Here is a 243,793-nt window from a genome sequence, read left to right on the forward strand (position 1 = left end):
AGCAGATGGCATAGTTCTGTGATAGCCTCTCTTGTGAAGTGGATGCAGTGAAAATAGGTTCAATTGATTCATCCAAAGGAACTGCTCCATTCCAGGAAATTGTATAAAAACTGATCCTTATGTATTCATTCCAGTTTTCCCCGTAAGTATTGTACTGTTTAGTGTTTTGCCAATGTCTTTTGTTTTGCTTCTGTGTATAATTTTCTGTGTAAATAAATCTCTAGCAGTAATTTATCCGTGTAGTGGTCTACAAATGCCACTGTGTCCTCATAACTAATCCATGGGTGCTCTGCACAATCCTGAGTTACCTTGCCCAGTGCCAGGTCAAAGTAATGTACAGGAAATATGTTTCAAAAAGGAAATTCTATCCTGCTACCTGTGAAGATCTAAATATTGAGAGCAACATTGTGAGTATCTGCTTCTGCTATTGAAAAAAAGCAGCCTATTAATATTTAATGCAACTATTTCCCCATCGCTGTCTATGTTGTGTGTTTATCAATAATATTTTAATTTAATTTATGTCTTTTATTTTAGGAATATGTGATAAATAGATTCAGAACTAAGATAATGGAATGGGGTTGTGTCACATGTTGAAAGTGAGAGGTGCTCCATTTTACTCATTTTGTCTCTGCTTTTATGTATTTTTTTCTCATTAATTTTTCTCTGCTGGCCTTTTCCTTTATCTATTTTTAAATAATAATGGAAAGTTTATGCAGTAGCTGGCTATTAACGGCTAATTTAATTTCAGAACAGCTCCAGCTGTTCAGTTTCCCCACTAATTAAGGAACCTCCTGCAGCTCCCTTCATTAATGTCATCGCTATTGGAATACATCAACTCTTGCCAGCAATCCTCTGTGATTGCCGGGATTTTCTCTGCAGTTGCCACATTTTGCAGCTTTCTCCTAGTTTCCAGAACTTGGCAGCAATGGCTCCCACTTCCTAGAGTTGTTATCTGCATCATCAAAGTGATTGCTCCAGTAGCAGCTACACCAACTTTAGTCTTTAGCAGTCACAAATCATTAATTTCTAGACTGCCATGGATCGTTGTCAGCAATGGCTTAATCAGAATGGGAGTGCTCGCATTAAAAAGAACAACTGTGCTAGATGCTCTGGCTGTGTCCCCAGCAGCTGCTCCTTGGTATCCCTGTGACTCCTGTCCTAGTAATTTTGCAGATTTACCTTTTCCATACTATTTACAAACTTATATGCCTCCAATAAGATCACCTCTCAGTCATTTCCTTTCAAGGCTAAAGAGCCCAAGTTTCTCCAGTCTTTCTTTGGAACTGAGACTTCTAAGACTGGGGATCATCCTTGTGGTTCTTTGCACCACCTCCAGGGCTTGAACACCTCCCTTGTGTCTTGGTGACCAAAACTGGACACAGTAGTTAAGGTGCAGACTGACCAGAACACCGTACAGTTTAATGAGATTTCCTCTAACATGTATTCTACTGTTTTGGTTATATAGTTCAACATTCTGTAGACTTTGTTGATTGCTGCTCTGCATTGGTTGGATACTGTCAAAGTCTTAGTAGACTCCTATATCTTTTTCAACTTCATCCTTAGCTATTTCAACACCATTGATAGAGTACATTTGTTGCTCATTTTTCCTTCCTATGTATTGTACCTTATATTTGAATATATTAAATGCCATCTGCTATTCTGCCCACTTACACGTTTTGTCCAGCTCATTCCATAATTTCTGAGCTGTATCCTCCAATTCCACTGCCATTTCTGCAAATTTGGCCAATTTTCATTGGGTTTCTGAGTTCAAGTCATTGATGTAAATTAGAAACAATGGAGCAATGAGGTGGAGGGTTTACTGGCATGTTTACTTGTCCAGTAGTGGCTCTTCCTGCTTTGTATGTGTCAAAGATTTAATCTGGCTTTGTCTATGACGCAACCTTGTCAATTTTACAATTTAGGTTTTTGGTTGGGTTAAAAAAATGGTTTGGGAGCCAACTTGCAGCCAATAAAAGATGCATTTCAAAATTAAATGATGATGGAAGCCAGGAGTAAAAAGAATCACAGGCAAGGTAAATGCTTTAAAGTTTTTTTTAAGAGTAAAGGGTTAGATTAGATTTGGTTGATAAAGTAACGTTGAATAATAAAATTGCAGATAGCAGATGGTGAAGAAGACAGAATGGGGGAAAGAAAGGACAGTCGCTGGGAATTTCCTCAGGGGTCGGGGGTGCTGCCTGAACTTCAGCAAAAGATCGGCAGAAACCTCATTTACACATCTATCCTGGGTTTCTGCCGATCTTCTGCTGAAGTTACGTCGGCTGATCAGGAGAACCCCTGAGGAAATTCCTGGCAAATGTTTCAATTTTTATTAATTTTTATAATTTAGGGTTAATATTAAACTAATAAAGCTATTCCTGATATTTGCATAGTTTTGTTACTATAATATTAACATTTGGTTTAGCATTGTGATATGTGATCTGAAAACTTTAAAAAAAACAATAAAACTGACCCCGGGAGTCTGTTATTCCCAAGACTTGCCAGAAAGCTAAGGGTTAAAATAAATTCTAGAGATTAATTTTCTTTACATGACTCACTAAATTAATATTTTGACACAACTGGAAGCTCCATCTTTCATACCACTCTCACTTCTTTAATTTTCCGAAGGGAAATAGCAGGTGACCACAGACAAAATTCTACTTGACACTTAATATAATATTTTAGATTATGGGAATTGTGCTTTCTAGTGTAGAAACATGTTGCATTTTATGACACTGTCCTCTGTAAAGAGATGGCAAATTTTGCAAACTTGTGCTACCAGTATCATCACCATTATCATCCTTCTACCTCCATCCACCTTCCTTCTGGTAACACCATTCATATCCCACTTTCCAAATTCACTTTCCTGCTGGGATTACCAATATCTTACACATTCATCTGTTTCTGTTCATTTCCCTGCTGGGATTACTGGTACCATACTTTTGTCCCTATATATTGTTCTGCTGGTGTTGAGACCTGTCACCTTTCATTTTCACGCTCGTACAACTGTTATCATCACTGTGTCTCCATTCATCTTCCTTTTGCACAAGAAAAAACAAGAGATGTTTGCCTTTCTCCCATTTATCTTTCCTCTTTCTCCACACCACAGCCAAGACCTCTCTTGACATGTGAAGAGAGCCTCTATCTAGCTAGCTCTCTTCAGACTACAGCAGGTAGGTCTGCAGGTGTTCCATTACTTTGCATTTGTCTTAGTGTTTGCAGAGCTTGGTAGCTATGGTAACGGGCATAATATCAACACATCATTTCCTACCTCAGTAAATGGACAGAACATTTCAGCAAAATGAAAAGATTGTCATGAATTCTAACACACAGGTGCATTGAGTGCTGATTTCTTACATAACATTTCATGTTTCTAGTACAGGGATGAATAGAAAGTCAGAAAGGAGTATACAGAGAATACGCCTCACAGTGAGATATGACAAAGTGGCAAGTATACTGTGCCAGTTTGGATCTGAAACTGAATTTCAGAAGCTCTGTGGAAAGATATTATATAATGCTGCATCACAACCATGAGTTTACTATTTATATAATAATTAAAATAGTGAAGCTTTTACTTTATAAATTGTATTTTAAAAATATTGATGAAAATTAAAGCAGTCCAGACAAACATTCCAAAGCACACTGCTGCAATAGAATCACATCATAGAATCATAGGCATTTTGGCTCAGAATGAGGCCATTTTCCAATTGTGCCTGTGCTATTGCTACCTCTTGCACTGGAGCTATCCACTACATTTCCATTTCCCTATTCTTTTTTTCATGTCCTTTAATAGTATTCTTCAAGTGTCATAAATTGACTTAAATTCCTCTCCCTTTACACTAACCTTGAGATGTAGTGATTTTGAAAAAAATCCTATTATTTAAAACTATGTTGCTAAATTACCTCTTGAGCAGTTCAACTTATTTCATTTATAATTTCTATAACATTAAAAAAACAAAAGCCCAGAGAATGGAGCTAGCGGCATTCTCTATGATTTTCTGACTGCATAGTGCACTTCATAGGTAGTGATCTGAGACCAATAGCTGCAGTATAACTGCAGCCTATAGGTTGCTAAGCAACACACTGTGGAGGCAGTGATGTTGAAGCATGAAGTTAATTCCAACGATTTGAGACCTGCATCTCGTTTTGCCACCTATATTGTCTGCCACAATTTATAAGAATATGATAAAATGCACTAGTACATCTGGCACGAGCCCTTTGTGTGATCACCATAACGCGGCAAAAAAAGCACAAAAGCTGCTGGAGCAGTGACTTAGAACACTATAGCTCTGAATTGAGACAGACTGATGAAAGTTCCTCTCTGATTACTGTAAGGAAGCTAAGTGAAATTAGTTTGGGACTGTGTCAGCCCTGTGCCAGTTGGGGGCTTATATATTTGTCAATAATTTGGCACAAATTGACAGATTATTTCAAAAAGATCACAAGGAATGCTGGGTGGAACACGGAATTGGTCCAGTAGGCAGCCTCATCTGAGAATTGGGCAGTGTAGCGGGAAGTTTATTCTGCATCTACAAGATATACCTGTCCTGGGTGAGTAGAGGGAGTTTTATTGAGCATGTAATCATACTATACGTGATCTCGGACTGCGTAATGTGGCAGTGTAGAGGGAACCTTACTGTGTATTTAGCCCGTGCTGCATATGACCTGAGAGTGCTTGAATGGACAATGTACAGGGAGATTTACTCAACATCTATCATGAGTTATATCGGAACTGAGTGTAGCGGGAACTTTATATCTAACTCCTGCTATACCTGATCTGGGACAGTGCAAAGGGAACTTTACTCTGTATCTAATCCGTATTGTAGCTTACCTGGACAGGCTTGTTGGGGCAGTGTCGAGGGATCATTACTGTGCATCTATTCTGTGCACAGATCTGAAATAATTTTGATGATGCCTTATTCTGGTGAGGAATATCCATTTACCTGTGTGTTTGTGTTTTGTTTTTTGAAAATTGTATTTTATTCTAATATAAAACTGAATTAATTGCTCAAGCCAATGCTGATTCCTAACTGGAAATAGTAGATAGTAAACATATCAATTTTCATCATGTCCCTGTTGGAGCTCCCTTGATCTTCCAGCGTCTATTCACATGATAGTTTGGAGCTTAATCAGAGGTGAGTTTAAAAATCAATAGGAAGAAAATAGCTGGGGTAAAGGAGAGCTGTAGAGGAAACATGAAAAGAAGTTCATAAGGATTAACAAAGGCCAATACTTTTCTTTTTATATTGCTGATAGTTATTTTTTATTCCTGTTTTATCAGCAGTAATCTTTAATGAAATTAAGAAAATCGAGTTGTGAGAGGCTAGCGGAACGAGAGGGCTGCTGAATGAGTTCAAGGATTTTGGTCGGGACTGGAGTAAGTAGATAAATACGAAATTATTTTTGACTAGTTAGCTGTTATTTTTTCAAGTAGTGACTGAGCTGACTTGGTTGACTAGTTAACTTAGGAGTGAAATTGCTGGTAGCTGGATCAGATTTTTCATTGGTTGACTGTTTTGGAAGTGGTACCTCTATTTGAATTGGTTGTTTTGTGCTGATTGTCTTGTTTTGAGAGGATTTAAGTAGATTTTGACATAGAAGAACATTAGTGAACCAGTTGGGTTTTTAATGACAATCCAGCAGTTTTCATAATTACTGAATTTACTGAATTTCATTTCATAACTTGCTATGTTGAGATTTGAACACATGACCTCTAAGCTGAGTGTTTAGTACCATAACCACTAAGCTACTGTAGCTTAACATTGTCCATCTTTCTTTATAGCTCATTCACTTTACACTTGGGATTAGTCATGTTGCTCTTCTCTGGAACCTCTCCAATGTTGCTATATGTTTTTTGACCAGATTGAACATAGTACTTCGAGTGTGATCTAATCAATGCATTGTAGAGCCCCAACATTATCACTGAAAACATGTCCTCTGATTTTCTAGTGATAGGATCCAGCATTCTATTTGCTTTTCCACATTGATCAGACATTGAAGGTGATGAGTCAGTTATCATTCTCAGATTATTTTCTAATTCAACTCCATTCATTTATACATATGGTGTAAATTATTTTGATTAATACACAGTAGTTTACATTTATCAGTGTTGATTTTTATTTGCCAATTCTCTGCCCAGTTCATAACTGATATAAATAATTCTGTACATCTTTTCCTGCATCCTCTGGCTCAACTACTCTCCCTATTTTAGTGTCAACAGCAAATTTCATAAGATTATGCTTAGTTTCAATATCAGGGTCATTAATGTATATTAGAAACAACAAGGGTCCAAAAACTGACCCCTGTGAAACCTGGATTGACACCTTCCCCACTCTGACATTATTCCTCTCGTGAGTATTTTACCCTTTCTGTTTTATAACCTACTTTGGATCCACATCCACATTCAAAATAGTTGTGGATTACTCCTCAAAAGCAAAATACTGTGGATGCTGGAAATCTGAAATAAAAACAGAAAAAGCTGGAGAAGCTTAGCAAATCAGGCAGCATCTGTGGAGAAAGAAACCGAATTAACGTTTCAGGTCGAAGACCTTTCGTCAGAACTGGAAGATGTTAAAAGAGTTAAAGGGCTCTATTTTCGCACCCGCGATCAGGTGCGTTTGTGGCGGGGGAGGGCTGCGAAAATCCAGGATTCCCGGGACGGGTTGGAGCCGGGCTCCAACCCGCCCCATTTCCGGGTTCCTCAGTGACGCGCTCACATGCACGCGCAGCCCCCGCATGTGGAACTCCCGCCGGCAATTAAAGCTGGCAGGGTGCCACTTAAAGTACTTGAACAGGTACTTCAGGTTGTTTACAGACCTGGTTGACCTGATATTTTAGGAGGGATTGGATTTTGCAATTAACTGAGACTGTTTCCCATACTGGGGGAAACACTCCCAGTTGAAATGAACGTGTTGCAGCCACCAGCCTGTGGCAGCTGCAAAGGTCCATTTGACAGGTGGGGGGGGAGACCCTCACTCATTGCAGGAGGCCACTCTATCACTTGGGACAAAGTTTGGCCTCCACCACCCTCCTCCAAACAATCAAATGCTTAAACTTGCACACTTACCCCGGTGTCCTGACACATTTACCTACCTTGCGGACCTCCTCAAATGTACATCTTCCGGATGGGGGCCGCCGTAGCTGCAGTCATGACCTCCTCGGATGGCGAACAGCGTCACCAGCCTCGCCAGCCACGCCGTCCACCTCCAACACGTGGAGCTCCACAACACCTGTGACACATCCACCTGCAAAGCAGGAGGGAGGGCAACCGCAGAGAGAGATGCTTCGCAGAGGGCACTACCCTCGCCACAGGGTCTACAGACTGAGGCTCAGCTTCCGTGGACATGTAGTCATGGACATCTGCAGCCTCCTTCATGCCGAGCTGCTCCCGGCTGGCCCGAGCACTATCTTCTTAGGTGTTGCTGTCAAAGTCACCACTGCCCTCAACAAATTCTCCTCCGCAACCTTCCAGGGTGCCACCGGGGACATCGCCGACATCTCTCAGTCGTCTGCACAAAAGAGCCCTGCAAATACACCTACACCCACTTTGCAGTGACACAATGGGTGGCATGAGTTGCGGGTCTTCATAGTGATCCTCAGGAAAGGGCATTATTGCACAAACCAGACAAGATTTGCAAAGACGTGGCGGTAGTGGTGACAATATAATATGTTATGTGAGTTGATCAGAATTTAAATATAGGTAAACACCATGACAAACCCTCAAACACCCTTCATGTTCACTACAAGTTTGCCTTACGCTTCCTACTGCACATATGTGATGCATGCCCTGTGGCTGCAGCACAGGTAGTGGCAGGTTGAGTGAGGCTGACCGTGAAAGAGATGCATCAGAGGGTGAGTATGAGATACAGCCATGAGGTTGTATGAGGATTGGGTTGAGTGGTAGTGGTGGGATGAGTACTGGCAAGGTGAGTAAGTGCAGGTAAGATGAGGATGAGCTTTGATTGGGTGTGAGGGGTGATGTGATAGAATAGTGTTGGCAGTGCAGAAGGAGATGTGGGGTGGGGGCGGTGATGTGACAGACAGAGGGGAGGCGAATGAGTAAGTGTACTCACTTCGGCTGACCTATTTAGGTGATTGAAGCACCTCCTGCACTGTATGTAGATGCGCGATATGTTGGTGGTGCTGGTGACTTCCTCTGCCACCTCGAGCCAGGCCTTCTTGGTGGCAGAGGCAGGCCGCTTCCTCCCGCCTGCCGGGGGGATGATCTCTGTCCTCCCCCTCCTCCTCACCCCATCCAATGATACCTGGAGTGAGGCATCATTAAACCTGGGAGCAGCCTACCCCCGGTCTGCTCCATGCTGTAATTTTTCCTATTTTCCGTAGCATCAGTCAGTGGAGGACTGCCCCTTTAAATAGGGCTCCTCCAGCTGACAGAACTTGATGTGCATGCGCAGTCCGCCCGCCACGCAGCTAACCTGCAGAAAACCCGGAAGCACAGGTAAGTGGCTCCAATTATCCTGTAATTGCGTGCGGAGCACCCCGATTTCACCGGGCGCGTTACCCACGTGCCCAGTCGACCCCCTGCTGAGAACCCACCGCCCTGCTAATATCGAGCCCAAAGTTTTTGAGCAAGTACAGAGCCAGGGAAAGGGGGGAGGGAGGGGAAGGGAGGAAAAAACAACAGTGAAGGTCTCTGATAGGGTGGAGGGCATGAATGATTAAATGACAAAAGGGATGATGGTGCAAAAGGCAAGGAATGGGACAGGTTAAGAAACAAATGTAGCAGCTGTAAATGGCAGCAGTAGAACCATTACCAGCACTAGCTGACCAAAAAAATGGGAGCAGTGGTTATGATCTGAAGTTATTGAAATCAGTGTTGAGTCCAGAAGGTTGAAAAGTGCCTTAACGAATGATGAGGTGCTGTTCCTCGAGCTTATGTTGAGCTTCATTGGAACAGTGTAAGAGGCCGAGGACAGAGAGGTCAGAGTAGAGTGGGAAGGGGAATTAAAATGGCAAGCAACCGGCAGGTCAGGGTCACGCAGAAGAGCAGAGGTGTTCAGCAAAGTGATTATGGATTACTCCTAATGGGGTCCATAACACAATGAATCAGGAAGCAATCTGTACCACTTTTGCTAATTCTGATTCAGTTGCCTCACTTCTATTTGAACAGTCCTAGTTTATAGTGAAGTGATTGAGGTCAACCATTATTACAACATTATTATTTACATGTACCCTTCTTATCTCCTTATACTGTAACCTGAGTAATGAGTCTCTAGCAAATTGTTAAATTTTGGGCTTTTTCCAAAGGTCATTTCCTGTGGAAATAGCTTGACAATAGTTTCCATAAGCAAAGTATTTTATGACTGAAACTCACATCTTTATTCTCTGCCATATTTGACTTACAATAACCCAGGTCTAACAATCAACCATGATCATGGTGACTTGCTTACTGAGAGCACTTTGGATGCCCATCACATGTTCTGTCATCTGGATGATGGAAAATATCATGCTGTTAAACTGTTTTAACAGGCTGAAACACTGTTTTTACAAGTATTTACAAGTAAAATGATACATAGAAGAAAAAGTGGTAAAATACTAAACAGCACAATACTTATGGGAGAACTGGAATCAGTGCAGAAGGGGTTAGTATACCCTCTTTGCAGCTTCTTTGAACGCAGTATTTTCTTTGGACAAATCAACTGAACTGCCTCTTTGCTTGGAACAATGTCCAGTGTTTCAGGGTGGGATGTTACACTTAGAAAACATGACCTATGTGTGCTCAAGGAGCCTAGTGTGTTTTTGCTAGAGCTAAAGGTTATCAGCTAGAACTAGGGCAGTTATTACATGGAACTTCTTTAATGTAATTTTGGCATGGTCAAGTAAATTAAATGTTAACAGCTTTTACACCTGTACAATGGCCTGTAACTAGGGCTTCCCCATCATATTGACCTGCTTAATTTGATATGTCACTGCAGTCAAAAGTTACACTTTTGTCTGGCAAATGCTGCATTCATTACAGTCTTAAACTGCCCCAGCAATCAAAGGGAATTTTCTTCATCAGTTGATTTATAGACAGCAACTCTACTTAGCTTACAGAGGTGGAATGTCTCTGGCCTACCATTTTTTTACTTAGCAAAAAGGGTATTGTAGTGCAGTACTTGACAAGCAATCCAAATATTTGAGAGTTCAAATCCCACTATGACAAGTTTTGAAATTGAATTCAATAAATCTGTGGGCCAGCACTAGAAATATTATCATTAAAGCTGTTGGATTATTGTAAAAACCCAATTAACTCCTTCAGGGAAGGAACCTGCCACCCCTACCTGGTATGGCCTACATATGACTCCAGTCCCACACTATGTGGTTGACTCCTAATGTCCTCTCAAATGGCCTGGCAAGCCACTCAGTTTACAAACAATCAGAGCAACTAGGAATGAGTATTAAATGCGGCCTTGCCAAACTGATGAAAAAAGAACAGCCCCAATTTTAAACCTCAGCTACCTGGAAACTAAAGACAGAAATTTCTATTTTTGTCAACAGACCTTATTGTTAACTCTGTGCTTTGCCTCCTTGTTATCTCAAACCAGACTATTTTATTTTGTCTCTTTTGCTGGGATATAAAATCATCTTCCTTAATTATAAACTATCTTCAACATATGCAGCTACCTCTCTTTTCACCCTTTTTTCTATTCTTCCTGCTAACCCTACTCCCTGCATATTGAATTTACTCCTATCTTCCAGAATTAGCTATATTTCTGTAATCAATATAATGTCATGTTTTCCACTTACTTCAAATGCCTTATTCCTAATTTTGGTAGCATTCAGATATAGCCACTTAAATGCAGTCTCTAATTTTTTTGTTATGTAATATTAAGTTGGCTCAATTGGTCGCATTCTTACCTCTCAGGCAGAAGGTTGTAGATTTAATCCTCACTCTAGGATTTAAGAACATAATCTAGGCTGACACAGTGCTGTGTTGCCATAGGCACTGTCCTTTGAATGAGATATTAAACTGGGTCCAATCTGCCTGTTCTGGTAGTTCAAATGGATATTAAAAATCCTAAGATTTTATTTGAAGAAGAGTAGGGAATTCTCCTGGTATCCTGACTAACACCACTAAAACAGGTAATCTTACTGTGGGATCTTGCTGTATTGTGTTTGCCTACATAGCGACAGTCACTGCATTTCAAAGTAATATTCACTGTATGTGAAACACTTGGATGTTCTGAGAGCTGTAATAGGATGCTGTATAATTGCCAATTGTTCTTGCTATCCTTTTGGGGATTAGGTAATAACCCACATTCTCTAAATAAATCATGTTACAGGGGCTTTAGGATCCCTTGTATACTGGTGTAACAGGAACAAGGCATTCATCTGTATCATGCAGTGAAATAAGTCTCAATATCACCTCTGGTCAAATTATATGATTTAATCACAGAGACCCGCAGTCTGTTGCTTTCATTGCAACATGATTACTGCTGCTGCCATTTAAAAAAATATTGTTGAAAAGCCACCCACAATTCTTCCTGTGCATCTATGTTTTATAAATTAATACATGCTGAAGAGTATTTCAAGGGCATAATGCATCGTAGGGTTTAAATGATAATGAACCATTCAAGGTTTGCTCTTACGATTTATCATGTCTTTCACCCTTCTGTATCTTACTTCCTTATAATGCATTCTGTACTGTGTATTATATTTGCTAATATATACTGACTATTATTTCAGTAATAACTATTAATTATCACTCTATAGACTTACAGCATAGACATCCCATTAATCCTTGTCATTACACATCACTGTAGCCGTACCTGCTGCCAGAAAAAAAGCCCTAACTAAATAAATCCAACCTCAGGAACATATTGGAGGAATTCCAGGGTTTTCCCTTTTCTTAGAAGTTTTACCTTGTGGTTATTGCCTCCTTTTGGATAATAAATGGAGCTTAAGAAGTTTTAGGAATAGAAAAATATCATTATGTCCAACAAGTCCAAGATCCATTTCTCTCTAGAGTCCACTGAACATTGTCTTCTTCAATGTTCTTCTCTTGTAATTTATTCCACAACTCTACATGCCCTCCCGCCCCGGTATGGACACTGAACAGGCGCAGCATTCCAAAGACACTAGTGACAGGAAAATCAGCTTCAAATTACTCTGAGTTCAAAAAAAATCTGCCTGACTTCCTTTGTAATTTTCAAATGTTTTACTTGTGTCTCCTGATATTTGAACTCTTCACCATAGTGAACAATTTGCCTCGATCAGCTTTTCAGTTCCCTTTGTAATCTTAAAGTTCAGTTAGGTCACCTCAAAGTCTCCTCTTTTCCAAACAACCCCAACTTTCTTAACCTTTGTTCAAGATTTAAATTCCTAATGTCCGGAAAAATCTTTACTAGAACTGCACAGAGTACTCTAGGTACTCTGACTTATGCTTTGTATGGCAACAACACAATATCCTCTAATTTGTTCTCTTTTCCTTTATTAATGTAACTCAGGGTCTTATTTGCCTTTTTGCACTGCAGTGAAGCACATAGTCATAGATTTCATACATTTAATTATAGGGTGAGTGATAATGGTGACGGATAAAAGAGCTATTGCAAAAATTAAGACATGGTATCCAATAGAATGTAGCTGCATGTATAGAAAACAGAGTAAGGATGAATGGATGTTTTTTGGATTGGTGGGATGCGATTAGTGTTGTGCCCCAGGGATCTATCATGAGACTTTTTTTTTCCATTTATATAAATAATTTGGACATTGGCACAAGAAGAATTATATCAAAGTTTGCTAGTGATACCAAATTAGGGGTGTGGCAAACTATGAGGAAAATTGTAAGAGATTGAGGAAAGACATAGACATGTTAACAGGGTGGGCAGGCATGTAACACATGCAGTTCAATTCAGAGAAATGTGAAGTGATACATTTTGGGGAAAAAAAGTGAAAGTAAGTTACCCTAAATGATAAGATTCTTAACAAAGTAGGAGAACAGAGATATCTAGGGGTGCAGATACACAGATCATTAAATGTGGGAGTGCAGGGGCATAACAAGGCAAATGGGTTTTTGGGTATACATGGGGCATTGAATACAAAAGCAAAGATATGATGTTAAATTTGTGCAAGACCTTAGTTTGGCCACAGTTGGAGTATTGTATGCAGTTCTGGGCAAACCAATTATAGGAAGGATATTGGATCATAGAAAGGCTAACCGAAGATTCACTAGAATTATGCCAGGAATGAAAGGTTATAGTTATGAAGAATAGATCAAAAAATTGGGGCTTTTTCACTGGAACAGGGAAGGTTAAGGGGAGATCCAATAGAGATTTTCAAAGTTTGGAACTCTCTTCCACAAACAGCAGTTGATGCTAGCTCAATTGTTAATTTTAAATCTGAGATTGATAAATTTTTGTTAACCAAATGTATTAAGGGATATGGGGCTAAGGCGGGTATATGGAGTTAAGTCACAGATCAGCCATAATCTCATTGAATGGCGGAACAGGCTTGAGGGGCTAAATGGCCTACTCCTGTTCCTATCTTCCTATGTTATAAACTGTTTTGAGTGGGTAAATAGTGCACGATTGTTTCCACTGGTTTTGAATCAGTACAAGAGTTTACTCAGGATTATCATAAGAACAAAGAGGAGTTAGATTTTTTCACAAAGGTTTTATTAGAACATGGAATACTTTATGACAAGTGGCTATTGAGACAGAGACTATGGCCCGGAATTTCCTCGGCATTTGCGGCCAGAAAGATGCACAATCTGGGTGCAAACAAGCTACGTGGGTTTAAAAAATCGCGGAAACCTGGGCTTAGGTGAGTTACATTGTAACTAAAATGCCATATCGGCGATGTTTTAAGTGCGTCCATATTACCCTGCGTCCGAACGAGTCACCGCCCTCAAAACTGGCCATGCCCCCGATTTCAAACGTATGTATCCTCCAATTTTGCTTTTTATGGGGATCTCAAAACACAGTGTCCAGATTTACAGACTTACACATGCGCCTGTGGTCACCTGTAACAAGCACAGATCAGCTGACCAGGAGTGAATTGAAGCCTCCATCATCTCTACCTGCTGTAGGATGCCATTTTACAGGTGATTTATTTTTTAAAAGTTAAGAGAAATGGCACATTTTATGGCTGTATCTTTGCTTTTTCTTATGTTGGAAAGGAAGAGAGAGATCCAGAGGCAGGAGGTACAAAGAGTAAAGTGCTACAGGACAAGACTGCACCCCATTTAGAGGTACCCTGCCCAGAGGGTATATAGGCCCGGATGACGAATGAAGAGATGTCCGAGGAGCTGACATGTTCCGTCTTCGATTCAAGAAATGTGCCATTGGCCAACTATGTGACTTGCTCCAAGACAACCTGAAACCTCGCTCCACAAGCTGCAGAGCCCTTATAGTCGAAATGAAGTCAGCACGGCCCTCAATTTCTATGGAGTTGGATCATTCCACACATCCATGGGAGACCTGTGCTGGATCAGTCAAGGGGCAGTGAGGGATAACATTCGACAGGTGACTGATGCCCTGTTCCTGAATTTGGATTCTCAGCAGTGGAGCAAAGGCAGTGGGCACTGAGCTTCTATAGAATCGCTGGCTTTCCCCGGTGTGATTCGAGTGATTGACGGGATGCACGTGGCATTGAAGGTTCCCATTGAAAACCCACAGAGTTATATGGATAGAAATGGATTCTACTCCCTCAACGTGCAATGTGCCACACAAGGCTGCACATCCTGCGTGTTAACGTGCAGCATGCAGGTACCTGCCACGATGCCTTCATTGTGTGCAATTCAGTGATAGCACACATGCTGGGAGGTGGGGGACAATGCAAAGGATTGAAAGGAGAGTCTGTCGCTCCTTGGGGGTGGCCTGAGGGTGGAGATGAGGCTGCACTCTTGGGAAGAAGCGTAGGTGAGGAGCCCTAACTTTCCAACTGCCCCTCCTCTTCCAGTTGGATGGGCATGGGCAGAATGACTAAGCCAGAGTTCTCTCCCTCCATCTCCCCCAGAAGCTGCTCTGCCTCCCTCTCCCAGATCCCTGCCCCCTCCACCATCTCCTTTCCATCCTCTAAGACATCCACCTCCAAAACAGCTGCGTGATTCACCTTGTGACCTGCCCTGACCTTGTCAGGTCATTGAATTTCTTCCATCATCGTTAGAACAATAGAGGAGGCACTCAGTGCCTCTGCCACGTCTGCCCACGCCCACCTTCTCACCACACGTGAGGGCTGCAATGTCGAGGAGCTAATGAGGAGGTGTCGCCTCACCTCCACCTCATCATAGGGTCTGATTTCACCCTCAACAAAGTTAAATGCCCTCTTCTGTCCTGAGAGTCACTCATCTGTGAGAAGGGAAAAGTTAGAGACAAAAACAGAAAATGCTGGAAATACTCAGCAAGTCAGGCAGCATCTGTGGAGAAAGATACAGAGTTAACGTTTCAGATTGACGACCCTTAGAGACCGTTCAGATTCTCTACAGAGCAATTGAAATGAATTTAAAAATCTGTGAGCTGTGTGCTGCTTACCTCCAGCCTCACTCTGAAGGGCATTTTTTTCCCTCCACTTTTACAGACCACTCCCCCCCCCCGACTTGAAGCCCCATTGGCTCGGTTCCAATTACATTTTAACTACGCTCGGAGATTGAGATTTTACATTCGGGCTTTATGATGATTAGTTTGTGAGGATACTTGGGCATACTCCAGGCCCATTATTTAAAATGGAATTCATAGATATATGCAAATGAACATAAAATTATATAAGGAAAGGGCAGGGAAATGGGGTTAAAATAAATAGCTCCAGTTGAAGAGGTAAATCCAGGCCAAAAAAGATAGACCAAAAGGCCGCCTCCTGTGCTGTAATTTCTATGATTCTATGACAGTGTACACATTTTGCTATAAGGAGCAGGCTTAATGGTCCTTTTTGGGTCCATATTGTTTTCTTATAATAAAAAAGTCAGAGACACTGAAATGGTTTCAAGTCTATAATCGCGTGCTGAAGTTCACATGATCATTATAAATCCCTGAAAGATCACTCTGACAATTTATGTTGTCACCTCAGCCTCTCAGTTGCTTTGCAGCGATGTAATGGTTCTGGAGTCTCCATTAATCTTTCTTTACTTTGCCCTATCTGCAGTAAACAGAGAAGGGCAGGCTTTCAAAAATAGGAGAGTGAGCAAGTGGATGAACTATCAATTCTTTACGGATCTGAAAATGGAAGAAGATTGCAAGAAGATTATATTTGTTGCTCACTCTCACCCGGCCGCTGTCACTAATCAGATCACAGATCCACCGTTTCCTGGTGGCCGGGGCTGAAATTCACTGTGAACTAATCCACTTTTCACTAGAAACCATCCACATTAGCTACCTGTTGGGCGCTTTGCTTTAAGCAGAATGTTCAGTTCCTATTCTCGTGATGATTTAATGGTTTATATTATATAAAAGCACATCGAAAATGCTGATTGTGTGCTGTTGCTGGAATTGGTAGCTGGGTATGGTTATGTAAATAAAGAGAGGGTTGATTTAGAAGGGGCGGAGCGTGTTGACGTTATGTGGCTTGGCGAAGACGCAGCCTCGGCCAGTCACTGCCGGCAGCTCCTTGCTCACTTGGTTCGCCGATTCACACCGAAAGCTGGAAGACAACAGAAAGGAGTCGATTCGCGAATTTTTTTTTTGTTGTTGCAATAATTGAGAGGTGTCCCTGTGTTGAAAACTATGGCCGATAGCGTGTCTATGATGGAGGGCGATGAGAACATCGTTCGCTTCGCCCGCAAAGGCGCTTTGAGACAGAAAAACGTTCACGAAGTGAAGGACCATAAATTCACCGCTCGCTTCTTCAAGCAGCCTACATTCTGCAGCCACTGCACCGACTTTATCTGGTGAGAGCACAGTCTCGTTGATGCCAAACTATAGCTGCATTTTCTTACATAAAAAATAACTACACTGCATCGCTTCAAATATCATTAATGTTATTTATGTATGTTTGTTTTAACAGGGGATTCGGGAAGCAGGGATTCCAGTGTCAAGGTGGGCGTTCTCTCGGGTACAGTAGCAACAGTGTCTTAAGTGTCAGCTTGGAGTATTTGGACAGTTCTGTGCTCAGGACAGTATCTGCACCAAAATCACTAACAGTTTAGTCTGCGCTCACGTGATGGCTTGTGCGAAGATCGAGCGGCAGTGCAGCTTTCTGTATCCGCTCACATGGAGAAAAAAACTCTAGCCAATTCCATATCTTGAATAACTTAATAAACTCCTAAACTGAAATGGTAGTCCTCAGGCAAAATTAGTATGACATGTTTTACCTGCGATGCACTTTACAACTGCTGATCCCTGTGTAGGAGCGTGGCTTGATTGGTGGTGAATGTGCAATGCAAAAACCTTGTGCTTATTAACAGACAGTGAGACAGGTTGGAGATTTTATTGAATTTGCTTTAATAGAGCAGGATACAGGTGGCGCCTCTCTCTCACTATAATTTCCCGAACCCACCAGATGGAAACTCGTGTTAGCAAAAAAGCGATCATTTGCACAATGACGCTTAACGTAAATTGAACGTGATGTTATCTTAGTTTCAATTTTAATAAGACAGCTTTCCCAAGTATCCGTGGGTCTGTATTTGGCTCTCTCTCTCTCTCTCTCGGTGTTTGTCTCTCCTGTTGTGATGCTCGCTTTCGAATTCGCCTTGAACTTGTCTCTTATTAGCGCCGTGTTTATTAAAGTTGTATCTACTTTTTCTTCATTTTTTCAGTTTTTAATTCTCATTATATTTCTGCCCATATATTCAAAAATCGGCTGTAAACCACATCACATTTCCTCTTGTAACAACGTGCAACTATTTTTTGGAAGAAGTTTGCCTGAATGTCTGTTTCTTAACCCCACCCTTTCCTGTCTTTAAGCGGAAGCATCGTGTGTGTATTATAACATAAAAATAGAAAAGTTCGTTTCATATCTAACATGTTGAAGAGGGGACAGTCATCAGGAGACGGCGGTGCTTGGAATGGGATATTGACTTGAGTTGTTTCATAATTAACAGTAAAAGAAAGATGACCAAAGAGAACCGTCCTGTTGTTTCACGCATCCCATGTGTGGCTTGAGTTGGTTGGATGCTTCTACCCTTTACTTTCAAACTATTTTATTCTTATTTTATCTGCTTTGCCAGACCCTAAGAAGGACTATCCAGCCTGGCTGAGCAGATGGGTTGATGAGTGTGTAGTCATCACTATAGACTCCACTGGGTCCCTGCTTCCCTATACCTTGTTTAAATATATATTTTTTTGAAAATCAAGTTGTCTCTGTGCAGCCACATGCTGTTCTCAGCTAGGCTACATGGGTGAGGTCAGCACTGGAGAGAGAGGGAGTCAATCAGGTTTGCTCTAGAGTGAGACTGGCAAGAGGCCTGAGTACAGGTCCCTCCGCATATGCTCAGTGGCAGACTGGTACCTGATGTAGATGAATCAAAGGTCTTTTCCCAAGGTCTTTCAGGTGGAAGTTTCACAATTTCAACTTGCCGATCCAAGAGAGGGACTTTCCCAGCAAAGTGTGAGGGTGAGTCAGTCCAGGCTGCTGTACACCTTGGAGCAGGTTATCCACTTTGATGGGAGAAAAGGCATAGGGTAATCTAAAATAAGGGGAGAGGAGGAAAACTGAAACCGATGGTGATTGATTTGATGAAAGTACTTCTAGCATCTGGTGACTTTAGAGAAAACAACATACTGGGGAGAATGCTTTTAACCTAAATACAGTAGAAGGGAAGAGAAATGAAAGTGTCTTTTTGAGAGATGTTTTCTGTTTCTTGTGTAAAATAAGAACATAAGAAATAGGAGCAGGAGTAGGCCAATCGGCCCCTCGAGCCTGCTCCGCCATTCAATAAGATCATGGCTGATCTGATCCCAACCACAAATCTAAAGAACACAAGAAGTAGGAGCAGGACCCGGCCACTCAGCCCCTGGGCCCTCTCCGCCACCCACAGGGCATTGACCGATCCGAACTCAGCTTCATGTCCAATTTCCTGCCCGCTCCCCATAACCCCTAATTCCCTTTACTTCTAGAAAACTGTCTATTTCTGTTTTAAATTTATCTAATGATGTAGCTTCCACAGCTTCCTGGGGCAGCAAATTCCACAGACCTACCACCCTCTGAGTGAAGAAGTTTCTCCTCATCTCAGATTTGAAAGAGCAGCCCCTTATTCTAAGATTATGCCCCCTGGTTCTAGTTTCACCCATCTTTGGGAACATCCTTACTGCATCCACCCGATCAAGCCCCTTCACAATCTTATATGTTTCAATAAGATCGCCTCTCATTCTTCTGAACTCCAATGAGTAGAGTCCCAATCGACTCAACCTCTCCTCATATGTCCACCCCCTCATCCCCGGGATTAACCGAGTGAACCTTCTTTGTACTGCCTCGAGAGCAAGTATGTCTTTTCTTAAGTGTGGACACCAAAACTGTATGCAGTATTCCAGGTGCGGTCTCACCAATACCTTATATAACTGCAGCAATACCTCCCTGTTTTTATATTCTATCCCCCTAGCAATAAAAGCCAACATTCCGTTGGCTTTCTTGATCACCTGCTGCACCTGCATACCAACTTTTTGATTTTCTTGCACTAGGACCCCCAGATCCCTTTGTACTGCAGTACTTTCCAGTCTCTCGCCATTAAGAAAATAACTTGCTCTCTGATAAAAGAAGCAGCTTTGTAGGTATTTGCCATGTTACGGTTTGTAAGTGGAAAAGACTACTTCACGTGATTTAGTTCAGCTGCGGCTCTTTGATATTAAGCTCCTATATCCCAACCCCAGTGCTAGAATTCAAAGTTCCCATGGCAGTCAGGACTGAAGCTTTGCTGAGGACTGATATTTCAAGCTAGCACATAGGTCCAGGAAGCAAGCCAATTCATGGTCAGCTCATTGTCTCTGACCGACTGCCAATCAACTGGTATTTTCCAACCAGAAGATCTGACATGATGGCCTCCTGTGGTTGCTATTTCACTGTCAGAAAGGAGATATTCTGCATTGTCTCTAGGGTGGTAAGTACTTTAGATTAATAATCCCCCATAAATTCTTCACCTAGGTGATAGGGAGGAAGAGGAATTCCACTGTCTATAAATTGTAAACAATTTTACAACACCAAGTTATAGTCCAGCAATTTTATTTTAAATTCACAAGCTTTCGGAGGCTACCTCCTTCCTCAGGTGAACGATGTGGAAATGAAATCCTCGAAATGAAGTCACATTTATAATTCACAGAACAATGCTTGGTGATAACAGACAGTTTTTTCAACTGCCCATTGCCAAGGCAATCAGTGTGCAGACAGACAGGTGTTACCTGCCAGGTCTCAGAATATACAAATCACCAAAAAAAACAACAAACAAAAAAAAACAGAGATAGAGAGGTAGAAACATAGAAAAGACAGCAACTGACCCGTTATATTAAAAACAGATAACATTTGATCGCTGGTGGGGTAACGTGTAGCGTGACATGAACCCAAGATCCCGGTTGATGCCGTCCTCATGGGTGCGGAACTTGGCTATCGATTTCTGCTCGACGATTTTGCGTTGTCGTGTGTCTCGAAGGCCGCCTTGGAGTACGCTTACCCGAAGGTCGGTGGCTGAATGTCCTTGACTGCTGAAGTGTTCCCCAACTGGGAGGGAACCCTCCTGTTTGGCGATTGTTGCGCTGTGTCCGTTCATCCGTTGTCGCAGTGTCTGCATGGTCTCGCCAATGTACCATGCTCTGGGGCATCCTTTCCTGCAACGTATGAGGTAGACAACGTTGGCCGAGTCACAGGAGTATGAACCATGCACCTGGTGGGTGGTGTCCTCTCGTGTGATGGTGGTATCTGTGTCGATGATCTGGCATGTCTTGCAGAGGTTACCGCGGCAGGGTTGTGTGGTGTCGTGGACGCTGTTCTCTTGAAAGCTAGGTAATTTGCTGCGAACGATGGTCTGTTTGAGGTTGGGTGGCTGTTTAAAGGCGAGTAGTGGAAGTGTGGGGATGGCCATAGCGAGGTGTTCGTCGTCATTGATGACATGTTGAAGGCTGCGGAGAACATGGCGTAGTTTCTCCGCTCCGGGGAAGTACTGGACGACAAAGGGTACTCTGTCTATAAAGAAAGATTACACTATAAATTCTTTTTTCTCTGAAGTTCAAAGTCTTTAAAAGGTTTGCAAATGGAGATTTCTCCATCTGTTTAGGTTGATTCTGACTGTGAGTGAGTGATGTCGTGGTGCTGTGCATTTGTATATGCTTCACAGACTCAGCGTGAACAGACGGGGAGTGTCTTTGTTTATAAAATATTGACATTTTAATTCCTTTAGAATTCCAAAATAGAATGAATCAAGTTGTAATTTGTATTCCCCTCTCCGACCACAGAGTCTTGGGTGTTTTCTTTTAATGCACATAAGTTGCTGGTGGGAGACAAATGCTGCAGTGTTAGGTTTTTTTTCCAGTTAATCATGTTCAAAAATGGTACTTCAGAGTAACTGGATAGATGTATATTAATCAAATGTCTGGCAAATGTGTGGAATCGCATTTGTGAGAGGACTATATCCTCGTTTTGCATTCACCTCCATTTAAAGCATTTATTATTATGAAAACACTGAATGGAGATGAGTTAGGCTGGTGGCTCAAAGCTGATTTAACAGTTTTGGCTTATTGTATTTTAGTAATAATAATGACTTGCATTAATGTAATTCCTTGTCTTTCAGAAAAGTCCCCAAATACTTCACATAAGAAATTGTTGAGGTGCAGTAACTATTAGTTACACAAACATAGCAGCCAATTGCTTACAGCAATGTTCCACAAACGGCAGAGATAAATAAAAACAGAAAATGCTGGATATACTCAACAAGTCATAGAATCATAGAAAGGTTACAGCACAGAAGGAGGCCGTTTTTTTTATTCGTTCATGGGATGTGGGCATCACTGGCGAGGCCTGCATTTATTGCCCATCCCTAACTGCCCTCGAAGCATCCAACTAGCTCAAGCCACACATGGGATGCGTGAAACAACAGGACGGTTCTCTTTGGTCACCGTTCTTTTACTGCTAAATCAAAACACTACTCTTAGAATGTGACATTGATAAAGGAATTAGGTGCATTGTTGATTAGAATTTTTCAGCGTTGATGCAATAATCTCATGTGATCAGTGGTTAGGTGGTAGGTTTTCAACTGGGGCTCCTTAGTTCAAATCCCCTCAATGCTCAAAGATCTTTACATGAGTAATTTCCTTGAATAATAGTGGGTTCCAGTCCATTTAGATGCTAAATTGGTACCAGTATAGCTGAGAAGTCAAGGCCGGGATTTGTTCACAGAATTTCACACTTCTGGCCCTGGGAGCATTCCCCAGAGCCAATCTTTGATTAAGGATTAGCTGCAAGAAAATTTAACTTTTTTGATGTAGGGATCCAGGCAGCAAGCTGTGCCCATGGGTCAGTTGCAGAAACATCTGTCAGGATACAGTTGGTTGTTATGATGGTAACATGAAAGTATGGTCAGATGGACCAAATGGCTTCCCTTATCTTTATGGTCTTACTTTTGTGATCAGATACCTATTTGGGCAAGTACAGTGTAAGAGAAAGGGAATCACATGTGCTGGAAATGGATGATCCACAGAAGTGATGGAAAAGTGGGGAAAGGATATAATAGCTGCACAGGCAAAGGTGGTGGAACAAGGAACTATGATGGGGTTCAAAAAGGGACCAGTCAAGTTCCTGACAGCAAATAGGATTAAGGCACATATTAGATTTAAAATTACATCAAGGTTATTGGTCCTTGAAACTGCCTCTGTTACAGACAAAGCAGAGAAAGTGTTCTCTTAGGGAATAAACATTGCTCAGAACACTATTGTCCCCCATAAGCTGACATTTTTGCATGTTGACAGATACTTTTGACAGTCAATAACAACTCATAATTGTACCAGAAATATTTAGGCTGCAATGGTCATAAAGACTAATGAATACCCAGGAGTGAATTACAGGCTGGAATCTAATCGAGGGGTTCGGGTGATTTATGTATAACATAATGGACACCCAGGATTGAGTTATAGGTAGGAATTTAATCGAGGAGTTACGATGTTAAATAACCTGAGAAATAATTGTGACGTTTGAACAGCAGAATGAGATTGCTGATTTGAAATCAAATTGAGACATCTCATTTTTATATCATGTATACTGTGAACTTTTTTGGAGCCATCCTTATGCCAGCAATGGCTGCCATTTCACAGCTTGTGACAGAATGGTTAAATTGGTTAAGAAATCATTTGGGGTTGATTATTCTGAAATCCCATGCCTTGTGCATGTTACAGCTACATACCTATTGCTCTACAGTTTATAACGAGATCAAAGATAGAATCGTACAGCACAGAAGGAAGCCATTCGGCCCATCGTGCTTGTGCTGGCTCTTTGAAAGGGCTAACTAATTAGTCCCACTCCCCTGCTCTTTCCCCATAGCCTTGCTAGGATTCACAGACCTTCTACATCTGAGCTACTGTGAGGATTCATTGCTAAGGAACAATTATGTCTTTATCTGGAACGCTTGCTACCTATCATTTTCCTCCACATCTCACGGCTGTAATGTTTTAATTAAGAAAATAATGCTGTTCATGACATTGAGCTTCACAAAAGCCTGTTCAATATTTAAGAATCTACCATCACAGCGCTCGTACCAGACGCTCTTTTCTAGAGTCCTGGTGCAACCGTCTGTCGGACATTTCTAAACTCCGCGCATCGTCACATTCTGAGTGAAATTGTGTGCCTGAAGGCTCATGACCATTCGGTGAATTCTCAGGTTGACTTTTTCTGTCCGTGTTGTGGGTTTATTCTGTTCGCCTCGTGCTTGACAGCTTGTAATTTTAGCCACTGGGCTCGGTGTGAAGCCATCCGACATTACCCGGGTGGTACATTTGTACATTCGCAATTTCATGGTCAAAAATGCATCTTTGAAGATCTCTGCCTGTCGCCATAATTCCCAATAATTTTATAGCATTCGTTCCAGTCTGTCATAAACGTCTATGTGTCCATAGCATGATTGAATGAAAGAAAGGGAAATACTTACATTTGTAAAGCACCTTTTACGACCTCTGGACGTCCCAAAGTGCTTTAGTCAGTTAAGTACTTTTTGAAGTGTAGTCACTGTTGAAATGGATACAAAATACAACCTGTTTTGGCCACCTATATAAGTATATTGCCGACTGCCAACAAGTGACTGGTTGCGTTACGTTTCTTAATAAATGGGAATATCCGACAGGAAAACTGCAATTATATTTCACCTCAAAGAGCAGATTGGTGACCACAGGAAAAGGTGGGCTTCTCTCATTTCAGTCCTTGTAGACTCGTTATTTAGCTCAGAATGGCGCCATATCCATACGTATTCCGGTTTCTGTATACCTTTTGCCCCATTATTTGGTCTCCCGCGGCTGAGATGACTGTCGTCGCCTCTGTCGGTGCTGCTGCTGTGAACCTGCTGCGAGGAGGGCTTGGCGGTGAAGCTTAGATATATAAGGGGGAGTCGTGCATTCAGTATTGGACACATGGAGAAAAATCAAAGAGGCACCATCCCTGCTGCACAGTCTGTCGTGTGGCTGGGAGCAGAGCTTCCAATTACAATGTAATTAGAAGGAAAGTGCCACAAAATCTACTCCACTATCCAAATAAAGGGTGAGTGGTTGATTGGCAAATGTAACTCTAACCGATAAGGAGATATCTTGTTTTGCTTGCCCCTTTCTGTTTGATGCTGGTTCTACGCGAGCAGTCGCTGCTAGATCCCTCAATCCATACCGGCGACCTTAAAGTAACGGGGATCGGAAAATGTTCGATTTCTGCCTTGTCTTCGAGCACATCTGTCGTCGGAAGAAAGTCTCCCGGTGTCACCGAGCCCCACTGTTTGGATACTTACAGGCTTGATGGAACTCTTGTTTTCAAAACTGTTCAGAATTACCCGTGGAATGAAGGGAATGCTCGATACTTGGAGTGCAGTTTTCTTGGGATGTGATGGCACATTCCCCTCTGAACCTTGTCAAGAGATTTGGTTTCTAATGACTACAATCGAATCTATTGAGTATTACTGCCTTGTAGTGTACTCCTGGGAACTAACTGGTATTGATGATACTGAACACACGCTAGCTTGGGGTTTATTCTTCTGTCAGAGGGAGTGTTGTGATGAGGAGGATGCACTGGGTTTGTACATTCAGCTGCAACAATCGTGTAACCTGGTTCGTGTCACACGCGGAATAAATGTCTTAGCAAATACATCGGCCTGTTTCCAATTTATTCCCATTGAGAAGGTGGACAGGCAGCTCGTTCCAACCCACTGCCGATTGGAGCGTTCTTTTTTAATGTAAAACTTAGAAACTACGTTTAGTGGCTGAATGTAACAGAGAGGAGTGAATGGAGTATTGTGTCAAAGGGGCCGAGTGTAAAAGAGGTCTTATAAGCTTTGGCTGCACTGCTGTCCTCCTCTCTGATATCTGCAAGGATTTCCCAGTCCTGCACACACCCATTTGTCTTGGAGCTATCGAAGTTGTGTTTGAGCAGATGATGATATTTGGTTGGCTCTATTGTCCCGCCATTCGTGCTGAGACTGGGAGCTTGGGGTGTTTTGTATCGTGATGCCCTTACTGTACCAGCCTGGATATCGTCAGGCTGGCCCTGATATCTCTCTTTTACATTCCATTGAGGATTGTTGCAGTGGAACTAGACATTTCCAGGTTTGCTACCATTGTGTCTCCCGAAATCCTCGAACAGGATCGAAACGTTATTTCCGGGCTGTTTTCAGCCTCAACTAGTACGGGTAAATTTCGGAGCTGGGGTGAATATGCAGCCTCACGACGTGATGCAAAGACGACGATTTAGAATATAGTGCCAAATTTTCACTTTGCCAATGTACGTAAAAAAAAAACCCCGTTGCATGTATCGGCAGTGTGTGACTGCTGCCGCCAAGGAAAGCACCAAAATATAACACATTTACAACCGGAATTGGAGAGGGAGAAGTAGTTTTCGGGTGTGTGATATTACACTCCTTTGTGACAAATGATGCTATCTTAACATCAGTTATATTTAACTTTGTTTACTCCACGCTTGGTAGTTTAAAACATTTTACTTTACACATTGTTGATACATCAGTGGTGGTCTATTCACAGAGAATCCATGCATCTTTCAAAAGGGAGTTGGATATATACTTGAAAAGGAAAACATTGCAAGGCTATGAGGAAAGAGCGGGGGAGTGGAAATAATTCGATATCTCTTTCACAGGCACCATGGCCAAACGGCCTCCTGTATTGTATGGTTCTATGATCTCTTATGTGGAATAGCAAACAACTCGGCCCCTGACCCGCTCTCAGCTGGTACCTCCACTCGATTTACATATGAACATTTAAAAAAAAACTTTCACTCTCCATTCCTGCTGAGACAGAAGAATTAAACCTGGGTGTGGTTAATGGCTGGGACATCAATGTGCAAACTTAAGGAAAGAAATTACTGCACAAAGTGAAGATCCCAGAAATTACAACACAGGAGACCATCAATCCTGCTGTGGGTGCTCTTCGCCTGGAGCTGTCTACTCTAATCTGACTGCTAACATTGTACTGTTGTTCAAAAAGGGAGAAAGGGATAGACCAAGTAATTACAGGCCAGTCAGCCTAACCTTGGTGGTGGGCAAATTATTGGAAAAAATTCTGAGGGACAGTCAATTAATCGTCATTTAGAAAGGCATGGATTAATCAAGGACAGTCAGCATAGATTTGTTAAGGGAAGGTTGTATTTGTCTACCCATAGGTCCCTTGCTTTTTGTGGTATACATCAATGATTTAGACTTAATCATGCCTCCTACATTTAAGAAGTTTGCAAGTGATATGAAAATTGGCCGTGTGGTTGATAGTGAGGAAGAAAGCTGTAGGCTGCAGGAAGATATCAATGGGCTGGTCAGGTGGGCAGAAAAGGGGCAAATGGAATTCAATCCGGAGAAGTGTGAGGTAATTCATTCGGGGAGGGCAAACAAGACAAAGGAATACACAATAAATGGTAGGATTCTGAGAAGTGTAGAGGAACAGAGGGACCTTGGAGTGGATATCCACAGATCCCTGAAGGTAGCAGGACAGGTAGATTGGTTAAGAAGGCGAACAGGATACTTTCCTTTATTAGCTGAGGCATAGAATATAAGAGCAGGGAGGTTATGCTAGAACTGTATAAAACACTAGTTAGGCCACAGCTTGAGTACTGCGTACAGTTTTGGTCGCCCCATGTGATTGCACTAGAGAGGGTACAGAGGAGATTTACGAGGATTTTGTCAGGACTGGAGAATTTTAGCTATGAGGAAAGATTGGATAGGCTGGTGTTTTTTTTGGAACAGAGGAGGCTGAGGAGAGATTTAATTGAAGTGTATAAAGTTATGAGGGGCCTAGATAGAAGGGCCTATTTCCCTTGGCATAGAGGTCAATAACAAGGGGGCATAGATTTTAAGTTTAGAGGGGAGTTGAGGAGAAATGTTTTCACCCAGAGGGTGGTGGGGGTCTGGAACTCACTGCCTGAAAGGGTGGTAGAGGCAAAAACCTGCGTCGCATTTAAAAAGTACTTGGATATGCACTTGAAGTGCCGTAACCTACAAAGCTAAGGATCAAGAGCTGGAAATTGGGATTAAGCTGGATAGCTCTTTTTCAGCCGGCACAGACAAGATGGGCCAAATAGCCTCCTTCTATGATTTCCTGCCCTTTTCCATAACCTCTTATATTCTACCTTTTCAAATACTTATCCAAATCTTTTAAATTTATATTATGGTCTCTGGCTGCAGGGCTACTTGCGGTAGAGTATTCCCTAAACTTAAGAAAAACTCCCCCCTTCAACTTACTGAAATCAGAAGTTAGTAAATTGTTCAAAAAATTTCCTGCAGCAAAGTGGTTCAGGGCACAAGAGCACTAGCCATACCATAATTTTCTCAATGAGTTTAACTTTAAGAACAAACAGATGCATGGAAACAGAGGAGTGAGAGCAGTAGAATTTGTAATGCTCCTCTGAGTCATGCTCGCCTTGCAGCTACTGTATTTAACAAATACAAAGTTTTACTTGTTAAGACATTATTAAAAGCAGCCAAGATGAAATTTATGCAGAATTACATGGGGAGGACGATAAAAATGAAAATACCAGCTCAGACCTGACATTAGTTAGTTGAACTAAGGCCAATGTTTGGAAGTATTAGCATAGCACTGACAAAAGTGACTGGTATGGAGCAGTTTTCAGCCTGGCAACTTAAGGACAGTGGCCACTGCCAGATATCTCTTAGTACAGCTGAAGCTATAGAGGGCAGCTTGGAATTGCAGAGAACAAAGGGAGAGCATAGCTCCCAGAACAACTCACCTCAGGTAGCAGATGTTCCACAGTAGAGTCAGCTAAGGAGGCTGTGATTGAGATGTGCCCGTGCTGCCCTGCAGGTACAGTCTGCTGTATTACCAGTGACAGTGAAGTAGCAATGGTTGGATCCTCAGTCAACTGCTGAGCTTCATGCGGTTCACCAGACCTGCTGTTTCTATCTGTGCTGAACCCTGATGTACCAGCGTTAATGACAGGAGCCCCCTTTACTCAAGTTGCTGGGAGCTTTCAGAAGCAGCATCTGCAGTCACTTGTAGAGTACTACATGGCAGCATACAGCTGCTGCTAATAAGAGTGCCAACTGGTTGTTCCTGTGCTTTTCCTCAAAGTCTACTGATCTGTATGAGTAAAGAACATTGGACATGCAAGAAGCATCTGAATTCCTCCCTAACGTTGTCTGAACGCTTTTCCAAGTGAGTTGAAGCCAGTCTGGATTAACTGGAATTTTGAACCCAAAGCAATTATAGCAGCAATGGGAGCATTCATGAGAGAAAGAGGAATATGTCATGAAAGTAGGTTGTGTTTCATTCTACTCTGTTTCTCAATTCAATTCTGATGAATCGGAAAATGATGAGCTGAGGCTGCAGCAGCTACCTTTTTGGAGTAGCCCATTTGCTGTTTCCTCTCTGTGCTCGAGGCGTGAAGGCCAGAGAGATACTGGATAATTTACAGTAATTATATAAAAATAAATACCCTTGCTAAGTTAAGGTATGTTTGTGATCTGATTTCAACTCCAGGCCCAAATCTTGAAACCCAACTACAAAATGAAACTTTGCCAGAACTGAGAAACAAAATAAAATGTTCCCTCTTGAGCTTTTCATTGTGAAGGCGAATGTCTTACACTTGGGAACCAACCCAAAAAAGAGGTTTTCTGAAATTTCCTTGGACCCTGAGAACAGTCCCAGGATCAGTTTGGTGCCAATGGTGGCTGTCACTTCAGGAAGGAGCTCTGCAATATCAATAGGTGATATGAAATCCACAAAGTGCTCCAAGTTGCATCTTAGTGAATGGAGAAGAGACAAATTTAATTCTTTGCTGCATTGCCCTGCAGAGCAATGATAAGAGTTTTACTAATAGGCCCCATAGTATAATCAAGGAGGAATATAGGTCAATGAGAAACTGAACCTTAACATATTGTCTTGCACAATTTGGACAATCTCTTAAACCTCAGCCTGAAAAGGAATTAAAACCATAGCAAATGTGCCGATGGTTGCTGTCCTCTCCACAGCCCCTCTGATGAGACTTCAAGGGGTCCATTTAATGCAATCTATAAGCAGGAGAGTGCATTGAATGGGATTATCTTGAAGCTGTGTCATTTTGGGGGTCAAGAACCAAATTTTGCCCAGCTGTACTGTCACAGAATACTACAGAATATACCCAGGCCTTTTAAATGAACATTATGGGGATGGCCTCTCTTAAAAAGAAACTTCACAAATAACTGAAGCATTGTGGTCTCAGTTGTTAATTTGTTACATTGTGCTGGCATAGAGCTGGATTTCAATCCTGGTTGACTCTTTCACATTGGATATCTATCAGGGATTTTAATGATTTTCACTATAACATGGTTCCAACCTAAGTTGGAAATAGAAATTGAATTTTTTTTGGAGGTGGGGGAGAGGGTCTGTTGATGGGAAGTAGTGGGGGCTTTGGTCACTTTCAGGTATGATTTCTCTGATGCGCTCCTCACCAGCCTGAGCTCCACTCTACACAAATTCCAGATCATCCAGAATTACGCTGAATTATAGTTTTGTTTAAATGGTGGGGGATTTGGTGATTGCATAGATGGTGGGGGGCTCTGGTGACTTTAAATGTTTGAGGCCGTAAATGCTGTAAATAGTGGGGAGGTCTGATGACTGAATGGTGAGGACTGTGGTAACTATAAATACCAGGGCGCTGGTGAGTGTAATGTTGGGGGCTCTAGTGATTGTGTTAATGGTGAAGGCTCTGGTGTCTGTGATGCAGGCTCTGTTGATTGTGTAAATGATATGGGCTCTGCTGATTGCGTAAATGTTGTGTGCTCTGGTAACTAAATGATGTAGACTCTGGTGATTTGGGTGAATTATGTGGATGTTGGTGATTGTGTAAATAGTGTGAGCTCTGGTGATTGTGTAAATGGTGGCAGCTCTTTTGATTAACTTGTGGGGGCTCAGGTGACTGTACATGATGCAGGCTTTGGTGATCATGTAAATGGTGCAACTTCGAGTGACCGTTAAATGGTGACCTGTTGACAATAAATGTGGGAGATGCAGCAAATATAAATGGATGGAGCTCTGATGACTGTGTCAATAATGGGGCCTCAGTGACTGTAAATGCTGGAGGGCCTTGTTGACTGTTAATGGTTCTTTGAGGCATTTGTAGTATTTCTGTCGTGTGGTGATAAATTGCTGTGGAGTCATTTCCTGTCACATGTTGAGCTTGGTGATGTATTTCAGAATATCAGACATGCGTCTACAACGAGTTGAAACTCTATTTCCGTGCTTGAAACTTTGGGGGGTTTTGGTCGATGATGGGTCATATGACTTGTTTCAGTGCAGCTTTTGATCATTTTTACTAGTAACTCTAAATAGGCATTGTGATTGGCTGAATAATGCTTTTTATGTGTGTTGTGGTTCTGTCCCAAGCTGCTGTGAGATGGATGGAAATGAAATTGCAACAAAATCAAAATTCACCATATCAGAACGGTTTAGATCAGTGCAAGTTCCATGTTCTGTGTCTTTTATTGAAACAGTCAGCTAGTTTGATGCTAAATTACTGTGTCTAGCGAACTGAGACTTGATCTTCAATGGAATTTGAGCTTTCTGAAGTTGTTTTAGTGAATGGAAGAAGGGGTGGGATATTACATAAAGTTAAGTACAATTGGACATGGTGTCTCCAACTCACTCAAGCTACATCAGGAAAGGGTTTGTTGGTCTGCTCACCTAACTGATTATTCTTACATCCGGCTCACCGCCAGTATCCTATCCCCCGCTAGCCGATCACCCCTTTCCTTGTTGTTGTTGTTAAAGGCACTATATACATGTAAGTTGTTAATGGTGCTATATAAAGGCAAGTTGTTGTTAAAGACACTATATAAATGTATATTGTTAAAGATGCTATATAAATGTAATTTGTTGTTGTTAAAGGCGCTATATAAATGTAAGTTGTTAAAAAAAGAAAGAACTTGCATTTCTATAGCGCCTTTCACGACCTCAGGACGTCCCAAAGCACTTTACAGCTAATGAAGTTCTTTTGAATTTAGTAACTGTTGTAATGTAGGAAACGTAAGTTGTTGTTAAAGGCATTGTATAAATGTAAGTTGTTGTTGTTAAAGTTACTATATAAATGGAAGTTGTGTAAAAAAGAAGAACTTGCATTTCTATAGCGCCTTTCACGATCTCAAGACGTCCCAAAGCACTTTACAGCTAATGAAGTACTTTTGAAATGTAGTAACTGTTGTAATGTAGGAAACGTGAGTTGTTGTTAAAGGCATTGAATAAGTATTTGAGGGCTTTGAACTAGGGAAGCTCACCATATATGGAAGGAGTCCAACTCCTTCCTCCTGAGATCATCATGTGGTGGGGGTGAGAGTGCATGATTGAATAATCACACTGAGACACTGGATGGAGCAGGCTTGATGTGTTGAGTGAATTTTTCTTGCTCTGGACTTTCTCATGTTCTTATGACCCCTCACAAACCCAGGCACATTCATTGTCTGGTGGAAGAGTAACATGCTCCCTGCATGAAATATCTAGAGGATCCTGTGGGGAATTAACTGCAGACAAATTGAGTGAAGTAGTCCAACTGAGGACTAGACCAACTAGAAGCAAAAACCATCCAGCTATAGGTCAGAGTTTTCTCAGTACGTGGGGGAAAGAAAAGTGCAGGCGTAGTGGGATCTGTGTGTGCAAAACCACTATTCAGAGGAAGAGGGGAAGGAAAATGGAAGAAGAAACAAATGTCAAAGGACAATAACAGGAGGGGGGAGGCTAGAAAGTGATTGAACAATCAGGCTTCACTCTCGGTTTGATCGATTAGAATTTAGTAGGTGTATTAATTGCATCTGGATGGTGAGTGAGGAGGCGAATACATGAAGCAGTGTGGGTGGAAATCTAACCCTTTCAAACATTGAATCTCATTTGTGGTGCAGCAGCAAGCTACTTTCTGTCACTTTGTAAAAGATTAGCTGGCAAAGTTATGTAATACCAAATATTGTAGTGTTCTATTCCACACAACTACCTCTGATCATCTCGACCCTACTGGCCCTGTTACTATACATAATAATTTTTTTGACTCCCCTGACTATACTGATTGAAGGGCAACACAATACCTGCTCTCAGACAATAGAAAAACATCAATACAAGGTTATCGTAGCAAATGATTCTACCTGTTGTTTATTCTTTTTCCTGATGTTTCTCTCCTCACCTCCTTAGGCCTGGACTGACAGCAGGTAAACAGGCAAGTGGTTGACATGCTCCCTGGCCTTTTCCAATGCCGCTGTAAAGCAAGGTGTGAGGATCGGTAAAGCAGCTGATTGGGCCTCTGATTTTGCCTACTTTTTGCTGCCTTCCACTGTGATGAAGCTGAGATCAGTAACTGAACGGAGTGGGGAACTTTGGGAGTGAGTTAAGTCTGTGGCACTGGTGTTTGTGCTGGGACATGTAGTGATTCGTCTTACTCAGTAAGTGTCCCTGTTTGTTCTGGGACACATAGTAGCTCCTGTCACTAAGCATCCCTGTTGGCTCTGGGATATGTAATGACTTTTCTCACTCAGTAAGTGCTTCTGTTGATACTGGGATATGTAGCGACTTGTGTAACTCAATAAATGCCCCTATTTATGAAGAGCGCTCCTACAATAATTAATTTCTGTTTGCCTTTTTAATCCTTTTAGTTTTCTCCTGAGTTTCGCAAGTAAACAATTCTATAGCACTGTATATAACAATGGTGGGGACTGGAGTGTTGCAGCTTCCTCTTGTACAGTTAGGTTCCTCCTACATACAGGTACTTATTTGGGTAAATTCTCCTCCATATTCTCATGTCTCTGTGGTTGGACAGGTAGGCAGGAGACCTGCTGTCGGCCTCCGCCAATACTGTTGTTAGCTCTCGCTGTCAGACGATGCATGATAATGACTCCAACGTAATGCTCTTTGATTTTCATCTCCTTGATGTCAAGGACAAGATCAGAAGTCGTCTGCAGAGAAATCTGTATCCTATAAACCATGTGCTCTGCCATGTAACTTTGTTAACTGGAAGGAATACAGACATTTCTTCAGAATGGAATGTCACACACTTTCGCCATGTTGACAGGTGTGCCTGTGCTTCATGTCACACAACTTACTGGGAGAAATTTTCTCTTCTTTTGTTGACCCCATTGTACTTCACTCCTCACTGTCCATCATCTGCTAACAACATGGGGAATAGATGGGTTTTGCTCAATTTGCTTATCCTTGGCTATGACACATTGATGCTGTACCTGCTGAGTGTAATACTGTCTGTAGTACATTGTGATTTTTTTAATATATATATATATATATATATATATATATTCGTTCATGGGATGTGGGCGTCGCTGGCAAGGCCAGCATTTATTTCCCATCCCTAATTGCCCTTGAGAAGGCGGTGGTGAGCCCCCTTCTTGAACCGCTGCAGTCCGTGTGGTGAAGGTTCTCCCACAGTGCTGTTAGGAAGGGAGTTCCAGGATTTTGACCCAGCGACAATGAAGGAACGGCGATATATTTCCAAGTCGGGATGGTGTGTGACTTGGAGGGGAACGTGCAGGTGGTGTTGTTCCCATGTGCCTGCTGCTCTTGTCCTTCTGGGTGGTAGAGGTCGCGGGTTTGGGAGGTGCTGTCGAAGAAGCCTTGGCGAGTTGCTGCAGTGTATCCTGTGGATGGTACACATTGCAGCCACAGTGCGCTGGTGGTGAAGGGAGTGAATGTTTAGGGTGGTGGATGGGGTGCCAATCAAGCGGGCTACTTTGTCCTGGATGGTGTCGAGCTTCTTGAGTGTTGTTGGAGCTGCACTCATCCAGGCAAGTGGAGAGTATTCCATCACACTCCTGACTTGTGCCTTGTAGATGGTGGAAAGGCTTTGGGGAGTCAAGAGGTGAATCACTCGCCGCAGAATACCCTGCTCTTGTAGACGCAGTATTTATGTGGCTGGTCCAGTTAAGTTTTTGGTCAATGGTGACCCCCAGGATGTTGATGGTGGGGGATTCGCCAATGGTAATGCCGTTGAATGTCAAGGGGAGGTGGTTAGACTCTCTCTTGTTGGAGATGGTCATTGCCTGGCACTAGTCTGGCGCGAATGTTACTTGCCACTTATGAGCCCAAGCCTGGATGTTGTCCAGGTCTTGCTGCATGTGGGCTCGGACTGCTTCATTATCTGAGGGGTTGCGAATGGATCTGAACACTGTGCAATCATCAGCGAACATCCCCATTTCTGACCTTATGATGGAGGGAAGGTCATTGATGAAGCAGCTGAAGATGGTTGGGCATAGGACACTGCCCTGAGGAACTCCTGCAGCAATGTCCTGGGGCTGAGATGATTGGCCTCCAACAACCATTACCATCTTCCTTTGTGCTAGGTATGACTCCAGCCACTGGAGAGTTTTCCCCCTGATTCCCATTGACTTCAATTTTACTAGGGCTCCTTGGTGCCACACTCTGTCAAATGCTGCCTTGATGTCAAGGGCAGTCACTCTCACCTCACCTCTGGAATTCAGCTCTTTTGTCCATGTTTGGACCAAGGCTGTAATGAGGTCTGGCGCCGAGTGGTCCTGGCGGAACCCAAACTGAGCATCGGTGAGCAGGTTATTGGTGAGTAAGTGCCACTTGATAGCACTGTTGTCAACACCTTCCATCACTTTGCTGATGATTGAGAGTAGACTGATGGGGCGGTAATTGGCCGGATTGGATTTGTCCTGGATCAGCAGTAAGAAAGGCAAAGTCAGTAGGGGTGGGCAAAAATGGAGTCTAGTCTTGTTGATTTCTATCTGCATATAACTGGGGTTGAGAAGGAAGGGTGAGAGATGGTTCTTTTCAGTAAAACCATATACAGTATTCTTCCTCAGTCTGGGAAGGGAGGTGTGCAGGGTACTGCTGCACTACAGCATCCCTGGTGTATCTTAAGATTGTGCACCAGAAATAACCATGGATCCTTTCAACTCATGAAATACAGATTGAATCCTTGAATTCCCTGTCCTTGGAGTTGTGCTGTATATTGAAGAACCATTATATTGGAATTAGTGGCTTGACTGCAGCTACGCCAAGGCTTTTTCAACAGTACCTCCCAAACCCTTGACCTCCACCATCTAGAAGGACAAAGGCTTCAGGAGCATGGAAATACCATCACCTCCAAATTGCTCTCCAAGTCAAACACACCATCCTGACTTGGAAATATATCACCATTCCTTCATTGTCGCTGGGTCAAAATCCTGGAACGCCCTACCTAACGGCACCGTGGGAGCACCTTCACTGCACGGACTGCAGCAGGTTCAAGGCAAAGGCCCACCACTATCTCCCCAAGGGCAACTAGGGATGGGCAATAATTGCCAGCCTTGCCAGCAACGCCCATATTCCTGAGAATGAATTAAATAAAAAATGTGTTCGACAAAGTTTAAACTTCAGTTAATATGATCCAGACTAAACAGTCCCATAACCAAATTACTGTGCAGCATCTCTGAAAACTGAGGGGCAGAACTGTTATTGTGGCTGCTTCACATAACCTCCAACTAATGTGGCATCATGGATTGGCACTCCTGACTGAGGCATTGCCATATCTGCTCTCCCACATCAGCACTCGGACAATGTCCTGACTAATCAGTCCTTGCAGCAGATAACCAGACCAATCTTTAGACAGCCTTTCGTTTAATATTTGTGTTCATTCATGTTCAAAATTGAGGTCTAATTTTACATTAAAGAAGCTGGTCACCATAAGAGTTGTAGTCTAACCCGTGCAGTAACCCAACACTCATTGCAGTGCAGCTTACTCACGAGGTGAGATACAACTGCAAACTTCACAGCTGTTCAACCACATTCTTGTTTTTAAGTTCCTGTTTAACTTCTGCAACCTCTCAGTTCATGGTGTCAAGTTGAAAAAAAATGTACACGTGTTTCTTGCGGAAATTTGAATTGAAAGTCAGAGCCACTGGTTTTCAAATCTTCCTTGTACTGGATACAATGTGTCAGGTTGTGTGATGCTTGTCTTTAGTAGTGACAGTACACACTCAGAGCAGAGCCGCAGGTGGATTTCTGAATTTCTCCATTCTCTGCACATCCACCTTCAATTGTAATTCACAGTTTTTTTGTGTGGGATGGCGGTGGGGGGGGGGGGGGGGGGGGGGGTCACATGGGCTTTCTTTTGTGTAACAATATTTTTTCAGGCTGCTACATTTTTAAAAATTAGTTTTAACAAATTAAAGCAGCTGTCAATCACCAACAGTCATTTTTTGTCCTTGGGTTAGATCTTTTTGCTGAGGTTCTTGAGAGTAAAAGGGTCTGTCTGTTTATGTTTTGTATATTGTATATTATATATTATAGTGCCTGTCCAATATCTGAATGGGTGGAGATGTGCCTCACCACACCTCTATACTCTGCCCAGAGCACTCCTCCCACCAATTAGCTGTGGCACTCTATGAACCAGCAGAAGTTGGTGTTTACCTAGTTTCTCTACTGCTTGCACCTTCCATTCTATCCAGGAGCTGAAGTCCGGTGTGCCCCATGATATTATAACCAGTTTGGATGTGTGAAATATTCCTCTACCTAAATGTGCCTTGATCTAATACATTTGGTGTTCTCTTGATTTTGGAAATGCAGTCTTAAATTAGCAATCAGTTACAGTTTCCTTCAGCACCTGCAAATTCCTTCCATTTTGAGACTCCTTTTTGTGTAATATTTTCTTCCAGCTTCATCATTCTAATAGATCTGTGTGTGCCCATGTATATGTTTCTGTGTCTGTATCTTCGAGTTTGTTTCTGTGTGTTTGCATATGTGTTTCTTCGTGTGTGTGCGCACATGCATTTCTGGGTCTTCGTGTGTGTGTGTGTGTGTGTACCTATGCGCATTGCAGAACATTGATGATCTGAGTGAGTATAAAACCTGGATATAAATTGCAGAACATTGATGGTTTGAATACTTTAGGGGTTGGGTCAGGTCTTTTGCTCCTACTTTTACTCAGCTCTGCTCCAAATACTGCTTTTCACTTTAAGCATGGGTATCTCAATAGTAATACATGTATTTTGATTTTTGAAGAGGATGAAGATATGGCAGAGAAAGGTTGGAGGCTCTTAGAGTCAGACATCACTGAAGATATCTCTTCCCTACCCATAGACACTCACTCACCAGGGTCTACAGACCTAGAAGGTCTTACTTAGATATCCCCACAGTACGAGGAGACTGCACAATAAGGAAAGGAAGTGGAACAGGAGAGCCAGGTGCAAAAGCAAGGAGAGCACAAATGGGAGCCCAAATATGATGAGTCTTGACTAGCTTTTACCACCTTAGGACCACCCCATCGCAAACCCATCATTGGGAGAGGAATCCAGGCCATTGTGTCCATTTTGATTTTTCTTTGTAAAAATTATTGCTTTCATGAATTTTCTATTTACTGTTCCATTTTGTCTGCGATTTGCACAATAGCAGCTGGTGCTATGCTAACAGTTTTTACCATGGAAAGTCCTTGATGTAGCTCAATGTAAGACAGCAGCACCTCCCAAGCACTCCCTTTCTCCTCACTGTGCATGTTTCAGCTGCCGACCTGAGCTGGGTTAGTTCCAGAGCTCTATCAGGAGGGACTTGAGGTTCCTCCATCTGTATGATGCGCTACCTCATTCATCTAATTTCTGTTTTTGTGTGAATCTGCAGTAGCAGAAGCACAATACTTGGTCACAAGATGCAGGGAAGGACAGTCACCCATGTTTGTGAAATGTTCATCCTCATTGGAAAACCCTTTTATTGGTAACCACTTGTTGACAGGACAATCTTTCTCTCGTCACAATCTTTTTTTTCTCTTTTTATATTGATATAAATATAAGTATTCACTACTTCTCTGAACTTAACTCTCTTGTTTGTTCTAAGCTACAAATACACACTCATACTCCTACTTGCATCCCCATTGTGTTGAAATCCAGGCTCATCACACAGTTCCCTACTCCAATTCAGTCTTTCTCACAACCTCAAAATTGTGGAACTCTTTACCCTTCTCACTCAGCCTTTCATCCTGCAGTCTACAGGCTTTTAGAATTCAAGCTTGGTGATGCCTGATCACTACTACTTGATTTGTTTTGTCTTCTACTCTTTTTAGTCTTGGTACTATCTTGCACTATGAGCCTGGATGCTTCACATGGGTATCTCAATAAAACAAGGGGAAGTGTATATAATAAATGAAGTGTGTAACAGTAAATGTGTGTTTAGACTCATTTTAAAATCTCCAAACTTTATCTGTTTGGGCAAATGTTAAGTGTGGAAGGTGCAGAAGGTCTAATTTTGTTACGGTTTTGAATTTAATATACGTCATTGTGGCATCATATGAACTCCAGCAGGTATTGCTATCCACATTTCTCAACTCCTGACTCGAGAGCCTTCTTCTCAGATGTCAGCTGGTGTCCATGTGCTGCAAACCTGCAGTTTAAGTCACTCCTGGGTGACAAGTGGCTCACACAGAAGTAGATTTAAAAATAACCCAGTGCTGACGTGTAGGTATGGTGTTGGGATACAGTACAGCATGTGTGAAAACTGACACTATTACACCTGTCCTATTAGAAATGTGCTTGGCTTGTCCTGAAGCCGAGTGCCATTTACATGACAATGGTACCCATCAGTGATGCAGGAAAACAAATACTGGCTCCACTATCATCAACACAGCTAACCCTGCTCTCAAATATCAGCTTTTGTGCTACAATAGAGATACAGCTTACGCAGATTCCTGTGTACTTGTACACTGAGATGAACACAATTTGTATAGTACCAAATGTGATTGAGTTGTTCGCTTTTATTCAGTGTAGTTTTATACTGGTGTCAGCCATGGCTCAATGTTCTGAGTCGGCAGGTTGTGGGTTCAAGCCCCATTCCAGAGACTCCATAATCCAGGCTGACACTTCAATGCAGCACAGATGGAGTGCTGCACTGTCGGAGGTGCTGTCTTTTGGATGAGATGTTAAACTGAGGCCCTGCCTGTCCTCTCAGGTGGACGTAAACGATCCGATGGCACAATTTCAAAGAAGAGCAGGGGAGTTCTCCCTGGAGTCTTGCCCAATATTTATCCCTCAACTAACATCACTAAAAAAACAGATTTTCTGGTCATTATCTCATTGCTGTTTGTGGGACCTGGCTGTGTGCAAATTGGCTGCGTTTCCTAAATTGCAGCAGTGACTGCACTTCAAAAGTACTTCATTGACTGTAAAACGCTTTGGGACATCCTGAGGCCGTGAAAGGCGCTATGTAAATGCAAATTCTTTTTTATTTTTATACAGGCTGCACAGCAAGAGGCTTGAATGAATGTTTCCCTTTTAAACAATGTAAATCGTAGCTTCCTTCCTCTCTTGTGCATTATCTAACATTGACCACGCAACTGTGCCAGAATTGTCAAAGCAGTGATGTTAAAGTCTTCCTATTGCAATGCAATAAATTCATGTTTAAAAACCTGACACAGAATACTTTCCTCCATTTGTTACATTAGCCAAAAAGCCACTGTGAATATAGCTAGCTTTTGCTAGCATTAGTAAATGGAGGATAATATACTCAGAAATCTTTAGCAAACCCCAGTGCTCTGAATGCTCGATCCATGTGTTTCCTCTCCCACAGAAGCTGTTCCACTGGATGACATCATGGATTGAACAGATAATGGGAGGTGATTGGCTGTGGTTCGACCTCGGTCAGCCAATAGTCTGTTGATATTGGGGTGAAACTGTGTATTTTTAGCAATAAAACGAAAACCTTTGTAAATCTAACAAGGGGTCCATTATAGTCAGGAGTTAATTAAAATTTGGATTTATTGTAGCTACCACTGTTGTAAAGATCCTGCAACTGACAATGTTGCAGTGCAATAACCCCTCCTACAGTGAATAAGGCAGGCAGCTTGGGAACCTTCTTCTTCTCAAGGGCAATTAGGGATAGGCAATAAATACTGGCCTTGCCAGCGACGCCCACATCCCATGAATGACTTAAAAAACCTGCAGTCATGATGGAGTTGTGGGTCACTTGGAAGTATATTGCATTTCTGAGAGGGTTGATTTTATAAGAACGTTTAGTTTGATGGAGCAGAGCCTAATCTAGTGCCTTTATTGTTTTAAACCCTTTTGATTCTCAAGCCTCCCTTATCTCTTGCTAATTTTCAACATTTCTCTCTGGTCGGCTCCTTAAAGTAATATGGACTGGGCTGTGTTGCCACTCTTTACAATTCTATATTTCTGTGGAATAAAGGACCACAAGATTTCTTATTATTTTTAATTTGCTTTTTTAAAACAGCGCTATATAACCTGTATTTTACTGGGTGTTTTTTAACATGATATACGAAGGGCTCCTTGGCAGATAGATAAAGAAGACAAGTGTGTTGGTGCCGCACTGTGGAACTGAGTGGGTAGGACACATGGTGACATGCTCTGGTTGAGGCGCCCAGAGGAATATAGGTGAATGAGTCAACCAGGAGCTCTAATATCATCAGATCCAAGAGTAACATCAGCAAAGGACTGGGAGCAAGCATGTGGTACAAGAGGACCAAAGTAGGAGAAACTGAAATGGAGATTGAAGGGGAAGTAGACAATGAGTGAACAAACTGCACTGTTAACTTTTCACCTTGTGAGCGTGTGCAGGCTGATGCTGGACACAATTTTCTTTAAAGGAACACACCCCAGGACCTGTTGTCAAACCAACTAAACTTTGACAGTGTCTAATGTGACCAGCCAGAGTACTGAGCCTCGGGGACACATCATCACCCTGCTCTCACCAATCCTCACGCAGCCACACTCTCAAAGGCTAAGCCAGAATTCTGATGTGCCTCTGAATTACGCGCAAAGACTAATAACTACATGATAAGATTTTGATGCATCCTGTAGAGGCACAGCAGATGCTCACATTTTTAAAAAGGAAGGATCAATTAATAACAGGCAGCCATGGATGGAGGGGACAGTGTAGCAAGTTCTTTCGTGCCGACTGTACAGTGAGTTTTGGGAAACTATGAGTGAGATGAAAGTTTTCAGTGCCTCTTCCTCCGTTTCTCCCTCCCTATTGCACAGTATCCAGAATGAGCAGCCGAAAGGCCAAATATCTTTAATAGCACATTGCTGAACAGCATCCAGCATTGCGTGAGAATTCAGACATTCCATTATACCTGATATATTCCTAGTCTGTGTAAAGGGGAAGAATGCTGTTCAACACATCCTCTTCTATACATCACAAATTAGGAAGTTCTCAACTTTTGAAAGCATCAAACGCACCCACTGTGGCATTTACTACCAGCAATGACTTTGAAACATCCGTGATGGATTAGATTTTAAAGATATCAAAATGTCGGGGCTGATGTTACACTGCAGATATACAGTAATGGAGACTTAGTGATTTCGAGGCTCTAATCAGTTCGGGATTCAGTTCTTGCAGTTCATTAATACTATCCAAACTCAAAGGTCTAATACCGTTACAAAGGGCTTTGATAGAGTAAGTAAGGACAAACTGTTCCCACTGGTAGGAGGGTCAGTAACCAGAGGACACCGATTTAAGGTAATTGTAAAAAGAACCACAGGGAAGATGAGGAGAAATTGTTTTTACGCAATGAGTTGTTATGATCTGGAATACACTGTCTGAAATGGTGGTGGAAGCAGATTCAATAGTAACTTTCAAAAGGGAATAGGATATGTACTTGCAAAGGAGAAATTTTCAGGGCTACAGGGAAAGAGCAGAGGAATGGGGCTATTTGGATAGCTCTTTCAAAGAGCCGGCACAGGCACAATGGGCCGAATGGCCTCCTTGTGTGCTATAAGATTCTCTGTTTGGGAGGGTTTCTGGGGGTAGTGCTGGAGGATGCTCTGAGTGCTGATCTGTGCGTCTCCTCACTGTCAGATTATTGGATTGCTTGGTGCTGATCGTGAGGTAGTAGTTTCAAGCACAGAAAGAGGGGATTTTAACTGAGAGTGAGTTTCGGTTGGGCGGGAGGCAGGGCAAGAGTCAAACCCTCCCTGATGTCATCAATATGAGGCCTGGGCTATTTTAACTCCCAGGCCTGGTTCACAGCCTGCTGGCCAGCTGCCGGCCGGTGAAGATCGGCCGGCCCAGAGGCCACCCATCGGCATTCAGGTAAGTTGCGAGGTTGGTGGGGAGTGGGGGAAGAGAGATAGTTTCAGCAGGGTCTTGTGGGTGGGAGGAAGAGTTTCAGCAGGGTCTTGTGGGTAGGAAGGGGAAGGGAGCCCAGGGCAGCAGAGTCCCAGGATTTCCTTGTAGGGCCCAGATGAGAACTCCTGCTCCTCCTGGCTCCACTAAGGAAACTTTAACACTTACCTCTTCTTCCTGCAGTCCAGATTACACTGAGCAGGATGCCCGCATTGGGTGCCATCGGGGTCCTAATGACATCATAGGACCACGATTCGCATGTGTTAATGAGGTTACTGCTTGAGTCAGTCAGCCAGATCAGGGCAGGAAAGCAGCGGATATGTCTCCTACTTCATTTTAACTGCACTCCGCCCGATTTCTGGAGGGGCGGGGTTGAAATACCACCCACTCTTTCCCCCCCCCCCCCCCCCCCCCCCCCCGCAGTGCTTCAAAAACAGCACTACGTTAGCTGAAGATTTGGGTGCAGTCCCTCTCTTCTGCTGCTCTCCTACAGGTGCTGACTCTCGCTAGGTACAGTTGCAGAGGTGCTGGTGCCCCATCCAATATTTTGTCTAAGGAGTCATTCTTCTTGTGTGAGGCTAGACGATGACCATTAGCACTCTGTTCAGTTGTTGAAAGCATCAGAGTTTTCCCGCTCCCGTCCGCACCTATGTCCACACATACACACTTTTCAGCAGGTCACTGCATAGTGATCATGAATAGGAACCCCCTCTATAACCGAATTGGTCTTCATAGGATATACTTGTATACAGCATAGACACTGTATTCTGGTTGGTGATTGATGCAAGGAGTTTATTTTAACTGTTGGAGGCATTAGCGGGAGATGTCCTCTGATGTAAGGCTTCTGAACAATAATGGTGGATAGTGTCAGCATTGTGTATTATTTATATTGTTTCAGTCACTGCCTGGCTGACTAGAGATGCTGGTGCAGATTTTCCCAGAACTGTTGTCTGGATGGCTGACTGATTTTTGATTTCACCCGTGCCGAGAGTCAGGAAATGCATTGCATTTCAGTTTAAAGCCTGTGGACCCTGAGGAGCTAATTGAAATGCTGCAGTACTTGTGTCCTGCCATTAGAGGCACCTCTTATTTCTGTAATTCACAGAGGGTCCCTGATGACTGACACTTGGTTCCGCACCATTACAATAGAAGGGACACCCTTCAACTGTAATCAACCTCAATGTTTGGCTCTTCTGGTTAGGAGTTATGTGCCTATGTCCAGCAGTGGTATGACCATGCATGAGATGATATGCACACCTGTTTCACCAAAGGGAGTGGATGACCCTCATCTAAAAAATACGCAGGTCTGTTGAGTCTGTACTGGCTTTGCAGCTTTGATAACTGACGCAGTGAGTTGTGTGTGTCAAGCTCTTGGACCTCCCCTGTGAACTCTTCCCCAGGAAGCTGTGGAATTTGGGCTGTTGCCTCCCTCCCGATAGGCTGTATGTATTGGGCTGTAGATTGCCTGCGGAGCTATATGTATCAGGCTCTTGGGCCCTAACTCATAAGGCCCTGGGGGAATCTCCCCCCAGCCCCATCTTGAGCTCTGTGTCAGGTACATGGTCTCCCCCCACCAGCTGTGATCTGCCTTTGTCAGCGTCTGCCCCTACCCTGCGTTTTTTAAACACTTAGGTTCTCTCTCCTGTGAGCTCCGTGTGTGTGTCGTGGTCTAGCTTTCCTATGTCGGTGTGAGGCGAGCACGGTATGGGTGTTATGTTGTGCACACCCAGTAACTTATTGGCCCTAAGAATTTGATATTTGTTTTAAATTTAATATTGAGTGAAAATGCAAATATTAGCAGGAAAGCAGAGATTGATACAGTCCTGAAGCCAGATGTGTGGGCGATGAATGCACATTTTCATCACTAATAATTGAGGTGTGGCCACAGAAGCCTATTGGAATTCGTTGTGAATGTCTGATGGAAGCTTTACCCTGCAAAATCTCAGATTGCTCTCTTGTCTCTTTCTTTCACTGTCAATCCCTTTCACTGTCTGTCTTATTTTTCTTTAACAGTCAATCTCCTATTGATTACACTGTCACTCTCTCTTTCACTTTGTCCTCTTTCTCTTTCATAATGTCTCTCGCTTTCACTCTCTTCTAATCCATCCAAAAACTGGGAATTTTCATGATTAATTTATCACTAATGTAGAGGAGTGAAGGCTGATCTTCAACAAGCTCCTTATATCTGGTGAAAGACCTTATTCATGAATGAAATCCTGTGGTAATGGCTTAGGAAAGGGTTAATTATTAAGAGTATCCTGGATCTGGAGCACTTTCTCCTCCTCGTGTAGATTCATTTATATAGCATTTAATTGCTATGTCTTGGGGATTATTTTGGGCACAGTGTTGCTTCTCTCTTATTCCACCTACTCACATCCTTCAAACCCCGATGGGTTGGTGCTGCAGTGAAGACAACCCACATACTATATTGTTTAAGATGTGACCCAGACATTAACTGGTTGAATTAATTGCTGTTTAAAGATACACATCTGACAGTTTCAATTGCCAGCTGGAGTACATCTCTGAGAGAAGAGTATAATTAGTCAGAACAGAGCGCCGCTGATCCCAGGGCATTCGGTTAGGACCCTGACAGCTGTCTCTACTTCTGCAATATTGTTTTATTTTTGGCTTCCTGCTCTCCTCCTTGAATTTAAGGTGCCACATCCACCAAAGGAGGTCGAATGGAAGCCATGCATTTACCTACTTCAGATATAAATGTGGTGTTGAACTCAGTTTCAGTAGACACTTGTGACATACTGTCTTCTTCTTCAACCTTCTTCCCTCATCCCCCAACCCCATCCTCACCTCGAGCACCATGTACGAGGAGCTCAGAAATTTGTCTGTCTCCCCAAAATTGATGCTATCCAATCAGCTACCTTAGTCTTCTCTTCCCCCATCCTTTACTCCACATGACCCCAAACCTTATCCCAGTCTTGACCACTATCCCAATACACCAACCCACAACCCCCAGCCTTCATCGGGCACAAACTCCATAACATCCACCTTCTCCTCCTCAGCACCCTCCTTACCTAGCTCCTGATAACTCAACCACCTCTCATTGGCCCAATGTTCACTGACCTCATAAACTACTCCCTCTCCAAAGGCATTGCTTTCCTTTCCTTCAAAACTGCTGTCATCATAATTGCTGAGACACACACGAGCTGTAAAGTACTACAATGGCAGGGGATGGTTCCCTTTTACCCAATATTTATTATACATATCAGTGAGTCACACATGAGCTGTACAGCATTGAATAGGAGCGAATTGTTCCCTTTTACCCAGAAGGTGCTGCACATGCACAGGAGTTGACTCTGATATGAACATGAGTTTTATGGCACAACATGGAAGTGAATTGTTCCCTTTTACCTGGTGTGTGCTGTACATGCACAGAAGCTAATTCTAAGCCAAATAGCAGTGCAGGGAAGGAATTGTTCCCATTTACCTGGTCTACTGTTCATGTGCAAGAACTAACACTGAGACAAACAGTACCAGGCGGGAGTGGATTATCCCCTTTTACCCAGTGTGTACTGTAAATGTACAGGAGCTGACACTGATGTACACATGTCCCAGGTGGGAGTGGTCAGACGTTGGACACTGTGTACTGCACATACATTGAATTATTTGTTTTTAAAATCAGCAGTGTTGCAGGAAATGGTTGTCTTGATGTGGGCACCTGTCATTGAGATTACTGCAGGACACAAGGAATAATAATGTAGCAGCCTGGAAGGTGGCAGTGCTCTGGTAAAGTCAATCTACAACTGGGGTGTGACTGTAATAGGGCACAGTAATGAATGGGGTTTGGTTGTAATGGTATCCAATGATGAGCAGGGTTTGCTTCAATATGACACAGTGACCAATGTGGTTTGACTGTAATGATATCCAGTGATGCTTGGGTTTGCTGTAATAGGACCCAGAGATTAATGGGGTTTGACTGTAATAGGATCCAGTGTTGATTGGGGGTTGACTGTAATAGGACCCAGTGTTGATTGGGGATTGACTGTAATAGGACCCAGTGATTAATGGGGGTTGGCTGTAATAGGACCCAGTGATAAATGGAGTTTGGGTGTATTTAATAGCAACTTTTAATGTTTTAATTTCTTTCAGTAGGATTGACTCTCAGGTCGCGCCCCCTCCCCCCAGAATAGTGCAACAGAAGAGCTCCCACTCCCACCCTCGCTACTCTCAATCTTGTCTTCATCAGACACTTTTAGGATGAACTCAGTGGGTTGCGTGGAATGCTGCGTTATTACTTTGACGGGCTCCAGGTCCTTGGCATTTAAAACGTAGATGGAAAAATGTGTTTTATTTTGAAGACAATTATCTCCTCAGTGGTGCCGACAATTGTTCAGATAATTATGTTTGAAAAGCAATATTGCTATATTGAAATGGTGACAGGGTAATGAATCATATTCGAGTACCAGGGACAGCAAATTCTCAGATGGCCAGAAGGCAGCATTTGAAATATATTGAAAGTACATATCTGTGTTTGTTGTTAGCTGTGGTGTTATACAACTTCTAATCATCGTAATTTCTATCTTTGTTGCAAAATATGCAAATACACTCAACTTAATGGTGCTGAGTGGCTTTTAACATAATGGTAGTGGCTATCGTCACTGCTGTATCTTGTAAGTGAGGTCTTAATGCCACAACTCAGCTGCCTTTAAGTGTGTCTGTGTGATTGTCAACATTAATCTAATTTAGAAAGAACTGCCTGAAACTTTGCTCTGTGCAGGTGCTGAACACTGCAGTTTGGATCAGTACGATTGAACTTTTTAACGTTAAATTCTAAAATGGTGCTGTAATAAAGGTGACAGCAGCAGCTATTATGCTTAACAAATAGTGCCAGCAATGCACATGAAAACTGTACTGGCTCAGACAGCACCTCACTGAAGGAGAGGGACAGGGCCCGTGGTGTAACAAGATAGAGAAACCAAAGAGTGAAAGATTTAGACAGTCAAAGAGAAGTGGAATAACGAGGTAAAAGAAGGCAAAAGAACACTTTCACCCACCGACGGGCCCACGATAAAAGCATCAGAAACTGCCAGTCAATTAAACCAACAAGCTGATGGTCAGATGGGACCTGCAGAACAGGACACGATTGCACTCTGGCTAGTCCAGCGTGTGGTTTATTTTGTTGCCTTCCTCTCCTTTCTTTCCTGACTGCTGCCTCTGCCAATATGCTTCATCCCATCCCAGGAAGATGACACCATCTGTATTGTGGGGTTTGTCCTGTCAGGTATTTTTCATGTTTCCCATTGACATCATTTGAGCCAAAGCTCCTTATGCTATTATGGAGGATAAGGTTGACTTGTTTTCAAATGCCTCCATGGCATCTCCTCTCCCTATCTCTGTAACCTCCTCCAGCCCTACAACCCTTTCAGATCTCTGCGCTTCTCCAATTCTGGCCTCTATGAAGTCCCATTCTCCCATCACCCCTTTGCTCGCTGACCTACATTGGCTCCCACTCCAGGAACGCCTCGATTTTTAAAATTCTCATCCTTGTTTTCAAATCTCTCCATAGTATCACCCCTCCCTATCTCTGCAACCTCCTCCTTCCTAGAACTCTGTGCTCCTCCAATTCTTGCCTCTTGCACATCCCCAATTTTAATCGCTCCACCATTGGTGGCCGTGCCTTCAGCTGCCTAGGCCCTAAGCTCTGGAATTCCTTCCATAAACCCCTTTTTCCTCTTTTAAGTTGCTCCTTAAAACCTATCTCTTTGACCAAGCTTTTAGTCATCTGGCTGAGTCAAAATTTGTTTGATAATGCTCCCGTGAAGTGCCTTGGGACATTTTATTACCTTAAAGGCACTATATAAAAGCAAGTTATTGTTGTGTGTGGTCATGTCCCAGGTGGTTTATCTCAGAATTACTTGTAACTAAGGATGTTACCCAAAATTTCATGTCCCTGAATGATGGAAATTGATACACAACAGAATAGCACATTGCCCATAATTCCTGTATTTGACATATTATATTTTGTGGAAATATTAAAATTTGAAGTTCTGCTCAATGTGGTTAAAATTAATCAAGGACCTACTGTACAGTTCAGACTTCTAAATCAGCTGCATAAAGTTTGGTTTATGTGTACTCTGTCCCAGAATCAATGCTCTATTGAATTTTACTTTTAATTAAAATTTGGGTTTGTAGAGGTCCTGTCTGCCTTTTTTAATGGATTCGTGGGGCAGGATTTTAACTGTGAAAAATGGGTCGGTTGGGGGGGGGCATTGAGAATTGCAGCAATTTCAGACCCGCCCATTTCCGGTTTTCACCGGGGTAGGACGAGGGGTGGAGGACCAACCGCTCCCAGGAGGCTGCGGGCCTCCATTTTTTAAAGGTTTTGCAATTGCAACCCCTGGGGGCCTTCTCCTTCACATTACGAGAGGAGGCGAGAAGGCCCGAAACTGTGTTGAAGGCCCGGAGGAGCAGGAGTGCTTCCCCCCAGGTCCAACAAGCCTACCTGCAGTGACCACTCTTCCCCGCCCCGATCTCCGATTTCCCCCTCCCTCAACGATCACAGACCACGCGATGACCCCCGATCCTGACCTCCCCTCCCCCTCGGTGACTGACCTCCTCCTCCCCACCCCCCCCGCCGCCCCGATTGACTCTCTGCCCTCCCGTGCCCATCGATGCCCCCAGGTGCCCCATGCCCATCTGTGGCCCCCCATCCATAAAACCTAAGACTTACCTGAAGACTTACCTTTTCACGTCCTCAACTGTGCTCTGCTCCTGCCTGACTGAGGCCGGCCTGTCGGACGGCAAACCCACAAATAAAAATAAAAGACGTCCTTACGTCAAAATCGTATGGACATCTGGGAAACCCATACTTCCGGGTTTCCCGTTCTCGATTTGACTCCCCCACCCCATTCCCGGCTCTGAGTTAAAATCCTGGCCATGGTGTTGTTGTCCACCTGCACTTTGTTTGGGTCAATATTCTCTCAGGAGTACTGCCTCTGAGAGCAGTAATTGGGGAATTGAACAGAAATGTTTCAATTTAAGGACCCAGGAGAGATGGTGGATCAGCATAGACAACTGAGTGTCCAGGGAACTACTGGATGCTTTAAAAAAAACATAATTCATAACTATGTAAACTCTGAATTATTGTTATTCATATTCCTGGTCTTATCATTACACCTTGAGACAGTGAAGTCTTGTGCTTTATTTAACTAATTTTTTGCCGATTTTTATTCTTGAACTGTATCCTTTAGAGGATGTTGCAATGATGGCAGAAATACTTCACCTTCACTTAAATGTAAAAAGGAAAACGAATAGCAAAACAAAATAATTGGTTTATGGAATTAGTTGCAACTGAAATCTTAGCAGTGAGACAGTGAGGCAGCACAGTAAAAGTTGTTCGGCCTGAGACAAGCGGGTGCTTTGGGCATCCAGTGGTAGGTCACTGTTCAAATTGTCGCCAGCCTCTTTCCTGGTGTTGTTAGGGGCAGTAAGGCTACCAACATTATTTTGAAGCTGTTACTGCCTCCTTAACGCCAGGTGTGAAAATTGACTCCATTGTTTTTAAAAACCCAGCTTTAAACATAGCTCTTTTCCTCAAATCATTTTTATGGGAAAATGATCAGAAAAACTCCTGAAATATGGCAATATTATTGAAACATTGGATTATTCTAAACATTGGGACTAATCAAAACCATGGATCATTTAAAAACATTCTTATTCAAAACGTTGAGGTTATGCTGCACTTGAATGCCACAATGAAAGCGTTAGTGTACAAGAGGGATGAGATTTGATGATTTGAAACGTCTATTCCCATCCCTTACTTTCTCTTATGTTCTTGTGAGAAAGAAAGAAAATCTTTTATAGACAACTGAATGTGGAGTAATTTCTCTCTGCTGCTTGTGTGAGTAAAGATATTGAATGTGGCAGATTTCAAGCCAGCAGTCTGAAGGAGGAGGAGGAGGAGGAGAAGAGAGACAGAGAGAGAGAAAGAAGTGGTCTTGATGTTATCACAGTATAACAGCAAGTGACAAAAAGCCTGTGTAAAGAGAAAGTTATCACGACAACAATCTGCAGCTGCTGTCACTGTTGCTGTGATATTGGCTCCTCTGCTCTAAACACATCATGATGTGGAGATGCCGGTGATGGACTGGGGTTGATAATTGTAAACAATTTTACAACACCAAGTTATAGTCCAACAATTTTATTTGAAAATCACAAGCTTTCGGAGGCTTCCTCCTTCCTCAGGTGAATGTGGAAATGAAATCCTCGAACCTTTCGCATTTATAAATCACAGAACAATACCTGGTGATTACAGATAGTCTTTCCAACTGCCCGTTGCCAAGGCAATCAAAGTGTTCAGACAGAGAGGTGTTACCTACAGGGCCACTGAATATACAAACAACCACAAAAAAAACAAGAGAGAGAGAGAGGCAGAAACATAGAAACATCCAGAAGGAAGAGAAAGACAGCAATTGACCCGTTATATTAAAAACAGATAACTTTTGTTCGCTGGTGGGGTTACGTGTAGCGTGACACGAACCCAAGATCCTGGTTGAGGCCGTCCTCATGGGTGCGGAACATGGCTATCGATTTCTGCTCGACGATTTCGCGTTGTCATGTGTCTCGAAGGCCGCCTTGGAGTACGCTTACCCGAAGGTCGGTGGCTGAATGTCCTTGACTGCGGAAGTGTTCCCCGACTGGGAGGGAACCCTCCTGTCTGGCGATTGGTGCGCAGTGTCCGTTCATCCGTTGTCGCAACGCCTGCATGGTCTCGCCAATGTACCATGCTCGGGGGCATCCTTTCCTGCAACGTATGAGGTAGACAACGTTGGCCGAGTCACAGGAGTATGAACCATGCACCTGGTGGGTGGTGTCCTCTCGTGTGATGGTGGTATCTGTGTCGATGATCTGGCATGTCTTGCAGAGGTTACCGTGGCAGGGTTGTGTGGTGTCGTGGACGCTGTTCTCTTGAAAGCTGGGTAATTTGCTGCGAACGATGGTCTGTTTGAGGTTGGGTGGCTGTTTAAAGGCGAGTAGTGGAGGTGTGGGGATGGCCTTAGCGAGGTGTTCGTCATCATTGATGACATGTTGAAGGCTGCGGAGAACATGGCGTAGTTTCTCCGCTCCGGGGAAGTACTGGACGACGAAGGGTACTCTGTTGGTTGCGTCCCGTGTTAGTCTTCTGAGGAGGTCTATGCGATTTTTCGCTATGGCCCGTCTGAACTGTCGATCGATGAGTCGAGCGTCATATCCCGTTCTTACGAGGGCGTCTTTCAGCGTCTGTAGGTGTCCATCGCGTTCCTCCTCATCTGAGCAGACCCTGTGTATTAGCAGGGCCTGTCCATAGGGGATGGCCTCTTTGACGTGGTTAGGGTGGAAGCTGGAAAAGTGGAGCATCGTGAGGTTGTCCGTGGGCTTGCAGTAGAGTGAGGTGCTGAGATGCCCGTCTTTGATGGAGATTAGTGTGTCAAGAAAGAAACTGATTCTGAGGAGTAGTCCATGGTGAGCTTAATGGTGGGATGGAACTTGTTGATGTTATCGTGTAGTCTCTTTAGTGATTCTTCGCCGTGGGTCCATAGAAAGAAAATGTCGTCGATGTATCTGGTGTATAGTGTTGGTTGGAGGTCCTGTGCAGTGAAGAAGTCCTGCTCGAACTTGTGCATGAAAATGTTGGCGTATTGGGGTGTGAATTTGGTCCCCATGGCTGTTCCGTGTGTTTGGGTAAAGAACTGGTTATCGAAGGTGAAGACATTGTGATCCAGGATGAAGCGGATGAGTTGTAGGATGGCGGCTGGAGATTGGCTGTTGTTGGTGTTGAGTATTGATGCTGTCGCAGCGATGCCGTCATCGTGGGGGATACTGGTGTAGAGTGCCGAGACGTCCATCGTGGTGAGAAGTGTTCCTGGTTCAACTGGTCCGTGGGTACTGAGTTTTTGTAAGAAGTCTGTAGTGTCGCGACAGAAGCTGGGGGTTCCCTGTACGATGGGTTTCAGGATGCCCTCAATGTATCCAGAGAGGTTCTCTCACAGGGTTCCGTTGCCTGATACGATAGGATGTCCGGGTGTGTTGGCTTTGTGTATCTTTGGGAGGCAGTAGAAGTCTCCCACGCGGGGAGTACGTGGGATGAGAGCGCGTAGGATGCTTTGAAGGTCTGGATCGAAGGTCTTGATCAGTTTGTCGAGCTGGTGGGTGTGTTCTTTGGTCGGATCTGCGGGTAACCGTCTGTAGTGTTCCTGGTTGTCCAGTTGTCGGTATGCTTCTTTGCAATAGTCCGTTCTGTTCTGTATGACGATGGCTCCTCCTTTGTCCGCTGGTTTGATGACGATGTTGCGGTTGGTCTTGAGAGCGTTGATGGCGTTGCGTTGTGCTCGGGTGACATTCTGGACTGTCTTCTGAGTGCGGCTGATGAATCTGGCATTGACGCATTTCCTGACAGCTTGAACATACATGTCAAGCTGAGGGCAGCGACCCTCTGGAGGAGTCCAGTTTGACTCTTTCCTCTTCGGTTGCTGTACCGCGGATCCCTCTGTCTGCTGTTCCGGATTGTTGATTGTCTCATTGGGTTCGCTGCTGAAATCTTGGGGTTTGTGGAAGAATTCCCGGAGCCTCATTCTCCTGATGAATTCCTCTGTGTCCGCCGCGAGACTAATGGGGTCCATTTTGGTAGTGGGGCAGAAATTGAGCCCTCAGCTGAGAACTTCGATTTCGTCTGGTTGAAGGGTGTGGTCGGACAAATTGACGATAGACTTCCCTGTGGTCACAACCGTGGTACCAGGGGAAGCTTGGTCGATGCTGGTGGCTCCGGGAATTCTTCCATAAACCCCAAGATTTCAGCAGCGAACCCAATGAGACAATCAACGATCCGGAACAGCAGACAGAGGGATCCGCGGTACAGCAACCGAAGAGGTAAGAGTCAAACTGGACTCCTCTGGAGGGTCGCTGCCCTCAGCTTGATATGTATGCTCAAGCTGTCAGGAAATGCGTCAATGCCAGATTCATCAGCCGCACTCAGAAGACAGTCCAGAATGTCACCCGAGCACAACGCAACGCCATCAACGCTCTCAAGACCAACCGCAACATCGTCATCAAACCAGCGGACAAAGGAGGAGCCATAGTCATACAGAACAGAACGGACTATTGCAAAGAAGTATACCGACAACTGGACAACCAGGAACACTACAGACGGTTACCCGCAGATCCGACCAAAGAACACACCCACCAGCTCAACAAACTGATCAAGACCTTCGATCCAGACCTTCAAAGCATCCTACGCGCTCTCATCCCACGTACTCCCCGCGTGGGAGACTTCTACTGCCTCCCAAAGATACACAAAGCCAACACACCCGGACATCCTATCGTATCAGGCAACGGAACCCTGTGTGAGAACCTCTCTGGATACATCGAGGGTATCCTGAAACCCATCGTACAGGGAACCCCCAGCTTCTGTCGCGACACTACAGACTTCTTACAAAAACTCAGTACCCACGGACCAGTTGAACCAGGAACACTTCTCACCACGATGGACGTCTCTGCACTCTACACCAGTATCCCCCACGATGACGGCATCGCTGCGACAGCATCAATACTCAACACCAACAACAGCCAATCTCCAGCCGCCATCCTACAACTCATCCGCTTCATCCTGGATCACAATGTCTTCACCTTCGATAACCAGTTCTTTACCCAAACACACGGAACAGCCATGGGGACCAAATTCACACCCCAATACGCCAACATTTTCATGCACAAGTTCGAGCAGGACTTCTTCACTGCACAGGACCTCCAACCAACACTATACACCAGATACATCGACGACATTTTCTTTCTATGGACCCACGGCGAAGAATCACTAAAGAGACTGCACGATAACATCAACAAGTTCCATCCCACCATCAAGCTCACCATGGACTACTCCTCAGAATCAGTTTCTTTCTTGGACACACGAATCTCCATCAAAGACGGGCATCTCAGCACCTCACTCTACCGCAAGCCCACGGACAACCTCACGATGCTCCACTTTTCCAGCTTCCACCCTAACCACGTCAAAGAGGCCATCCCCTATGGACAGGCCCTGTGAATACACAGGGTCTGCTCAGACGAGGAGGAACGTGATGGACACCTACAGACGCAGAAAGACGCCCTCGTAAGAACGGGATATGACGCTCGACTCATCGATCGACAGTTCCGACGGGCCACAGCGAAAAATCGCATCGACCTCCTCAGAAGTCTAACACAGGACGCAACCAACAGAGTACCCTTCATCGTCCAGTACTTCCCCGGAGCGGAGAAACTACGCCATGTTCTCCGCAGCCTTCAACATGTCATCAATGACGACGAACACCTCGCTATGGCCATCCCCACACCTCCACTACTCGCCTTTAAACAGCCACCCAACCTCAAACAGACCATCGTTCGCAGCAAATTACCCAGCTTTCAGGAGAACAGCGTCCACGACACCACACAACCCTGCCACGGTAACCTCTGCAAGACATGCCAGATCATCGACACAGATACCACCATCACACGAGAGGACTCCACCCACTAGGTGCATGGTTCATACTCCTGTGACTCAGCCAACGTTGTCTACCTCATACATTGCAGGAAAGGATGCCCCAGAGCATGGTACATTGGCGAGACCAGACACTGCGACAACGGATGAACGGACACTGCGCACCAATCGCCAGACAGGAGGGTTCCCTCCCAGTCGGGGAACACTTCAGCAGTCAAGGACATTCAGCCACCGACCTTCGGGTAAGTGTACTCCTTCGAGACACACGACAACGCAAAATCGTTGAGCAGAAATTGATAGCCAAGTTCCGCACCCATGAGGATGGCCTCAACTGGGATCTTGGGTTCATGTCACGCTACACGTAACCCCACCAGCGAACAAAAGTTATCTGTTTTTAATATAACGGGTCAATTGCTGTCTTTCTCTTCCTTCCGGATGTTTCTATGTTTCTGCCTCTCTCTCTCTGTTGTTTTTTTTGGTTGTTTGTATATTCGGTGGCCCTGTAGGTAACACCTCTCTGTCTGAACACTTTGATTGCCTTGGCAACGGGCAGTTGGAAAGACTATCTGTAATTACCAGGTATTGTTCTGTGATTTATAAATGCGAAAGGTTCGAGGATTTCATTTCCACATTCACCTGAGGAAGGAGGAAGCCTCCGAAAGCTTGTGATTTTCAAATAAAATTGTTGGACTAATCACATCAGACAGCCTCTGAAATCAGCTAATATTCATTGCAGAAGAGAAGCTTAGGATCTGCTTTTCAACTACATAGTGGAACGGGGGCAAGGGGATTGGAAACCTGCTTCTGTTGCCAGCAATCCACATGCCCTACAAGAAAAAGATCAGACAGTAGTTCCTGCCCCCTTTATATGTGCTCACATTAGCAATCCCTTTATCCTAGTTTCAATGTGTGCCAATTCATCTACCTACAGCCCTGCAGGAATTCAGTGATGCAAGGAAGACACTGGCAGCATTTTCTGTCCATTCAGAGGTATAATTACTGTACCATAAATCAGCAAATTTTTGCTGTAATATTTGCTCATTTAAATTGGCCATGAATTTAACTTGAAGAATTTTAGCTCAAATGTCTCTGAGCAAAATGAATTATGCAGGAAGATGCTGGCAACCTTGGACTGTGCAAAGTATTCTTTGGGCAAATGTTACAGGCTACCTGACCTCGTTGCCTAATAGCTTTGTTTGAATGCAATGGGGTCTATTTTACCTTTTGGATGACGTAACAGTGGGGAGCACTGGTCAGCCACTCATTACAGTGGCGAAGAGGCCCTCGTGATTTTGAGGCCCTGGCCTTACTTAAATCTGGCAGGCAAGCTGTGGGGTGCCAATCAGGCATTTTGGTGCAGCAAGCCAGATTGAGGTCTCAAAATCAGGCCTGGGTGTCCACCAGTAGGGTAAGTGGCCGGGGTGGAGGGGATGGTGATCTTAGTGGGTGGGGTCCCGAGGCGGCAGCAGCCCAAATTATTGCTTCACAAAATAATTCACGCTTACTTTTAGCGGGCCTCTTCGGTTCCATTGCCCCTGGAACTGGTCGGAGTGTGCACGGTGCAGTTCCTTACTAAAATGACAATCGGGTCATAGTTGCGTCATAGGACCCCGATTTCCATGTTAAAAGGGGCGTATCACCTGAAACAGGTGGGCCGTTTGGACACCTGGCGGTAGGCTCCTTTCAGAATGGTGCGGCCGCATCACCAATGTTAATGGGGTGGTGAGATGACTGAACCCTTTTTGGAAGCAGGGAGTTCTTCTATTGTCCTGGTCAACATTCATCCCTCAATCAACATCATAATAAAACAGAAAACTGGTTGTTCTTCTCATTGCAGTTAGTGGGATCCTGCTGTGTGTAAAATATGCCTACATAGCCACAGCCATTGCAATTCAAAAGTAATTTGTGTGATGTACTTGAGACATTTCTCAGATGTGCCAAGGTGCTATATGAATGCAAGTCTTTCTTTCTTTTCAGCCTTTGTGGTGTCTTGCAATAAGTACCTTGGTCTTCCTGCTTGATTTCTCAAAAAAATGTCAAAGGAGGTGCAAACCTAAGCAGCCTGGGATGATTCTCTGCTTGTTTTCCTGTGCCTGACCTTAATTCAGAAGCTATTTGTGATGCTACATTTGAGAGTGTCAACACATGTTAATTGACCATATGGGGAAGCCTCAAAACTCCATGACACAGCAGCTGGACCAATGACATGGCGCATCAATGCGCCAGCTCAGAGAGGTTCTTTGAAAACAGGATCCTTAGCATTATTTCCAAACGTGTTTGTTGCTGCAGCCACATCCTGCTGCACACGATTTATTGTCCTAACAGAGCACTGTTGTCGTCGAAGTGATCATTGGTGTGCTGGAAGGCGCTGATGTCGGATGAACAGCTGGTGTTATCAAATGTTTGTTTGTCAATAACCTTTCTCATGTGCCAGAGCAGATGCATTTGAGGGGATGCTAGACATGAGGGAGAAAGGAATAGAAGGATATGTTGATAGTTAGATGAAGTAAAGAGAGTGGAAGGAGGATCGTATGGAGCATAAACACCGGCATAGACCCGTTGGGCCGAATGGCCTATTTCTGTGCTGTAAATTCTATGTTGAGTCACCTATAATGGCTTTGCACTGATCTTTGTGCCTCTACAATAAAGATTGTTATAATGCTGCTGTACTTCAAACAATCAATATCTCAAGCACCAACCAGATGTCACTGGCAACAAATTAGGCCACAAACCTCTAACCTGGGCTATGTGGAGCTATGTTTCATTTTTCACTTATTTTGTAGGATTTTTTCAATTGATTTTTTAAAAGCTATGGTTCTAATGACTAGAATAGAGGAGGTTAAGAGGGACCAAATACAAGTATTTAAAAATTGATAGTTTGAGAGGATAAATAGTGAAAGATTATTTCCACTGGTTACGAATCGATAAAAAGGGAGTATTAATTTAGGAATAGTACTAGAAGGGTAAAGGGGATCTTGGAAGAATTTATTCATGCAAAGGTTTCTTAGAAATTGGAATAAATTACCATAAGGGGCTATTTAAGCCAACTTAGTCACTGCATCTGAGAGGGAATTCAGTTATCACTTGACGAGAAATATGAAAGGATATAAGGAAAGTGCAGGGAAATGGGATTAGAGTAAATAGGTCTGGTGAGGGAGCGGAGCTGGCTCATACTCAGTAGGGGCACACTGCCCTGTTCAGTGCTGAAATTTCTATGATTTTATGACATTAGAACATTAATGTGCTACAGAATGAGGCTTTCAGCCCATCACACCTGTGTCAGTGCTAACTCGTCAACTGGAACTGTCCACTCGGGCCCAATTTCCCACACTTTCCTGATATTATTTTATATTCTTCCCTTTTCAAATACTGATCCAATTCCCTTTTAAATTATGTTATAAGGGGTAATTTTACAAGTCTACCTTGCTCCGGGGAGTCTCCCCTGGTGGCAGCACATATCAGAATATTGATGCATGGTGCCAACACTTTTCCCACCATTTTCTGATATGCATTGCTGGCAGACGAGACTCTCCACTGGCAGTGTGAACTCATGAAATTATCTGTATAGTTTCTGCCTCAATAGCTTCATGTGGTAAAGCACTCCATGTTGTAATAACCCTCTGTGTTTAAAACATTTCTTCTAACTTACTCCTTCTTTCTTCTAGAGATGATGCTCAGTCTACCTCCTTGTTACTGATTTACCAACCAGAAGAAACAATCTTGCACTATTTAGCCTTTCAAATCCCTTCATAGTTTTGAAAAAGTCTATTAATCTGTCTTAACCTTCTCTGTTCCAATGAAAAAACCCCAACTTTTAAGTCTTCAGAACTATAATGAAGTGCCCATAGTTCCATACAGTATTATAACTGTGGCCTAGTTTTGTACAAATCTTTGTTTTTATATTCAATGTCCCATTTATTAAATCCAACATCCACCTTCTATTCCCACCTTTAAAGATCTATGGCCCCAATATTTATTGGGAGGGAGCGGGGGAGCGTGTTTGAGGCGGGGGGGGGGGGGGGGAACCCAGAAGTCCCGAGAAGGCTGGGGTCCTGCCAAATTTAATGGCAGGACCTCATTATCATTTTTTTGCTCTTGTTTGCTGTCCGCCAGCCACCCAGATTGATAGGCTGGCGGGCTGCCAGGCGGTCAATCCAGCGTTAGAAGACCGAAGCTGAGGACCACTGGGAAAGATTGGGGGTTGGTGGGGGGGAGGTGTTGGACCGGCAATCGGGAGGAAGAGGGGACAGGGGATATCACTGGGCAGAAGTGGGGGATGGAGGGGGGGAGGTCAGACCGGCAATCGGGAGGGAGGGGGGAGCGGGAGAGCTCACTAGGCAGAAGGGGCATGTTGGACCGGTATTCGGGAGGGAAGGGGAACAGGATCGGGATCGCTGGTTTGGAGGAGGTGGTCGGTCGATCGCAGCAGACTATTTGCTTGAGTGTCCGGGTGAGCACTCCTGCTCCTCCTGGCCCATAAGCTGTGCTCTAAAAAGCACTTACTTGCTTGATTCGGCTGGTCCCGTCTCCATTTTGCTGCCAGGTTTCCTGAACCCTGGGAAACACGGCCCGCAGCCGTTAAATTTACATCAGGTTCCCAACTGCACTGTGTGAGTCTGATTTCAATATTATAATGAGGTATCCTGCCTCTCGAGACACAGACACTCCACACAACCTGCCGCCGTCAAAATGGCGGCAGTCGCCTACGCAATGGGTTGGAGTTGGGTTACACAATTTTTAATTTTTAATCTTCCCCCTCCCGCTCATCGTCGGGGTGGGGGGGGGTTAAAATTCTTCCCATGTTCCTGCATTCTGTTAAAAATCTTACCATTTAGTGGATCCTTTTTACTGTTCTTTTTCCAAAAATATATTATTTCGCATTCCTCTGTATTGAACCGTATTTGCCACCTGTCTGCTTGCTGCACTAAGCTACCTATGTTTTCCTGCAAACTCTTGCAATTTTCCTTACAGTTAACCATGTCACCTAATTTGGTACCATCAGCAAACTTTGATATCATTCCCGTTGTGCCTATCTCCAAATCATTTATATAAATGGAAGACAAAAGAAGTTCAAGGTCATCCCGAGTGTACATCACTCCTAGATCCCGCCATTTACGCCTACTCTTTGCTCTCTATCCCCTAGCTTTCCTGTATCTATATGGCCACATTCCCTTTACTATCGTGCGCCTTAATTTTTGTAGCGTTTCTTATGTGGCATCTTATCAAACGTCCTCTGACTATTCATACATACAACATCCACCGCATACCCTTTATCTATATAGTGTGCGATTTTCTCAAAAGCTTCAATTAAAGTTAGTCAAGCAAGACAAGCCCTTTACAAATCCATGCCTTTCTAAGGACTCACTAATTTCACCCAATTTTATGGACTCAAGGGGGTTGATTTTTGCTACCCCTCCCGCCGCCACCCCCCTTCCCCCAGTCTGAGTACTAGGTGAAAAACAGAGTGCTCTGCCTGTATTTCCATATTCAGATGTTCTCCCAGTACAGGCCAGTCTGGAAGCAGGGGAGGAAAGTCAGCCACTACTGCAGGTTTGAGAGGCTTTCAACAGCATTAATAGCCACTGACTCTGGTGCCTTATAAATCTGCCATGTTCAGAGCACCTCCCTCTGGAACATCAGGGTTAAGGATGCAAGCACTCTGAATTCTATGATATTGGTTCTGATTAATTCCGACATTGGAATCCACGTTTCTCTGGAATTTTTTTTTATTCGTTCATGGGATTTGGACATCGCTGGCAAGGCCAGCATTTATTGCCCATCCCTAATTGCCCTTGAGAAGGTGGTGGTGAGCCGCCTTCTTGAATCGCTGCAGTCCGTGTGGTGAAGGTTCTCCCACAGTGCTGTTAGGAAGGGAGTTCCAGGAATGGCACACCGACTTTGGGACTGATAACAAGGCTGATAAAACACAGTATTTGGGCTTTGAATCCAGACCTATTTCTTCACCCACAAGGTTTATCCACTGTGCTTTAATACAGCTAATATCCCAGGCTGATTGCAGTTAGATAAGCAGCCTGACAGTAAAATGAGTTTTAGTTGCTCCTTGCTTACGAACAAGGCATTCTGATGGAAACATATTGTTTTTCCCATCTGTTGTGTTGCCTCTTGTGCCATCTCCTTCCACCATGCTGTGTGTGATCTGCAGCCTAGTGGACTTGTTCCAATTTGTCTCTGGGTCCGACTGATAGAATTCCCTACCAAACACCATTGTGGGAGCACCTTCGCCACATGGACTGCAGCGGTTCGAGAAGAAGACCCACCACCACCTTCTCCAGGGTAACTAGGGATAGGAAATAAATGTGACTTTGCCTGTGTCACCCACATCCCAAGAACAATTTTTTTTTAAGCGTCCTAGGGAGGTGAATAACCACATGGAAAACAGCCAAAACGAGAACATTTCCCATGAAAGTAATTGCAACTCCAAGATCTCCGTCTAGTATTACAATCTACAACACTAAGTCCTGAATGGTTCCATTCCACGGATAATATTCCCATGGTTTCTACGCTCTTTCTATCTGGTTTCTGCCACATGCAGGTATGCACACACACATTGAAATCTGCTTTTCAGAGCAAATTACAAGCAGCTCAACTCTAAAACATTAGACTGGAACCTTGGAACCTTCTTATACATCATGGTACGTACCCTGGAATCTGTGTACATGACATGGTGCCCAACCTAGGACCTGTGCGTGCAGCATGGTGCCTATTCTGGATACTGAGCACCTTATTCAATTCTGGTGTTACTCACTGAAAAAGAAAAGTCATGGGCACGAATTAGACAACAATCGTTTGTCTCAGTGGGCCAGGGAGGGGAAACATCCGCACCTCTGGCTCCAAATCGTTATTGAGTGTTGATGGCTGCTGTGTCTGTATGGATGTCAGGTGAGGACAGGCCCGGTCCTTGATGCCGCCCCAAATCACTGTTGAAACTCATGGAGGAAGAATGCCCACTCGGGTCAGTGGAACCTTCCATTCTAGTGAGCTTAGCACAACAGTCACTCCCCAGCCTCACCCTCTTGTCAGAGACAGAGATGGAAAAAGTGAGAAAGACTTGGAAGAAAAACAAAGATGACAAAAGAAAACTGTGTGAGAGGCTCAGAGAGGGAAACAGAGTGCAGCGAAAATAATGATAAGGTGGAAGACGAGCGGGGAGCATTTACAGGAGAAAAGAAACAATTTTTTCAGTGTTATTTGTGAGCAATGGCACAGAAGATCAACTAGTCAGAAAAAAAATTAAACTCTTTGATCGAAAAGACTTTTTTATAACACCGGCAGGAATAGGGTCTTAATCTAAAAGAGAAGCCTGCCAGTAAAGAGAAGATAAGAGATTACAAGGAACAGGCCATATAGCTGAGCAAAGGTCAGTGAAATGGAAACTGAGCTTTTAGAAAGTTCCCAACTGGGAGGAATTAGCAGAAAACAGCTTGTTTTGTGATGTGCAAAATCTCAGTGTACATTTTCAATTTGAATTGAAATGTCTGCAGTTCTGACTTTAATTGTGGTGTCTCTATAAAACAGGATTGAGTAGGGATAAGTAGGACAGTGCAACATGTGCCTACTCTCAGAATGCCATAACCTCCTGACTCAAGCATGTTACAGCATTGGCAGGCTGTTGTTGGGCAATGAAGCAGTGAGAACAAGGATTTGCGTCGTATAGTGGAGCCTGACTTGTTTGGTTGTGAAGTAGCTCCAATATCCCATCCCTTCTGACAGACTTTTAAAACGAGACCAGTAAGACCTTCACCAAGTGGCGAGCGACATCTGTGATTTATTGGGGAGGATCAATATGTCCTCCATGTTGACCGTAACCTTCATTGAAGGAATGAGTCCCTGCCAGACCAGTGGGGCCGTGCATGACCCAGGTTATTCCACTAGTGACGTATTCCTATCATTGGCACATGATTTGAATATGCCCACCCATATTAGGGCAGTCATATTCAATGTCCTCCTTCAATTATCATGGGAAATCCCAGAAATGGTGTTGGATACTTGGGTGGCAGCAGAACAGCTCCCTGGCCCATCTGCAGACTCCAACCGCCCTGCTAGTCCCCAATATTGGGTGATAGCGGCATGAGGAATCTGTCCCATAAGATCTTAAAGCATGGAAGAAGGAAAGACTATTGGACCCATTAAGATCACTCCTTCCACACCCCATATGCAATCTACCATTGACTCTACCCCACCCATTCAATCTCCTGAAGCAAAGTTTTGTATAAATACTTCTGATTCCCAAAGATAATCAAACAAAACTCCAGAATATTCATCCACCTCCAGTATTCATCTCTGGCCTGCTGACCTCCACAGACACTACACCTGATCTGGACTCCCCTTCCCAGGCAGCAAAGGAACCATTGTGTGATTATCCCAGCCTGCGCCTATCCCTGTATCCTCATTACTGAGAAGATACTTATCCATAACCTTTTTTGAGGGAGTTAATCAACTTGGCCTCATGTGCTTTTAACAGTAATCTGCCCCACATCCACTACTATGTGCAGAAGGAAATCATCTAATTTCTGGTCTCACCTGAGGCTTGTTAATTTTGCCCTTTAGTTCTGTGCTGATTGTCTAAGTCAAATAGCGTTCTTAAGAACATAAGAAATATGAGCAGGAGTAGGCCATACGGCCCCTCGAGCTTGCTCTGCCATTCAATCAGATCATGGCTGATCTTCGACCTCAACTCCACTTTCCCACCCAATCCCCATATCCCTTGATTCCCGTAGAGTCCAATAATCTATCCATCTCAGCCTTGAATATATTCAATGACTTAGCATCCACAGCCCTCTGGGGTAGAGAATTCCAAAGATTCACAACCCTCTGAGTGAAGAAATTCCTTTTCACCTCAGTCTTGAATGGCCAACCCCGTATCCTGCGATTATGCCCCCTAGTTCTAGACTCTCTAGCCAGGGGAAACAATCTCTCAATATCTACCCTGTCAAGCCCTCTCATAATCTTATGTTTCAATAAGATCACCTCTCATTCTTTTAAATTTCAGAGAGTATAGGCCCATTCTACTCATCCTCTCTTCATAGGACGACCCTCTCATCCCAGGAATTAATCTAGTGAACCTTCGTTGCACCGCCTCTAAGGCAAGTATATCCTTCCTTAGATAAGGAGACCAAAACTGTACGCAGTACTCCAGGTGAGGTCTCACCAAAACCCTGTACAACTGTAGTAAGACTTCCTTACTCTTGTACTCCAACCCCCTTGCAATAAAGGACAACATGCCATTTGTCTTCCTGATTGCTTGCTGTACCTGCATACTAACTTTTTGTGTTTCTTATACGAGGACACCCAAGTCTCTCTGAACACCAACATATTTTCTCACCATTTAAAAAATATTCTGTTTTTCTATTCTTCCTACCAAAGTGAATAACCTTACATTTCTCCACATTATACTCCATCTGCCACCTTCTTGCCCACTCACTTAACCTTCTATATCCCTTTGCAGACACTTTGGGCTCGATTTTCGCACCCCCGAGCGGGTGCATTCATGGCGGGGGCGCTGCGAAAATCGGGGATTCCCGGGGCAAGTCCGGAGCCCGGCTCCAACCCGCCCACTTCCGGGTTCCCCAGTGACGCGCTGACATGTGCACGCAGCCCCTGCGTGTGGGACTTCCGCCGGCAATTAAAGCCAGCGGGATGCCACTTAAGGTAATTATTTAGGTACTTCAGGTCGTTTACAGACCTGATTTGCATGATATTTTAGGAGGAGTGGGATTTTCCAAACAACTGAGATTGTTTCCCGTACTGGGGGAAACACTCCCAGTTGAAATGGACGTGTTGCAGCCATCAGCCTGTGGCAGCTGCAAAGGTCCATTTGACAGGTGGGGTGGGAGACCATCACTCATTGCAGGAGGCCACTCTGTCACTTGGGACAAAGTTTGGCCTCCACCTCCCTCCTCCTAACAATAAATGCACACTTACCCCAGTGTCCAGTTGCATTTACCTACCTTGCGGACCCCCTTAAATGTACATCTTCCAGATGGGGGCCGCCGTAGCTGCAGTCATGACCTCCCCGGAGGACGAACAGCATCACCAGCCTCGCCGGCCACGCCATCCACCTCTGACACGTGGAGCCCCACAACACATGCTGTGGCACATCCACCTGCACAGCAGGAGGGAGAGCAACGGCAGACAGAGATGCATTGCAGAAGGCACTACCCTCGTCACAGGGTCTACAGACTGAGGCTCAGCTTCCTGGACCTCTCTGAGCAGCAGTGCACACAGAGGCTCAGAGTCACTCGACATGTACATCTGCAGCCTCCTTCATGCCGAGCTGCTCCCGGCTGGCCGAGCACCATCTTCTTACCTGTCGCTGTCAAAGTCACCACTGCCCTCAACAACTTCTCCTCCACATCCATCTAGGGTGCCACTAGGAAAGTCGCCGACGTCTCTCAGTTATCTGCACAAAAGAGCCCTGCAAATACACCTACACCCACTCTGCAGTGACACAATGGGTGGCATCAGTTGTGGGTCTTCATGGTGATCCTCAGGAAAGGGCATTATTGCACAAACCAGACAAGATTCGCAAAGACGTAGCAGTAGTGGTGACAATATAATATGTTATGTGCATTGATCAGAAATTAAATATAAGTCAAAACCATGACAAACCCTCAAACACCCTTGTGCATCCCCTTCATGCTCACGACACGTTTGCCTTACGTTTCCTACTGCACATATGTGATGCATACCCTGTGGCTGCAGCACAGGTAGTGGCAGGTTGAGTGAGGCTGACCGTGAAAGAGATGCATGAGAGGGTGAGTATGAGATAGAGCCATGAGATTGTATGAGGATTGGGTTGAGTGGTAGTGGCGGGATGAATACTGGCGAGGTGAGTAAGTGCAGGTAAGATGAGGATGAGCTTTGAGTGGGTGTGAGGAGTGAAGTGACAGAGTAGTGTTGGCAGTGCAGAAGGAGATGTGGTGTGGGTGCGGTGATGTGGCAGACAGAATGTAGGGGAATGAGTAAGTGTACGCACTTCAGCTGACCTACTTAGGTCATTGAAGCCCCTCCTGCACTGTATGCAGATGCGCGATATGTTGGTGGTGCAGGTGACCTCCTCTGCCACCTCGAGCCAGGCTTTCTTGGTGGCAGAGGTAGGCCACTTCCTCCCGCCCGCCGGGGGGATGATCTCTGTCCTCCCCGTCCTCCTCACCCCATCCTATAATACCTGGAGTGAGGCATCATTAAACCTGGGAGCAGCCTCCCCCCTGGGCTGCTCCATGCTGTAATTTTTCCTATTTTCTGCAGCATCAGTCAGTGGAGGACTGCCCCTTTAAATAGGGCTCCTCCAGCTGACAGCCTATGCTGCGCATGCGTAGTCCGCCCACTGCGCAGCTTTCCAGCGCGAAACCCGGAAGCACAGGTAAGTGGCTTCAATTAGCCTGCGATTGCGTGCGGAGCACCCAGATTTCACTTGGCGCGTTACCCACGCGCCCAGTCGACCCCCCACTGCAAACCCGCCGCCCTCCTAATATCGGGCCCTTTGTGTCCTCCTCACAGCTTACTTTCCCACCTAGCTTTGTATCGTCAGCAAACTTGGATACGTTACACTCGGTCCCTTCAGCTAAATCATTAATATAAATTGTAAATAGCTGAAGCCCAAGCACTGATCCTTGCGTCACCCCACTAGTTACAGCCTGCTAACCTGAGAATAACCCGTTTATCCCTACTCTGTTTTCTGTCCTTTAACCAATCCTCTATCCATGCTAATATATCACTTCCAACCCCATGAGCCCTTACCTTGTGTAATAACCTTTTATATGGCACCTTATCGAATCCCTTTGAAAATCCAAATATGCTACATCCACTGGTTTTCCTTTATCTACCCTGCTAGTTACATCCTCAAAAAACTCTTATAAATTTGTCAAACACAATTTCCCTTTTATAAAACCATGCTGACTCTGCCTAATCATGTTATGATTTTCTAAGTGCCCTGTTACCACTTCCTTAATAATGGATTCCAGCATTTTCCCGAGAACCGATGTCAGGCTAACTGGCCTTTAGTTCCCTGTTTTCTCTCTCTCCCTCCCTTCTTGAATAGCGGGGTAACATTTGCTACCTCCCAATCCACTGGGACCGTTCCAGAATCTAGAGAATTTTGGAAGATCATTACCAACGCATCCAGTATCTCTGCAGCCATCTCTTTTAGAACCCTCAGATGTAGGCCATCTGGTCCAGGGGATTTGTCGGCTCTTAGCCCCATTAGTTTGTCCAGCACTTTTTCTCTAGTGATATTACTTGTTTTAAGTTCCTCACTCTCATTTACCTCTTGGTTCACCATTATTTTTGGTATGCATTTTGTGCCTTCTACTGTGAAGACAGATACAAAATATTTTGTTTAACGCATCTGCCATTTCCTGATTCCCCATTATAATTTCTCCTGACTGAGCCTCTAAGGGACCAACATTTACTTATGCTACTCTCTTCCTTTTTACATACTTGTAGTTCTTACAATCTGTTTTTATATTTCTTGCTAGTTTAATTTCATATTCTGTTTTCTCCCTTTTTATCAATTTTTTGGTCATCCTTTGTTGGTTTCTAAAACTCTCCCAATCCCCATGCTTATTACTCTTCGCAACATTATAGGCCTCTTCTTTCAATCTAATACTCTCCTTAACTTCTTTAATTAGCCATGGGTGGGTCACTTTTCCCGTGGAGTTTTTATTTCTTAATGGAATGTATATTTGTTGAGAATATTGAAATATTTCTTTAAATATTTGCCATGGCTTTTCAACTGTCAAACCCTTTAATTTAATTTCCCAATCTACCTTTGACAACTCGCCCCTCATACCTATGTAATTAGCTTTATTTAAGTTTAAGACTCTAGTTTCTGACTTAAGTACGTTACTTTCAAACTCAGTGCAATTTTATCGTATTATGACCGCTCTTCCCCAGAGGTTCTTTTACTGTGAGATTACTAATTAACCTTACCTCATTACACAATACAAGATCTAAAATAGCCTGTTCCCAGTTGGTTCCATGATGTATTGCTCTTGGAAACTGTCTTGAATACATTCCATGAACTTGTCTTCCAAACTACCTTTGCCAATTTGATTTGCCCAATCTATATGCAGATTAAATTTACATCACCTGCCCCTTTCCGCATTTTCAAGACCTAGAGCACAGAGTTAAATTTCCTGCCTCACCCCAGCCGGGTGCTAGTCAGGCTGCATATCTCCTGTCTCAGGCCATTAGTATGACCTGGGTGTCCTCCGGACACACGGGTCTCTCCCTCCTTTTCCTCCACTATGCTTGGCAACTGAGTGTTGCCCAGATGCAGTGAAGAGGAAAATCTCCCCTCACATCTCCATCGATCTTTTCTCCAATGAAAAGAATTGCAGTTCTCTAACTCTCTTCTCACCACTTAGAGCCCTAAGCCTCAAAGATTCATGTCACTCTTTCCTGAATTCACTCCAACACATTGGGAGTAATCTTCACCTGCAGTGCCTGCATGGTAACCTAGAGGATTGGATCACTTGCCCATTATAGAACACGCCCGATTTTCATCCTATTGAAATTAGCGAGATTAAAATTGGATAGGTTCTATAATGGGTGAGCAATCCACTCTTCCAGATTATCGTCCAGGCAGTGAAAGTGAAAATTATCCCCAGTGTTACAAATTTAGAGTCTTGCCGTAAGATACTTTCTTGGGTACAGTGGAGCTATTCACTCCCGAAAATGGTCTGAGCATCTTACACTTAGGAGTGTGCCCATACTGCCCAATATTTAGCTATACATCACAGTAACCCAGTAACAGTAGTATCCCCTTGTGATCTGAACTGGATATTTGAGTCTTTTGCATGTATGCTTCTTCACTCTTTTCAAAAACAGACCGATAAAACGCTCTAAGATGAGGCCAGATATGAATCATTAAGCTGTTTTATTTCACAGTGAGCGACTATATAGAGACAGTTATGGTCAGATTCACTTAGTTCAAACAATATCGCTTGTTTTTCATGTAATGATACAAAATAGTGAACACGCTATACTTTCCCACATACTTCTCGGTAAATAACATCACTGCAGAGTTGTGCAAAATATCCTTCTCTTGACTTTCACACTTAAAAAGTGAAACTGTTACCATGGGGATGTGTGCTGTAGGGTGGAAGAGCAAATCTTTTATAGTGTTGCTTACCCATAATATTCTGCAAGAAGAGATTGACTCAGAGACCAGGTGAGGGCGTCACAAAGATCTTGACATCACCAGAGGCCATGCTGCAACTGGCTCTGTCTGAAGGGGATGCAGCTCCGATGTTGGTTGGGTTTTAATGACAGATGATGAATGTGAGGCAGATATTATCTCTCTGTCGACGTTCAGATGATTGCATGTAAGATGTTACCCATGTTAGTTACAAATCACACAAGGGCAGGGGTGCTGGTGACATTAGGTTTGAAGTGTGAGTGTACTCCACTACCTGATTCTGTCATGTTTTGAAGAAGCGTTGATCTTCCTTTGAGGCCACACATGTTTAGGGCGTTGTGTGATCAGAAACTGTTCGTATCAGCCTTGGCTTCCTATGCAGGACTATTTGCATGTTTAAATGCTGTCTAAGTTCACCAATCTGATCAAAGAACATTGTCTGATTGTTTAATATATTTAATGATCTGTTAAATATGATCAAGATCTGTTTGTTTGAGCACAATTGCTGCTGTTTGTGCAGCTATCTTTCACTTCCTTAGTATCTTTTATTAATTTAGTTTTTATTGATCTTTTCTTATTGACAGTCCGGAAGTTTGGTTGCCATGGATATGTATCCAGGAAGCTGCTTTAGTGCTTTGATCAACTGATTATAGTCAGGGTGGAAGGAAGACTGCTTTTCTGGTTAAGTAGTTTTTTTTTATATAGCATTTTTGCCCCTAGCAAATTTTCCAGTGCCACCTTCCATAAAGTGCTGGCAGCAAGCTGGGTGATCCGGTTCCAGTTGGGGGCTGGCGGTTAGGAAATATGCCAGTGAGCTCCTTGAGGTTGATTTTCCTTTCCGTTTATTTCCCCCTTTATGTGGAGGTTTCTGGCCTCCACCAACAACAACCCAGCTAAGCTGTCGACCTCCGGTGAGGAGCATTGTGCACCTGTTCCGTAATGCTGTACGTTAGTGCCCCACATTCTGTAACACTGCCTCTCGATACACCTTCAGAAAATACCATTGTAAATATCAAATTTGAGGAAGTTGAATCCTCTGAGAGAATATTCCAAATAGAAACTTTTCTCATTCCTCTGCACGTCTACACAAAACCCTGATGAAAATCAGCACCCACCGCCCCCCCCCCCCCCCAACCCAGACTGGGATCTTGCATTTTGCTGCCTTATTTAAATAGAGAGGATAGAGGCACTCCCCCAACTCAGGAATTACAGTTCACCTTTCTTTTGTTCCAGTGTTAAATTTTCTAGCATTGAAGTGCAATGAAACACTCCACTGTCTTGTAATCATATAAAAGATTTACCAAACATCAGTGATTCCTCCTGAAATTTCAGGAACTGCAGAAAGGCCAAAATATCTTTAAAACAATCCTCCCTTAAAGTGACAGCATCCAGAGTGGGCACCATGATGGGCATTTCAGTAAACAAATCAAAGGGAAGCTGCCTTCTTAGTCCTTCTATATAAACACCTTTCTGTATAGTCTGCAGTCTTTGCTTGTGTGTGTTTTTGCCTGAGATACCTGTTTGCTCTGCAGACCTTTTATTGCTTTCCAATCTCAATATGTAACCTGCAACAACCAATCATCATGAAGATGACAAAACAACCCCATTGTTGAGAAACTGATTACACTGGACCTGAATGCGATGTTCAAGCGGCCAAGGTTTGATCTCCTGCCACACTCAGCCTTTAATAGCCTCGAACCACTGCTCTTGCCACTTCCTGAGATCCATGCTCAATGCCATGCATCGCCGCATGCACGCCCTCGACCACTCTCTTCAGCTGCACGGACTCACTCTTTTTCAGAGTTGTCCTGGCCCGCAGCTCCATTTCATCCTTCGCCTCATCCGGCACTTCAACAAAAATTTTTTTGTCTTCCTTTCAGGTGTCAAGGACCGCAAGCTTCAACAACTGTTAGATACCAACACCCCTTTTGATCCTTCTTCCCCTTCACTTTCCTCTGACCCTATTCCTCCCTCCAATCTCACCCTTTGTTGTGTTTTCAATATTCCCTCTGACCTTCCACTCTCTGACCCTGAACGATCAGTCCTCAGCAAAGGCCCTTACGCCCCCATTTTAATGAATTTCGAGCTCGACACGATGCTGAGCTCTTCAGCTCACAAACAGTGTGAAGGGTATAGAGGGCGCAAAATTTTTAAATTGCATTCAGGAGAGCTTTTTTAGCCAATATGTAACAAGCCTAACAAGAGAGGGGGCAGTTCTGGATTTAGTTTTAAGAAATGAGGCTGGGGGCAGGTGGAAGGAGTATCAGTCGGAGAGCATTTTGGTGGTAGTGATCATAATTCTGTTAGTTTTAGCATAGTTATGGAAAAGGACAAAGATAGTACAAGAGTTAAAATTCTCAATTGGGGAAAGGCCAATTATACTAAGCTAAGAAGTGATTTAGCAAAAGTGGACTGGAAACAGCTACTTGAAGGTAAATCAATGTCAGAGCGGTGGGAGGCATTCAAGGGGATGATTCAAGGGGTGCAGAGTAAACATGTTCCCACAAAGAAAAAGGGTGGGGCTGCCAAATCTAGAGCCCCCTGGATGTCAAGGAGCATACAGGGTAAGATAAGGCGGAAAAGGAAAGCTTATGTCAAACACCGAGAACTCAATACTACAGAAAGCCTAGAGGAGTATAAAAAGTGCAGGGGTGAAATTAAAAAGGAAATTAGGAAAGCAAAGAGAGGGCATGAAAAAATATTGGCAAGTAAAATCAAGGAAAACCCAAAGATGTTTTATAAATACATTAAGAGCAAGAGGATAACTAAGGAAAGAGTAGAGCCCATTAGAGACCCAAAAAGTAACCTATTTCTGGAGGTGGAAGTGTTGGTATGGTTCTTAATGAATACTTTCCGTCTGTCTTCACAAAAGAAAGGGATGATGCAGAAATTGTAGTTAAGGAGGAGGAGTGTGAAATATTGGATGGAATATACTTAATGAGAGAGGAAGTATTAAGGGGATTAGCACCTCTGAAAGTAGATAAATCACCAGGGCTGGATGAAATGTATCCCAGCCTGTTAAAAGAAAAGTAAGGGAGGAAATAGTAAGGATCATAGAATCATAGAAAATTTACGGCACAGAAGGAGGCCATTTGGCCCGTGTCCGCAGTGGCCGGAAATGAGCCACCCAACCTAATCCCACTTTCCAACACTTGGTCCGTAGTCTTGTAGGTCATGGCACTTCAGGTGCACATTCAGGTACTTTTTAAAATGAGTTGAGGGTTTCTGCCTTGACTACCCTTTCAGACAGTGAGTTCCAGACCCCCACCACCATCTGGGTGAAAAAATATTTCATCAGCTCCCCTCTAATCCTTCTACCAATCACTTTAAAACTATGCCCTCTGCTTATTGACCTCTCTGCTAATGGAAATAGGTCCTTCCAATCCACTCTATCTAGGCCCCTCATAATTTTGTACACCTCAATTAAATCACCCCTCAGCCTCCTCTGTTCCAAAGAGAACAACCCCAGCCTATCCAATCTTTCCTCATAGCTAAAATTCTCCAGTCCTGGCAACATCCTCGTAAATCTCCTCTGTACCCTCTCTAGTGCAATTACATCCTTCCTGTAATGTGGTGACCAGAACTGACACAGTACTCAAGCTGCAGCCTAACCAGTGTTTTATACAGTTCCAGCATAATCTCCCTGCTCTTATATTCTAATAAAGGAAAGTATTCCATATGCCTTCTTAATCACCTTATCTACCTGTTCTGCTATCTTCAGGGATCTGTGGACATGCACTCCAAGGTCCCTCACTTACTCTTTCAGTATCCTCCCATTTATTGTGTACTCCCTTGTCTTGTTTACCCTCCCCAAATGCATTACCTCACACTTCTCCGGATTGAATTCCATTTGCCAGTTTTCTGTCCACCTGACCAGTCCATTGATCTCTTCCTGCAGCCTACAGCTTTCCTCCTCACTATCAACCACATGGCCAATTTTTGTATCACCTGCAAACTTCTTAATCATGCCCCGTACATTTAAGTCCAAATCATTAATATATATCACAAAAAGCAAGGGTCCTAGTACTGAGCCCTGCGGAATCCCACTGGAAACAGCCTTCCAGTCACAAAAACACCTGTTATCCATTACACTTTGCTTCCTGCCACTGAGCCAGTTTTGGATCCAACTTGCCACTCTCCCCTTGATCCCATGGGCTCGTACTTTGCTTCCAATTTCCACGCTTCCCTCGCCTTCAAGTGGTCCATCTCTGACTCTTCCCTTCCCTTCTTTGACTTCTCTATTTCCATTTCTGGGGATAGGCTGTCAACCAATATCTATTATAAGCCCATCGACTCCCACAGCTACCTTGATTGCACTTCCTCTCACCCCGCTTCCTGTAAGGACTCTATTCCGTTCTCCCAGTTTCTCTGTCCTCGTCTCATCTGTTCTGACGATCCCTCCTTCTGCACCTGTGCTTCCAATATATGTCTTCCTTTTTACTCAACCGAGGATTCCCCTCCACTGTGGTTGACAGGGCCCTCGACCGTGTCCGTCCTATTTCCTACACTTCTGCCCTCACCCTTCCCTTCCCTCCCAGAACCACAATAGGGTCCTCCTTGTCCTCACCTTCCACCCACCAGCCTCCGCGTTCAACGTATCATCTTCTGTCATTTCCACCACCTCCAGTGTGATCCCATCACCAAACACATCTTCCCCTCCCCTCCCCTTTTAGTATTCCGAAGGGACTGCTCCCTCCGCGACACCCTGGTCCACTCTTCCATCACCCCCAACACCCGCTCTCCTCCCCACGGCACCTTCCCGTGCGAGTGCAGAAGATGCAACACCTGCCCTTTCACCTCCTCCTTTCCCACCGTTCAGGGCCCCAAACACTCCTTCCAGGTGAAACAGTGGTTTACTTGTACTTCTTTCAAGTTAGTATACTGTATCCGCTGCACACAATGCGGTCTCCTCTACATTGGGGAGACCAAACGCTTTGCTGAACACCTCTGCTCTGTCCACAAGTGTGACCCTGACCTGCTGGTCGGTTGCTTGCCATTTTAATTCCCCTTCCCACTCCTACTCTGACCTCTCTGTCCTCTGCCTCTTACGCTGTTCCAATGAAGCTCAACAGAAGCTCGAGGAACAACACCTCATTTTTCGTTTAGGCACTTTACAACCTTCCGGACTCAACGTTAATTTCAATAACTTCAGATCACAACCACTGCTCCCACTTTTTCGGTCAGCTAGTGCTGGTAATGGTTCTGCTGCTGCCACTAACAGTTGTTACTGATCAATCTTTTGTTTTCTAACCTGTCCCATTACCACCTTCCTTGCCTTGCACCATTATCCCTTTTGTCATTTAATCACTCCTGCCCTCCACCCTATCAGAAAGCTTTATATTTGTTCTTTCCTCCCCCCCACCCCTCGCCCCCCCGCTTTCCCTGGCTCTGTACTTGCTCAAAAACTTTAACTCTTTTAACATCTTCCAGTTCTGACGAAAGGTCTTCAACTTGAAACGTTAACTCTGTTTCCTTCTCCACAGATGCTGCCTGACTTGCTGAGCTTCTCCAGCATTTTCTGTTTTTGTTTCATAATCACCGCTTTAATTAAGGCTGTAACTCGAATCCTTTTCTACTGCTGAGTGTGCAGGATATAGACAGAATGCTATTACCTGTAACTGCTCGTAAGATTTTATTACTCACACTGCTGCTGGTATTAAAATCCCTCCATGGCATCACCCCATCCTATTTCTGTAACCTCCTCCAGCCCTACAATTATCCAAGATCTCTGCATTCCTCTTGTCCATCCCCAATTTCCTTCGCCCAACCATTGGCGGCCGTGTCTTCAGCCATGTAGGCCCTATGCTCTGGAATTCCCTCTCTAATCCTCTCTGCCTCTCCACCACCTTTACGACACTTCTTAAAATCTACATCTTTGACCAAGTGTTTGGTCACTAATATGTGGCTTGGTGTCAAATTTTGTCTGATAACGCTCCTGTGAAGCATCTTGGGATGTTTTACTACATTAAAGATGCTGCAAAAATGCAAGTTGTTGTTTTGCTGTTGCGGGGCTAAGTCACTGGAGGGAGAGGAGGCTGTTGCAAAGTCTTCTCCTTCCGTTGAGGCTTGTCAGGACCATTACCACTGCTCCCTGGGGCCTGCTGTCATCATCCCCAAGATGGCCCTGGGAATTGATGGTAACACGGGCAGATGGAAGGGAAATCCATTTACTTGTGGCAGGTGGGGAAGGAGAGATCAGTGGGAATCCTGGCTAGGGGTGAGGTGGGGGGATGGTGAGTGGGAAGTACAGGCCTCACTGCCTGCAGTCTCCTTTATTCTCTGCCGCATTCCTGGCCAATATGTTTTTCCTGATGACAGGTTTTAAATTTACTTTTCACTGGTTTCCATTTATCTCTGTTCCACCTTCCCAGTTTACTATGCAGTAATATTCTGGGTTTCCCATATCGATCCCATTTAATATTTTATATCCTTCAGTAAGGTCCTCCATTAACCTTCTGTCAAGTCTAGAGCTCGTCACCGTTACACTCTGGATCACTCTTCTTACTGCTTTCTCTTCCCTCTTCAATGCATAGTCACTATACCAAAAAATATATTGTGTGTGGTGGTTCAAGAAAATAGCCAATTTGGGTGTCCTTTTATCACTGGTTCTTTTATTAATGACTAGTTCAACCTAAACAAGCCTTTTACACAAATGATTAGATTATTCCAAAGCAGGTAGAACATATAAATGACTTCATTTAATCCAACATCAGTGGAGGGGAAATCACAATTTACATGACAATAGAGCAGAAGGAGTAGTTAGTGGGATTTTAGAAACAAGAAGTCGTGCCTCACAAATCCATTAAACTGGTGCTTGAGGGATATCCAGTAGATACAATTTATTTACATTTTTGGAAGACATTTAACATAGTTCCAAATCTGATGTTTTTAATGAATGTAAAGATAATGCCTGGAACTAATGGTACATTAGGTTACTGGTTTCAAGATTGGCTTTGTGATGGAAAGTAATAAAAGTGATTAATACAGAAGACTTTGGTTGAGAAAAATGACTAGTGTGTTCCGCAGGATCTATTCCAGGTCCTATGCTGTAGGTAAATAGTGTCAGTGATCTGCTGGAGATTGATGGCATTCAAAAAGATCTGCATACAGGAAGTGGAGCTAAGAAATAGCACATGGAATTCAATGTGGATAAATGTAAGACAATGCAGGTTGGTATAGGAAATGTGAAACGCGTCTGCACAATGGATGGGTGTCCACTGACAGGAGGGGAAGAAGAAAAGGATTTGAATGTGATTATCAAACATTCATTAAAATTATCCAATCGTTTGTGAGGATGTCATCAATAAGGATAATCATCTAGTATGAAGATGCATTTTGAGAGCATTGTATTACCATCTTTACCTTTTGTAACTGGTTGATCAGGACATACTTGAAGTATTGTCTGTTGTTTTTGCCACCTTACCTTCAAAAGGACATTGATGTATTGGGATGGTTCCAGAACTCAAATCTCTAAGGTCCTTGGAACACGAAGAACTTTCATTATTCTTTGAAGAAAAGGTTGTGAAGAGATATAACCTAGGTCTTCAAAATGCTGAAAGGCATTGTTAATGTGGAAGGAAGCAGGGTTTTTAACTGTGATTGCAGGGTTGGATGGTTGTTTTTCCAGTCAGAGTTATAAATACATGGAGAAAGCTCCCAGCAAAAACGGTCACTGCTATGTTGATTAAATTCTCTTTCTTTTTCTCCACTCCTCTCCTGAAGGTGGTGCTTTGTGCTGAGGTACAGTTCCACTGAAGTCAGCTGCTGTCCAATGCCTTGTCCAAGCAGTTTTCTTCATGTGTGGGCCTTAAAAGTGTCAGCCGTGGGTCAGTGGTAGCACTCTCACCTCTGACTCAGAAGGTTGTAAGTTCAAGTCCCACTTCAGAGACTCAAGCACATAATCCATTTAATATGAAGCGCCTTGGGATATTTCTATGATAAAGCACTATTGAATGGGAAGTCTTTTTCTTTTCATGTTTTCTTTTGATAGGACTTTAACTGAGAAGGTGCCATTAAACTCATCAATCCTGCTCCATCCACACCCCTATCATGGACTCTACCCACCCATTGAATCTCATTCCATACCCCAGGTACAATCTACCCTGTCATGGGCTCTACCCACCCATTTAGTCTCTTGAGGGAAAGTTCTGTATAAATACGCTCTGATCCTAAAGATGATAAAGCAACATTCAAGAATATTCACCCATCTTCACACCTCTACTATTACAATCTTAACCGTCTGTCTGAAAGATTAACTTCCCCCAGCTCCAACAACATAGGAAACATTTTGTCCTGTAGAGTATTTCATCATCTTGATCTGTACCTGTCCTGGAAATTGCACTCTCCTTGGGGGTCATTTTGACTTTGGGTGATAGTATAAAACAATTGACTTAATTGAAATGAATATCAAGAGAGATGTATAACGGGCGGCTGATCCGATGTCTCCCGTTTTACACTATCGCCCAAACCCAAAATTGCCCTCTCCTTTTGATTTACTGTGTAAAAGTGAGTATTTTGAGGAATTTGATGCCTAAAATTACAAACATATTGAGTTAATGTCATTTTGTTAGGTTTTGTAGAGCAATAGATGACCTGGTAAGGATGTGTTTATCGATACAAAGGAAAGAAACAGCTTTTATCCAGAAGCAGCGTTAGGATTGTGCTACACGTATAATTGCACGGGGCCCCATGTGGAATCAGTGAGAGGAGACCTACGCACTAGTAATAGCTGATCTCTGATCATTTGTTAACTATTTTTATATTGCCTATTGCAAACAGGATCGTACGTGTACGGATTTGACGCCAGATTAACCAGCTGGTTTTAGTATCTAGTAAAATGTAGGGGCCCCAAACCAAACCTTTTGCATGGGGCCCCCTCAAGGCAAACACGTCCCGCCCTTCCCCACCTGCCTGTTGCAGAAATGCTTCTTTGTGACTTCAATTTCAAATTTCAGGAGAAGTGACCATCAGTAGATTGAATTCTGTTAATCATCAATGTCTAATTTCTATCCTTTGACTAGAAGAGGAAGCAGATTGTGCACAATAATGTACTTTTGTTGCTGGGCATTCTCCAATTGGCAGCTGAAGTGCAGGTTGTAGGGAGTGTGAGCAGTTTAAAACCGTACTCCCACCTCGGTCACTGGAACACTCTCTGCGTTGTGTTGCTCTGCCTGTTTATAGAGCTTATCTTGTAACTCTATACCTGTTTGTTTACCTCTGCACTCCTTCAGTTGGCCATTTTTAAAGTTCTCTGTTGCAGCAAGCACTTGAATATTTTCACCCGCTCTTTAGTGTAGAGTTAATCAAATAGCCTGGTGGAACATAAAATTATTGATTGATTTATTTGAAAGATATAAATATTCCAAGGACTTTGTTAAAGAGGAGAATGAATGTTTGTCATGCCAGATCCTGCCTGTATCCACTTAAATAAAATTCCTGACTATTCACTTGAAAGAATAATCTTGCTGAGAGACAGGAGGGGCCAGATTCTACTCTTCTTGGCACGGTAGCAGTGGGACAGGACTTCCATCTGTCGCTGTGACCTAGCCACAACCTTGACCCATTTTCCTGGGTCACGGCTTATTTGGCAGGCAGGATTCCCCCATCACCGAGAGGGAGCTCACCACTGCCACACACTAGCAGAGGCTGTTGGACATTCAAACACGGGTGCCCCGTAGAAGAAATCAACATTTTTTTTTAGGTCTTGTTCGAGGCCTAAAATGGATGGTGCCTGGGAAAGAGAAGAGGCCTATCCCTCCATGCAGCAACATCGGGGGCTTGCCTCCCCCCCCCACCCCCGTTCCCAGGATCTACCACCAGCTTTCTCCTTGCAGTCCCCAAGATTGATGGAGACAGTGGCAGAGAAATGGGGTGGCTTGTTGGGCTTTGGATGGGAATGCTGAGTTAGGCCTCACTGTCTAATTTTGCCCTGTTTCCGCCGATTTTGAATGGGATAGCGGAGGAGGATCCAGCCCGATTTCTTTAAATGTGTGCTAGTATGTAATGAAAGAAAGAAAGACTTGCATTTATTTAGTGCCTTTCACAACCCCAAAGCACTTTTCAGACAATGAAGTACTTTTGAAGTGTAGTCATTGTTGTAAAGTAGGAAACATGCAGCCAATTTGCACACAGCAAGGTCCCACAAACAGCAATGTAATAATGACCAGATAATCTGTTTTAGTGACGTTGGTTGAGTTACATCGAAACTACAGCACAGGAACAGGCCATTCAGCCCAACTGGTCTATGTCGGCGTTCATGCTCCGCACGAGCCTCCTCCGTCCCTACTTCATCTAACCCGATCAGCATACCCTTCTATTCCTTTTTCCCTCATGTACTTATCTAATTTCCCCTTAAATGCATCTATGCTATTTGCCTCAACTACTCCTTGTGGAAGCATGTTCCACATTCTCACCACCTTTTGGTTAAAGAAGTTTCTCCTGAATTAGCTATTAAATTTATTAGTGACTATTTTATATTTATGACCTCTAGTTTTGGACTCCCCCCACAAGTTGAAACATTTTCTCTACGTCTACTCCGACAAACCCTTTCATAATCTTAAAGACCTCAATGAGGTCACTCTTCAGCCTTCTCTTTTCTAGAGAGAAGAGCCCCCGCCTGTATAGCCTTTCCTGATTTGTATATCCTCTTAGTTCTGGTATCATTCTTGTAAATCCTTTTTGCATCTATATCCTTTTTATAATCTGGAGACTGGAACTGTGCACAGTACTCCAAGTGTGGTCTAACCAAGATGCTATACAAGTTTAACATAACTTCTCTGCTTTTCAATTCTATCCCTCTAGAAATGAGCCCCAGTGCCAGATTTGCCTTTTTTATGGCCTTAATAACCTGCGTCGCTACTTTTAGTGATTTGTGTATCTGTACCCCTGGATCCCTTTGCTCCTCTATCCCATTTAGACTCTTATTATCCAAATAGCATATGGCCTCCTTATTCTTCCTACCAAAATGCACTGCCTCACACTTAACTACATTGAAATTCATTTGCCAATTACATGCCCATTCTGCAAGTTTATTAATGACTTCTTGCATTTTGACGCATTCTTCCTTTGTATTAACTACACCACCCCCAATTTGGAGTCGTGTGCAAATTTTGAAATTGTACTTACAATTCCCGAATCCAAATCGTTAATGTAAATTGTGAACAACAGTGGTCCCAGCCCTGATGCCTGTGGAACACCACTTCCCACCTTTTGCCAGTCTGAGTACCTACTCTTAACCCCTACTCTCTGTTTTCTGTTTTGTAGCCAACTTGCTATCCATTCTGCTACGGGTCCCCTGACTCCACATGCTCTGACCTTAGTCATGAGTCTACAATGCGGTACCTTATCGAAGGCCTTTTGAAAATCCAAATATATTACTTCTGCTACATTACGCTTGTCAACTCTTTCTGTTACTTCTTCAAAGAATTCAATAAGGTTGGTCAAGCATAACTTTCCCTTCTGAAATCCGTGCTGACTATTCTTTCTTATATTTTTGTTCTCTAGATGTTTTTCTGTTACATCTTTAAAGATTCCATTATCTTTCCTACCACCAACGTTAAGCTAATTGGTCTATAGTTCCCTGAACTTGTTCTATCTCGCTTTTTAAATATAGGAATAACATTAGCTGTCCGCCAGTCCTCAGGCACTATTCCCGTTTTTAATGATTTTTTATATATATGTAATAGTGCCTCTGCTATCTCCTCCCTAGCTTCTTTTAATATTCACGGTGCAATCCATCAGGACCAGGGGTATTATCCTCTCTAAGTTTGATTAGTTTATCAATTGTCTTCCCCCCTTTCCAACTTAAATGGTTTTATGCCTTTTTTGATCTCTTCTTCTAATGTCATGCCCATCTTGTTAGTCTCCCTGGTAAATACTGAAGCAAAGTAACTATTCAATATTTCTGGTATTTTGCTGTCATTATCTTATGCATCCCTTTGTGGCATTATCCCTCTTCTGTTTTTTTTCTTTTGTTATTTGTGTGTCTGTAGAATACTTTACTATTTTTATATTCCTTGATAATTTAATTTCATAGTTCCTCTTTGCTTTCTTAATTTTTTTGACTTCTTTCCTAAACTCTTTGTATTCCCTTTTGTCATCCTTTCTTTTACTGTCTATGTACTAGAGTATGCCTTTTTCTTTAGTTTCAATTTTACCCTTATCTCTTTATTCTCCATGATATCTCATTATTGGCTAGTTTGTTCTTGCTTTTTAGAGGAACATATTTCTCTTGAACTCTATTGATCACCATTTTAAACATTTCTATCTCTGTCTGTCAAATTTTTTTTTCCAGTTTACCTTCCCTAATTCCATTCTCATTCCCTCAAAATTAGCTTTTTTCCAAGCTATTAATTTGGCCTATGTCTTTCTCAATCATTATTTGAAACCTTATTATATTATGATTGCTATTGCCTAGATGTTCCCCAATGCTTACTTCTCTTATCAGCTCTGGTTCATTTCCCCTTACGAGGTTCAGCTCTGGTTCCTCTATTGTTGGACTTCACGCATACTGGGTAAGAAAGGAGTCCTGTACACACTGTAAAAACTCCATTCCCTTTTCCCCTTTCCCTACCTCTTGCCAGTTTATTTGGATGGCCGTTGAAATCTCCCATGATTATAATTCGCTACTTTTTATTAATTTCGTAGATTTGTCTACATATTTCATCCTCCACTTCCCTTCCACCATTAGGTGGTCTGTAGAATATACCTATTATCATGATCAATCCCTTCTTATCATAGGAGGAGGCCATTTGGCCCATTGTGCCTGTGCTGGCTCTTTGAAAGAGCTATCCAATTAGTCCCATTCCCCTGCTCTTTCCCCATAGCCCTGTAAATTCTTTCCCTTCAAATATTTATCCAATTCCCTTTTGAAAGTTACTATTGAATCTGCTTCCACCACCCTTTCAGGCAGTGCTTTCCAGATCATTACAACTCGCTGCATTAAAAAAATGTTTCTTCATATCGCCTCTGGCTCTTTTGCCGATCACCTTAAATCTGTGTCCTCTGGTTACTGACTCTTATGCTCCTTATTTACTCTGTCAAAACCATTCAAAATTTTGAACACCTCTATCAAATCTTCCCTTAACCATATCTGTTTTAAGGAGAACCACCCCAACTTCTTCAATCTTTCCACATAACTGAAATCCCTCATCTCTGGCACCATTCTAGTAAATCTCTTCTAAGGCCTTGACATCCTTCCTGAATTGTGGTGCCCAGAATTGAACACAATACTCCAGCTGAGGTCTAACCAGTCTTTCATAAAGGTTCAACATAACTTCCACGCTTTTGTACTCTATTCCTCTATTAATAAAGCCCAGGATTCCATATGTTTTTTTAACAGCCTTCTCAACTTGACCTGCCATCTTCAAAGATTTGCGTATGTGCACCCCCAGGTCTCTCTGTTTCTGCACCCCCTTTAAAATTGTACCATTTAGTTTATATTGCCTCTCCTCATTCTTCCTACCAAAATGCATCACTTCACACTTCTCTACGTTAAATTTCATCTGCCATGTGCCTGCCCATTTCACCAGTCTGTCTATATCCTCCTGAAATCTGTTACTATCCTCCACATCGTTTACTACATTTCCAAGTTTCGTGTCATCTGCAGACTTTGAAATTGTATCCTCTATATCCAAGTCTAGGTTATTAAAATATATCAAAAAGAGCCATGGTCCACTGTCTGAAAAACTCTCCTTTGTCTCAATCCATATGGATTCTGTTTCTATCTTAATATTACTTATGTCCCTTTTTTCTATTGCCATTATGTTGTCTCCAATTGGCACAGCCACTCCACTCCCTCTCCTCTTCCTTCTCTATCCTTTCTAAATACATTATATTCTGCAATAATTAACAGCCAATCCTGTTCCTTATGTAGCCATGTTTCAGTTATCCCTGAGGGATAAATATTGGCCAGGACACCGGGGAGAATTCCCCTGCTCATCTTTCAATAGTGCCATGGGATATTTTACGCCCACTTGAGAGGGCAGACGGGACTTCAGTTTAACGTCTTATCCAAAAGACAGCACCTCTGACAGTGTCGCACTCCCACAGTACTGCACTGAAATGTGAGCCTAAGCTTTGTGCACAAGTCTCTGGAGTGGAACTTGAATCCACATAAATATTTTGCATTGTTTTCACAGTGATGGTGGATATGAGATTGTAAGTATACTAGAGGAAGCTATTGACCAAATGTTACAGATAATTGTAGGAAAGGAATTGGTACTGAAAAAATTAACAGCCTCAAAGTCGAAAAGTCACCAGGCCCTGAGGCACCCTAGGCTGTTGAAGGAAGTCAGACAGGAGATAGCAGAGGCTCTGACCACAGTTATTCAATCTTAGATATGTACATCATGCCAGGAGAGTAACCAAGGTAACTATGGATAAGTTCGTCTAACATCAGTTGTGGGCAAACTCTTAGAATCCATAACTAGCGATAAAATTAGTGAACATTTAGAAATGCATGGATTAATCAAGGTCAGCTGGCATGGATTTTTTATTTTGATCTTGGTGTTTGATTTTTCTGCTCTGTGACGTGCCTCAGGACATTTACTACATTAAAGATGGTTTTTAAGTGCAAGTTCTTCTTGTAAATGTCTCATTGGCAGTGGAGTTTGACAAAAATAGGCTTTAAAGACTTTAGGCTAGAATTTCTGGCTTGTTTTGAGAGTGGGAATGGTGCAAACTGGGCAGAGAGGAGGAATTTGGAGCAGGCCCCATTTCAGAAGTGACGTTCTGGTGGTTTCTTCTACCTGCTCCCTCTTTGTGATGTCACAATTGGAGGCAGGGATGGCAGGAAGACAGCCTCCCCCAGAAATTCCACCAGTCCCTCCCAGCAAATGGCCAACAAGCAGGATGCAGACAAACTTGCTCTGTAAGTAGGGCCCATAATACTGCTTCCCAGATCTCAGACCGATTGATTGTCATTAATGCATCGTCAAATCAACAATGGAGCAGGGCAGCACTAAAATGTTACCATCAGCCATTTTGGCCAAACTCCCCCGGCCTCCTCAATGGAACATCAAGTTGTGGTTTCAAAATTCTCTTACTCTCACGGGCTGGGTTTCCAAGGAGAATGTATGTGGTGCTAATACCTCCATCCTTGGAATTTGGGATGAGGTCATCACTGGGGCAGATTGGTGAATGGAAGTCCCAATCCAGAATCTTCTTCTTTTTTGAGTGATGGTTGTGCACATTTGCATTATATGTACAGTCACAGGCAGCAATTGTATTTGTCCTGTCTATAATAATAATTCATTTTTAACTATTGACCAGTTGATTGATTGAATTGTGAGTTTGTCAACTCTGTAAATGGCCTTGACTGCCAATATCTAGCTCAACTCTGTTCTGCCTCTTGCTGATGCTCACCTTGACCATACATTCCCCTGCCTCTGTGTATCACTATCCTGTCTGAAACTCAATGGTACACAAAGCTTCAGAGCTCTGGTGCATAACATCCTGTGGAGGTGATTTTAAAACGGAGCTGGGAAAGGGGCAGGGGGGGTCAATTTGAGGTCGGGAAACCAGTTAGTACGGGTTTCCTGGATGTCCTTACGATTTCGACGTAAAGACGTCTTTTATTTTTTTTGTCGGTTTCCTGTCCGACTGACCAGCTGATTGACAGGCTGGTCTCAGTCGGACGGGAGACCAGCCAGGGAGAGGATGCCTTCAGGTAAGTCTGCAGGTATGTCTTTGTTTGTATGGATGGGGGGGGGGGGGGGGGGGCGCGCATGGGTGGGCAAGGGGCCTGGGTGGGCATAGGTGAGCGCGGGTGGGCATAGGTAGGCACGGGGGTCCCAAGTCATGGGGGGATGGGATCAGGGGTCAGTCACAGGGGGGTGCCAGGATCGGGTGTCATCGCGGCGATCTGCGATCATTGAGGGGGAGGATCGCAGGTCGGAGGGGGAGGATCAGGGGTTGGAGGTCCGCGATCGGGGGTCAGGGGATTCTGCGTTTGGGATGGGGGGGTGTTGGTGCAGGTAGGCTTGTTGGGGCTGGGGGAAGCACTCCTGCTCCTCCGGGCCCACAAGTTGTGCCTTTCTAGGCACCTGCCTGTTAGTCTCAGGCCTTCTCGCCTCTTTTCACGAGGCGTAAAACAGAAGGCCCGGGAATCCCGGCCTCCCGGGGTTGAAATCAGGAATTTGTGAAAAATGGAGGCCCGAAACCTCCTTGAAAGGTTTTAAGCCTGACACATTTCCTGGGAGCGGGTTGGTCGCCTGCCCCTCGTTCCGCCCCTTGAAAACCGGAAATGGGTGGGTTGGGGGCGGGTCTGAAATGGTGCCAATTTTCAATGCCCCCACCCCCAACCCACCCATTTTTTGTTTTTAAAATCGAGTCCTGTATCTCTCCCCAACCATCAAATATATTTGAATTGAGATCCTTTATTGCCGCCCTTATCCTGTAGGCCCCTGTGTTTTACAGCTAATGATGCATCAACATTCTCAACAGTCAGAAATCCAGCTTCTCCATGTTCCCTGGCAGCCCCTGTACAGTGTGGTCTTTAAATGGTGTCCTTCTGCCTCATTTTCCTTCTTGTTCCTTCTATGCAAACAACTGGGTTTAAATCCTTTTCAAATATTGCTGTAATGCAATAAAATCCAATTGAAACTGAACAGCAGTTGGATTTATTTTTTTAAATTTCAGATGAAATGCAAATTTTAATTGCTGTGTGGCACCTGAGTTTTAAAAATCAAACATACACACTGGTGTGCCATTTAGGGACTTTTGTTAATCCCGTCAATATGGAATGGATTCATTAATAATTAAATTCTGAGCGACGCCTTCAAAAGCATGTAGTGAGAAGAAGTAATGTGATACTGCTCGATGCATTTGAACTTCTAACAGAATCTTTGATCATAAAAATTAACACACCCACTTAGTCATGCACCTGCAGCAAAATCAGTTTCCAGCCGTATGTTTTCATTTTAAATGAAGAGTACACAAGGAGGTGCTAATGTCACAACAGGGATGATGTAGTGGAAGCTGATTATTATCAACTGCTTCCAATCTCTCATTACTAGAAGCTCCCCTATCCCCTAACAGCCATGGATTGGTGCTGTCAGAAGCTCCAGCTTATTTTTTCATAAAAGGAAGTCAATCTAGTTTTTGTTTTTGAAGGTGCTTCCTCCCCCGATCACAAAATCTCCCAGATCTACCATAGCCCAGGGTGAACAGTATGCGGCTGGTTATAAATCAGTTATTTATTTCTGCAACTCAATATTGGCAAGACCAAAAGCATCCTGTTTAGCCCCTGCCATCAAGCCTGCATCCTAGCTGCTAATCCCATCCCCACTGTTTGATCCAGTTCAAGCTCAACCTGATGATGTACAGCCTCAGTTTCCTGCCTTACCCTGAGCTTAGATTCAAATCCACATCCAGTTCATCACCAAGACTGGCTATTTTCATCTTCGAGACATTGCCCATCTCCATCCTCACCTCACCCCCACTGTCGCTGAGCTTCTCCAACCACCTTATTGCCAGCCTCGTAAGCTCCAACTCCCATGAATTCCAACTCATCTAGGACTCTGCTACTCCCATCCTACCCCACACAAAATTCCACTTACCTATAACCTCTTTGCCGACCTGCACTGGCTCCCTTCCCTCAGCATATCAGCTTCAAAATCCATGTATTCATTTACAAATCCCTTCACTGTATCAACCTGCTCCAGCTTTATGTCCTTTCCTGTACCTTCTGCTAATCTAACATTGGTCTACTGTGTGTTTTCTATCCCTCCGTTCTACCATTGGTGCCACAGCCTTCAGTCACCTTACCCCCACATTCTGGAACTATCTCCTTAAACCTCTCCATCTTGCTTCATCTCTCTCTCCCCCTTCAGAAACTTCCTTGAATCGTACCTCTTCAACATGTCAGCTATTCACTGGGTAAATTCAAACACCCACCATCTAAGCTATTTTTAAATAGCTTCAAATACTGAAAACTTCATGAATATATTGCATTCAAACCGAGTCAATAGTAACTAAATCTGAACATATGTGGTCCCAGAGAGGATTTACTAGGGTACACCAAGTATTCCCACAAGAGGTTAAGATATGAATGTAGATTAAACGTAGTGCAGTGTGCTTAATTCTCATCAACATATTTGCCACATACATATGCACACTGGGAGTAATTCTCCGACTCGCACTGATGGCAGGAAGCCTTACCCACCAGGAGTTCATATCAGAGATCCTGGCACACGATTCACATGACCATCCGACCGTTTGGTCAGAATTTCTGATATCCCTTTCTGTTGGATGAGGTTCCTCACTGGCAGCGTGGAATCAGACAGTCACTCCTCAGTTATTATTACTATACGCGACAGGGCACATTTTCTGATAATGTGCGACTGGTGGGAGCCTCACCCACAGGGAGCACAATGTCGGAAAATTAATCTTTATGTATAATCCGCATTCATATATAGTTCCCATCACCATTACATACTATACTTCATCTTCATTTATACATATTCTATACTTTTATGATTTTCTTTCCCTGTCAAACTCAATTAATGTAGGATGGAAAAAAAATCTCAACCCCACTATGAAATGGATAATTCAGAATTTGTGCCCTATAAATTGATTTTTTTTTTCCCACCTATTGCTCAAACCTGCTATCGGTTATCTTCTCCTTCACTGTATTACTCCATTTCTCAGTGAGCTGATTCCTCTTTTAATTTTGCCCAAACCCCAATTTTGAAGGGGCAGAATAGTCCTGATGTGATGACAGTAGAGCAACACACCTTGTCTCAAACAGGGCAAGTCTTGAAGTGTGAACCTGAATGGATCACCTCTCCCCTTAAGGTACACCAGATCCTGGCTCCAAACGCACAAGATGGCAAGTGACACAATGTCAAGGTGAAACAGGAAGTCATCTTCTATGGCAATAATGAAGAACAATTTTTATGCTATAGTATTATATTATCAGTGATTCATTTCAAGAGCGAAGCCTAGAAATGACTGTTGGTGATATTAACGGATAGATGTTTAATGTGTTCGTGTGACATTAATTTGTCCCCTATTGTAATGGAGGTGTTGATCTATTTTAATTAAATGGGTTACCTCCAGTGTTAAAATGGCAAACAAAGAAATATCATATAAATGTGTTAAGCACCAGTCCACGAATCTCACCAGTAGTAACTAATAGGCTCAGACCAGTACAGTAATGTAGCAACTTGAAACTAGAGCCGAGAAACATTATTTTGCTATAATAGTTTACCACAATGTATATCATTCGCCATTATAGGCACTTCCTGTGCAGCTCCATGAGGTATATTTTCTTACAAGATGTACAGAATTGTAGACTTTTACAGCGCAGACGGACACCATTCAGTCTATTGCTCCTGCGCCAGCTCCCTGAAAGAGCTATCGAGTCTGTTCCTGTGTTCGTTTAAAATTTTCTTTCTCATATAATCAGAAAATATAAAAGTCTAAATTATTCCACAATCCTGAAAAGTGAACCAAAATGTCAAAAATCTAAATCTTCTGTGGGGCACAACTTCAGACCACCTAGAAAATGAACTCCATACATGATATACAAAGAAAGAAAGACTTGCATTTATATAGCACCTTTCATGACTTCAGGATGTCCCAAAGTGCTTTACAGCCAATAAAACACTTTTGAAAAGGTGGGGGGAATTTTAACCGCCCCCACAATGGGTGGGAGAGGGTCGTGGGGGGTTAAATCATTAAAAATGTGAAACCCGACCCCAACCTGCTGCGAACGTGTCTACTTCCGGTTTTACCACAGCGGGTTTGGGGGCGGCCGAGTAAACCACTCTGGAGAGGCAGGTCAGTGATTATAATATTTAAATGAGGCTGCGTTCCTCAGATTTTGGCAGCCATTTGAATTTAATGCCTGTGTACCGGATTTTCCAAGCCTCGGGAAACCTGGCAGCTGGAGGGAGGGGAGAACGGCCAGATCCAACAGGTAAGTACTTTTCCAGCACTGCTTGTGGGCCAGGAGGAGCAGGAATGCTTCCCCCTGGTCCCCCAAGCGAACCTTCTGTAGAATGTAAGAAACGCAGCAGCCAATTTGCGCACAGCATGGTCCCAGCGAGTTAGTGACCAGATAATCTGTTTTAGCGATATTGTTTGAGGGATAACTATTGACCAGCACACCAGGGAGAATTCCCCTGCTCTTCTTCGAAATAGTGCCATGGGATCTTTTGCGTTGACCTGAGAGGGCAGAGGGGGCCTTGGTTTAACATTTCATCCAAAAGACGGCACTTCTGACAGTGCAGCACTCTCTCAACCTTCTGATTCAGAGATGAGACTGCTACCACTGAGCCAAGGCTGACACCATCCAGTATTAGCTACTTCAAAAGTAACACTAACTCACATGATCACTCCCCTCTCTCCTCAGAATGTTTTATTCTTTACTACTATAATACTTTCCTGATGTGCTATATCTTTACCCCGTGCTGGTTTGCCATTTATTTCTGCTTTGGCTGTTTGACTGGATTTGGTTAATGCTGTAATTAACTCTGTTGCTGAACTGATGATCTCTTTTATTGTTTTCATTTTCTATCCAGTATTTCTCTTTACAGTTGCTTTCCAAAACTACTCCTACTCCTCCCTCAGTTCCTGTTTATTTAACATGTCTATTCTCCTTAGTCTGTCATTTTGCCAATCTGCCAGTTCCCTTGACCCAATAGTTTCACACCTCTTATAGCTGTATCCTCTAACTGTATTTACTGCTAGACATGGAAGTTCTCTGCATTGGGGAGCAGCCCGGTGCCATAGATTTTGCCGGTGCCTAAAGGTAGCTCTGAAGGGAGCATCAGGAGTTACACAGAGAAGCTTGTGATGATTCAGCAAGTTATTCTATCCTCTGCCCATTGCTGTGTTCAGAATCAACGCTGGTTTGAGCTAGTCTTACTCATTCACCTTCTTCAATTTGTCTTCATTGCAATTGTTCTTTGGTTTCAATCCATTGATATGCATTACATTCAGCGTACATGGAATCATAAACACAGTACATTGTGGTACAAGGTATAGAATACATAGTACGTTACAGTATGTGATATAGTATACACAGTACATGGAATCATATTCACAGTACTTTGTGGTATATGGTATAGTATACACAGTAAATTATAGTATGTGATATAGTATACACAGTACCTGATTTTATATACACTGTACATTGTGGTATAGCATGAACCACAATGTTTCCTCTTTCTGAGTAATTGTTTGACCATGATTGGCTGGCCCCGGAAGACCTGGCTGAGATCAGAAACAAGTACCACATGTACCTTTATACCATACCACAATGTACTGTGTGTACCAAATATCACAATATACAGTGTATACCATATCATGTACCCACAGTGCGCCCTACATGCTGTACCATGTACTACAAAGTACCATGCATATCATACCACATGCCACAATGTAATATTTATATTATATCATGTGCCACAATTTATTGTGTATACTAAATCACAAGCTATAATGTACTGTGTACACTACACCATCTGCTACAATGCAACATGTATAGTATACCAAGTGTCACAGTGTACAAGTACACTTGTGCCACAATGTACATGCATATTAGACTCTGTTAAACTTGTCAGACATAACTTGCTTTTTACTAAACTGTGCTGGCTGTTCTTCATTAACCTATGTCTTTCTAAGTGATTATTAAATTTATCACATTTTATTGCCTCCAGAAGCTTACCCGCTACTGGTGTTAGGTTGACTGATCTATAATTATCTGGTTCATCTTTCTCCCTTTCTGAATAGAGGTGTTAAATTGGCAACCTTCCAGTCCTCTGACACAACTTCCATATGTAAGGAGGTTTGACAAATTACGGTCGGAGCCTCTATTATTTCGTCTTTGTTTTACCGCAGCAGTCTAGGATGCAGTATTAAAAGATTCTCTCTATAAACCTAAACCCAAAAGAATTCATACTGTTCCTCGTTAAACTGCCCTAACTCAGGTACAGCCTGATGTGTTGTATTAATGTACTAACAATATGTGCTGCAGGTTCACAATTCCCCTATGGTGAGTTTCTGATCTCAGCTAGGTCTTTAGGAGCCAGCTAGTCATGGTCAAAGAGATAGAGGAATATAAACACAAAGATCGTTGCATTCAATAGCCGTTACTTAGAACTGCTGTGCGCTTTCAACCATCTTCCTCTTATCTCACATACCAACCAGAAGCATCGACTTCATTATCATGTATGGGTATCTTTAATATTGTGCAATAGCCATCTTATGCTAAAACCCTTCTTTTCCGATACCATTCTTGTGTGATTCCTTTTCTCGATTCCCTTCTTGAGTTTCCCACCTCATAAACGCCTCCATCTACTTTTACTTCTGTAACATTGTTCACCTCCGCCGTTACCTTAGCCCATCTACTGCTGAAATCCTCATCCATGCCTTTGTTACCTCCAGATTCAATTACTCCAATGATTTCCTGGGTGATCTTCCATCCTCCACCCTCCATAAACTTGAGCTCATCCAAAACTCTGCTGCCTAGGTCCTATCCTGCACCAAGTACCACTTATTTGTCATCTCTATCTTCACTGACCTATATTGGCTCCCAGTGCCCCTACGCCTCAGATTTAAAATTCTTATGTTTAAATCCTTGTGTCAGCTTGACTCAGTGGTAGCACACTCGCTTCTACGTCAGAATGTCATGGGTTGAAGCTCCAATCCAGAGACTTGAGCGCATAATTCAGGCTGATATCTCAGGGTATTACTGAGGGAGTGCTGCACTGTCGAAGGTGCCGTCTTGCAGATGAGACTTTAAATTGAGGCCCCGTCTGTCCTCGGGTGGACATAAAGGATACCATAGCACTATTTCGAAGAAGAGCAGGGATTCTCCCAGTGTCAACACTTATCCCTCAACCAACATCACTAAAACAGATTATCTGGTTATTCATCTCAGTGCTATTTGTGGGAGCTTGCTGTGCGCAAATTAGCTTCTGTTTTTCTCCATATTGCAACACTTACCACACTTCAAAAGTACTTCATTGGCTGTGAAGTGCTTTGGGGATGTCATGCATAGTGCAAGCTCTTTCTTTCTTTCACATCTATCAGACACGGTTGACTGGAAGGTATAAATGGCTGCTTACACTATTTCTCGAAGGTTTCCATCGATCAGGAGAACCCACTCAGAAATTCAGGGCCAATGTTCACTCAGAAAGACTATAAAGATGCATGGAGTAGAAAATGGACACATCACTTTGGTGCAGTTAGGGCAATCTTCTGAAATTGGGAATAAGGCGCATCGACTAAGTAATACCAGGGCTGAAAATCCACGGGCCATGATTCCAGCAGCCTTTCTGGGATTGCACCCACAGGCACCCTCCAGCACAGATCCCACTGGAGTTTGCTACCTCATTTTCATGGGGCTGGTAGACACCTGCACCATTACAGGTGCATCTCTGGTGCATCCAGCCATTTTGCTAGCCATTTCACTGGAGTTAGGGCATGAATTTGGCGGAACGGTCAAGGAAATTTGGCCCCACAATGTTTACTCTGTATCTAACCCATCCTATACCTGACCTGGGGGTGTTTGATTGGACAGTGTAGAGGAAGCCTCACTCTATCTAACCCGTGCTGTACCTGCCTTGGGAGTGTTTGATGGGACAGTGAAGAGGGAGCTTTACTCTGTATCTAACCTGTGCTGTACCTGCCGTGGGATGCTGACACAGGGTGCACAAAGTTGACAGCGTTCCATTTTTTATTCGTTCATGGGATGTGGGCATCATTGGTGAGGCCAGCATTTATTGCCCATCCCTATTTTGCCCTTGAGAAGATGGTGGTGAGCCGCCTTCTTGAACCGCTGCAGTCCGTGTGGTGAAGGTTCTCCCACAGTGCTGTTAGGAAGGGAGTTCCAGGATTTTGACCCAGCGACGATGAAGGAACGGCAATATATTTCCAAGTCGGGATGGTGTGTGACTTGGAGGGGAACGTGCAGGTGGTGGTGTTCCCACGTGCCTGCTGCTCTTATCCTTCTAGGTGGTAGAGGTCACGGGTTTGGGAGGTGCTGTCGAAGAAGCCTTGTTGAGTTGCTGCAGTGCATCATGTGGATGGTACACACTGCAGCCACAGTGCGCCGGTGGTGAAGGGAGTGAATGTTTAGTGTGGTGGATGGGGTGCCAATCAAGCGGGCTGCTTTGTCCTGGATGGTGTCGAGCTTCTTGAGTGTTGTTGGAGCTGCAATCATCCAGGCAAGTGGAGAGTATTCCATCACACTCCTGACTTGTGCCTTGTAGATGGTGGAAAGGCTTTTGGGAGTCAGGAGGTGAGTCACTCGCCGCAGAATACCCAGCCTATGACCTGCTCTTGTAGCAACAGTATTTATATGGCTGGTCCAGTTATGTTTCTGGTCAATGGTTACCCCCAGGATGTTAATGGTGGGGGATTCGGCGATGGTAATGCCGTTGAATGTCAAGGGGTGGTGATTAGACTCTCTCGTTGGAGATGGTCATTGCCTGGCACTTGTCTGGTGCGAATGTTACTTGCCACTTATGAGCCCAAGCCTGGATGTTGTCCAGGTCTTGCTGCATGCGGGCTCGGACTGCTTCATTATTTGAGGGGTTGCGAATAGAACTGAACACTGTGCAATCACCAGCAAACATCCCCATTTCTGACCTTATGATGGAGGGAAGGTCATTGATGAAGCAGCTGAAGATGGTTGGGCCTAGGACACTACCCTGAGGAACTCCTGCAGCAATGTCCTGGGGCTGAGATGATTGGCCTCCAACAACCACTACCATCTTCCTTTGTGCTAGGTATGACTCCAGCCACTGGAGAGTTTTCCCCCTGATTCCCATTGACTTCAATTTTACTAGGGCTCCTTGGTGCCACACTCGGTCAAATGCTGCCTTGATGTCAAGGGCAGTCACTCTCGCCTCACCTCTGGAATTCAGCTCTTTTGTCCATGTTTGGACCAAGGCTGTAATGAGGTCTGGAGCCGAGTGGTCCTGGCAGAACCCAAACTGAGCATCGGTGAGGAGGTTATTGGTGAGTAAGTGCCGCTTGATAGCACTGTCGGCGACACCTTCCATCACTTTGCTGATGATTGAGAGTAAACTTGAGCTCATCCAATGCTCTGCTGCCCGTATCCTAACTCACACCAAGTCCTGTTCACCCATCACCCCTGTGCTCGCTGACCTACATCGGCTCCCGGTCCGGGGACACCTCGATTTTAAAATTCTAATTCTTGATTCTTGTTTTCAAATCCCTCTATGGCCTGGGCCCTCCCTATCTCTGTAACTTTCCCCAGCTCTATAACCCTCTGCACTCCTCCAATTCTGGCCTCTTGCGCATCTCTGATTTTAATCGCTCCACCATTGGTAGCCATGCCTTCAGCTGCCTAGGCTCTAAGCTCTGGAATTCCCTCCCTAAACATCTCCACCTCTTTACCTCTCTCTCCTTTAAGATGTTCCTTAAAACCTATCTCTTTGACCAAGCTTTTGGTCACCTGTCCTAATATCTCCTTTTGTGGCTCAGTGTCAAGTTTTGTTTGATAACGCTCCAGCGATGCGCCTTTATTACTTTTATTACTTTAATATATAAATGCAAGCTGTTGTTGTTGTTGCTGCTGCTGCCAGGACCCCTGAAGAATTTCTGGCAGATTTTGCATCTGATTGGTGATAGACCCTTTCAAAATTGAATTATGGTTGGGACTGTCAAAGGCCAACCAGGTGGCGAACCTCATCTGCGTTACCGACCCAATTATTTTGAAGCCTCTCTTTAATTCTTCGAACCTACTCGATCAGACCCTCACCTCCACCTTTGATGCCCTTGTCCCCATTACTCTCTCTCACCCTGGTCGGTCCTCCTGGTACAGCCTTCATCTCCGCTCCCTTAAGTCCAAGGGACGCAGATTGAACGTTTATGGCAGACAACTGGTTTAGCCATTCATCGCCAGATCTAGCTGGACCACATAAAGCACTATCAGGTCCTGCTCTCCTCTGCCAAAACTGTTCACCATTCCAGGATCATCCTAGAATGCAAAGATAACCCCCGGCTTCTTTGTGGACAGGACATACCTGGGTAATTTTCCACATTGTCGGGTAGATGCCAGTGTTGTAGCTGTACTGGAACAGCTTGGCTAGAGGCGCAGTTAGTCTTGGAACACAAGTTCCATTGTTTAGCACTGACATCCCTGTCTATGAATACAAATTCACCCTTAAAAATGTTTTGAAAATCTTTTTATAGCCTCACAACTGAAGAACAGCCTCTTGAATGAGCTACCCAAGGGTTGCTGGTAGTCATGAAACCATAGCCCACCATGGGTCAGCACCTTCAGGAGAGGATGGGAGAAAAGGGAAGAATAAAAAACTGCTCTCTGCTGCTTGCACTTAAATCTAACTGAGCTTTGCAGTGGTCACTAAGACAATGGTATAAGGATCCCTATCCCTGGCAGCAGTTCATTCCCAAGTTATTACTGGAAGATTTGGTTAATGGGAGCATTCTAATAAATGGGATGAGTTGGTAGCAAAGCGAATGCATCTAATGAAGCAGCTGCTGGTCCAGAGGTGGTGAATGTGTCTGATTGGTCATAATCCCCAGCTCTCCGAGCGCTGTTGAAAGACTGACAGGCACAATCTTTACTTCAGCTCGATGAAATGATTCACTTCAATTGTAATAGAAGAGGAGCCATTATTCCAGGCACTTTTTTTAGCAGAGATATTCTGGATACTTCTATTGGTGTTTAACGTTACCTTACACTGTAAAAGGTTAAACATAGAGATTGAGCAAAGCTTGAACAATACAAGTAAAATTAATTTTGTTTTGGGCTGTGTTCCATTTCTCAACTTTTCTCTCTCTCACACTCTTTGGGGTAATTTTCAACTTCAGGTTTAAGTCACTTCTAATTTGGTTTGCACTACTTTCAGACTTGCCTGAATCCCAAGTGCTAATATCACTCCATTATCTGGTCTAATCCCATTGATTGGTTGGTTGGTGTGTCTTGGTTAGTTGATTTGTGTAGGTTGGTGTGTCTTGATTTGTTGGTTAATTTGACTGATTATATTCTATGTTCTCATTTACAGTCTGCTCCTTTGTAGTCCACAAACGATGCCATGAATTTGTCACCTTCTCCTGCCCAGGTGCAGATACGGGACCTGCCTCTGAGGTAAGAACCTCTGTCAATGCTCAAAGATTTCATGTATATTCACTGATGATCATGCAGGAGTGAGTGTGTCAGTACTTTTATAGGTACTGACCGGTGGTCTTGCTGGGCTGATGGGAAATGTGCAGATGTTTCAAGATGTATGGGGGCAAAGGGTTGAGAAAGGTGCATCATCAGAATGGGGATGTGGGGAGTTCAGAATGCAGTGTCAGTTTGGGGTTGTATTGTGGAAGTTTGATGGTGTATTGTCAGTATAGCTTGGGTGTGGGTGTGTGGAAGTTTGAGGATGCAGTGTCCATGTGGAGGAATGCAGAAGATAAATCAATAAATCAGTTTCTGTTGTGCATTTTAACTCCACCAAGCCAATTCCCCTGTAATGTCATCACCGTTTATGTTTGGAACTTCTGTTCATTTCAAACAACTGTTTTAAAGTTGGTGAGAATCGTTACAGATAATCAGAGTAGGAGTGTCCTTCTTTAACTGACGAAAGGCTTGTGTCTGCTTAGGGAGGCCTAATGATCGAGGCAAAGGTGTGAGTGTCTGAATGAGAATGCGAGTACGGCCTAGATTTTTCTTCCCAGTCTTGCCCTAAATCAGGTGGGATAACAACAGCAGGAAATTGGGCCAGTGAGGCCAACCACCGCCTTTGGGCCACAACCTTAATCTACTTTTCCTACCAGGAAGGAAACCACTGACCATTCCCCACTGACCGCATATAAATGTCGGCAGGTAGTTAGGGCCCAGGTTCCTGCCCGATATTTCCAGGCGATGAGTGGCAATAGTCCCTGGGGCAGCGGTGACAATCACCCTCGGTCACCGCACAGAAGGAGAGGGCCTAGTAATGGCCCAATCCCATTCATTCATTAAAAAAAGTTGCTTCAGTCTTTGGCATTCTTCTGTCCACTTTGATGCTGCTCTCATCTCTTGTGCAGCACTGCCTCATCTTCCTACTCCAGCAGAAATGGGCTCCTTCTTGGTGACGGAGATCCTACTGGGACCCTCCTGCATCACTAATGAGCCCTGGCCCGGAAAACAGGTGAGAGGTCATGAAATGGTCAAGGCAGAGGTCTGCTCTGACCTGCTTGGGGTGGGATTAGGAAAATCCAGGGTAATTTTGTTTTTATTCATTCATTCATGGGATGTGGGCATCACTGGCAAGGCCAGCATTTATTGTCCATCTCTAATTGCCCTTGAGAAGGTGGTGGTGAGCTGCCAGCTTGAACTGCTGCAGACCATGTGCCGAAGGTACTCCCATAGTGCTGTTAGGTAGGGAGTTCTAGGATTTTGACCCAGCGATGATGAAGGAACAGCGATATATTTCCAAGTCAGGATGGTGTGTGACTTAAAGGGGAATGTGCAGGTGGTGGTGTTCCCATGCGTCTGCTGTCCTTGTCCTTCTAGGTGGTAGAGGTCACGGGTTTGGAAGGTGTTGTTGAAGAAGCCTTGGCGAGTTGCTACAGTGCATCCTGTAGATGGTACACACTGCAGCCACGGTGCGCCGGTGGTGAAGGAAGTGAATGTTTAGAGTGGTGGATGGGGTGCCAATCAAGCGGGCTGCTTTGTCCTGGATGGTGTTGAGCTTCTTGAGTGTTGTTGGAGCTGCACTCATCCAGGCAAGTGGAGAGTATTCCATCACACTCCTGACTTGTGCCTTGTAGATGGTGGAAAGGCTTTGGGGAGTCAGGAGGTGAGTCACTCGCCACAGAATACCCAGCCTCTGACCTGCTCTTGTAGCCACAGTATTTATGTGGCTGGTCCAGTTAAGTTTCTGGTCAATGGTGACCCCCAGGATATTGATGGTGAGGGATTCGGCGATGGTAATGCCGTTGAATGTCAAGGGGAGGTGGTTAGACTCTCTCTTGTTGGAGATGGTCATTGTCTGGCGCGAATGTTACTTGCCACTTATCAGCCCAAGCCTGGATGTTGTCCAGGTCTTGCTACCTGCGGGCATGGACTGCTTCATTATTGAGGGGTTGTAAATGGAACTGAACACTATGCAATCATCAGCGAACATCCCCATTTCTGACCTTATGATGGAGGGAAGGTCATTGATGAAGCAGCTGAAGATGTTGGGCCTACGTCACTGCCCTGAGGAACTCCTGCAGCAATGCCCTGGGGCTGAGATGATTGGCCTCCAACAACCACTACCATCTTCCTTTGTGCTAGGTATGACTCCAGCCACTGGAGAGTTTTCCCCCTGATTCCCATTGACTTCAATTTTACTAGGGCTCCTTGGAGCCACACTCGGTCAAATGCTGCCTTGATGTCAAGAGCAGTCACTCTCACCTCACCTCTGGAATTCTTTTGTCCATGTTTGGACCAAGGCTGTAATGAGGTCTGGAGCCGAGTGGTCCTGGCAGAACCCAAACTGAGCATCGGTGAGCAGGTTATTGGAGAGTAAGTGCTGCTTAATAGCACTGTCGACGACACCTTCATCACTTTGCTGATGATTGAGAGTTGACTGATGGGGCAGTAATTGGCTGGATCGGATTTGTCCTGTTTTTTGTGGACAGGACATACCTGGGCAATTTTCCACCTTATCGAATAGATGCCAATGTTGTAGCTGTACTAAAACAGCTTGGCTAGAGGCCCGGCTAGTTCTGGAACACAAGTCTTCAGCACTACAGCCAGGATGTTGTCGGGGCCCATAGGCTTTGCTGTATCCAGAGCACTCAGCCGTTTCTTGACATCACTTGGAATGAATCAAATTGGCTGAAGACTGGCTTCTGTGAAGGTGTGGATTTCGGGTGGAGGCAGAGATGGATCATCCACTCCGCACTTCTGGCTGAAGATGGTTACAAATGCTTCAGCCTTGTCTTTTGCACTCACATGCTGGGCTGTGCCATCATTGAGGATGCGGATGTTCACGGAGCCTCCTCCTCCCGTTAGTTGTTTAATTGTTCACCACCATTCACAACTGCATGTGGCAGGATTGCAGCGCTTCGGGTACGGTACCATAGTGGTTATCTTACTGGACTAGTAATTCAGAGGCCTGGACTAATGATCCGGAGACATGAGTTCAAATCCCGCCACAGGCACCTGGGGAATTTAAATTTAGTTAATTAAAATAAAATCTGGAATAAAAAATTAGTATCAGTACTAGTGACCATGAAACTATTGGATTGTCGTAAAAACCCATCTGGTTCAGGATACCTGCCATCCTTACCCAGCTGACCTATGTGTGACTCCAGACCCACAGCAATGTGGTTTGTCCTTAACTGCCCGCTGAAGTGGCCTAGCAAGCCACACTGTTGTACAATCCCACTACAAAAAGTAATAATAAGAATAAAACTGGACAAACCACCCGGCATCGGACCACTAGGCACCGGACACTTCAAAGGCAAACCAAGCCCAGTCGACCCTGCAAAGTCCTCCTCACTAACATATGGGGACTTGTGCCAAAATTGGGAGAGCTGTCCCACATACTAGTCAAGCAACAGCCTGACATAGCCATACTCACAGAATCATACCTTTCAGCCAACATTCCAGACTCCTCCATCACCATGTCCTGTCCCACCAGCAGTACAGCCCCACCAGAGGTGGCAGCACAGTGGTATACAGTCAGGAGAGAGTGGCCCTGGGAGTCCTCAACATTCACTCTGGACCCCATGAAGTCTCATGGCATCAGGTCAAACATGGGCAAGGAAACCTCCTGCTAATTACCACCTATCACCCTCCCTCAGCTGGTGAATCAGTACTCCTCCATGTTGAGCACTACTTGGAGGAAGCACTGAGGATAGCAAGGGCACAGAATGTACTCTGGGTGGGGGACTTCAATGTCCATCACCAAGAGTGGCTCGGTAGCATCACTACTGACCGAGCTAGCCGAGTTCTGAAGGACATAGCTACCAGACTGGGCTTGCAGCAGGTGGTGAGAGAACCAACACGAAGGAATCTACCTGTCGCAGATGCTTCTGTCCATGACCAGTATTGGTTGGATCGACCACCGCACAGTCCTTGTGGAGATGAAGTCCCGTCTTCACACTGATGACATTGTCCATCGTGTTGTGTGGCACTACCACCGTGCTAAATGGGATAGATTCAGAACAGATCTAGCAGCTCAAAACTGGGCATCCATGAAGTGCTGTGGGCCATCAGCAGCAGCAGAACTGTATTCCACCACAATCTGTAACCTCATGGCCTGGCATATCCCTCACTCTACCATTACCATCAGGCCAGGGGATCAAACCTGGTTCAATGAAGAGTGTAGAAGAGCATGCCAGGAGCAGCACTAGGCGTAACAAAAAATGAGGTGTCAAGCTGGTGAAGCTGCAACACAGGGCTACATGCATGCTAAACAGCGGAAGCAGCCTGCTATAGATAGAGCTAAGCGATCCCACAACCAATGGATCAGATCAAATTGTGTGTGTGTTTCTGTGAACGTGTTTGTGTGTATGAGTGTGTACCTATATGTTCACACAGAGGAATGTTTTCCTGGGCTAGGTGTTAGCAAATGCTTCAAGATGACTGCCTTCTGCCATTTAATGGTTTTGGTTACAAAAGCACCTGACCCACAACTTCCCTTTGGTTCCACCACCTCTTAATCTGTGTCGTAAAGTCTGCCTAGTGAGCCACGGAGAACTGGTTTCTTTTTCTCATTTGCTTACAAGAAATGTGTGTTCGTTCTCATTGATGCTGAGCATTGATGTTCACGCTGACTGGCTCAGCGATGCTTTCGTAAAATGTTTAGATGAGTTTTACTGGACCTGATGTGGTAAATCAGTAGACCACAGCTAGGAGTGGGTGGGGTGGTGCACATTCCCAGTTTTGTTCCGCAACGCTTCCCTGGGAGGTGCCCACGCACTGTTTACTCACTGCAGTAACGCAGCATTCTTCAAAATTATTAAATACTCTCGACAACTGCAGAAGTCTACTGGCTCTCGCACAATTGTGTGCCCAAACATCTTTGCAGAAATAATGAAACAGTTATTAATTCAGGGTTACGTTCTGTCCTCATTTTCACATGATCCTTTACCAGAATCTTTCCCTGACCTGCACAGTTATACTAAGTTGGGCCAGGATCTGTGAGGTGCCTCATTATATCAGCAGAGAGAAGTTTTTCTCTTCTGCGGTCATTTTCCTCCCACTAGGATTATGCTCCTGCTCTCTCGTGTATAATTGTAGCAGTCCTGAAATGGTATTATCTATTGCTGAAGCCACATCTGCTAGATGGTCACTGTAAATTAATTGTAATAGGCTGACAAACTGAATTTAAAATAAGAGATGAGGTAGGTCAGATTGTTGGTGGGGGGTAACACCCAGTGTATAACGAGAGAGTTAGTTGACGTCCTGCCAGACAGGTTATGAATGGTGGGCATCCCATGCATTCTCCAGTAGATGGTTTAGAACATAAGAACATAAGAAATTGGAGCAGGAGTAGGCCAATCGGCCCCTCGAGCCTGCTCCGCCATTCAATAAGATCATGGCTGATCTGATCCCAACCACAAATCTAAAGAACACAAGAAGTCGGAGCAGGACCCGGCCACATAGCCCCTGGGCCCTCTCCGCCACCCACAGGGCATTGACCGATCCGAACTCAGCTTCATGTCCAATTTCCTGCCCGCTCCCCATAACCCCTAATTCCCTTTACTTCTAGGAAACTGTCTATTTCTGTTTTAAATTTATCTAATGATGTAGCTTCCACAGCTTCCTGGGGCAGCAAATTCCACAGACCTACCACCCTCTGAGTGAAGAAGTTTCTCCTCATCTCAGTTTTGAAAGAGCAGCCCCTTATTCTAAGATTATGCCCCCTAGTTCTAGTTTCACCCATCTTTGGGAACATCCTTACTGCATCCACCCGATCAAGACCCTTCACAATCTTATATGTTTCAATAAGATCGCCTCTCATTCTTCTGAACTCCAATGAGTAGAGTCCCAATCTACTCAACCTCTCCTCATATGTCCGCCCCAATTGGCCAGTTCTACAAGAGGGAGGTGATCCGTGCCACCAGATTGCCCCCTAGGCGGTGAAGGTGAAAATGACCCCCATAATGTTTAGGCCTAGGGCGGACAAGTTGATCTCTACACGGCGGTACATGCCGAATGAAGACGCAGGCTTTAATTCGTAACTTCAATCGTTTAGGACCGATTTCAGGGAGTGACCCTAAAAGTTACTGATGGTGATATCAGTGGATGATGGTTTAACATATGACGCTCCTCTTTAATGCAGCTGTTAACCCGTTTATTTTAACCTCTGCTAAAATAGCAGACAGAGGCATGTCGTTCAAAGGCATTAAAGCACTTGTCTGCGATTCTGCTAGCTGTGGTTTTTGGAGTGGTATATTTTCCTCCTTTTCATGATGTTGGTGAAAACAGTAGGTGTGGGTGTAAAGTGCTTCATACTCACAGCAACTTTTTCACTAAAATTAGCAAATGGTGGAAAAAAATAACCAATGTTTGCTGTACCTGGTAATTACTGAGTTTTAACATTGGTTAAGATAGATCAGTCTGAAACTGCAAAAGGCTTTGGGCTAACTGCATGTAATTGGCCTTGCATTAGATTCTGCCCAAATATTTAATATCGCGAGAGGGGTAGCTAACCATCGAGAATTTTAAAATAAGACCATGCTGTGTTAAACTTCCTCACCTACCTGAGCTAATCTTACAAAGCCCCAGATCTCACTGCAACGTTAGTCTATTCAACTGCTCCTGGTTGCTTTGCACTGTAAACAATTCCATAGTCCCAGGTCACCAGATCCATAGGGGGTCATTTTCACCTTCACCGCCTGGGTGGTAATCTGGCAGTGCAGATTGTTTGTCCATTGCGGAACCCGAATGATTTTCATCCTATCTAAATCACAATGGGATGAAAATTGGCCAGTTCTACAAGAGGGAGGTGATCCGTGCCACCAGATTGCCCCCTAGGCGGTGAAGGTGAAAATGACCCCCATAATGTTCACAAGAGGGCTGGATCATCTACCTCTATAGGCTGAGGACGCGAGTTCTGGTGGCGTTTGCAGTTGTCCCGCTGGAGTTACAGCATGTAACAGCTGAGCAATTTCAGCCCCATGGTATCTCGGGATCAGGACAGTGTGTAAGAGATGATTTTGGATGGGCAAAGTAGTCAGTGCGGCATATGGGGGGAGTTGATTTGTGGACTGGACATTTTGGGACAGCAACTAGTCTCTTTGCAGAAAACAAAACACAAAGCACAAGCTGTTAACTCAATAAGTTAGAAAGGACAGAGTTTGCCCTGGGGTTTCAAATAGCCTTTTAAGTGTTACAATAACATTTTTATTGCCTTCTCAGTTACTTTTATTATCTGATAACATTAATTAAATTTTAAACCTGTAAATTACTGTTTGTGTTGAGCCTAACTACTCTGATATTGGTAGGTTACTGTGCAGTAATTTTGGAGTGCTGAATAGTGTCTATTTCCCACCCACTACAAATTGATGTTGAGGGAAGGTTTGGTTCTGTGCTACACAGTATTATGGTAAATAACCTTGGCATACTGCTTGAATTGGAGCTAAGCTTCAAACCCCACATCCTTTCCATCACCAAGACCACTTCCACCCCTACCTTAGCTCTTCTGTTCCTCATTCACATTTTTGTCACCTCCAGACTCGACTACTCCACTCAACTACTCCAATGTCCTGTTTGCCAGCATTCCATTCTTTACCCTCCATAAATTCCAGTATGTTCAAAGCTCAGCCATCCGTATCCTGTGCCTGACTCTGTCCCATTTGCCCATCACCCCCATTCCTGAAGACATTGACTCTCTGCCCCCCAGTTCATTAAATGTAACATTCACACCCTTGTCTTCAAATCTCTCCATGCGCTCTCCCCACCCTATCTCTGCAACCCACCTCCAGTTTTACATCCTTTCCTGCATTCTTTTTGTCTTCCAACTCTGGCCTTTGTGCACCACCCCTACCTTTGGCTTACCGTTGGTGGCTATGCCTTCAACTGCCTCAGCCCCTCTCTCTGGAATTGCCTCCCTGAACGTCTATACTTCTCCCTCCACCTTTTAAAAACCTTCTCGAAACCCATTTTTTGACCAAATTTTCAGTCACCCCTTCTAATCTCTTTTTCCCCCATGGCTTAGTGTCCATACCCTTTGTTTTTTTTCTCCCTTCCATAAAGCACTTTGGGATGTTTTCTACATTAAAGGTGCTATATGAGTGCAAGTTGTTGCTGTTGTTATCATTATTTCTGGTAGAGTTATTGAAGAAAGTGCACCATATTCCAAAGCTAGCACATGTGGCCCTCAACCAGTGTTGCAGATAGAGGCTGTAGAATGTTTACCTGACTGTTAGGTGAACTGCTATATACCCAATATCAAACCTATACCATTTTGCACAATATGAAGATTAGATTCACTGTTCAGCTAGAATAGCAATTGGCAAAGGAGGACCAGCAGGAGCAGGAAAAGGCTGCCCAAAATACTAAATGGCATCTAAGGCGTACCATCATGTCCTGTCAGCATGCAACATAACGGGCCTACTGTACCAGGCACAGTCACCTGGGGATGATGGACAATGTGTGCTTAAAGAGGTTGAGGTTTAATAGGGAAGCTGTACCATCTCCAGAAAGAACTCCAAACAAGCTCAATTTGCATCCAGCTCCTTCCGGTTAACACTGGGGATATGTGTGGTGTCAGGGGGTGACAGATGCATTATTCACCAGGGCCAACGTCTTCATAACTTTCGCCACTGAACAACAGCAGAAATATCATAGAATCATAGATCATAGAATCATAGAAGTTACAACATGGAAACAGGCCCTTCGGCCCAACATGTCCATGTCGCCCAGTTTATACCACTAAGCTAGTCCCAATTGCCTGCACTTGGCCCATATCCCTCTATACCCATCTTACCCATGTAACTGTCCAAATGCTTTTTAAAAGACAAAATTGTACCCGCCTCTACTACTGCCTCTGGCAGCTCGTTTCAGACACTCACCACCCTTTGAGTGAAAAAATTGCCCCTCTGGACCCTTTTGTATCTCTCCCCTCTCACCTTAAATCTATGCCCCCTCGTTATAGACTCCCCTACCTTTGGGAAAAGATTTTGACTATCGACCTTATCTATGCCCCTCATTATTTTATAGACTTCTATAAGATCACCCCTTAACCTCCTACTCTCCAGGGAAAAAAGTCCCAGTCTGTCTAACCTCTCCCTGTAAGTCAAACCATCAAGTCCCGGTAGCATCCTAGTAAATCTTTTCTGCACTCTTTCTAGTTTAATAATATCCTTTCTATAATAGGGTGACCAGAACTGTACACAGTACTCCAAGTGTGGCCTCACCAATGCCCTGTACAACTTCAACAAGACATCCCAACTCCTGCATTCAATGTTCTGACCAATGAAACCAAGCATGCTGAATGCCTTCTTCACCACCCTATCCACCTGTGACTCCACTTTCAAGGAGCTATGAATCTGTACTCCCAGATCTCTTTGTTCTACAACTCTCCCCAACGCCCTACCATTAACGGAATAGGTCCTGGCCCGATTCGATCTACCAAAATGCATCACCTCACATTTATCTAAATTAAACTCTATCTGCCATTCATCGGCCCACTGGCCCAATTTATCAAGATCCCGTTGCAATCCTAGATAACCTTCTTCACTGTCCACAATGCCACCAATCTTGGTGTCATCTGCAAACTTACTAACCATGCCTCCTAAATTCTCATCCAAATCATTAATATAAATAACAAATAACAGCGGACCCAGCACCGATCCCTGAGGCACACCGCTGGACACAGGCATCCAGTTTGAAAAACAACCCTCTACAACCACCCTCTGTCTTCTGTCGTCAAGCCAATTTTGTATCCAATTGGCTACCTCACCTTGGATCCCATGAGATTTAACCTTATGTAACAACCTACCATGCGGTACCTTGTCAAATGCTTTGCTGAAGTCCATGTAGACCACGTCTACTGCACAGCCCTCATCTATCTTCTTGGTTACCCCTTCAAAAAACTCAATCAAATTCGTGAGACATGATTTTCCTCTCACAAAACCATGCTGACTGTTCCTAATTAGTCCCTGCCTCTCCAAATGCCTGTAGATCCTGTCCCTCAGAATACCCTCTAACAACTTACCCACTACAGATGTCAGGCTCACTGGTCTGTAGTTCCCAGGCTTTTCCCTGCCGCCCTTCTTAAACAAAGGCACAACATTTGCTACCCTCCAATCTTCAGGCACCTCACCTGTAGCGGTGGATGATTCAAATATCTCTGCTAGGGGACCCGCAATTTCCTCCCTAACCTCCCATAACGTCCTGGGATACATTTCATCAGGTCCCGGAGATTTATCTACCTTGATGCGCGTTAAGACTTCCAGCACCTCCCTCTCTGTAATATGTACACTCCTCAAGACATCACTATTTATTTCCCCAAGTTCCCTAACATCCATGCTTTTCTCAACCGTAAATACCGATGTGAAATATTCATTCAGGATCTCACCCATCTCTTGTGGTTCCGCACATAGATGACCTTGTTGATCCTTAAGAGGCCCTACTCTCTCCCTAGTTACCCTTTTGCCCTTTATGTATTTGTAGAAGCTCTTTGGATTCACCTTTGCCTGATCTGTCAAAGCAATCTCATATCCCCTTTTTGCCCTCCTGATTTCTCTCTTAACTCTACTCCGGCAATCTCTATACTCTTCAAGGGATCCACTTGATCCCAGCTGCCTATGCATGTCATATGCCTCCTTCTTCTTTTTGACTAGTGCCTCAATCTCCCGAGTCATCCAAGGTTCCCTACTTCTACCAGCCTTGCCCTTCACTTTATAAGGAATGTGCTTACCCTGAACCCTGGTTAACACACTTTTGAAAGCCTCCCACTTACCAGACGTCCCTTTGCCTGCCAACAGACTCTCCCAATCAACTTCTGAAAGTTCCTGTCTAATACCATCAAAATTGGCCTTTCCCCAATTTAGAATTTTAACTTTTGGGCCAGACCTATCCTTCTCCATAGCTATCTTAAAACTAATGGAATTATGATCACTGGTCCCAAAGTGATCCCTCACTAACACTTCTGTCACCTGCCCTTCCTTATTTCCCAAGAGGAGGTCAAGTTTTGCCCCCTCTCTAGTCGGGCCATCCACATACTGAATGAGAAATTCCTCCTGAATACACTCAACAAATTTCTCTCCATCCAAGCCCCTAATGCTATGGCTGTCCCAGTCAATGTTGGGAAAGTTAAAGTCCCCTACTATTACCACCCTATTTTTCTTGCAGCTGTCTGTAATCTCCTTACATATTTGCTCCTCAATTTCCCGTTGACTATTTGGGGGTCTGTAGTACAATCCTATCAAAGTGATCTCTCCCTTCTTATTTTTCAGTTCTACCCATATAGACTCAGTGGGCGAACCCTCGGATATATCCCCTCTCACTACTGCCGTGATGTTCTCCCTAATCAAGAACGCAACTCCCCCTCCTCTCTTACCTCCTGCTCTATCTTTCCTATAGCATCTGTACCCTGGAACATTGAGCTGCCAGTCCTGCCCCTCCCTTAGCCATGTTTCAGTAATAGCTATAACATCCCAGTCCCATGTACCCATCCATGCCCTGAGTTCATCTGCCTTGCCCATCAGACTTCTTGCATTGAAATAAATGCAGTTTAATCTAGACTTCCCTTGGTCTTTGCCCTGCTTTCTCAGACCATCTGTCCGGTCATGTTCTGTACACTCTCCCTTACTGCCTTTTGTTTCTGTCACCACTTTATTTCCCACTGACTTCCTGCATCGGTTCCCATCCCCCTGCCACATTAGTTTAAACCCTCCCCAACAGCACTGGCAAACACTCCCCCTAGGACATTGGTTCCAGTCCTGCCCAGATGCAGACCGTCCAATTTGTACTGGTCCCACCTCCCCCAGAACCGGTTCCAATGGCCCAGGAATTTGAATCCCTCCCTCTTGCACCATCTCTCAAGCCACGTATTCATCTTAGCTATCCTGTCATTCCTACTCTGACTAACCCGTGGCACTGGTAGCAATCCTGAGATTACTACCTTTGAGGTCCTACTCTTTAGTTTAACTCCTAACTCCCTAAATTCAGCTTGTAGGACCTCATCCTGTTTTTTACCTATATCGTTGGTGCCTGTATGCACCACGACAACTGGCTGTTCACCCTCCCCCTCCAGAATGTCTTGCAGCCGCTCCGAGACATCCTTGACCCTTGCACCAGGGAGGCAACATACCATCCTGGAGTCTCGGTTGCGTCCGCAGAAACGCCTGTCTATTCCCCTTACAATCGAGTCCCCTGTCACTATAGCTCTGCCACTCTTTTTCCTGCCCTCCTGTGCAGCAGAGCCAGCCACGGTGCCATGAACCTGGCCACTGCCACCTTCCCCTGGTGAGCCATCTCCCCCAACAGTATCCAAAACGGTATACCTGTTTTGGAGGGAGATGACCGCAGGGGACCCCTGCACTGCCTTCCTACTCTTCCTCTGTCTGTTGGTCACCCATTCACTATCTCCCTCAGTAATTTTTATCTGCGGTGTGACCAACTCACTGAACGTGCTATCCACGACTTTCTCAGCATCGCGGATGCTCCAAAGTGAGTCCATCCGCAGCTACAGAGCCGTCAAGCGGTCAAACAATAGCTGCAGCTGGACACACTTCCCGCAGGTGAAGGAATCAGGGATACAGGAAGGAGCCCTGAATTCCCACATCCCACAAGAGGAACATGACACGGCCCTGGGATCTCCTGCCATGACTTAACCCTTAAATTAGCTTAAGAACAACTACAATGTCAAGAGAAAAAAAAAGGAAAGAAAAACTACTTACCACTCCCTTTAAGGAGTTTACTCCTTTAAATTGTTCTCAATTTAGAGAATGTTAACTACACTAGGGACCTTGATTCACTAAAAAATAAACGCTACTTCCTATAAGACCTGCAGACCTTCCCTTTCCTTTTACTTTAGTTACTGTAGATAAGTAGAAATACTCACCTGAACCTACTCACCAATCAGGTGCCTCCCCTGTGTCGCGTCCCGATCTGATTCCTGACGTCACTTCGAACTCGGTCGCAGCTCCGCTCGGCTCGGCTCCTCTCAGCTGTTCTCAGCGCTCTGAAATCCCGCCTTTTATCGGACGCTCCCTCCGCTCGGCTCGGCTCCTCTCAGCTGACTTTCCCTTGGTCCAGGGGCTCATGGCCCTTCACCCATTGGGGCCCCCCTGTACACAATGACATCCCTTAAATAAACCACAAAGGCTATTATTCTCTCAATGTCCAGCTGATACATGACCACCTGCACAGAATCAGACGGGACAACACCTACTTCCCTGAAGCTGTCATGGTGCCTTCATTTAAAGGCAGTCACCTGTGCCATCCTTATCTGAAGGTGAAGAAAGAGTGGATGGATGGCTTCGGGAAGATCATGGCAGAGATAGAGAGTCAAAATGACAATGAGAACTTGATGCTAAACCAGCAATGTAGTAAAGAGGACTGGAGCTCCAGGCTCGAACCCCATTGAGTACCAGAACTACATCATTTCTCGAAGCTGCAATCTACAACTGCAAATTAACCGTCCCCAAGCTACTTTACTCTGAGCGATTCCACAAATGTCATCTGTTCCCATTTTTAGCTGTGCTCCTTCTTTATCGTAACTAAGTATACATAAATATTCAGTACAATGTTCTCTCTGCGCTATGGTTGTACCCGTATCTTTTGCATGGACTGAGATGGTATGTAACTGATACAGCAGGGATCAGTACAGATATGTCATCAAAAATAAGACACCTTGAAACAGCATCTTAGGTTAGTGGTGGGGGGTGGTCTAACTGATTTGCTGAGATCTGCTTACAGTCCCTGCATTCGTAATGGCTATCTGACAATTTCTTTTTATTTATTCATGGGATGTGGGCATCGCTGGCAAGGCCAGCATTTATTGTCCATCCCTTATTCCCCTTGAGAAGGTGGTGGTGAGCTGCCTTCTTGAACCGCTGCAGTTCATGTAGTGAAGGTTCTTCCACGGTACTGTTAGGTAAGGAATTCCAGGATTTTGACCCTGCGATGATGAAGGAACAGCGATATATTTCCAAGTCGGCATGATGTGTGACTTGGAGGGGAACATGCAGGTGGTGGTGGTGCTAGAGGTCACGGGTTTGAGAGGTGATGTCGAGGAAGCCTTGGGGAGTTGCTGCAATGCATTTTGTAAATGGTACACAATGCAGCCACGGTGCGTCGATGGTGGAGGGAGTGAATGTTTAAGGTGGTGAATGGGGTGCCAATCAAGTGGGCTGCTTTGTCCTGAATGGTGTCGAGATTCTTGAGTGGTGTTGGAGCTGCATTCATCTAGGGAAGAGGAGAGTATTCCATCACACTCCTAACTTGTGCCTTGTAGATGGTGGAAAGGCTTTGGGGAGTCGGGAGGTGAGTCACTCGCCGCAGAATACCCAGCCTCTGACCTGCTTTTGTAGCCACAGTATTATGTGGCTGGTCCAGTTAAGTTTCTGGTCAATGGTGACCCTCAGGATGTTGATGGTGGGGGATTCGGTGATGGTAATGCCGTTGAATGTCAAGGGGAGGTGGTTAGACTCTCTTGTTGGAGATGGTCATTGCCTGGCATTATCTGGTGCGAATGTTACTTGCCACTTATCAGCCCAAGCCTAGCTGTTGTCCAGGTCTTGCTGCATGCAGGAACGGACTGCTTCATTATCTGAAGGGTTGTGAATGGAGCAGAATACTGTGCAATCATCAGCCAACATCCCCACTTCTGACCTTATGATGGAGGGAAGGTCATTGATGAAGCAGCTGAAGATGGTTGGGCATAGGACACTGCCCTGAGGAACTCCTGCAGCAATGTTCTGGGGCTATTATGATTGGCCTCCAACATCTTCCTTTGTGCAAGGTATGCCTCCAGCCAATGGAGAATTTTCACCCTGATTCCCACTGACTTCAATTTTACTAGGGCTTCTTGATGCCACACTCGGTCAAATGCTACGTTGATGTCAAGGACAATAACTCTCACCTCACCTTTGGAATTCAGCTCTTATCCATGTTTGGACCTAGGCTGTAATGAGGTCTGGAGCCGAGTGGTCCTGGTAGAACTCAAACGAGCATCGGTGAGCAGGTTATTGGTGAGCAAGTGCAGCTTAATAGCACTATCAATGACACCTTCCATCGCTTTGCTAATGATTGAGGGTGGACTGATGGGTCGGTATTTAGCTGGATTGGATTTGTCCTGCTTTTTGTGGACAGGACATACCTGGGAAATTTTCCACTTTGTCGGGTAGATGCCAGTGTAGTAGTTGTACTGGAACAGCTTGGCTAGAGACGCGGCTAGTTCTGGAGCATTTGACTTCAGCACTACAGCTGGGATGTTGTCGGGGCCCATAGTCTTTGCTGTATCCAGTGCACTCAGCCATTTCTTGATATCACATGGAGTGAATCGAATTGGCTGAAGACTGCCTTCAGTAATGGTGCAGATCTCGGGAGGAGGCCTAGATGGATCATCCACTCGGCACTTCTGGCTGAAGATGGTTGCAAATGCTTCAGCCTTGTCTTTTGCACTCATGTGCTGGATTTTGCCACCATTGAGGATGGGGATGTTCACGGAGCCTCCTCCTCCAGTTAGTTGTTTAATTGTTCACCACCATGGTATTGGTAGAGTGAGGGCTATGCCGCGCCATGAGGTTACAGATTGTGGTGGAATACAATTCTGCTGCTGTTGATGGCCCACAGTGCCTCGTGGATGCCCAGTTTTGAGCTGCTAGATCTATTCTGAATCTGTCCCATTTAGCATTTAAGTGGTAGTGCCACACAACACGATGGACAGTGTCCTCAATGTGAAGGTGGGACTTCATCTCCACAAAGACTGTGCGGTGGTCACTCCTACCAATACTGTCATGGACAGATGCATATTTGACAGGTAGATTGGTGAGGACGAGGTCAAGTAGGTTTTTCTCTCGTGTTGGTTCTCACCACCTGCGCGGGCTCAGTCTGGGTACCGTACTAGGGTACGGTAGCATAGTGGTTATGTTAGTGGATTAGTAATTCAGAGGCCTGGACTATAATCTGGAGACATGGGGCTCGATATTGCCAGGGCTGCGGGTTTGCAGCGGGGGGGCCACGCGCCCGGCGAAATCAGTCTGCCCCGCGCGCGATCGCAGCCTAATTGGATCCACTTACCTGTTCTTCCGGGTTCCCCACTGCTGATCTGCGCGTTGGGCGGACTGCGCATGCGCAGTAAGCTCTGTCAGCTGGAGGAGCTCTATTTAAAGGGGCAGTCCTCCACTGACTGATGCTGCAACAAATAGGAAAAAATACAGCATGGAGCAGCCCAGGGGGAAGGCTACTCCCAGTTTAATGATGCCTCACTCCAGGTCTCATTAGATGGGATGAGGAGGAGGGGGAGGACAGAGATCTTCCCCCCCGGCGGGCGGGAGGAAGCGGCCTGCCTCTGCAACCAGGAAGGCCTGGCTCGAGGTGGCAGAGGAGGTCACCTGCACCACCAACATATCGTCCACCTGCATACTGCAGGAGGCGCTGCAATGACCTAAGTAGGTCAGCCAAAGTGAGTACACTTCCTCATTCCCCTACACTCCGTCTGCCACATCACCGCCCCCACCCCACATTTCCTTCTGCACTGCCAACACTACTCTGTCACATCATCCCTCACACCCACTCAAACCTCATCCTCATCTTACCTGCACTTACTCACCTCGCCAGTACTCATCCCGCCACTACCGCTCAACCCAATCCTCATACAATCTCATGGCTCTATCTCATACTCACCCTCTCATGCATCTCTTTCACAGTCAGCCTCACTCAACCTGCGACTACCTGTGCTGCAGCCACAGGGCATGCATCACATTTGTGCAGTAGGAAGTGTAAGGCAAACGTGTCGTGAGCATGAAGGGGATGCACAAGGGTGTTTGAGGGTTTGCCATGGTTTTTACTTATATTTCATTTCTGAGCAACTCACATCACATATTATATTGTCACCACTACTGCCACGTCTTTGCGAATCTTGTCTGGTTTGTGCAATAATGCCCTTTCCTGAGGATCACCATGAAGACCCACACCTGATGCCACCCATTGTGTCACTGCAAAGTGGGTGTAGGTGTATTTGCAGGGCTCTTTTGTACAGACGACTGAGAGACGTCGGTGATGTCCCCGGTGGCACCCTGGAAGGATGCAGAGGAGAAGTTGTTGAGGGCAGTGCTGACTTTGACCGTGACAGGTAAGAAGATGGTGCTCGGGCCAGCCGGGAGCAGCTCGGCATGAAGGAGGCTGCAGATGTCCACGACTACATGTCGAGTGACTCTAAGCCTCCATGTGCACTGCTGCTCAGAGAGGTCCAGGAAGCTGAGCCTTGGTCTGTGGACCCTGTGGCGAGGGTAATGCCCCCTGCGACGCATCTCTCTCTGCGGTTGCCCTCCCTCCTGCTGTGCAGGTGGATGTGTTACAGCACTGTGTTGTGGAGCTCCACGTGTCAGAGGTGGAAGGCTTGGCCGGCGAGGCTGGTGATGCTGTTCGCCATCCGAGGAGGTCATGACTGCAGCTACGGCGGCCCCCATCCGGAAGATGTACATCTGAGGGGGTCCACAAGGTAGGTACATGTCTCTGGACCCCGGGGTAAGTGTGCAAGTTGGTGAATTTGATTGTCAGGAAGAGGGTGGTGGAGGCCAAACTTTGTCCCAAGTGACAGAGTGGCCTCCTGCAATGAGTGAGGATCTCCCCGCCCCCCCCCCCCCCCCACCACCTGTCAAATGGACCTTTGCAGCTGCCACAGGCTGACAGCTGCAACACGTCCATTTCAACTGGGAGTGTTTCCCCCAGTATGGGAAACAGTCCCAGTTGTTTCTAAAATCCCACCCCACCTGACATATTCCCTTAATCAGGTCTGTTAATGACCTGAAATACCAAGGTAATACTCTCAAGTGGCACCCCGCTGGCTTTAATTGCCCGCGGGAGTCCCACATGCGGTGGCTGCGCACGCACGTCGGCGCGTCTGTGGGGAACCCGGAAGTGGGCGGGTTGGAGCCGGGTTCCCAACTTGCTCCGGGATTCCCCGATTTTCGGAGCCCCCCCCCCGCCAGGAACGCACCCGATAGCGAGTGCTAAAATAGAGCCCATGAGTTCAAATCCTGCCACGGCAGCTGGGGAATTTAAATTCAGTTAATTAAATAAATTCTGGAATAAAAAGCTAGTATCAGTAATGGTGACCATGAAACTACCGGATTGTCATAAAAACCCATCTGGTTCGCTAATGCCCTTTAGGGAAGGAAACCTGGCCGTCCTTACCCAGTCTGGCCTATTTGTGACTTCAGACCCACAGCAATGTGGTTGATTGTTAACTGCCTTCTGAAATGGCCTAGTAAGCCACTCAGTTGTACAATCCCATTACAAAAAGTCCTAATAAGAATAAAACCGGATGGACCACTCGGCACCGGACACTTCAAAGGCAAACTAAGCCCAGTCGACCCTGCAAAGTCCTTCTCACTAACACCTGGAGACTTGCGCCAAAATTGGGAGAGCTGTCCCACAGACTAGTCAAGCAACAGCCTGACATAGCCACGCTCACAGAATCATACCTTTCAGCCAACGTTCCAGACTCCTCCATCACCATCCCTGGGTATGTCCTGACCCACCAGTGGTATACAGTCAGGAGGGAGTGGTCCTGGGAATCCTCAACTTTGACTCTGGACCCCATGAAGTCTCATGGCATCAGGTCAAACATGGGCAAGGAAATCCCCTGCTGATTACCACCTACTGCCCTCCTTCAGCTGATGAATCAGTACTCCTCCATGTTGAGCACCACTTGGAGGAAGCACTGAGGATTGCAAGGGCACAGAATGTACTCTGGGTGGAGGACATCAATGTCCATCACCAAGTGTGGCTCGGTAACATCACTACTGACCGAGCTGGCTTGAGTCCTGAAGGACAGAGCTGACATGGAAGCAAAGTCAAAATTAATTTCTTGGCTTCATCACAAGAAGATTGTTCATTAACTTTCCTTTTGCATGTGACACCAAACTCCAATTTGATCACATTTCTGTGAGTGCTGCAATTTCAAATCAGTATTAAATGTTCGTAAAGTGGATTAGCACAAAGCCATCTTCGGACAGAAATCCATGCCCATCTCTCATGCTTTCAGAGAATGACAGATCAGTTGCTGAAACTGACTGCTGGAAATGGTGCTAACCTTGGACAAACAAGACAATGTTTGTACAAGGATGCTGTCATTTCAGTTTTCTGTCTCCATTAGCTCAGAACACACACAGCCTGCTACTAAGTACAGATGAGGCTGATCTTTTAATGGATCCAGCACAGAAAATTGGGATCATCAAATCTGTGCCAGCATCTTTCTCCACATGAACTACTAGTCAAATCCCATTCTCCTGAGCATTTCTCGTATCTTTTGATTAATTTTTTTTAAGTAACTATCTAATTCCATTTCAAGAGAATTTATGGATTCTACTTCAGCAGTGTTTTGTGGTAGACAATTTCACATTCTAGCTACCATCTGCAGAAAGACTTTTTTCCTACTTCCCCTTTAATTCTTTTTGTGATTTATTTTTAATTTGTGCTCTCTCGTTACTGACTTGCCTATCAGTGAAACAATCTATCACCATTTTTTTTATTTTAACTCTTCAAAATCTTGAAGGCCTCTATCAGATTACCTTTATCTATCCCCTGTATTATCCCCTCAAATAATTCTCCACTTTGTAGAGCATGGCCTGCATTTTAGAAATGTGCCCTAACTGATCCTGTTTGACTCATTTTTCATTAATTATTTAGTAATTTCATCCCATATTATAGAATCTGGTAATTAACCAATGACTAAAGTAAGATGGACTGGCCTATAATTTATTGGTTTATTGTTCTCCTTTTTTGAAGGGGGAGTCACATTTGCTCCCCTCTAATTCTGCCCCAACATTCTTTTCCGCAGAATTTTGGTAAGTTATAGTCAGTGTCTGTGCTATGAACCACTAGGTCCCAGTGATTTGTCTTTAATTTGAGTAACATCTTCAATACCATCTCTCCCTGAGTAATAAACTCCACTATTTGTTGTACACCCATCTCTGGTGGTTCTACAATTCCAATATCTTTGGGCAGGTGTTCCTACCACCCGCTCAGTGAAGCAGGTTAAAATAGCGTCTGGTCAATTCCTGGTGGCTCCAGTAACCTGGGGGATTTTAACCAGAGGGATCTTTCAAGATCGGCCATTTTGCACTCGCCCGATTTTTACTTTAAATTGACTCCACATGTCACAACTTCCATTCTTAGCAATGCTGGACACTACTCCTGCAGGATTTCACTAGCGTCCAGCATTGCTGGGTCAAGCAGAAGGGGTTTAAAATGTAAAGGCCCCTCCCTAGTGAGTGCAATCAGCTGCGTGAAATTGATGCTCACTCACTGTCAGGTTTGACTGTGAGGCCCCACACTTCCTGCCAGCTGGCTACATGGCTGGCTGCATGGCAACCAGCTCCTTTAGGCTGCTGCAGGCACCAGAATCTGTTGCAGCAACAACCATCTCACTCCTTCCCATCATGGGATCCCCAGCACAGTCGGAAGGGCTGCCAAAAAATACTTGCATAGGGCTGAACGTGCAAAGGCCTCTTGGTAAAGGAGCTAGGAGAACATACAGCCCTTCCCACCAACTTTATATCAAACACCCCAGCAAAGGGTTAATCCTACCCACTGATTCAAGTTCCCCAATTTGATGTGTGCATTAATATGCTTACTTTTATTTGTATTTTCTAGATCTACTAACTTCTCTGTTTATCTTCTCACATCCTGATTTTTTTTTATTATCTAGTCCTTTTTTTTACCTTTCAACCTTTCTACCTGTTTATTATCTGTACATCTAAAGCTTACTTTCCCTTTCCAGCTGCCTACTCCACTTCCTTAGTCTGGCATCCCCTACCGTGTTAGTTTAAACCCAACCCAACAGCACATGAGGATTTTTGCTCATCAGTACAGCTTACTTCTGGCCCAGAACTGGTTTCAATGCTAGGAATCTGACTCAGAGAGCGAGAAACATTTTACAACTGTAGTTCTCTCTCTGGGGTATATCTTGACTTTTTTTGATAGTATAAAACGGGTGATAGTGAATCAGCAGCCTGTTTTACATCTCTCCTGACTTTTATTTCCATTGTTTCAATCTCTCTCTCTGACTCTATCTTAACACCAAATTGGGCAGGTGTAGTTAATACAAAGGAAGAATGCGTCGAAATGCAAGAGGACAATAATAAACTTGCAGAATGGGCAAATGAATTTCAATATAGATAAGTGTGAGGTGGTGTATTTTGGTAGGAGGAGTGAGGCCACATACTACTTGGATAATAAGGGTCTAAATGGGATAGAGAAGCAAAGGGATCCAGAGGTACAGATACACAAATCACTAAAAGTAGTGACGCAGGTTATCAAGGCCATAAAAAAGGCAAAATAAGCACTGGAGTTCACTTCTAGATGGATAGAATTGAAAAGTAGAGAAGTTATGTTAAACTTATATAGAATCTTGGTTAGACCACACTTGGAGTACCATGTACAGTTCTGATCTCTTATAGAAAGGATACAGATGCATTGGAGGGGGTACCTAAAAGATTCAGAAGGATGATACCAGAACTGAGAGGATATACTTAATAGGAAAGGCTGAACAGGCTGGGGCTCTTTTATCTAGAAAAGAGAAGGCTGAGGGGTGACCGGATTGAGGCCTTTAAGATAATGAAAGCATTTGATAGGATAGACGTAGAAAAAATGTTTCCACGTGGGGGAGTCCAAAACTAGAGGTCATAAATATAAAATAGTCACTAATAAATCCAATAGGAAATTCAGGAGAAACTTCTTTACCCAAAGAATGGTAAGAATGTGGAACGTGCAACCACAAGGAGTAGTTGAAACAAATAGCATAGATGCATTTAAGGGGAAACTAGATAAACACATGAGTGAAAAAGGAATAGAAGGGCATGCTGAAAGGGTTAGATGAAGTAGAGAGAGAGGAGGAATAGTCAAGTCTAGAGGTAACCAAGGCATGGATGAGGGTTTCAGCAGCAGATGAGCTGAGGCAGGGGCAGAGACTGGCGATGTTGCAGAGGTGGAAGTAGGTGGTCTTGGTGATGGAGCAGATATGTGGTTGGAAGATCATCTCAGCCACTAGTGCTGTCACACTTAATTAATCGTTAGCTTGTCAATCAAATCAGTCCTGTAAGTACATGTAAAAAAAACTCAGTTAACTGATACTACCCTAGAAGCACAAATATTTATCACTCTGAGTAAAGAACTCTTCCTCATCTCTTGTCACTCTGCTAAGTTGATCCTTTTGCTGCTCAGATGGTCACTCTCCCCGTCTCCACATTTGGCAACAGCAACATTGCCTGCAACATAGCCGACTGTGGTTTATCGTGCTGTCATTATGCTGCATTGTCCAGTCTATTAGAAATGGTGTGGTGCTGTAATGTATATTCTCTATCAAACGCTATGAAATTAGATTTTTGTCTATCTATGAGAGTATCAGCTCCATCAGGGCACCGGGGAAGATGCACGCTCTCCCTCCCACTTTTCAATATTCTTTCCTAATTCTATTATTTGAGCTGCTAGTTTTGTATTTGTTCTAGGGCTGCTGCTTCTCACATGTACACAAGAAACTAGAAAGAAAGCATTTGTTTTATATGTAACATAATATTGGAAGTTGTTTCTGTTGAAAGTTCATGTCTGTTAAGTCAGGTCTTTAAAATTCTTAAAGATATAGATGAGATTGAAATAAGCATGGTATTTAACTTGAAAATATGGAGTGAGTATGGAACTAGGGGACACAAGTACAAAATACACAAGCCTTGAGCAAGATTAGATTTTAAAGGAACTTTACTCCCGCAAGAGAGTAGAGATGTGGAACAGCCTCTCAAAGAAAGGAGTTGATTCGGGATCAGTTGGCACTTTTAAAAGGAGTTTGACCGATATTTGGTGAGAATTGGGATTGAGCATTTCAGAGACACAGACCCCAAAACCCACAGGCCAACAATCCTAGCTCTTGTTTCTGGTGGGCACGATCCTAGCACCACTACCCTCTACCCTCTACCCTCTAACCCCGGTGAATTTTATGGAGTCGGGGGTTCTCTAATTAGCATGCAAAGGGCGGGCACTAGTACCAGTAGGAGTGCATTTAGAGTGCCCGCCAAATAAAACAATCTAGGAAGTCCAGCATAGGTGCCCAGGCTGGGGTGGGGCGTTATTGGATTCTCCCCATAGTCGCCTTTGTAAGGGGGCTGCTTTAAAAATTAAAAACAAACCATTTTGCTCTCAGATGTTCAGGGATTCAGGCCACGATCCTGGAATGGACCTCCAGGTGTTTCCCACAGCTGCCATTAGTTGGGGAGGTACATCAGATCTGAATAGATGCACCCCTTCTGACTACACACAATTCCAAGTGAAGCTGGATGCAGCAGAAACTTACAACTTGGGGAGTCCCTGCCCTGCCACCGCCCCCCCCCCCCCCCTGCTTTATGGCGATGGGCTTCTTGGGGTGCTCTGGATTCTTCGAGGCAAGTCTGGGACCCAAGGTATCCAAATCCTGGCCTAGATTCCGGCATAGTCCTGTCAAAGTTAATGGCCCCACAGTATTAACAGCGCTGCTCAATCTTTCAGGGGAAGGAGAATCTGATAACCTTGCTGGATTGGCTTTGGGAATCACTGGGTGTTTGAGGGGTTTTTCTTCCTCTGCAGAGTCTGAATAATATCTGCGGTTTTTCACCTCTTGCAGGAAAATAATAAACTAACGTATTAAGCACTATTAATATAGCTTTAGGAATGAAAGGTGCACAGCTCCTGTCGTGATTCATTTAGTTAAAGCAGTGAGTCCTACAGACTAGCAAGGTTCCCCGTTTGATCTTTGGCCTGAGTTAGCTGACCTCCATTGTGGTGGGGCAATTGATGACCTACAATTGACTTAGCGTCTGAGTTAAGAAGGGGAAAGTCATCCTTAGGAACAGGAGGAGGCCATTCAGCCCCTCAAGCCTGTTCTGCCATTCAATTAGATCATGGCTGATCTGTACCTCAACTCCATTTATTCGCCTTTGATCCATGTCCCTTGATACCCTTACTTAACAAAAATCTATCAATCTCAGTCTTGAAAGCTCCAATCGTCCCAGCGTCCACAGCCTTCTGGAAAGAGAATTCCATATTTCTACTACCCTTTGTGTGATAAAGTGCTTCCTCATTTCACTCCTGAATGGCCTAGCTCTAATTTTAAGATTATGTGCACTTGTCCTGGATTTCCCCACCAGAAAATATAGCTTCTCTGTATCTGTCATTTCGAATCCCTTTAGCATTTTAAACACCTCAATCAGATCACCTCTCAACCTTCGAAACTCAAGGGAGTACAAACCTAGTTTGTGCCACCTGTCTTCGAAATTTAACCCTTTTAGCCCCGTTATGATTTTGGTAAATCTGTGTTGTACCCTCTCCAAGGCCAATATATCCTTCCTGAGGTGCGGTGCCCAGAACGGAACGCAATACTCCAGATGGGAATTTAAAAATAAACTAGTATACTAAGTACTGATAAGACCACCCCACCCCCAGCAGAAACTACATGGGGCTGAAAAAGTGGGCAGAGATGTGGTGAAACTGACTACTTTTCCACTACCGGCGGCCCAATTAGCATTGCAACAATGGGTAGAGAATCCAGGCTAATTAAGGTGGGCCACCAAGGTAACAAAATGATTTCACAATCTGAAAAGGAAACCTAAGCAAAGGTTAGGATGCTGCAAGATGCAAGTTTAAAAATAGTGTTGTTGTCCTGATGTGTGATGGTGTGAAACTGTGCAGGATAATTGGCTTTCACTGGTGGTTAGAGAGACTGTGATGAGCAGGAGGAGTTTGTGTGTGTTGAAAATTGTCACTATTTGTGGAAAGCACAAGAACAAGGAAGGACTAGTCCAAATAAACAGCAGGCTTGAACATTTTGGCTGGGTCTGCAGAAAGGAATCGGGGAACATATAAATTTGAAGCAGAAGTTGGTGTAGAGAAAGAGAAGCATTAAAGAGAGAAAGACGGGAAATAAATCTGAGGATTATCACAGATTTAGAGAAAGTTCAATACGAGGCCATTTGGCCCATTGTGTGAGTACCACATCTGATCTGATCCCATTTCCATGCCCTTTCTTTGCACTCATAACGAAAAATTTGTGGTAATGAGAATAGAGGAAGCAAAATCCGTCAACGACTAATTTATTAATGATAGTTATCCCATTCCCCCTTTTCTTCCTACTCTCTTGATTTCTCCCTGGATTTTGTTACACAGGTGCCAGCAATTCTCTGGTACCTCATCCAAGTGGCTATTGTGAACAGCAAATATTGACAGGCCTTCAGACCAAGGTGGGCATCACATTTGAGCTCAGTCCTGACTCTGTAACATACAAGCACACCTTTTTTTAACTATAACTGGCTGAAATCAGTTTTTGAAATGTTACCCTGTCTATCTGAAGTTATAAAAAGATAATATTCAGAAATCTCCCAAATCATTACACTTCTGACTGCATTTCCAAAGCTCTTAAGGGCTCGTGAGTATAGTCATTTTGAAATTCAGATAGTGCCATGTGATCTTTAACATTCACAGGCTTAACGCTTTGTCTGAAGGACAGTACCATCGCCAATGTAGCATTCCCTCAGTACTGCACTAAAATGTCAGCCTGGATTATGTGCTTAGGTCCTGGAGTGGGGTTTGATTCCATAATCTTCTGACTCAGAGCTGAGAGTGCTACTAACTGAGCAAGCTGAAACTGTAAAGAACTGATACTATAATGAGCGGGCCGGTGACATGACGACACTGCGAGCGGGCTGGTGTCACAGTAATCAGGAATCTGGCCACAAACTGCTTGCCATTCCTATATATATTCACCTGTAGAAATTTTGTTGGAAAGAAAAATGCTCTCTGGTCTGGGGAAAAAGTCACTGTCCATCATTGAGCTGCTGCTGCCTCCACATTTCCTGAACAAAAAGAAACTGTTGGAATCCTCAGTAAACTCATTAAGTTGACACGAGCAGTCATTAAAATACATCTGTCCCTCTTCCTCTCAAACACTGGAGATGTTCCCTCATTAAAGGGATGACAGCAGGTTTCTCAGCCTGATTATCAAAAACTCCCACGGCTCAGAACTGGAGTAAAACCAAGAGCTTCATGGAATAATTAAACAGCAGTTTGCAGCACACAACCTGAGTAAGAGCACACTGTTCACCTCCTCCCCGTCCGCCCGCGTACGCCTCCTCCCCGTCCGCCCGCGTACGCCTCCTCCCCGTCCGCCCGTGTACGCCTCCTCCCCGTCCGCCCGCGTACGCCTCCTCCCCTGCTCCCTCATTCATCTCCTCCTCTCCCGCTACTCAACTGTTATTAAATATAAATAAGCAGGCGAACCTGAGCTGACAAGGTGATAAAGGAGGTATTAACTGGACCTGCAACTCTTTGTTCATTGTTCACTTACACAGAATAACTACGGCTGTCAACCGGAAAACACCAAGACCCTGGTCAACTTGGTGACAAACTACAGCTTAGCTGGGTATCCTGGGAGCTGGAAAAGGGGCCAGTGTTTCCCCTTTACTGAGCAGATGCAGTGTAGGAGCAGCATGGCTGCATTGCATCAACCGAGCCGATCAGATATACCTGTTGAGTAACTCAACACTAACCTATTGAAAGTCAAGGAAGACGTTGAAAGAAAATAAGACTGTTGCATTGTGCATTGTTGAGATAAAAGCTGCCAACCCCCAGTGGTAGGGGTGACATACGATTTGAAAATCCTATGTTAGTAATTGATCATTATCTATGTGCTGTGTGCTGGGTAAAGGGCTCATGTCATACAATCCAATAGACAGCACAAAGCAGAGACTGAGCATGAATTGCAATGCTGTGGGTGGGTGGAGAGGCAGTTTGGAAGCATCAAGAGTGACAATGTTTGTGTGGAACAATCGTGGGAAACTCCAGACACCTCAACTGGCACCTGCAGATGGATAACGGAAATATCATCATCTCTTTACCAATAAAAAATACTTCATAAATAATTTTTTTTTAAGGAGAGGGTTACATAGATACAAAGTGGAAGCCCACAGAGATTATACATACCCTAGCAAAATATCAGCGAGACCACACATGATGTACCCAGACATGCCCAGTGTTCAGAATTAAAAGGAGGTGATGGAGAGGGGATCGTACAGAGGTGTATAATAAATGGTCATTGAATCATAGAAAGTAAACCTGGAAAGTGGAACCAGCCTGTGTCTGTCTAGCTTTTAACAGAGGGGCAGAGCAACATTAACTGGGTTTGTAGAGGTTATTAGACAACAAAAGATGAGAGAGCAGCTCTTTGCAATGTCCTCACATAACTCTTCATCCTCACAATTACAACTACGCAGCCTGTCACAAGGCTAGAAATTTCTACTAGTAATATTGGGCTAAATCTTCGGCTAGCTGGTCAGTCATCAACAGCTCCCTGGAATACTGTAGACTATCTGCCTCAGGTATCATATTACCGAGCCTCGCACACAAGGTGACTCGATTCCAATCTTCAACTGTCTGGCATGTTATGTCGGAGCCAACTCAACCCTAAAATGACTCCACTTACCTCTTCTCCCAAGGAGAATAGTCAGTAGTTGGTCATTGGACAACTGACCAGTGTGGTTTTGGGCTCATTGGGAACCTTTTATTTGAACCCTGAAATTCCTCTTGCATGGTGGCTTCTAAATCCATGATATTTTCAGTCTAGTGAGTCAGTATCTCAAAGTTGTGCTGTCTCTTTGTTACCATCTGTTGCTGGTGCCAAGCTGGTGTTGTGTTAAAGTGAGACGTATAGCTGAGAGTTGTGCAGACACGTAAGAAAAAAAGGGAAGTGTGCCCTTAAGCTGGCTTTTTGTAAAAGAATATAATTAACTGGCGATTGTGATGTTATCACACAAACACAGCTAAAGTTTCAAACTACATGATAAATACCGTTAATCAGATATGACCTTTATGATTGTTGAGTCTGCTTTTCTTTCAGATGCTTTTCAATACTGATTGTGAAAATAGTTCTCACAAAATCATCCAGGAGGTACTTCTCCAGTAGAATTTTTATTAATTCTCATCCATCTCCAGTGGTGTTGCTCATGGATCTGTTGGGATTGGATTCTTGCCCCTGCCTAGTGCTGCTGGACCTCAGCCCTGCCAGAGACCTTGGGCACGATTTTAACAGTGAAAAACGGGTGGGTTGTGGGCGGGGGGCATTCAAAATTGCGACGATTTCAGACCCGCCTCCAACCCACCCATTTCCGGTTTTCACCGGGGAGGAATGAGGAGTGGGTGACCGACCTATTCCCAGGAGGTGGGTCGGGCCGTAAAACCTTTCACGGAGGCTTCGGGCGTCCATTTTCCCACAGTTTCCGATGTCAACCCTGGGGGGGCTGGAATTTCCGGGCCTTCTCTTTCATGCCTCGTGAAAGGAGGTGAGAAGGCCTGAGACTGACAAGTAGGTGCTTCCTCCAGGCCCAACAAGCTTACCTGCAGCGACCCCCCCCCCCCCAACGATCACGCCCCCCCCCATCGTTGACCCAGATTCCCCCCCCTACAATCGCAGACTCCCGATCGCGGACTCCGATTACCCCCCCCCCCCCAAGATCGCAGATCCCCGATTACGGACCTCCAACCCCGATTTCCGATCTTCCCCCCGCCCCAACGATCCTCTCCCTGGCTGGTCTCTGACTGACTGAGGCCAGCCTGTCAATCAGGCCAGTCAGTCGGACGGCAAACTGACAAAAAAAAATAAGATGTCCTTACATCAAAATCGTACTTCCAGGTTTCCCGTCCACAATTTGACCGCCCCGTTCCCAGCTCGGGGTCAAAATCATGCTTCATAACACTGGGGCAAAGCCTATGTCATGGCGTGCGTGTGTGTGTATATGATTGTTTGAGAGTGTGTATGTATAAAAGTAAGAAAGACAGATGTGCATTTGCATTTGCACTAGTGTCAATTGCCAGATGATCGGAAATTTAATTCCATATGGTTGCTCCATAGCTTATAGAACCTAATGACACATCAAGGATCTATTTTTTTGTTTCGGGGTTGGGGGGAGGAGGAGGAAGTACATAAACACAATCACAGTTACAAACACTCTTGTTGCTACAGGGAGTTTATTGTGACAAGTATTGGTTGGTTCTCTCTGTAAGGTTAGAATGACATCACCAGTTGGCATGTTTTGTTTTGTGTGTTCTGCAGTGTTCTCCAACTAGTGTTATGGCAGAAAAAGGAATCGGTTGAAACGTGACATCAAGGCTCATTAGCTGGGATTAAGATAACCTGATTAGGTTTCTCCACCCTATTGTTAACCTCAGACTCGACTCAGTTTCTAAAGTTAAACATATAGCTGATGGAAAAGGCATTGAATGAAGCGCGTGAGTTCTGATTTATTAGGGGCACAGTTTCCCTTTTTCTATTCAGTTCCTGTTTTCATATCCTGCTATTAATGAATGTTGGGAGAGTGGGATATCTGATCTGAAGCATTATTGATTTGGAGCTTCCCTTAGCCCCTCAGCCAAATAAACATGAAATGACCTGAATCTTGTTAGCCACTTTTTATTTCGGCAGTTATTGGTGAAGCAAAAGTGGGGTAGAAATTGGTCCTTGTTGCATCCATGGAAAATGGAGGCAAAAAGAACCAATTTTGAAGAGTGCCTACATAACGGGTGCCGCCAAATTGGTGAAGGCGGTTCTGCAGGCATCCTAAGCAACTGCCTAAAACAGGCATTAGGCCCCTTGCATATGATAATGAGGATCCCAATGCCTGTTTTCGGGCCTCTCTGCCAAATTGAGTTGTCTTGAGAAACAGGTGTCTGTCCACTCAAAAAAAGACACTCTTGATTCATCCATCCTCTGGGGTATTAGAAGACTATTTTGAGGAGCTATATTCCTCTCGAAAGCTTCTCTACATGAAAGAAGCTTGAGGAAATATATTCGAATGCTGCAGAAATTCAGCAGTAGTGTTACCCGTTGGGCTCCACTTGGGGAGCCAATCCCTCCTGCAGTTCAGGTCACATGCTTTTTCAAAATGTTCTCATAACTCTATGATAATAATTGAGTGATGCCCGGGTGACGTGCTCATTTGCACTGTTAATATGTTTCAAGGCCGCAGCTCTCTTTTCTTATGGTGCCAGGGTGTGTCACCTGCTGGGGTGGTAAGGGAAGGATGTAATGGCATTTTTTAATAACTGGGCGGTGTGGTTAGTTGGCCTCCTGAAATGACCCCCTCCTTTCCGCTGCACCATCAGTAACAGGCTCTATGCTGGAATCCATTATTAAGAAAGTGGTAATAGGGCACTGAGAAAATCATAATATGATTAGGCAGAGTCAACATGGTTTTATGGAAGGGAAATCATGTTTGACAAATTTATTAGAGTTTTTTGAGGATGTAACTAGCAGGGTAGATAAAAGGGAACCAGTGGATTTAGTATATTTGGATTTTCAAAAGGCATTCGATAAGATGCTACATAAAAGGTTGTTACTCAAGGCAAGGGCTCATGGGATTGGGGGTAATACATTAGCATGGATAGAGGATTGGTTGAAGGACAGAAAACAGAGTAGGGATAAACGGGTCATTCTCAGGGTGCCGCAAGGATTGCTGTTTAGGCCTCAGCTATTTACAATCTATATTAATCACTTAGATGAAGGGACCGAGTGTAATGTATCAAGTTTTCTGACAATACAAAGCTAGATGGGAAAGTAAGCTGTGGGGAGGACACAAAGGGCTCAATTTTACGGGGAAATTGCGGGTGCGTTGGGAGCGGGGGGGCTCTGAAAATCGGGGAAATCCCGTTTGGGTTCGGAAGCCGGCTCCAACCCGCTGACTTCCGAGATCCCCATGAACGCACCTGTGTGCGCGCAGGCGTCCCGAATCCGGAAGTCCCGCCGTCAATTAAAGCTGGAGGGATGATAGTTAAAGAGCCAAATACACCTCATTGAGGTATTAAGGCCTTAAGTACCTCAATCTGTGACAGATTACATACATAGAATGATTTTTAACTTACCTGGGCGGCTTGCCCACCGCTTCTGATTCACGCCTGTTAAAACACAAAATCAACCTACCTTTCCACCCTGCTCCGATGTCTGAAGTCTCCCTCTCCGATCTCCCGCTCTTCACCCCCCTCCGATCTCCCGCTCTTCACCCCCCTCCGATCTCCCGCTCTTCACCCCCCCTCCGATCTCCCGCTCTTCACCCCCCGTCCGATCTCCCGCTCTTCACCCCCCCTCCGATCTCCCGCTCTTCACCCCCCTCCGATCTCCCGCTCTTCACCCCCCCCTCCGATCTCCCGCTCTTCACCCCCCCCTCCGATCTCCCGCTCTTCACCCCCCCTCCGATCTCCCGCTCTTCACCCCCCCTCCGATCTCCCGCTCTTCACCCCCCCTCCGATCTCCCGCTCTTCACCCCCCCTCCGATCTCCCGCTCTTCACCCCCCCTCCGATCTCCCGCTCTTCACCCCCCTCCGATCTCCCGCTCTTCACCCCCCCTCCGATCTCCCGCTCTTCACCCCCCCTCCGATCTCCCGCTCTTCACCCCCCCTCCGATCTCCCGCTCTTCACCCCCCTCCGATCTCCCGCTCTTCACCCCCCTCCGATCTCCCGCCCTTCACCCCCCTCCGATCTCCCCCATCTCTCTTTCTCCCCCCCCCCCCCCGATCTTCCCCATCTCTCTTTCTCTCCCCCCTTCCCCCCCCGGATCTTCCCCATCTCTCTTTCTCTTCCCCCCCCCCCCCCCCCCCCACCGGATCTTCCCCATCTCTCCCCCTCTCCACCTACCCTGTCAATCAGGTTGGCTGCCGGGCACGAAACTAGGAGAGCATGTTAATCATCATCAATGACGATGCGATTGCGTTGGAAATGGTAAGTTTTGTTTATGTGGGTTTGCCACGCACAACTTCACCCCCCCACCACCGCTGCCAACCTGCCATTTTTTCAAAATTGAGCCCAAAGAGTCTGCAAAGGGATATAGACAGATTAAGTGAGCAGGCAAGAAGTTGGCAGATGGAGTATAGTGTAGGGAAATGTGAAGTTATTCACTTTGGTAGGAAGAATAGAAAAACAGAATATTTTTTAAATGGTGAAAAATTATTAAATGTTGGTATTCAGAGAGACTTGGGTGTCCTCGTTCAAAAAACACAAAAGGTTAGTATGCAGATACAGCGGGCAATTAGGAAAGCAAATGGCATGTTGGCCTTTATTGCAAGGGGGTTGGAGTACAAGAGTAAGGAAGTCTTATTACAGCTGTACAGAGCTTTAGTGAGACCTCACCTGGAGTATTGCATAGTTTTGGTCTTCTTATCTAAGGAAGAATACACTTGCCTTGGAGTCGGTGAAACAAAGGTTCACTAGATTAATTCCTGGGATGAGAGGGTTGTCCTGTGAAGAGAGGTTGAGTAGAATGGGCCTATACTCTGGAGTTTAGAAGAAGGAGAGATGATCTCATTGAAACATATAAGATTATGAGGGGCTTAACAGAGTAGATGCTGAGACATTGTTTCCCCTGGCTAGAGAGTCTAGAACTAGGGGGCATAGTCGCAGGATAAGGGGTCGGCCATTCAAGACTGAGTTGAGAAGGAATTTCTTCATGCAGATGGTTGTGAATCTTTGGAACTCTCTACCCCAGATGCTGAGTCATTGAATATATTCAAGGCTGAGATGGATAGATTTTTGGACTCTAGAGAAATCAAGGGATGTGGGGATTGGGCGGGAAAGTGAAGTTGAGGTCGAAGATCAGCCATGATCTGATTGAATGGCGGAGCAGACTCGAGGGGCCATATGGCCTACTCCTGCTCCTATTTCTTATGTTCTTGAGCCATTGTAGCCCTTTCACTGTCTCCCTAAATCCCTCTGCCTTTTTACTTCTTTCTCTCTTCCCTCCTCAAGATCTGTCCTTTTGACCATGCTTTCAGTATTCTCTCCTAACGTCCCCACTGCTGCTTGGTGTCCACTTCTTCCCACTGTGAACCAGCTTAGGATGTTTTCTATGTTAAAGGTGCTATATGAATGTAACTTGTGGAGATTCTCCCCACTTTGGGAGGAAAAATAAAAAAGCAAAATATTATTTGAATGGAGAAATATTACAAAATGCTGGGGGTACAAAAGGATCTGGGTGACCTCATACATGAAACACAAAAAGTCAATTTACAGGTGCAGCAGGTAATCCGGAAGGCAAACGGAATATTGGCCTTTATTTCTAGGGGGATGGAGTCTAAAAGCAGGGAAGTCATGCTACAACTGTACAGGGTGCTGGTGAGACCACACATGGAGTACTGCGTACAGTTCTGGTGCCCTTATTTAAGGAAGGACATACTTGCATTGGAGGCAGTTCAGAGAAGGTTCACTAGGTTGATTCCGGGTATGGAAGGGTTGTCTTATGAGGAAAGATTGAACTGGTTGCGTCTATACTCATTGGAGTTTAGAAGAATGAGAGCTTATTGAAACATACAAGATTCTGAGGGGACTCGATAGAGTAGATGCTGAGAGGATGTTACCCCTCATGGGGGAATCTAAAACTAGGGGGCATAGTCTCAGAATAAGGGGTCGCCCATTTAAGACAGAAATTAGGAGGAATTTCTTCTCCCAGAGGGTCGTGAATCTTTGGAATTCTTTACCCCAAAAAGCTGTGGAGGCGAGTCATTGAATACATTCAAGGCTGAGTTAGATAAATTTTTGATCAGCAAGGGAGTCAAAGGATATGGGGAAAGGGTGGGAAAGTGGAGTTGAGGTAAAAATCAGATCAGCCATGATCTCATTAAATGGCGGAACAGGCTCGAGGGGTCGAATGGCCTACACCTGCTCTTATCTTTTATGGTCTTATGGCCAAAATTGGAGGCAGGGAGAGTTCTTGGAAGGTTGTAGAGCTTGAGGAGGTTACAGAGATATGGAGGAGCGAGGCCATGGAGGGGTTTGCACACCAGGATGAGAATTTTGAAATCATGGCATTGCAGGATCGGGAGCCAATGTAGGTCAGCAAGCACAGAGATGTTGGAAGAACAGGACTTGGTGCGAGTTAGGATACGGGCAGCAGAGCTTTGGATGAGCTGAAGTTTACGGATCAAGTTAGACACATGAAGGTAGATTTCCAAAACCTCTCCTGTGTCAAGGTATCTCACCTACTACAAGCACACATCGGAAAATTGTGGGCTGGTTGCCCGTGATATTCCATCTATTTTACGATAGGAACTGATGGCGTGTGAAGTATATCACTTGGGAAATATATCCTAGAATAAAGAAGCTGGCCCAGCTCTGTCCTGCCCAGTGGAACCTTGCACATTCCGCACAGACAAAGCTCTGCTGTTACTGTATTGTGCATCAGAAGCAATCTTTTCAATCTTATCGTTGTCCTGTACATCTCTGTAAGAGCCCAGCCACTCTGCTCTGCACTACCCTTCATGCCTGTTATCTTCCAATTTCAGGACGTGTTGTTGCCACTTCAGTTCCTGCTTTCCTTCAGCAAACAATCAACCCTTATTCTCCACATGCCCTAGTTACAGCCTTCTGGGTCTCCGCCGCACTCTTCACTCCTCTGCAGTGCTGGTCTCTGCTGCTACCCTGCCAGTCTGTCCTAACAAACCCATCTGCTGGAACCCATCGCCCTTTTGGATCTTAATCTGCACTTTTACATTTTTTTAAAAATTAATTCTCGGCATGTGGGCATCGCTGGCAAGGCCGGCATTTATTGCCCATCCCTAGTTGCACCGAGAAGGTGGTTGGTGGGCCTTTTCTTGAACCTCTGAATTGATATAACTGAGTAGCTTGCTGGGCCACTTCAGAGGACAGTTAAGAGTCAATCATGTTGGTGTGGGATTGGAGTCACATAGAGGCCCAGACCCAAGTAAGGACTGCAGGTTTCCTTCCCTAAAGGATATTAGTGAACCAGTTGGGTTTTTACAACAATCTGAAAGTTTTGTGGTCACATTTACTGATACCAGCTTTTTATTTCCAGATTTTTAAAACTAAATTCAAATTCTCAAACCGCCATTGTGGTATTTGAACTCTGTTCTCTGGATTATTAGTCCAAGCCTCTGGATTACGAGTCCAGTATCATAACCATTACACTTACAGCTAACTATTCCAATAACATAACCACTACACTTACAGCTAACTATTCCAATAACATAACCACTACACTTACAGCTAACTATTCCAATAACATAACCACTACACTTACAGCTAACTATTCCAATAACATAACCACTACACTACTGTACCTGATTTCAAGAAGTGTTTTGATTTAAATGAAGGTTGGGGCAGGAGGCTCACAAACTCATCAGTATGCTCAAGGAACTTGGATTATTCTCTTTAAAGACTGAGAGGAGGTGTGATTCAGGTTTTTGAAATAATAATGGCTCCCAGCAGATGAAGCAGAAACGATTTTGAAACGGGTCCAGAATATAGAAGGAGGCATGAACTCAGAAGTGTGAAACTGGCAGCAAACTTAGAATTTAGAAGCATCTTCTCTCTTAGTTGTGGATTTTTATTTGGAAATACACGGCCTCCTTGGGGCTGACATTGCATCGCACACCATCTGACACTGAGATTGTGGAGCCTACAACCTCGGGCAAATCACATGTTAACCCTCCCCCTCCAACACCGCACCTCATCTTGGACAGGATGCTGGGGGTCATTTAAATTTTCAAGACAGAAATGGACAGATTTTTGTTGGGTAAGGGTATCAAGGGATATGGAGCAAAGGTGGGTAAATGGAGTTGAGGTCCAGATCAGGCAGAAACGAATTGAATGGCTCGAGGGGCTGAATGACCTACTCCTGTTCCTATGTTCCCCTCCACAAATGCCTGGCAAACTGTTAAATGACTCCCTGATCCAATCAGTGAGTGCAGTGATCCACAGAACAGTGTGCAGTAATTCAAATCGAGCTTGAAGAGTAGGTGGCAGTTAAATGCATTGTTCCTCATTTGTTCCTCCAAGTCCATGTACAGATGAATAGACCATCACCCAAGCAATACAGGTGAGCTGGAGGGAATAAGGCAAGAATGTCCTATAAGTGTGTGGACCCACATTAGCTCTATTGGACCCATGCTGTTTCCCATTGTTTAGGCTCTTGTCCTCATACCATGCCTCAATTCATTTTCTCCCAGCAGTGCGAAAAGTTCATCTTATACCATCTCAGCAACCTTTTCATCCCATTTTTCATTAGCTTCCTTTCACAAAGTGTTTGTAAAACATTTTAGTTTTGAAGTTTTTAATCAAGTGTCTGACTTTGCAGTCATCACCATCACTATCAGTGTTATTGTCCTCAGTTGGTCAGTTCCTTATTCCTGATGCCATCTCCTGATTTCTGGTTAATGTTAGCTCCTACATATCCTGTCCTGGATCCTGCCCAATGACTGCTTCCGTAAAGAATACTTGCATGCTGCCGCAAGTACTACTGGGATTCCCACCTGAGATATGCTTATGAGGCTGACTCTGGGAAATTTGGCTTGGCTCAGTGCTAGGAATGCCAACTCTGGTTGGATGTGTTCCTGGAGATTTTATCACATGACCTCCTGCCCCCAAGTTCTCGCCATGGACACCCGACATGTCAATCCTCATAGGCAACGCTTTCCCACGCTAATTGGAAAGCAAACAGACTGCTTGTTACCAGATTGGATGATTCAAACAGCTTTTTTTACCATCTTCCATAATTTTATAACGAATAAACAACAGTATTCAAAGAAAATGAAAAAAGTTTTCTTTAATGCCCCATAATTTTTCTCCCAGGTTGCTCGCAGCAGTGTCCTGGAGATTAATCATCAATTCCTGGAGTCTCCAGGACAGTTCTGGAGGGGTGGCGACCCTGGTCAACACTAGGTCAATTGGGCGGGCAGAAGGCCTGCTCTGCCACAGTCCCGGCAGCTAAGTCACTGCTGAGGAAAATACGGGCCCTTGGGTCTCTGGTGATCTTAATCCTTCTTACTTTCCAGACTGCTACAGGATTCGATAGTTTCTCTGTATCTACCCTATCTCCTCTGGTGGGGGATTACAGAATGAGGGGCACAATCTCAAATTAGAGCTAGGCCATTCAAGTCTCTCCATTGTAGAGGAGACTGCACCCTGAGCAGAAAATATACTATCCTAGACCCTTCGGTGTTGGCATTTGGATAGTACTTCCCTAGTACCAGAATTCCAGTGCTAAAATCTTATCCATTCCCACATGCTTCATTACACAGAAAGATTCTTTTACTATTGTTTGCAGAGCCTTAGCATTCTCCGTAAAAAGAGCCACATTCTTTTGCCAACCTAAAAAATCTTTGTTTTGTTTGGTAACTAAACCTTCAGTTAACTCATGACTTATCAGAAATTACTGAGCTGGATTGTAAAACATAGCTGTTCTGCTCAGGAGCCACTAGGAAAAACTGATGGTCATTCTCCTGGACTAATACAGGACAGGTTTCTGTTGCTATTGCTATTGCTCCCGACCCTCGGAGATAACTGCAATCTTACAGCTCCCCCATTATTCATTCTTGACCAAATAAGACATTTTGATGGTCACAAGAACAAAGAAAAGAATCATTGTATCTATCCCTACAACCTCGAATTGTATCCCATTCAAAGAAGTTACTGGGCTTTTGCTAGGACTTGGGTCCAAATCCACTATTCCACTCTCACTTGAGAGACGTTAATTTTATGTTTCACCCTCTAACTGTCCACGGACCACATTAAATAACCCGCTTCCATTGACATTACCCATTCCTCACAGCGGTCTAAAAGCCTGGATCACTTTTCCTCCATCAATTTTCCTTTCTCTAATAGAGACAGGTTCAACTCTGCAAGTCCATACTAATAAAAAACCCATCTGGTTCACTAATGTCCTTTAGGGAAGGAAACCTGCTGTCCTTACCCGGTCTGGCCTATATGTGACTCCAGACCCACAGCAATGTGGTTGATTCTTAATTGCCCTCTGAAATGGCCTAGCAAGCCACTCAGTTGCACAATCTTGCTAAAAAAAGTCACAATAAGAATAAAATCGGACGGACCACCTGGCATCAGACTATTAGGCACCGGACACGACAAAAGCAAACCAAGCCCAGTCGACCACGCAAAGTCCTCCTCACTAACATCTGGGGACTTGTGCCAAAATTGGGAGAGCTGTCCCACATACTAGTCAAGCAACAGCCTGACGTAGCCACACTCACAGAATCATACCTTTCAGCCAATGTCCCAGACTCTTCCATCACCATCCCTGGGTATGTCCTGTCCCACCGACAGGACAGACCGACCAAAGGTGGCTGTACAGTGATATACAGTCAGGAGGGAGTGGCCCTGGGAGTCCTCAACGTTGACTCTGGACCCCATGAAACCTCATGGCATCAGGTCAAACATGGGCAAGGAAACCTCCTGCTGATTACCACCTACCGCCCTCCCTCAGCTGATGAATCAGACCTCCTCCATGTTGAACACCACTTGGAGGAAGCACTGAGGGTAGGAAGGGCACAGAATGTACTCTGGGTGGGGGACTTCAATGTCCATCACCAAGAGTGACTCGGTGGCACCACCACTGACCGAGCTGGCCGAGTCCTGAAGGACATAGCTGCCAGACTGGGCCTGCAGCAGGTGGTGAGCGAACCAACACGAGGGAAAAACTTACTTAACCTCGTCCTCACCAATCTACCTGCGGCAAATGCATCTGTCCATGACAGTATCGGTAGGAGTGACCACCGCACAGTCCTCGTGGAGACGAAGTACCGTCTTTGCACTGAGGACACCATCCAACGTGTCGTGTGGCACTACCACTGTGCTAAATGGGACAGATTCAGAACAGATCTAGCCGCTCAAAACTGGGCATCCATGAGGCGCTGTGGGCCATCAGCAGCAGCAGAATTGTATTCCAGCATAATCTGTAACCTCATGGCCCGGCATATTCCTCACTCTACCATTACCAACAAGCCTGGGGATCAACCCTGGTTCAATGAGGAGTGTAGAAGAGCATGCCAGGAGCAGCACCAGGCGTACCGAAAAATGAGGTGCCAACCTGGTGAAGTTACAACTCAGGACTACATGCATGCTATAGACAGAGCTAAGCGATTCCACATCCAATGGATCAGATCAAAGCTCTGCAGTCCTGCCACATCCAGTTGTGAATGGTGGTGGACATTTAAACAACTAACGGGAGGAGGAGGCTCTGCAAACATCCCCATTCTCAATGATGGCGGAGTCCAGCACGTGAGTGCAAAAGACAAGGCTGAAGCGTTTGCAACCATCTTCAGCCAGGAGTGCCGAGTGGATGATCCATCTCGGCCTCCTCCCGATATCCCCACCATCACAGAAGCCAGTCTTCAGCCAATTCGATTCACTCCACGTGATATCAAGAAACGGCTGAGTACACTGGATACCGCAAAGGCTATGGGCCCCGACAACATTCCGGCTGTAGTGCTAAAGACTTGTGCTCCAGAACTAGCTGCGCCTCTAGCCAAACTGTTCCAGTACAGCTACAAGACTGGCATCTACCCGACAATGTGGAAAATTGCCCAGGTATGTCCTGTCCACAAAAAGCAGGACAAATCCAATCTGGCCAATTACTGCCCCATCAGTCTACTCTCACCAATAACCTGCTCACCGATGCTCAGTTTGGGTTCCGCCAGGACCACTTGGCTCCAGACCTCATTCCAGCCTTGGTCCAAACATGGACAAAAGAGCTGAATTCCAGAGGTGAGGTCAGAGTGACTGCCCTTGACATCAAGGCAGCATTTGACCGAGTGTGGCACCAAGGAGGCCTAGTAAAATTGAAGTCAATGGAAATCAGGGGGAAAACTCTCCAGTGGCTGGAGTCATACCTAGCACAAAGGAAGATGGTATTGGTTGTTGGAGGCCAATCATCTCAGCCCCAGGGCATTGCTGCAGGAGTTCCTCAGGGCAGTGTCCTCGGCCCAACCATCTTCAGCTGCTTCATCAATGATCTTCCCTCCATCATAAGGTCAGAAATGGGGATGTTCTCTGATGATTGCATAGTGTTCAGTTTCATTTGCAACCCCTCAGATAATGAAGCAGTCCGAGCCCGCATGCAGCAAGACCTGGACAACATCCAGGCTTGGGCTCATAAGTGGCAAGTAACATTCACGCCAGACAAGTGCCAGGCAATGACCATCTCCAACAAGAGAGAATCTAACCACCTCCCCTTGACATTCAATGGCATTACCATTGCCAAATCCCCCACCATCAACATCCTGGGGGTCACCATTGACCAGAAACTTAACTGGACCAGCCATATAAATACTATGGCTACAAGAGCAGGTCAGAGGCTGGGTATTCTGCGGCGAGTGACTCACCTCCTGACTCCCCAAAGCCTTTCCACCATTTACAAGGCACAAGTCAGGAGTGTGATGGAATACTCTCCACTTGCCTGGATGAGTGCAGCTCCAACAACACTCAAGAAGCTCGACACCATTCAGGACAAAGCAGCCCGCTTGATTGGCACCCCATCCACCACCCTAATCATTCACTCCCTTCACCACCGGCGCACTGTGGCTTCAGTGTGTACCATCCACAGGATGCACTGCAGCAACTCGACAAGGCTTCTTCGACAGCACTTCCCAAACCCGCGACCTCTACCACCTAGAAGGACAAGAGCAGGAGGCACATGGGATCAACACCACCTGCACGTTCCCCTCCAAGTCACACACCATCCCGACTTGGAAATATATCGCTGTTCCTTCATCATCTCTGGGTCAAAATCTTGGAACTCCCTTCCTAACAGCACTGTGGGAGAACCTTCACCACATGGACTGCAGCGGTTCAAGAAGGCCTTCTCAAGGGCAATTAGGGATGGGCAATAAATGCCGGCCTCGCCAGCGACGCCCACATCCCATGAACGAATAATTTTTAAAAATCTTCATCCATGCTTTTGTGACCTCCAGACTCGACTATTCCAATGCTCTCCTGGCCGGCCTTCCATCCTCCACCCTTCCCATACTTTAGCTCATCCAACACTCTGCTGCCCATATCTTACCAATTCCTGCTCACGCATCACCCCTGTACTCGCTGACCTACATTGGCTCCTGCCCCACCAGCACCTCAAATTTAAAATTATCATCCTCATGTTTAAATCTCTCCATGGCCTCACCCCTCCCCATCTCTATAATCTCCTCCAGCCCTATAATTCTCCCCACCCCCCAACCACCCACCGAACTCTCCATTTCTCTGACTCTAGCCTCTTTTGCATCTCCGTCTCCTTTCTCCCAACATTGGTAGCTGAGCCTTCAGCCGCCGAGGCCGCACACTCTGGTATTCCCTCCCTAAAATCACTTACCTCTCCTCCTTAAAACCCATCTCTTTGAATCCTATTATCTACCCTTTTTGGCTTGCTGTTCATTTTGTTGATTACGCCTCTGTGAAGCGCCTTGGGTAGTTTTTCAACATTAAATGCGGTGTATTACTGTATTGTTGTTGCTTCTCCTGAGACACTCTCTCATTTAACTTGGCTGAATCCACATAAATTTGAACTTTGGAATGCTGCACTGTAGGAGGTGCTGCCTTTCAGATAAGATGTTGAACCCGTCTGCCTTCTCGGTGAATGTAAAAGATTCTATGGCACTATTCGAAGAAGAGCAGGGGAGTTCTCCAGATGTCCTGGCCAAGATTTATCCCTCAACCAGCACTAAAGCAGATTAGCCAATCACTTATCTGAAGGCTCTTCTGCTCTTGATATTAGCCTCTCCATACTAGTCAAATTCTTTCTTCATTTTCTCTCATCATAGAACAAGGATTCATCGATGAGCTGAAAATGACTTTGCACCAACTTTGAGTTTGATGTGGTTGTGACAAAAATGAAGCAATTCTGTCTTATGAAGGTTCACTTAAATTCAGCACTAGCACAGAGTTTTAAAAAAAAAACTAGCTGCGGTCAGAATCTTGTCTCAAGCTTAACGCAATACAAATGTAGGTTGCCAGCACAACTTAAGGGAGGCAGTATGCTAATTTTGGACAAACACAGACTCTGTGATTTGTTCACTTATGTGTATGACAACCTGTTATTTCGGAATATAGTTGATAGTTATTCAAACCCAGGAAGTCTCATGAATAGTGTTCAGGAATATTTAAAAAGTTGTGACTGTTCGAATCTGAAGGTCAGTTTGGAACATCTAAGAGATATAACGCTGGGAACTTGGGAAATTGCATAACCTGTGCATGATTTCCCAGCCATTAATTTTAATAACCAATAATTTACCCTGTGGTTCAGATTAACACAGCTCCCACGGTGCTAAGAAATACATAAAAAGAAACACTGCGTATGTAAAAGGATTTTAAAAAAGAATAGCTTAGCATTTAGATTGCAACCTTTTATTCTTTAAAGTGTCAGCCATGGCTCAGTGGTAGCACTCTCGCCTCTGAGTCAGAGGGAGTGCTGCACTGTCAGAGATGCCGTCTTTCGGATGAGGTGTTAACCAAGGCCCCGTCTGCCCTCTCGGGTGGACGTAAAAGATTCTCTGGCGCCATTTGAAGAAAAGCAGGGGAGTTCTTCTGGTGTCCTGGCCAATATTTATCCCTCAACCCACATGACTGAAACAGATTATCTGATCATTATCTCGTTGCTGTTTGTGGGACCTTGCTGTGCACAAATTGACTGTTGAATTTCCTACGTTACAACAGTGACTACATTTCAAAAACTATTTAATTGGCTGTAAAGCGCTTTGGGACATCCTGAGGTGGTGAAAGGTGCTATATAAATGCAAGCTCTTTCTTTTTACACTTTATGATGGCTCAGCACTCCCTCTACTGGCCTTTATTTATATTACATACATACATACATACCAGTCCTCCAACAAGCAAACAACAATTTACAGATCAGCCTGGAGAAATCCTGCTTCATCTCGCACGCTGCTTTCTCTCAAGCTCCAGTGTCATGAATGGGGGAAGGCTGCGGAAGGAGATTTGAACGGACAATTCTCAGACATCACAGTTTCCCCAACAATAGACTTCTTAACCCCCACTGTTGACTGTGAGGCGTCTACCTTCATGGACCACCCTGCTGAATGAGCTCTTTGACACTTTATTCTCTGCCATTTCCTCATCTGCAAACATGAGTTCCCTTTTCCTAAAGACATGGATTGAACACTTGTCTATCATTTAATAGAGGTGTTCAAAATTATATGGGGTTTTGGAGTAAAAAGGAGAAACTGCTTCCACTGGCAGGAGGGTCAGTAACTAGAGGACACAGGTTTAAGATAATTGGCAAAAAAGGTAGGGGGGAGATGAGGAAAAAATTTTTACTCAGCGAGTTATGATAATCTGGAACGCATTGCCTGAAAGGGTGGTGGAAGCAGATTCAATAGTAACTTTCAAAAGGAAATTGGATAAATACTTGAAAAGGAAAAATTTACAGGGCTATGGGGAAAGAGCAGGGGAGTGGGGCTAATTGGTTGCTCTTTCAAAGAGCCTGCACAGGCACGATGGGCCGAATGGCTTCCTTCTGTGCTGTATGATTCCATAATTTGTGAAAGTATTACCTTTTATCTTTAAGCTATTGCACCTTGAAGTGCTCAATGCTGCGACTGGGTGCAAAATGTTCCATGGGGCTGATTGGCACATGGGCAGCTTTACCTCAGCAAGGGCTCACCACCTTCAGGAGAGAAGGGGGAGCTATTTTTTTTAAAAAGGGACAAGGTGTGTTCCCCAATAATGGCAACTGCTCAAACACCACACAAGTATAAAGAACAAATTAACTATTTAGTAAAGAACGTGGTCAACATTTTCACCCTGAAATTCCACTGGGGTTCTTCCGGTCTAAGTTCAGTGGGAGACGGGAGGATTCCCAAGAGGATTGGCCATTTGCGCTGCTTCCTTGAGTTGTTTCACTGGTTCCCACAGGAGACCAGGAGAACCCTCTGTGGAATTTCAGGGCCTTTATTCCCCACAGGATAGTGGAGGTGTGACAGACTCCCAAGAAAAGTAGTTAATTTTGGATCAGTTGACACCTTTGAAAATAAATGGGGTCATTAGCTGTTGAGAAAGGGGGTTGAGGGCTATGACAATGTTAATAAATTGCACAGAATCTACAGCACAAAAACAGGCCATTCGGCTCAGCTGGTCTACACAGCTGTTTATACTCCACACGAGCCTCCTCCCACTCTAATTACCTCCTCCCCCCCTGCCCCCAAATCCCTCTATTCCCTTCTCCATCAACCCTCCATTTAAATGATGTGGAGATGCCGGTGATGGACTGGGGTTGACAATTGTAAACAATTTTACAACACCAAGTTATAGTCCAGCAATTTTATTTTAAATTCACAAGCTTTCGGAGGCTTCCTCCTTCCTCAGGTAAATGTGTAAATGTGACATTTACCTGAGGAAGGAGGAAGCCTCCGAAAGCTTGTGAATTTAAAATAAAATTGCTGGACTATAACTTGGTGTTGTAAAATTGTTTACCATTTAAATGAGTCAATGCTATCAACCACTCCATGTGGCAGCGAGTTCCACATTCTCACTACTCTCCATGTAAAGAAATTCCTCCTAAATTCTTTCTTTGCTATGTTAGTGGCGATCCTATATTTATGCCTCATTGTCCTGGTCTTGCCCACAAGTGGAATCAGTTTCTCCATATCCACCCTATCGAGCCCCTTCATAATTTTGAAGACCTGAGTCAGGTCTGTTTGATTCACATGGGCGGGGGGGTGCCCCCTGCCTCATGTAGCCTGATGTGGACTGTGGAAGGAGAGAGTGGGTTTGATGGGCCAAACAGTCTTTTCTCCTCCTAAACTTTCTTACACTGAGGTAAAGGTGACAAACCAGAGATTTTCAAATTAATTGGGAAATGTTACTTTTCTTCAGTGCCAGGTGGGGTTCGCAAGTCGCTAATTGTCTTGAATCCTCCAAGCAAACCTGAAAGCGAGACTGTGAACCAGGACCTGGGCACAATTGTATGCTCAGTGGGAATAAAACACCCACTCAATAGGGCTGATTTTCTGAGCTTGCATTGTTGTTGAGAGCCTTGTCCCTTTTGCCACGTATGTTGGGAAATGACGAGCAGGATGCTCAAGGTCCTTTGTCCAAATGGATAGAAAACAATGGCGATATGCCCTTGGATATCAAAGTCACTGTGTAACCCTCCTTTGGAACCTGTGGGAGAGCAGCCCTCCTTCCTGCTGGCAAAAGGTCTGCCTTGCGTTGGTGCCGTGTTGTTCCACAGCACAGTGTCTCAGTGCTCCAGCGTGCAGTGCCGTTTAAAGCCTCATTCTTTTCCACTTCTCCAAACAGCTGGCAGACACTCTCCCCAATGAGGGACTGAAGCACAACTCAGTCAGTGTCAGTTAGATTAAAGTAGACTGTGGAATACCCGGTCACAGATTATTTCTTTACAGCCAAGAGCTAGTCTGATAAAGGTAATGATCAATTTACATTGAAAGCCCCCAATAGCCCTCCTCTTGTGAGCTGGGCTGAGATTATGTTAGATCAGCTCTTTTATAATCCTGTGTATTAACACTCTGTCCAATGACACGTTTGAATGAATCACTCAGTGCTATGAATGCCCTTGTGCCGCCCACTCTGTACAATTTTAAATCAGCAAATCAAAAATCACAGTCTGTTGGATAGACACTGATAGGAGACCTGAGAGAGAGGTTTTAATAACTGTAGAGCAGTAGGACTGATGGAATGTCTGGTCCACAGGCCAAAAACTTTCAATTGAAGTAACAATTCTGTAGGGATCAGTGGTGACCAAAGTCTCACATGCTCTCACATACACACACGCAGACACACACAGGCATACATACAGCTAAGTACATGCAAGCACAAAGACAGATATACATCTGCAGATACATGTGGGGGGTGGTAATTTTAACTTAACTCGCTGGGCGGGAAACTCACTGGATCGGGTGGAATGCTGGTTTTACATCCTGCCTAATATTACTCTCCATTGACTCCACTGACTCCACTGATGAGCTTCTCAGCCTGTATTCCATCCGGCACAACCATCTTGCCTGACCTCTCTGAATTTCATTGGCTCCCCATCCCCTAGCAAATTGATTTCAAAATGCTCATCCTTATCTTCGAATCATCCACCACCTCGCTCCTCCCTAACTCTGCAACTCCCCCAGCTCAGCACCTGCGCATTTTCATCCTTCTCTCTGCTCCACCATCAGCCTCCGTGTCCCTGCCCTCTGGCCCGGTCTCCATTAATCTCTTTAACATGCTACCTCGTTCCTCACCTTCGAAAGTCTGCGCAATGCCCACCTCTTTGCCTGTCACCTCCTAACTCTATCCCATTCACCACTCGGTGCCCACCTCTCCCTTTAAATCACGGTAGAACATTTCGTTTTGTGGAAGGCACTGTATAAAATTTGGCCGTAAAACCACTCTGCTAATCGACTGTCAGTATTGTTGCTGCCTCGTGCTCTTGGTGTTGTTTCTGTGATGGTGACTTTTAGATCACGTTGACTGTGGGTTTTAGTCGGTTCAGAGCCGACAGTATATGTTCTGTCCCTTCCTGCGGTCACTCCCCCATTCATCCTCCTGCAGTGTGGGGATTGGTGAGCTGCAGTCTTGCACTTGATTGAGTTGGAATAGGTGAGCAGATTGTGCCAGCAGGCCAGTGAATGAGGCTTGTTGCTTCTCTGAAGTACAGTTCAGGTTGTTTGTTGCTGGCTTGTAACCAGCTTTCTGGATTTTCTTTATTTCAGGATCCCCGGAACAAACATGGATTCAGGATTCACACCTACTCCAGCCCAACATTCTGTGACCACTGCGGCTCCCTCCTGTATGGCCTTATCCACCAGGGCATGAAATGTGACAGTAAGTGCCACGATTTCAGGCTGCAAGTTTGTGCATCGACCTTTTCGATAAGTTGTTTAAAGTGATACAGCTGTTTGAAAAGTAATGTACACTTTTTTTTTAAGATGTTCTTCACCACAGCACAACAGCCAGTTGATGTGACTCAGATGCTTCCATTCCCCTCTGAGGAGAAGTGATTGGGCCATTTCTTGACCAGAAACTTAACTGGACCAGCCACATAAATACTGTGGCTACAAGAGCAGGTCTGAGGCTGGGTATTCTGCAGCAAGTGACTCACCTCCTGACTCCCCAAAGCCTTTCCACCATCTACAAGGCACAAGTCAGGAGTGTGTTGGAATACTCTCCACTTGCCTGGTTGAGTTCAGCTCCAAAACAATCAAGAAGCTCGACATCATCCAGAACAAAGCAGTCCGCTTGATTGGCACCCCATCCACCACCCTAAGCATTCACTCCCTTCACCACCGGTGCACCGTGGCTGCAGTGTGTACCATCTACAGGATGCACTGCAGCAACTCGCCAAGGCTTCTTCGACAGCAGCTCCCAAACCCGCGACCTCTACCATCTAGAAGGACAAGGGCAGCAGGCACATGGGAACAACACCACTTGCATGTTCCCCTCCAAGTCACACATCATCCTGACTTGGAAATATATTGCCGTTCCTTCATCATTGCTGGGTCAAAATCCTGGAACACCCTACCTAACAGCACTGTGGGAGAACCTTCACCACACGGACTGCAGCGGTTCAAGAAGATGGCTCACCACCACCTTCTCAAAGGCAATTAGGAATGGGCAATAAATGCTGGCCTTGCCAGCGACACCCACATCCCTTGAACGAATAATAAAAAAAAATTCATGGTTTCTATATCCCAGGTTGGGCCATGGTGTCAGAGATTCAATGTGTGGAGGATTGTAAACCAGTGCCCACCCACTCTGCACTGCCCTCAATGAATTTTATTCCAATGTGGCACTGGAGTCACATATAGGCCCAGACCGGGTAAGGACGGCAGGTTTCCTTCCCTAAAGGACATTAGTGAACCAGTTGGATTTTTAACGACAATCCGACCGCTTCATGGTCATTTTTGCTGACACCAGCTTTTTATTTCCAAATTTGTTTTATACTGTATTCAAATTCTCAAACTGCCCTGGTGAGATTTGAACTCATGTTCTCTGGATTATTGGTCTAGCAATATAACCACTATACGACCGTACCCATGCATCTGAAGGGATTCACATTTTATAAATGATGTAGAGGTGTCACAGGGAATGGGGATAATTGGTTGGGGCAATAGTATCCTGTCTCAAACACATTATTATGTTACTTGCAGTGAAATCAATGTTTACAAATCTACAATAAATACTGGTTTGGTGAAGCAATAGGCAGGATGTGCTGAGGTTTTAGGGGTTAATATATTCCGATATGAGGATTACTGTTATGGGAGTTTTGTGGTTTGATGTGCAGGGGGTTTGGGAATTAATGGTCTAGGAAGGTAATGATCTGGGGGATTGGGAGTTAATAGATAATGTTAACAGACTAATAATAATATGTTCTATTTTATTTTCCCCTGCAGGTATTCATTGTTGTTATCATTGTTAAAATTAATTAATTAAACTTGCACAAACATCGATGATGACATAGGTATAAGGCATGTATTGCTTAATAACCGAATGACCAATAGACCCGGCTTTATCTTTGCTGTGGTGGAGTCCAACGCTTGGTGAAATTTTGAGACACGATAATATGACCATCCCAAACCATGGGCACCCCCAATTCCTCCCTTACCCCCAGTACCCGATGCCCTCCCTTGGCCTGTGGTTATCTGCCGGATTTGACCACGTGGACGAGCCACATAAAATACTCAAAATAGGCACTCATTCAATGGACCCGATCCAAGAGTGTATCAAAAATAAGTGCTGTGCGTGGGGGTTGGGTGAGGACTAGATCAGACCCAGCTAAGGTGCGATAACCTGCCCACACATGCTGCCCAGACCCATACGTGGAGAATGGGCGCTTGATTGAGATCCCAACAGGGCAGCTGGCTCCAGCATGAGTAAGCACCCTCAGGAGAGGACCGGGTAAACTTTTTAAAAAATTTGTTCATGGGATGTGGGCGTCACTGGCGAGGCCAGCATTTATTGCCCATCCCTAATTGCCCTTGAACTGATGGGTGATAAAAGGAGAAAAGTAAAAGTGACCAAGTCGATGTCTTGTTTTGCAGCCTGTATGATGAACGTCCACAAACGATGCGTATCCAACGTCCCCAGCATGTGTGGGATGGACCACACTGAGCGCAGGGGCCGCATTTTCATTAAGGCTGAGATAGTCAAAGACCTGCTCACCGTCTTGGGTAAGTGTAACGTGTTTCAGTGATCATAGCCTGCTTCGAGTCTATTTTTGACCTTCAGAGACCTGTTTACGCCGCGACTGATCTGTATCTGGAATCAGAAACCTGTTCACACCAAGACTGATCTGAATCTGGAATAAGTGCAAATAAATGTTAAAAAAAAAATCTATTTTAATATTTTAAACTCCTAGCCAGGCCTGGGTCAGTCTGACAGGGTGGCTTATTAGACCACAGAAACCAATGGAGTAATGGCGCCATCTTGCGGAACACATACATTAACGCAGCTAAACACCCTGCTGGGACGGAGCTGTGCGGGAAACACCCTGCTGGGACGGAGCAGTGCGGGAAACACCCTGCTGGGACGGAGCTGTGCGGGAAACACCCTGCTGGGATGGAGCTGTGCGGGAAACACCCTGCTGGGATGGAGCTGTGCGGGAAACACCCTGCTGGGACGGAGCTGTGCGGGAAACACCCTGCTGGGACGGAGCTGTGCGGGAAACACCCTGCTGGGACGGAGCTGTGCGGGAAACACCTGCTGGGACGGAGCTGTGCGGGAAACACCCTGCTGGGACGGAGCTGTGCGGGAAACACCCTGCTGGGACGGAGCTGTGCGGGAAACACCCTGCTGGGACGGAGCTGTGCGGGAAACACCCTGCTGGGACGGAGCTGTGCGGGAAACACCCTGCTGGGACGGAGCTGTGCGGGAAACACCCTGCTGGGACGGAGCTGTGCGGGAAACACCCTGCTGGGACGGAGCTGTGCGGGAAAACACCCTGAATTACAACAGTGACTATGCTTCAAAAGTGCTTAATTGGCTGTAAAGCGCTTTATGACATCCTGAGGATGTGAAAGGCGCTATATAATTGCAAGGTCTTTCTTCTATCTGTTGTCATTTGTATAGTGGCCATTAGAGGGGGGTACCTCATCAGTTTTGAATAGATGCTGGTGTCAGCTGCCCCTCTCTTTCCTCCCTCCACCCCCCCCCCCCCCAAGTCCAGATGTGGCAAAATACATTACACTTCACCCGTCAAATTCTGAAATGGGTTTTATGCCACCCAGGAATGAACAGGTTGTGCCTTTCACAGGAATATCAGGGGTGGGCAGTAGGTCACATTCTGGATTGCTTGCACCTAATTCGAGAGAAATATCCGTGCTCATCTTAATCCCCTCCCCTCCTCGACCCGGAGTGCTGGTAATCCCTGCCCCTGGGGGGGTGGGGTGTAGGTGCAATACAGTGGGATGTGACTTGAGCTGATGCCTATTTTTGATTGAACCAAGTTCAAACAGGAAAAACTGCTCTACAAGTGCCCTTTCATCTGTAGAGGCACCACTGATATAACATTCTGAACATGAACCCTAATCAAGACTAAACAAGCTTGCACACATACACACGTATGTATTATTTATTTATAGATAGATTTGTGTTAGTTTGACTCAGTTGGTACCGCTCTCTGCTGTGAGTCAGAAGGTTATTGCAGAGTTTGAGCACACAATCTCGGTTGACGTTCCAGGGAAATACTGAGGGGGTGTTGTATTGGGCCATTCTTCAGATGAGACATTAAACCGAGGTCCCGTCGGATTCTTCAGGTCAATGTTAAAGATCCCATTGGGTGGATTCGAAAACAGGAGGGAGATTTCCTGGAGTTCCCCTCTCAACTAATGCCTCCAGAAAACCGATTAACTGGTCAGTCACCTCATTCCTGTTGGTGGGATCTTGCTGTGCACAAATGGCTGCAGTCTGCATAACCGTTACTGCACTTTTAATTTGTTGTATGTGAAACATGTTGAATGTTCCTGAGATGTGATAAGCTGCTGTATAAATGTTAGATTTTTGCTGACGATTTCCAGCCTGTTGTGTGCCACTACCACCACCAGAGGAGGCAATAGCACCAGTTAGATGGAGGTGCTCTCTAAAATGGGGTTGGGGGAGGGAATGTGCAATTGGATCCAACTGCTCTACACAGACATCAGTAGCGCAGTTTCAATCAACAGGTGGGAATCAGAAAGCTTTCCGATCAAATCTGGAGTCAGGCAGGGCTGTCCTCTCTCCTCCATGTGTGCTGCCTCGAACCTTTTGCCGTGTCCATTAGGAGGGATGCGGGCATAAGAGGGGTGATGATCCCAGGCAGCGGAGGCACTCAGGTCAAGACCTCCCTGTACACGGATGACGTCGCCATCTTCTGCTCGGATCAGCTGTCGGTCCGCAGAATGATGAGCATCTGCGACCAGTTCGAACTGGCCTCGGGAGCCAGGGTAAATTGCAGCAAGAGCGAGGCCATATTCTTTGGGAACTGGACCGACCAATCCTTTGTCCCCTTCACCGTCAGGTCAGATTACCTGAAGGTGCTGGGGATCTGGTTCAGGGAAGCCGGGGTGTGCACCAAGAACTGGGAGGTGCATATTGCTAAAGTGAAGCAGAAACTGGGACTGTGGGATCGACGATCCATCTCGACGGTGGGTAAGAACCTGGTCATCAGGTGCGAGGTGCTATTGGTTTTGCTGTACGTGGCACAGGTCTGGCCCATACCTCACTCCTGTGCCGCGACAGTCACCCGAACCATCTTCCACTTTATCTGGAGATCAAAAATAGACCGCGTCCGCAGGGACACGATGTACAAATCTCCAGAAAAAGGGGGGAAAAATGCCGCCCTCATCCTGATGGCTACCTGTGTGTGCGGCTGCATCAAGACGTGCATAGACCCACGGTACGCAAACACAAAGTGTCACTACGTGCTAAGGTTCTATCAGTCCCCGGTGTTGCGAAGGATAGGCCTGGCCATGCTGCCATGGAACGCTCCATCCAGTTGGACCATTCCGCCCCACCTGTCCTTCATAGAAAAGTTTGTGCAGAAAAACACCTTTGACCACAAGTCGATCAGGAAGTGGTCTGCACATAACATCCTCAAGACCCTGCGGGAAAAGGAGATGGTGGATCCTGTCGGTTGGTTCCCCGAGCAGACTGTCAAAGTCATTTGGCAGAATGCCTCTCGCCAGAGCTTTCAAACAAGCACCAAGATCCTTCATGCACATCCGGCGTCTCAGTGCCACCGCACGCTGTCCCCGAGGAGGCTGCGGTGGGGATGAAAATGTCACCCATCTCCTTCTGGAATGTGCCCTTGCCCTTGCAAAGAAGGTCTGGAGAGAGATGCAGTGGTATCTGTCCAGGTTCGTCCCGAGCAACTCCATAACACAGGACTTTGTGCTCTACGGACTGTTCCTTGGGACGCACACCGAAACAAACATCAACTGCTGCTGGAAGACCATCGACTTGCTGGAAGACCATCGACTCGATGAAAGACGCCCTTTGGTCTGCCCGGAACTTGCTGGTCTTCAAGTGCAAGGAGCTGCCCTTGACAGAGTGTTGCAGACTGGCACATTCCAAGGTCTCGGACTATGTGCTGAGGGACGCACTGAGGCTGGGTGCGACCACCGCAAAGGCTCTATGGGGAAAAGCCACAGTTTAGAGCCCTCCTGCCATTGTATACTGAGGAGATAGAATCAGAGAAAAACCCCCTCGAGCTAAATGTAAAATAACAAATGAATGTAATGAAATGTACCTGTAAATAATCTGTAATCAATGAGGCACCGTAGAGTGTCATGAACTGTAATTACCATATACGATGTGTAACTATTGTTTGAATCATATTTAAACTGTACTTTATGTATTTTGCAACTGGTATAATCTGTATTGTCTACGTTTGAAATGTGCTATGGCAACTGTACTGTATATATCGTTGCAAATTTTATGAATAAAATATATTTTTGAAATAAAAAGAACAGCACGGGTTAGATACAGAGTAAAGCTCCCTCTACACTGTCCCATCAAACACTCCCAGGGCAGGTACAGCACGGGTTAGATACAGAGTAAAACTCCTTCTGCACTGTCCCGCTGACATTCCGAATAATGTGACACTAAGTCAGAGCTGGGATCACAAACTCCAAATTAATTGATTCAGCACAGGCACTATGGGCCGAATGGCCTCCTGTATAATTCTATCTTGTCAGTGATTGATGTCTGTAAAGTTACATATTCAAACTGATATGAAATGTTGACTTTTATTGAAGTAAAACATCTAAAATACTGATACTATATTGTTACAAATGATGCTTATCTTGCATTGTTCTTGTTTTAAACTTTCTGCTTCCTGCTTGAATCATATTTTTTAACAGTGAAAGAGGCTAGGAACCTGGTTCCCATGGACCCCAATGGCCTATCAGATCCATACGTGAAGCTGAAACTGATCCCCGATCCTAAAAGTGAGAGCAAGCAGAAAACCAAGACCATCAAATGCTCCCTGAACCCAGCCTGGAACGAGAGCTTCACATTGTAAGGGCATAAAACACCATGGAAACTATACAGATTATTCTAGAAACAAAGAGACTTCATTGTGTGAGCACGAGTGATATGAGGGTCAGAATAACTGGGGGGAGGGGGGAGGTGGGGAAGAGGGATCACTGACTCTGACTGTTGGAGGGAGGAAATGTGTGGATGGGGAGGAGGAGGAGTGTGGATGTGGGGAGGGAGGAGGAGTGTGGGTCGGGGGGGTGAGGAGGAGTGTGGGTGGGGGGGAGGAGGAGTGTGGGTGGGGGGGTGAGGAGGAGTGTGGGTCGGGGGGGGAGGAGGAGTGTGGGTGGGGGGTGAGGAGGAGCGTGGATGTGGGGGGGGGAGGAGGAGCGTGGATGTGGGGGGGGGAGGAGGAGTGTGGGTGGGGGGGGGAGGAGGAGTGTGGATGTGGGGGGGGGGAGGAGGAGTGTGGGTGGGGGGGGAGGAGTGTGTGTCGGGGGGAGGAGGAGTGTGGGTGGGGGGGGAGGAGGAGTGTGGGTGGGGGGGGGAGGAGTGTGTGTCGGGGGGAGGAGGAGTGTGGGTGTGGGAGGGGAGGAGGAGTGTGGGTGGGGGGGGAGGAGGAGTGTGGGTGGGGGGGGGAGGAGTGTGTGTCGGGGGGAGGAGGAGTGTGGGTGTGGGAGGGGAGGAGGAGTGTGGGTGGGGGGGGAGGAGGAGTGTGGATGTGGGGGGGGGAGGAGGAGTGTGGGTGGGGGGGTGAGGAGGAGTGTGGGTGGGGGGGGGAGGAGTGTGTGTCGGGGGGAGGAGGAGTGTGGGTGTGGGAGGGGAGGAGGAGTGTGTGTGAGGTGGGGGGGTGAGGAGGAGTGTGGGTGTGGGAGGGGAGGAGGAGTGTGTGTGAGGTGGGGGGGTGAGGAGGAGTGTGGGTGGGGGGTGAGGAGGAGTGTGTGTGGGAGTGGAGGAATATATGTGGGAGGGGAGGAGGAGTGTGTGTGAGGTGGAGGGGAGCACTGACACTGACTCTGTGTGATGGCGGGGGGATTCAGTTTTATAAACTTTATTCCCATTCTCAACCAGATATTTATCCAGCTCCTTTTTTGATCAAATTAACTAACTAACCAACAAATCAATCCACTTGATTGGTAGCCCATCCACCACCCTAAACACCCACTCCCTCCACCACCGGTGCACCGTGGCTGCAGTGTGTCTCATCCACAGGATCCACTGCAGCAACTCATCAAGGCTTCTTTGACAGCACCTCCCAAACCCGCGACGTTCACCACCTAGGAGGCCTAGGACAGCAGGTGCATGGGAACAACACCACCTTCAAGTTCCCCTCCCAGTCACATACCATCCTGACTTGGAAATATATCGGCCATTCCTTCATTGTCGCTGGGTCAAAATCCTGGAACTCCCTACCTAACAGCACTGTGGGAGCATCTTCACCTCACGGACTGCAGCGGTTCAAGAAGGTGGCTCACCACCACCTTCTCAAGGGGCAACGAGGGATGGGCAATAAATGCCGGTCTTGCTAGCAATGCCCACATCCCAAGAATGAATTAAAAAGAAACTTGGCCTCAGCTGCTTTCATTGGGATTCTGCTTCATGCCTGTTACTCAGGGACACCAGTTTAGTAATCCCCAATCTTGCGGGAGGCTTATTAACTCCAGTTATGTTGCTCCAGTTCTTTGCTCGTGGTCCAAGTCAAATACCCTGGCCTCTGTACAGTTCCTCCAATAAGTGCCTCGCTTCCCTAACTCTTGGTCTTTTTTCCCCCAACAGCAATCTAAAGGATTCTGATAAGGATCGGAGGCTTTCTATTGGAATTTGGGACTGGGATCTAACCACCAGGAATGATTTCATGGGATCCCTGTCTTTTGGGATCTCGGAGCTGCAGAAAGCTGGGGTCAATGGCTGGTAAGTGGAACATCTCCCGTCTCCGCCCCTGCCTCAGCTCATATGCTGCTGAAGCCCTCATCCATGCCTTTGTTACCTCTAGACTTGACTATTACAATGCTGTCCTGGCCGGCATCCCATCTTCCACCTCCATAAACTTGAGCTCATCCAAAACTCTGCTGTCCATATCCTAACTCACACCAAGTCCCGTTCTCCCATCATCCCAGTGCTCGCTGACCTACGTTGACTCCCAGCCTCGATTTTTAAAATTCTCATCCTTGTTTTCAAATCTCTCCGTGGCCTCGCCTCTCCATATCTCTGTAACCTCCTCCACTCCTACAACTCTCCGAGATCTCTGCGCTCCTACAGTTCTTGCCTCTTGCGCATCCCCGATTTTAATCGCTCCACCATTGGCGGCCATGCTTTTAGCTGCCTAGGCCCTAAGCTCTGGAATTCCCTCCCTAAACCTCTCCATCTCTCTACCTCTCTCTCCTCCTTTAAGACGCTCCTTAAAACCCACCTCTTTGACCAAGGTTTTTGGTCATCTGTCCTAATATCTCCTTATGTGGCTCAGTGTCAAATTTTGTTTGATAATTGCTCCTGTGAAGCACCTTGGGACGTTTTACTACGTTAAAGGCACTATATAAATGCAAGTTATTGTTTTTGACTGTTCCTTTCGCACATCATAACATTACTTTCTCTCTGTCAGAAGATGATGGGAAATGAGAAGCTTCATTTAACGTGTTATTATCAGATAATTTAGTACAGAAATGGTTCCTATTATAAGCTCGGTGGTTTGGATAACATCAGCTCCCCGAGTATCTGTAAAGTGCAGTTTAACTGCACTGGCCAGAGGGAGAGGCAGGGTTACTCTGCAGCCACCTTCCCTTCAGTCCATTAACCTGACTGCCCACTCATCAGTAAAATTAACCATAGGAACAGGAGGAGGCCATTCAGTTAGATCATGGTTGACCTGTACCTCAACTCCATTTACCTGCCTTTGGTCATACGGATTTAACTTTTAAACGATAGTGATTTAATGCGGATGTGTTAGCTCTGGGGTGTCGTGTTTCATAGTTCCCGATCTCAGTGAGGGGGGTGGGGGAAGAATGATTTCTAAATGATTCAATGTTCCCTCCCACCATGCAGCAGAGAGTTTTTCTGCTTCTGCCGTCCTCTCACCCGAAGGTAGTGACTCCTTCCTGGGCTGCAGTATCTTGGGCGTTGGCTGCCCTTTCCTGCCTCACCCAATCGGGCACACTTCATGCATTCAGTTTTTACAGGTTATTTGACCATGGGAGGGGGCTTCGGAGCCCAGCCAGATCCCCTCCTCACCTGGAATGCACACACCCGCAGTATATTTTCGTGGTGAATTTGGATGTCGTTATCTCTATGTTCTTACTCCGGCACTAAACTCTTGGTGCAGCCTCTGTAGGTGCTCTTCACCAACCATCTGTACGGGGAATGTGTAACGGTTAGCAGAGCATTTACAGCACTGCAGTGAAGAAGGGACCCTGCTCAACTCCGAGCCTCTGAAGACATGGGGTCTCAAATCAGAGCCCTGGAGCTAACATTGAATGCCCTGCAGAAATATTAAATTTAATCAGAAAATGCAGCATTAAAACTAGACTAGTTTACATTCAAGGTATATTATTAGACTTCACTCACTTTGTGAAATGTTTAAACCAAAAACTGAGATTGCTGGATTGAAGTTATATCAAAAAGGTAGGTCTCAGGCAGTTTGAAAATTAACATAAATCTCTTCTTGCACAGGTACAAGTTGCTGAGCCAGGAAGAAGGAGAATATTACAATGTGCCAGTGCCACCTGAAGAGGACATTGAAGGAAATGAGGAGCTGAGGCAGAAGTTTGAGGTGAATCACATTCCAAGAACCAGATTCAGAAGGGCAGCTGGGGGAAGTGGTTCGTATAGCAACGCACCCTGAATAAGTAACACAGGCAAAGAGAGCTGACAGCGCTGTAGATGAAATGAAAGGACAATGATGATGAAATCTTAACATTCAGCCAGTAAATCACTCCGAACCCCTCGATTAGATCCCAGCCTATAACTCACTCCCGGGTATCTGTTATTTTATACATAAACCATCAGAAGCCCTCGATTAGATCCAGCCTGTAACTCACCCCCGGGTATCTCTTCTATATATAAACCCCCCGAACCCCTCGATTAGATTCCAGTCTGTAACTCACTCTCATACTTCCATCCACTAAACTTGAGGTGGGCTCAGAGTTAGAGAAAGTGAGCTGTGACTATCTGTGAGGATGTAGGGAGACTGTGCGGGATGGTGTATTTGGAGATCAGAGGGGCCAGAAGAGGAAAGTTGAAAAGATCCCTTTTTGCAGAGCCTGTGTTGCAGGCAGTTTAAAGCTATTCTTTCAGCTGTTATTTACAGTGTGGAGAAAGACTGGTGATGGACTGTTTGTCCAATGAACCACCCAGGTGGTCAGCATTTGTTGTCCGTACTTCAGACAAATGGACTGTAAGGCCTGCGGCATTTAACTCTGCAATTAATTGAAATTCTGTTTGTGCACACATCACCCATCTCTGCCTGTCAGTCTGCTAATTAACCTTTATTTCTGTGCTCACTGTCACACACTCATCTACCCTGGTGTTGGTGCAGTGATTGCTGCCGGCTGCTCACGGCTGTTAACTCGACTGTACTCAATTCAAAGGGCGGAGGGAATGTTGGGACAGTGCAGAGAATTCTTTTCATCAGGGCCAAGGATATATTCTTCACCCTGACACTTCACTGTATCTATTGCTCCACCAGCCCCTCGCTGCTGTGGGCATATTCCAGCAAGGTTGATGTATATAGAATAACAGATACCCGGGAGTGAGTTACAGGCTGGAATCTAATCGAGGGGTTCGGGTGGTTTATAAATAGAATAACAGATACCCGGGAATGAGTTACAGGCTGGAATCCTGTTTGGGAGGGAGAGTTATGGTGAAACATTCAGGGAGGTTACACTGTTGTTGCTCGAATTCTGTGAAGAATAGAAGCAGCATTGATCGGAGGGCTCAGCTGAATGATGCTGATCAAGGGTTTGTTCACTTTAAACTGGTGTTCTCATTGACTTGTGCAACATCAGTTCTTTTGTTCTTGATTTTACCGCTTGCAATGAAATGATTGCCCTGCTGCCTATTGTGGGGTCAGCTGCATACAGCTAGCACCTCAACAGTGCACCTCTCACATCCCCATACAGTCTTACTCTAATCACTCCCAGTGGCACCCCCCAGACCCCATCAGCACTTCCTACAACGAGCATCCCAGCACCTCTCAAAGTGTGTGACCCCCAACCTCCACCATTCCCAGAGCCCCAGCACCTCCCATGCCATCCTCTCCCAAACACTCCCAGTGGTCCTCAGCTTTTCTCAAAGAGTGCATCTAACAGCCACAACTGCTCCTGGGGCCCCACACAACTCCACCCCACTCCTAATTCTCTATCCTTGGCATTGCCCAGCCAAGGCCATTGCCTGTAGTGCCTCCTGGGGCTCTGCTCCCAATTCAGCCCACTGATGTAACTGTGCCCCACTTCCCCAGTATTTTTTGGGCTCTACCTCTAGCAGTGCCCACTCTTGGAGGCTCAGCTCCAGCCCCTCCCACTTGTGGGATCCACCTTAGCATTGCCCACTCCTGTGGCTCCATCATAGCCCCTCCCACTATTCTGACTCCACCCCCAGCCGCTTTTACTCTGTGGTTCCCTCCCATGCCGGACTCTGTAATGGCCCCTCCAACTCTTGGGGCTCTGTTTAAAAACCCTTCCCACTCGGGTCTGTAATTGCCCCCCCCCCCCCCCCCACAGTTTTATTTTTAGCTGCTGTTGTATTTTATTTCCAGAGAGCTAAAATTGGGCCGGGTTGTAAGGCAGCGGAGGAGAAGAGATCCAGCTCATGGTCCAAAATTGACAACAATGGCAACCGGGATCGGATGAAGCTAACTGACTTCAACTTCTTGATGGTGCTGGGGAAAGGCAGCTTCGGGAAGGTAAGAGTCGCACTATCCACGGGCTCGGTCTCTGTTGTTGTTGTATGTGGGAAGCAGCCTGCCTGGTATACTCTCGCACCGTCTCTGCTCAACACGTTGCATGTGCCAGGAATTTTCTCCAGGGGGAATTGAACTGTTGTTGTTTCTTTTATGAATCGTTCATGGGATGTGGGCGTCGCTGGCAAGGCCAGCATTTATTGCCCATCCCTAATTGCCCTTGAGAAGGTGGTGGTGAGCCGCCTTCTTGAACCACTGCAGTCCGTGTGGTGAAGATTCTCCTACAGTGCTGTTAGGTAGGGAGTTCGAGGATTTTGACCCAGCGACGATGAAGGAACGGCGATATATTTCCAAGTCGGGATGGTGTGTGACTTGGAGGGGAACGTGCAGGTGGTGTTGTTCCCATGTGCCTGCTGCCCTTGTCCTTCTAGGTGGTAGAAAGTCGCGGGTTTGGGAGGTGCTGTCGAAGAAGCCTTGGCGAGTTGCTGCAGTGCATCCTGTGGATGGTACACACTGCAGCCACAGTGCGCCGGTGGTGAAGGGAGTGAATGTTTAGGGTGGTGGATGGGGTGCCAATCAAGCGGGCTGCTTTGTCCTGGATGGTGTCGAGCTTCTTGAGTGTTGTTGGAGCTGTACTCATCCAGGCAAGTGGACAGTATTCCATCACACTCCTGACTTGTGCCTTGCAGATGGTGGAAAGGCTTTGGGGAGTCAGGAGGTGAGTCATTCGCCACAGAATACCAAGTCTCTGACCTGCTTTTGTAGCCACAGTATTTATATGGCTGGTCCAGTTAAGCTTTTGGTCAATGGTGACCCCCAGGATGTTGTTGGTGGGGGATTCGGCGATGGTAATGCTGTTGAATGTCAAGGGGAGGTGGTTAGACTCTCTCTTGTTGGAGATGGTCATTGCCTGGCACTTGTCTGGTGCGAATGTTACTTGCCACTTATCAGCCCAAGCCTGGATGTTGTCCAGGACTTGCTGCATGCGGGCATGGACTGCTTCATTATCTGAGGAACTGCGAATGGAACTGAACACTGTGTAATCATCAGCGAACATCCCCATTTCTGACCTTACGATGGAGGGAAGGTCATTGATGAAGCAGCTGAAGATGGTTGGGCCAAGGACACTGCCCTGAGGAACTCCTGCAGCAATGTCCTGGGGCTGAGATGATTGGCCTCCAACAACCAATACCATCTTCCTTTGTGCAAGGTATGACTCCAGCCACTGGAGAGTTTTCCCCGATTCCCATTGGCTTCAATTTTACTAGAGCTCCTTGGAGCCACACTCGGTCAAATGCTGCCTTGATGTCAAGGGCAGTCAATCTGACCTCACCTCTGGAATTCAGCTCTTTTGTCCATGTTTGGACCAAGGCTGGAATGAGGACTGGAGCCGAGTGGTCCTGGCGGAACCCAAACTGAGCATCGGTGAGCAGGTTATTGGTAAGTGCCGCTTGATAGCATTGTCGACGACACCTTCCATCACTTTGCTGATGATTGAGAGTGGACTGATGGGGCGGTAATTGGCCGGATTGGATTTGTCCTGCTTTTTGTGGACAGGACATACCTGGGCAATTTTCCACATTGTCGGGTGGGTGCCAGTGTTGTAGCTGTACTGGAACAGTTTGGCTAGAGGCGTGGCTAGTTCTGGAGCACAAGTCTTCAGCACTACAGCCGGGATGTTGTCGTGGCCCATAGCCTTTGTTGTATCCAGTGCACTCAGCCATTTCTTGATATCACGTGGAGTAAATCGAATTGGCTGAAGACTGGCTTCTGTGATGGTGGGGATATCGGGAGGAGGTCGAGATGGATCATCCACTCGGCACTCCTGGCTGAATATGGTTGTAAATGCTTCAGCCTTGTCTTTTGCATTCACGTGCTGGACTCCGCCATCATTGAGGATGGGGATGTTTACAGAGCCTCCTCCTCCCGTTGGTTGTTTAATTGTCCACCACCATTCACGAGTGGATGTGGCAGGACTGCAGAGCTTTGATCTGATCCATTGGTTGTGGAATCACTTAGCTCTGTCTATAGCATGTTGCTTCCGCTGTTTAACATGTATTAGTCCTGAGTTGTAGCTTCACCAGGTTGGCGCCTCATTTTTAGGTACGCCTGGTGCTGCTCCTGGCATGCTCTTCTACACTCCTCATTGAACCAGGGTTGATCCCCTGGCTTGTTGGTAATGGTAGAGTGAGGAATATGCCGGGCCATGAGGTTACAGATTGTGCTGGAGTACAATTCTGCTTCTGCTGATGGCCCACAGCGCCTCATGGATGCCCAGTTTTGAGCTACTAGATCTGTTCTGAATCTATCTCATTTAGCACTGTTGTAATGTAGGAAACGTGTCATCAATGTGATAATGACCAGATAATCTGTTTTAGTGATGTTGGTTGAGGGATAAATATTGGCCCAGGACACTGAGGAGAACTCCCCAACTCGTCTTCGAAATAGTGCCATGGCATCGTTTGCATCCACCGGAGAGGGCAGACAGGGCCTCGGTTTATTGTCTCATCCAAAAGACTCCCTCAGTACTGCACTGCAGTGTCAGCCTAGGTTTTGTGCTCAAGTCCCTGGAGTGGAACTTGAACTCACAACCTTCTGACTTAGAGGTGAGAGTGAGACTGACTGAGCCACGGCTGACCTCCAATATGGCGGGCAGGAAGCGCAGGCTCATTAAGAGCCAGGATGCTAGATGATAAAAGACCAATGTCCATCTAGTTCTCCTCCTACCATCCCAGTAGTCGCATGATACAACATCGATTAAACCAATGAGTTGGTGAGAGGGCTGTGAGTCAGTTGCACAGAGCTGAATTTTATCTTGTTGTGCGTTCTCCGTGGTTTTATTGTCTAACAGAACATTGCCTCCTTTTGTGCACCGTAGGGTGTTTGAGCGAGTCTCTCTGATGTGTTTGCTGTTGTGTGGAGTGAGGGATACATTCTGAATTAGGTGACTGGGATCTGTCATTTGATTCATAACACCCTCTTCTCACCCTGGGGGTTTAGATCAAAATTGAATGACTAAGAGTTGGGCCTCCAGTACATCATTTACATCCACTGCAGTCGTTCCAAACAGATGGCTCAGAATTGGTGCTTGTAATCAGTTCTGTGCCCAGGAGGAGCTTGAGGTTTCTCTCTTCTAAAATCCCATTAACTCTGATCTAGAAATGAATACATTTTCACTGCCACCCAGTCTCTCACCCCTTGCATCCAGTTGTTAGCCGATAATGAGAGAAGACAAATGACCAGCCGGTTTGAGCCAGATTGTCCGGATTCAGGTTTGGTCACCCAGAAATTTTGATAATTGAAAACTGGACAGAATTTTTTTTTCATTGCAGCACAAAAATAATGACATTATGGCTAATTCAGGTGTAGGGTCCACACTACACGATGCAGGATCCTGAGCCAGGTTTATCAGATGCTACAAAGCCATCTCACAAATCTCATTCAAACCCGTTCCCTGCACTGTAAAGTTCCCTCTATATTGACCCATCAAACACTCCCAGGGCAAGTACAGCACAGGTTAGATTCAGAGTAAAGCTCCCTCTACACTGTCCCATCAAACACTCCCAGGGCAGGTACAGCACGGGTTAGATTCAGAGTAAAGCTCGCTCTACACTGTCCCATCAAACACTCCCAGGGCAGATACAACACGGGTTAGATACAGAATAAAGCTCCCTCTACACTGTCCCATCAAACACTCCCAGGGCAGTTACAGCACGGGTTAGATACAGAATAAAGCTCCCTCTACACTGTCCCATCAAACACTCCCAGGGCAGGTACAGCACGGGTTAGATACAGAGTAAAGCTCCCTCTACACTGTCCCATCAAACACTCCCAGGGCAGGTACAGCACGGGTTAGATTCAGAGTAAAGCTCGCTCTACACTGTCCCATCAAACACTCCCAGGGCAGATACAGCACGGGTTAGATACAGAATAAAGCTCGCTCTACACTGTCCCATCAAACACTCCCAGGGCAGGTACAGCACGGGTTAGATACAGAATAAAGCTCGCTCTACACTGTCCCATCAAACACTCCCAGGGCAGGTACAGCACGGGTTAGATTCAGAGTAAAGCTCTCGCTACACTGTCCCTAGAATCTATCTCGGCCCAAACAGAAAAGACCACTCTGACTTAAACACGGTGAATTTGAGCTCCCCAGCACAGTTTCCTGTGGACTCTCCAAAGCTCATTTAAAATTACAAAAATAAATTGCGCACCAAGGCTAGCATTTTATTCGTTCCATGAACAGGTTGAACTCTAGTATAGAGCTTCTCCCAATATCACAAAATATCTATGGCCACAACAGTAAATGGAGAAAATTCATGGCAGCTGCTCTGTGAGAGGGGACTGTGTGAAGTGAGAGGGGACTGTAACAACTAATATGGAGAGTGTTATGTTGTGTTGTGTATTATTGTATTGGTTGGTGTGGTGTGTTGTACTATTGTATTGTGTGGTCTGTTTTGGTATGCATTGTTGTCTTACTGTTGTGTTGTGTTGTATCATGTGTTGTATTGTCTTGGTGCTATATTGCATTGTGTTTGGTTGTGAGTCATTGTGTTATTTTGTTGTGTGGTGTGTCGTGTTGTTGTCTTCTATGATTTGTTATGTTGTGTATTGTTGTGTTGTTCAGTGTTATTGTTATGTTGCACTATTGTTTTGTGGTCTGCTGTGTTCTGTAACCCTTCTGTGTATAGGCTGGATATTACACATAGTCATTAACACAGCCCACGCTCTCCATTGTGCCACATCCTTCTCACTAAGGTCCCCTGTGTTGTCACCTCCCACCGAACTTTCCTCTTTATGGTGCTCCCAATAACACTCAGATTGTGTAGCTCCCCTTGGTGTCTCAGTGAGCAAAGGTGCTGCCTAGTGTGGCATAGAACCACACAGCCCAGCAAGTCCCAGGTTTGATCCTTGGTCCGTATTGCATTAGCCTCCATGAGAGTAAGGGCAGCAGAACAGATGCTACAATCTTGGTACTCCTAGGTTAAAAAAGTCAAGCAAGATTCCAGCTGCTGGTCACTATTTAGAAATCCACGCTGGAAAGTTTCAGATGGGTGGATGTTAAGTAAAGACAAATTTGAGCTCAGCTGTGAGGTCTTCCACTGCTGAAACCTTTGCTGACACTCACAATGGAGCCTGTCCAGTGTGTGAGTACTGAGCAATGAGCTGGTACCCATGGGGTAGGGCGGAGGGAGGAAGATGATTGGCAACATTAGAGGTGTCTTTTCAATTAATTCCTCAGCGCAAGTGGTGTTAGCCAGCAGCGTCCAACAAGGACTCAGTTTGTGTGTGTGCTCTCTCTGTGCCTTGCAGGTGATGCTGGCTGAAAGGAAGGGCACTGACGAGCTGTACGCCATCAAAATCCTGAAGAAGGATGTGGTAATCCAGGATGATGATGTGGAGTGCACCATGGTGGAGAAGAGAGTGCTAGCTGCTCCCGGCAAGCCCCAGTTCCTGACCCAACTCCACTCCTGCTTCCAGACAATGGTAAGTTGGGGAGACAGCGGGAAGTACAGCTGCCGTTACTATCTTCATTAAGTTGTCGTCACACTCCCTCCACTGTGTGAGTGAAGATTTTGACTGCCACTCCCCGCCCCCCCCCCCCCACCCCATTAAACAGCTGGGAGTAAACCACAGAGGCCTGGATCCCCAACACTGCAGGGGCAGGTTTACATTCTGTTCTCCAAAACCCAGTGAGCTCCCGTTCCTAGCCCCATATCCGGGGCTAATGCCAAACAAAGGCCAGATTTCTCCACACAGGACGACAGGGAAAATGGAGGAGTCGTTTCCCCTTCCCCCGCCCCAGACATGTCACGAGCTCGGGAAGTTTCACCGAGTTTTGGGATCATCGTCACATCATCAAACTGCAAACGGGCGTGGGATAGGTCGAAACCTTCAGAGTTTGTACATGACACTGACCTCATTCCTGTCCCCTGCCTCATTCTGCGCGCAGATGTCACGGTTCGGGTGGGGTGACTGCTGGCTGTTACCCCTCTATATGGTCTTATTGCTTTAATACAGGAAATTGCTTATCATTCCCCCCCCCCCTTGTAATATGGTCTCTGGTTCCCCACATTCCTTGTTTCTTGTTGATTTTTATCTCCTCCAATGTTTGAGGCGATGGAGGGAAAGTTACCCAGCAGACTCAGCATTAACTCATGTTATCGAAGTTTCACACATCACATGATCCATTACACCTGCTAAAATATAAGCATTAGAGGAGAAAGGAACTCAAGGTGTAATGGACCGGTACCATCACAGGCAACAGTGCCCGTTCATATAAACTAGCAGAGGAATGTCATATAAACGTGTTCAATGTTCATTCACTAATATTGGCAACAGTCATTCTAGGCTGACAGCTAGTAGTACAAGGGGTGTGTGAATCACACCCTGAACGATACACAGCTCCCTACAGCCAAGTGGTGCAGGGAGGACGCAGTACTGTGCTTCTGCGAATGACATAACTCAACACTCACTAAAAACCCAAACTAATATAAAACAAGCACTGGAAAAATTGTGAGTTTGCAATTGATTTCAGAGATGGAGTTAAGATGGCAGTGGCAGTGAATCACTCAATTGTTGCCATCAGTTATTGCTAACATTACACACACATACACTTCATTAAAGTGGAAACACAACAACTCATTTACATCAGAGCTGCTTCTAACCAGCATCAAATTAATCCGCTTAATCAGCTGCAAAATGACCTTGAACAAATCCCACTCTCCAGTGGCTGCAGCCTGGGTAATTAACCAATCCATCTTCCTTGATCCTTGGCCTGTTGCAACGCGTTTCAAAGGGTCTGCGTGTCAAACCAGAACAATCCGGTGCTTCACATAAAGCCTCTTAACACATATTCTGGTTTGTATGAAAAGTACATTTCAAACCAGTTATTAATAGCATTGTTTTGAGTTGTGTGATCACTATGGAAACAATTTTCAGTATAATAAACTGAGAAGATGCAAAGTCTGACTATTGTGATCGTTTTATCTACATAATGACAGCACATTTGAAGCAAATAAATGCTTTGCTGCTGACTCTCATTTTGTAGGTTTCCAGGTTGGCTACAGTGAGGTCTCCACATTGGGTCCATGAATATAATATACCCCATTTCCCCACACCCCCCCATACAACAGAGTCAGAAACTCCAAGGGTGACCCTATTTATGGCCTAGTTTGGTTAAACCTGTGCCTGGATAAATGAAACAGATCAGAAGATACTGGTTCCTTTGCCTGATGCTGAGGGAAGTGCTGTAATTGGCCCCAGCACTCCTGAATAACGAGGTGAAAAGTTAACTGTGATTGCGAGAATAGAACTAGGGGTCATCGTCTCAGGATAAGGAGTTGGCCATTTAGGACCAAGATGAGGAAAAATTTCTTCACTCAGAGGGTTGTGAATCTTTGGAATTCTCTACCCCAGAGGGCTGTGGATGCTCAGTCGTTGAGTATCATTTACTCCATAGGACGCTGAGGATCCAATGGAGTAAATTTAAACACTGCATTACTGGGTTTCTGCCACCAGGGGGACCTCTGTAGCGCTCACCAGGGGGACCTCTGGTGGCCGAACCCCAGTACTTCATCATTCCAATTCACAGCAGGACCTGGCGAGTTGTCAAGGCTCGAACCTTAACTAGTGCTAGAAATAAGGGTCATTTTATTTTTACTCTTGTCTTTGGACAAGAGTAGTCTTTACATTTATATTCTCCAGGCAATAACAGTAGGGGACTTAAACTATCCTAACATCAACTGGGATTCAAACCGTGTGATGGCACAGAGGGCGCAAAATTCTTGATTGGTGTCTAGGAGAACTTTTTAGCCAGTACGTGACAAGCCCAACAAGAGGGGATGCAATTCTAGATTTAGTTCTGGGAAATGAAGATGGGGCAAGCTGGTGAAGTGACAGTGGGTGACCATATTGGGGATAGTGACCACAATTAAGTTAGTTTTAGCATTATTATGGAAAAGGACAGAGTTAAATCAGGAGTAAACGTTTTAAATTGGGGGAAGGCAAATTTTACAGAACTAAGACGTGATTTGGTAGAAATGGACTGGACACAACTAATGAGGAGAAATCAGTGGGAGGCACTAAAAAGTGAAATTCTACGGGTACAATGCAGACACGTCCCCTCAAAGAAAAAGGGTGGCATTGCCAAATTTAGAGCCCCCTGGTTGTCTAGAAGTATACGGGGTAAGATAAAGCAGAAAAAGAAAGCTTATGACTCTCACAGAAAACTAAATACTGCAGAAAGCCTAGAGAAGTATAGAAAGTACAGGGATGACGTAAAAAAGGAAATAAGGAAAGCAAAGAGAGAGCGTGAAAAAATATTAGCTAGTAAGATTATAGAAAACCCAAAGATGTTTTATCAGTACATTAAGAACAAGAGGATAGCTAAGGAAAAGGTGGAACCTATCAGGGATGATAAGGGTAACTTGTGTGTAGAAGCAGAGGATGTGGGTAGGGTTTTAAATGAATATTTTGTCTCCGTATTCACAAAGGAAAGGGATGATCCGGACATAGTAGTTCAAGAGGAGAGGTGTGAAATATTGGATAAGGTAAACATAACGAGAGAGGAAGTACTAGAGGGACTGGAATCCTTGAAAGTTGATAAGTCACCAGGGCCGGATGGATTGTTTCCTAGGCTATTGAAGGAAGCCAGGGAGGAAATAGCGGATGCTCTTAGGATCATTTTCCAATCCTCACTAGATATAGGGGAGGTACCGGAGGATTGGAAGACTGCAAACGTAGTACCATTGTTTAAAAAGGGTACGAGGGAAAGGCCAAACAATTATAAGCCGGTCAGTCTTACCTCGTGGTGGGTAAACTAATAGAATCAATATTGAGAGATAGGATAAACTGTCACTTGGAAAGGCATGGTTTAACCAGGGATAGTCAGCATGGATTTGTTCAGGGAAGGTGATACCTTACAAATCTGATTGAATTCTTCGAGGAAGTGACAAGGAGGATTGATGAGGGTAGTGCAGTGGATGTTATCTACATGGATTTTAGTAAGGCATTTGACAAGGTCCCACATGGCAGACTGGTCAGAAAGGTAAAAGCCCATGGGATACAGGGAAATGTGGTGAATTGGATCCAAAATTGTCTCAGTAACAGGAAAGAAAGGGTAAAAGTCAATGGATATCTTTGCGAATGGAAATCCGTTTCCAGTGGTGTGCCACAGGGCTCAGTGTTAGGTCCCTTGCTGTTTATGGTATATATTAATGATTTGGACTTGAATGAAGGGGGCATGATTGGCAAATTTGCAGACGACACAAAAATTGGCTGTGTAGTTGATAGTGAAGAGGATAGCTGTAGAATCCAAGAAGATATCAATGGGTTGGTGGAGTGGGTGGAAAAGTGGCAAATGGAGTTCAACCCGGAGAAGTGTGAGGTAATGCACTTAGGGAGGGCAAACAGTAAAAGGGAATATGCAGTAAACGGGAATATATTGAGAGGGGCAGAGGAAGTGAGAGACCTTGGAGTGCATGTGCACAGGTTCCTGAAGGTGGCAGTACAGGTAGATAAGGTTGTGAAGAAAGCATACGGAATGCTCTGTGTTATTAGCCGAGGTATAGATTACAAAAGCAGGGATGTAATGATGGAGCTGTATAAAACGCTGGTGAGGCCACAGCTGGAGTATTGTGCGCAGTTCTGGTCACCACATTACAGGAAGAAACTAATTGCTCTGGAGAGAGTACAGAGAAGATTTACAAGAATGTTGCCAGGGCTTGAAAATTGCAGCTACGAGGAGAGATTGGATAGGCTGGGGTTGTTTTCCTTGGAGCAGAGGAGGCTGAGGGGTGACTTGATTGAGGTGTACAAAATTATGAGGGGCTCAGCTGGAGTAGACAGGAAGTACCTGTTTCCCCTAGCGGAGAGTTCAAGAACTAGAGGACATAGATTTAAGCTGATTGGCGGAAGGATTAGAGAGGACATGAGGAAAAACCTTTTTACCCAGAGGGTGGTGGGTGTATGGAATTCGCTGCCCGAATTGGTGGTAGAGGCAAGGACCCTCAACTCTTTTAAAAAGTACCTTTTTTTTTATTATGGGATGTGGGCGTCGCTGGCGAGGCCAGCATTTATTGCCCATCCCTAATTGCCCTTGAGAAGGTGGTGGTGAGCCACCTTCTTGAACCGCTGCAGTCCGTGTGGTGAAGGTTCTCCCACAGTACTGTTAGGAAGGGAGTTCCACGATTTTGACCCAGCGACAATGAAGGAACGGAACTGGACCTGCACCTAAAGTGTTGTAAGCTGCAGGGCTACGGACCGGGTGCTGGAAGGTGGGATTAGAATGGGCACCTGGTTGTTCTTCGAGCCGGCGCGGACACGATGGGCCGAATGGCCCCCTTCTGTGCTGTATCTTTTCCATGGTTCTAGAAGAAGCGGTAGAAAGTGTAAGAGAAAGCTATTATAATTCACCAAGGATATGCACATGGGTGTTTGACAAAATGTTATGTTGTTAAGTTTCCTTTTTTTATAACGGCGCATAAAATTTAATGATTTGCACCACTTCCCCGTCTTGCCCATTATTGTGACCCGAGTACCAATTCGCCCTTTCAGTTGCTTCATTGAATAAAATGGGCCTATACTCTCTGGAGTTTAGAAGAATGAGAGGTGAACTAATTGAAACATATAAGATTCTGAGCGGGCTTGACAGGGTAGATGCTGAGAGGCTGTTACCCCTGGCTGGAGAGTCTAGAACTAGGGGCCATAGTGTCAAGATAAGGGGTCAGCCATTTAGGTCTGATGAGAAATTTCTTCACTCAGAGGGTTGTGAATCTTTGGAATTCTCTCTCTCTATGATTCTATCATTCTGTAAAAGTCCAGTGAATAGGTTTGGAAAGAAACATTCAAAGTGACTCCATGATTTGTGGAAGTGCCTTCACCTTTATACAATGGATTGTGGCTGATTTATACTCCGTCCACTCTCCTGGTTTAACCCTATCTCCTGTTTCAGTGCTCTTTGGTTCACAGTGTTACAAAAAAATAGAGAAAAAAGTTCAGACTGAGGCTGGTAATTGGGGCAGTGAATGCTGAAGGTGCCACAATGTGTTGTGTTGTAAAGTTCTGTATAAATTTGTGTTAAGCTTTACCTTCCATGTAGACAATTATTGTCACTGTCTCTTTATTCCCCCATCAGGAGCGTTTGTACTTTGTAATGGAATACGTTAATGGAGGTGACCTCATGTACCAGATTCAGCAGGTGGGCAGATTCAAGGAACCCCACGCTGTGTAAGTATCTGGCTCAGTGCAGAATTCCCCTTCCCTCTCCATTTCAGTAAGGCTCTTCCTCAGAAGTAGATCCCACGATTCGTTTAGTTTTACCAAACAGTCAGTGTCCCATGTCAAAGTCCTTTCTGTATTGAATGCACTGGACGGATTCCATTGAGCTTTAATTGCGATGCAACTACAGACTTAAAGCATCACATTGTGAACCACACATGCTATTCTATGAAGTGTTTTTTTCATATGAGTTGTGCCATCGAGTCCCAGTCTCTTGTTCCCAGCTCTTGATTTCTTGCTCCCCTCTCTCCAGCTCCTGTTCCCCACTCCCTTCTGCCCAGCAGCTAGTCTTCCACTCCCCTCTCTCAGGTTCCTACTCCCATCTGTGCACAAGTAATCCAGAAGTCTGGACTAATAATCCAAAGAACGTGAGTTCAGAACCCACCGTGGGCAGTTTGAGAATTTGAATTGAGTTTTAAATTTTTTTTTTAAATCTAGAAATAAAAAGCTGGTATCTATAAAAGTGACCATGAAGCTGTCAGATTGTCATAAAAATCTAACTGGTTCACTAATGTCTGTAAGGGAAGGAAACCTGCTGTCCTTACCCGGTCTGGGCCTATATGTGACTCCAGTCTCACATCAACGTGGTTGACTCTTAATCACCCTCTGAAGCGGCCTAGCAAACCACTCCGTTATCTTCTCAGGGCAACCAGGGATGAGCAATAAATGCCAGCCTTGCCAGCAACACCCACATCCTGAGAATGATTTTTAAAAAGTTAGTGCACATTAAAGACAAATGTATGGCTTTCCTGGAGCCACAGTGGCCTGGGAGTGCCCGGCCTAGGAGTGTCTATCTTGCACAATCACTTACACTATTGTCTGTCATTTTTAGGTTCTATGCAGCTGAGATTGCTGTCGGTCTGTTCTTTCTCCACAGTCGGGGCATCGTTTACAGGTAGGTGTGGCGGCAGCTCGCTCCAGAGAGACAGTATGACAGATCGAGCCATTACTGACTGCTGCAAATTGATAGTTAAGCCAAAAAAGTGTGCTAGTCATCACTAATAATGGTCTATAATAATAAAAACAGAAAATGCTGGAAATACTCAGCAAGTGAGGCAGCATCTGTGAAGAAAGAAACAGAGTTAACGTTTCAGGTCGATGACCTTTCCTCAGAACTGGAAAAAGTTAAAGATTGAACAGTTTTTAAGCAAGTACAGAGCTGGGGGAGAGGAGGAAAGAATAAACGGGAAGGTCTGTAATAGGGTGGAGGGCAGGAGTGATTAAATAACAAAAGGGATGATGGTGCAAGGCAAGGAAGAGGGTGGTAATAGAACAAGTAGAGAAACAAAAGATATGTCTAGAGGAGCTGTAAATGGCAACAGCAGAACCATTACCAGCACCTGCTGTCTGGAAAGAATGGGAGCAGTGGTTATGATCTGGAGTTATTTAAATCACTGTTGAGTCCGGAAGGTTATAAAGTGCCTAAACGAAAGATGAGGTGCTGTTCCTCGAGCTTCCGTTAAGCTTCAATAGAACAGTGTAAGAGGCTGAGGACAGAGAAATCAGATTGGGAATGGGATGGAGAATTAAAATGGCAAGCGACCGGGAGGTCAGCGTCAGGCTTGTGGACTGAGTGGAGCTGTTCAGCAAAGCAATCACCCAATCACTAATGGTCTATTCAACTAGTAATCCTCAGGGGCCAGGGGCTGCAGTTGGGCTGTTGAATATTAGCAGGTATCAGTGACTGTGAATCTTGATGGGCATTTGACATTCACAGAGTCAAAACGGATAAAGTAAATGGCTCTTCCCAATCCCTCCCCCTGACCCCACATATTTGGGACTGTTTAGAAGAGACTTATTTATGTCTCTCCTCCTTAGCTTTTATAAAAAAGCCCCACCAAAAGTTGCTGAATGCCAACTGGTGCCTGTGTCCAGTCGTGTCCCTCCCATCAGTCACTGAACAGTTACCAACGTACTGTGGTTGACGGGCATGTGGATCAGATTGACAGATATTTCACATCAAGCTGGCAGCACAACCCTTAACTTCTATCTGTATGTCTGTGACCAGCTGTCAGCTCAAGCTCTCACAGAGCTTCAGGCTTCAGCTGAACAAAGTAGAAGAGGATGAGTGTAATATGGACCTGTTTCTGGCTGGGGCAGAGATCACTTCGTGCAAGGGGTAGGTACTCGGTGATAGAAATTAGGTTCAATGTGGTCTCCTGGACTAATTTCAATCGCCTAAAGGGGTCGGCGAGGAATTTTCCAAATATTTTTCCCTAAGAGGCCTGGGTTTTTAATTTGCTTTTTCACCTCTCCCAGGAGATTACATGGCTTCAGGTGGGGTGGGGAGTGTCTGTATTGTGATGCATGGGGCATCACAACTGTATGGGACAGGCTGGACGAACCACTTGGTCTTTTCCAGTCCGTCATTTTTGTATGTTCATATGATGTACACAGAGACACAGGTATATAAAATACATATATTATAATATACACACAGACAACAGTATATTTTATATAATATATAGTTAAGAATTTGATGTCTGCGCACACTTCCTTTCTGCACCACTTGACATCCTGTTGTTACATTTTTGAGGCACTTTTTGTGTCAACTTATTCCATTATAAATTCCTCTCCTCATTTATTATGGATTTTGCTTATGTAAACTTTGTCACACTGCGCAGTTATGGCTGGTTTTTATCTCCAGTCATTTTTCCTTGCTTTTAAATTTTGATTTATATGTTTATATATTAGTTTTATATTTCTTTTTCATCTAGCTTTCAGCCTTTTCATGATTGTTCCTCCCATCTTCAAGCCAGTATATCAGGCCCACTCTGTTTCTCCCCAGTCCCCTGCCTCTTCCCTAATGTTTCAGTAACTAGTGAGTCTGCTTCCTGACCCCCCACACTCTAAGACTATTAGTGAGCCTCCTGCTGTCACGCTCTACCCCAGCTCCTTGCTGCTCCCTGTGGTCACCCAGCTACCCACCCACCCGCTTGTTCTCCACTGCGTCTGTTCAATGTCACCCACCGATTGGCTACTGGCCCGATGTACAAAATATCCCCACGCAGCTCAGAGCTTCCACGGCCTAATCTTGACCGTTCTCGGCCCAGTCTTGTCCATTCTTGGCCCTCGTCAATGCTCACCTCACTGCCCATCGCTGCTACTGCTAGAAAGACCATTCTTGGCGACCAGCACTCCTCATTCTTGCAGACCAGCCGATCCCACGGCCCCTTCGAGAGAAGTTGGAGAAATCTTTTAGTTTATATGGGCCAGATTCTCCTCCACAATCCACCACAAAATTGGGCAGAGGATGAGGAAAGATTTGGGCCTCACTACCCGTCCTGCATTTTTCGCATGGCTGGATCTGCCACTGGCTGCTCCTCTCCTGCCCACTGCATATAAATGGCAACAGGGCCCAGGCTCCTGGCAGGATCCCGTCCCCCCCCCACCGTGTTACCGCCACGTCCGAGGGCAGCCATGGAGAAGCTAGGAAAAGGCCTCAGGAAGCAGCGGTAACAGTGCTGAGGTCCTGCCATGGAGCAAGATGGCCCTGTAGCACCTCCTCTTCCTCCATTCAAGCTCCCACGGACCTTGCTTTGAGTCCTCGGTCTCTGCCGAGGCCTACTGAGCTGCCGGTCTCCAGGTATCTCCGCCCCTTTAATTGCCTGGGCCCTTCTTATGGTGCTACACCGATGGTCCCACAGCAGCACCACCAGGACTTTTTGAACAGGCAACGGCAGGCTCCCTCCTGGCAGTGGGGATCCTGCCAGTAGCCCACCATGCATCTACCCAGAAAACAGATCCGAAGGTTTGGGCTGTGTCAGAGGGGCAGGTGGATGTTCTGCATGTTTTCTTTATACGAGTAACACAGGCGTTATATACATGATGTTTACGGGTGACTATCTGCACTTTAACTGCCGTCAATCTCCAACAGAGACCTGAAGTTGGATAATGTGATGCTGGATTCAGAAGGACATATAAAAATAGCTGACTTTGGCATGTGCAAGGAGAACATGGGGGAAGGGGTAACGACCAAAACCTTCTGCGGTACACCTGACTACATCGCACCTGAGGTACGGAGTAACTTCACATGTACCTTTCTGTTGGTGTAATACCAGCTTTGAGCAGGTATCAACTCCTGTATATGAGCAATACAATGAATATATGCATCATTACCAGCCTTACATAGAAGGAGGCCATTCCATCCCTCGAGCCTGTTTCGCAATTCAATTGGATCAAGACTGATCTGTATCTTAACTCCATTTACCCGCCTTGGTTCCATATCCCTTAATACCCTTCCCCAACAAAACTCTATCAGTCTCAGCTTTGAAATTTTCAATTGACCCCATACCTCAACAGCTTTTTGGGGGAGAGAATTCTTGATTTCCACTACTTTTTGTGTGAAGTGCTTCATGACTGTTATTGCTTTTCAATTACATCTACAAGGGAAGTGGGAGTTTGACATTGGGCAGTCTCTCCCCTAAGATATGTACAACTTCCCCTCCCTGGTGATAGTGACTAGGGATCTATACAAGCCCCTCCCTTGGATGTGCACGGGGAACCAATATCATGTAGACTAGCTATCATGGCCGAGATCCCACTGAAGATGCTGGTGTTTGTGCACCCATCCAGATACTGAGAGATTGAGTTGTTAACTGGGTGGCCCATAATTTGGGGCCAGATGGGTCATATATATCATATAGACAAGTGCAATAATTAGGATAAGGAGCTGCCCACAAGAATCATAGAATGATACAGCACAGAAGGAGGTCATTCAGCCCATCGTGCCTGTGCTGGCTCTTTGAAAGGGCTATCCCAATCTCTGTATTGATGCCCTGTTTTGGGGAGTGGGTGTCTTGAGTCACTCGGGTACCAATTGTAGCTGAACTGCCGGTTGACCAATCACAGATTGTGTTTTGTTTGATCACTGACCTGTCTGAATGAGTTCTGATGCTTGTTTATTTCAAGGTCTTATTTTCAGGCCTCTTTCCAGTAGCGTTTGGAAGAGGTGCAGGAATTGGGGTATTTTTGTGCTTGGAATGTTTAAATCATGCTGAGTTCTCAGAATTAGATTTTATTAAGGGGATGGGATGAGCTGAGTATCTGACCTGTAAGGAAACAAGTCAGTCTCCAAACCAATCTGCTGGAAAATCTACACTTGTAGAATTTCTATTTGCCCAATATGGGGTCCCAACAGAGACACGCGCCATTTAGTTTTACCCAAGTCTGGAGAGTTAAGGAGCAGGTTGACAGGCGTCATGGACAGCATCATCCTTGTGTCTGAGCCCCTTGGCCGATCGCTCCTAGCAAAGAGGCCATTAATCTGACTACACTCTTGCCCATGACAACTAAGACATATCCTCTTGATGAAAGGGGTAATGAGACAGTGGTCTAAATTTCCTAGAGACCTTGAACATTGCAATTGGAAAGCCAAACTATTCACAATGACCCAATCGATTGCTGTGCTGCTTTGAGCCCCATGAAATGCTGCATAATATATGGACCTCAGAAAGCAAGCAGAGAACACTGCATCTGGAAGGATTTGCACCACCTTTAAAGCTCCAGGACTCTCATATTTCAGTTACCCATGGGTAGTAACGGGCAGTCAGAAAACAATTCCGTGAGGTTGCCTAGAGATATGTCTACAGTCTTGAATTTAAAATTCTCATCCTTGTGTTCAAATCCCTCCATGGCCTTGCCCTTCTCTATCTCTGTAACCTCCTCCAGCCCTCTGCTCCCTTCCAATTCTGGCCTCTTGCACATCCCCGATTTCCATTGGCAGCCGTGCCTTCAGCTACCTAGGCCCTAAGCTCTGGAATTCCCTCCCAAAACCTCTCCACCTCTCCTCCTTTCAGGCTATCCTTAAAACCTACCTCATTGACCAAACTTTTGGTTACCTGTCCTAACATCTCTTTATCAAAAGCAAAATACTGCAGATGCTGGAAATCGGAAATAAAAATAGAAAATGCTGGAGAAGCTCAGCAAGACAAGCAGCATCTGTGGAGAAAGAAACAGAGTTAACGGGCTCGATTTTAAACGTAAATTGTGGGTGCATTGGGGGCGGGGGGGCTGCAAAAATTGCAGAAATGCAGAGCGGGTTCAGAAGCTGGCTCCAACCCGCCGACTTCCGAGTTCTCCACAGACGCACCAGTGTGCACGCGGGCATCCCGAATCCGGAAGTCCCACAGCAATTAAAGCCGGCAAGATGATAGTTAAAGAACCAAATGCACCTCATTGAGGTACTTAAGGCACTTGTGACATATTAGGTATTTAGAATGATTTTTAACTTACCTGGGCGGCTTTCTCACGGCTTCCGATTCATGCCTGGAAACCAGGCATGAAGGGCTGGATCAGGCAAAAAAGAAACAAAATAAATTAAATAAAAAACCATTGCACGAAGTTAAAACACATCAACCTAACTTTCCACCCTGCTCCGATGTACGATATGTCCCTCTCCAATCTCCCCTTTTTCACCCCTCCCCCCCGTTGTCCCCCTCCAATGTCCCCCTCTTCACCCCCCCCCGATCTCCCCCTCTTCACCCCCCCAATCTTCCATTCCAGCGCCAGATGACTTTTTCTCCCCCCCCCCACCCCCAGCCCTCACGTTGCAGCTCCTGTCGACCTATCAATCAGGCTGGCTGCCGGGCGCGGATCCCGGAAAGAACTTTAATCACCATCAATTATATTGTGATCGCGTTGGAAACAATAAGTTTTGTTTATTCGGGTTTGCCATGCGCACCTTCACCCCCCCACCGCCCCCCCCCCCCCACCACCGCCAACCCGTCACCATTTCAAAATTGAGCCCAACGTTTGACAAAAGGTCTTCGACCTGAAACGTTAACTCTGTTTCTTTCTCCACAGATGCTGCCTCACTTGCTGAGCTTCTCTAATATCTCTTTATGTGGTTCAGTGTCAAATTTTGTTTGATAACGCTCCTTTGAAGTGCCTTGGGACGGTTTACTATGTTAAAGTTGCTATTTAAATGCAAGTTGTTGTTGAGGGTCTTCCAGTCCTTAACACCATCCAGTAATGTACACGAGATCCACAAGCCAGGTCCTAACCCCTTTAAAGATTATCTCAGATAAAGTTAATCAAATGCACCACAACCTCCCCTGCAACTGAGTCCTGGTCAGTGATTGGAGTCACACCTCAGGACCTGTCTATATCCAGGTTAACTGGCCCTTTGACTAGTTGGTAACCATAGGGCCTTAGGAGATGGTCACTGACCACTCTTTATGTTTCCTGAAAGCTCAGGACACTAATCTGTTAACAGGAAATGAAAAGTTCGATATCAGTCTTCCTACTATGGAAGGAGCTGGCACTCCAAAAGACAAACTTTGAGAGGAGCCCTTACTCTTCCATGGTGGAATGGTCTCTGAGGCAGTGATCTGAATGAGATGCATTACTTATTTAACCACTGTCATTTGTGTTTTGCGATGAAGCCCAACACACTCACATTTTCTACTGCACTTCTCCATCAGCATTATTCTGCTTTGATACTTCCCACGGGCAACATCTAAAGATCTACTAAGGATGCTCGTGTATCTCTCTTCACATCCCATAAAATAGTGATTTATGGAGCAGCTTTGTACTGCTAAACTGGCTGAATGTTCTAGTTGTTGTGTGAACTCCTTCCTCATCATAGCTATGGGCTACTGACTGCTCCTGCCAGGCTGCTCTTGGAGTTCTCTGCAGCGACCGAGATTCTGCCCAGCTCTCGGTGATTGATTATAGACAGAAGAATTTGCCATATGCCATGTTGTTCAATGTTGCTTCTAGTCATGGTCTCAACCACTGGAGCAGCCTTTTACAATAATTCATTCCTGGGATGTGGGTGTCGCTGGCAAGGCCAGCATTTATTGCTCGTCCTTAGTTGCCCTGAGAAGCAATTTTTTAATACAACCAAGTGGCGTGCTAGGCCACTTCAGAGAGCAGTTAAGAGTCAACCATGTTGGTATAGGACTGGAATCACATTTAGACCCCTTAGACCCCTCAGTATGTAGCACTCACCCCTCTGAGTCAGGAGGTTCTGGGGTCAAGTCCCACTCCAGAGACTTGAACACACAACCTAGACTGACACTCCCAGTGCAGTACTGAGGGAGTGTTGTACTATCAGAGGTGCTGTCTTTTGGGTGAGATGGTAAACTGAGGCCCCGTCTGCCCTCTCAGATGGACGTAAAAGATCACACGTCACTGTTTCAAAGAAGAGCAGAGAGGAGTTCTCCCTGGCGTCCTGGCCAATATTTATCCTTCAACCAACATGACTTAAATAATAAACAGATAATCTGGTCATTGTCACATTGTTGTTAGTGGGACCTTGCTGTGCCCAAATTGGCTGCCGCATTTCCTACATTACAACAGTGACTACACTTCAAAAGTACTTCATTTGCTGTAAAGTGCATTGGAACGTCCTGTGGTTATGAAAGACGCTGTATAAATGCAAGTCTTTTCTTTCTTTTCTTTCTTTTTCTTTTCTTTCAGGTCTCTCACTCTTTATAATACAATTGAAATGAGCCTGTTACTTGGGCTGTGGAGTAGTGCATGCTGTAGATCTTGCTGTGAGCTGCTGGCTCTGTCCTGTGATGCAGGGCTTTTTTCTGCTGTAATTGCAGACTCTAATTCTGCTGATAGCACAGGAGCAGCAGATGGTGGTGCCTGAGGCCTGGACCGTGTTGTATTTGGAAATGGGCCTTATCGCAGTGGAACAAATGAAGCCTTAACCAGCCTTCTTCAGGCTTCCAGCTGTTACCAGGCAGATTTCCATTGATTTGTGGAGTGTATTTTTTTCCCTCTCATAACCTGTCAGTCGAATTATGCCTCTTCCCTCTGGCGTTCACATCTATCTGCTTCTCCAAAACTATTGCTTCACAACACCATACTGGGGAGGGGGAGGTGGGAAGTGGGAGTGCCATCTGTCAGTTCCAGTCTAACTCGCTAACGGTGGGTATGTTTCCATAACTGGGCCTGGACCCGTCAGCATCTGCTGTCCCCCCGACATGGCACTCCGCAGGGTGACCTTGCCGTGGCACGTGTCTCCAGCCATAATCCATGTCCTGGCAATCAGTGGTGCAGTTTGCTGGAGCACTGACAAATGATCCTGATGTGTTTTAAATCGGTGTTGGCTCTATGCAGTTGCTGCAGCGTCTGACACAACTAATAAAATCATTTCTGTCTTTCCAGATCATTGCCTACCAGCCGTATGGAAAGTCTGTGGATTGGTGGGCATATGGAGTGTTACTGTATGAAATGCTGGCAGGGCAGGTAATGATTCCAAAATTCAAAGTCTTCAGAAAGGTTTTTGGACTGGAGGAAGGTATACAGTGGTGTTCCCCAGGGGTTGGTACTAGGACCACTGCTTCTTTTTTTGATGATGTGGAGATGCCGGTGATGGACTGGGGTGATGGACTTTTTTTGATATAAATGACTTGGACTTGGGTGTACAGGGCACAATTTCAAAATTTGCAGATGACACAAAACTTGGAAGTGTAGTAAACAATAAAGATGATAGTAATAGACTTCAAGAGGACATAGACAGGCTGGTGGAATGGGCGGATTCATGGCAGATGAAATTTAGCGCAGAGAAGTGCAAAGTGATACATTTTGACAGGAAGAACGGGGAGAGGCAATATAAAATAAATGGTACAGTTCTAAAGGGGGTGCAAGAACAGAGAGATCCGGGGGTAGATGTGCACAAATCTTTGAACGTGGCAGGACAGAAAGCGGTTAAAAAAGGGATCCTGGGCTTTACAAATAGAGGCATAGAATACAAAAAAAAAGGAAGTTATGTTGAACCTTTATAAAACATTGGTTCAGCCACAACTAGAGTATTGTGTCCAATTCTGGGCACCGCACTTTAGGAAGGAAGAGAAGGCCTTAGAGAGGGTGCAGAAAAGATTTACGAGAATGGTTCCAGGGATGAGGGACTTCAGTTACGTGGATAGAATGGAGAAGCTGGGGTTGTTCTCCTGAGAGCAGCGAAGGTTGAGAGGAGATTTGATAGAAGAGTTCAAAATCATGAAGGGTTTAGATAAAGTAAGTAAAGAGAAACTGTTCCCATTGGCAGAAGGGTTAAGAACCAGAGGACACCGATTTAAGGTGATTGGCAAAAGAGCCAAAGGTGACACGAGGAAAAACCTTTTTTGCAGCGAGTGGTTATGATCTGGTATGTGCTGCCTGAAAGGGTGGTGGAAGCAGAGTCAATCATGGCTTTCAAAAAGGAATTGGATAAATACTTGAAGGGAAAAAATTTGCAGGGCTACGGGGAAAGAGCACGGGAAATGGGACTAACTGGATTGCTCTTACAAAGAGCCGGCACGGGCTCGATGGGCCGAATGGCCTCCATCTGTGCTGTAACCATTTTATGGTTCTATGAGTAATTGGAATAAAAGTTTATGGCAATGGAATGGAGAGAGGGAGCAGAGACTGCTGGAGGGAACAGAAACTTTTTTATATAACTGGTCTACAAGGTAAACAAGGATACCAAGCAACTGGGTGGTACATGTGTGGACCTGTGTGTGCACGTGTATGTCTGGGTCTGTCTGTGTGTGTGCGCATGTACGTCTGGGTCTGGGTCTGTCTGTGTGTGCGCGCGTGTATGCCTGGGTCTGTCTGTGTGCGTACGTGCGTGTCTGGGTCTGTCTGTGTGTGCGTACGTGTGTGTCTGGGTCTGTCTGTGTGTGCGTACGTGTATGCCTGGGTCTGTCTGTGTGCGTACGTGTATGCCTGGGTCTGTCTGTGTGCGTACGTGTATGCCTGGGTCTGTCTGTGTGCGTACGTGTATGCCTGGGTCTGTCTGTGTGCGTACGTGCGTGTCTGGGTCTGTCTGTGTGTGCGTACGTGTGTGTCTGGGTCTGTGTGTGTGTGCGTGTGTGTCGGTGTCTGTGTCTCTCCACTCACCGTATTTACACACATAACATTACAGCTTTCAACTTTTGCCCTTTTTTCCTTTTTCCTCCAGCCCCCTTTTGATGGCGAGGATGAAGATGAGCTTTTCCAATCTATCATGGAGCACAATGTAACTTACCCCAAATCAATGTCCAAAGAAGCAGTGTCCATTTGTAAAGGAGTAAGTGTTGATTGAGTGAGTGCTACATTCAGTAGAAGGCAAGCACTGGCGTAGCTCAGTAATGTGCTAAATGTCAGGGAGTTTGGGACGGACTCAGAACAAACAATCTCTTCAAATCTTCCCGGATGCATTTTCCATACAGACCCTTGCAGGGGGAACCCTCACCTCTATAATATAAATGTGCACATTAATATCTCCTCCCTGTTACTGTTACAGCAAAGTAAATGCAGCTCCGAGGAATTTCACGGCCCACGTTTTTTGCCACCTTGGTGTGTCCTGTGGAGTTGTAATGTACAACTGACATGTTATATAGTAGGTTATAATACTATATAATGTACAGCTGATATGTTATATAATAGTTTATAATACTATATAATGTACAGTTGATATGTTATATAGTAGGTTATACTACATAATGCTTAGCTGATATGTTATATAGTAGTTTATAATACTATATGATGTACAACTGATGTTATATAGTAGTTTATAATACTATATAATATACAGCTGCTTTATAAAGTTTATAATACTATACAATATACAGCTGATATGTTATTATATAGTAGGTTATAATACTATATAATATGCAGCTGATTTTTTTTTATTCGTTCATGGGATGTGGGCGTCATTGGCGAGGCCAGCATTTATTGCCCATCCCTAACTGCCCTTGAGAAGGTGGTGGTGAGCCGCCTTCTTGAACCGCTGCAGTCCATGTGGTGAAGGTTCTCCCACAGTGCTGTTAGGTAGGGAGTTCCAGGATTTTGACCCAGCGACGATGAAGGAGCAGCGATATATTTCCAAGTCGGGATGGTGTGTAACTTGGAGGGGAACATGCAGGTGGTGGTGTTCCCATGTGCCTGCTGCCCTTGTCCTTCTGGGTGGTAGAGGCCGCGTGTTTGGGAGGTGCTGTCGAAGAAGCCTTGTCGAGTTGCTGCAGTGCATGGTACACACTGCAGCCACGGTGCACCGGTGGAGAAGGGAGTGAATGTTTAGGGTGGTGGATGGGGAGCCAATAAAACGGGCTGCTTTGTCCTGGATGGTGTCGAGCTTCTTGAGTGTTGTTGGAGCTGCACTCATCCAAGGAAGTGGAGAGTATTCCATCACACTCCTGACTTGTGCCTTGTAGATGGTGGAAAGGCTTTGGGGAGTCAGGAGGTGAGTCACTCGCCGCAGAATATCCAGCCTCTGACCTGCTCTCGTAGCCACAGTATTTATATGGCTGTTCCAGTTAAGTTTCTGGTCAATGGTGACCCCCAGGATGTTGATGGTGGGGGATTCGGTGATGGCAATGCCATTGAATGTCAAGGGGAGGTGGTTAGACTCTCTTGTTGGAGATGGTCATTGTCTGGCGCAAATGTTACTTGTTATAGAGTAGCTTATATAATCCTATATAATATATAGCTGAAATGTTATAGAACAGCTTATATAATACTATATAATGTACAGCTGATATGTTATATAGTAGGTTATAATACAATATAATATAGTGCTGAGAGCAGCATCTTCTGAAGTAAATACTGGAGGTTTAAACATCCCAGATGGGTTAGCCATCAATCTGCATAACCAGGTGCACACATAGACTGTACACATGAAAGACATGAGGGAGTATTCAGCATGAATGCACAATTTGCCAGGGATTTGCTTCTAATCTGCTTCTACTCATCTACTGGCAAATCAAAGCACTAAATGGCTTGCTCCTCTCTTAGGCTGAATTGAATCGTCCAGAAGCCACTGCAAATTGGAACGACACAAATCTATCTGTCAGCTTTATTTCCCATCATGTCACTCAAACCGGAAAGTAGAAAGCTGTCAATGACGAGATCATTATTGCAGCATCTGTTAGCTGCAGTGCAATGACTTCTCATGACTATTGGATCAGCTACTGCAAAAATAAAACCAAAAAAACTACAAGGCCAGCAGTTTCACTGAGTGAAGTGTGTGGCCGAGTTAGTGTTCACAGAACTATTGGAGTTGAAGCGTAGGATGGGTGTGGATAAGGGTGATATGAGAAATCTCTAAATACTCCCTCTAGGTAATGAGCTTTTATTGGACACACTGTAAAAATCTAAACTTACTGTCAACTCTTTAACAAACTGATCCTTACAACAAAATTAAACCAATTAAGCTCATGTAGGTAAAGATTTCTTTAATGTATTATATGTGCCATGAAACAATTAGAGATGAGTCACTCCCTGAAAGCACTGAGGTGGTTGTAGCCCTTACGTTAGTCCGCCTGCCTGAGAATGTTCTTTAAACATCATACAGTAACTCGTGTGTCTGTGTAGAATCCCTATGTGGGTCATTCGTGTCACGGGCTCATTCATTTATCCCTTGTGAAGGTACGCTCAGTTCCATTATTAGTCCTATCAGCTGTCAGCTCCTTTCTCTTGGTAACAATTCCTGCCGGACAAGAAACGTATTAAACTATGGTGTTGGAATGAAAGAGCTGTGTTTTTGATTTGCTTTACTGTGATCTAGAAGTATTCCCCAAAATACTGTGATTTGAAGAACTCCAATCAGTTATTCACCATTAGAGGTGTCCGTCAGCTGAATGGGTGGGACAATTCATGGTATGTGACTGTTGGGACTTACAATATAGTCCTGAATAATAACAGGCTTGGACACTAGAGGTAGATTACCTTCACAGATTCATTGAACATTAGGAAATTATTACAAGCAAGCAATACATCTATATACTCATGAATAGGATACCCATTGGGGACTGAGATCTTCCCCTATCTAAGATGGTTCTTAATCTTGAGTAACATAGAGCATACAACTCCGTCCCATATTTATATCTCTTACTAAAACTCAACCTACTTTGGTCACATGATATCACAGAATCTTACAGCACAGAAAGAGGTAATTCGGCCCACCGTGCCTGTGCTGACTCTTTAAAGGAACTATCCAATTAGTCCCACTCCTCCACTCGTGATGTAGCCCTAGCACCATGTGCTATCCCTTTGTCTAAACCTGACTTAAACCAGTTCTGCAGTATTGCACATGACCTGTTTCAGTGCAAAAACTGCTAGCTGCTGTGTCATGTTCTTCAAAGCTTATCTAGTGTTCATACTTTTCCATCATGTGCCCAGCATGAGAATGTGCATGGACTCCTCATAGCAACCACAGATTGATTTTAACCTATTCACTGCCAACAGTGACTTAACCGAACACCACTGCCTGTCTCGTGGTAGAATCTGCATCTTGAGGATGGGGAGCATGTGACACAAGATGCTGGAGCACTAACACGTGCTAGCTCACAGTGAGAGACAACCAAGTTGCCAATCCTAGGTGCTATTCACACCTGCATCTCTTCCACAATATTTTACTGATGATGAACACCTAAACTCGCTCCAGTTCTGCATGGTTCGGGTGGGTGTTAACCCTCCACGCTTGCCTCCCACTGGTTCAATGCCCACAGACTAAAATCAGCTCAACAGGACCTTAAGTAAATTTCAAAGGCTGCTACTGAAAAGCAATGTGAACTGAAGGTAAACCTGGTGTGCATAAGGAAATTGACAGAAGGAATAGGTTGCATGGCTTTTATTAGGAGAGTGATGTCAGCAAGCTGAGTGGGTGTCCCAGAGAACTATACTGGGCCCTCGATTGTTTTCACTTTATATTTTACTGACTTGGATTCCAACCCAATGCAAGTGGACAGATTCACAGATGATATTAAACAGTTGGGGCAGTTGACTTGGATAAAACCAGAGACCTACAAAAGGTGTTTGATAAAATCTGTATGTGGGCAGATGAAATTTAATACAGACAAGTGAAAGGTACTGTACATTGAAAGGACGTTATGAGGATAACATGGATGGGGTAGAAATAGCTAAAGGTGAAAAGGCTCCTGGCTGTAATAGTAGATTCCACACTTAATATATCAAATTACTGCGGGATAGCAATAAATAAAGCAAGTCAAATGCTGAATTATATCGCAAGGTCTGTTGAGCATGTTGGTGCCCTGGTCATCAATGTGTTTAGTCTTGATCACCAAGGGAAACATTCAAGCCATGCAGGAGAGAGAGGAGCCACGAGGCTGATTCCTGGTATCAAAGGATTGAGTTGCAAGGAAAGACTGGAGAAATTTTGGCTCTAACCTTGAAAGGAAGTGACTGAAAGGGCACCTTTTATAGAAGTGTACTAGATATTAAATGGGATAGATAAGGTAAATCTGGAGCATTACTTCAAGAAATGAAGAAAGGATTTGAATTTATAAAGCGCCTTTCATGACTTCAGGACTTCCCAAAGCACATTACAGTCAATGAATTACTTTGGGAGTGTAGTCGCTGTTGTAATGTAGGAAATGTGGCTGCCAATTTGCACACAGCAAGGTCCCACAAACAACAATGAGATAATGACCAGTTAACCCGTTTTTTAGTGATATTGGTTGAGGGATAAATATTGTCCAGGACACCAGGGAGAACTCCCCTACTCTTCTTCGAAATAGTGTGCTGGGATCTTTTACGTCCACCTGAGAGGGAAGACGGGGCCTTAGTTTAACATCTCATCCGAAAGACGACTGACAAAGAATGACAGAGCCCTACCACAAGGGGCATTGGAAAAAACTGGTGCAAGGACAATTTAGGCATGATTTCATTTCTTCATACAAAGTGTGAACAATAATTGAAGTGGTCTTTAGCTAGAGTAATGGAGGTGACTCTGCCTTACAAGATAGATGACATGTTGGAGAATGCATGTTTTTTTAAATTCTGGATAGTTGAGCTAAGATGAGTGGGATGGTCGTCTTCATCGGTATTTATTTTGTGATCTATTTTCCGATCACAGCTTTTAACGAAGCATCCAGCCAAACGCCTGGGATGTGGGCCTGAAGGCGAGCGAGACATCAAGGAACACGCATTTTTCCGATGGATTGATTGGGAAAAGTTGGAACGCATGGAAATTCAGCCTCCGTTCAAACCAAAGGCGGTAAGTTGAATTTGGCCCTCCCTCCCCAGGGGCAGAGAAACAGAAAACAAAGGTGGAATAACATCTCTGTGCCTGTCAATTAATGCTATCTCACAGTGCCACTCCCAATAACCAGACTCCCCATACAGGCTCCCCGACTGTACCACTCCCGATAACCAGACTCCCCATACAGACTCCCCGACAGTATCACTCCTGATAACCAGACTCCCCGACAGTACCACTCCCAATAACCAGACTCCCCTTACAGACTCCCCGACAGTACCACTCCTGATAACCAGACTCCCCGACAGTACCACTCCTGATAACCATACTCCCCATACAGATGCTCCGACAGTACCACTCCTGATAACCATACTCCCCAACAATACCACGCCCGATAACCATACTCCCCATACAGACGCCCAGACAGTACCACTCCTGATAACCATATTCCCCATACAGACTCCCCAACAATACCACTCCCAATAACCAGGCTCCCCGTACAGACTCCCCGATAGTACCACTCCCGATAACCAGACTCCCCATACAGACTCCCCAACAGTACCACTCCCGATAACCAGACCACCCGACAGTACCACTCCTGATAACCAGACTCCCCGACAATGCCACGCCCAATAACCAGACTCCCCGACAGAACTACTCCCGATAACAAGACTCCCCGACAGAACTACTCCCAATAACCAGACTCCCCGACAGAACCACTCCCGATAACAAGACTCCCCGACAGAACCACTCCCGATAACAAGACTCCCCGACAGTACCATTCCCAATAACCAGACTCCCCGACAGAACTACTCCCAATAACCAGACTCCCCGACAGAACTACTCCCGATAACAAGACTCCCCGACAGAACTACTCCCGATAACAAGACTCCCCGACAGTACCACTCCCGATAACCAGACTCCCCGACAGTACCACTCCCGATAACAAGACTCCCCGACAGTACCACTCCCGATAACAAGACTCCCCGACAGTACCACTCCCGATAACAAGACTCCCCGACAGTACCACTCCCGATAACCAGACTCCCCGACAGTACCACTCCCGATAACAAGACTCCCCGACAGTACCACTCCCGATAACAAGACTCCCCGACAGTACCACTCCCGATAACAAGACTCCCCGACAGTACCACTCCCGATAACCAGACTCCCCGACAGTACCACTCCCGATAACAAGACTCCCCGACAGTACCACTCCCGATAACAAGACTCCCCGACAGTACCACTCCCGATAACCAGACTCCCCGACAGTACCACTCCCAATAACAAGACTCCCCGACAGTACCACTCCCGATAACAAGACTCCCCGACAGTACCACTCCCGATAACAAGACTCCCCGACAGTACCACTCCCGATAACAAGACTCCCCGACAGTACCACTCCCGATAACAAGACTCCCCGACAGTACCACTCCCGATAACAAGACTCCCCGACAGTACCACTCCCGATAACAAGACTCCCCGACAGTACCACTCCCAATAACAAGACTCCCCGACAGTACCACTCCCGATAACAAGACTCCCCGACAGTACCACTCCCGATAACCAGACTCCCCGACAGTACCACTCCCGATAACAAGACTCCCCGACAGTACCACTCCCGATAACCAGACTCCCCGACAGTACCACTCCCGATAACAAGACTCCCCGACAGTACCACTCCCAATAACAAGACTCCCCGACAGTACCACTCCCGATAACAAGACTCCCCGACAGTACCACTCCCGATAACAAGACTCCCCGACAGTACCACTCCCGATAACCAGACTCCAGTACAGACTTCCTGAAAGTGCCACAGCCTAACGCTGCCCCATGAGGACCCTCGGTGCAAGCTAAACAATGAAGTGAAGCAGCAGGGTTAAAATGCTGAGCGAGAGTGAGCATATGAGCAGACTGTGCTGGCTTTCTAGTATTTGTTATTTTATGGAATTTGAGGCCTCGTGGTTTGTGATTTCCTTGAATCCCCTCAACTCAGACATTACAGCTTTCAAGGTTAGCAGGAACCTGAGTCTGCATCTCGTGATCACAGACCCCTCCTATGAGGACAAGGTTTGATATGTCAGCCCTTTCCACACCAGTGCGATTGTCTTACACAAATTAAATTACAAAATATGTTTAAAAATAGTTTGGGATTTTTGGGGGTGGGGTGGAGAGTTCCAGAATGTTCTGAAGGAAATCTGATTTGTACAGTAGAAGTGAATCACTAAATGATTAGGGTGATGTTCTGTCTGATGTTTCAGTGTGATTTTGGGATGCTCAGCAGAATGTTTAACATAGATTCATAGTGAGGCAAGTCTGCACAATCTGCAGTTTTATATTAACTAGTGTAAGCAGGTGCCTTCATTGAAAACATACCAGCGATCAGTAACATCAGCCTGTAAACCAACACTCAGAACATTGAATTGACAACCTGTATCACTGAGTTTGTGTCTCCTTATATCAGCCTCGCTGGCTGTGTGTGTATATTCGTGGGTGTGTTAGGGTTGCCAACTCTGGTGGACATATTCCTGGAAATTTCATCACATGACCTCCCACTCACTCAAACTGCCATTTTTCCCCAGCTCCAATATTTTTATAACTAATAAACTTTCTTTCTCCTGGGTTGCTCACAGCAGTGTCCAGGGAGATTAATCTTTAATTCCTGGTCAATCCTAAAGGGTTGGCAACCCTAGTGTGTGTTTATGGAAGTCATTTTTTGAGTAGGCCCTGGCAGTAAAGAAACTTGCCCACCGCCACCCACTTCCTAATACACACGGGCAATAGTCAAGTCGTCAACACGTACTCGGTCAATTTAGGCCTTTATCAGTATTTTTTCTGGTTATGCCTGTCTATCTCTGTATATGTGTGTGTGTCTCTCTCTGCCTCTGTGCTTTGATCAGGTCAGGGGAGAGCAGAGGGATATGGGAGTGGCTGCATTAGAGGAGAACAGGAGGAAGGTGGGATTATCTAGGTGTCAGAACATGGGAACGGCTGGGTTAGAGAGGAGCAAGAGGGAGATGGGACTGTCTGGGTTGCAGGAGGTGCGAGAGGTTGGGGTAGAGGGGAGTAGGAGGGGGGGGTGGAAGTGTCTGGGTTGTGGGAGATGGGGGTGGCTGGTTTAAAAAGGAGCAGGAGGGAGGTTAGAATAACAGAGGCAAAGGGGAGCAAGAAGGATGTGGGAGTGACTGGGTTGAGGGAGCAGAAGAGAGATGGGTTAGAGAGGAGCCAGAGAGATATGAGAGTGGCTGGGCTGTGGGGCTATAGAGCAATTCAAACAAATATTATTTTTATGAAAAATACATACAAAGTAATCCCTGGAAGGTGAGGAAAGTAAATGAGAGATGAGATATATATGTTTGTAAAGGGTTTATATGAGGGGTGAAATAAGTGTAATATATGAAGGGTGAAAGATTTATAGGAAGGATGTATATGTCTGAGGGATATATATAATGGGGGAATGATATATGAGGGATATATGTGTTCTTTCTTTTAACTTGTTTGTATAAATTGGGCTCTTCCTTCATGTCCAATCAAACATGTATATTAATTACCACTGCGGACTTGATCACCTGATCTCTCTATCAGCCACCTTCCAGCCCATCTATGCTCAGGTCACCTCCCATCTACCTGAGCCTCTATCTCCCGTAATTCCTTCTTTCTCTTATCCCCTGTTGTTCAGCAACATGCCTTCTCAGTCCCACACCCCATCCAATGTGACTCTCCAGCTGATCTCATCTCCTACTGCTGTGTCAGGCTCAACTCCCTTCCAGAGGAGTCTGCCAATCAGCTCTGCTCTGCTTACATATCACTCTGAGATGGCACATTGCTGGCTGTCCTAGAAGAGCCACACTCACTACCTCACTCCCATGTCCTGGTGAAGACACTGCCCAGTTCATTCTCCGGGGGCTTAAACTCTTTACTTCCCTCTTTCATTGCCTCCCTTTCCACTTCTTACCACAAGCCTTCAGCTGCCGGCCTGCTCCATATCTATTGATATCTTGGGCCTCACAAACCTGGCTCACAGGCAGTGCTCTGGCCACCTCACTGAAACCACACCATTCAGCTACACGTTTCACAACATCCCCCACCCAAATTGCTGTGCTGGTGGTGTGGTGCTCATCATCGGGTCCCACCTTGACCTCTCTCCTTACTTCTCAAATAGGAGAAAGTGGCTATGAGCCCGTCACTTTATGGAAGAATGGCAGTGCAGCTGAAATATTATTGAAACTGATGGATGTTTTTGGACAGTCCTTATGGGGCGGACTCAGCAACAACAGAGCTGCACGTACGCTAGACTGGTGCTCACAACTTCTCTTAAGTTGTGTTTGCTACTGTTATGCTAGCTGAGGATCTTTGTTGACATCAGGGGATGGTCCATAAGGCCAGCAGAGGCGAATTTAAAATTCTCATCCTTATGTTCAAATACCTCTATGGCCTCGCCCTTCCCTATCTCTGTAACCTCCTACAACCCTGTGAGATCTCTGCGCTCCTCCAATTCTGGCCTCTAGCGCTTCCCCGATTTCCATCGCTCCACCATTGGCGGCCATGCCTTCAGTTGTCTAGGCCCTAACCTCTGGAATTCCATCGCTAAACCTTTCCGCCTCTCTCTCCTCTTTCAAGATCCTCTTTAAAACATACTACTTTGACCAAGCTTTTCGTCACCTGTCTTAATGTCTCTATGTGGCTCGGTGTCAGATTTTGTCTGGTAATGCTCCTGCCTTTACTACTTTAAAGGCGCTATATAAATGCAAGTCATTGTTGTTGTTGAGATTTCAGAACTGAGAGTGGAGGCATCGGCCCCCAAAATGTTCCATTTCTCAATACCTGATTGTGGAATGAGGGGAGTCATCATTTATAGGGAGGGAGGAAGTGAGTCAGATTCACTGTGACCAAACATGGCCCTGTCAGATTGACAAATTAAAAAACAAACAGTCTCTCGGTTCATCCATGTTGGTGTTTTTCCCGAACCCCCCCATCCTGCTTCCCTGCTTCCAGTGGACTAACCCCGACTGGCTCTGGGCTGCCCAGTGGAGATCTGCCCCACACATCCCAGAAAGCCCCAAGTTTGATCCCCAGACTGAATTAGCTGATCTCTGTTGGGGCACTACAATTGGTCTAAGTACCCCTGAGTTAAGGGAGGGGGAAATCAGATCTGGTTCCTGCTCCTGATCACAGAACAGTGGCCTCTGCTGGACAGTACCTGTGGATATCGAGTAAAGATCGTCTGTAATGTTCTCCATGGTTATTCTGTAACATCATTATATCAAAGGGAATTAGATAGTTATTTGTAAAGGAATAATATAAAAGAACATTAAGTACATCAGTACATTAAGAACAAGAGGGTAGCTAAGGAAAAGGTAGGACCTATCAGGGATGATAAGGGTAACTTGTGTGTAGAAGCAGAGGATGTGGGTAGGGTTTTAAATGAATATTTTGTCTCCGTATTCACAAAGGAAAGGGATGATCCAGACGTAGTAGTTAAAGGGGAGAGGTGTGAAATATTGGATAAAGTAAACATTACGAGAGAGGAAGTACTAGAGGGACTGGAATCCTTGAAAGTTGATAAGTCACCAGGGCCAGATGGATTGTTTCCTGGGCTATTGAAGGAAGCCAGGGAGGAAATGGCGGATGCTCTGAGGATCATTTTCCAATCCTCACTATATATAGGGGAGGTACCGGAGGACTGGTAGACTGCAAACGTAGTACCATTGTTTAAAAAGGGTACGAGGGAAAGGCCAAACAATTATAGGCCGGTCAGTCTTATCTCGGTGGTGGGCAAACTCTTAGAATCAATACTGAGAGATAGGATAAACTGTCACTTGGAAAGGCATGGTTTAATCAGGGATAGTCAGCATGGATTTGTTCAAGGAAGGTCATGCCTTACAAATCTGATTAAATTCTTTGAGGAAGTGACAAGGAGGATTGATGAGGGTAGTGCAGTGGATGTTGTCTACATGGATTTTAGTAAGGCATTTGACAAGGTCCCACATGGCAGACTGGTCAGAAAGGTAAAAGCCCATGGGATACAGGGAAATGTGGCGAATTGGATCCAAAATTGGCTCAGTAACAGGAAACAAAGGGTAAAAGTCGATGGATGTCTTTGCGAATGGAAATCTGTTTCCAGTGGTATGCCACAGGGCTCAGTTTTGGGTACCTTGCTGTTTGTAGTATATATTAATGATTTGGACTGGAATGTAGGGGGCATGATTGGCAAATTTGCAGACGACACAAAAATTGGCTGTGTAGTTGATAGTGAAGAGGATAGCTGTAGACTCCAAGAAGATATCAATGGGTTGGTGGAGTGGGCGGAAAAGTGGCAAATGGAGTTCAACCCGGAGAAGTATGAGGTAATGCACTTAGGGAGGCAAACTGTAAAAGGGAATATGCAGTAAACGGGAATATATTGAGAGGGGTAGAGGAAGTGAGAGACCTTGGAGTGCCTGTGCACAGGTCCCTGAAGGTGGCAGTACAGGTAGATAAGGTTGTGAAGAAGGCATACGGAATGCTCTCCATTATTAGCCGAGGTATAGAATACAAAAGCAGGGATGTAATGATGGAACTGTATAAAACGCTGGTAAGGCCACAGCTGGAGTATTGTGCGCAGTTCTGGTCACCACATTACAGGAAGGACGTAATTGCTCTGGAGAGAGTGCAGAGGAGATTTACAAGAATGTTGCCAGGGCTTGAAAATTGCAGCCACGAGGAGAGATTGGATAGGCTGGGGTTGTTTTCCTTGGAGCAGAGGAGGCTGAGGGGAGACTTGATTGAGGTGTACAAAATTATGAGGGGCCTAGATAGAGTAGACAGGAAGTACCTGTTTCCCCTAGCGGAGAGTTCAAGAACTCGAGGACATAGATTTAAGCTGATTGGCGGAAGGATTAGAGAGGACATGAGGAAAAACCTTTTTATCCAGAGGGTGGTGGGTGTATGGAATTTGCTGTCCGAATTGGTGATAGAGGCAAGGACTCTCAACTCTTTTAAAAAGTACCTGGACCTGCACCTAAAGTGCTGTAAGCTGCAGGGCTACAGACCAGGTGCTGGAAGGTGGGATTAGAATGGGCATCTGGTTGTTCTTCGAGCCGGTGTGGACACGATGGGCCAAATGGCCCCCTTCTGTGCTGTATCTTTTCTATGGTTCTAACATGAGAAAGGGCAGGGAAATGGGATCACTGTAGACAGTTCAGTTGAAGAGTTCACCATTCACAGGTGGAATGGGCCAAATGGCCTACTCCTGTGCTGTAATTTCCATAAATCTACCTTAAAGTTATAATGTGGATATCCACTGTCTAGCCCCAAACATGAAGATTGGTCACTGGAGCGAGGTACCAAGTGTCCGTGGAACTGTACCCACCCAGTACGACTCAGACCTTCAGGTGAATGGAGTTTGGTAAATGGTAAATGGAGTTAAGATACAAATCGGCCAAACAGGCTGAGGAGCTGAATGGCCTACTCCTGTTCCTGTGTTCAGGTGAGCTCGGCAGACAGAAAAAAAACATTAAAAATAGGCAAATTTAGCAACTGTGATGGAGCAGATTGTGAGCTGGAGTGGAGCCGGTGTTATTCTGGAGTAAGGCATCGAGGGATGTTATAAATCGATTGCATCTGCAGTGCACTATCCATTGCATTACTCATCTTCCCAGATTAGTTTGTTTTACAGAACTAACCCATTTATAAACTGTCAATCCCACCACACTCCATCCCATCACCTTTTTTCTTTCTCCTCCCACAGTGCGGGCGCAACGCCGAGAACTTCGACCGATTTTTCACCCGTCATCCGCCAGTCTTAACTCCACCTGACCAAGAGGTCATCGTGAATATTGACCAGGCAGAGTTCGAGGGGTTCTCCTTTATTAACTCGGGGTTTCTAAAGCCTGAAGTTACATGTTAAAAGCACTTGGGGGAATGGGGGAAAGGAGAGGGGGCGGGTCAAGTGTCCTCTCCAGAATAGGGGGCCAAGTTCTGGGTTGTGCAGCATGTTCAGAAGCTGTTAACTGTTACGTGATGTTTGCTTTGCAAATCTCCAAGGCGTGTTGGGAATGCAGTACTTTATCCATCACCTCATCACACAGCGAGACAGAGTCCACACAGCAGCTGAGAAAGGTGCTGCTGACGGGTTCATATTGCAGGTGCTTCCCTTTATATTCAGTCTGTATGAAGTTGCTTTGCAAAATTATTTGCTGCCTGGTTGCCAAAAGCTGGCCTGTAGTTTATTAACTGCCTCAATCCTGTGGCTTTCCTGTTGCTCTACTGCAAAACATAAAGGAAATCCCCTTGTTACTACAGAGTGAGACTTGCTCTGGTCACACCTGTTGTGACATTGCTGGTGTGTTGGTGAAGATTTTCTCTGGTCAGTGTTTCTAACTAAATCTGTCTGCGACTGTGTGCAAAATTCGAACCAGGGAAAATCTTCAATGACAGATTTGGGCTGTTGACCTCCGCAATTCTAAAAATGTGTCAAACAAAGTTCTTTCTAAATGTTTTATTTCCCACAGAATGTGATCCTGGCCGCTGATGTGTAATAATGATAATAATAATGTTTGAATCAAAAAAAGTGTTTGTAAAATCTGCTCAGTTTTAGAAGTGATTGTGACTGTCCCCTTTCCCATGTTAGTGTTTAATTGCCAGCTCTGCTCTCTCTCTGGGCTTAAAAGATACTTTGAAGGCCAGCTTCCTCCTAACCTGCTTGGACTGGCCTTGCCGTTGGTGATTCTTTCAGGAGGGCGCCGGCATCTTTAAAGTGATAACGAAACTTTGCAAGAAATTTTAAAAAGAAATAAAGTGATGCATGACCGTTGTTTTGTAGTGTGTTGCTGACAACGCCTGCAGTTGATGTGCCAAATATTTTTCCAGTATTGATATACAATAAAGAAAATCGCACCAAAAAAGCTCAGCATCACTTTAGTCACCTGTTTAATTTAACAGCCGCTTCTATTTTTCTGCTCGGGTGTTTTCTGTACACTAACTGCCTCAGTGCTGTTCCAGGAAGGAAAGTTAATTAAATCTGTCTAAAATTGACATTGAGTGCTTATCAGAAGTTCTGAGTCCTATCAGCCCCAAACAGGTCATCCCACTGACACACTCGTTTCAGTCTCTTAAGCAGCTACTCAATTCTAATCCCTTCCGTGCAAACCCCCAGCATAAATTACAAAATACATCAACCAACCGAGGAAATAATAATCCTGTGCTATAAAGGGGAAATAGAATGCAGCTGTAAGCAGAAAATGTAGCCATTCAAGTACCAAACACTGGCTAGTCCACATAACCCTCTGTGTAACCCTTACCCCACTGAATAAACAGCAACTCTGCACAGTTATGCAGGGAATAACTCTTACCCCACTGAATAAATAGCAATTGCCCAGTTACACAGTAAGTAATCATTACCCTGCTGAATAAACAGGATAAAATGTTTAAGAAGTAGACATTCAGATCCTGAATGACTCTTAAACCCACAGTAACAAAGGATTTTAGCTTGTGACCTTGTAGAAATGAGGAGGAGAGGGAGGTATGGTACTTCCCCACAGGAAGGGAAGACTATCTGGGACCAGGTTTCATGTACCTTCTATAATCTGAATCAAGTGTGCTATCAGCAGAGACCTGAGAGCAGGGCACCCTGGCACTCTTTTGTCCGAGGTGTGGCGGTTGACCCAGAGAGGGGAGGTTTTTCCTCTCAGTGTTAAGTGTATCTGAATTGTATACCCATTAATGAAGAGCAGGTTTGCAATTTCACTATATAGAGTGCACAGAGGAAACCTTCAGGGAGATGGAAAGGATGTGGGGTGAGAACAGCAATTTAAAAGAGACAAAAATTAACTCTTAGTTGCTCTTTAAAACTGCAGTCTACACAGTTTCCATGCTTACAAATAAAACCATTTCACATGTGGAATGAACAAAACAGCTGATAGTGAGTAAAGCACATGTTATTCGCCTGGCATAATTCATTCTGCTGAGCTATTGGGCTCTTCACCGCCCAATCTTTGGTTTTTGGAGTCCAGTGCACCCCAATACGCCATCTAAAGAGATAATTTGCTACTTTCTTTGAAAGGAGTGGATGGAAAAATATCATCCTCATTGTAATTTGTCAGCATTTTATTAACGTATTTTGGTTCCATCCCTCCCCCAGTCTCAAATAATCAGGGCTACATCATGGTCTTGTCAGTAAAGCTTAATAATCAGACGAGAGAATGGTAGAGTGATGTAGAAAGAAATAGAGAGGAGCGGACATGGTAGAAAGAGGAAGCGAATGCGACAGAAGGGTAGAGAGCGGTAGAGGTAGTTATAGGGGGGATAGAACATGAAGGAGGAATAGTGTGGCCTGCAGAATAGAGTACAATAGAGAGGGGTTGCAAACAGCAGAGAGGGTTAGAGATAAATAGACAGAGATGGAAGGGGAGAGTGGTAAAAGCGAATAGAGAGGGGGTGTGTGGTAGAGATGGATAAAGAGGGGTAGAGCACAGTAGAGTGGTAGGAAAGGGTGGAGATGAGTAAAGAGGGATAGAGTTGAATAAAGAACATAAGAGAAAGGTAGATGGTTATAGAGAGCAACAGACTTCCTTCTATTAGTTTGTCTACTCTGAGTCTTGCTCCCAGGAAAAAAGTGTGTTTGTGAAAGTTCACCCAGCAATAGAATGTGCCTGTTAAAAGGCAGTCAAGAAAAACTTGTACAGTTTAGTTCAGGGTGGGATAATTACAAAGTTCACTACTCACAGAGAGTCCTGTAGGTTGGCTTTCTGAAGGAAGGGCTAGATTTCAAAGTTGGAACAGAGCAGTGAATAGTACAGTGGACTTTCATCATCGTACCATGGGCACAGCAGGAAGTGGAAGAGACAGTGATCCTGGTGTGCAGTGCTTAGAAGATGTACAACTTATAGAACTCCAGATAGTGGATCTACTCAATGGGCATAACTACCTGGACCTCACAGAAGAACAATGTCAATGAAGTTCAGGCTCAGTGGAGATGCTTTAACTGAGGGGTCCCATCTGGGCCATGATAATCTGCAGACACAATCGTATGTGGCATTACAGTGTATGAAATTTAATACAGATAATGCAAAGTATTATGTGGAATCACAGAAGTGACAGCACTGACGGAATCCATGCAGTGATACCACCTGTGCCAGTGCTAATTCTTCAACTGGAGCTATTTACTCTAATGTCATTTTCCTGTCCTTTCCCCATATCCTTTTATATTTTTCCTTTTCAAATACATATCCAATTCCCTTTCAATAGTCACTTAAGGTAAATCAATCCATGTTCTAATAACCGTCTGTGAAAAAGTTTATTCAAACGTCCCCCTTCATTCTTCTAATGATGATTTTGAGTCTATGCCCTTGTTACAAATTCAGGCAAACAATCTGACACTATTTACTCTCTAAAAACTTTCATAATATTATTTTAGTGAATACATAACTCATTCCTTTGCTAATATAACACACCTTCGCACTGATGTAATACACCCTACACTGATATAACAATCTGTCACTGATACAGCACACCCCTCATTGAGATAACACAGTCCCTCACTGATATAACATAGCCCTCACCAATAAAACACCCTGTCACTGACATAACACTTCTCATTGATATAAAACATCCTTATTAACTTATCACACCTTCAGCTGATATAACATGCCATCTCACTGATACAACACACCCTCACAACTATAACACAAATGTAGGACTTTGTAACAGGAATAATACATCCTCACACTGATGTAACACAGTCCCTTACTCAGTATATACAATATCAATTGCATCCTGTTACTCAGTTTCCATTATTAGTGTGTACATTATCAATTATTTCTTGTTACTCATTGTGTACAGTATTATATTCTGTTACTCACTTTGCATTGTTGCTCAATATGTACGTTAACAATTATTTCTTGTTACTCATGTACAATATTATTTTCTGACACTCAGTCTTCATTGTTGCTGAATGTATACATTATTAATCATTTCTTGTTACTCGTGTACAGTATTATTTTCCATTACTCAGTTTGCATTGATTCTCAGTGTGTACAGTATCATTTTTTCCTGTATACAGTATTAATTCTTTCCTATTCAGTTTGCATCATTACTGTGTGTACATTATCAATCTTTCCATTACTCCGTGTATACAAGTATTAATTGTTTACTGTTACTCAGTTATCAATCATTTCCTGTTACACAGTATGTACAGTATTAATTATTTCTTGTTACTCAGTTTGCTTTGTCACAGTGTGTACTCAAGTGTGTACAGTATTAATTATTTCTTGTTATTTAGTTTGCATTGTTACTTAGTATGTATGGTATCAAGGGTATAATGTTACTTGGTGTGTACTGGTTTGATAGTATCCCTCTCACAGTATACTGATAGTCAATGTGGACAGTATAAATCATTGTGTATTATGCAGCCTGTAGAGTTATTCTGTGTGTTTTGTATCCTTATGTACCCAGCATGCACTATAAGAATGTTTCTTACTTCACAAGCATGTACTCCAGGAATACCTCGCTGTCCAGAATACACAAAACAAATGACATCCATTACCCAGCATGTACAGCATGTATATCTCTCCTACCAAGAATAACAGAAATAAATGCCCCCACTTAGCATGAATTGCATGAATACCCCCTCCTACCCAAATATACTAAATAAATGCCCCTCTTATCTATCATGAAATATATAAATACCCCCTTTTATCCTGCATGAAGTGTATACTAAATAGATGCCCCTCTTATCTATCATGAAATATATAAATACCCCCTTTTATCCTGCATGAAGTGTATACTAAATAAATGCCCCTCTTATCTATCATGAAATATATAAATACCCCCTTTTATCCTGCATGAAGTGTATACGAAATAAATGCCCCTCTTATCTATCATGAAATATATAAATACCCCCTTTTATCCTGCATGAAGTTTATCCAAGAGAATGTGAAGAGTTTGAAATGTCCCATGATACCAAGCATGCAGCAAATCACTGCCCCCTCCCTAGGCAGCAATGCAGCTATGCCCCTTTTACACCAGTATACATTGTATGAATGCCCCATCTTACAATGGGTACTGCATATGAACACCTGCTCCAGTCTGCATTTTATGCAAATGGAAACTCTGGTCTGTATATGTTCAGGTCTCTGATCTGTATTTCTTGAGGTCTGTGGTCTGTATATGTTCATGTCTCTGATCTGTATTTCGTGGGGTCTCTGGTCTATATATGTTGATGTCTTTGATCTGTAATTCTTGGGATCTTGGGTCTGTATGTTAACCTCTTTGGTCTGTATTTCTTGGGGTCCCTGGTCTTATATATGTTCAGATTCCTGGTCTGTAAATGTTCAGGTCTCTGATCTGTAATTCTTAGTGTCTCTGATCTGTTTATGTCTAGGCCTCTTGTCTGTATAGGTTCAGGCCTCTGGTCTGTATATAATTCAGGACCCTGCTCTGTATTTCTTGGGGTCTCTGGTCTGTATATGTTCAAGTCTTTGATCTGTATTTTTTGGCATTTCTGGTCTCTATATGTTCAGGTCACTGATCTGTAATTCTTGGGGTCTCTGGTCTGTATTTCTTGGGGTCCTTGATCTGTATTTCTTGGGGTCTCTGGTCTGTAGATGTTCAGGTCTCTGATCTGTAATTGTTGGGGTCTCTGGTCTGTAAATGTTCAGGTCTCTGGTCTGTATTTCTTGGGGAGCCTGATCTGTATTTCTTGGGGTCTCTGGTCCATATATGTTAATGTCTCTGGTCTGTATTTCTTGGGGTCTCTGGTCTGTATATGTTGATTCTCTCGTCTGTATATGTTGATGTCTCTGGTCTGTATATGTTGCGGTCTCTGGTCCTTATTTCTAGGGGTCTCATGGTTTGTATATGTTGATTCTCTCGTCTGTATATGTTGATGTCTCTGGTCTGTATTTCTTGGGGTCTCTGGTTTGTATATGTCGAGGTCTCTGGTCTGTATTTCATGGGGGTCCCTGGTCTGTATTTTTGGGGTCACTGGCTTGTATATGTTGATGTCTGTGGTTTGTATACATCGAGGTCTCTGGTCTGTATATGTTGATGTCTCTGGTCTATATTTCTTGGGGGGGGGGTCCCTGGTCTGTATTTCTTGGGGGTCTCTGGCTTGTATATGTTGATGTCTGTGGTTTGTATACATCGAGGTCTCTGGCTTATATATATTGATGTCTCTGGTCTTTATATGTTGATGTCTCTGGTCTGTAAATGTTCAGGCCCCTGATCTGTATATGTTAAGCTCTTTGGTCTGTATTTCTTGGGGTCTCTAGTCTGTAAATGTTCAGGTCTCTGATCTGTAATTCTTGGGATCTCTGGTCTGTATATGTTAAGCTCTCTGGTCTGTATTTCTTGGGGAGCCTGATCTGTATTTCTTGGGGTCTCTGGTCCATATATGTTAATGTCTCTGGTCCGTATATGTTGAGGTCTCTGATCTGTATTTTTAGGGGTCTCATGGTTTGTATATGTTGATGTTTCTGGTCTGTATTTCTTGAGGGGTCCCTGGTCTGTATTTCTTGGGGGGTCCCTGGTCTGTATTTCTTGGGGTCTCTGGATTGTATATGTTGATGTCTCTGGTTTGTATATGTCGAGGTCTCTGGTCTGTATGTGTTGATGTCTCTGGTCTGTATTTCTTGAGGGGTCCCTGGTCTGTATTTCTTGGGGGGTCCCTGGTCTGTATTTCTTGGGGTCTCTGATTTGTATATTTTGATGTCTCTGGTCTGTATTTCTTGGGGGGGTCCCTGGTCTGTATTTCTTGGGGTCTCTGGCTTGTATATGTTAATGTCTCTGATCTGTATTTCTTGGGGTCTCTGGTTTTTATATGTTGATATCTCTGGTCTGTATTTCTTAGGGTCTCCGGTCTGTATATGTTGATATCTCTGATCTGTATTTCTTGGGGTCTCTGGTCTGTGTTTTTATTGAGGGTTCATGTTTGTGCTCATTGGTCCATATCTGTTGATGGACTCTGAGCTGTGTTTTAGCCTCTCGTGTGTGTTTGTTGGAAGCTTTGGTCTGTGTTTATTGTGCGATTTCTCTGATTTATTTTTCCTGGAGGGTCTGGTCTTTATTGGGATCTCCCTGGACTATTTTTGCTGGGATCCCTCTGACCGTTTTTGCTGGGATCCCTCTGGATTGTTTTTACTGGTGGTCTCTGGTCTGTATTTATGTGTGGTCATTAATTTGTGCACTGTATTTTCTGGGGGTCACTCTGGTGTGTGTTTATTTAGGGCTGTGATCTGTATAATTGGGCATCTTCTGGTTCATTGCTTTTGGATCTGTTCTGGTTTTGTTGGAAGTTCTAGCATGTGTTAATTGGGAGTTTCTTTGCTCTATATTTTTGGAATCTCCGTTCTGTGTTTATTGGAGGGCTTCATTCTGTGTTCATTTGGATGTCACCATTCTGTGTTTACTGGGGGGTTTCTCTGGTCAGTTGGTTATTGGGAGATCGTATGTTTGTGTTGATGGGGGGTCTCTGGTCTCTGTTGGTTGGAGATCTCTAATTCCTGTTTTTGAAGGGCTTTAGTAAGTGATTATTGGGTGTTCTATTTGGGGGTCCACAATTAGTACAAAACAGAGCCCCCAAATTGAAATAACTAAGAACCCCCAATAATTTGGTCTGTGTTTACCGGGAGATTCTGGTCTATCTAATTAGCAGCGTCTGTTTTGTGTTTTATTGAGGCACCTGGTCTGTGTTTTATTAAGTCCTCTAGTATGTATTAATGGATGTCTCTGTGTGTATTGGGAAGTGTGGTCTGTTTTTATTGATGTTTCAGTCTATATTTATTGAGGATCTCTCTAGCCTGTGTTTGTTGTGGACTCTGCTCTTTGGAGACCAGTCTGTGTTTGGCAGGTGTCTCTGTACTATATATATTGGGGTGCTTGGACTGTGTTTATTGACTGTGGTCTGTGTTTATTGCAGGCTCTCATCTGTAACATCACACTGGTTTGTTTGTTTTGGGGTCTAACCTGTGTTTGTTAGAAGCTCTGGTGTGTATTTATTAGGGGTTCCGGTCTGTGTTTATTGGGTGGTCTCTGATTTGTATATTGTGGAGTCTCTGGTCTATGTTTGTTGGGGGTTCGGGTCTGTGTTTATTTGGGTTTATCTGCTCTAGGCTGTGGTTATTTTGTGATTGCTCTGATTTTTCTTTCTTAGGGCCTATGGTCTCTCTTTACTGGGGTCTTTCTGGTCTATGTTCATTGTAAGTTTTTTATCTATTTATTGGGGTTGATTTGCATTAATTGGTCTGTTTTAATTGTGGGCTCTAATCTCTGTTTGTCATGGGTCTGTGGCATGTATTTATTGGGGGGTCTCTCTAGCTTGTGTATATTTATGATCTCCGTGTTCTGTGTTTATTGGGTTCTGTTTAGTCTGTTTTTATTGGGTATCTCTGGTCTGTATTTATTGGTGATCTATCTAGTCAGGGATGGACTGGCTGCCCCAAAAGGGCATGGGATTCTTCAGGGCTCTCACAAAAAAAGGGGGGGTTGCAAATAATACAGCGCTGTGGAACTCTTCACTGTTTCTCCCCATTTCCCACATGGCCGGTCCACCCCTGTACCAGTATGTTTTACTTGGGGACTCTATGGTCTTTATTTGTTTGGGGTGTCTGCTTTTTGCTTATTGGGGTTTACACATCTGTCATTATTGGGGATTCCTGTCTTGTTATTGGGGTCTCTCTGGTCTGTTCATTGGGAGCTTCTCTGGTCTGTGTTTATTTGGGGCTGTATTTGTGTATTGGGGTCCATTCGTTTCGGAGCAGCCTGTACCTCTAAAAACAAGGTCCAGTGCCTGTTGTATGACCGCTTCTTCCACCAGCTCTTCCGGCAGAGCCACAGAATGGGTCACACCGAGAGCTGCATATAGGGCAGGAAACACAGCAGCACAGGTAGGTGAATAATTTAAAGTTTTTCTGGGGTAGGAACAGGACAAGTGCTCGACTCTTGCATCACCTGAAATCAGATTACTCCCATCCCTCACTAAATTATTTAAATTGAAAGTTTGCTTTTGTGAATATGTGTTCCCAGTTCCCCAAGACTCCTCCGTCCATCCTGTCAGGTAGTGCAGATGTTGGTCAGTGAGTGGTGGAGGTGAACTGATTCCAGATGTAAGGTCGATGTGGAGGGAGTTTATCTGGTTCTTCCACCCAGAGAATCTTGGGATGAGTCAGCGGCTGCTGTGTGATTCTTGGTAACAGAATCTCTTAGAGTCCAAGAGTCAGATCTTTCCATTTCTGTGAGAACTTACTGAAATGTTCTGCAAGGTTTATTTTTGGCACGGAGTGGGAGCAGTTTCGTGGACATTCCTGGTCTGTTACCCCAGTGCTAGCTCCTAACCAATCACATTACCCCAGTGCCAGCTGGTCTGCAATGCCAGCTTCCAGACAATCCCATTGCCCCAGTGCCAGCTCCCAGACATTCCCATTGCCCCAGTGCCATCTCCCAGACATTCCCATTGCCCCAGTGCCAGCTCCCAGACATTCCCATTGCCCCAGTGCCAGCTCCCAGACAATCTCATTGCCCCAGTGCCAGCTCTCAGTTGGTCCCCAGTGCCAGCTCCCAGACATTCCCATTGCCCCAGTTCCAGCTCCCAGACATTCCCATTGCCACAGTGTCAGCTCCCAGCTGGCCCCCAGTGCCAACTCCCTGACAGTCCCATTACCGCAGTGCCAGCTCCCTGACAGTCCCATTGCCCCAGTGCCATATCCCACACAGTCCCATTACCCCAGTTCCAGCTCCCAGACAGTCCCATTGCCCCAGTGCCATATCCCACACAGTCCCATTACCCCAGTTCCAGCTCCCAGACAGTCCCATTGCCCCAGTGCCATATCCCACACAGTCTCATTACCCAAGTTCTAGCTCCCAGACAGTCCCATTACCAGCTCCCAGCTAGTCCCATTTCGCTGATGCCAGCTCTCAGTCCCATTACCCAAGTCCTCACTATGTGTGTTAGTTCCACAAGCACTCACATTAACACCCAATTGATTGCTGTTCACAAGTTCAGTTGCTGCCAACAGCAATCAGCAGCTGAGTTGAATAGTGAGCCCCAATTTTCAGCTCTGCTGCTCCCCATAAATGAAATCAATTGAGGGTGGGACTGACCAAAAATTTGGGTGGAGATCATTTACATTTGCATTCAGGCAAATGTGAATTGCAGGAGGTTCCTGCCAGAAATGGGTGGAAAATCACTCCAACATGACCAGATAATCTGTTTTAGTGATGTTGGTTGAGGGATAAATATTGACCAGGAGAATTCTAAACAAATCTAGAACTCTAGACAGGTAGAACTGCCTTGCTTTTCTTCAAACAGTGCCTTGGGATCTTTTACGTTCATCTGATAATGGGGCAGAAGTAATGTCATTTAGATGGCACCGGTATTGCATAGAACCTTGGCTCTGAATTTCTGAGTGTGTTTGCCCCAATATCCCGTCATAACTTTGGTGGGAGATTGGTGTAAATGACTGTTTACGCCATTTCTCCGAAGGTTCTGCCTAACATACGGTGGGAGTTCAGATGGACGTAAAAGATCCCAAGGCACTGTTTGAAGAAGAGCAAGGGAGTTCTCCCCATCTAGAGTTCTAGATTTGTTTAGAATTCTCCTGGCCAATATTTATCCCTCAACCAACATCACTAAAACAGATTATCTGGTCATTATCACATTGCTGTTTGTGGGATCTTGCTGTGCATTTCCTACATTACAACAGTGACCGCACTACAAAAGTACTTCATTGTCTGTAAAGCGCTTTGGGACGTCCTGAGGTCATGAAAGGCGCGATATAAATGCGCCTTTTATAAATGCAAGTTCTTTCTTTTGATGCTTCCAGCGGGACTGACAGTCACTGGAGGTCATCTCAGGGTGTCATGGGTGTGCAGTGCAACCTATTAAAGTTAATGAGTAGAAGATCATAGGCTGCATACCTGCAATTTCCCCAGATGTGCTCCCTGCAAGAACCCATGTGCCCCCTCCCCCCAACCACCGAAGCACCAGATCACAGAGTCACCCCTAATGTCAACAGGATAAATAAAACCCAACATGTGTTTGGAGCTCATTTCTCTCTGGTCCTTTGGGTACCTATAGCTGCAGAGAGGGCAGTCACCTCACTATTGCTGATTGGAGGTGGCCATTCCTTCCCATGGCCACCTTTTAAACAGCGGCGCAGTTTGATGTTGCTCACCTTGGTCGCAGTGCCACTGTGAGTCTTGCTCCTTGTTTAGAGGTCAGTGTTTCTTTGAAAGATACCAGGTAAAGAAAGAGTGATGCTGTCAGATGATGGTGAGACAGATGTGAATCATGTTTCTGAAGTCAGAAGCACATTTGCTGAATACCCATTGTTTTTTTTATCTTGACAGAAAAACAACAGAGACACTGGGAACTTTGACCGAGAATTCACCCGCCAGCCTTTGGAGTTCACGCCCACCGACAAACTCTTCATCATGAACCTGGATCAGAATGAATTTGCAGGATTTTCCTATGTGAATCCTGAATTTGTTATTCAGGTTTAAAGATCACCTGAGGCCTCGTTTCTATAACCCCATTGTATTTTTAATCTGAAACACAATATTTTCAAATATTGATTTTTCATTTCCCAGGTCCTAAGTTCTGCATGAGGTTTTAATACAGCACCAGACAACATTTTATTACCTGACTCTATTCTCAGTGGTTACAAGTGATCATTGGATAGTGGCTGGAACCTAACAGAAGACATGGAAAGTGCACAGATGAACACTGTAACTAGGGTTATGACCGGTTGACGAGCCCAAATCCAAGCGTGGGGCAGAATAGGGGAAGACAAAGCTGGGATCAGGGCTTGCTACTGACTAAAATTAATTGAAAACTTTAACATCTAATGTGGTCACATACGGACTTGAGCTGGGTCCACGGTCCAGTGCAGCATTGAGGGAGTGCTGCACTGTCAGAGATGCCGACCTTCAGATCTGGAGTGGAACTAAGGTCCTATCTCTCAGTCTAAGTGGATGTTGAAGCTAGAATGGGAAAGGTTGGTGTTCTGGAAGGATCTTGTAAACAACATAGCCCAGAAATTCAGGCTAATTGGGTGCAGGGAACGATCCCTGCCCCTGAACGGGTAGGCCCAGGGCGCACCCAATATTGGGCCTCGGGCCTCATTTAAAAGTCCCCAGGCAGCTCGCCAGTGAAGAGGCTTCGAATTGCGAGCTGGCTGCATTCAGGGCAGCCTAATTTTGCAGAGGGGGCCTCAAACAGTCAATAGGCCCCTTATTTGCATATGTAAAAGGCCTAACGCCTGTTTCAGGCATGGGCCCTGGACAACTTTTTTTTGCCTACACCAATATGGCGGGCGGTGCACTTCCAGCTCATAATGAGAGCGCACTTCCTGTCTGCCATATTGGAGGCTTAGGTACCCATTTAACCCCTGAAAATGGGCGCAGATCCATTGAATTTCTAGACTGATAAGACACCAGTAAGTGGTAAAAATTAATTTCCATTTTAAAAGAACAAACTTTTGATATTGAGTTTAGAACTATCTATATTTATCCATCTACAATATATTAAAAGTCCTAAGTATAATGTGCACTTCCTGTTAGCATCATATTGCTTCCAGTCATACTTCAACCATCAAACAGCAGCAAATCAGAATTGAAGCAGGAAACATTTGAATCAAACACTAGGAAATTGATTAGAAATATCTGTGGCCCTGATAGTCCATTGTGCAATGCCTGGCACCAATATTTGTAAAACACAATAGCCCCTGACTGACTGTGAGCAATGCCATGGGAGATCCACTAGTAATATCTTAAAATTGTTGTACGTAACATGTACTTCCTGTGTGTTTTCACTCTGTGCTTCTTGTGTCTTGAATTTTTCTATGCTGGTAGTTCTGTCACTCTACCCATCACACCTGGCTTCATGCCCATTACACTTTAAAATATTTAATTTCAATTTTTAAAACTTTTATGCCTACTTCTCGGTGGCCTATTCTGGCCATGTGACCAAGACCCTCCTTAGTTATCCTTACCCTAACCCCCAACTCTGTTGAGATTAACCAACAGAAGCAACTCAAACACTAAGATATTTTCAGTAAGAATTTTTTTCACACAATCTTCTAATTTATTATTTCATCTAAACTTTTGGTTTGCCTCCATTTTTGGGGTACAGTAGTGTAGTGGTTATGTTACTGGACTAGTAATCCAGAGGCCTGTACTAATAATCCAGAGAACGTAAGTTCAAATCCCACAATCCCATCCTCATGGACCGACACTAAGCCCAGCTCGTCCATCAGTCTCATCCTTAACTTATGGGCAAGGCCAGGTTTATGGGCGGAGATGCATTTAGACGGAAGGCTCAATAAACGGCCCTAAACGATCAAGGCGATTTGGGCGTATTATGCTCGTGTAACTCACTTACGCTCAAAATTCCACAATCTTTTAGGCCTCGTAATTGATTTGTGCTCCAGTTACGTGTGTCTCTGGGCGCAAATACGGAAGAAATTCAAGGTCCCTTGATATACTGCGACTTGGTGCTAAGGACAGGTTTAGGGGCGAAAATTGATGGAAAAGGAAAATGCGATAAGACAGGTTTAACCAGGGATGTACACAAATTGCAAAGCAAGCCGCACCTTTTTCTAAACAGTGTCTTCCATATTACGGACGTAAATGTTTTCTACTCTGTGACATCTCATGAACTGTAATGTACTCAAAGATTTCTACCCTTGTGACGTCTATGCATCGCCCATTCACAGGATCACACTGAGTGTTCTTACAGTTGATTGCAAAATAAATTAATGTGTTTTGAAGCTTGCCAAAAAACAGCAAATAAAAATGTATTGCAATAATTACTGAATGAATTAATTTGCATGACTTTTGTGTTGGTCTCTCTGTCTACTGTTGGCAGGATATTCGTGCATGAATGCTTCCAAACTGTTGAGTTGCATGATCCCTAAAGATTAAATAAAATTCTGTAATGAAACGTCTGCAGTAAGGTGTGGAGTATTCACTGGGCAGGAGAGGACTGGGCGAGAGGTACAGTCTATACCCATGGGACTGGCAATCGTTAACCTTCACGGGACATTAGTATTGGCCTGAATGTGGTGTCACTTTAACCAGACTTGTGCAACATTAATTCCGTCTCTCAGTGAATCCATACACATTACACAGAGGGTACAAGCAATCAGGCTAGATAGATCAGATACGAGAGTAGCAGGTTAGTATGTGATGGTGCAGTGGGTTAAATCATTGTCCCCTCAACTCTAGCCACAGACTGATGGGATGAAATTCTCCTCTCTCTTCAGGCTGTGGGGCAATCTCATCCAGCTCCTAAAGGTAGAGGCCCACTGTACAAAACTGTCCACAATCCTACACTGGTTGCCAGTATCACTGAGAGAGCCAACAAGTTTTGTTGTGTTAGAGAATGGATGTTCTTATAAGTTACTCCTGAAAATAATATTGTTCACAGCATTACAGGTAGATATTCACAGATTTATTAAGCATATGATAATAACTATTACTGACAATAATTAAACATACACTTAACAGCAGCACTTACAGTAAAACACTGCAAGTTTACCGAAGGACCCACACATTAACAGTGAAATTGTGGGCTGATCAGGCCTCATCGAATTCTGAGGTCTCTCTCCCATCAACTACTCTTTTATATTGTTCTTTCATAATCCTGTTATGTTTTAGTAATACCTAATATTCCTTTCATGTCCCCTGTCATCCTGATTGATCTGTCAATCAAATCCTTAGGCTGAAGACAGTTACAGAAATTCATGAGCTATCAAAGGCCTGTTAACATTCCTGTGCATGTTTTATTTTTCCATCCCACTAGGCCATATTCCTTTTGACAGATGTTGCCTTCCAGGGTGGCCTTTGCATACAGCCATTTATGTATCAATAGGACCACCTTCAACTTTACAGACACCTAACCATATCTCTCCTGTGTCCCTGTGAAGTTAAAAGACAAATAATCTACAAGATGCCGTTCTGTCTACATACCCACTCATACCTACAAGCCTTTCAAGGTCTTGTTATAAGATCTGTCCATATCAAAGGGCTAATCAAACTGCTAGTGAGATCAGCTCCAATTGAAAAGTTAAATTAATGTAAAGAAAAATCAATAGCAGTCCCATTAATTAACCCTTTGCTAACTGTTGGTAAGGGACCAGTTGGAAATATCACATTGGCACAATAGACGGTGCTCCTCCAAAGTTGGGACTGTCACACTTTGGGCAGAGTAGCTTTACCTGCCATTGACATGGGAGTGCTTGATGCTTCATTCCAAACTGCCGCTGGTGATATCCAACAAATAAGTCAGTCCGCTGTTCGCCAACGGATCACGCATTTGAGAGAAGCATTGTTTCTCAGACGGAACTCTTTCTCCCCTTTACCCATGGATAGGCTATAAGCAGTATGCATGGGCACAGTACTCCTACCAGGTGGCAGGTTATCACAAGGTGCGGGGTATCATAGATGGCACACAGGTGGCCATCCGATGCCACATTACCAATTCCATGCTGTTCCTGAACAGAAAGAAGTTTTATTCAATGCACCTGCAGGCGGTTTGTGACTGCAATGTGTACAGAATGTAGGTGAGGTGTTGGGTGATGGACCTCATAGTCAGTGTGATCTATTGGAACTCATTTTTGAACACCTTCGGAGGTCGGTGAGCAATTTCCCAGAATTATTCTTTCCCTAAATTGGCCAAGGGTTTTTTTATATGCTTTACCTCTCCCAGGAGATTACATGGCTGGTGGTGGGTGGGGAGCACTGGGGGTCATGATGCTTGGTTGCAATACGGCTGTATGGGACAGGCTCAATGGACCAGCTGGTCTTCCCCTATCTATCTGTTTTATATGTTCACAAGCACCAACTACTGCAAGTCAATGCCCGATATCCTAGCAGTAGACACAAAGCAATCACTTTACACCAATCTGCTGTACCACCATTATTCAGAGGAGGTGGGAGATTGAATGGGTGGCTCCTCAGAGACCTGTAGAGAACTGGCTGCTGATCCCCTTTGAGATAGCCATTAACATGAGCAGAACGCCAATATAATGAATCAACATTGTCTCCACAGAATCCTTGTGGACCATACTATCAGCATGTTGAAACAGCAGTTCCAATGCTTGGACATATCGGAGATGTCTTATAGTTTTTCAAAGCAGTGTGTTGCATGTTGCACAACCTCACCATACAGAGTTGAGTTACCATGCAGCAGGAAGACAAAGATGTCCAGCCACTACTACTGGACGAGGAGGACAATAGTCACAAGGCTGATGAATTGGATGATGAATCCCAGCTGTCGAGCACCAGGTTCTCACTGACAGCACATTTGTCCAAGTATCTCAGTGTCTAAATGCACAATCAGTCCTGTCCATCCGTGCACGGCGCAGTAGCCCAACAAACACCATGCTCATCATTATCCGTGTTACATTTTTGGGTCTTCTAATAATTTTACCATAGATTACGTGAACCCTAATATCTTAGATCACTCTCATGAGTGAGTCCCATACTTTCGAGAGGGTCTATTCTTGTCTACAGATCTAGGTAATGTGCCCAGGAAATGAACATTAAATCCTGTTTCTAATTACTTTCAGCTACTGGCTTTATCTTTTGTCTCCAGTCTTCAAAAGCGGTAGTGCGTTACGTCAGACCTCTTAAGTTTTAAATTTGTTTTATAAAAGATGAATGTGAATAAATAACAGCATACAAAGTATTTACATGTTTATTGTAGACATCCCTCCACTTAACTGGATAAAATAATACACTGATCACAGTTAATGCTTTATAAATAATTTTTAAATAATACACTATTTTTCTTTTCCTAGAATTTCTTATTACTGTGGGGGTCTAAACTGTTTCTTGGAAATTGAATTTCATTTATTTCTCTCTCTGGAATTTTAAATCCAGAAAAGAATTACCTTCCTGGATTTGAATACCTCGCCAATGAATTTTTTTTAAAAACCTGTCAGTCGGTCATATAAAAGCTGAACCAATTCCACAAGTTTGAATTATCCTCTCCATGAGGAAACCGGCAAAACTTGCCACATTCTATCAAAATAATTGGTGTAAGATTCTGAACTGTAGTTATTTTTTTTAAACTGCTTCACCGAGATTCTCCTCGAGCGTTCTCCCGATCAGTTGTTGTAACTTTGGAGGAAGTTTGGCGGAAGCACTGCTTATGTGGTGTATCCGGGACTTCCACCGAGGTTATGCCAGCCGATCGGAACAACCCATGAGGAAATTCACGGCGTTTATATTTGAGATAGATTTAAGGGAACAGGCATTAAATCAAACCCAGACAAAAACATCTCAAGCCTGTCACAATCTTCTATCCCACCTCAACAACCATGTTTCTCCAAGAGGAAAGAAAGACTTGCATGTATATAGTGCCTTTCACAACCTCAGGACATCCCAAAGCGTTTCACCGCCAATGAAGCACTTTTGAAGTGCAGTCACTCAGAAACTCTGTTTGACCATTTTCTCTGTGTTCACCTCCCTGAGATTAAGTAAACCAAGAGGATCCAAGGCAGTGTAAACTGTATGCGGTGTGTTGATTCAAAGAGCTGAATACCCTTTGTTGGACTGGAAAAATTATTCTGTCAGCATCTGCTGGATTTTTAATGAGAATCTCTAGCCTTTCTTGGAGTAATGTGCAGTCATCGTGATGCAAGTTATTAAGACACAGATTCTGAGACCAAAGATTGTTCAGGACAAGAGATAGTACTCGACAACAATCTCAACACCCATAGCCAGTCGAACTCAGCCTCGTTGAAGTTCCATTCAACCACTGAGAGCAATGGAGCCAAGTGGCCTTCAGGAAGCAGGTCCCCAGAGTCTCCCTCCTTTTCATTCATTTCTGCTGCTTTATTTTTTGGTCAAATCCACTTTCTTGCAAACAAACTTCAAGCGAATCAATTGAAATGCAGAGGATGGATTAAGGAGAAATGCGTAGAAGAGTAGAGACACTGGTTCTAGGAGATAACCTGCCTGAGCTCCAGAAACTGCAATAATTCAGTTGCAGTTTAATGCTACAAGGACAGCAGTGGATTCAGGTGAATAGCAATGCTGCGGCCAAGTGACACTTAGCTGACATATTAGATTTCTAATTCGAAAGCAATGGAAAAATTAATAATGTTTGCTTGAATCCTAAAATCCAATTACCAGAACTTACACTGCACACATAATGTCAACAGTTAATCCTTAAAAGCATTTTTACCTGAGGGCTGGGTAGTACAGGTGTCATTGGAGTCACAGTTGGTAGCACTCTCGGCACTGAGTCAGAAGGTTGTTCGTTCAAGAACATAAGAACATAAGAAATAGGAGCAGGAGTAGGCCATGCGGCCCCTCGAGCCTGCTCCACCACTCAATAAGATTATGGTTGATCATCGACCTCAACTCCACTTTCCTGCCTGATCCCCATATTTCTTGATTACCTAAAAGTCCAAAAATCTATCCATCTCAGTCTTGAATATACTCAAAAACTGAGCATCCACAGCCCTCTGGGGTAGAGAATTCCAAAGATTTACAACCCTCAAGCCACACTCCAGAGACTTGAGCACAAAATCAAGGCTGACACTCCAGTAAAGTACCGAGGGAGTGCTGCACTACCAGAGGTGCCATCTTTCCGATGAGACGTTAATCCAAGGCTCCATCTGCCCTCCCAGGTGGACGGAAAAGATCCCAGGGCACTATTGGAAGAGCAGGGGAGTTCTCCCAGTGTCCTGGTCAATATTTATCTCTCAAGCAACATCACTAAAACAGGTAATCTGGTTATTTATCTCGTTGCTGTTATGGGCTCTTGCTGTGCTCAAATTGGCTGCCGCATTTCCTGCATTACAACAGTTACTACATTTCAAAAGTACTTCATTGGCTATAAAGCGATTTGGGTCAGCTTGAGATCGTGAAAGGTGCTTTATAAATGCAAGTCTTACTTTCAAAATACAAGTCACAAACGCAGGAACAAACTGTATCCCTTTCCATATATTTTATATCTCATTATTGTCTTCCGTTGAAAGCACTTATATCCCACTTTTTTTCCGGGGATTTTACCTCCTGTATCGGGAGTCACTCGCTAATGTTAACCTGTTTCAAGCACTTTTAACTGAGGGGTTAACCTGTTTATTTTAAATCGGTTAATACTCTTGTTAAAATGGCAGACAGATGTTAAACATTTGACCCTAATATTCCCAACACTAAAAACATCAGTGCAAACATTAAAATAACTCCGTGTTACAAACCCGAACGAGCCCGTGTGTGAAAACGGATCTGTCTCGGGTTAAACACCGAGAATTCACAAGCGCTGAACTTGTTATTTCTAAAGTAAAGGTGACATTTCCTGAAAACACAGAGTAAAGAGGCGATTTCCTGAGCTCGGACATTAATGGGGCGCAATTCTGCTAAAGGGATTTTTTTAAACTTTTAACTTAAAATTCAGAAAAGGTGAGAGTTTTAAACGACCGAGACTGGGCTGGTGGGAAGACGGTGGCTAATCTCACACAGCTCCCGGAGTGGGAGGCGGATCCTGGGAGACGGGCAGTGAGACCCCGAGTCCCCGGGCAGTGAGACCCCGAGTCCCGGGCAGTGAGTCCCCGAGTCCCGGGCAGTGAGACCCCGAGTCCCCGGGCAGTGAGTCCCCGAGTCCCCGGGCAGTGAGTCCCCGAGTCCCCGGGCAGTGAGACCCCGAGTCCCCGGGCAGTGAGTCCCCGAGTCCCGGGCAGTGAGACCCCGAGTCCCCGGGCAGTGAGTCCCCGAGTCCCCGGGCAGTGAGACCCCGAGTCCCCGGGCAGTGAGTCCCCGAGTCCCGGGCAGTGAGTCCCCGAGTCCCGGGCAGTGAGTCCCCGAGTCCCGGGCAGTGAGACCCCGAGTCCCGGGCAGTGAGTCCCCGAGTCCCCGGGCAGTGAGTCCCCGAGTCCCCGGGCAGTGAGTCCCCGAGTCCCCGGGCAGTCCCCGAGTCCCCGGGCAGTGAGTCCCCGAGTCCCCGGGCAGTCCCCGAGTCCCCGGGCAGTGAGTCCCCGAGTCCCCGGGCAGTCCCCGAGTCCCCGGGCAGTGAGACCCCGAGTCCCCGGGCAGTGAGACCCCGAGTCCCCGGGCAGTGAGACCCCGAGTCCCGGGCAGTGAGACCCCGAGTCCCCGGGCAGTGAGACCCCCGAGTCCCCGGGCAGTGAGTCCCCGAGTCCCGGGCAGTGAGTCCCGGGCAGTGAGACCCCGAGTCCCGGGCAGTGAGTCCCCGAGTCCCGGGCAGGTTTAGGTGTTGAGGTGCCCGATGTGACTGAGCTCGGCCCCGAGTCCTGGGGTCTCTCACAGCCCGGAGTCACTGGATCCGCTCCAAGCTGCGGATCAGGGTTTTTTGGGGGGATTTTAAACTTTTTCTCCTGGGATTTTACCGGATTTTCTGGGGTTTTATATGTTTTTCGGGGGGGGGGGGGGGTCTGGCCCTTTGCACGGTGACCCCGGTCCATCTGCTGTGCCCGGTTCCCAGCCCATTGGGACGGTGCTGAGCGGCCGGGGGAGGCTGTGGAGGATGTGTCCGGGAGTGAATCCGGACAAGGTGCTGAGCATCTTGTGACCCCGGGTGACAGGGGAGGGAGATGGTAGTGGGAGGAGGTTAACAGTTCCCGGCCCCTCACCCTCCCTCCCTCCCTCTATCTCTCCCTCCCCCTCCCTCCCACCATCTCTACCTCTCCCTCCCTCCATCTCTCCCTCCCCCTATCTCTCCCTCACCCTCCCTCCATCTCTCCCTCACACTCCCTCCCTCTATCTCTCACCCTCACCCTCCATCTCTCCCTCACCCTCCCTCCATCTCTCCCTCACCCTCCCTCCATCTCTCCCTCACCCTCCCTCTATCTCTCCCTCACCCTCCCTCTATCCCACCCTCTCTCTCCCTCCCTCCATCTCACCCACACCCTCCCTCCCTCCATCTCTCCCTCACCCTCCCTCCCTCTATCTCTCCCTCACCCCCCTCTCCCTCCCTCCCTCCCTCTATCTCTCCCTCACCCTCCCTCCCTCTATCTCTCCCTCACCCTCCCTCCCTCTCTCCCTCACCCTCCCTCCATCTCTCCCTCACCCTCCCTCTATCTCTCCCTCACCCTCCCTCCCTCACCCTCCCTCTATCCCACCCTCTCTCTCCCTCCCTCCATCTCACCCACACCCTCCCTCCCTCCATCTCTCCCTCACCCTCCCTCCCTCTATCTCTCCCTCACCCCCTCTCCCTCCCTCCCTCCCTCTATCTCTCCCTCACCCTCCCTCCCTCTATCTCTCCCTCACCCTCCCTCCCTCTATCTCTCCCTCACCCTCCCTCCCTCTATCTCTCCCTCCCTATCTCTCCCTCACCCTCGCTCCCTCTATCTCTCCCTCACCCTCCCTCTATCTCTCCCTCCCTATCTCTCCCTCACCCTCGCTCCCTCTATCTCTCCCTCACCCTCCCTCTATCTCTCCCTCACCCTCGCTCCCTCTATCTCTCCCTCACCCTTGCTCCCTCTATCTCTCCCTCACCCTCCCTCCATCTCTCCCTCACCCTCCTTCCCTCTATCTCTCCCTCACCCTCCTTCCCTCTATCTCTCCCTCACCCTCCTTCCCTCTAACTCTCCCTCACCCTCCTTCCCTCTATCTCTCCCTCACCCTCCTTCCCTCTATCTCTCCCTCACCCTCCCTCCATCTCTCCTTCACCCCCTCCCTCTATCTCTCCCTCTATGTGTCTCCTCCCTCTCTCCCTTTCTCTATCTGTGTCTCCCCTCTCTCTCCTCCACCCTGCCTCTCTCCTCTCCCCTCCCCTCCCTCTCTCCTCCACCCTCCCTTCTCTCTCCCTCTTCCTCCCTCTCTCCCCATCTCTCTTTCTCTATCTCTATCTCTCCACTCTCTCTCCTCCTTCTCTCTCCTCCACCCTCCCTCTCCCCACTCTCTTCCACCCTCCCTCTCCCCCTCTCTCTCCCACCCTCCCTCTCCCCCTCTCTCTCCCACCCTCCCTCTCCCCTCTCTCTCCCACCCTCCCTCTCCCCCTCTCTCTCCCACCCTCCCTCTCCCCCTCTCTCTCCCACCCTCCCTCTCCCCCTCTCTCTCCCACCCTCCCTCTCCCCCTCTCTCTCCCACCCTCCCTCTCCCCCTCTCTCTCCCACCCTCCCTCTCCCCCTCTCTCTCCCCCACCTCCCACTATCTCTCTCTCTCTCTATATTATATATATCCTCCCTCTCCCCTCTCTCTCCTCCACCCTCCCTCTGCCCTCTCCTCTCTCTCTCTCTCCCCTCCCTCTCTCCTCCACCCTCCCTTCTCTCTCCCTCTTCCTCCCTCTCTCCCCATCTCTCTTTCTCTATCTCTATCTCTCCACTCTCTCTCCTCCTTCTCTCTCCTCCACCCTCCCTCTCCCCACTCTCTTCCACCCTCCCTCTCCCCCTCTCTCTCCCACCCTCCCTCTCCCCCTCTCTCTCCCACCCTCCCTCTCCCCTCTCTCTCCCACCCTCCCTCTCCCCCTCTCTCTCCCACCCTCCCTCTCCCCCTCTCTCTCCCACCCTCCCTCTCCCCCTCTCTCTCCCACCCTCCCTCTCCCCCTCTCTCTCCCACCCTCCCTCTCCCCCTCTCTCTCCCCCACCTCCCACTATCTCTCTCTCTCTCTATATATATATATATCCTCCCTCTCCCCTCTCTCTCCTCCACCCTCCCTCTGCCCTCTCCTCTCTCTCTCTCTCCCCTCCCTCTCTCCCCCACCTCACTGTATATATCTCTCTCTATATCTCCTCCCTCTCTCCTCCTCTATCTCTGTGTCTCCCCTCTCTCTCCTCCACCCTCCCTCTCCCCTCTCTCTCTCCCACCTCCCACTATCTCTCTCTCCCTATGTGTCTCCTCCCTCTCCCTCCTCCACCTTCCCTCTGCCCTCTCCTCTCCCTCTTCCTCCCTCTCTCTCTCCCCCACCTCCCAGTATATCTCTCTCTCTATGTGTCTCCACCCTCTCTCTTCCCCTCTCTCTCCATCTCTCTTTATCTCTGTGTCTCCCCTGTCTCTCCCCCACCCTCCCTCTCTCCTCTCCTCCACCCTCCCTCTCCCCTCTCTCCCCCACCTCCCACTATCTCTCTCTCTCTATGTCTCCTCCCTCTCCCCTCTCTCTCTCCTCCACCTTCCCTCTGCCCTCTCCCTCCCTCTCTCACCCCGACCTTCCAGTATATCTCTCTATGTGTCTCCTCCCTCTCTCCTCCCCATCTCTCTTTCTCTATCTCTGTGTCTCCTCCCTCTCTCCCACCCGCCCCCCCCCCTCCCTCCTCCTCCTCCTCCTCCTCTCCAGAGCCGCCGATTTGCGGAGTGGCCGCGAGAGCAGCTCCATCCTCCGCAGCCGATGCCCGAAGACCAGCGACAGCCTCATGCGGCGAGGGTGATGCTCCAGGTGGCTTGAGAGAGAGAGAGAGAGAGAAGCTCCCGGATTGAGGCGATGCAGCCCAGCCTGAGCTAGGCAGGTGGGGGCCGGGAATGCCCCTGGGGGAGCGGGCGGAGCGGAGCAGAGCGGCCGCCCGGGGGATGCACCATGATGGGGGCGTGTGACCGCGGGGTGCAGATGCTGCTGACCACCGTGGGAGCTTTCGCCGCCTTCAGCCTGATGACCATCGCGGTGGGCACCGATTACTGGCTGTACTCGCGGGGAGTCTGCAGGACCAAATCCAACAGCGACAACGACACGGTCAGAAAGAACGAGGAAGTCATGACTCACTCGGGACTCTGGAGGACTTGCTGCCTGGAAGGTAATTGCCCCCAATCCCAGCCCCAGACTCCCTGCCTGTCCCACCCCACGCCCCAGCTCCTGGTCCCTTTCCTGGTCCCCTGATTCCCATTCCTGGCTCTCTTTTCCCATCCCAATCCATCTCCCAATCCCCTATCGCATTCCCTGATCTGTTTCCCCCCATTCCGAGCTCTCCACCCCAGCTTCTTGGACCATCTTCCATCCCCTGGTCTCTTCCATTGATCCCAACTCGAAATCCTGCCTCATCCCCTGATCCCAGTCCTCGATTCCCCGTCCCACCTCCTTATTCCTCACCCCATTCCCTAATTTATCTTCACACCCCTGGACCCGCTCCCCGTTCCTAGCGCAGATCACCGGGGTTTGCGCTCCGGGCCGGTCCCGGTGCTTCCATCCAACTGTGTCTGAATCACGTCGACCGGCGGCGGCGCGCCCGGGGTCTGGAGACAATTTAACATCTGGGACAGGCAGCCGACCCTTCAGAGCCGGTGGGGCAGGCCAGGGTCTGTACCGGACAGGACCTCGGTCCGAGTAAAGAGTCAGAGAGGAAGGAGCGAGAGAGAGAGAGGGGAAAAGAGAGAGAGAGAGAGAGGAAAAGAGAGAGAGAGATAGAGGGGAAAAGAGAGAGAGATAGAGGGGAAAAGAGAGAGAGAGAGAGGAAAAGAGAGAGAGAGATAGAGGAAAAGAGAGAGAGAGAGAGAGAGGAAAAGAGAGAGAGAGATAGAGGAAAAGAGAGAGAGAGAGAGAGGAAAAGAGAGAGAGAGAGAGAGAGGAAGGAGCGAGAGAGAGAGAGGGGAAAAGAGAGAGAGAGAGAGAGGAAAAGAGAGAGAGAGATAGAGGGGAAAAGAGAGAGAGAGAGAGAGAGGAAAAGAGAGAGAGAGAGAGAGGAAAAGAGAGAGAGAGATAGAGGGGAAAAGAGAGAGAGATAGAGGGGAAAAGAGAGAGAGATAGAGGGGAAAAGAGAGAGAGATAGAGGGGAAAAGAGAGAGAGAGAGAGGAAAAGAGAGAGAGAGATAGAGGAAAAGAGAGAGAGAGATAGAGGAAAAGAGAGAGAGAGAGGGGAAAAGAGAGAGAGAGAGAGGAAAAGAGAGAGAGACCGAAAGACAAACAGAGAGCAAGGGAGACAGAGGGAGAGTCAGAGGAAGGAGCGAGAGAGAGAGAGAGAGAGACCGAAAGAAAGTGAAAGGGAGGTAGAGGAAAGAGATGGAGCGACAGAGAGGGATAAGGAGAGAGGGATGGGAGAGGAGAGGGATGGAGAGACACACAGTGTGGGAAACCAGCTGTCTTTTGGGACCTTCTGCTTCGCCGTGTCCCGGACTCTATTAATGGAATCGAAAGTCATTTTTCAATTTAAATGACAGGATTATAGAATCGGGAACTGAAAATAAATCCCGACCCCAGAGTGTGCGGAAAATGTATGAGGCACGAGTGCTAGATAAATCCCCCCTTATATCAGGATAAATCCCCCCTTATATCAGGATAAATCCCCCCTTATATCAGGATAAATATCCCTTTAATATGAGGGTATTTATTCTGTTCCAACACCCAGCACAACCAGCAAATGAACCAAACACTCCATGCCAACATATACAAGGGTCCGCTGTGTGTGATGAATGGACAGTGTGGTTATCCTGGCAGTGCTCGAGGTGCCAGTTGCCCTGGTTACCCTGGCAGTGCTCGAGGTGCCAGTTGCCCTGGTTACCCTGGCAGTGCTCGAGGTGCCAGTTGCCCTGGTTACCCTGGCAGTGCTCGAGGTGCCAGTTGCCCTGGTTACCCTGGCAGTGCTCGAGGTGCCAGTTGCCCTGGTTACCCTGGCAGTGCTCGAGATGCCAGTTGCCCTGGTTATCCTGGCAGTGCTCGAGGTGCCAGTTGCCCTGGTTACCCTGGCAGTGCTCGAGGTGCCAGTTGCCCTGGTTACCCTGGCAGTGCTCGAGGTGCCAGTTGCCCTGGTTACCCTGGCAGTGCTCGAGGTGCCAGTTGCCCTGGTTACCCTGGCAGTGCTCGAGGTGCCAGTTGCCCTGGTTACCCTGGCAGTGCTCGAGATGCCAGTTGCCCTGGTTACCCTGGCAGTGCTCGAGATGCCAGTTGCCCTGGTTATCCTGGCAGTGCTCGAGGTGCCAGTTGCCCTGGTTACCCTGGCAGTGCTCGAGGTGCCAGTTGCCCTGGTTACCCTGGCAGTGCTCGAGGTGCCAGTTGCCCTGGTTACCCTGGCAGTGCTCGAGGTGCCAGTTGCCCTGGTTACCCTGGCAGTGCTCGAGGTGCCAGTTGCCCTGGTTACCCTGGCAGTGCTCGAGATGCCAGTTGCCCTGGTTATCCTGGCAGTGCTCGAGGTGCCAGTTGCCCTGGTTACCCTGGCAGTGCTCGAGGTGCCAGTTGCCCTGGTTACCCTGGCAGTGCTCGAGGTGCCAGTTGCCCTGGTTACCCTGGCAGTGCTCGAGGTGCCAGTTGCCCTGGTTACCCTGGCAGTGCTCGAGGTGCCAGTTGCCCTGGTTACCCTGGCAGTGCTCGAGATGCCAGTTGCCCTGGTTACCCTGGCAGTGCTCGAGATGCCAGTTGCCCTGGTTATCCTGGCAGTGCTCGAGGTGCCAGTTGCCCTGGTTACCCTGGCAGTGCTCGAGGTGCCAGTTGCCCTGGTTACCCTGGCAGTGCTCGAGGTGCCAGTTGCCCTGGTTACCCTGGCAGTGCTCGAGGTGCCAGTTGCCCTGGTTACCCTGGCAGTGCTCGAGGTGCCAGTTGCCCTGGTTACCCTGGCAGTGCTCGAGATGCCAGTTGCCCTGGTTACCCTGGCAGTGCTCGAGATGCCAGTTGCCCTGGTTATCCTGGCAGTGCTCGAGGTGCCAGTTGCCCTGGTTACCCTGGCAGTGCTCGAGGTGCCAGTTGCCCTGGTTATCCTGGCAGTGCTCGAGGTGCCAGTTGCCCTGGTTACCCTGGCAGTGCTCGAGGTGCCAGTTGCCCTGGTTATCCTGGCAGTGCTCGAGGTGCCAGTTGCCCTGGTTACCCTGGCAGTGCTCGAGGTGCCAGTTGCCCTGGTTATCCTGGCAGTGCTCGAGGTGCCAGTTGCTCTGGTTACCCTGGCAGTGCTCGAGGTGCCAGTTGCCCTGGTTACCCTGGCAGTGCTCGAGGTGCCAGTTGCCCTGGTTACCCTGGCAGTGCTCGAGGTGCCAGTTGCCCTGGCAGTGCTCGAGGTGCCAGTTGCCCTGGTTACCCTGGCAGTGCTCGAGGTGCCAGTTGCCCTGGTTATCCTGGCAGTGCTCGAGGTGCCAGTTGCCCTGGTTATCCTGGCAGTGCTCGAGGTGCCAGTTGCCCTGGTTACCCTGGCAGTGCTCGAGGTGCCAGTTGCCCTGGTTACCCTGGCAGTGCTCGAGGTGCCAGTTTCCCTGGTTATCCTGGCAGTGCTCGAGGTGCCAGTTGCCCTGGTTACCCTGGCAGTGCTCGAGGTGCCAGTTGCCCTGGTTATCCTGGCAGTGCTCGAGATGCCAGTTGCCCTGGTTATCCTGGCAGTGCTCGAGGTGCCAGTTGCCCTGGTTACCCTGGCAGTGCTTGAGGTGCCAGTTGCCCTGGTTACCCTGGCAGTGCTCGAGGTGCCAGTTGCCCTGGTTACCCTGGCAGTGCTCGAGGTGCCAGTTGCCCTGGTTATCCTGGCAGTGCTCGAGGTGCCAGTTGCCCTGGTTACCCTGGCAGTGCTCGAGGTGCCAGTTGCCCTAGTTATCCTGGCAGTGCTCGAGGTGCCAGTTGCCCTGGTTATCCTGGCAGTGCTCGAGGTGCCAGTTGCCCTGGTTATCCTGGCAGTGCTCGAGGTGCCAGTTGCCCTGGTTACCCTGGCAGTGCTCGAGGTGCCAGTTGCTCTGGTTACCCTGGCAGTGCTCGAGGTGCCAGTTGCCCTGGTTATCCTGGCAGTGCTCGAGGTGCCAGTTGCCCTGGTTACCCTGGCAGTGCTCGAGGTGCCAGTTGCCCTGGTTACCCTGGCAGTGCTCGAGGTGCCAGTTGCCCTGGTTACCCTGGCAGTGCTCGAGGTGCTAGTTGCCCTGGTTACCAAGGCAGCGCTTGGGATGCCAGTTGCCCTGGTTACCAAGGCAGCGCTTGAGATGCCAGTTGCCCTGGTTACCAAGGCAGTGCTCAAGATGCCAGTTGCCCTGGTTACCCAGGCAGTGCTCAAGATGCCAGTTGCCCTGGTTACATTGCCCAGCCAATGTTACTGCTACTCAAATCCATTGCACCATTCCCAGCTCTTTGTGACCTTTTTGGCAAAAAAAACCAAAGGAGTTTCTCGCTGTTAAAGGTCAGGACATAACAGACAGAGGGAAACAGGCCCTGCGGTTTAATATGATTGTAGGGCAAGTAAACAATACTGGAGAGAATAACCAATCTGTCATCAGAGAGGTTACTTTTAAAGGGATTCCCACCTTCAAGAAAAATTATTTGGCAAGTTCTTTTTGATCTGTGTTGTGGTGAAGTAAACCATCTTGAAATGCGTCACTCCGCCATGAAGTGACTGTGGTAAAAATGATGGCAAGCTCTTCTCCACCATGTTAAAAAAAGTGTTTTTTATCAAATAGGTTTTCATGGAAATAGTGACCTTGAGCAAACAAGGCAGTGTTAAATGGATCAGTGCGAGCAGTCTCCACAAATAACTCATTGAATCAGAAAAAAAAAGAAAGACTTGTATTTATATCACACCTTTCATGACCTCAGGACATCCTAAGCGCTTTACAGCCAATGAAGTACTTTTTGAAGTGTAGTCACTGTTGTAATGTAGGAATTGCAGCAGCCAATTTGTGCACAGCAAGGTCCCAGAAACAGCAATGTGATAATCTGTTTTAGTGATGTCAATTGAGAGATAAATATTGGCCAGGATACCAGGGAGAACTCCCCTGATCTTCTTCAAAATAGTGCCATGGGATCTTTTACGTCCACCTGAGGGGGCAGACGGGGCCTTGGTTTAACATCTCAATTGAGAGACGGCACCTCCGACAGTGCAGCACTCCCTCAGTACTGCCTAGATTTTGTGCTCAAGTCTGTGGAGTGGGACTTGAACCTATGACCTTATGACTCAGAGGCAAGAGTGCTATCACTGAGCCATGGCTGACACCTGAGAGCTAGTGTTTGTGTGTGAGTATTTATGGAAGCAGGTCAGTGTCATTTGAGACACTGAATGCTCAAAACACAGATTCCTCTCCACTCGCCCCAAGGCCAATTGCTTGTGACGAGGAGCTTGTCTAGTTTGTGTAATCTCTCCTCGTAATTTAACCCTTGGAGTCCAGGTATCATTCTAGTTTCTATTCCAAATATAATTCCCACCCTTTTACAAATTCTACTGTCATCCTTTGGCAGGTGACACTGGTTGAGATAGGAGTGTGACTATCCAGAGCAGGGGTTGAAGAATGGAACATTGTTATTCCACTTTGTACCTGCTGCACATATCAGGAATCCCAAGGATGAGATCTCAGTGTGCAGCCCACTGACTCAAACTCAAGCACAGCCTCTGAAGTTCACCACTACCTGCACAGGTGTGATCTTTGCACTTCTAGCATGATCATTGATGTACCCCTGGGCATAATTGAAGAGTTAGTGAAGAGTAAGAGAATGTCTGCAAGGAGTCAGTCTCAAACAGCCTTTCATTAAAGAACTTTTAGCAGCCTGAGGGAGGGGTCTCCTCCTATGCATCTGAGATCCAAGTTCTACATGTCATAAGTTGCTGATCTCACCATGCCCGTCCGGCAATCCCAGACTTCCTTACTTTGTTCCTGAGCAAGGTAGCTGCTTGATAAGGCAGCAGTGAAGGTATCATACAGTCCCAGTGCCTCAGGAGGTATAGAGTACAAAAGCAAAGAGGCAATGCTAAATCTTTACAAATTATTGGTTAGGCCACAGTTAGAATATTGAATCCAGTTTTGAGTGCCCTACTTTATAAAGGCCATGGAGAGGGTGGAGAAGAGATTCACTAAGATGATCCCAAGGATGAGGGGCTTTAGTGATGAGGAGAGACTAGAGAAACTGGGGCACTTTTCATTAAGTAGAGTAGATTAAGAGATCTGATAGGGGTGCTCAAAGTTATGAGGGGTTTTGATATGGTTAATAGAGAAAAACCATTTCCACTGGTTGGTGAGTCAGTGACTAGAGAGAATACATTTAAGATCACCATCAAAATTACATAGAATAAAATTACAAAGAATGTACAGCACAGAAATAAGCCATTCGGCCCAGCTGGTCCACGTTGGTGCTTATGCTCCACACGAGCCTCCTCCCACCCCTCTTCATCTCACCCTATCAGCATTTCCTTAAGAACATAAGAAATAGGAGCAGGAGTAGGCCATACGGCCCCTCGAGCCTGCTCCACCATTCAATTAGATCATGGCTGATCTTCGACCTCAACTCCACTTTCCTGCCTGATCCCCATATCCCTTGATTCCCCTCGGGTCCAAAAATCTATCTATCTCTGCCTTGAATATACTCAACGGCTCAGCATCTACCGCCCTTTGGGGTACAAAATTCACAACCGTCTGAGTGAAGAAATTCCTCCTCATCTCAGTCTGAAATGTCTAACCCCTTATCCTGAGACTATGCCCCCTAGTTCTAGACTCTCCAGCCAGGGGAAACAGCCTCTCAGCATTTACTGTGTCAAGCCCCCTCAGAATCTTATATGTTTCAATATCACCTCCTTCTTCTAAACTCCATAGTATAGGCCCACTCTACTCAACCTCTCATCATAGAACAACCCTCTCAACCCAGGAATCAATCTAGTGAACCTTAGTTGCACTGTCTCCAAGGCAAGTATATCCTTCCTTAGATGAGGAGACCAAAACTGTGCACAGTACTCCAGGTGTGGTCTCACCAAAGCCCTGTACAATCCTTCTATTCCTTTCTCTCTCACGTGTTTATCCAGCTTAAATGCATCTATGCTAGTTGTCTCAACTACTCCTTGTGGTAGCGAGTTCCACATTCTCACTATTCTGGGTAAAGAAGTTCCTTCTGAATTCCCTATTGGATTTATTAGTGACTATCATATTCATGGCCTCGGGTTTTTGACTCCCCCACAAGTCTTCTTTAAGACTTCTAAAAGAACAAACGGAGAGGTTAGGAGAGGCTCAATACAGCGCCAGACTCCTGGATACAGGGAGAGACTCCCGGTTAAAGCAGCTGATGTCAATTAGCACCAATAAAAAGAGATGGATATATTTTTTAATTAGAACAGGACTGAGGGTTGTAAGGGTCACTACAGATAGAGAGGATCATACACCGTGCAAAACATGATGGTTCCCGATCACCGAAATGTCAAGTCCAGGAAGGGAACTGGAGTAGAATGTAGGCTGTAGGATGTGAGGGCAGAGGCAGATTCTAGGGGTTCTGTTTGATTTAAGTTTTGGGAATGCGAGATGTTTTGTAGAACATCTCTACAGGAGATAACATGGGTCAGGAGTCACTCAGTAACCTTACTCTGGTGATGTCATTTCCGGATGGGATAAGCAGAATGCAGCAGCAGCTGATGTCATCGTGATACACCCATCTTGTGAACAAGTTGTGTAAAGTTGGGTCACAAATGGGTCCACGGGAACCATGTCAATTCTGATCTCAGGTGAGAGTTATAAACTGCTAGGCTTTGCATTCGCTCTAGTTATTTAATTATTTTAACATTTAAAGTGTTCTGTCTATTATAAATTTTAGTGTCTGAAAAATATGCTGTTGATAAAAATACAGTGAGAGCTTTTGTCACAATATTTACCAAATATTATTGCATCTGTCTCCAAACAAAAACCTTTCTGGAGCCCAGGCTCATCCTCCAGCAGATCTCACATCCAGACCCTGAGTCCCCCGGTGAGACAAATGTTCTGCAATTACTCCCCAATATCTCTTCCCGTCTGTGTATGTTGCTATAGTTCAAACAGATGGTCACTGAGCCACCTGTCTACCGGATGGTCCACTTATTCTGCTTCACCCCACTAGGCACAGGCTGTGTGTTGTACACAGCGAGGGACAAGCACCAGTTCAATTCAATGACCAGCAAGTTCCCCGATTGGCCCTGCTCTCTTTCAGATAACCATTGGATATACATCCGTAACTCACTAACCACTAGATATTCTATTCATTTTTCTGCATTAACATCGCTGCCACAGCCTAAAGCCTTTTAAAACCCAACCTTGGTGTCACCCAAACACTACTCCCTGATTTATCTAGTGTTATTTTATTCTTTTCAACCTTGGTGCTGCCTTTACTTTGGACCTTAACTCTTCACCTCGATTTCCCAATTAACAATGGGTCAGGGAGGCAGTGGGCACAAGTTTCTCAAGGAAGGGAACAGGAAGCAGCCACATCACCTTTCCTAAATTGTAACAAAAGCAAAATACTGCAGATGTTGGAAATCTGAAATAAAAACAGAAAATGCTGGAAATACTCAGCAGGTCCGGCAGCATCTGTGGAGAGAGAAACAGAGTTAACGTTTCAGGTCGATGAACTTTCATCCAAACTTCTTCAGGTCGATGACCTTTCCTCCAATGATTCTGACAAAAGGTCATTGACCTGAAATATTAACTCTTTCTCTCTCCACAGATGCTGCCTGAATGTTTCCAGCATTTTCTGTTTTTATTTCCTATATTATATCTGTTTCGGGCAATTACTGCACATCAGATACTATGAGGAGATATTACAAGGTCTCACATCACCGGAGCCAGTGACTGAGAATCAGATACTGCATGAGGGGATGTTGCTTTTCTATAGCTTATATCAACTGTAGCTCAGTGGTACTATTCTTGCCTCTGAGTCAGAAGGTTTTGGATTCAAGCTTCACTCCAGACACTTGGGAAAACTTGTTTTCTCAGTGGCAGAGTTAATGTACCAGGGAGATGGGCTCTGATGGGTGAGTTAATGTACCAGAGAGATGGGCTCTGATGGGTGAGTTAATGTACCAGGGAGATGGGCTTTGATGGGTGAATTAATGTACTAGAGAGATGGGCTTCGATGGGTGAGTTAATGTACTAGAGAGATGGGCTTTGATGGGTGAGTTAATGTACCAGAGAGATGGGCTCTGATGGGTGAGTTAATGTACCAGGGAGATGGGCTTTGATGCGAAAGTTAACGATGGGCTAAGTGCTCTTTTCTCATCCCTGACTGTTCTCGTGTTCTATCCTAAAAATAAATCAATACAGATGTTTAAGAATATTTCAACCGATCTCTTTGTCAGATCCTCCTCCCACCCCTGCTATGGCACGCTCCCCCTCACCTAGTATTGGTGCCAGGGTGGGGGGATATGGGACCACGACTGGGTGAGTAGATTTCTTCAGTTGATGCCTCTCAGTGATCATTCGACCTGTCCGGGGAAAGGGAAGATCTGGAGTGGTTCTCCATCCCCTCCCGGCCATAGAGATGAACTGTTATTGACAGTTAGCAGAAGAGATTACTTTAATGGAAATCACAAAGTTAGTCATCTAAATTTGCCACTGAAATTGGTCGATTAATGTAATCATTATTGAACGCTTAATATTAATGTAAGCTGGTGAGTCACTCACACAGAGTGCTGAAGGATGGCCTGAGCTTTTATTAAACAGCCCCAGTGCCTTCCCAACGTAATGGCTACACTGGATCCTGAATCATTGACATCCCAAGACCACGACTCACTGCAGACCCGGTCTCTTCTTCAATGAAAATGCTCCTGTTTAAAGGAGCTGTCCCTGGTAACCTGTCTAATAAAGTCATGTCTGTCAGCCTTTCCCCAATGAGAGCAGAATATAAAACTTATCTATATTGATTTCGGTAACATTTTGGTTCATGAAACAGCTTTTGATTTTGATGGGGAAGCTCAGGTTTAACGTCAATCAAGGTGGGAAAGATCAGGAGGGGGGACAAGGTAAATGGGATTTATTCATTCTTGGGATGTGGGTCTCACTGGCAAGGCCGGCATTTATTGCCTATCACTAGTTGCCCTGAGAAGGTGGTGATACAACTGAATGGCTAGCTAGGCCACTTCAGAGGGCAGTTAAGAGTCAACCACGTTGGTGTGGGATTGGAGTCACATATAGGCCCAGACCAGGTAAGATCTGGATCAGGATATTGTGATTAGAGCAGGCCATGCTTGGGGTTTAAAGCCTGTCAGTTGTAGCGTAAAGGGCAGCTGCCTCCATTTCCTGATCAGCTCCATTGCTTACCCTAACTAAACAAAGTCGCTGCTGTTCTTTAATCAATTGTCTGTTAAACTCACACACACAAGATCAGCTTCTCAATTGACTTGACAAACACAATGCGTCTTATCCAAGGAACATTAAACCACTATTAGTTAAAGAGGCCCAGTTTTATGACAAGATAGAACCAGGAATAATAGAGTTAAATTCGCACACAGTCAGTGCTGGGACGATCAGTCGTGTTATACCCAAAATTAGTGCTGGGACACTCAGCCCTGTTATACACACAGTCAGTGCTGGGACAGTCAGCCCTGTTAGACACACAGACAGTGCTGGGACAGTCAGCCCTGTTACACACAGTCAGTGCTGGGACACTCAGCCCTGTTAGATACACAGTCAGTGCTGGGACAGTCAGTCCTGCTATACACACAGTCAGTGATGGGACACTCAGTTGTGATATACACACGGTCAGTGCTGGGACACTCAGTCCTGATATACACACGGTCAGTGCTGGGACACTCAGCCCTGTTATACACACAGTCAGTGCTGGGACACTCAGTCCTGATATACACACAGTCAGTGATGGGACACTCAGTTGTGATATACACACGGTCAGTGCTGGGACACTCAGTCCTGTTATACACACAGTCAGTGCTGGGACAGTCAGCCCTGTTATACACACAGTCAGTGCTGGGACACTCAGTCCTGATAGACACACGGTCAGTGCTGGGACACTCAGTCCTGATAGACACACAGTCAGTGCTGTGACAGTCAGTCCTGATATACACACAGTCAGTGCTGGGATAGTCAGCCCTGTAATACACACAGTCAGTGCTGGGACAGTCAACCCTGTTATACACACAGTCAGTGCTGGGATAGTCAGCCCTGTTATACACACAGTCAGTGCTGGGACACTTAGTCCTGATATACACACAGTCAGTGCTGGGATAGTCAGCCCTGTAATACACACAGTCAGTGCTGGGACAGTCAACCCTGTTATACACACAGTCAGTGCTGGGATAGTCAGCCCTGTTATACACACAGTCAGTGCTGGGACACTTAGTCCTGATATACACACAGTCAGTGCTGTGACAGTCAGTCCTGATATACACACAGTCAGTGCTGGGACAGTCAGCCCTGTTATACACACAGTCAGTGCTGGGACAGTCAGCCCTGTTATATACACAGTCAGTGCTGGGATTGTCAACCCTGTTATACACACAGTCAGTGCTGGGACAGTCAGCCTTGTTATACACACAGTCAGTGCTGGGACAGTCAGTCCGGTTATTCACACAATCAGTGCTGGGACAGTCAGCCCTGATATACACACAGCCAGTGCTGGGACAGTCAGCCGTGTTATACACACAGTCAGTGCTGGGACAGTCAGTCCTGTAATACACACAGTCCAGTGCTGGGACAGTCAGCCCTGTTATACACACAGTCAGTGCTGGGACACTCAGTCCTGATAGACACACGGTCAGTGCTGGGACACTCAGTCCTGTTATTCACACAGTCAGTGCTGGGACAGTCAGCCCTGTTACACACACAGCCAGTGCTGGGACAGTCAGCCGTGTTATACACACAGTCAGTGCTGGGACACTCAGTCCTGATAGACACACAGTCAGTGCTGTGACAGTCAGTCCTGATATACACACAGTCAGTGCTGGGATAGTCAGCCCTGTAATACACACAGTCAGTGCTGGGACAGTCAACCCTGTTATACACACAGTCAGTGCTGGGATAGTCAGCCCTGTTATACACACAGTCAGTGCTGGGACACTTAGTCCTGATATACACACAGTCAGTGCTGGGATAGTCAGCCCTGTAATACACACAGTCAGTGCTGGGACAGTCAACCCTGTTATACACACAGTCAGTGCTGGGATAGTCAGCCCTGTTATACACACAGTCAGTGCTGGGACACTTAGTCCTGATATACACACAGTCAGTGCTGGGACAGTCAGCCCTGTTATACACACAGTCAGTGCTGGGACAGTCAGCCCTGTTATATACACAGTCAGTGCTGGGATTGTCAACCCTGTTATACACACAGTCAGTGCTGGGACAGTCAGCCTTGTTATACACACAGTCAGTGCTGGGACAGTCAGTCCGGTTATTCACACAATCAGTGCTGGGACAGTCAGCCCTGATATACACACAGCCAGTGCTGGGACAGTCAGCCGTGTTATACACACAGTCAGTGCTGGGACAGTCAGTCCTGTAATACACACAGTCCAGTGCTGGGACAGTCAGCCCTGTTATACACACAGTCAGTGCTGGGACACTCAGTCCTGATAGACACACGGTCAGTGCTGGGACACTCAGTCCTGTTATTCACACAGTCAGTGCTGGGACAGTCAGCCCTGTTACACACACAGCCAGTGCTGGGACAGTCAGCCGTGTTATACACACAGTCAGTGCTGGGACAGTCAGTCCTGTTATTCACACAGTCAGTGCTGGGACACTCAGTCCTGTTATACACACAGTCAGTGCTGGGACACTCAGTCCTGATATACACACAGTCAGTGCTGGGACAGTCAGCCCTGTTATACACACAGTCAGTGCTGGGACACTCAGCCCTGTTATACACACAGTCAGTGCTGGGACAGTCAGCCCTGTTATACACACAGTCAGTGCTGGGACAGTCAGTCCTGATATACACACAGTCAATGCTGGGACAGTCAGCCCTGTTATACACACAGTCAGTGCTGGGACACTCAGCCCTGTTATACACACAGTCAGTGCTGGGACAGTCAGCCCTGTTCTACACATAGTCAGTGCTGGGACAGTCAGTCCTGATATACACACAGCCAGTGCTGGGACAGTCAGCCGTGTTATACACACAGTCAGTGCTGGGACAGTCAGTCCTGTTATTCACACAGTCAGTGCTGGGACACTCAGTCCTGTTATACACACAGTCAGTGCTGGGACACTCAGTCCTGATATACACACAGTCAGTGCTGGGACAGTCAGCCCTGTTATACACACAGTCAGTGCTGGGACACTCAGCCCTGTTATACACACAGTCAGTGCTGGGACAGTCAGCCCTGTTATACACACAGTCAGTGCTGGGACAGTCAGCCCTGTTATATACACAGTCAGTGCTGGGATTGTCAACCCTGTTATACACACAGTCAGTGCTGGGACAGTCAGCCTTGTTATACACACAGTCAGTGCTGGGACAGTCAGTCCGGTTATTCACACAATCAGTGCTGGGACAGTCAGCCCTGATATACACACAGCCAGTGCTGGGACAGTCAGCCGTGTTATACACACAGTCAGTGCTGGGACAGTCAGTCCTGTAATACACACAGTCCAGTGCTGGGACAGTCAGCCCTGTTATACACACAGTCAGTGCTGGGACACTCAGTCCTGATAGACACACGGTCAGTGCTGGGACACTCAGTCCTGTTATTCACACAGTCAGTGCTGGGACAGTCAGCCCTGTTACACACACAGCCAGTGCTGGGACAGTCAGCCGTGTTATACACACAGTCAGTGCTGGGACAGTCAGTCCTGTTATTCACACAGTCAGTGCTGGGACACTCAGTCCTGCTATACACACAGTCAGTGATGGGACACTCAGTTGTGATATACACACGGTCAGTGCTGGGACACTCAGTCCTGATATACACACGGTCAGTGCTGGGACACTCAGCCCTGTTATACACACAGTCAGTGCTGGGACACTCAGTCCTGATATACACACAGTCAGTGATGGGACACTCAGTTGTGATATACACACGGTCAGTGCTGGGACACTCAGTCCTGTTATACACACAGTCAGTGCTGGGACAGTCAGCCCTGTTATACACACAGTCAGTGCTGGGACACTCAGTCCTGATAGACACACGGTCAGTGCTGGGACACTCAGTCCTGATAGACACACAGTCAGTGCTGTGACAGTCAGTCCTGATATACACACAGTCAGTGCTGGGATAGTCAGCCCTGTAATACACACAGTCAGTGCTGGGACAGTCAACCCTGTTATACACACAGTCAGTGCTGGGATAGTCAGCCCTGTTATACACACAGTCAGTGCTGGGACACTTAGTCCTGATATACACACAGTCAGTGCTGGGATAGTCAGCCCTGTAATACACACAGTCAGTGCTGGGACAGTCAACCCTGTTATACACACAGTCAGTGCTGGGATAGTCAGCCCTGTTATACACACAGTCAGTGCTGGGACACTTAGTCCTGATATACACACAGTCAGTGCTGGGACAGTCAGCCCTGTTATACACACAGTCAGTGCTGGGACAGTCAGCCCTGTTATATACACAGTCAGTGCTGGGATTGTCAACCCTGTTATACACACAGTCAGTGCTGGGACAGTCAGCCTTGTTATACACACAGTCAGTGCTGGGACAGTCAGTCCGGTTATTCACACAATCAGTGCTGGGACAGTCAGCCCTGATATACACACAGCCAGTGCTGGGACAGTCAGCCGTGTTATACACACAGTCAGTGCTGGGACAGTCAGTCCTGTAATACACACAGTCCAGTGCTGGGACAGTCAGCCCTGTTATACACACAGTCAGTGCTGGGACACTCAGTCCTGATAGACACACGGTCAGTGCTGGGACACTCAGTCCTGTTATACACACAGTCAGTGCTGGGACACTCAGTCCTGATATACACACAGTCAGTGCTGGGACAGTCAGCCCTGTTATACACACAGTCAGTGCTGGGACACTCAGCCCTGTTATACACACAGTCAGTGCTGGGACAGTCAGCCCTGTTATACACACAGTCAGTGCTGGGACAGTCAGTCCTGATATACACACAGTCAATGCTGGGACAGTCAGCCCTGTTATACACACAGTCAGTGCTGGGACACTCAGCCCTGTTATACACACAGTCAGTGCTGGGACAGTCAGCCCTGTTCTACACATAGTCAGTGCTGGGACAGTCAGTCCTGATATACACACAGTCAATGCTGGGACAGTCAGCCCTGTTATACACACAGTCAGTGCTGGGATTGTCAACCCTGTTATACACACAGTCAGTGCTGGGACAGTCAGCCCAGTTACACACACAGTCAGTGCTGGGACACTCAGTCCGGTTATTCACACAGTCAGTGCTGGGACAGTCAGTTTGAATCTTTACATTGTGCAGAGAGCGGCAGAGCACTGCATAGACAATAAAAGCTGCTTTGAGTGTGTCATGATGTGGAGATGCCGGTGATGGACTGGGGTTGACAATTGTAAACAATTTTACAACACCAAGTTATAGTCCAGCAATTTTATTTTAAATTCACAAGCTTTCGGAGGCTTCCTCCTTCGTCAGGTGAACGATGTGAAAATGAAAACCTCGAAATGAAATCGCATTTATAATTCACAGAACAATGCTTGGTGAGTACAGACAGTTTTTTCAACTGCCCGTTGCCAAGGCAATCAGTGTGCAGACAGACAGGTGTTACCTGTCAGGTCTCACAGAATATACAAATCACCAAAAAAAAACAACAAACAAAAAAAACAGAGATAGAGAGGTAGAAACATAGAAAAGGCAGCAACTGACCCGTTATATTAAAAACAGATAACATTTGTTCGCTGGTGGGGTAACGTGTAGCGTGACATGAACCCAATATCCCGGTTGAGGCCGTCCTCATGGGTGCGGAACTTGGCTATCAATTTCTGCTCGACGATTTTGCGTTGTCGTGTGTCTCGAAGGCCGCCTTGGAGTACGCTTACCCGCCTTTAAACAGCCACCCAACCTCAAACAGACCATCGTTCGCAGCAAATTACCCAGCTTTCAGGAGAACAGCGTCCACGACACCACACAACCCTGCCACGGTAACCTCTGCAAGACATGCCAGATCATCGACACAGATACCACCATCACACGAGAGGACACCACCCACCAGGTGCATGGTTCATACTCCTGTGACTCGGCCAACGTTGTCTACCTCATACGTTGCAGGAAAGGATGCCCCAGAGCATGGTACATTGGCGAGACCATGCAGACGCTGCGACAACGGATGAACGGACACCGCGCAACAATCGCCAAACAGGAGGGTTCCCTCCCAGTCGGGGAACACTTCAGCAGTCATGGACATTCATCCACCGACCTTCGGGTAAGCGTACTCCAAGGCGGCCTTCGAGACACACGACAACGCAAAATCGTCGAGCAGAAATTGATAGCCAAGTTCCGCACCCATGAGGACGGCCTCAACCGGGATATTGGGTTCATGTCACGCTACACGTTACCCCACCAGCGAACAAATGTTATCTGTTTTTAATATAACGGGTCAGTTGCTGTCTTTTCTATGTTTCTACCTCTCTATCTCTGTTTTTTTTGTTTGTTGTTTTTTTTTGGTGATTTGTATATTCTGTGAGACCTGGCAGGTAACACCTGTCTGTCTGCACACTGATTGCCTTGGCAACGGGCAGTTGAAAAAACTGTCTGTACTCACCAAGCATTGTTCTGTGAATTATAAATGCGATTTCATTTCGAGGTTTTCATTTTCACATCGTTCACCTGACGAAGGAGGAAGCCTCCGAAAGCTTGTGAATTTAAAATAAAATTGCTGGACTATAACTTGGTGTTGTAAAATTGTTTACAATTGAGTGTGTCACGCAGAGAATAGCAGATAGATGGTCATATCATAATGCAGAAAAACAAATATAGTGAGAGACAAGGAGATGTGCAGAGAGCGACAGATTGGGGTCTGTCCTGTTGAGTTCATGGATCAGCCAGAGGCTACCAGACAGGAGAAAAGGGAAAAAAGCAATAATAGAACAACTGGTGGAGAGAAGGACAAAATATCATCCAAGCAGAATAAAAACCTGTTGTCAATGCTACGGTCTCTTGGGATGGGACTATCCTGAAAAGTGGCAAGGTAAGGATTGGAGGGAGGAATTGAAAATATTGTGGTTTTTATTAATAAACTAAAATCGATCAAATGGAACTAGTCAAATGTTGTTCCTTCAAAAGTAAATGTTGCAAACTGCAGCCATGAAACAAATTTCCATCCTTATTTTACTCAGTCATCTCTTTAATTCAGGCTGTGGATGCTGGGGGACAATTGGAGCTTTCATGTCTGAGATTGATAGAGTTTTGTTGGATATCAAGGGATATGGAGCAAAGGCAGATAAATGGAGTTGAGGTGCAGATCAGCCAGGATCTAATTGAATGGCAGAGCAGGCTCGAGGGGCTGAATGGCCTCCTCCTGTTCCTATCTTAATGATTCTCAACTGTTTCCTAGTTTGCTCAGCACTCTGCTCATTTAGGCAGTCACCTAATTTGTGAAGACATTATTGTTTGTTTTCCTGCTAAGAATTGTGGGCAAGTGATGTTACAGATTCATAACCTACCACGCTGACATCATCTGAGAAAAAAACTAAGGGATGGGCATTAAACAGGAATGAGGCCAAGCTGATTGCATAAGTTGCTGGAACTTATTAGCAGAGCCAAAGATTGAGATGACCTCATTCAATGGATGCAATTGGTTCAGTTCTAATATCCAGCGGGATGCTCCAGACCAAGGTGACTCTCTCTCTCTCTTGTTTTTTTACTTATGATAGTCTCAGGAAGCCCTGAGTGTTTCCCCCATCCCCTGCGCTGTAAATAAGTTTAATTCACAATTCCCTCATCGTTTCTCAAACAGATATAAAGAAGGAGGATGACACAAAAATTAGTCTCCAAGCACTGGAGGTCAGAAAGACATGGGAGGGGTGGGAAGGTTGGATGCTTTGTACACCGATGATAAAATACATTCACAGATTGGCTGGTGTCTGCACTGAAGGTGGACAGTCAAACTTACTTTCTTATGTTCTTACATTCAACATAAAACTGAACTACACCAAAGCATCATAAATCTCAGAGATTAATCAGTGAACTGATTGGGCTACTACTGGGGACTACAACACATGGTTAATGTGTGAAATTAAAATTACCTGCAAGGGCACCCAGTAAAAGAGGGGAAGAGAATGGGGAGAGGGGAAGAGAATGGAGAAAGGAAGAAAATGGAGAAAGGAGGAGAAGAAGAGAATGGAGAGAGAAGAGAGGAAGAGAATGGAGAGAGAAGAGAGGAAGAGAATGGAGAGAGAAGAGAGGAAGAGAATGGAGAGAGGAGAGGGGAAGAGAATGGAGAGAGAAGAAGGGAAGAGAATGGAGAAAGGAAGAAAATGGAGAGAGGAGGAGAAGAAGAGGAAGAGAATGGAGAGAGGAAGAGAATGGAGACAGGAGAAGTGGGGAAGAGAATGGAGAGAGGTGGAGAGAGAAAGAGAATGAAGAGAGAAGAGAAGAAGAGAATGGAGAGAGAAGAGAGGAAGAGAATGGAGAATGGAGAGAGGAGGAGAGAGGAAGAGAATGGAGAGAGGAGGAGAGGAGCAGAATGGAGAGAGAAGAGAGGAACAGAATGGAGAGAGGAGAGGGGAAGAGAATTGAGAAAGGAAGAGAATGGAGAGAGGAGGAGAAAGGAAGAGAATGGAGAAAGGAAGAGAGGAAGATAATGGAGAGAGGAGAAGAGAGGAAGATAATGGCGAGAAGAGAGGAAGAGAATGGAGAGAGAAGGAGAGGAGGAGAATGGAGGGAGAAAGAACGGAGAGAGTGATTGTAACTAGTAACCATCCAAGGTGTAGGATTTTATGCTGAAATGATGATTGTGTTGCCTTCAGCACCAGATGCATTTTCGAAAGAGGCCCCTGGCACGAATGGATCAGTGGTGAGAGGTGAAGAGATTCTCTCTGCAGCCGACTTCTCGATGCGAAAAGTGTCATCAGACCACAATCTAATTTCACTCAATGCTTTTTTCCAGACTGATGCATTTTGGCTTTTTTTTAAAAAAGCATTGTTCTTTGTGTGTATTTTTCAGTACGTATTTAAGTGCTGGATTCTAAATTGTGTGTTCCAAACAGGTACCTTCAAAGGAGTCTGCAAAATAATTGATAATTTTCCAGATGATGCAGACTATGAACAGGACACCGCGGAATATTTACTGCGTAAGTGTTCAGAGAGAGAGTTTCACACAGTTTGAACGGTTTTGTTTCATTGTGAAGGGAATTTTTAAATTCGAGACACAAATTACCTCTCTGAGCTAGTTATAAACCTAACATCTGTATTCAACACATTTTTAAGATAAGGGTCAGAAAAGTCAGTGATGAGAAAAGGCCATTTAACTCATCCCTCAAGTAACCCAACTCTCCCAGCCTAGAATCCAACTGCATTTTTAACATCCCAAATGTTTTTGGATCAATTACTCTGCTTGTCAGATTATTCCAAACATTTATCAACCTTTGCTTAAAGAAGTGTGTCACTTTTCTGTCATTACTTTTCTCTTATTTAAATGTAGGTCCTCCAGCCTGTCCTTTTAAGTAATATTCTAGCTTTATCCTAAGTTACTTGTTTAATATTTTTACATAGTCTGATGAGGTTCCCCTCCCCCCTTAATCTTCTTCACTATAGACTGGAGAGCTTCAGTTTCTCTAACATAGCTCATCCCCTTTACAATTGGGCCCAATGCTATTGCTTTTCTCTGAGTCTGTAGAACCATAGAGGAACAATGAAAGAGGCCATTGGGACCATCGTGTCAGTGCTGGCTCTTTGCTAGAGCAATTCAAAACCAATCCCCACTGCCCCGCTCTCTCCCCATATCTTTCTCTATATCAAATGTTTATCTACTCTTCCCTTAAGCATTGCAATGGCTTCTGCCTCAATTACTTCCTGTGGCAAAACATCCCATACTCCAACAATCCTCTGTGTAAAGACATTTCTCCTAACCTATCTCCTCACTTTTATCTCTCATCACCGACTATCCAACCAGATGAAATAGCCTTTCCCTATTCACTCTATCAAAAGTCTTCATATTTTGAAAAATTCCTCTTAGCCATGAAAATAGTCCCAGTATCTGACATCTCTCCTCATAACTCGAGTGTCTTTGTCCTGGTGAATCTACTCTGCCCGCTCTATGGTTTAATGTCCTTGCTAATAACAGGGTGTTCAAAATTGCACATTGTATTTCAACTGTAACTATTGGCTTGTACAAATTCATCATAACCTCTTTGCTCTTGTACTCTATGTCCTTACTTATGAAACACAAAATGCTACTGGTGTTTTTTTAAATTGCTTTATCTACCTGCATTTGCACTTTCAATGAATTATGTATTTAGACCTCCAGGTTTCTGTTCCTCACTGTCCTTCAGTATTGTTCTTTTGAGTGCATACTCCCAATTCCTTGTTCATCCTCCCAAAATATATCACCTCACACTTCTTGGCATCATTTTCCTCCTATGTACACATTCACACTCCTAAGTCCTCCTGAAGTCTTTTACAGTCCTTGCCAAACACCCTACTTTTGTGTTACCAGAAAATTTTGTATTGCTTTCCCTATGGCCAAGTCCAATTTATCTGTTTATACATGAAAGAGAGAGTGCGATAGAGAGAGAGAGCTAGGGAGAACAAAAGTGGACCAGCACTGACCCACTTCTAACCCTTTTCCCATCTGAGCAACAACCACTAACCTTTACCCTTTGCTAACATATTTAAGGACCTTAAAGAGTAAAGGGAGTTTAGAAATTGGGCAGTAGTTGGAGAGGAAGGAGGACTCAATGTTTCTTTTAAGAAGTGTCTTAACTTAACAAAGTCAGTTAGCATGGCCCAGCAAGGGTTGATTGAGTAGTCAAGGTTTGGATGAGGTAATGGAGGGAGCAGAAGATGGGTCTCATGGAAAAGATGTCTGGAGAGAGGTGGTTGTGGGAATGAGAAAAACTGCAGAATATTGGGGAGGTTGGGACAAGAGTGGGTGGGAGACTGGTGGAGTGGTCAGGAGGAGGGAAGGGTAGAGAAAGTGTAAGTAGCAGCAAAGGCAGCTGCATGGATGGACTCAATCAAATCCATGAGCTCTTTACACTTAGTATTTGAAGTGAGGGTGGAAAGAATGGTGAAGGGGGCTTAGAGGAGGCAGTTAGTCATGAAGAAAAGGAGCCTTGGGTTGTCCTTGCCCTCCAGGCTGACGAGAGTGTGGCATGGTAATACTTGGCATGAACGAGTCAATTCTGGCACTAAATGATTAGGCTAGACATAGATAAAGTTGTGGATGAACCAAACCTTCCTACAGTTGAACATCAGTAGGATTAAGGCCATCCTGTTCAGCTTCTGGCAGAAACCATGTACCTCAAGTGCCAAGATGCGATGAATAATGTTCCATAGGGATCAATTTTAAATCTGCTGTTATTTACTATAGATGGTCTGGACTTAGGAATTGAGGAAACATCAAAATTTGTTGATGACACCAAATTGAGGGTACAGCAAATTGTGTTCAGAATTATGAAAAACAGCAGGAGACCATAGACAGCTGATCAGGATTGGGCAAATTGGTAGCAGATGCAGTTCAGTGTAAATAATGGATAAAAGATCAGAAAGACGTTGGTGTGCAGATGCCCAGGTCCTTCAGAGTGGCTCTAGATAAGGTTCCTGAGAGCAAACAGAGATGGGATTAGATGAGATGGTTCATGTGGAAACAAACACTGGCACAGAGTTGATGGGCAAAATGGCCTGTTTCTGTGCTGGAACATTCTACAAATCTATTAATTGCTCTCCATCCATTTTCAGGACTATTTGTTTGGTTTAATTTTTGGGGGGTATTTACTAATCCTGCAAACTCCATTTTATAGTTTTAAAAGTGTTGCATTTTTCCTTAACTGGGAGATCTTTTAATAATACATTTCAGTTAATTTCTTTAATTCGACCCTCATTCAATTGAAGTTTTTCTTTCAAAAGTCATAAGGCTTGAAATTACATTGTGTGACAATGAGTGTAAAAAAAGCTTCATGGTTTTTTATTAAATTCCTTTGGCTGCTATTTTAACAGAGGCATTGATTGATCTGTGCATTGCAAATTCCTATGCCAATCTCCATACAGTGTCACTTCAAGGTCACATATTCCTGTCCTGGTACTGATTGACAGACAATGTTAAAATTGATCATACTGTGCTCACTAGTCCCCAGAGACGCCACTGCCTCTAAATTATGGATGTTGTCTTTTTTTTCCCTCCTCTATGTGTTGTCCCTAGGTGACACCATCCATAGGCTTGGGATCAGCTTTCATATGAATGCGCACAGCATCAGCTCTAAGTCTCTGCCACCCCCTCGAGTCCATGTCCAACTGCTTGTCATGGATGAATAAAAGGTTTCTCAAGCTCAGCATTGGCAAAGTTGAAGGCACCTTCTCTGGTCACCAGGAAAAACTCCACAGCATAGCCCCCAACTCCATCCCCACCCCAGCTGATCATTCAGTCCGAATTAGCCACAACCACAATGTCCTGTTTGACCCTGAGCTGAGCTTCAAATGCCACATCCAGATCCCCACCAAGATTGCCTATTTTCACCTCCGCTTTGCTTACCTTTACCCCTCTCTCATCCTACTGCTCTTAAAACCCTCATCTACGCTGCCTTCTCCTGCAGGATCAATTATCCCAATGCTCTCCTTGTTAATCTCCCAAGCTTCACTCTATATAAATGACAAGTTGCTCAGAACTCCACTGCCTGTACACTATCCTGCACTAAATCCAACTTCCTCAATAACCAAGTCCTCAATGCATTGGATTCAAAATCTTTGTGCTTGTCTAAAAAAAAATCTCTCCATAGTCTTGCTCCTCCCTACCTGCAACTTCTAAAGCCCTACGTGACAGCTATGACCTCCACTCTTTCAACAATGGGCTCTTCAGCCTTCCCCCTTCCTCTGCTCGGAGCTTCGGTGGCGGAGCCTTCAGCCATCTTCATCCCATACCCGGGAATGCTCTCCCTCAACCTGGCATCTTGCCACCTCTCTCCTTCTTCCAAGCCTCCTCAGAACCTACCTCTTTAACCATGTTTTTGGTCATTTCTCTTAACTCTTCTGTCAACGTAGTGCGCTCAATGGAAGCTTTCTTGCCGCTGAATCAGAGGTCATGGGTTCAAGCCCCACTCCAGGACTTGAGTGCATAATCTAGGCCAACACTTCAGTGCAGTTCTGAAAGAGTGCCACATTGTTGGAGGTGCCATCTTTTGGATGTAAATGATCCCATGGTGCTATTGTAAGAAGAGCAGAGAGTTCTCCTGGTGGCCTGGGCCAACATTCTTCCCTCAATCAACAACATCATAACAGATTAACTGATTATTCATCTCATTGCTGTTTGTGGGATCTTGCTGTGTGCAAAATGGCTGTCACACTTGCCTACAAAACAACAGTGACTACACTTCAAAAGTAATTAATTGACTGTATAGCGTTTGGGATGTCCTGAGGTGCTGTAGAAATGCAAGTTGTTTCTTTCTCTTTGCTCAGTGTTTTCACCTCTGTGAAGTGCCTTGGTATGTTTTATTGTGCTTAAAGGTGCTATATAAATGCAAGTTGTTCTTTGCCCTGATTGTTTGCAAGAACTAGATCCAGATATGAGTTGCTCTTAGTTGGGTCCTTAACATATTGTGTCAAAAAAGCAATCCTGTATTATTTCTGAAGTCCCACTTCCATTAGGCACATAGGGCTTTAGGCACATAGGGCTTTAGGCACATAGGGCTTTAGGCGGTTGCAGTGTAGGGAAAAGCAAGACTAAGGAGAGATTTTTTTTAGACCAGGACAATGATTTTAAATTGAATGCACTGGGGACTGGGTTGGTGAGGCCAGGAGTGATAGGGAGGTGGGATTGGTTGGGATAGAGTGCAGGCAAGTTGCCGCTTATGTAGAATGGAGCTTGGGAGTTTAGCAAGGAGCATGTTCGAGTAGTTGAGCCTCCAGGAGAAGGCAGCAAAGATGAAGCAGTAGTGTCAGGGAGGGGCAGAGGTGAGCAATGTGGAGGTAAAAACAGGCCATCTTGGTGGGGGACTGAATTGACTGAAATCACCCATTAGTACAACATTATTTCCTGTACATCCCTTTCTTATCTCCTCATATAGTTCATTGTCCTCATCTTTATCCTGCCAGGTGGTCTACAGTGGACCTCTATCAGTAATCCTACACACTTGCTTGTTAACCTAAGCCACGTTATTTTGTTTTATGGTAAATTCTCCAATCTTGCACTAACCAGTGGGAAGCTGCATTCTAAAAGGGGTGCAGAAGGTCAGAGAATCTATGCTAGTATTGTAGGCCTGCCTCTGCCCTACTCTCCCTTCAAATGTAGCTCCGTGTTGAGACTGTGGCATTGGTCAATTTACCCCTTTGTGTCAATGGTGAGACATCGAATCAGCTTCCTTAACTTCCAAACTATTGTAAACATAATTGGCTGCCCTTCCTGGTATGAGCTGCAATATAAAATAAATGGGGTAACAGTGTGATTTCCCCCCGCCCTTCTTAAAATGTGGGTTTGTGTGACGAACACGAGTTAGTGATCAAAGAGAACACATTAATAGTGGTATGCAGCCCACAGTACTTCTCACTCTGACCCTTTTCCCTGCAGGAATCCTCAGAGCTTCCAGTATATTCCCAATACTGAGTGTGGGATTACTGTTTCTTGGAGGTGTCTGTGTTGCAGCTGGTGAATTCTACAAGAGCAAACACAATGTTGTCCTCAGTTCTGGGATTTTTTTCGTAGCAGCAGGTTTGTCATTTTAAAATTGAAACTATTTACTGAACGCATTTCCTGACTTTCAGCCAATGCTCCTCATTCAACTCTGACTCTAAACTTTAGGAACATAGGAACAGGAGCAGGCCATTTAGCCACTCGAGCCTGTTCCACCATTCAATGAGATCATGGCTGATCTGTGACCTAACTCCATATACCCACCTTAGCCCCCTATCCCTTAATACCTATGGTTAACAAAAATCTATCAATTCAGATTTAAAATTAACAATTGAGTTAGCATCAACTGCTGTATGCGGAACAGAGTTCCAACTTCTACCACCCTTTGTGTGTAGAAGTGTTTCCTAACTTCACTCCTGAAAGTCCTGGCTCTAATTTTTAGGCTATGTCCCTTAGTCCTAGACTCCCCAACCAGCAGAAATAGTTTCTTTATCTACCCTATCAGTTCCCCTTAATATCTTGAAAACTTTGATCAAATCACCCCTTAATCTTCTAAATTCCAGGGAATACAACCCTAGTTTGTGTAATCTCTCCTCGTAATTTAACCCTTGGAGTCCAGGTATCAATCTAGTAAATTTAGGCTGCATTCCCTCCAAGGCCAATATATCCTTCTTAAGGTGCAGTGCTCAGAACTGAATACAGTACTCCAGGTGTGGTCTAACCAGGGCTTTGTATAGTTGTAGCATAACTTCTACCTCATTGTATTCTAGTCCTCTAGATATGAAGGCCAGCATTCCATTAGCCTTTTTAATTATTTTCTGTACCTGTCCGTGACATTTTAATGATTCACGTACCCCTAATTCTCTTTGGACCTCCATTGATTCGAGCTTTTCACCATTTAGAAAGTACTCTGATCTATCCTTTTTAGGTCCAAAATGGATGACCTCACACTTGCCTACACCTATTTGCAAATGTTCTCACCTCAGATCCATTCTCAAAATTCAAATCTGCTTTGCAAAAGTGGACTGGGTGGGTCAGTGGGTCAGACACTGTCCTTTCACACTCTGGGTCAGTGGGTCAGACACTGTCCTTTCACACTCTGGGTCAGTGGGTCAGACACTGTCCTTTCACACTCTGGGTCAGTGGGTCAGACAGTGGGTCAGATACTGTCCTTTCACACTCTGGGACTGGGAACTGTGGGTCAGACACTGTCCTTTCACACTCTGGGTCAGTGGGTCAGACACTGTCCTTTCACACGCTGGGTCAGTGGGTCAGACACTGTCCTTTCACACTCTGGGTCAGTGGGTCAGACACTGTCCTTTCACACTCTGGGTCAGTGGGTCAGACAGTGGGTCAGATACTGTCCTTTCACACTCTGGGACTGGGAACTGTGGGTCAGACACTGTCCTTTCACACTCTGGGTCAGTGGGTCAGACACTGTCCTTTCACACTCTGGGTCAGTGGGTCAGACACTGTCCTTTCACACTCTGGGACTGGGTGGATCAGTGGGTCAGATATCCTTTAGAATTTTAAAAGTCTCTAAATCTATTTTTACCCTTCTCTGTTCCAGTGGAAACAGTCCTAGTATCTCAGGTCCCTCCTCATAACTATGATCCCTGGCATCATCCTGGTGAATCTACACTGCACACTTTCTGTTCATCCACATAGAATGCCTTGCCTTTGAGTGAATAGTTTCAACCCTTCTCTAGTCCAGCAAAACCCACTTATTATTGCTTTTTGTGCATCGTCAAACTTTCTATCCATGCTTCATTACTAAGCTCTGTAATGAGATCCTTTCTGTTACACTGCACTCACAACACAAAACTGACAAGGTGCCAATCTTGGCTCAGTGGGTAGCACTTTCGCCTCTGAGTTAGAAGGTTGTGGATTCAATTCCCACTCCAGGGACTTGAGCACATAATCTGGACTGACACTACAGTGCAGTACCCAGGGAGTGCTATATTGTCAGAGGTGCTGTCTCTCATAGATTCCATGGCACTATTTGAAGAAGTGCAGGGGAATTCTCCCAAGTCTTGGCCAATATTTATTCCTCAACCAATATCACTAAAAAAATTATCTGGTCATTATCTCATTGCTGTTTGTGGGATTTTGCCGTGTGCAGATTGGCTGCGCCTTTCCTACAACAGTGACTACAATTCAAAAATACTTCATTGGCTGCAAAGCGCTGGAGGACGTCCTGAGGTCGTGAACGAGGCAATAAATGCAAGTTGCTTCTCTCCTGGTCGACCATTTCCCCATTATAAAGCTCTCGTTTATAACACTGCCTCTGTTACATTATCTCTTCATTACACGGCTCTCTTTATAATGATATCAACATTGCATCACACCCTATAATCGTGACGCTGTCCTTTCCCCTCCCCCTTCTCAGGTTTAAGCAACATTATAGGAATTATAGTGTACATATCGGCTAATGCCGGAGACCCTGGGCAAAGCGATTCGAAAAAGAATAATTATTCTTACGGATGGTCATTCTACTTTGGAGCGCTGTCTTTCATCATCGCGGAGACGGTGGGGGTGTTAGCAGTGCACATGTACATCGACAAACACCGGCAGCAGAGGGTGAAGTCTCGCAACGATATCCTGAAGAAATCCACCCTTGCCCGAATTCCCAGCTACAGATACAGGTTCAGGAGAAGGTCGAGTTCACGCTCCACCGAACCTCGGTCGAGGGACCCGTCTCCGGTTGGGGGTAAAGGCTGCACCACGCCGCCGTCAAATGAGATATCAATGTACACGCTGCCCAGGGACCCTTCCAAAGCAGTTGTCGCAACAAACCTGGCTTCCGAACGAGATCCCAAGTTCCTGCAAGTCCGCAACTGCATTTCCAAAGATTTAAAGGAGACCCTGCACGGAAACCCGGCCAACAGACGCACCACTCCCGTGTGACACCCAGCCAAGGGTCAATGCTTGGATGGTTTGACCAACTGCCAGTAGCATCTCAATGCCTTTCTGTGACCGTGTGCAGTGATGGACCAGAGCTGGCCAAGCTCCCAGAAGGAAAGACTCTTCAATATGAAGCTTTGGCTCCCTCCCAGCAGGATTTGCCGTCCGTTTGGTGCGTGGCAATTTCTCAATGTGAAATCGGAGGCGAATCTCGGTGCCTGAGATTAGAAGAACGCCCTCTCCCCCCGCAATGGAAGTGTTTAGTGTCGTAAAGAATTTTCTATTTAAGACCAACTGAAAATGTTTCCTGTTTAGTTAACGCCTGGCAACTGCGGATAAAGTTGCTCCACTTTTCCCAACTTCCCATGCATGTGTCTTCTGAACTCTCCCTTTCACGGACAGCCTTCCCATTATAAAAAGAAGTACCTAGTTTTTATAAGAGAAGCATTGATTCAATGCTAGCATTTTAATGCTTCATATTTTATTAACATTCTGAATTAAATGAGCGCAGTTTAAATCAAATAGTTTAGCTGCCAAAAGCACAGAATTAGAAAATGAACCTGGTTATTTATGTAAAAACTTAACAGAAATAAATGCACAAGGACATTCAAAATTTGATGTTTCTCTTTATTTGTCTGAGATGTGGTGCTGATACTTGCAATCTGCCCGCAAGAGAGAGAGAGGAACAGGGGCCCGTTAAGTAGGTTGGTATCAGTGCTTCAAATTGCTTCAGGCCCAGCACTGCCGGTCACTGCTTCTCGGCCTCAGTCAGGTCACTTTTCTCAGTCACACCCTGTTGTAGTGATGGTGGTTGAAGGATAAATATTGGCCCAGGACACTGGGGAGAACTCCCCTGCTCAACTTCGAATCGTGCCGTGGCATCTTTTATGTCCACCTGAGAGGTAAGATGGGACCTCGGGTCAAAGCTTCCTCGATACTTAAGACTCACTGACAATACCTCCAGTGACCCCTGTAACCTCTGCTCCCCCCCTGTAAAGTTCCTCTGGATATTTCATCATATGATACTGGCAGGCAATGTCACCATTCTGTTGACAGAACCCAGACAGGAAGGTTTAAAACAAGAGGAAGCTGAGGATCTCTAAAAGGACAGAGCAGATCAGAAAAGAAAATTGCATTCAATATCAAGGGGAATAAGACAATATTTGCCAGTTATGATGGAAAATCAGGGCCCAGGCTTGCAGATTAATCACAGCATCAGGATCTGGCTGGTTTGAAAAACCTCTTCACTCCAGTTTTCACAAGAAAGGATCACAGGGTTCTTTAATCTTCTAAACACAATGACTAAGGTACTGGGCTAGGCCTTGAGTAGCTTCTCATCACAGTTCCATAACTAAGCTGAATAGGGTATTGCAGGAAAAATTAGTGACATAATAGAGTGTTAATGTGCAATAGCTGCAGACATTACTTAAGAGGAGTAGGAGAAGCTTGTGCACAAAGACTAATGTCAGTGTGAATAAACATGAGGTAGCTCATGTAGGTTGAAGCATATTCACCTTGCTTGTACAATGCATGATTTAGATATGGTCAAAATAGAACAGGAAAAGAATTTGGGATTGGTTGATAACCAGGCTCATTCTAGGCAATAGCAATCACAACATTATTTTAAAACAAAGATTGAGAAGGGCATATGTAAGACAATATCCAAAGTAATAAATTGGGAAAAAGCTGATTTTTAGGTGATGAGAATGGAACTAGGGAAAATAAACTGGAAAAATTTACTGATAAACAAAGAAATAGAACAGCAGTGGGAAACATTTAAAGCAGTGATCAAGAGAGTCTAGGAGAAATATACCCCACTAAAAAGCAATATCAGCCTAGCCAGTAATGATACACCATGGATGAATAAAGAAATAAGAGCAAAATTGAAACTATAGAAAAAGGCATACACTAAGTACATAGACAATAAAGGAGACGATGACAAAAGGGAATACAAAAAGGTTAGGAAAGAGTTAAAAAAAATTAGGAAGGCAAACAGAAACTACTAAGT

General features: G+C 45.4%; 2 protein-coding genes across 3 annotated transcripts; both read left to right on the forward strand.

The window, feature by feature from the left end:
* Positions 1 to 16,510: 16,510 nt before the first annotated feature.
* Positions 16,511 to 202,145, forward strand: prkcba (protein kinase C, beta a). Of its 2 annotated transcripts, none has more exons than XM_068003013.1 (17): positions 16,511 to 16,819; positions 16,936 to 16,967; positions 96,220 to 96,302; positions 142,842 to 142,953; positions 145,170 to 145,298; positions 149,466 to 149,622; positions 151,357 to 151,491; positions 153,244 to 153,343; positions 155,327 to 155,473; positions 160,784 to 160,957; positions 166,608 to 166,699; positions 167,583 to 167,645; positions 170,628 to 170,766; positions 175,874 to 175,954; positions 177,651 to 177,758; positions 182,547 to 182,687; positions 201,993 to 202,145. In XM_068003013.1, exons 1-17 carry the CDS (start codon positions 16,656 to 16,658, stop codon positions 202,143 to 202,145), a joined length of 2,010 nt encoding a protein of 669 aa, XP_067859114.1. In that variant the 5' UTR covers positions 16,511 to 16,655. The 2 variants fall into 2 exon arrangements, with proteins under 2 accessions (XP_067859114.1, XP_067859113.1); XM_068003012.1 differs by lacking the exon at positions 201,993 to 202,145 and adding an exon at positions 190,399 to 191,554.
* Positions 202,146 to 214,125: 11,980 nt separating this feature from the next.
* cacng3a (calcium channel, voltage-dependent, gamma subunit 3a) lies at positions 214,126 to 242,345 on the forward strand. The gene is made up of 4 exons (XM_068003015.1): positions 214,126 to 214,339; positions 233,309 to 233,392; positions 238,819 to 238,959; positions 241,271 to 242,345. Exons 1-4 carry the CDS (start codon positions 214,126 to 214,128, stop codon positions 241,786 to 241,788), a joined length of 957 nt encoding a protein of 318 aa, XP_067859116.1. The 3' UTR covers positions 241,789 to 242,345.
* The last annotated feature ends 1,448 nt before the right edge of the window (positions 242,346 to 243,793 follow it).

The sequence above is a fragment of the Heptranchias perlo genome, chromosome 22, assembly GCF_035084215.1.
Source record: "Heptranchias perlo isolate sHepPer1 chromosome 22, sHepPer1.hap1, whole genome shotgun sequence".
NCBI lineage: Eukaryota > Metazoa > Chordata > Chondrichthyes > Hexanchiformes > Hexanchidae > Heptranchias > Heptranchias perlo.

Coding starts and splice junctions, on each gene's coding strand:
- cacng3a (XM_068003015.1), top strand. CDS start 214,126: ATGATGGGGGCGTGTGACCGCGGGGTGCAGATGCTGCTGACCACCGTG. Junction 214,340..233,308: donor GAGGACTTGCTGCCTGGAAG/GTAATTGCCCCC, acceptor TGTTCCAAACAG/GTACCTTCAAAGGAGTCTGC. Junction 233,393..238,818: donor CACCGCGGAATATTTACTGC/GTAAGTGTTCAG, acceptor TTTTCCCTGCAG/GAATCCTCAGAGCTTCCAGT.
- prkcba (XM_068003012.1), top strand. CDS start 16,656: ATGGCCGATAGCGTGTCTATGATGGAGGGCGATGAGAACATCGTTCGC. Junction 153,344..155,326: donor AGCTGAGGCAGAAGTTTGAG/GTGAATCACATT, acceptor TTTTATTTCCAG/AGAGCTAAAATTGGGCCGGG. Junction 166,700..167,582: donor TTCAAGGAACCCCACGCTGT/GTAAGTATCTGG, acceptor TGTCATTTTTAG/GTTCTATGCAGCTGAGATTG.